Source organism: Pholcus phalangioides, unplaced genomic scaffold (assembly GCF_987345545.1).
Source record: "Pholcus phalangioides strain wild (caught in Gottingen) unplaced genomic scaffold, Ppha-v1.0 ptg000007l_1, whole genome shotgun sequence".
Classification (NCBI taxonomy): domain Eukaryota; kingdom Metazoa; phylum Arthropoda; class Arachnida; order Araneae; family Pholcidae; genus Pholcus; species Pholcus phalangioides.
In genome coordinates, this window is record NW_028301600.1 from 12810063 (window position 1) to 13022760 (window position 212698).

Sequence of the window (212698 nt, forward strand, 5' to 3'; positions counted from 1 at the left end):
GTGTCATTGATATATCAAAAATATATTTTATTATAGAATTTGTAAACTTTCACAAATTCTACCACACATTCATTTCACGATAAAAAATGCTTGTTTATGGGTACGCGTTCTATCACCCCTTAAAACCCTGTCTCATGAATTTAGAATCACTCTATATACCTATCATTAAATATGTTGTATATAGACGTATATAACATATTCAATGATAATTATTAATCAATTCATAAACTCAAACATTCTTCAGATTGAGATAACAAAGCCCGCACAAGTTTCTCACGGTAATGTAATCTGTACTAAAGCGTATGTAAGCGTAAATGAGATTGAATATCGTTAAATTCTTGATTTTAAATAATATTATAATATTTTCTGTCACTCCATACACTTAAATTTATACACACTGTACAACATTAAATTCTAATGCATCTTGATGTGTTTATGCACACTTTCATGTACAGCTCTTGAAACACTTTGATTACAACTACAAGGTTGATTCTTACGAAAATCTTCCATTTCGACAATGCAAACACAATTTCTGAAATAGTTACGCAGTAACAAAAGACTTATTGAGAGGCTCTTGAATTCTACATACGCACATTAATTATCTGATTTAATTAGATTTCCATGAAATTATAGTTTGGATAAATCATATTAATTAACATTCACAACTTCAAGGACATAAATGCATCAGAAGAATATAAGATTGTTCCATCTTTGTAAACAGCATCAATCAATTGAAGTGGAATGAATGAGTTTGCTTATTTGCAACTGTTTGACGGCTTCGTCTATATGAGTGAATAAAGGAGAATTTGCGGGGGCTTTTGGATTTACATAATCATCAACGAAATATGGAATTCCATCGATGTTATCTGGAAAGCCAGGCGGTAGATCTTCTCGTTTTCTTGGAGTAAACACGAATGTTTGAGTTTTTTCCACAAGCCTTGACAAGTAAAGAAAAATATATTTTCATTTAACCCGTTATATCTGACATTATCATAAGTAGAATAAGAGGAAAATGATAATAAATTAAAAGTATAAATGTAATGATAATAATAAATAATTATCATGAAAATTATTTGGTTGGTCATTTTATAGTTCTAATTAAAGGCAAACACAAAAAAGCGATGTTTCTGAAACAATGAGATCAAAACAAATTATCTAATCTGGTACTTTTAAGTGCCATCAGTATATAAAGGATTAAAAATACTGTTTCAACACGAATGAAAATGCGATAATTCACCACAAAATTACACACTTATATAAGTTAAGTTTTCTGAACAATTCAATTCAAAATCGGAAGCCACAACAGGCACATTTCCCTGCAAGACGGCTGAAAAAAAAAATAATAAAAAGTATAAAATTAAAATATACAGGGTGTAACTAAATTGATGGTCAGAACTGTAAGGGATGATAGAACTCGCCAAAACAAACAACTTTTACCATACATTGGGGGTCGAAAAGCAAGTGGCGAGCCACGAGAGAGCGCTTGCTCTGAAGTGGATGGAACGTCGCCTTTCGCAAAACCCGTCATTCAGCTGCTGTTCGTCGGCAGAGATGCAGCAATATTCGAAATAACGCGTAGAGCTCAGATACATTATTCATGTTGAAAGAGGTTTTGCATAGTTATTAATAAAGAAATTAACTTTTTATACGGACACCCTGGATTCAAAAACCCAAGTGGAAAGTTGTTGCCCGGTCTCTCTCCTCAGACCAACAAAGAAAATTCCACGTTTCTAGGTGCAATATTCGCAGAGATATTAGGAAAGTTAAAAGAACAGCGTAAGTAAAGGAAAGAAGCGTTGTCCGTTAGTTTTTGCTGTTCTTTCCCCACATTCTTTCAATTTTTTAATTCAAATATCTCTGCAAATATTGCACTTGGAAGTATGGAATTTTTTGTTTTTTTTTCCCAGAAGAGGCAGCGCAACAATTTTCTAACTGGATTTTGAGAACAGGGTGTCCGTACAAAAAGCTATTTCTTATTTTATTTTAATAACTATACAACTCCTTGCAACATGAATGACGTATCTGAGTTCTACACGTTATTTCGAATATTGCTGCATCTCTGCCAGCAAATAGCGTAATGGCAGGTTTTGCGAAAGGCGACGCTTCATCGACTCCAGAGAAACTGCCCTCTAGCGACTCGCCGTGAGAGGGTGCATTGTGTGGTAAAAGTTGTTTGTTTTGGCGAGTTCTATCACCACTTACAGGTCTGGCCATCGGTGCAGTTACACCCTGTATATGAAAAACTATAAATGTAAATATCAAGAAAAAACGTTGAAAAAAAAGCCCATATAAAAATATGGATGCCATTCATTTAAGTAAAGATAGCTCCTCGATAACTCCCATCAAGCTTATCATATTTTCTTTGAAAGCTGTCTATTGTGGGGAATTCACGACAATAAAAGGTAAGATATTCTATGCATTAACTACCCTGTTAGGAAAACATTTCCTGCGACATAACCTGAAATTGTCTCTTACCAATCGATACTGAATATACATTATATATGATATACATTAATAACTTATAGGCTATCCTATCCATCCCGTTGAAAATTGTAAACACTTCAATCATATTCCACCAACACACGTAAAGCAGTGGGAAATTTTCAAAGCGCAGTTTCAAGTGATTTGTAAATTTTCAATAGCTTTTGTGGTTTATTAATTTTCTTTCTAATGTATTAGAAGGATAGTTTTAAGCTTTTAACAAGTACAGGGGGGGGAGGGTCTCATGAATTCGTAAACAATTTAAAAGTTTATAAAAATTCTAGGAGAAGCGGTATATTGGAATGCGATTTGCGAGAAAGTTATTCTCACGAAGAGGATCATTTTTGATACAGAAAAAGAAGATCGAGTTAAAATTTTTGTCGGTAGAGGGTACTGCACGGAAGAAATCACAGAATTCTGGACCTGAACCTTTCTTCATTCTCTCCTGAGTCCGAAACGTTAGTAAAGCTCCATTCGGCGATTCCTGGCTGAGGTAAAACAACTTCACCAATAATGCTTGCCACCAATCTCAACGTCATAGTAACAGGAAAATTCAGAAGTGAGCTGTTAATCGTACACGTCGCATTTTATAGGACTCTGACTTGCATATTTCTAGTGATTTGCTTTCGTGCAGTGTCCTCTGTCGCCAAAAATTTGAACTCATTTTTTTCTGTCTAAAATAATCCCCTTTCATGAGGATAACTTCCTCACAAACCGCATTCAAATATATCAATCCCTTAAATTTTTTATCTACTTACGAATTTATGGGACACCCTGTAAATATATTTTATCGGTATAACTTACTTATAAGTCGTTGGGCTGATATTTATTCTCATAGCCTCGCCGCCAGATTCAAACTTGTTCGCAAGTGTAACGTCATTGCCAAAAAGACAGTATCTCGGCATCTTTGATCCTACTACTCCTGTCAATGCGACACCAGTATGTATTCCGATCCGCATCTGAAAGATATGCAATTCATTAATTCGTTTTGTTTTTTTTTTTTCAATAATCAATTTGCCATTTCTACGGTAGTTTGACTGACTGTTGATTTTCTTTTCTGAACTTCATTGTTGTAATATTTATCGCGATCATGTCATGAACTGTAATGATCAAAGCTGGGGAGGTATTTCATGGAAACTGAAATTTTTCTAGACCGATAAATAGCGAAAATGGTGGTTCTACAAAAATATTTTGTTTTTGCTTTTGTTCTGTGATTGATGGAAAATTTGTACAGCTGTGACAGATTGCGTGCAGTAATGTACGAAATACATAGTTCTTTGTTGCATCATTTATTGTCTGGAAAATTTTCTTATATATGATAACAAGTTTAATGGACCAAAATGAAACATTGTGTAAATAACGTCTCGTGACGTCTTTCGTGGCGAAACATTTTCTCACATAAATTTCTGGTATCTTCTAAGAATACGATAGTGGTTGGGTCGTTCTATTGTTTCATTGATATAAGTTGATTGAACTACTTTTAGATATTCATCCATATACAAGGTGAACAAGAATTCACTAAACTTTTTGAAAATTCTTAAAAATTGAAAAAAAAACTATTATACGAGTTTTAAATGTAAAAATTGCACAGAAATTCATTCCACGAATCCGAATTTTGCAGTGCAACAAAAATAGTTTAAAATTTGACTGATAGGTGGTGCATCTACACAAGAAACATGTACGGTAAAGCTAGGGCTACACTCGAGTCCAGCCTATCCCAATAGTCATCCGCAAATATTTGCTTCGAATATACGGAGAAAAGTATATTTCTCAGTATATTTCAGGCCGAAAAAATACCATCTCTTTCATTTGCTTCGAATGTTTGCCTCCCCCTGCTGCTATGAGGCAGTGGCATAGGCTGGCTACACACTGGCCCAGCCTGGTCTAATGTTCCTTGCGAATATTTGCTTCCAGAACAATTTAGTACGCCAACGTGTGTTGCGGCTGTTGGTGTTCTTCGACCAATGTGTGGCCCGATGGATTGGAAAATCGGGAAGGTGCGGCTCTCCTTTGATTTAGGCTGGAAGCTGGAATGTCCTGGTAGTTCTATTCGACCAGTTTTCCCAATATGCCTTCCAGTCTCCAGCATTAAAATCAGACACAACCCTAGATACGCACTCAGACTGTTAGGTACACACACTCACACTTCCGCACAACTTACTCGGTAAGCAATTGCCCATGGCGATAGACCGGAGTTGTGCTCGGTTTGCAAGAAAGGAAAGCTTCTCCAACATTTGACAATCATTGCTAATGGTGGAACGGCCACATTTCTCACCCACGACCAACCTTGCAACGTATTGGGCCAGGCTGGGCACGTGTGTGGCCAAGCTTTCCATGCGAATGAAATTACATTAAGAAAACATGTCTGCAACAAAACATCGATTTTTGTTCTAGTTTATGTTCGTTGATTTTTAACCCCTTTACGTACGGGCTTTTGGCAGCACATTTAAGCGATATATAGTTGAAGTACTAGCAATATATCTCAGAAACTGATATCGTCGTTCGGATTTAGGAAATAAACGAAAAAAGGTGAGAAGTGTAGGTTTCCGCTCTTTTTCAACCACACACGCAACAATGCAACCCTCCCTTCTCCAAATATGTGATTCAATTTTTTTTTTTTTCATTCGTCAAACGTTATTCTCACCTTCTTTGCAAAAGGTATAATAATTATACTGAGGTCAAAAGAGACAAAATCAAATTCCGTTCATATGGTTAATACCGAAGCACCTCGATGATGACAGGGAAAGAGGACACTGAAAAGTACTGAAGAGGACACTCTGAAATACTTCTTCCACCTACTTAGACACCTACGAGATATTTCGCCCTTGCACGGAGATACATCGAACTTTTGATATTTTCAAACACTATCCAATGAAGTAAATTGTAAGCAATTTAAGCAAGTTTTCGTTCGCTAAATATTACCAAATCATAGGGCAAGCACCGCCTATCGGGAAAATTATCAACCGCTTCTTTTAGCCACCAAGTAAAATCGGAATTCGTCACGAATTTGGTCCAAACCCTATGCTCTATTGTTGATTTTAGGTCTAGTGACTTTTGATACACCCCGTACATACAGTATGTTGATGATACAACACACACATGTTTAGTTAAATCTCTTTTACGACATTCTGGAAAATTTTAACCTCATTCACGTGTCAATTAGCGTCTGAATATTTTGCTGACTTTATAGAGTGGGCGTATATCTATTGTTGTATGTGTTATAAGTTCAGTAGATAGAAATCCATGTTCTTAAAAAACTAATTTGGTGTATTTCCGATTCACATCCATTTACCATGAATGTGATTTTGTACTATATCGGTAGTGCTTTCTTAGTATACAGGGTGTCCCGTAAAAACCGCATAAACTCTGCTCAACAAAGAATCTTCATAGAGTTTATGTCATTTACGGGACACCCTGTATACAAACAGAATGTAATTTAATATTTTTTTATACTTCCGGTAACCATTAAAATTCTCTGTACAAATGATAAATATAAAGAAAAAATCCCAAATAACTAACTTGTTTGATAGATGCTGTCGGACCCCTATATAGCAGACCCCTAACCTCCATTTAAAGATTTTTTTCGAAGTCCCTGTGCGGATATTTGTGTTGATTGCAGCCCCAACATAACAATAGAAGACACTTTATAGTTATTTTAAATTAATTATTAATACAAATGCAAAGGTCACAACAGGCAAATCGCCCAACGAGGTATGGAGAAAAAAAGATGCCCATAAAAGATATGGCCCGCAAATACAACTGAAATACAGCAACCCGATATAAGGGCATAACATCACGAAAAAAAACTAATAATTAATAATATATGATACACTGCCCATAAAAAAGATTACAGTTGTCTTATCTAAATATGGATGCTTCTAGATTCCTCCCATTATATACGCATCGTATTTCTTTTCAAACGTGTCAATTGTGTTAGAAAAAAAAATTACGACCCCCGAATTTAAGCTATTCCATTCATTCACAATCCTATTAGAGGAAAATTTCCACGCGACACCATAACTGGAGTTGTCCCTTACTAAACGATACTGGTGTCCCCTTGTCGAAGCAGTTGATTGACGGTATATTAACCCGTCCAATGTTTCTGACGTAACATTACGTCGGCACTTCTATAGAAGCAATACAAACATCATTCTTTCGCTTTGCCAAAGTGCGCACGCCGACTTGAGGTAACAATGTAACCTTGAGAAATTTTTGTGTGAGTAGATAAAAACACGTTTTTCACTCGATATCTTCTTTCCATTTGTGTCCATGTTTGTCTTCGTTTGAGGGGGTCATACATTAGAATAATTTCGCGAAGGGAGGGGATTTAAAACTGACTAGTGGGTTACCAAATTCGAAATGATATCAAGTACAATGTGCGAAAGTTATTGCGAATATTGAGCGGGCTCAAAAATAGTGTGGGTCGAGAGGGGGGAAACACTTAATATTTTGTAGGTATTAGCAAGATAGAGCGGCAAATATTGAATGGGCTTGGGCTCACGAACCGGATACAAGTTTACGCCTATAATAGTTCGGCTTTATATAGCTCTCTAATAAGTTATTAAGCATTATATAGTTATCTGTCCATTATACTGCACCTAAAACTTCTTTCTCGACAAGAAGATATCACTTGAGGATCAATTTCTCATTTTGTGTTTTTTATTTGTTTCATTCGACGTCGCTAATTTGTTCATGGTGCTAGAATGCTCAGTTTAAGTAAAGGGAATTAAATTCAGGGGTGTCGGGAGTGTTTTAGATCCGTGGTCCTCGTCTCGAGCTTCATGTAAAAAATTCTAATTTTTGAATAAATGTTTGTGGGCTCGGACGCATGCCAAAAATATAAACAGTTATATAAACATTCCCTAATGCAGGAAGTTTTACAATCTGTCGTTCGAAAAAAACAAGACTCTTGTTTTAAAACGAGAAGCAAATGAGGTACCAAATACTTGTTCCTCGGCCGAAAATCGCTACCTATTCTAATGATGAATATTCAAATACAAATGCAATGCCACAACAGGCAAAATGCCCGACGAAGTGGCTTAGAAAAAGATGCCCATAATAAATATGGATGTCATGTATTTCAAAAATACAGCAACCCAATTAAAAATGCAATTACAAACAAAATATATACATGATGAAATATTTAACAATGCCCATAAAGAATACTTATGGTTGTCATATTCTAAGTATGGATAGCTTCTCGATTTACCTCAACATGTTTATCGTATTTCTTTTTAAACGTGCCAATTGTGTTACAATTTACTACCTCCGGGGTTAAGCTATTCCATTTATTCACAACCCTATTAGAGAAAAATTCCCTGCGACACCATAACTTCGCATGTCCTTTACCAATCGGTACCGGTGTCCCCTTGTAAAAGCAGTCGATTGACGGTGTACTAATAATTCATGAATTATTGATTGAATTTTTATTATTGAATCATGCATAGTGTTTGTGGATGTTGTCCTATACGCATAATTAAATTTTATCTCATTTCATGTATATTTACTACGCATATGTTATATACTATACAATGTTTACATCGTATTATCATGTATGTACTCTGTATATCTTACGTTTCGTGGCATCGCTTTTTGTTTAGATCATTCCCAGAGCCCATCTGTTATAAAAACTCTGACGTTGTACCCGGACACCTGCTTATAATCACGTTATATATACTTTCTCAACTGCTATACGAAACGCCATAATTTTAGTTATTCATCAATATATTCATGTGTTCGAATGTATACCACCGGTGAATCCACTTTTCCACAACTGGACTTTGAAATTTCTCTGGACTTTATCATCATTAGGACTATAATATCCAAATCTAAATATGTCTCTAATTGGCAATAAAAAGTCCCCCCGGCTCCTGCAGTCTTGTGATATTATTAATACCAGCAATTGATCAATATCGATAATTCCCACTTATGCATTTATAGTTCATTTTGGACCTGAATTTGTACATGTATCCTGTTTTTTTCAGATTTCTATGTTCTATTTTCAGATTCGGGCCTATGAAAAAACCCGTCCAACAGAGGACAAGATTAGAGGAGTTGGTGTTGCAGATCGGCTGATGGTTGGGGACAGAGTACGGTGATGAAGGTGGATGGCTCGGTCTTGCGGGCGAACCGTCCGGGCTCCTTGGCGGCCGGCGGGGGTTTCCGGGGACTTTCGGGGGTGTGATTGCCACGAGTCGGAGGCGATGGGGGCCCCGGTGGGGTTGGGTCCTGTGTTTACGGGCCGGGGATGCCTGCCGGGCCCGGACATCAAGAGAGTTTTTTCAGCATGGCCCAGTCACTAGGTAATCTGCTTCAGAGCGTGGGCCATGTTTGGTGTTAGTGTTTGTAGTCCTTTGCGTGGGTCGGAGGTCCAGTGGCGCAATGCCAGCCGGCGTTCGGCCCTTGGTCTTGGTGGCTGGCGGGGCTTTTTCTTTTTTTTTCCAGTTTTCCAGCATGGCCTAGCCGTAAGGTAACCTGCTTATATCCCACGAGGAACAGAGCGGGGACCATGTTTGGTGTTTGCATAACCCAAACCCCATGTGCCAATAAGGACACGCGTAGCTCTTCTCTGCACCCCTTCAACCAAGTCTATGTCCCTCTGTAGGTATGGTCTCCAAAAGATTACAGCATACTCCAGTCCAGGACAAACTAAGGCTCGGAAAAGCGGAAGAATGACTTTAGGAGAACGCGAAGAGACTTTTTTGAAAATGAGACCAAGCATTCTATTCACTTTTTTTGACCACCGCTGAACAATGTTCAGATGGAACATCAATCATGTCAACATCCCCCCCCCCCAATCTCTATATACAGTACCTCAACGCCTTTCTTATCGAATCGCTAAAACCTGTTTGTGCACAAGGGAAGTAAAAAATGCATTTCAATGAATGAAGAAGAGAGAACAAAAACATTTTGGGCAGGTTAATAACTCATGGTCCCTGCTATCCATTCCGTTGAAAATTTTACACTCTTAAATCTTATCATATCCTCCCCGACATCTGCGTTCTTCCAATGTAAACATATTGATATTACAGTAAAACGTGTCTTCAACAGAATCACAGGGGATCGAGTTTTTTCTCCGTTGAAGATAGGTTTCCGCTGAATAGAGGCTCAATTGGCGTAATATGTTTCAAATAATGTAATGATTTTGTTTGTGCTTCAATTTAAATAAAGTAAATAAAAGCTAAAGTAACGTACGTTTTATGTTCTAATGAATTACTGACGTATTCATTACTTAGTATATGATACATTATATGTTAAAACTGTTGAGTATGTATATAATGGACTGTATAAAAAATGTGATGTCGGATTGGATACATACAGGGTGTGCGGAAGAGGGCATTCGCAACATTGAGATTGAATGTCTTAAAAACAGGGAATGATAAAGAATTCTTCGCATATTTGTTGGACAGCCTGTAAAATTTTAACTACCGATTCTTACGAAATTGTGCAATTATTTATTTCAACGATAGATGCCGGGGCGCGGTAGCCCGGTCGATAAGATGCTCGCCTAAAGTACCAAAGGATGTTTAGAGGTGTCGCGAGTTCGATACCCAGTTCGTCCTTGTCAGAAAACTTTCCTGACACAGGGGTACAACAAAAAACGGCGACTTGACCGCAGCAAAAATTGCTACCGCAGGGAGTCCCCCATCGAGGGGTTAGCACACCAACCTCTCGATGAGTATGAAAAACAAGCCTGCCGTTCGGAATCGGCAATAAATTGTAGGTCCCGGTCTAATTAGCCCTCGTGTGCAGAAAATGACCGTGGTGCGACAAAAATGATCAAATGATCAAACGATAGATGCCGGTGCAGTTAACGAACATTCATTGGCCCTCAGACGCAGGTTCATGTATCCGGTGCAAGCACAAACACTTACGGATATCTGCTTTTCTCAAGCAATGTCGATTCTTCAAGAAATTTGACAAATGCAGAGCTGACTTAACAAATCTGATTTGGACCAGCACAGTGCCATCTATAGATGAAATATTCAACCAGGATCATCAAAGATTGTGATGAAAAATTTTAGCTGTGTCTGACGAACGTGTAACAAACTTTTTCATTAAAAGTTTTTTTAAGGTATTCAATTTTAAAGTTGAGATGCCTTTTTGTCAGAAACTTTGGAACATGATTATTTTCTGTAACCCAAAGATAGTTTTTTTTGTCAACTCTGTAAAAAAATTTCCATTAAGAGGATATAATTTTCTTTTCCGTGTTAGACAGGTTCCGTTTAATATAGGTTTTTAAACATGTATTTTGATACTGAGATATCACGGGACCGAAATTTTTCTCCGTTGAAGACAGGTTTCAGCATAATACAGGTTCCGTTAAAGACAGGTTTCACTGTATAAATATGTATTATTTTCATTAATCGAAGTATAATATAGTTTTTATATAGTAAATCATTTAATATAATTTTCAATATATTAATATGTTTAGTGAATCATTAAAATAAATTTTATTTAATTATTAATGTAATTTCTTATATAATTACCAACATAATTTTCAATTAATTACTAATACTGGGTGGTTATAAATAAACTGACACTACTCAGACGTATGTAGTGCCCAATCTGTTGGAGGTATTTTGATGAAACTTGATATATAGGATATATTGACCATAGGGAAAAGAAAGATTCAATTTAAAAATAGTTCAATTTCTGACCACCAGGCGAAAAAGTGGCGCTTTTCACCTGGAAGGAAAATTCTGCCAGAAGAATCCCAGGAACAACAAAAGAAATCTCCGTATAAATAGAAAAGGAATCAAGAGTAAATACGAGTCCCAGTGGATTCAACTTCAGAAGAAGACGAATGGGATTTCAATACAGTCAGCCGCGATGTTTGACAAGAAAGACGAAAGGAAACAATGACTTAAAAGACTTCGGCAGCGAAGCCCTTCAAGCTCCAACTTAAAAACACTTTAGTGAAATTGGATTTTTAATATTGTAGACAATGAGAATATTTGTAATTTTGAGATTTACATATTTGCAAATATATGTGTGAACTGATGTGGTATAAATTGAAAGATGTTATAACTTCTGCAAATTGTAACAATGTAAATCACTATACTGGTATTGTATTGTAGTAGTGAGAATATTTTATGTAAATACATTTATTCACTGAATTGATTACTGTAAACCAGCGGTTCTCAACAAGACTCACGGAGCCTTTTTCAGTGTATAATTTCTACGGGGCGGAGCCCTGTTTAACTCGAGGAGCCCTTTTTAGTATATTATTTATATGGCGGTACGATTTAGGCGTCTTTTTTTGTTTGTTTATCAGATTTATGGATTTATTTTATTATCCTCAAGTGGCCGCGGAGCCCCTGGGAAGTGCACACAGAGCACCGGTTGAGAACCGCTGCTGTAAAGTATTGAAAGACAAACATATAATATAATATAAATGCTCTGAAAATTCTTTTGTAACCTTTCACCATAGTTTATTTTTTTGTGTAATATAATTGCAAATGTTCAACGTTATTCATACCTGTTTTATAGATATAAAAAAAATTCTCACCGATGGTTGTTTTTAAGCAACCATTTTGCCATTGACTGATCAAGTAAATGTCTACTTAAGTAGAGAAACCAAGACGAAGAAGACGAGAGATCAGTGCTTGGTACTTCGCACCAACTAGCAACGTCAACGCATTTTATTGAAACTTGGTAAAAACGTTATTTGGACCATGGAAAAAAGATAACTGAGATAAAAAAGCGCCACTTTTTCACTTGGTGGTCAAAAAATCAAATATATATTTTTTTAATTGAATCTTTCTTTTCCCCCATGGTCCATACATTCTATATACCAAGTATCAGAATGGGCGCTACATACGGTCTGAGTAGCGTCAGTTTATTTATAACCGTCCTGCATAACATACACGCATAATCATTTTTTTGTAATATCATAGTATAAAATACAAAATAATAGCCATCGAATTATAGATGTAATATCAGGTTTTTTTATATTATCGATCGTTTTCTGTTGTTGTCTCATTAGCATATTACATCCAGAAATACATTTTTTGTGAGAAAAATAAAAAAATTTTAATTAAAAAATTCTCGTTCTTATGGCTAAAGAAATTTATTCCTTGAGGAAAATAAAAACAAACAGAAAAACGTTGTTTTCGAGACTGAAAGAGCAAAGAACAATAAAAAAAATGCTGTATCTGATTAAAATAGGAAGGAGACGCCATTACCCAATCTCTGCAAAAACAAAAAAAAACCACTTTTTACCAAGTCCGTGCACGTGTTTATAAATCACTTAAACTGAGGTTTTTATTAAGATCTTTTAATGCACTAGCGTTTGAAATTATTATAATGAACACCTTTTTTTTAGGATTCCTGAAAAAATACTTGACTGAAACTGAATAAATTAGTTGAAAATAACTTCTGGTACGTATAGGTGGCTTTATTTCCTTTGTTATTGTTAGGCGCTATCCTTTGTTAATTCATCGGCGACAATCATAGCGTGTGTTATAGAATTTTATCGAATAAAATTAATAAAATGAAATGGTATAATAAAATCTGAACAGTATAATGAGTAACGATTATATACAAGATGTCTCAAAAATATTGGGCCAAACGTTTAGAAAAAGTAGATATCATCTATTCTGAAGGAATGAGATTTGTATAGGAACCCACATATATCTCTCTCCGAAATCGTCATCATAAGCCGGTAGGTGGCGCTTTTCATCAGTACGCTATATAGAGGGGAAATTTCTAGTTCTCTCATTCGAGAGAATTTTCGTAGGAAACTCATGAATCAGTATACGATCTCACGGAGCTTTCTTTAAAACCTATCAAACCGAGCACAACGCCAGTCTATCGCCATGGGCAATTTACTTACCACATGAGTTGTGCCGGAAGTGTGCACGTGTACTTATAGACCAGGAGTTTTAGGCCACACTACACTGACGTGATGTGACATGATAATCACGTCATGTCAGTATAGTGTGTTTCGGCCTTAACACTCTGAGTGTGTATCTAGGGTTGTGCGTGAATTGCTATATAATGATTTCATTTATTTTTCAAACTACGAGTGAAACGTAACGATGGAATATTTGTACCGTTGTAGGTATTTTGCTCTCTGTGGCGAAATTTTTTAACGGGGAGATCGGATCGCATTCACGCCTCAAAGTTGAGAACCACAGAAAAAAACCAACTTCAGCAGACCATCACTATACCGTCGATGGACTGCGGTAGTGGTCAGCTGAAGTTAGAGCTGGCCGACAAACATAGTGTGTGAGGGCAATGAACAAGCCACTCAACTAATTCTTCGAGAACTCTTCCCACTCTTACATGTACCGGACCGCTTATATAAACATTTCCTACATTTCTAGCGACATTGTAGAAATTTAGTACATCGTGATTGGTCGAAATGAGTGATGAACCATTACATCTCCTGGTGAAATTTTGCTGGCGACGTTTAACAATAGATACATATAATTGTGCTGGAATCCAGCATCCACCGTTGGAGTAATGGTTATAGTACGAAACTCGCGTACAGAAGGTTGTGTGTTTGATTCGGTCTGAAACCTATCCAAGTTTTTCCCCCATCCTTCCATCTTTGCTGTCATTTATTGATTTACTAAAAAATGTTTCCCCTTTTGTGTTTCTGATTTAATCAAATACGGTTCACGTGTATCGAGAAGACAATAATAACGGCTAGCGAAGCGAGCGCCCAGGTATCATTTACAGATTTAACTTTCACACTGATTCTCGATGCACCTTGATCTGGAAAGAGCCTTCTTCCCAGTATTAATTCCGATTTTTAAGGGAAAAGAACCACTGAGGCGGCGGAGTTGTCATGGGCACCATCATGTCGCACGACCACTTACCGAGTTTCCAAGCCAGACCTATCAAGTTGTAGATTGGAAGCCGAATACTGTTTGATCATTTTTGTCGCACCACGGTCATTTTCTGCACACGAGGGCTAATTAGACCGGAACCTACAATTTATTGCCGATTCCGAACGGCAGGATCGTTTTTATATTCATCGAGAGGTTGGTGCGATAACCCCCCGATGGGGGACTCCCTGCGGTAGCAATTTTTACTGCGGTCATGTCGCCGTTTCTGTTGCACCCCTGTGTCAGGAAAGTTTTCTGACAAGGACGAACCGGAAATTAGCCGAATACTGTTTGCAACAAGTATACCGTATTATACAGGGTGTCCTGTAAGTGCCTTTATCTCACAACCGTCCGTCGTAGGGGGTATGATTCTAATTTAAAAAATGCTCAACAGGTGTTCAAAAATTACCCTGTACCGGTTTTGAAAGTGAAAATATAGTGTGCAACAAAATAAAAAATCTAAATTTTTATAAGGTCTCTAACTGCTTTAACTTCTAATAAAAAAGTTTTTGCCCTGTCTCTCCTGATGCCAACAAATAAAATCTATGTTTCAAGTGCAATATTCTTGTTTAAGTGCAATATTCACAGAGATATTAAAATTCGAAAAACGGAGGAAAAATTTGGGAAAGAACAGCGTTAAATGCGTGTAAAAGGGTTGTTCTGCATAAATACATAAGATGTAATAATTAATCCGATAATTAAGTAATAATATAAAATAAGTAATAATTAATCTAATTAGATTTACTTAATTATTTCATACGTTGCTAAAACTCACCGACAGACAAGAATATTCAATTCAATTGTCAAATATTCAATTCAATTCAATTGTCAAATATTCAATTCAATTCAATTGTCAAATATTCAATTCAATTCAATTGTCAAATATTCAATTCAGTTCAACTGTCAAATATTCAATTCAATTCAATTGTCAAATATTCAATTCAGTTCAACTGTCAAATATTCAATTCAATTCAATTGTCAAATATTCAATTCAATTCAATTGTCAAATATTCAATGTCAAATATTCAATTCAATTGCCAAATATTCAATTCAATTGCCAAATATTCAATTCAATTCACTTGTCAAATATTCAATTCAATTCAATTGTCAAATATTCAATTCAATTGCCAAATATTCAATTCAATTCACTTGTCAAATATTCAATTCAATTCAATTGTCAAATATTCAATTCAATTGCCAAATATTCAATTCAATTCACTTGTCAAATATTCAATTCAATTCAATTGTCAAATATTCAATTCAATTGCCAAATATTCAATTCAATTCACTTGTCAAATATTCAATTCAATTCCCTTGTCAAATATTCAATTCAATCCAATTGTCAATATTCAATATATTGTCAAAAAGAACGAAACCAAATTTTCCAAAGAAAGGTGCTCACTTGAATTGGTTTGCCATCTGGTGCTTTAACTTGTGCCGCAGAGTCTCGCATTTTTAAAGCCATCCATATGGTCTGTTCGGCATGTGTCTTACTTGACCTATGTAGTCCACCAGCTACACAGTATGCGTCTCCTATTGTTTCTGTCTAAAAAAACCGATTAAGTAAATTTTTGAACTGGAGAAAAACCATCAAGCTTTTAATCTCTTTCTATTTTCTTGAATAACTTTTTTACACTATTTTCGAAAATTTACATGAGACCGGAATTAGGCCGGAATTACACTATAATAGTTTGATAAAAGAACTTTTATAAAACTTGAAAAACAACAATTTACCATCGGTTGCATTCGCTCAAATGTAATTGATACGCTTATTCAGTGCGTTTTTCAAGTTTCATGGAAGAACTTTTAAAAAACGTTTGTAGCGTAACTTTGGTCTTAGAATGGTATTACGCTATAAAAGTTTGATAAAATCCCTCTTATGAAACTTAAAAAATCCAACCAATAAAGCTCATAGTTTACATTCGAGCAAATGCAACCAATAATCTTATTGGTTGAATTTTTCAAGTTTTATAAAAGGACTTTTAGAGAACTTTTATAGTGTAATCCCGGCCTTACACACATAAAATCCAGGAAAAACCTTGCGGAAACCATCCTTTGCAAAATACTTTATCCTTTAAGCTTATTGAAGTTATATCATGGAAATGTGAGAGAGTTCTCTCTGAGAAGTTTGTAATTCTAACAAACCAAACTTGGGCGTGGTATATCCCAGGTCGATAAGATACTTGTGCTAAGATACATCGTGCTGGTTACGATGTGCTAAATTTCTACAATGTAGCTAGAAATGTAGGAAATGTTTATATAAGCGGTCCGGTACATGTAAGAGTGGGAAGAGTTCTCGAAGAATTTGTTGAGTGGCTTGTTCATTGCCCTCACACACTATGTTTGTCTGCCAGCTCTAACTTCAGCTGACCACCACCGCAGTCCATCGACGGTATAGTGATGGTCTGCTGAAGTTGGTTTTCTTCTGTGGTTCTCAACTTTGAGACGTGAATGCGATCCGATCTCCCCGTTAAAAATCCAGGTCCTAAAGTACCAAAAGATGTTTAGAGGTGTCGCGAGTTCGATACCCAGTTCGTCCTTGTCAGAAAAACTTTCCTGACACAGGGGTACAACAAAAACAGTGACATGACCGCAGTGGCGGATCATGACTTTGGGAGGTCCCAGGCGCAACCTGATCTGGAGGCCCCCTATCAGGGGCGGATTAAAGGTAGGGGCTGTCACCCCCTCCCTGAATGATCGCTTTACAATGTCTCTTCTTTCTTTGTCGGGGAAGAACTGGCCCTTGAGAGCTGCGTCTTGTAAATTGTTCTTTTCTTTCAGTTCCCGTTTTTCTTCCATAACTCTTATACGTACAGTATACATAAAAAAAAAAATTGCGGTTAAAAAAAAAAAAGGGAGAGCAGATGCTGTACTTAGTTCAAGAGATTTGTTGATGCGCATGTAAATTCATATGTAGGATGAAGCACACAACTATTTGGAGGCCCCCCCCCGCTCTGCCGAGGCCCCAGGCGCGCGCCTCATACGCCTGTGCGGTAATCCGCCACTGCATGACCGCAGAAAAAATTGCTACCGCAGGCAGTCCCCCATCTAAGAGTTAACGCACCAACCTCTCGATGAGTATAAAAGCAAGCCTGCCGTTCCGAATCGGCAATAAATTGTAGGTCCCGGTCTAAAATTAGCTCTCGTGCGCAGAAAATGACCGTGATGCGACAAAATTGATCAAAGCAAACTTTTTGAATGAGATTTTTAAAACATTTGTGCTGGATAAGAAGATTCTTTTCTAAAGAATTGTGATCCAAGGATCGAGCTTAAAACGTTTTTCAAAAAATCGTCACGGAAATACGTTGTAAGCAGGAAACTCTTTAAGCGGAAAAATTTATTAGAGTCGGGACGAGACGAAAAGAAGTCGTACTAAGCGGGAAAACGTTTTAAGTGGGAACGTTATGAGCGAAATCGACTGTATTTCCATGAGTTTCGTCCACATATGAGGCATTAAGTTCTTGTTGGATGTGCGTATTTCAACCAAGCTGTACAAGCATGTGGCTGGTCTTCCAGAATACCTCTGCATAAAAGAATATGGAGGTTAACTCTCAATCACCGTGGTGGATGATTGAGAGATCCTAAACATACATTTATTTCTTTCACCACTTTTTGATCAAAGTCATTTTTCGATTATGAATGAGTAAGATTTTCCACAAGACCTAAGATTTCGGTACTTTCAGACACTGGCATATTCTAATCAACTTTTCTGACTGTTTGCGACATAAATCTATCGGCATAGAGACAATTCACTCTTGACATCAACTACTGTAGAGATGTTTCAATTCAACAAACTTATCTATCGGGAAAAAATTGAGTTCATTCAAAAAGTTTGAAATTTACAGCTAAATCTCCTAAGCTTACACTTCATTTTCTTTTTTAATTTTTCTCAATATTTTTAGAATATAAATACTACAACAAAGAAAACAACACTGAATGTTTGATGCTGCAAACAATGTATGAAAATATTCAACAAAAACTATTCACGAAAACAAGTAATTCAATTTATTTTTTGTTATATATCTTTTTCTTTTTTTTTAAGTCTTATGTGATGCGTTTGGTTCAGTAAGAGAGCCAATTGTTTACCAACCTTATAGACATCGAGTTCACCGCAATAGTTGTCGAACTTAGTATATAACGCGTTGAGTAGATCTATAACGTCCATTGGTGTTGCCAGGGAGCAAATCGATGTAAATCCAACGATATCCGAAAACAACATCGTCACATTTTCACGTTGCTCAGCCTTTACGGCTTCACCTGCGACGATATCGAAAATAATGACAGAAACATCAATAACAACTAAGATTTCCGAAAAATAAAACACCTGTCAACATTTTATTGGAAAACGTATTAAGTCTCTTTTTTGAATACATATTTTCAGAATTTAGTGTGGATTGGTTTTATTTACTAGCATTTTACGGCTTTCACAAATCCCGATAACATATTAATATTATCAACAAAATACGTTACCTACAGAAACATTCCTCTCTCAAATGACATTCGAAATCTTTCAGTCTCTGTAATTAATTGAAAGCAGAAGAAAAATTCATATTGTCGGGAATATGTTCGTTATTAGCCTGTTCGATATCATAGGTTATTTGAATTAGTGATTCATTCTTTGTCCCGCAACATAGGAAAAACGATTTTCCGAGGCAATTTTCATTCTCCAAACAACGAAAACACCATAAAATAGATATAAAAACCTAATTGAATACTTTTTTCAATTCGGATAGTGAGAGAAAACATAACCAAATTTTTTCGTCGATACGACAATATACGAAACAAAATATCATAAATATACTGTCAATAAAAAATGTCAATGTTTGCATCAACAAGCTTCTCGCATTAATATATTTTAATTTGACACTTCAAAATTCTGTTACCAAGTATAACAATGCAGCAATTACAAAATAACGCGACTGTAAAAGTTTTTGCGCAACTGCAAGAAAATGGTTTGATCCAATGGTATAGTTAAAATTTAAGAGTAGAACCGCTTTATGCTTTATTCCATATACGAAAGCATAACATGCGTTTACGTCTGTATGTTCTCCATATAAAGTGGTCATTTTTTTTAGGGCAAGATGCGTGAGGGACATGAAGAGCATCGTTGTCACAAACGCGTTGGAAATAATCAAGACATGCTATATAGCCGTATTGCTTTTCGCCGATAATAGCATCGTTCTTAGTAGAGATTAACAATACGACTGCTCCTTATTAAAAAATACAGATTTGCCTTGTATCATATGCCACGTCGTCCCTCGTGATTTTAGTGCAATAATTGGTATGTTTGCAATATACAGTATATTGTTATGTATGTATATTGTGTATTGGTGTATTTACAATTGCCATTCAATTTATTCCAAAAATATTCTCCATACGGTTTCAGTATCGATAACAGTATTCGATAAAATTTACTATTGATGATACTATTTTGTATGAAAACTCTTTGTCATAACAAGTTGGCATTATCTTGGATTAAGAGTAATTGATGTGTCTCGCTCCCGTTGAAATTCGATCATGATTAATCCTGTCTATGCTGGTAAATATTTTACGTGTTACGATCATATCTTTTCTAGACGTCTCTCTCCGTTCCAAGCAAACTCGTCCAGTGAATTTAATCTCTTAACTATAGCTGTCGTTTCTGTAAATGAATGCAATAAATTTGTATCGATAAAGCAATGCATTGTACTATCTTTGATATATAGAACCTAACCATTTAATAATAAACATTTTATTGATATCTTTAATTATTTTGCCTTTTGCTGCATTGATGCTCTATGTTTTTATTTAGGGAAGGTGAATTTTTCATATGATAGTTGAAAACGAAACACAGTAAAACCTCTCTTTTGCGCACACCGGCGGGACAAAAAATTTGTCTTTTAAAGAGTATGGATGATTTAAAGAGAAATGGATGACCATTATACTGGGGTATGAAATGCTTACTTTTACCATTCAACGGAAACTATCATTTCTAGAGATAATTGTCTTGTTTTTTTACGCATAAAGGAAAAATCCATTAGGAAGATATCAATTACCTCTCCATAATTTTCGTGCAACTGTTGCGGGAAAAATTAGATGTAAAAGATTAACATTTTTTTGTCTTTCGTCTTCAACGGCTTTACTCGCTTCTTGAATAGATATCTTGAGTTTATCCATTCTTTTCTTCAATCCATCTTGCGCTCGAGTTTGTTCTTCTACTAACATGATGTCCCGAGTTGCATCGTGTATGGGAATGTCTGATATGAAGAGACCTCTTCCTGTCAAACCTACCAATCCGTCAATAACTGGAGAACCCAAGAAAATGATCGTTTGAGACTCCATGCACATGATCATTTGCCCTTTAATATTCATACCCTGCGAGAGAATCAAATGCACGAATGATGAAATGTACGGCAGCAATCAGAGTAGTTTTTATTCTCGTGATGGTTTTGTTTGAGTATACTTACATGAACATTGGTCTGCTCATTATCCGTTTTATCGATTACGAGAACGAATGGTTCGTTTCTCATTTGAAGGATGTCTTCAAAAGCTATGGCCACTTGAGGAGATTTGATAAGAAAGAACGATGAAAACTTTCTGTTGTGTACGGACAAACTGTTTTTAAAAATACGTAGAAAGCCACTTCCAAGTTGTACCATCTGCATTTCTCGATCAATTACCACATGAAATGGAAAAGCTTTACACATAAGATGTACGGGTAAAGCCAGATCTTTTGGGAGGTTTGAAAGTTTATTCAAATACAGTTGAATATCCGCCATGTTCCTTCCTCTATCTGTTATACTAGTTACCTGATACAAGAAATCGTCACCAAGGTTTGATATATTAACCGAAACCTGCGTGAAAGAAAAATAAATTGTTAATAAGCCAATCAATAAAATAATAATGGAGATCAATAATGTGCAATTTTAAACTTCTACATAGCGAACTCTTAGGACTTGATTGAATTCCAAATAGATTTTGCAATACATTTGCTCTTATTTCATTGAGAATTACGTATTGAACACTTCAGGAGTAAAATTGAACAAAATACAACAAAAAACGATTACGCAGAATATTCCGTATATTCGCCTTATCCGTTGGTGATTTCTGGGTATTATTAGGCAAAGTTTATCTACTCTTCCAAAAAAAAGTTATAAATTTGAAAATTATAAAAATACGACGCATGATTTGCGAAAATAGCACGAAACAGATATATATTTTTCTTGTGCGTCTCTGAATTATTACATGCGTGTAATCACGTCTTGTCGTCTTATAACCAATCCAAATCGACATAAAAATATCTCATTTTCCTTCTTTTACGTGAATACGAGGTGAGATGTTATAATATTGATTGACTCGCCTTCTGATGGAAAAGATCAATCGCAGACTCTTTAATGATTCCCGTAAAGACATATCCAATATATTTCGTCGGAGGTCTGTATAATATCTGCAGTGGTCCATCGTAAAGAGATTCCACTCTAAGTGAAGATACGGTATCGTGTTCAAGTGCCGTGGCTCGTACGTTGTCTACCGTCAACCAAAAGTCATTTATGGAGCACCCTAAAAACGTAATGGACTTGCGGAAACTCTGCAGGCATTGAGAAGATACCTGACGTCCAACATCTTCGAGGATGCCCTCTTTCATGTATCCTGTAAACATTTATTCATATTTTAAACAAAATTTCGAACTACAAATACGAAAGTTCGTTTATAATCAATGAGTTTTTAGCAAACTAAAAGCAAATTCTTATATACCTTGGTCTTCCGTCATATATTCGATGATACTCTGAATTACTTGTTCAATGTTGCATTCTTCTTCGTCACTGATAGCTGAATCTTCATCCACAGGGTCATCAAACCACTCCTCTTTGACGTTCATCTTCTGTCTGTAACTCACAATCATAACCATGTATAATAATTCATATTAAGAAGCAAAAATATATTACAGAGACTCTGTATAACCGGTTCCAATTTAAAAAATGGATCAATATTGACTCATTTGTTAGGTGGTCCTTGTTTTATGAGACATCTTTTTCCCGTATTTTTCGCCCGTCACAAATTTTTGGTAAGAATACGTATTTTAAACCAGTGGTTCTCACCGGGAACCACATGGTCTCCATGAGACCCTGAGGTATTTCAAGCGGATACGGAATAAAATAAATACAAATACCACGCCCCAACAGGCAAATTGCCCAACGAGGTGGCTGACTTAAGAACATCATGGATCCCCGAGCCATTTTTTGGAGGCCCTACCTACTACTGCTACACCACACATGCACCCCCCCCCCTGCGGAACTCCCAACGAATCGGTACATGCGGGAATGTGCGTGTACGTGTAGTGAAACCTGACGTGAAGTTTTTTGTTTCTCTGTAATGCTTGTTATGTGTAGTGCTGCCATCTGCCACCAGTTTTTCTAACTATGAGTGAAGTGTTATGTTTGAATGATTTATCGTTGTAGGACTGTTGCTCTCTGTGGCGAGACTTTTTAACGGGGAGATCGGCTCGCATTTGCGCCTCGAAGTTGGGAACCACAGAAAACCAACGTCAGCCGACCACCACTGTGGGGTTCGAACCCGGATCCTCGCATCGCGAGTCCGTCACTATAACCACTCGACCACCACAGCGGCAAAGTAACAGGTAAAGTAAACAGGGAACCACTACAGGTGATCAAAGAGGCCGGAGAGACCTCTCTGAAAATATTTTAAAAAAAGAATTAAAGTGAAGTATAGTAAGAAAAATTATGACTGAACCTCTAGAATCGAAAAACTGCCTGCAGTTTAAGTTAGTTTAGCCGTTTGTAAAACTCAACACATGCAAAACTACTGTCCATAGAACATCCCAAGAAGTAGGCTGATGGGCATCTAGCCCGAAAGACTAAAGATAATTCTTATTTATGGAAATTTTCACTTTTATAAATTTATTCAGCTATCAATTTATTAAGTAGAAAGGATCTCACACTACTGGATGTGGCGTAATCCTAGTTGACCTTCTATGGCCCCGTGTATATTTGAATATACATAGCAAATACATGATCAAAAACTCATTATACCATTTTATTTTCTGAAATTTTTTTGTATTTTAAGAAATACAGTACATCTTTAGGTGTTATTTCATTACAAAAAAAAATACGACTATACAAGTACAATACTTTTTTATCTAGAAAGAGTTGGTTTCTTGTTGGCGCGTTTTGACAGCAGCTGAAATTTTACACGTGTTCAGAGATTTATAAAACAGCACCAAAAATTGGAAGCATTGGAAATAAAATTCAAGGGGTAAGAACTATTCAACTTCGCACTAAGCAAGATTTTATCTGTTTATAGATAAAATTAAAATCAAAACAAACTGTATATTTCACCCTCAATTAAACATTTGAGCTAATTAAAAAAAAAATCTCATCTAATTAATCTAATTCCTGTGCTGATGAATTATTTCAATTAAAGCTGCACTAATTTACAACCACGTATTTGTAAAAAAAATGCAATGTGATTTCATGGGGGTGAAACATAGAGGGTTAAAACAGGGGATTGGGGTTTATGTCGATATAATATACGGTTCAGTAAAGGGTACCACAAGGAGCCATAAGACAAAAATGAGGTCCAAAGGAACCATGGGTGAAAAAAGTTAAGAAACACTGTTTTAAGTCATGTTTCTGATCCAACTGGGTGCATCTTCAAAAAGTTAGCGTAACGCAACGTAACCCACTGTCAACGCTCACATCTGAAGAAGTATATTATACACATATGCGTTTTTTGTGCATACGGATAGCTCTTGTTAACACAAATTAGATGACTACTGGTGTTGCCACATCTTCTGGTTTGGATACTACACGTGTAGCTTAACCCTTTCAGATCCTGGTGCCACAAATATGTGGATTACTTTTCTCACTGTAGAATTTTTTTCTTTTGACTACAGGGAGTTAAACCCTGACTTAAAAGATTGTGTAAGTTTTGAGTTGAAAATGTGGTGAATATGAATTTTAGGGGCTTTCATCAAAGGGCAGCATTTAAAGTTGAACTTTCGGGGGATTTCTAAGATGGCTTCCAGGAGAAAGTGCCTCCTGGAAAAGTGTTTATGTGATTTATAACATAAAATTTAGCAGTAAAATTCGGAAAAAAATAGTATGCTTGCACACTGTTTTGGTCACTCACATCCTTGCTCAAGCTCTAGGTCACTCACATACTTGCACACGCTCTAGGTCACTGACATGCTTGCACACTGTTTTGGTCACTCACATCCTTGCACACACTCTAGGTCACTGACATGCTTGCACACTGTTTTGGTCTCTCACATCCTTGCTCAAGCTCTAGGTCACTGACATAATTGCACACTGTTTTGGTCACTCACATCTTTGCTCAAGCTCTATGTCACTCAAAGGGTTCTAAGTCACTCGACCTAGTAGTCCCTTGCTGTCTAGGCAGAAGCGGATTAATTGAGGGTCAAACAAATTTTGCTGCTCTTCTCTCCCATTTCACTAATTTTCTTGGCCACTCATTCCTCAAATGTGCAGCCCCTCTGATCTTGCCGCACTGGGCTATAAAGGGCCCGCTAAGCCCCTCCGTAAATACGCCACTGCTTATGACGAGTGGTACACTTCCGTAACAAAATTATTTTACGCTATATCTCAGAAAGGGCGACACGCAGATAGACGTCGATGGTATCGGAAAGTAGAGCTCGTTAAGAAAAATTTAAAGGTTTCTCACTAGTGTTAATACACTGGTGAAATAAATTAAGAGAATTTGCATATTTTATCGAATTTCATGAAAAGAACTGAACTGAATGTAAAACCACTGCTTCTAAACAAAAATGCAAATCTTATACGTCAAATACGTAAGCGTACACGTGTGTATAGGCGGAGTCAGTAGAGAAACAGGCTTTATAAGCGCGAGTAAGTTAAGACGCATTTCGTTCGCTAGCACACCTCGGCGAATTTATTGGTGTTATTTTGCAGCAATCGGTTAATTTCAAATTGTAACAGTAAAAATGAGTAACCACCAACGTTTAGATGATGGAATGAGGTGGCGAATTGTGGGGAGGCTAGAAGCAGGCCAATCTCAAGTCCAGATTTGTAGAGAGTTCAATTTAACGCCCAGCGTCGTGTATAACTTATGGAAACAGTTCCAGGATACCTGATCCATCAAGAGAAAGCCTGGGCAAGGTCGTCCAAGAGCCACGACGGCCAGAGAAGATCGCCATTTGTCAATTATAGCGAGGCGTAACAGGAGTGCTACAGCTTCTCAGCTCTCTCATGACTTGTATGCAGCCACAGGAACCCGTGTATCAAGGGTGACTGTTTCCAAAACACTTCACGAGAGAGGATTGTTTGCAAGAACACCTGCTGTTTGCGTCCCGCTCACATCTACGGACAGGAGAATCCGTTTATCATGGTGCAGAGAGCATAGAGATTGGAGTATGGATCAATGGGCGACCGTTCTCTTCACTGATGAGTCCCGGTTCAGCCTAAGCACCGATTCTCGCCGTACGTTCATATGGAGAGAACCAGGGACTCTCCAATGTCCGCGAAATCGACCATTATGGCGGAGGAGGTTTAATGGTCTGGGCAGGCATCATGTTGGATGGCCGCACACCTCTCCATGTCTTTGAAAGAGGCACTGTGACTGGTGTGAGGTACAGGGATGAGGTCTTGGAGCCCTATGTTCGCCTTTTCAGGGATGCAGTTGGCCCTGAGTTCATTTTAATGGACGATAACGCGAGGCCACATAGAGCTCTTCTGCTCGACGATTTTCTAAAGAGTGAGGATATTCGCCGGATGGATTGGCCAGCCAGATCTCCAGACCTTAACCCTATAGAGCATGTCTGGGACGCTCTGGGGAGGACAATTGCAACTCGCAACCCCCCTCCGGGAACCATCCAGGGAATGAAAACAGCGTTGCTGAACGAGTGAGACCAATTGCCACAGGAAATGATAAACTGCCTTATTTTAAGTATGAAATCACGCTGCGAGACCTGTATATCTGTAAGAGGGGACCATACCCCCTATTAACCCATCTATTAACCCATTTGTTTGTTTATTCTGCAACCGCTGTTTCATACCTTCCGACTCCAACGAGTGTTACGCACGATCATGCGTGTGTATTACAATTATTGAATGGTTATTTGTTTTTTATTGTATCAATGTATGTACATATCAAATTTCATTAAAATCGGTACAGTAGTTCAAGAGATAATCGACCAAGTCTGCAAATTCTCTTAATTTCTTACACCAGTGTATATTAAAGAAATTCGACTTCCATCGTCGTCCATTCGACCATTTAAATTTTATTTGTCTTCTTTGCATTTTTTGCATAAATACCCTATTTATCTGAAAAGTCTTACTACTTATATAGTTAGAAGACCGAAAGTTTGCATTGAGGTTTGATGGACGTATTCACATTTACACTTCGGCTTTGCCTCGCCTATTTTTTCAACTATTATTCCAGCAACAATTTCCTACCGATTTTGCAATAGTAGTTGATATATCCCGTATTTTTCCAAATTGACTAAATGAACCGTATTTGTCTCGATGAAATATTTGCACCCTACCCATTTTTCAGATGATTTCACACATTATAACGTCGACATTTTTTATTCTTCTAAATACGTAATATACTTTTTCTATCTAAGCTAGGCTTTTGGCTTTTAAGCCGTTACTTGTAAGGATTCATATAAATAAAAAGATAAAAGATTCTTAGTTTCCAAGTATTATTTGGTTGTACTACGATTTTTTTGATTTTTTTTGTGAAAAAACAGTAATCGGTATTAATCGTATTGTTCCAAACTTATTGAAATAATGATTAATTTGTAGTTTATTGATTACATTGTTTTTTTTTCTTTTAATGTTCATATTAATCCGGATTTTGAGAAAAAATAATTACTGCTCTGAAAAAATTACGTTGATCCTTTTTTTCATTATCACAATAATTTTATGTATTCTGTCATAAAAAACATTTTTTTTCCTTCTTAAGATAAAGCTTTTATTGAGAGACGTACCTATAATCGCACCAAGTCGTCCCGAAAGCTCTGGTCGTTTTTGGTTGTTAACGCATGTTTCAGCTGCTGTTGTGTTTTTCTTCATACTAAAATAAACACTTTGTGGCAACACGGGGAAGTTGAAATTTTACTCAAATGTCCAGTCTGGCTTTTTTCGTAATCGGTGTACGTATTTCAAATACTTATACTGGGTATTCAATAGGGCTGTCAAGAAGTTGCATTTTAGGCACATAATATAGTGATTAATTTATTTTTTTTCAAATGGAGGTAATGAGCATTACCAATAAGTTAAACGTCTTTAAAAATATCTGTGATGTCTTTATGGAGATGATGCTTTATGCAAATCAGCAGTTTGACGGTTTTGGGAAGCTTTAAATCCGCGAATTTTAGTCTTGATTATTTTATTTATTTATGCATTTAATTATTATTATGTATTTTAGTGGATTATCTATTGCCGTGGTTACAACATATCTTAATATGGAGGTAATTGAATAAAAATCATAATTAACCAATCGAACCGTAGAAGATATTTATAAATCCCTAAAAGTACAGTTCACAAACATTCCATGAATCTACTTCGGGAAAAGCACCAAAAATAAATTCCATGTGATAGACTGTACTGCTTTATCATGTCCATCATACCCACCAGATATCATACAATCTCACTTTCATTTTTTGCGATTCTTTCAAAATTCTTCACGTCTAAAATTATTTCACATGAAGATTCTTCCATTTTTGATATGAATACTATTAAAAGGCACATAGATGGCATGTTTTGCCTCCAAACTAGATAAATTCTACAAAGACAAAGTTTTAAAAAGGCTTAAAAAATACAGTGCTTTTTAAGTTTTAAATTGCACCACACTATTTCCGGGACACGATTTTAAATTGATCGCACTGTGGATTAAAGTAGTGGAAAAAACAGGATATACTATATACCAAGAACAGAAAAATAAAGTCTTAAAATTATATTTTCTCAAAAATTTACATTATAGCAAAACGCCTAAAACTTTCAAGACTGAGAAATCTAATACTTTGTACAGTATCATTTTCTATTGAACTATAGCGTAATGAGTAATTCGTAATCAAATCATCTCTTATTATATCGTTACAAAATTAGTAATATGCATCGAAAAATTACTTTATATATTTCCATGTGCTCGGATCTTTTTGAGAAACAATATTCTTCAGTCCAGTTAGCATGAAAACCACCTGATGAAGATTCCAAAAAAAATGTTAATAATTTCAATTTTTGGGTCACAAGCACAAAAATATTTATCAAATGCGCAGGTATCTTTTGCGCAGGTATTTTAATTGGAAATACAGTAATTAGTTTCTAACATTTCTGGTTTCTTGTAAAAATAAACCACAATTTAAATCACAATGTTTTGCTGTGTTTTGCAATTCAGGGCAGATCATCTTATGCTTTATTTAAAACATTCAAGCAGTCGTATATTTTAAATGCTTTTTGAAATAAAACTGATATCTATTGTTTTTGGTGACAATAATATATTAAAGTAAAAACTGGCTTGTAGCTATACAAGATGTTCTGTTAATGGACCGACAAACTCAGAAGGTTGTTAGTAGACATCAAGAGGAACAAAAATTGCAAATGGAACAGTTGAGAGAGGGTCAAAATCGTGAAAAACGCATGCAGGTTTCGACGTCACGCTGGAACGACAAAAAGTACAATAATAACTACAGAAAGATTTATTTGATTAATTATTACAAGAGTTGTTTGAAGTGGCGGCCGCTGATGTCATTGCACAGTCTTCAACGACGTAAAAACAATTCCCGGACACGCTTGAAGATACCAGGTATGCTTTTGATGTCTGCCGCAGCGACGACAATTCGCGCTATGAGATCCTCCGGTGTGTCCACAGGCGTCGCATAAACGAGTGATTTAAGGTGACCCCCTATAGGAAAAAGTCACACAGATTAAGATCCGTGAACGTGGAGGCCAAGCATCGGGTCCCGCACGTCCAATCCACCTCCTTGGGTATGTAACATCGAGGTGATTACGCACCTCCCAGGAAAAATATGCAGGAGCACCATCATGCATGAACCACATGCCTCGCTGCACTGCGGCCGGCACACTTTGCAGCAATTCCGGGAGGACGTGTTGCAGAAAAACAAGGTACGTTGCTCCATTCAGGCGTTCGAGCAGCAAGTACGGCCCCAAGAGATAATCACTGAGGATTCCTGCCCACACATTGACACTAAACCTCTGTGAAGATTTCCACGGCATAATTGGCATGGGGATTATCCATCGTCCACATGTGTACATTATTTGTGTTGACAATGCCTTCACGCGCAAAGCTGGACTCATCAGTAAATAAAACATTGGCAGGAAATTGAGGATTAGAAAGTGTGGTGGCGTCAAGCATCCGGCGCATTCACGACGGGGATATTCGTCTTCGGTTAGGAGTTATACCTTCTGGATGTAGGAGGTACATCTTTTCACTATGCAGAACATTCCAGACCGCCGTGGGCTAAACATCGAGTTCAGCTGCAACCGCTCGTGTACTTGTCGACGGGGAATCGGCAAACCGTTGCAGCACGGTTTCTTCCATTCGAGGAGTGCGTACATTGCATGGTCTCCCTGCATCACGCCGTGCTGGGTGGAAGGTCCCCGTCTCCCGTAGTAGTCGATCGATCGTGGCGAAGGTAGTATGGTGCGGACAACGCCTCATCGGATATTGCTGTTGGTACATCCGCTGCGCTAAGCGCCCATTGCCATCTGCTCGACCGTAAATCAGATGCATATCAGAGTATTCCTCGTTCGTGCAGTCAGCCATCATGATACTCATTGAAACAGACAACTACTACACGTGCTTAATACCGCAACACAACTAATTTACGCCATCCGCAGAGCGTGGTCCTACCCCAGCGCATGCGTTTCACGATGCTGCTTACGTTAAATATGGTGAGCGAACCCACGAAGGCATTTGGCGATCAACTGAAATCCACCTTTCGTCTCCTCTGGACTCAGAGCCTGCACGCGTTTTTCACCCTCTCAACGTAGTTTGCGACACCATGCTCCATTGCAATTTTGTTCCTTTTGATGCCTACTAACAACCCTCTGAGTTTGTCGATCTATTAACAGAACACCCTGTATTTCCTTTTTTACATCTATAGTATTTATGAAACTTCCAGTGATATTTACCGAAGGATTGGTTAAGGACTTGACAGCGCGTGCTAATGTTCGAAGAGTTAATCCACTGTTTTCTTGACGACAATGGTCAAGCTTCAAACCTTCATCACCATCGTTAATTTCTGATCCCACGGAATCTACTTTTTGTAGTTTTGTTCTAATCTCCATAGAATTGCCGACCATTCTCGAAATAGTTGCCGTCGAATTAGCGCTAGAACAATGAAAAGGACAGCCGATACCCATTTCATATGTTCCCTATAATATACAAAAATAAACATAATGAATGATAATAAACATGTATTTATTTTAGAACACAATAAAGGACATTTGTTCATCTCCAGTAGAGCATTGCCATTCATAAAAAGGAAAACGGTAATTTTGATGGTACTTTTTTTTTTTTATTTAGAATGATATTGCAAGTTATCATCAGAAATTTTCCAAAAGAAATCTTTTTTGTTTGTCATGGAAAACCTTCATTCAATTACGTTTCAACTATATTTATATCAGATGAAAAAACATGATACAGACCTACATGTTTAATGGGTTTTTGATTACATTGAATTTCGAAGATCGACATTTTTCAAAGTTATATTATGAACTAGGACTCACATACAGTATATATTTGATATCTATGAGTATATCTAAAGGGCAAAATATAGTACATGCACGATCACAAAAATAAATGTCGGGATGAGAAATTATAAGAAAATTATGTATGTGCTCTGGGTAGCTCGTGTCGTTGAAGCATCTGCTTTATGAAATAGAGGACGTACCGCTATTGCGTGAATTTGAAACCAGCTCACTCTTTGGTTAATTATCTCCTGAACAAAAGGACTATTTCCACATGGGAGAGCTATAGTATATATATAGTACCAAGATGAGACCCAAAAAATAATAGAGCATCCACAAAAATCCCTACAGCTAAGCGGTCCTTTCGGTAAAAGAAACCTTTTGGTGAAAGGAATGGAAGAATAGCCATTCGGAATCGTCTGTTCACAAGAAATTTTGGTCTAATTATCTAATCATGCCTAGAGTGACCATAGTGGGATGAAAATGACCGAATGCTAAAAATAATTGATATTTTCTAACTGGAGTTTTTATATGAATCTTGTTACGTCCTCGTTATTGAGTTATTGATTTACACACAAAAAAAAAATCGACAGAGCTCGGGACAGATTCTGAGTGATAATTTAGGCATCCACGTACGAACCAGAATACGTCTCAAACCCTGAGACGTGAAAGATGACATCACAGCTACTGAGACTGTCTTCTGGTTGATACGATAGTTTTCCGTCAATTGGTAAGGTAAAATGAGGCATCATGCAAAATATAATTGTTCGGCATTTTTAGAACATGATGGTGAAATACATGTATATAGAGCAATGGTAGCATAATAAATACATCACGTCAAAATACGGTACGGTATAATTGTATTGTATAAACAACAATACAATATGGAAGCAAGTTTCAAAATAAGGTTAAAAGTATTGGAACATTTTAAACGAAATGATGGGATAGACACATGGCGGGCTCTGACTTCACAATAATCTGGCTTTCCAGTATCTCTGATTTCAATTTTTAAAACTCTGCAAGTAACGAGTAATGCACCCGTTAACGTGATCAACCATCACCTGTTGTTTACCTACAAATTACAGACAGGCGAGTCTTCAATATTATTCGTAAAAAAATAAGAGCGACAACAGTCACTTAACAAACGGTAGTTGTGTTTGATGTTCCGTGTTTTTGTTGTTGCAGAGTTTCGTCTCCGGGCGAAACATGTTTCCTACTTGTTTACTAGTAACATCGAGGACTCACTTGTCTGCAGTTTATATGATTAGTGTAAGCAACAGGTGACGGTTGATTATGTAAACGAGTGTGCCACGTACTAAAGAGTTAAAAACTTAAAGCAGAGATACTGGAAAGCCGGTTGATTAATGACGTGAAGCCAGAGCCTGCCATTTGCCTGTCACATTATTTCGTTTAACCTTTCAACCGGCATATCAAAAATCACTGTAAACCCAGTGTAAAATGCCATGTTTTTTCCGAAATAGGCTTTCTTTCGATTTTGAGCAAGTGCAAAGTAAGGAGGTTAGAAAAATGTGTTTCATTTATAAAAATCAGCTTTGCAATATTTCTCGACTTGTCAATGCTATAATAAAAGGCTTCTGAGTGAGCGAAATATTTTGTCAACGCCGGTGAGAGGGTTAATCTGTGCCAATAATTTGTCATCTTTTTTTTTGAAGTTTTCATCCGTATTTTATTGTTAATAAGCGTATGAAAAAATATATGAGGGGTTCACAACCATAGTATACCAAGTCCATTTATCTTCATTACGAATGATAACGCCTTAAAGTTTATGATAGATAATTAATTGAGTTTAAGTGATGTAAAGGAACTTAAATATGTCAAAGTTTAGTTAAAAATATATCATTTTTAGTGCTTTGCTTTTACAAATAATAAATCAGTATTTTTGTTATAAATTTATAATCTTTCTTTAATAATGAGGACTTGGTCCACTATGGTTGTGAATTGAAGCTTCTACGTGAAAAAATATGATGGTACAATGTATAAGTGAAGGACATTTTATTATGATTTATTTTATATTAAGAAAGATTCTTGATTTTGAAATTTTTTCAAGGTATATTTAAACTACAAATCAATTACAATGAATAAAAAATGCTACCATTTGTCGTAAATCAATCATTGTACAAAATATTATCATCATCAATTCTAGACGAAGTAGCTTGGAGCCTAGTATTTTCCTCCACTGGAAGATTCTGAAATATACATAATGTACAGGTGGAATGTATGGGAGAAAATCCATCATATCTTTCTTTTTGGCCAAAATGATTTTTCTATGGTCCTCGTACAATACATTTTGACTTACATGAGACAAGGAAAGCAACTTTCGTCCGCGAACCTGCTTTTCCAAATTTATTTTTCGGAAAGGTAGATCCTCTCATTCAGTGTTTCTTTGAACTCATGTGAAAGGATAACCTCTGATATTCAACCAAACGGAAACAAACTCCCTCAGTGTTTTTCTTTCTCTTGGTGACAGCTTCTTCCAAAGCTGTGGTAGAAACAAAGTCATAATTTTTAACTTCTGAAAATCAAAATTTTGAGCATCTCCTCTTTACATTCTTAATTATTTCCTTCCAACCACCAGGAATTTGAGGTGGATTGGCTGTGTTGCTCTATGTCTGTACTATTGACTAGTTTCAACAGTGATATTTTGATGTTCCGGTTTTGGCCACCACATGCATCGAAATATAGAATTAGTTCTTTATATTTATAGACTTACTCTCTTAGGTGTCTCACAATAATGCTAGAAATTTCCTCAGAACCTCTTCCTTCTTCTATTTCATCCCAAACGTACATGTATCCAACATTACCATTGAAGGAATGTACCCCAAAGTTATAAACATATAGATTGCGTTTATAATAAGCTACGGGGATGTTGAAGGCTTAGGAAAAGGAAGTGCTTTTTGCAAGTTGAATGTACAGCAGTAAGTGTCTCTCATTCGAGGCTTTATCCTCTTTATCCTTATCTGTTTTCATTTTCTCTCTAGCCTGCTGTGCTTTCCGCGAGTGGAGCTCTCGTTTAGTTTCAAGACTTTTTCTAGTGATTTCATCATTTTCTGTTAAAAGCTATATGGATATGTCATCGCATAATTTACATGTATCTGTACGTGTTGCTTTGAAGTGTCAATTAAATTTTGTGCTGAAGATTTTGTAATAGAATTTCTCTTTTATGGAGATCTTATTCTTTTCCACACATTCCTCTACATAAATGTCTTCCGAATCAAAAGATCAGGGTACTTTTTATTATACAAATACAAAAACAACACCACAACAGGCAAAATGCCCAACGAGGTGGCTGATAAAAAGATGCCCATAACAATAATATGGATGTTATATATTTCAAAAATACAGCAACCCAATTAAAAATGCAATTACAAACAATATATGTACATGATAAAATGATATACAATGCCCATAAAGAATACTTATGGTTGTCTTATTCTAAGTATGGATAGCTTCTCGATTTACCCAATGTGTTTATCGTATTTCTTTTTAAACGTGTCAATTGTGTTACAATTTACTACCTCCGGGGGTAAGCTATTCCATTTATTAACAACCCTATTAGAGAAAAACTCCCTGCGACACTATAACCTAGAAGTGTCCCTTACCAATCGATACCGGTGTCCCGTTGTAAAAGCAGTCGATTGACGGTGTAACAATAATTCATGGTCCATCCTATCCATCCGGTTAAAAATTTTGAACACTTCGGTCATGTCTCCCCGACACCTGCGTTCATCCAATGTGAACATATTAAAAAAAATTAATTCTCTCTTCATAATTCAAGCCCCGTGTGCCAACAAAGACACGCGTAGCTCTTCTCTGCACCCCTTTAACCAAGTCTAAGTCCCTGGTTATGGTCTCGAAAACTTTACAGCATACTCCAGGCCAGGACGAACTAAGCCTCGGAAAAGCGGAAGAATGACTTTAGGAGAACGCGAAGAGACTTTTTTGAAAATAAAACCAAGCATTCTAGTCGCTTTTTTTACTACCGCGGAATAATGTTCAGAAAACGTAAGCCGCTCGTCAATGAAAATTCCCAAATCGGTCATCCTAGTTGCATCCGGGATAGTGACACCATTCAATTTGTAGAAACGTGGATTTTTCGAGCCAAAATGAGCGACCATGCACTTGTCAACGCTTAACTTCGTGCTCCATTCATTTGCCCATGTTCCAATCCTGTTCAAGTGGGTCTGGAGCAACTCACTATCGCTTTGATTCCCGACTACCCGCATTAGCTTCACGTCATCAGGATTTATTAGGATTGTTAGGATTATCTTTCCTGGAATAGTGGCTTTGACAGGCTGGAAATGACTTTATGTGATCAATAATGTCTGTAATGTCAATTTTGGAGTATGTCTTCCAGGAGTATGTCTACTTCTAGAATCTGAAGTGGCTGATGTGTGATGTAAATCCTTATTCAAACATCTATAAGCACGTCCCCAGCTAAGTGGCAATATTAGGTACCTCCCGTTGACAATATTATCATCCGATGATTCATATGATGAATCAGGAACATATTCCTCTCCGGAAGACAGTGCTGTATTAACGCATGGGCCCACCCGGCACGGTCCGGAGGCCTCTAGCGAAGAAGGGGTCTCATAAAATGAGATCTGGTTGAAATTTTCAAGACTTTACCAGGTAAGGCCTCGCAAAAATCACTTGGCCCGGGGGCCCATGATGGTCTTGAGATGGCCCTGCCAGAAGACTGAAAATTACAACTCATTTTGACTTGAAAATGGTTAATATAATGAAAAATAGCAACGAGGCAATCAAAATTCTAATAAAGAATGGACTTGGTTCAGTATGGCTGTGAAAGTTTTATGTATTACTTCACCATCTGTGAAAAAAACCCACCCCTGAGAAAGTAGGTGACCTACGAACTCATAGCTCACTATGACAATGAACGGAACAGACGTTGCTGCATCTCCTGAGCTAACTATCACATTTTTTGTAAAAAAAATGGACTTGGTTTGTTATGGTTGTGAACTCCTCATATTTGCTTTCAATATTTTCATATCGTAAATGCGTCATCCTCAAAATCAAACTATTTTTCATACGACAATGCCCACAAAAAAAACATTTATTTCGTAAAAAATGTGCAATAAAAGTAAAGACATACGGGGTGATTATAAAAAAACTATCCCGACATATGGGCCCCTAACTATCATACCATTCACAGAAACTGAATGAAATTTTGGCATAAGGTATTTTGAGGTATGTGCATTGCTATGGCGTCAATAGCCATCGCTATCAGATGAAACGGGAGAGTTCCAATTTCCAGCCCAATATAATATAATAATAAGAGAAAAGGGGACTTAAGCCATTTATATGTACAAAACATGCTCTTTCGCCTCCATCAACACTCCTTAATTTTATGGCCACTTACTTAAAGGGCCCCTTCAAAGTTTGCGGAATAGCCGCTCCGTATTCTTCTTTTCTCTCTCTCTCCCCTATATACTGAAGCTTATTGACCATTGTATTGCCACCTGCAGGCAATTGACTTCATTTCGGACTTTCTTGCTTCCTCTCTACTTTTCTTTTCCTTCTTTTTTTGTACACCCCCCCCCCCGCCCACAGAAAACGTCTTCCTCCCATATGCTTCGAAAGATCCTAGGGGGTGAACCTTGACCAATGATGTCAATATTAATACTAATTTGTACCTACGTAATCCTCATCACCCAATGGAAGGATCTTTCTTTGAAGCCGGACTACCAATTAGAAATAGGGGGTTGGTACCCCTCAAAACTTTACTTTTTTGGAATCTTTGAAAAATTAAATTAGATTGATTAGTGCAAGCTAGAAATCACGTTGAAAAAAAGATGTAGTTAGATTTTTGTTTTTACACATTGCAACGATTAGCATTAGGAGCGGCGATCATCCGTGATGAAAGGGATGGAGGAAAGGTAGGAAAGAAATTCTTACCACATTTTTAGTAAATTATAGACGTTTAGTTAAAACCTAAATTAGGAGGAATTAACAGGGGGCAGATGGCGAAATTAGGCATAAAGAGTGATTAAAAGAGAGTTATTCCAACATCAAGTTAAAATTATTATAATTGAACATATAGTATTTTGTCTATGTATTATGCAGAATTTGATATCGTGGAAATGGATTTTTTTAATTGACTTTTATTTTGTGTAAATATAACTCGTTCTTTTCATATGATCATTTGATTAAATATTAAATGCTATTGAAATTTAACTGATTCTTTCTTTTCATGAGTCATCGTTTTATTCTAAATGTATATTGGACCACTAGGAGCCTGGGTTAATCTAGATAATTACATATATATATATTCTTCCAGTGGTTCGATATAACAATAAGATATTTTAAGGTATGCGCTCAAGAATGATATGGAAAACAACAGTGTCACTCTAACAGTTACGGTTACAGTGAGAAAATTTCGAAAATATCAAATAGCAACACCAAGTTTTTTGTATTGGAATGCGATCTCCATACTGAAAAACACTAAATAGCGTTGGAATGGCACCTGTAGCACGAAAATCCCCGGAGCTAGGCAAGGAAAAAGTAAAAAGGACTTTGCCGTGCACCAGAGCATTAATGTTCGTTTCATTCGTCACACCGTTTCTTCGGCTGAGATCCCAGCCTGATTAGTCCTCCACAAAACGAGAAGAAGAAACCAAGAAATGCAAATTTCGGGTTCTACGTAAGACATAGTCATGACTGACGTCGTCACGCTAGGTGAAAGAAAAGGCACTGCGAAATGCGAGCCACGTATGTTGCTTTCCGCCATTCCGAACAAGATGCCGCTTTCAGGGAAAGAACGTGGGGAAATTGTAAAGATTTATTACCTGAATGGACAAAGTGCCGCAGAGACATTGCGTGTTTACCGCAGAAACCATGGATTACGGCGAGGCCCGTGCACTGTCAAAGCTGTACGGGACTTGATTCATAAATTTGAAGAAACTGGTTGCACATGCGATCGACCTCGGTCTGGACGACCTTCCGTTCTCGTGGAAGCTGTTGGAGAAGTTCATCAGACGATAAGCACAGTTCGTCCCGCAAGTGCACGCGGTGTTTCACGTGTTCTGAATCAGCCGAATTCAACTGTCCGCAAGATTCTGCGCTCTGTTCTAAACATGTTTCCGTATCGATTCCAGCGTGTCCAGGTGTTGGAAGCGGGAGACTATCAATTACGGCTGGATTTTGCGAATCAATTCCTTATCCGGTACGATGAAGATAGCAGCTGGCCTTTACGCATTCTGTGGACAGATGAGGCGCATTTCTCGTTAACTGGTAACGTGAATTCGAAAAATTGTGTGCACTGGGCAGACAATAATCCACATGATGTGCTTGCACGTCCATTACACGAGGAAAAAGTGACTGTGTGGTGTGGTATAATGAGTACGTTCATCCTCGGCCCTTACTTCTTTGAAGAGGTTACTGCCGGTGATCTGCAAACATATACAGTAACGAGTGCTCGCTATCTGGACATGTTAACTCGTTACGCGATTCCCCATTGCAACGGCAAAATGCTCTATCTGAAGTTGTGTGGATGCAAGATGGCGCTCCTCCACATGTAGGGTCTTCAGTCAAACGTTTCTTAAGTCAACAGTTTGGTGACAGAGTTATCTCCCGTCATTTCCCGTTTCCGTGGCCACCAAGGTCTCCTGATTTCACACCAATGGATTTCTGGCTGTGGGGATATCTGAAATCCAAAGTGTATCAGTTTCGTCCGCAAAATGCATCTGATTTGAAAGATGCCATCAGAACTGCGATTCAAGAGATTCCTATTGCCATGGTACGTGCTGCAGTGCTATCCACCATCTGCCGCATGCAAAGTGTCATCGTGTGTGAAGGAGGTCATGTGGAAAATTTGTGAAACACAATAAAATGCTTTATTTTATGCTGCTTCTCTGTCCTTATTGGTTGTCCTCACTTTTAGCCTATCTACCGCCGGTGATTTTCATGCTACAGTTGCCGTTTGAACGCTATTTAGGGCTTTTCACAATGGAGATCACATTCCAATACAAAAAACTTGGTGTTGCTATTTGATATTTTCGAAATTTTCTCACTGTAACCGTAACTGTTAGAGTGACACTGTTGTTTTCCATATCATTCTTGAGCGCATACATCAAAATACCTTATGCCAAAATTTCATTCAGTTTCTGTGAATGGTATGATAGTTAGGGGCCCATATGTCAAGATAGTTTTTTTATAGTCACCCTGTATATATATATATTTACTCGGTTGGTTAATATATTCGAAATTTTGGACTGAATCTGAATATTAATATTTTTTACAATTTATATATATATATATATATAGCAATCTCAGAATATTAACTTTTAACAGTCATTCATCTTCGATATCAAATAAATGTCATGAAATTTCCACCATCCATCTGAATGCTCTAACACAGCCAAAAATCAATAGCATTGGGGATGCTTGAAATTTTATTAGTGCTTTCGTCCTTGCATGAAGTACTCATAAAATGTGCTCTGAATGCGACGACGTGGATTGCTTCACAGATAGAGTTAGTTCACAGTTACTTTGGCTTATGAGAGCTTCCCCACTGAGAAATGAAACCGAGTTTCTAGAGCCAAATGATACGTGACCTCATCGTCAATAATACAATTACAAATGCAATCAAGTACCCACGTTCAATGAAATATGATTTGCTTCTATTTGCAATGTATGTGTACCGTAAAAATGTTCGTACATATTAGATTCCCGTGTTTCTCAACCTTTCTGAACTCGAGGACCAGGAAAATGTCTGAAACATTTCGACGGATCCACTTATGTCCCGTATTACGGCACATTCCCGTATTTTTAGTTGTTCCGAATTGTTTTATACATTTGTGTCCCGTGTTTTTAACGATGCTTACTCGAATCTGTAATGTTTATTAAAATCATAAATAAACGGCGTTTTTGTAACTTATCATGATAATTATGACAGCCGTGAATATGAAGCTGTAAATACAAATATTCATCATGTATATCACAAATATTATTCATGTCAGGTTTAACGTTTTTTATTTCAATTTTTCAGCGATTCCAACGACGAATAGGGGATTTTGTTGACTCGTGGCAACGATTTTGATGGCAGTTGGTGACGTCCCGTATTTTACCGTATTTAAGATCCCAGTTCCCCTTATTTTTCCTTATGAAATATGGTCATCAAGTCATTTGAATATTTTTTCGCAAATAAATATTTTTTTGCTACGACACACACACACACACACACAGCTGCCCTTTATTCCCCCACCTTTCAACCATTTCTGCAATAATTTGCCAACTTGCCGTAAATTGCATCTTTTGACTACAATTAGTGATATCCCGCATTTGGGATCGCAATTTCCATATTTTCCTCGATGATGTACTGTGAACCTAACTATGAAGGTACAATTTTTATTTGAACGCAATATGGATATTATTAATATTATTACAAGAAATAATAATTTTTCGTTCAGTTAGCATCGAATTATCAAGTCTGCCTACGGGCCACCTATTCCGTCGTCGTGGACCAGACGTGGTTCCCGGACCATAGGTTGAGCAACGCTGTATTGGACTGAATAAATCAAATCATTATATTCATTAGAAAACCATTAACCCATTTTCCGAAGTAATATATGGTTACGAAGTTTCGTTCAAAGCTCGAAACTTTTCGATTTCAATAATTCAATTTTTCATTATTTTTCAATCCGTAATTTTTCTTTCGTAATTCGCAAACACGAAAAAAATGCGATCGCTGTATATATTTTATAAAAAGAGCATCAAAAAAATTGTTCACCGTAAGCTTCGCATAGGGATGCAAATTTTTCTAGGTAAAATATAACTTTCATGTTGTTATACGGTTTTTTTCTTTTTTTTTGGGGGGTATTCTACTAATAATTATTAGAAACATTTCGCCGAATGCTTAGAATGGTTGAAATACAATTCAATTGGTTGATATTTGAATAGTTAATACACTAAATTAATGTTCTAATATATTATTATTAATGTATTTCCTTGAGATGAGGGGGGGGGGGTGTGTTTTGAAACAAAGTTTAACGAAGGCACCTCATCAGTGTCAGCGCCGCAAGCCTCCGAAGTTATGTTTTCAAAAGCAACGTCAGTGCCACGGCGGATAAGCCACGAATACTAACTTTTTGAATTATTTCTAAAATCCAACGATATCTTTTGCGAATTCTTTTTTTAAAAAGACACTGTGATTTATTATTTAAAGCTGGGGTCGCAAACACCGACCCGCGCCCTAAAATATTAATGAACCTACAACATCTAAACCGGATACATTTTTTGAATTTAAATTATGAAAATGATTATAAATTCAAAATTTAAATAACGTGCACAACTGTTACATATAAGGTGGTGGGAAAAAATTAAGAACAACCGAAAAATCGTCATGTCTCGAAAATCTGTGGATGTAAATATATGAAAATTTTAAAGCTATAATTACAAGTGGAACTAAACATCGTCCAGGGACAATAATTTTGATGAGTGCACTGCACTGCTCCAGAAAAAATTATTCAAATTATAGTGAAGGTCAAAACCTGGAAAAAAAGTATAAGAACAATTGAAAATTATGAGCAAAAATTTTGTTCTAATCAAGAAAGACACTTTTTTTTATAATTTTTTTGTCATTTGGAATGTCATTGATGTAGATAAGCCATAAATAACTATTGGTGTAATCGTCTTTCAAGCTTGTTTGATGACTGCAATAAGATCAGTTTTGTTTTTGTACTGCGTACCATTGCTATACCCTTCATGAGTCAAAATGCAACGCACGAGTACTCTACAGAAGTGTTTCTCAAGTACCGGGCCCTGACATCATTAAAACTGGCCGCGAGTCATTGGTCGTTTAATTTTCCCCCCAATCATTCACTGTTAGCCGTGTGTTTGACCGGGCCTTCTACTTACAAAAATGAATGAAACCGGGCCGCGGGCTTCCAAAGGTTGAGAACCCCTGCTCTACAGGATTAAGAAAAGGACTTCTCAATGACCACCCGAGAGGTTCCACCTGAATTTGTGTCAAACAAACACTTTTTAGACTTTGAAACATGTGCAGGAGCATTGTCCTGTCGGAACAAAAACTGTCTAAAGTTATGAGAGGTGCTTCAGAAAATGGAAATTCTGCAGAAACTATCGATATGCCTATGTTTCCAAAATATGGCTCTGTTATTGCAATAGGACCATAATATTTAAAACCATCAGTCCATCTAAATTGCTTCTCATCAAAGAAAACATCCTCATACCACTTGACACTAAAAAATGCATGGTGTTTGGCCAATTCGCATCGCTTTTCTGTGTTGTACTTAGTTTTTGCAACCAGACATTCGGGTTATTTTTTAAAATGTATTTCTTCTGAATTACACAGAGGGATTTTTTTTCAAGTAAAATCTGTCAATAATCGTCTTTTTTTCTTTTTTTTTTATGAATGGATAGAAAAGAAGAAGCCCTCGTGTGCAAGCTTTCAGTCCATAATTCTCGGGGCCATTTATGAAACTTTAGCCAAGAGTGCGTCTTCTATCTTTTAATTCTTCCCAAATTTCATGACTAGGCATCGCAGTTCCTCTGAGAGCAAGTATTTCGCCTTTTCAATGTCGTTATTCGAAGAGGTATTATACGTTGTCTATCTTCACACTTTGGGCCACCTCTACATTTTCAGGAAAAATTCGATTCCATAGCACATGATTGATCAAAACGGCCTCGGCTGTTACGCCATCATGAGAAAAATGAAAATTTCTTTCCACAACGTCAGAAAACACGCATGTTCTTAAACTTTTTTTCCAGGCTTTGAGATTTACAACAATTTAAGCAATTTTTTTCTGGAGCAGTGAAGCACTCCTCAAAAAAAAATTTCACTGGAAAATGTTTAGTTCTATTCGTAATTATCGCTCCAAAATTTTCATATACATATTTGCATTCACAAGTTTTCGAGATATAGTGATTTTAATGGTAATCTTTTTTTTCCCCACCACTTTACACTTTTAAACAAAAGGGCGTTTGTTACACTTTTATCTTTCAGTTTATATTTTGGTTCACAGAATACGGCTCTCGTATCCATAGAATACTATTGAATACAGCCCAGATTAGATATACGTCTAGTTGACTACCTCTTTGTTGAATTTGAGACCTTAAAAACCTCACCTTGCTTTAAAGTTTCAATTTTCTATGACTTCCACCGGAAAAAATCTCTAAGATATTAACGGGAAAGAAACTCACTTACCCGAAGCTTTCTTAAGTACTTCTGAGACAGTGAATCTTCCGTTAGTGAATCTAGAGTATCTTCGAAGAACAAGTAACGTGTTTGAACCAATGAGCGCGACCGCAGTAACATACAGATATGTTAATAAGGCGAAGGACGTTACATGACCCAACCTTGATTAAATGGACACTGCAGCGATTAAACCACATTGTCACGCGATGATGTTCATCGAGTCAGTGTTGTCACAAGAAGACGACACATCCATTCGAGGTGGTCATCTTCGGAGGAGTGCATGCACACTTACTCGCACGCATGCACACACTGAAAACGTACTTGCTTTATTAGACTTTACATTAGCTTCAGATAAAAGCTAACAAATTATAATGGAAGCGGAAGACTTTTAAGTAAACTCTTTTGGGTCGATTGAAAGCGAGACACACATGCTGAATTTTTTTTTTTTTTTAATTATAAATGTGTGTGCCTGATGCGAGAAGATTCGAAATTTTGCGAAAAACTGAAAATATTCTCGTTTATTCTCACACAGAAATTGTGCTTCACTGGTGCATAATTTAGGCTTCTAACAAATAAAATTTAACTGAAACACAGTAGAATTTTGTTAATTCAAACTTTTACGAACTCCCTTTGAGTTTTCTAATTTAATATCAGAGTTTCTTGTTTAATTCTAACCTTCTTTGAATTTTTAGGATAATTCAAAGTTGGAATCTAAAAAAAAATCACATGATTTTTGTTTGAGCAAATTTGTTTTGGGAAAATTCTATAAGAAGCCAGACTTTGCTTTTTTCGATCAAGTTGTTAAACAACAAATTTTTAAAGACTAATAAAAGTTTGGAAAAAAAAAATTGTTTTTCCTCTGCTCTTTTTTTTTTTGACAATTTAATGCCCATTTTAACTTTCTTCAGCTCGAGTGCATTGAGACTATACCACTCAATACCGATTATGCTTTTTCAACCTATAGATCCAGGTGTACCATTTAAAACCTGATTATTTTGTCGTCATGAAGAGTAAGAGTATGAAAGTATCTGAAAGTTCAGATAGTGATACGTTACTGAAAGTATATTTCCTTGGTAGCATAAGAATGATAAGCAAAATTTGGGAAACAGTTTCATAACGAATGATCATGAATTTTTTCTGTAAGTTAGGCTTTGAAAATGGTCAACAAATTCTACAGTGATGCTGAATAGCAGTATAACGTAGTCCAGAATAGAAGAATAACGTAACAGCTAAGATCAATTATACAGGGTCCATATATTGTAAACGGGGGTATGGCATTTTACTGGCAAACCGTTGATCCTAGAGGTATGCTTGAAATTTTTAAAAAAAAATTAAAATAACGTGTATACTCAGATTTTGTCATTCATATTTCAAAGGGTTGTATAGTTAGTAAAATAAAAAAAATTAATATTTTGTTAAGTCCCCGTGTGCCCCAAAACCCAATTAGAAAGTTGTTGCCCTGTCTCTCCTGATGCCAACAAAAAACAATTTCATGTGCAATATTTCATTCTTAGTGCAATATTCAGTGAGATATTCGAAAACGGAGGAAAGTTGGGGAAAAACAGCTCCAAAAATGCGGGAAACCCCGTTTTACCTGCATTTAACGCTGTTTTTTTTTCCGAATTCCCTCCGTTTTTCTCGAATTCGAATATCTCAGTGAATATTGCACTTAGAAGTATGGAAATTTTTTGTTGTTGTTGGCATCAGGAGAGTCAGGAAAACAACTTGCTAATAGGAAGTTAGAGCGCAGGAGGAACATATGAAAATTTAGATTTTTTATTTTATGACAAACACTGTATTTTCAAGGAGGATATTTTCACACTGTATGTGAAGAACTGTACAAAATGTATTTTTTTTTATTTTAATAACTATACAACCCTTGAAACATGAATGACACATCTGAGTACAACACGTTATTTGAAAACTTTTTTTTTAATTAGAAATATACCTCTATATAGGATCAACGATTAGCCAGTAAAATGCCATACCCCACCCCCGTTTGTTATGCACCCTGTATATATTATAATTATAAATTATTAAAATTTTGAAAACAGTTTCGTAACTGATGATGAAATTTTGTTGACTGATAATTATTATCCTATGTGAATGCTGATTATTAAGTTGCAATTTGTAGTCATTTTACAGGTAAAGGACAGATTAATTGGATAATTCAAATTTTGGATAATTGGAACTTTTTTCAGTGACTTTGGACTTCGAATTAAACAAGTTCGACTTGTATAAATTCTCATTCCCAGTTTTTGTTACTTTCTTCTTTCAATTTAAAAAAACGTTTTTTTCTCTCCAAATTAGGTGCGAACCAAAATATCAATGTCGCCGTATATTTTTCAAATCCAAGGTGATTCCGTCACACAAGTCCAGGTTAACCTATATTGCCATAAAAATATTTCACAAGGAGTTATTGCTTCACTATTTCTCCTGGCTGAAGACAGAAAGGAATCTAAAGAAACTTTTGATCTTCATCCATATCGATTTCAGGTTAAAGTAAAATAAAAAGGAGTTATATGTGGGAAACTAAACAAAAGTAAATTCCACATTAAATGCTGCCATTGCAGCAAAAACATGACAGCATTTTGGCATCTCTCAGGGGCTAAAATAACTGTCCAAATTTTTCACTTCTGAAATAAAGCTACGACGCTCATGGGTCTTTAGAATTAAAACTAAATAACACTCTTATATAATGTTTTTGTTTTTTTTTCAATGTTCGATGCATTAATATTTGCAATGATATTTACACATCGCATTATAACAATTGCTGATTCTTTTTGTGCTTGAGATTTGTCAAAACAAAATTATTGTTAATCGCGTGTATGATGTAGATACGTAGAACAGGTCTAACAGTAAAAAGGATTAATTAAATATTTTGCTATTCCGTTCTTTAGACTGTATTGAGAATGCTAATGGTATGTTATTGTGCCAATTCAAGCTATCTTGTGATGATGCAAATACACGATCAATGCTCTTGAAAATGCAATATTCCCAGAAATTCACTGATCCTATGTATGAGTTATCGATCATACATGTGCAGCTTGTCCTCAAAGTGAATGATGAGAATGAAAGTATTCGCGAATGCTATCAATAGAATTTTTATCGCAAGCTAAGTTTTTTGTCACCAGAAGAACAAAGGGGATTTTGCGCGTGAATTCTTATTGCTCATTGCTATTTTTTATAATTGTAGGCGTAGATGTTTATTAAAACATTCAAATTTTACGCCTCGTAGTTACGTAATGTTCTGCTATTTTTGCACATATTTTTTACGATTTGCATGTGCAGGGATGCAATAATTTATTCTCACATGCAGAATAAATTATTCTGAAATATTTCAACTAAAAAAATACTTGGCTACCTTATCACACTTTGAAGGATTCCTTTCAACTTTTCATTGCATTCACTTTCTATAACTGAACGTGTTGTTTTATGATAGATGCCCCCCGTCCTATTATTTAAATAAACACTTGAAACAATTCACAAAATTTTCGAGAAAAAAGTGTATATCAGGACTGGGCAAATCGCTAAAAAAATCTAGGCGCCAAAGAGAACTTTTAGGCTCCAAAAAATCTTTATCCGGAGAAAAAATTCCAAAGTAATGCTTCTTTTGACTTTTTCAGGGCATTGTGAGCCTATTTAATTTTGTCAGATATGCTGCCTATAAATTCCAAACATTTTGTGTTACTCTCAGCTTGCAATTTAGTAACTACACGAACAAAATTTTAGGCGCCAGGCCAATACCAATTTTTTGGTCGCCATCTGAACTGGCGCCTGGGACTTTTCCAGCCCTAATGTATATATTTTTATGTATTTTGTGTTTTTCTATGTTTTTCTTTTTTTAATTGAGCTGATTTATGTAATCAATATGTCTCCTACGCCCGTAAGAGCCAAGTCTCTTCTTGGTGATTTTTTCCCCCTTGTAAAAATTTAATTAGTCAAGTGCCCATACTTGTTGGGGCATCGGCCTAACTTGGGACGATGCGGGGCTTTGCATTGTAATATGTTGGTATCCCTGACTGTTGTTGCAGATTAGGTTTGAAGCAGGTCATTACGTTTGTTTGTTGTTGTGTTACCATTTCATGACAGTTTCAGTAGTGTAGAACGTGTTTCGATTGAGAGAAAAAGTTAGTTTTTCATGTGTTTTCCTGAAAATTGGTAAGTTTTTTTTTTAAATGAAGTACTAAGGTTTGCACCACAGTTACGTTTAGATGGGGGTTTCATGATTTAGGAAAATGTTAGGCAATGTCTCCCCTATAAAAAATTCCGGTTTAATCTCTCTTTTTTTATATCACCATTATTGTTAGCTCGACTTGAGTAGAAAAAGTCAAGTTTGTCTGAACTTGTAACACTGTGCCGTGTCAGGAACATTAAATGGAATTACAAATTTATTACATAAGAATGGTCATAGATGCTAATTCAGATGAGCAGATGTTCACAATTCATTTTATGAGAACTTACATGGGTAATTACATTGATGAAGTTTCGATAACTGAGAAAAAGAGAATTGTGAGAAACCTCTTATAGCGTCGCCCGCGATCTCGCTACACTTTTGTCCTCTAGCTTTTTAATCTTTTCAATTTTGTGTTCTTTGTTCGTTCGTATCAGCCAAAGTCGCTACACATTAATGTTTTTCAAGTTTTTTCAAGTTTTTCTACCTCAAGTTGCCCTATTTTTTTCTATTTTTCTAAGTTTTTCTTCTTCCTAAGTTCCTTTGTTCCTTTTTTTGAATGTGTGCTGTGATGTGTGATATTTTCTTATCAGAGAACTTACCGTATATACACGTGTATAAGCCGAGTTTTTTTGTGGAAAAATTCGTTCCTGAAGTGGGGGGGTCGGCTTATACTCGGGTCAGTTTTTGATGAGAAAATTTCGACCCCACAATCAGTAGTCATTTTTGTAGCAGTGTTCGAGAAACCGGCATTATTGGTGTGGGATATGTTCAAACCCCACGGAACCGATAATGTCAAAGCCGAGGAAAATAAATCGAAAACATCATTGGCTTTGATACCAGGTGGGCTAATGTCGATTGGAAAGCCTTATGTGAGCATCAACAAGTCTTTCAAAGATTATTTGAGGAATTTGTGGATCGAATAGATGAGTTCCGATGATAAAGAAACAACAAAAAAAGTGGTTGCCTTGAAGAAACCTGACATTGGCCTAGTGTGCCAATGGGTACATGAGGCGTGGAATTCTGTTTCCACCGAAATTATCATCCGATCCTTCAAAACGTGTTGCATCAGCAATGCAATGGACGGAACTGAAGATGATACCCTCTTTGAAAGTGACAATGGCGATGACAGCCCAGATGAAGATGAAAACAAAGATGCCGCACCCCCTATCATGATCTGATGGATTACGGATTACCTCAGAAGAAACGGATTAAGAGGTTTTAATCGTTTTCTATTGTAAATTTCCGTAAACTATTAATTTTTCATGAAAATATAAGAATTTTTTTTCTCTGAAATTTTTTGGGGTCGGCTTATACACGAGTATATACGGTACTCTGGGATTGTGTCATAAAGGTTATGACATTATTTCTGGTGAATAAAACCCGTCCCAAACAGAAAAATTAACGTGAAACACTTAAACGTGAAATAACTTACAAAAACTATACTGTACTGTCCCAAGTTAGGGTGCCCGTGCCTATAACTTGGGACAAACGCCATTTTATTTTTTTAGGTACTAAATGTACACCTAAAATTTTTAAATTATCAGTACAAATGGAATAGACACCCTTCAAAAATGTACGTTGTTTTTTTTTTAATTTTAACATTTCATGGAAGTTTTAATTTTTCAATGGAAAGCTCAAATTTTTCCCAAGTATGAACACTTCACTACTTCTTTATGAAAAAATATGCTAATTGAAAAGAAGTTTGTATTGTAGTTATACTAGCAGTCTCTGAACTTTATTGGCCTGCCTACATTGCATGATGGATGTATCAAAACTTCATTTCGGAAAATCCACCTCAATTACGTTCATCAATTATTTTGTGTATTGAATTCAGGTGCAACCGCATCAGATTAACGTTCAACTCGTAAATGTATGTAGGCCTTATGCCTAAGCGAGAAAGAATCATCACTAAAAGCGATTAGTGAAGCGTTAATTAAGCTAATTCGGGTCATTGAGTGTTCCGAGAAAAATGGCTTCTTTTCATAAACATTTAGGTTCAACCGGAAGCACATCTATTAGCTTGCCGCTATCAAGCTGTTAAGCTTTTAGCTTAATTCTTTGATGTCAGCGCGCAATGTTTGCTTTGTTAATGATGATGGCGTTAAAAGCGAGCTTGTTCGAAAAACAGTCACATCGAGGATCGTCTAACTTAATAGTCACTGCTTCAAATGCAAATATCGAGAGAAAATATCCTTCTATCCCTTACCATTTCGCGTTATTTTGCTAACAAGAAAACTGCTGGATATGTTTTTAACTATGCAAAAAGTAGGGCTGTCTTTCTTTGGCCATCAGGTTAATTGGCTAGTCACGAAAGCAGTTTTTTCGTGAAGTTGTTTTCAAAATGAGTAAAAAATGTTCTAAGGCGCATCAAGTTAATTTTTGCAGAAAAACTCAATGCTACAAAGCACTGCAGACAAAACTGCCGCAGGCAATGGTTGCAAAGAGAAATATGACCATAAATTTTTTTCATAACCGCATACTATTATAATGCTTTGATTCAGAATTTTTTTAACTTTTTTCGTTTGATAAAGGAAATCTTTTAAAAAATATAGAACAGGTGGAAACTCGCTATTTTCTATAACGAAGGTAAGAATCCCAGTCTAGCATTTTCAACTACAGACTTATTTGTCTCCTCTAAAACAATTCCCAGTCCGAAGACACTACAGGACTTATAAACAGACTTTGATAGTTATTTCTTAGGATATTGTAATCTCTTCCCATAATAATCGGTACAGATTAACAAGTAGCAAATAGAGACACTTCAAAACCTATGCAACACAATGAAACAGAATTTCTACAGCTTGAGAGACTGACACATGCATCATTTCACCTATCAGACCACCATAGATTTGAACATCCCGGGAAATCTCAAGTTAATCATACTAGAATTGTATACATCATTGACCAATTTATCTTCACGAACGGGCCAGGAAAAACCATTTCCCAAAAGGATCATCCCGAGACTCACTTTGTGGTTAATATGGGCTGATGAGATCCTGCAAGAAGATCGGAGTGAAGACAGTATGACTCAGGCATTTGAAGCCATTTTTCTCATTGCAATCAGTGCAACCTTGGCATAATGTTCCAGCACTCATGCCAAGAACATATTAAACGGATTCGAGGAGTAATCGGAGAAATGCAAACTTACTTATTTTCAAACAAATACGACTGTATTATACGTTGAAATGCAAGCAATGTAAAAAGATAACGGACTGACTGATCGTTGAAATGAACGAAAGTAATACTGTACAGGTTGACCACCCCCGTATCGTTGTTAAATAGCTATTTCTTAAACCATTAGTTTCAGAGAAAACTTTTAATTACAAAAAGGTTTCAAATAGGGTCATACATCATTTGGAAAGCCACTTTAAGACAAAAAATTACTTATAAAAAGGTACAAAATTTGAATTTTTAACGTGTGTTGTTCCCAAGTCCTGTAATTCAGTGTTTTTCAACCACTAATATGTGGTCCGGTGTCGGTCCGCAAAACATTTTGACCAATTCATATAGCCGCTACGTAGTTATAAATTTATTTAATATTATACTGTTTCTATATTTGTTTATGTTTCTGTCTTAGCCGTGAACAGGTATGTGATCTTTTCTTTTGCCAGTTCACAAATTATTTCGCATACTTTCTTATTTTTGACCGGTAATCGAATTCTTTCTCCTATTTATTTATTTTTTGCCGGTCCTATTTATTTATTATTATGTGAGTCATAAATTATTTCTGCTATTTATTTATTTTTGCCGGGAGGACGGGGGTCCTAAATTATTTTTTCCATTTATTTTTTGTAAAATTCCATTATTCTGAAATTAATCCTCTGAGATTTTCCTCCCATCCCGCAAATTATTAATTAGCTATATCTCAGTCAGTTTTTGTGATAAAACAATTGTTTTTTTTTTGGGGGGTTTTTTACGTCAAGTACGTTGAGTGCATGAACGTCTTTTAGTAAATATAGGTTACAGCACTCGGGGATTGTAAAAAAATTTAATACATCTAATAAGTCTATTTAATTTAATATTTTTTCCAGAAACATTTTTCTTACTTGAACGGCTTCTGAAATGACGTGCGAAAACATCTGAAACATTTTTTTTTTCGTAATTGGAAGTTACCACTCAGACAAATAGTTTAGGAACTGGCTAATATAGACAACGATAGGAGTGGACAACCTCTGTATAAAGTGTATACTTGAACATATACGACACCTAAAAAAAAAATTAGTTGGAGAATAAAGAGCCTCTCTCTCTCTCTCTAATACAAAAAATAATTAAGGCTTAATATAAGCTAAGAAATACAAAAGAATCAATCCAGAAATATCTAAGAAAATAATAAAGAAGTATCATCGAAAACATAAATCGTAGATCGGTACCAAACGCAGTGATGGAAAATGTAAATAGACTTGAAATCCAACGAACACTCGCTGCTGCAGAACAGTCACTGCTGGCAAGAATAAAATTTTAAGCATCAAGATTTAATAAAAACAAAAATCCTATCAAATCCTCAAACAGAGAGATAAAATAACGTTGAATGATAAAAAAAAAAAAACTAAAAGGAAATCGCGGAAATCAATAAGTACAGTTCGCGAACCATGAGAATTAAAAGCTCAAAGTTGGACGGAGGATAAGGGAGAAATGCATCAATACAGGCTGATCTAAAATTCAAAATAAGGCCGGAGATGTTTGTTGCCACCAAACAATATAAACAGAAAACAAAACAATTCGACTGAATAAAAAGGAACTACCTACAAAGCAGAAGTCAGCGATCGAGAACGCAATAAGATACTCAAAAGAAAGTAATCCAACAAATACCAAGTGATTCTAAGTCAGTCTTAGGTGCTATAGAAAGAATAGGAAATGAATATAAACACATTAAGATCACATCCGAAAACTACACAAAAGACCACAAACTGACGCTGCATTGACTGATAAAAGAACAACGGGCAATGAAAGAGCTGGCATACTGGTAAAACATGCAACACAAAACGAGATCTAAGGCATTAATGTCGTTTTTTATGAGAAATAAAAACCAACTAAAGCAGATCATCAAGTATACAATCAAAACAGAATGGCAAATAAGATAGAATAAAACATGAGGTAGAAGAAAAGCACGCCAGATATTTCCAAATAAAATGTAGTAACAAAAGTAAAATGCGTAATATATAAATATTTTACTTTTATACAGGGTGTGCATAGCTAAAGGCACGCACCGCAAATTATAAACGAACCGTTGGTCCTAGAGGCATACTTCTAATTAGAAAAAATATCGAAATAACGTGCAGAGCTCAGGTACGTCATTCATATTGCGAGGTGTTGTATAGTTATTGAAACAAAAATAAAATAATTTTTTATTAGGTCAACCTGTCCTAAAAACATAATTAAAAAGTTGTGGCCCTGTCTCTCCCGAGGCCAACAAAAACATTTCACGTTTTTAAGTGCAATATTCGCTGAGATATTTTTGAATTAAAAACAAACGCTGAAAATAATGGAAGGAAAAGCATAATGAGCTTGTCCGTTAGCTTATATGTTTCTTTCCCTCATTTTCAATAATTTTTTAATTCGAATATCTCAGCTAGTGTTGCACTTAGAAACATGTAATTTTCTGTTTGTCTCAGAAAAGACTGGGCAATAACTTTCTCTATCTAATTGGGTTTTTTAGGACAGGATGACCAAATAAAAAGTTAATTTCTTTTTTTTATTTTAATAATTAGGGCTCGGATTTTTAATGACCAAAAAATCTCGAAAATATGCAAACATTTATGGCCTAATAAACATGAAAATATCACCTTATAGTTTTCCCATTATTTCATCTCTTCTTTTTGAGTTATTGCACTACTTATCTTATTAAGTTGAAAGATGAACATAAAATACATGAATTTAACATTTTAATAAAAACTCTCACAAAATTCAAATAAAAACCACGCCTGCCCTACGCATAATAACTGTTTTTCGGTACGCTCTAGAAACACACTGAATTTTGAGATGAAGTTTTATATGTTTAAAAAAAACTGCTATTGTTTAATTTCTTCAAGGAAATTACTTCGCAAAGTTTTTTTTTCTTAAATTCGATAAAAATTACCAGATGAAGTAATATTTGAAGAAGGCTTGTCACAAAGCAGACCTCTAGTTTCTGCAATCTCGTTGATTGTTTCTCATGTAATGCTACTGTACACAAATCGGTCTTGTGCTGGAACTTTTAACATATTTAATAAAATAATATACGGTGTGGTACCATCGGTCCTTCTTCTTCTACACAGAGCACAACTCCGGTGTACCGTGATTGGGCAATTTACTGCCATTTTATGTGAGTTGAGTGTGTCATGTATGTTCTGATAACCTAACTGATACCTGATGTAACTGATCGTCAGCGTGCCTATCTAGTGTTGTGCGTAAGGTTAGCGCTGTCATCTGTGTTTTAATTTGTAAGTGAAGTATAATGCTTGGAAATTTGTACAGTTGTGTGTGTAGGCATGTTCACAACTAAGGTAAAGAAAGGGGTGTAGTGGCCCGAGTGTTGGGCCAGAAAGGGCGCCAAGTTTGCTTTTTGTTCGTTCAAAATTACGAAGCCAAAATGGTGCTTACTTGTCCCGTGTGACAGTGTCAATTTTTGTTTTTGGTTTCGGTCATAGTTGTAGGGTCTGTTGCGAGACTTTTCAATGGGCTAAATCGAGTCATACTTGCGCCTGAAGCTGGAAAACGACAAAAAAAAAAAAACTTCAGAAAACTACCACTGCACCACCTGTGGGATCTGAACCCTATTCCCCTCGTGATGGGAATCCCTCACGATGCCCACATGACCATCAGCAGCTGATATCGGTGATGTAAATCTTCTCCCCAAAGTGTTGGAAAAATTTCCGTAACTTACTCTGATACACTTAGCATGCCAGAATTTAAGAAAGTTATGGGGGGAACTACCAAACTTGAGAGAATGGCAATTTTCTGGGGGGGGGGGCGGATTTAAAAAAAATTTCTTTTTAGTTCAAAACGTAATGCATAAAGCTTTAGAATTTAATGTTATATATCGCTTTGGGGTTTTACATGACAGGGAGCGGTAGCAAAACCAAGTCTGCCCCTCCTGACAAAAATCTCTGTGTTTAGGCATGATGAAAATGCATTGAACGCGAAGATTCCGAGTGCCCGAATGAATAACATATTTTGCAAGTGCTTGGTGTGCCATTCAGTTGCTACCGGGAATGCGAAAGGTTTTTTTTCCGAAAAAAAGTCAAGAATTCATTACAAGTGCATATTACATATCTGAAGAAAATGCCTACATATTACAATTCGTTTTGATAAAAAAATTACCAAAACATGTGACCTATTGCTTGCAATTCCTAAAATATTACCGATAGCTAGAAAATGCGTAAAATATGACCAATAGCTTGAAAGTGCCTAAAATATGACTTGTCATAAAAATCCGAGCCCTGTTGACTATACAACCCCTCGCATTATAAATGACATATCTGAGGTCTACACGTTATTTGGATAATTTTCCTAACTGGCAGTATGTGCCTCTAGGGTCAATGGTTCGCTGGTAATTTGCGGTGCGTGCTGTTAGCTATGCACCCTGTATATCACGATTAATGAACGTAAAACCAAGTCAGTACGTCTTTTGTTTAGACGAAGATGGATCCATCACACATACTTGATATATATTATCCCCGATCACTGTATACCACGTTCCCAGACAGGACCGCGACTGGGATGGGAAGAGACGGGTCGGGTGCCCCGGGTACTGGACTAGATGGGGCGAAAAAATTTCCTTAACTGGATAATTAATTCCATCCCTTTCGTTATTCAACAGTTAATTCAATCCCTTTAATTCGTCCTACATTAGACAGGGACGCCAAAATGCGTGCTTGCTCCGGGTTACAAAGTCTCTAGTTGTGGCCCTGTGCCCAGGAAGTCTTTACTCAGACCTTCTCAACCGTTGGACAAAGATTTCAAATCGCAAAAATATTTTGGATGAAGTAAATATTCATATTACGCCGCTTTTAAAAATAATAATAATTTTTGAAATATTACAAAATTTAACTAGTTATATTTTCCCCTGAGCCCAATAGCCATACCTTGAAAAAGTTTTTCCTCGCAAGAATGTGACAAATATAACAAGTTTCATTCCCGTGCGGCAAAAATTAAGCGGAGATATTTATTTTCAAATTTGTGAATTTTATATGTATATATACACAGGGTGATTCAAAATTCAACGTACAAACTTTTAGGAGAGTAGAAAACCCAAAAGTAGAACAGAACCACATAGGAATGTATAAGCCACATAGAATGTACGTAGTTGTCAATGGGGAATCGGTGTAAAAAATATAGATTGAAATAATTAGAGGTAGGTCTATCCCTCTTTAATATGACTCAGTGCTACTCGTTGGTGATTCATTCTGTTGATAAGTGAAATTCTCTGATAATTTTGCTGCATATTTCGAAAGTCGAAATTAACAAATAAAATTAATTCACTACGTGTTTGCAAAGAAGTGATTCATCGAATTTTATTGTGGATTTTTTCCCAAACTAATATATAAATCATAATCATTCAACGTCTGAGAGACCTGTTTAAAACAAATACAGGGCGTCCATAATTAAAAGATCCTATTTTAAAGTAGCCTACAGGCGAAACCAGTCATCAGAAAAGTGTGAAATTTTGTGGAGGACTTCATGAAGTGATGGGAATTTGTTTCGAGGGAAAAAAATTAGTTACACATGTCGCCACCAGAGAGCGTTTCACTTTGAATACCTGTAGTAAACATGTAAATTTATGTTATGTCACGCAGCAGCTGTTGTAAAACCTAGAAACATTCGCAAAGATATTGTTTCTGAATGTGTTTGCTGCTCACAATGACGATAAGTTTACGAGATCGCGCTTCCTTGGCCAAATTGTTTTACCGAAACAGCAATTCCTCAGTAACTGCTCTACGGAAATATCGGACTTGGAAGAGGATTCGAAAAGGTCCAATGAATGTCTTCGGAGTATGATAACGAAATCTGAAACCACAGGATCGTTGACTGGTTTCGTTTCTATAGACGCAGTAAAGGAGGTTTCGCTTCAGGTGGAAGAGGACAGAGCTTCAAATTCTCGTGGTAGCATTAGTGTCAGGCGTGTAGCACAGGCGTTGGATGGGCCACGTTCAACTGTCCTTAATCCGATATTATCTGTATAAACTTTCACTTGCGCATCGGTTGCTTCCACATGATTATGACGCTCGACTCCGGTTCTCACTGCAGTTTCTAGCTCCCGTTGATGTCGATTCAGAATGGCCTTTGAATATCCTCTGGACAGACGAAGCGCATTTTCATTTGGATGATGCAGTCAATACTCACAACTGCCGAATTTGGGAACCAGAAAATTCGCACGTTATCTTAAAGGTTCCGTTGCATTCACCAAAAGTGACGGTATGGTGTGGATTTACTGCATCATTTATTCTCGGTCCCTACTTCTACGAAGAGTTACGTCCTACAGGTCTAGTGACATGTTCGATCACCGGGAAGCGATATGCATTGCTGTTACAGAACAAAATTGTTCCGGCTTTTCAAGCACGTCACTGTCTTGCACACGCAATCTTTATGAAAGACGGAACTCCTCCACACATTGCAGTGTGTGTTAAGAATGTTCTTAAAACACATTTTACGGAAGAACGTGTCATCAGCCGGCGCTTCAACGATCCCCGGACCTTAATCCATGCGATTTTTGGCTTTGGAGGCATTTGAAACGTCTGGTAAGTCATGACAATCCAAGAAGTTTACCTGACCTTAAAGGCAGCATTTCACGCCACGTGCTGAACATTTCCCCGCAAACGCTTCGGTCAGTTGTGGAACATGCCATCTTGCGATTTCACATGGTATCTGCAGATGATGGCCATCATGTGGAACATGTTTTGTTGCAGTAACAATTGTAAAAGTGTTCAACAATTATTAAAATCATAAACGTTTGCCTAAATGTGTCCTTTCTTAGTAAAACGCCTCCTGGTGGTGACATGTGTAACTAATTATTTTCCCCCCGAAACAAATTCCCATCACTTCATGAAGTCCTCCACAAAATTTTACAATTTTCCGATGACTGGTTTCGCCTGTAGGCTACTTTAAAATAGGGCCTTTTAATTATGGGCGCCCTGTATCTCTGTATCTGTGAACGACCCCTGAATAACCCCCTCCTAAACATTAAAATAATACTTCTATTATAGGCAATAGAATTAGTATATATTGTAGCATTTAATACTTCTATTATAGGGATTTGCGGGAAATATAAAGCGTTAAATTTTATCATTTTTTCAAAAATCGATTCGTTTATGTAAAAGTGAAATAATATGAATATTTACCTGATTTAAATACAAATACAAAGGCCGCAACAGGCAAATAGCCCAACGAGGTGGCTGAAAAAATTATGCCCATAAAAAATATGGATGTCAAATGTAACCAAAATACAGCAATCCAATATAAAAGCATATATCACCAAAAATAAATAAAAATTAATAATACACTGCCTATAAAAAAGATTAAAAAGTCGAAGCATTTCTATGTATAGATTTGAACCCGATGTCCCTGAACACTTCCTTATCTTTGAACTCAAAACTCACCAAAACGCCACCACATCCCATTTAAAGCATTTTTGGTACACTGGTCTCTTGAGCTATAAAAGCAGACTTGATTTTTTGAATATGTTTACATTGGAACAACGCGCAGGTGTAGGGTTAGGGGATATAATGGAAGTGTTAAAAATGTTCCACTGGATGGACCATGAGTTATTGATACATCAATCGAGTGTTTCGACAAGGAGGCACTAGTATCGATTAGTAAGGGACAATTGAAAGTTTTGGAATTTTTCTCTAACAGGGTTGTAAATAAATTTGATCATTTTTGTCGCACCACGGTCATTTTCTGCACACGAGAGCTAATCAGACCGGGACCTACAATTTATTGCCGATTCCGAACGGTAGGCTTGCTTTTTATACTCATCGAGAGGTAGGTGCGCTAACCCCTCGATTGGGGACTCACTGCGGTAGTAATGTTTTACTGCGTCATATCGCCGTCTTTGTTGTACCCCTGTGTCAGGAAAGTTTTCTTACAAGGACGAACCGGGTATCGAACTCGCGACAGCTCCAAACATCCCTTGGTACTTTAGGCGAGTATCTTACCGAGCTGAGCTACCGCGCCCTGTAAACAAATGAAATAATTACACCCGACAGTTGTGAATTCTACCACAATTGATACGTTTAAAAAGAAATACGATGTTTATAATGAGAGAAATCAAGAAGGCAGCTATACTTAAATAAGACAACCATAATTTTTTATGGACAGTGTATTTTTGTTATATTCGACGTCCATATTTTTTATGGGCTTTTTCAGCCACGGTTGGGCATTTTGCCTGTTGTAGTGTGATTGTGTTTGTACTTATATTTTTATCCCTGGATGTTTTTGTCTACGACCGGATGGTTCGGAAGAAAATGGTCTGGGTAAGAACTTTCTGGACACGCTGTATATTACCGATGGCAATAGGAACAGACAGAATGAGATAATGAAATCCTGAAATAAGAATTTAAATGTATATAATGAGGGAAATTCCCACCTCGAGCGACAGACGTTAAGTGATCAACAGTGGTTAAAAACCAGTGATAAATATTTCACGAACAAAACATTCTAGACAGTCTAGTCTAGACAATTGCTCATCTGAGTCCCTGTGTGCTTAACAGTCAATAATTTTTTCCCCGGAGGGTTCACATATCAATTTTCTAAATTCTAATTCAACAAAATTTTGTTTCGTGTATATTCGGTATTGTAGTTTTTAATGAATTGTTTCCCAAACAAGAGTGCTTATACTATTTTATAATATTGCCGGTTTTCATACAAAGTTGAAATTTTTATTTCATTTTCCAATCTAAATTATATTTATATTCTTAGGGGTGTTTTATTTACTCTCCATACAATTTTATCAAGCTCTGAAATTTTTGGTTTTGGTATTTTAATTATTTTTGATAATTCAAGTACCAAATTTATTTAATTTAATAAATATAATAAATATAATAAATATAATAAATAAATATTTAATTATTTTTGATTTTGGTATTTTAATTATTTTCATTATTGTTTTTTTAATTATATTGATAATTATACAGTTAAACTCACTTATAATGACCTGTTTTAACGACATCTCGGCTATAACATCAATAATTGGCGGTCCGGACTGATTCCCACAGAGAATAATGTTACTGAACCTTATACTTATAACATCGATGAAAAGCAACCCACCTCGGATATAACGACAAACTTTTCGTCATTTTTGTTTCCATTTCAATGACGTTTCCCTCAAGACATTCCTAAGATTAGAGCTGATCACATCTAAGGAATGTTCGTCTGTTGTTCTATTTATGCTTAACGTTCGTCTGTTGTTCTATTTATGTTTAACGTTCGCTCTTGCTCATTGACATGATCACTATACGAAACATTTCCGTATTTTGACCTTTCCTGACTGTTTTTTTTACAAAAATGATCCATTCTTTTAAACGAAGCTTACTTTAATTCCCAATTTTTACTAGAACCAGGAATGAAGGTAATTTTCATAATTTATAACTTGTGTTATAAATATAATGAATATGTGACTATAAATATTCATCTCAAGTAATTGTCAAGTTCATTTTTTTTCCGTGAAATACATTTTAGCAGACTCGCTGAAACAATTTTTTTTCTCACCGAGGGTTATTCGAGGAGCTTATTTTCAAAAGGAAACACTTTTCTATTTTGAAATGCTCTTTTCAATGGTTGCTGAATATTCGGGATGTCCTCTGAAGGATTATGCAACAGGGTTTATTCAAACGGGAATATTTTTGGTGGAAATCATTGTAAAGTTCGGGACCGCCCTTACCGGACGTGGGACCCGGTGCGAAAATAATAGTGGGGCGAGAGACGTCTTAATAATTTCGGTGCCCCTTAACAATGATTTTATATATTCTGTGGGAGAGGAGAATCGAAAAATTCAGGAAATTAAAATCATGAAAATTCAGAATAAATGAAAAAGATAATTTTAGGATAAATGAAAAAAGATAATTTGAGAATAAATGAAAAAGATAATTTTAGGATAAATGAAAAAAGATAATTTGAGAATAAATGAAAAAGGTAATTTTTGAGAATAAACGGAAGAAATAATTTAAATAGTTTATAACTCCAGAATATGATGAAAATTCAGAATTCCAATATTGATGAAAATTCAGAATTCCATTATTGATGAAAATTCAGAATTCCAAAATTCATGAAAATTCAGAATTCCAAAATTCATGAAAATTCAGAATTCCAATATTGATGAAAATTCAGAATTCCAATATTGATGAAAATTCAGAATTCCAATATTGATGAAAATTCAGAATTCCAAAATTCATGAAAATTCAGAATTCCAAAATTCATGAAAATTCAGAATTCCAATATTGATGAAAATTCAGAATTCCAATATTGATGAAAATTCAGAATTCCAATATTGATGAAAATTCAGAATTCCAATATTGATGAAAATTTAGAATTCCAAAAAAGACGAAAATTTTAAAATTTATTTCTAAAAAATTCCAGCATTGGTGGAAATTCAGAATTTATGAAAAAAATAATTTGCCATATGTGCTGGGACCCCCCCCCCCCAAACGCGGGGCCCGGTGCGACCACACCTGTCACACAACCCTAAAGGCAGCTCTGGTGAAGTTGATATGGAACATAACAAAGTGGTTGTGCTATTGGCGTTATAAGGAATTTTTTTCAAAACGACATATTCTTCAGAAGCACATTCAAAGTCGTATTCTACAGTAAAACCTCTTCATAACGGACACCCATGGAACCGAAAATTTTGTCCGCTAACGAGGAGTGTCCCTTTATGGATAATAAAATACATTGTTAGTCCCATCGATGTAATTCAAGAAAGTGTCCGTTAATGGAGGTGTCCACTAACAAGAGTGTCCGTTATGGGAGGGTACACTGTATAATGATAGTGTTTCGTATGTTACTCATAAGAGGTAAAGGGGTAGAGCTTCCTTGGCTAAGTGTGAAACCTTCTGGAATCAACGGGTACCGTAGAAATTTTCAATTTTTCCAGCTCACTCAGCTCCAATTCTGATCAGAAGGTATATATATAATTTAAAGGCAAATAACTGCCTTGAACTTTGATCAAGGAACATAATACAGTCGACGCTCGATATAATGACCCCCTTTCGTTCGGTGAAAAACGGACGTTATATTGGGATGGTCGTTATATCCAACGTAAAACATGTATTATTGTCGTTGTATGAAAGCATTTGAGATATATCATACCAGTCGTTGTATAATGAAATTGTCGCTATAACGTGGGAATGTTATAACGAGCGTCGACTGTATTTTTATACCACTCCTCAGTGCTCGCCAATACATATCTACATGCGTGATTCGCGCATCAAAATTCAATTTTACCCCTCCAAATTTCATTGAGTAGTGAAAATATACCTCCAAATTTTAGGTAAAAATTTTTTTTTAATAGTTATTTCTCACTGAAAAAAATACCCCTCTTTTTACATACATACCCCTCAAAATTACTCCTCAAAAAGTTCTATTTACACTGCCACTCCTGTTAGCTACCCCTGTTGGGCTATTTCCCAGTTTTTGTAAAGCAGTCCATTTCGGAGAAAAAAGGTTTTTGACTTCTACTGAAAATTTAGTAATTGTGGAAATGTTCCCTTTTGAAAATATAAGCTTGTAATTTTTGTAACAATATTTTGTAATTTCGTCGCCGACATTTGGTAACATGTTTGTCGAGAACCGGCGATGTCTCGTATTTTCCTCGATCAAATTGGTCACCCAAATCATAAAGAAATAAAAATTTAATGCAAAGTGTTTGAGTGATTCTGATTGTATTTTTGGTCAAAAAAAAGTCTTGAGAACGTCAACCTCGGTTATAACGACAAAATAATTTCGTGGAATTTACGATGTCGTTACAACTGAGTTTGACTGTATTTGTCATTTGTAAAATTTCTATTCGTGATTTTGGTCACTTCTTGTCGAAAATTTTATGTGCCCATAATTATTAATTAAATTATTAAAAAACGACCACGATCTATGCTAGTTACTTAGTTGTTGAAACTTTTGTTTTTCATATTTGAATAATATGATGTCTACCATGATTCGTGTCAGGTATGAAAAAAGAACTTTATGATGAAATGAATCTCCTTAAGATGGCGCTTCCTGGAGAAACGGCGATCGATTACGTTCCGGCGAACCCAGACAAGCATCGGATGTCGAAATCCGGAGCTTGGAAACCTTTTCCAGGACCTCACTCTCTTAATTCCAGATTTTCCTCCCAGACTTGAATCTCCTTCCATAAAGACCGCAATTTTGGGACGGAGTCATGGTAAATATATCTCGAATTTCAAATAAGTTTCTTCTTACGGTTTTTGTATCCATCTGGAAATCTCTAGGAATTGTTTCATAACTAGTATTAGTGTTTGAAACCCACAACAGCTGGGCACAAGAATTGTGTGTGTTGTCAAACACCATTGGAAAATCTTTAGAATTATGGTTATTGCGTAGTTCACGAGCAAACAATTTGTAGGTGTCCGTCTATGAGAATCGACTCAAAAATTATAAAACATACTCACTGTCGTTATGTCCAGAAACGTCTTTGAAACATTTTCGTTAAAATCGGAAGATTTCAAGCTATATGTAAGAAACTAAAAGTGTGTGGCTAAATCTTTAAGTTTTCAAACTTTTCGGTGGTTAAAGCTTATGAACTAAAGCGTCAAAGAATTAAAGCAAAATCCAATACCATTCAAATTATCGTAAATTTCTCTGTTTCAAAATCGAAATAATGTTTAGGAAAAAAATGCAAAATATTTTCGAATTTTAAAATCGATAACCGTATATAATCACTCGTGTTAAACTAAATGATGTATCACAAGTATGTACAACATAATGATAAATTTGAAGATATTGTAAAAATTTTAAATATCACTTTGCTATGTTACTTTAGTATGATGTCAATGCCAAAAACTGTCGATAATAACTATAGCCGTATAGATTAAGTAAACATTTAAAACCATACCATATACGTTTGTTGTGTTAAAATCCTCCACATCGACGCATTGATCTAAATGATCATTCGGTTATAACTTAAAAAAACTATATAGATTCCAACAAAATCATAAAATTTTTAATGTTTTGAACCATAAAAGCACGCTTGAGAAATTTTTAATGCAAATATCAGCAATAAGATAGAACAACAGTTATAATAAGAATCACGAAAGTATAGCCCGGGTAGGTTCTTGTACATTAATGAATGCTAATAATGCTTACCTCGATCCAACTAGTTTTAGGTGCACACGTGTTCTTTTCTTCACCTGTCATCCTTATTAACAATGCAATCAATTTTGTAGATCTCTGTAGCGTAAAACCAATAACTGTCATCAAAAAAAGTATACACGTTTCACTATTTTGAATGAGTAATAAGGTATCGCGAAAGTGACTCTTAAACCTCTCTTTTATACGTATAAGAGTTATTGAAAAAACAAAAATGTATCGGATGATATTTTTACGTATCGATTTTCTATCTTTTTTTTTTTATTTCTCGTGTTGACACGATATAGGAAAAGTGTTACAACAAATAAATCAACCACAACACTTTTATGTGTTCTTTTCTAGTCATACTCACACGCAATATTTCATGAAAGCACGAAAATGTCTTCATAATCGTCCTTTCAGTAGATCATTGGGTTCATAACCATCAGTTATCGACCATTTCTTTGATGGAAATAGTGTACGCAGAAAGGTTAAAGTAGGGTAATTGAGAGAAAAAATGACTTTGCTTATGAATATTCCAAAATAAAACATATATTAATTTATTTTGTATAGGTAGAGTTCACATTTTGCGTAACAGTGTTTTGTAATGATCATTTTAGAATTTTTAGTTTCTGATTTTTCATTAAGGTGCTTTTTATATTTTTCTATCTCAGAAAAAAAAATTAAATTTATTTATTTATATTTATTTGAAAGAAAAATTAATTTTCTTTCAAATTAAATATAAATACCCAATACCAGTTGTTCAATAAAGAGTGACCGAAAGGAATGAAAATTCTCTAGCTGATTCTAAAATTGAATTTAAATATGAAAAATAGTTAACAAAAAGAACATTTAGATGTCATAGTTGCGCTTCAGTAAAAAGATAATTGGAGGAAATATAAAAATTAAATCTTTTATGCAACTTCCAATAGAAAAACTTAATGAGAAATATTTGTAACTCTCTTTATTGAATCGAAATAATTTTGCCCCGTGATGATTTGGATAAAAATTCACCTGGATACAGGTGATAAAAATCATGATTTTTGAAATTTTTTTGAAGTCGTAAAAATTAATTGCCTTTTTTGGCCGATAAAAATTACACAAAATACCTCAGAGTGTATTCGGTATATTGTTTTCGAAACAGTAAAGAAAGGTGAAAAATTCTAAAGCGGCAGTATAAAGATTTTTCATGTCCCCAATTATTACTTTACAGTGTTTTTGCTATAGCAGCTGAATTTCTCTCTTTTTGCGGAACACATAAAAATGTGCTCCTCAATATTCGGTGTTCATATAAAAATTGGGCCGTTTATAGTGCCCATCAATAAAAACAATATTAACAATGGAACCTGTGGTCACAATCCACTCAATGTCAGAAAAGCGAAACTTGAAACACGTCCAACAAGCACAAATCCTCAATTCTGGTGTCATTTCTGCTCTGCCGGGGAGTAGTAGCCCCTTCAATTTTTCTAATCAGTTTACGAACACTCTGTATAGTAAAAATATTTAAAACTTAGAAAAACTTTGAAAAAGGTTAATAACTATAAACTATAAGGTCTTATAGTTGTGGTAATTTCATAAAGTTGAAAATTGCATTATTCTGGAGAGAAGAGACAACAATAGATGATAACAGCTGCAAAAAGACTTGGGAAAATTGCAAAAGAAAATAAACTTTAATAAAATTTAAAATCAAATAAAAATTCACTTTCAAATATAGGGAAAATCCTCGAGAGTGATCATCAATAAAAACTATGATCACTCAAAATAAATGTCCTAGAACTTTCTAGCTTGCAGCATTTTATTGAGCTAGCGATGTGAATATCACAAAGCGTTTCTGAAACTGACATCAAGGGGAACAAATCTATTATTTTGGCATGAATTCTAAAGTTTTCAAGTCTCTTAAATCGCACTCGTGTCACGTGAATCTGTGAGTTTTTCGACGGAAAAACCTACAGAATCTTTATCGCTGTAATAATATAATACATCGCCCAACCGTATGAATAACCGAAAATATTGATACGTAATACTTAGCATATCAATGTTTGTTGATTATTTATATGCTAAGATTAATTATAATTACAGAAGGAAACCAATGAAAAAAGGCAAATTAAAGAAAAACCACGAAATTCCTTTCACGGTCTTTCATTATTTGCCTTTTTCGTTGGTTTCCTTCTGTGTGATTATATCAGGCAAATGATTATTTATATTTACTCTTCCATTCTTCCATGTCAATAATTACAAATGTGTAATAGTGCAATAAACATAACGCCGAGTACTTGATCTCAATAAACTGATTCCACAAGTTCTTATTTTCTATAAAAAGTAGTTAAAACATTTTTTTTCTTTTTTTTTTGTGCTGTGCAAATACATTGAAGAACAAAAGAAACCTAGTATAAGGAAATTTTATTGTAATGTTATATTTTTTTATTGTTATGGTTCTCTCTATGGTTCACTCCCATATATAAAAACGCATTGAAAAATATTTTTTCTTACACATACGGATGTAAATGGTTGCTTTCAGCATATTTTTAATTGAAATAAAATGCAAGAACACAGTAATTTAATTCGAGTGGATTTTTAACAAAATACAATGGTCAAATTTAAGGGTAAAATATTCAATTTTCCTTTATTTCACTGTTGTCTATAAACTGATAAAATCTTGCTTAGCAAAGTTAAATACGGCGAATATACCTTGAATTTTATTTCGAAATCTTTCAATTTGGTGGGATTTTATAGACCTCTGAATACGTAAAATTTCAGCAGATCTCAAAAAATAACATAGATAAGGAATTCAACTCTTCATAAATAGAAAGGTATTGTACTTACATAGCCGTATTTTGTATTGAAATGGCCATCTAAAACATTGACAACAATTTCTTTTCTCAATGAAATGAAATTGTTATAATGGGTTTTTACCATTATTTGCCATGTATATTTAAATAAACACCGGAACGTAGAGGGTAAATTTTATTCTACATCAGTTGTATTCGCCTTATAAAGTGAATCAGACATCCGTAGAAGTTTGCAGAGCTATTTAAGCCGTAAAAAGTTGTTTATTACTTTGAACACGATTTAGTAGTTGGAGCTCGTAGGTTGCAGCATTTTTTGTATAGATATAGCTGATATATCCGAGGATGATGTCACTCTCCGCTATCCATACGGAGGTTTTTAACAGCTGGCTGACGCGAAGATATATTTAGGAAAGGAAGAAAATTCGTCTGCCCCTGTGGGGAATCGAACCCACGTCCTTTCACTTTACGGGTGACCGCACTAGACTACAGAGGAAACGAATGCCTCAACGGAAAGTGGAAGGACGTGGGTTCGACTCCCCGCAGGGGCAGATGAATTTTCTCTCTTTCCTAAATATACCTTCGCATCAGCCCGCTGTTAAAAACCTTTGTATGGATACCGGAGAGTGACATCATCCTCGGATAATTCGTCATCTGGTTGTCTTGTCAGCAATTGTGAGCTTTGGCCTGACTTAGGTTCAACCGTCCATGTACGGTCCCGTTCAGTGCACACGAGCTCCAAGGAAAGATTGAGATATTCGTTGCCTCTGTAATCTACTGGTATAGGGCATTCACCCGGGAAGTGGAAGGACGTGGGTTCGATTTCCCGCAGGGGCAGATGAATTTTCCCTCTTTCTTAAATATATCTTCGCATCAGCCAGCTGTTAAAAACCTTCGTATAGTTAATATATCTGTGTTTTTGCATATAGGCATATAGTTTTTATGTTTTACATCTTAGATACAAAAACTCCAGGGAAGCATTTTCGACATGAAAATCTCTAAATGAACGTGATAGGCATTACCTGAAAATAATAGTTTACTAAATAGGCATTAACACTGCGTTAAATAACATCTAATTTAATTGAGCATCAGCATGAGCAATAACACCCCCCCCCCCCCAAGCTACCAATTTTTACAGCCAGTTGAACTTTTACACTTTATTGTAAGACGAAACTGAAACATACGACGCCGTAATATTTTGGTTTCCAGTGTACAGTTCAATTTTGTTAAGTTAAAATTTAAACACAAACGACAGTTGGTGTATTTTTCGCAGATGGATTATTAGAGAAATAATGAAAATTTTATTTTTAATATATTTTTGGTGAGCAGTCTGCATCTAGGCTTAACTCAGTGTTTTCATATCAAAAGCATTATTTGTTATCTTTTCATGATAGTACGGCTTCGTAAACCACGCTTTGGAGCTTCTGATATTGAGAAATTATGGAGAAGAAACTTGGGAAAAGATCAAGTAAGTTGTCTATGAAATTTTTTGTTACTTGTTCAAATAATTAAACTGAAGAGCCAAAAAAACTGGTACAGGCATGCGTATGCAAATAAAGAGATATGGAACCAATCAGAGTACGGCGCTGCGGTCGGCAACGCCTATATAACACAACAAGTGTCTGGCATAGTTGTTAGATCGGTTACTGCTGCTACAATGGCAGGTTATCGAGATTTAAGTGAGTTTGAACGTGGTGTTATAGTCGGCGCACGAGAGATGGGACATAGCATCTCCAAGGTAGTGATGAAATTTGAATTTTCACGTACAACCATTTCACGAGTGTACCGTGAATATCGGGAATCCGGTAAAAAATTAAATCTGCTGCGGCCGGAAAAAGATCATGCAAGAACGGGACCAACGACGACTGACGAGAATCATTAAACGTGACAGACGTGCAACCCTTCCGCAAATTGCTGCAGATTTCAATTCTGGGCCATCAACAAGTGTCAGCGTGCGAACCATTCAACGAAACATCATCGATATGGGCTTTCGGAGCCGAAGGCCCACTCGTGTACCCTTGATGACTGCACGACACAAAGCTTTACGCCTCGCCTGGGCCCGACAACACCGACATTGGACTGTTGAGGACTGGAAACACGTTGCCTGGTCTGACGAGTCTCGGTTCCAATTGCTTCCAGCTGATGGACATGTATGGGTATGGAGACAACCTCATGAATCCATGGACCCTACATGTCAACAGGGGGGACTGTTCAAGCTGGTGGAGGCTCTGTGATGGTATGGGGCGTGTGCAGTTGGCGTGATATGGGACCCCTGATACGTCTAGATACGACTCTGATAGGTGACAGGTACGTAAGCATACTGTCTGATCTCCTGCACCCATTCATGTCCATGGTGCATTTCGACGGACTTGGACAATTTCAGCAGGACAATGCGATACCCCACACGTCCAGAATTGCTACAAAGTGGCTCCAGGAACACTCTTCTGACTTTAGACACTTCCGCTGGCCACCTAAATCCCCAGACATTAACATTATTGAACATATCTGGGATGCCTCGCAACGTGCTGTTCAGAAGAGATCTCCACCCACTCTTACTCCTACGGATTTATGTACAGCCCTGCAGGATTCATGGTGTCAATTACCTCCAGCACTACTTCAGACATTAGTCGAGTCCATGCCACGTCGTGTTGCGGCACTTCTGCATGCTCGCAAGGGCCGTACACGATATTAGGCAGGTGAACCAGTTTTTTTGGCTCTTTAGTGTATATGCATATGATAAACATATGCGTGGACATGTGAGACGTGCACTGTACATACTTTCTCCCTCGTAAGAATATAATATTCAAACGAGAATGGCAGTGCATGGTCGGAAAATATACGCTGATGATTGATTTTAATCAATGAATCATATTTTTCTCTGGACTGACAACAGGAAACTGGTCGGCCGAAAATCGACGAATTTCGAAAAATTCATAGAAAACATCTTTCTATAAATCATTATAAAAGTTATAATGTGACATAATGAATGTTGTTCTTTCAAGAAACATTTTAGACAGCGTTTTCTCTACGAGTTTCATTGATAAATCATCGATAATTAAGGTAAACAATTAGCTCTTTGATGATACAGTTTCCAATAGCCAAATTAGAGTGTTTTGCATACTAAACTCAAGCCATTAGCATCATGGTATATTACTTCTAATTCTAATGAATGGGTTGCCTTCCATTTAGGATTAAGTGAACGAAAATTATCGTAATTTTTCAATGATAGAAAAAGGATGGGTTGGACGAATAAGTTTTCTGATTACTACTCGATAGCAATTGAAGTTCTGGTACTCTCTTCGGTGTCGTATTCAAATTAATTTCAGGAGATACATGACTTTTGAAGCATATATTCTAAAGGACCTATCTTTAGTTGATGTCGTTAAATGAAATAGCAAAACAGATTGAATTCGTAAATAATGTTTTCGATTTGATGATTATGATAGTATTTTGACTAGATCCACGAAGTTTCTCCTCAAGCAGGGCTGCTAGATTTTCAAATAAAGGACAGATTAATTTGCATTTTTATATAGCAGAGTGCTGCTGCAACTTTAAGACAGATAACATCAACTATATCTGATATAATGACTTGATCAAGTGTTTAAAATTACAGTGAGGATTTTGGCATCAAGTATTTCAGTTGATTGACTATTCTTTTCTAAATGTGTGCCCACAACTCCAGTCAATCGAAGCAGTTAGCTATCTGTAAAACCCCACCCTCAAAGAGTGAGTTACGTTGGGGTAAAACCAGTGGCGTGCGTGTGTATGTGTGTTAATGTCTTATGTGATAGTTACTGTCATCTATTGTATTGAATTGTATGGTGTAAAATTCCAAGCAGTGTTGTATTTTATATAACGCAACATCTAGACTTATGCGGTATCTTCGATTTGTTTGCAGCAGAATTTGCTGATATCATTGCCTTTAGGCCAGTATTACACTATAAAAGTTTGATAAAGTCGCTTTTATAAAACTCGAAAAATCCAACCAATATGATTATCGGTTGCATTTGCTCGAATGTAACCTATGAGCTTTATTGGTTGGATTTTTTCAGTTTTATAAAAGGGATTTTATCAAACTTTTGTAGTGTTAGGCCAGGATTACACTGTAAAAGTTTTGTAAAAGTGCTTTTATAAAAATTTAAAAATACAACCAATAAGCTGATCGATTACATTCGAGCAAATACAACCGATTTGTTTATTGGCTGTATTTTTCAAGTTTTATAAAAGCACGTTTACAAATCTTTTATAGTGTAATCCCGGCCTAATACCGGCCTTACCCATTATAAAATTCTTATAATTAAAATTTCCGAATCTCTGTACACTACTCATTGCCATACTATATGGCTTGAATATGTTAGGTCGGGGATGGGGGATAATATTTTAGCTGTTGCCGTACGTATAAATTTCATGGTATATATGTGCTCCACCCCCTTTCCACTGCGTATTTACATTCTCTCACAAAACCCGTTGTATCAACGTACTTTGGTCTAGTCTAACCTACTATAAAATACAGTAGTTCACCCATTTAATAAATCTTTGTTTTGAAATTCCATTTTTCATGTTAAATAATCATTTTTGTTTATTTGCAGAAAAGAAGCAGAAATCGAGATGGATGGACAATTCCTTGTTCGCTTGATTTATGATGATGAAATAACGTACCACATCGTTGGTGCCGCTGAAAAAGTTTTGAGTAAGGGAAACGAATTACAAAAAATATTTTATAAATTAATTGTTTAGAAATTCATTTTTTATGTATCTTTGCGAGCATAGAAAATTGCAAAATTTGTTTCGAAATGAAAAATCAATGAGTACCATTTCCTTTCTCAGAAATTCCTTCGGCAGATATTTTGGAGCTGTTCGGAAGAATGTTTTTCGACTTCTGTCAGGAATCTGGATATGATAAAATTTTACAGGTCCTTGGAGCTACTCCAAGAGATTTTTTGCAGAATCTTGATGCTTTACACGATCATTTGGCTACGATTTACCCTGGCATGAGAGCCCCATCATTCCGATGCACTGAACGCAGTGAAGATGGAACACTTATTTTGCACTACTACTCAGAAAGAGAAGGACTTGAACCTATCGTTATCGGTATCGTAAAGGTACGATCATAAACTTTCAGTATTAAAAACTTGAAACGTAATTTTAGATATAAGTAACAGAGTGAACTCAGATTCTGTATTTTCCGACAGGCTGTTGCTGCAAAACTGCATAATACCGAAGTTGATGTGAAGGTAATCCAACGCAAAAATGGCAATTGCGACCACGTCCAGTTTGCTATTACTGAATGTGGAACCCAACAAAGAACACCGGAACCTGAAATGGAAGAATTCGAAATGCTGTCCATGGAGAATAAAATCAGCCCCGCAACATTCTGCAGAGCATTTCCATTTCATGTTATGTTTGACCGGCAACTGCATGTTCAGCAAGCTGGTACATCGGTCGCTAGAGTTTTGCCAGCTTTAACGCAACCATCATGTAAGATCACTGATCTTTTTGACATGGTTCGACCACATATGGACTTCACCTTCGATAACATTCTTTCTCACATTAACACAGTTTTCGTCTTACGTACTCGAACCCCTGAAGGAAGTGATACAAGCCGAGAACCCTCCAGGTAAACTATTTAAAATATGCGGAAAAGGTACAGATTTCAGTAATAAACACACGTAAACAATATTCGTATATTTTGCAGGCTATAATTTTAGAAAACTCTAAACTGTAATTTCTTAATTAGAATTGTTATGCAGTTTCTGTTTCATTCGATAATAATATTTACGTTTTGTTATAAATTTAGAAATCTTACATTTTAAACCAAATTAACCAAATTAAACCAAATACATTATAAACCAAAAAAACTGTTTTTTGAAAATAAAATTATATGGAATTTTTTTAATTTTTATTTTGTAAACAGGATGCGTCTCAAAGGGCAGATGCTATTTGTACCAGAGACTGACTTGATGCTTTTCTTGTGTTCACCGAGTGTTCTAAATCTGGATGATTTGAATCGACGTGGTCTTTATTTGAGTGATATACCCCTGCACGATGCTACCAGAGATTTGGTGCTCCTCTCCGAGCAATTTGAAGCCGAGTATAAATTGACCAAAAATCTGGAAATTCTTACAGACAAACTACAGCAGACTTACAGAGAACTGGAAGATGAAAAACGAAAAACTGATCGGTATAAATTAAAACTATCTTCGCTGCTTCTACTACGAATTATAATTATCGGCAATAATTCAGTTATGAGTATGATAATTTATATCATAAAATTCAAAAAGTTGCCAACACAAAGAAGAAAAAAATTATTATTTGAATGTTAGAAACGGTTGCAACACCCATATAATAGAGTTAAACTATAAAACTATATATAATAGAAGAGGTCTAGCTATATTTTCAATCAAGGGCTGAAATCCTTGACTGCATAATATATGTCCATATATGTATTCATTATAAACACTGTACTAGATAATATAAGAATTTAATACTTTATTTAAAAAATGATATATATAATAATATAGAATACTTTTTGCATGGAATATTATTTAAAATCAATTTCAGTTCAATGAGAAAATGAATATTGCTAAAAATAGGAGTCGTATATGTTACGATAAATGTAATGAATCCAGTTACATAACAATCAGTTATTATGCATAATCGACGAGGACTTTGATAAGTTTGGTAAATTTCTCTAAATGTGTCACTTTTACTGGTGATTATGCATAATACTCAAGCGTCGCGTCGCTGGTAAACATCACAAATGATACTATATGATATAGTCTCTCTACCATACATGATAATTCATACATGTATTGTGTATCATTATATCGGCGTACGATCGTAAAATTTGTTATCATTATATCGAGATCATACTATATGCATCGCACATATTTGGAATTTTTTCATATTTATCAGATTCACCAATTACACTAGGGTATTATGCATAATCGCTGGCATAAAAGTGATAAAGTTATTAAACCTACCAAGACGATTGGTAAGTATGCATAATAACCGATTTATCACATTTATCGTAACATATATACAGACAAAATGGTAAAATTTAAGGCGATTCAAATAATGCTACCATGTCAGGAATTTGCTTAAATAATAATAAGAATTCATAAATATATGCTAAAATACCTCCTATAAACTATCGTTTTCACACGTGGTAGTTAAAAGGGCCAATTTATAAGTATGTTTAACAAAAGTTTATTCCGTTATCAAAAATTCCATATGGATAGAGTTAAAAAAATACAGTGATTAATATAGAACCTGCCCACAAAATGAAGTACATCACAAAAAATACCATACATATAATTATGTGCTTGATATATAACTGACCTTGGATTGTGTACTGTGCGTTCGAGTGTCATTCATTGTGATTAGAGCAGGTGCCGTTTTCTTGAAGGTACGCGGCCACTCGATATTTCATATTCTCAGTGATGTGTTGCAGTGTTCCTTTGGTGATTATCCTGATCGCAGCAGGAATATCATTCTTCAAATTTTGTAATGTTGTGAGTGTGAGGTTTGCTTGTGTACACTTTGGTATACACCCATCCTACGGGGACACTTCGATATCTCTCTGAGATGTGAAGAAGGGTGTCTTCTCCGGTCCTTCTACGTTCAATGTGTAAACTCTATTTTTCATAAAAACCTCCCATAAAAAGATACGACTCCTGAGTTCTGAGGATCTTGCGGGGGGCCTATATGTCCTTGAACTTGGCACCGTATGTGCTGCCACCTGTTTGTGTCATTCGCAAATTATTTGACTATTTAACTATACAAAGCCGAGAGATTAATATGTCCTAATGATTAGCGGTTGAATACATCCACTACGGAATTATTAGCGAATTCATTGGGCCGGTTCCATAAGAATCACCCTGTATATAATATTATATTAATGGCTCTCGAGCCTCATTTAAACGATGTATACGTTTAGTCTATGCATTTGCCAACATAATAGCATTATACTATATTCGTAATTGCGTGGTTCTTGTCTTCAGACGTTCAATGTTAATCAAAAAATGCAAACACATACAACACCACCTATGCTTGAAAATTTGACTTTTATGTAATAACATGTAAGTAAATATAAGTCTTAGGCCGGTATTACACTATAAAAGTTTTATAAAAGTGTAATACCGGCCTTACAGAGATCTCATTTTAGTTGTTCCATCGATTGATACGAATTATATGATATCAACATATTGTCATTGTCTTCAGATTGCTATATTCTATCCTGCCACCTTCAGTCGCTAACGAGCTTCGCCACCACAGACCAGTCCCGGCAAAAAAATATGAGAGCGTGACAATCCTCTTCAGTGGTATCGTGGGATTTAGCCAGTATTGTGCAAAAAATTCCGATTCAAAAGGTGCCATGAAGATCGTCAAGCTGCTGAACAACATCTATACTACTTTTGATGTACTGACTGATCCGAAAAAAAATCCGAATGTCTACAAAGTAAGATTTAGTCGATAAAAACCATTGTCGTGTCTCGAAAATATATATCCACCTGATTAACTTATGTTAAAAATCTTAATCAAATGGCATTCAAGTGCCTATCAAATGGTCGAGAGTCGCTACTCATCGAGACTTCGATATGAGTAGATCATATAGCTTTCTACACATAAATTGTGAATTAAGAAAAATATTAACCCTTTAATTGGTCAGCATCGAAATATCTAAATGATAAAACTTTTGAGAAATTATATTAAGCGAATGAGATACCCTGGATGCTAGGAATGCTTTGAATAGTACAAAAATGCCATTTATTGTTTGCCAACTTGACATTTTTGTCATTGTTAAAGAATGCACAGCAATATGTCTCCTCAACACATGGTATTACCCTCCAAAATACAAGGGTCGAAAATCGTTCTTGCTTGGCTTGTCAAGAAATAGGAGGCATGTGTACCTTTGAGCCATTCTGCTGGTAATTATAGAAACTTCATTAACAGCTCACAAGTAAAAATCGAATGTTTAGAAGTTGCTATTAGAAGCATCAGTGCCAAAACGAGCTTAAAATATAAAATGCCTTTACTTGAAAAATCTGAAAACTCATGTCGTTTGAACGAAACAAACCAAATATAGAGTTAATTTCTGAAATAGCTGACATATTCTTGAGGTTCCCTCAATTATCCACATAATTATTAATTTAATTTAATAAATTATTTGTTGCAAATACTGGAAAATGTGTGTGTGATCATTTCTATATGAACAATCAATCGAAACACATGAAATACTTTTATTGACAGAGTTTTTGATAAGATAAATCCTTTTCTGAGTCATACATCAATGTCAAAGAACAACTAAATATCGAATTGAAAGAATGTCAATGAAAAAGTTGAAGAAATTTTGCCCCTAAAATTCTACAGAAAAAAGTTTCAATATTTCGACTGTCCAATGCTTCGATTGTCGAGTACTTGAATTGCCTTTAATTTTCTCTACTTATGAAGTAGAAGATTCATATAAAGAGATATTGATGCACTCTCTGCTGCAAAACTCTCTCAGTTGTACAGGGCCACAACTAGATGCTTGGTCAGTCAAGGCAAGCACGCATTTTGGCACCCCCAATAATGTTAAAAGAGAGGTCGAAGGGTAAAATTTGTGCCCCCTCTGCTCTGGCACCCGAGGAACCAGACCCGCCTACCCCCCCCCCCCCAGTTACGGCTTTGCAGTTGTATTAAATAACAATTATCAACTCCATTTGCTGTGCCCGAATCTTTGAAAAATTATAAATAATTTGATTTTTTTTGTTGCACTATGGTCATTGTGCGCACAAGAAGGCTAACTAGACCGGTCTCCTCCACACGGTGACAAACGAATATTCTCACATGCAACTTCTAGGATTAAACTTGTACATGATTGGGACGATAACTGTAAGGGATGTTAGGTGCCAAAAGTTATTAGATATTCAAGTTTTTAAAATACATCTTGAGATTATCAATGTGGTTAGAATTGTATTAATCTCTGACCTAGTAAGTAGTGTAGTAGTTTTACACATTGCAATAATTATTGATATGATTCACAGGTGGAGACTGTTGGAGACAAATATATGGCTGTGAGTGGATTACCAGAACCATGCCAAAGCCATGCAAGATGCATCGGAAGGCTGGCACTTGACATTATGGACCTGTCACGTCAAGTATTCACGGAAGAAGGCGATCCAGTGGTATACATATAATGCTAACTTGATTTTTTTTCAAATGTAGCATCTATCAAATATATCATGACTATTTATCGCATTCCCCTAGCGTCCTCAATATAAGGTGGTTATAATTAAACTGATGTTACTCAGACCTATTTAACGCCCGTTCTGGTGAACGACGTTATTTCAATGAAACTTTATATATATATATATGTATACATGTACGTTATATGAACCATGGGGGAAAAGAAAACTGCAATAAAAAATAGTTCAATTTTTGTCCACCAGGTGAAAAGTGGTGCTCAAGGAACAAGAAAAACACAAATTTGAAACTTAAAACTTCATTATATTACAGCATCTGTTCAATGTGCATTCCATTTGCGTCAATTACATGCTCAAAACGCGTTACAGCATGTTCTACTGTAACGCGAAGCTTTTCTTGAGGAATTGCAGCAACGTGACGCGTTATGTTTGCTTTCGTGAGTTTCATGAGTTCGTGTATTTCCTCTCTCTATGGATTTGATCTTTCAAGAATCCCCATAACTAGAAGTCACAGGGATTCACCTCCAGAGAACAAGGAGGCTAAGCATTTAAACAGAAAACTTCAAATCACCCGACCATCTCCAAAGTGAGCACGAAACAGTTCCTTCAATTGTCGGCGAATATGGGAAGTTGCACCTTCTAGCGTAAAGACAAGAGTCTCTAATCATTCGATTAGGCAGTAATTATTTGCTGCTGTATAAGTTCTCAGTAACGGGCGTTTGTAACGTAACTCCTTTTTGAGACCTTGCTTTTATGAGAACACTCCTCAAGACTCACATTTGAACATGTTATTGACGAAAATGAATGCATATTGAACAAATGCTATTATTAAATGAAGTTTTATGTTTATAATTTGCGTTTCTTGTTCTTTGAGTGCCGCTTTTCATCTGGTGGTCGGAAATTGGACTTTCTTAGTGCAGTTTTCTTTTTCCCATGGTCCATGTAATGTATATACCAAGATTCAACGGAATACGTCCACCAGGACGGGCGCTAAGTATGTCTGACTGAGTAGTTAGTATCAGTTAAATTATAACCACCCTTTATATATCTTATATATTAATTCATATAATTATTATACTTTACAGAATCCAACAGAACTGTGTGAATATATAGGGTCGGTCAAATAAGACCCCGTTTAATAAAAGTAATGGAGACGAACAAAAGGTTTATATGATTGTAATAAAACCAGAGTGTACTTGTGTCCATTGGGATAAGTCGTTGTAAGCATTCAGACAAGCATGCAATTTTTTTCAGGAGATGACGGATATTATCCTTAAAAAAATACTCAGATCGGTCCGCTACAATGATACATTGGCACACAAGCTACATAAAGCAATCAAGAATAAATGACCCAGCATACTCTTAAATGATGTGATTTTATCGCATCTTACATATATATATTTTGTCACTTTCGAGCTTTTCGTTTGTTCAAAAAAATGCAATTTACATCGTGACGACAGATCGAGGCTAAGCGATTGAGTGGTGCAGAACTTCATACTTCTCGAGTAAATGCACTCTGCACAAAATTGGACACACATTTTCGTTGGTGTTGATAAATTTATTAGAACAGGATTCAGCAGCTGTGGTGATCGAGTGGTCATAGTGACGGACTCGCATCGCGAGGACCCGGGTTCGGTCGTCACAGTTGGCTGAAGTTGGATTTCTGTAGTTCCCAACTTCAAAGGTAGCAGATCCACCAGTTAAAAAGTCTCACCACAAAGAACAACAGGCCTACAACGGTACAAATATTCAATCATCGCACTTCACTCGCAATTTAAAATATAGATGGCAGCACTAAAAATTCACACAAAGCACTACATACGCACTCAAACTGTTATGTACACACTCACACTTCAGGCAAACTAAATCGATAAGAAATTGCCCATGTCGATAGACCGGAATTCTGCTCGATTTGAAAGAAAGAACGGGTATTCATATTTGATCGACCATAACACATGTCAGAGTGATCAATCTTGATCTCAAGAATAAATTTACAACTTTGGATAACAACAAAATAAAGTCAATAAGTACTGTGAGTTCTGTGTATGTGAAGAATCTCTCTCTTCTATTTTTTTTTCCTGTTTAATTTAGCAAGTGACCATTGGGATTCATAGTGGCGAAGTTGTAACTGGAGTTATTGGAAAACGCATGCCACGTTATTGCTTATTCGGGAATACGGTCAACTTGACGAGCAGAACTGAAACTACAGGAGAACAAGGAAAGATCAACGTTTCTGAAGACGCTTACAGGTGAATTTGACACTCGTGAAAGTATTCTTCAATCGAATTGACGTATTCTTGCGGATTCCTATTTACGAAAAAGTTATCATTTAAATCGTAGACTGTTTGATATGTGTATTTGCAAAATTATGTGAGGTTTTCTCAAAAACAGCTAACAAATAATTAGAAATATTGTAGAATATTTATTAGAAATAAATTATTATCTGAAGTATATTTGCTTCAGATAATTATAATCGTAACCATTTATTTTAAACAATTTACCAAATGAAGGAGTAGTAAAAAATCGAGACGTTCTTAGACTGGAATTACACCAAAAAACTTATTTTATAAAACTTGGCGGTGATCTTTTATAAAACTTTTAATAAAGATTTTACGGGTGGAGACCGCCTCCTCCATGCTACGGCTTTGCATCAACATAAATCTTTTATCAAGTATTGGATGAGGAGGCCAACTTTGATAAAAGAACTTTGACAAAGTACGTCTTACAAATACAAATACCAGGGCACAACAGGCAAAATGAAACTAGGTGGCTGAGAAAAAGATGCTCATAGCCAAATTTGGTTTATCAAAGTTGACCATTAGACCGGGATTACACTGAATATCATCTCGTCCACTTTTATACTCTCCGAATGCTCTTTTCTTTTCAAGATACAGGTTACGCACACCATCTGTGAACCATAGGGGCCACGATCTACAAATACGCTTTTTTCAAACAAAGGGTATAATGTCGTGCAAAACAGAGGACAGCTCCCTATTAAATTCTTCCCATTAACTTACCACTCCGACTGATTCCAATCGGTCTTTCAAAACTTCCGCTAACTTCTTTTTCAAAACATCAAAGTTAGTTTTCCGAAAACAAGGAACCAGTCTTTTGTTATCAACCTTACCCGAAGAAAAGTTACAGCGAAAACTGACAACACGATGATCACTCAAAGAAAACTCGTCCCCCACCGAAATATGTTCAACAAGATCCTCGGAACTAGTAAGAACTAAATCCAAAATAGCAGTACCCCTAGTGGCTTCTGATACATGCTGATACAAAAATTTTCGAGCACCAACTTAAGAAAGTCTCTTTCATACTGATCTCTAGTTGAAAGGTTCTCCCAATCGATGCCCGGGTAATTGAAATCCCCTAGTATGACAACCACCCTCTTACAATAAGTTTACCCCAACAATAAGTTTACGATGCCTTTTGTTTTCAAGCTCAACCCATATAGTTTCAATATCACTTTTCTAGCCTTCAAACATGATTTCACGTATATCAACACTCCCCACCCCCTTTCCTATCAGATCTATTTCACAAAAAAGTATCGTATCCTGAGATGTGTAAGAAAGATTCATCCCCATCGTTTGCCCAAGATTCTGTAATGGCTATAAGATCCAGGCCCTTCGCAACTATCATAGTTTCTAAAAAAATCTTTCTTATTACCCAACTGCTGGCATTAATTAACACACATTTTAATTTGTCCTGTGATTTAGTGTCAATCGAGAAGCCATCCAAGTCAGAGGTAGGTAATTCGCCGTCTATACTGTTGCTATTATCATTAGCATTAACCCGCACACATTCCCGATACAACACTATCATATCTCTTTGTGAAACTAATTTCATAAAATATCTTTGTCAAAGAACTTTTATCGTGTAATACCGGCCTTAAATTCATGTAAAAATGTCTGAAAAGCACTTGTAAGTCTTGGTCATGTTGTTTAAATAATTTTCAAACAAGAGCCTTGTAAACATATGTGCAAAAACATACATCAAATATATGGAATGTAATGCTATCATTCCAGTAGATCTCATAAGTCGCAGGGATAATAAATTAATATGTAAGACACAATATGCTGCTATCTGCAGTCGCAGATTCAGGGGGACTCAACTGTGTATAACATACTTAAATGGAACTCTGAAACCTCATAGTATATCGATAACGCTATACGGCACTTATATTTTTAACTTTTTCATGTTTAATTGTTCTCTTTCTAACAGATGCATGATGGAACCAGAGAATTTCGATCCACAATTTCATTTTGAATATCGAGGACCGGTGCATATGAAAGGAAAGAAAGAACCGATGAAAGTTTGGTTTCTATCAAGAGCTGCTCCTTCAGAAGAATGAAAATAACACAAATGATTGGTTGTAGCTTCTTTTTGTGTCGAATATTTATTCTGGAAAGCCCAACATTTTCATGTCACCTCCAATATGTTATCAAACCTCACCTTATTGTGTAGCGAGCTTGCTTCCACATAAGATACGTTCTGTTCTACAACCAATATGATGATGATAAAATTTAAATAAATGTTTTGAAAAATTTTGTTGTCCATAAGTTTATTTTACACTGCCTTTTACATATTTAAAAAAAGCTAAAATATACAGGGTGTGTCTAAACTGATGGTCAGAACTGTAAGGGGTGATACAGCTTGCCAAAAAACAACTTTCTACAAAACTAACAACCACTCAATGTGGGGTCAGAAAACAAGCGGCGACCCGCGAGAGGGCACCTGCGTGGTGAAAATAAAGAACACAGTAAAGACGAATAATAAGGGATAAACTTTATTAACGAAAACTTTACAACAAATGCTCGAATGAGCGACCACCAGCTGCAATACCGGCGTCACATCGGCAACGGATAGCAGCTGAATGACGGGTTATTCGAAAGGCGACGTTTCCTCCACTCTAGAGAGCGCGCTCTTGCGGTTCTCCGCTTGCTTTTCGACCGTATGTTGTGTAGTGAAAGTTGTTTGTTTTGACAAGTTCTATCACCCCTTACAGTTTTATTACACTCTGTATATTATAAATCGCTATAACCAAAACATTTAGACTTAGACTTACTTTATTGATTTGGCAATAAGCCAATTTCAAATAACCAAAACATTTATGATCTGATTAGCTCAAAAATTTACTGCTATGTATATAGTATTTGATTGAGTTATTGATTTAGGAATATTATAAAACTCATCTGTGTGGAGAGCAAACATAAATAATAGCGTTATTGACACTTCATATCTCTTCAGAAATTCGTACTGTACCTCAATATTAGGAAAGCTTTTAATGGGTTTCAAACTCGTGAAGTTATCGAAGTTCTTTTGGTATAAAACGGGAATATATATTTATCTACCCCTGATCTACCATGTCCGATGTCTTCGATCCAAAATTAACTATCTTACCGTCGCCATGATTTTGCTTTGTCATAATTACGAATAATTTATCCTTATTCTGGACACTAACTCAGTGCTGTCTCAATAGCATCGTAGGCCCTCGGGCAAGATTATGTTCCGAGGCCCCCCTACGGGGCTGAAAATATCAGTCTACCAATTTACATGTCCACTCTCGAAATTAATAGTGTCAGATCTCATTATCATTTAGGCCCCCTATATACCTGAGTCCTCGAGCAGTGCCCAAGTAGGCCCATGCATCAAGATACCTTTGCACTAGCTGGTAATGATCAGATATAATTGCGGGAGGGGGTGGGGGGCAATGGTTACTCAATTACATACTCGATGTCCTGCTCGGTGTCTTAGAGATCCGTAGGAAAAAAGATTGACTAAGGAACCAATGAAGAGGAGCGGACTTATCATCTATTTTTGAACAGATTTGTCTCTCCAAGTGATGTCTCAGAAATCGTTGGAAAAGAAATCAGGTGAGGGAACAGTGATTGGCTACAGTTAGAGCTCTTCGAAATACTAGGCTGACTCATCCACCATCTTTGAGTGAAGGTGTAACGTCAGTATTATCGTTACAGCCTATCGTTGTTTCCCTATTTTCCTCAACGATTTCCAAGACATCACTTGGGGTAACAAACCTGTTCTTTGCTAAAAGATGGACAATGACTGCTCACTTTTATACATGCCTTATCTCAGGTACCCAGAGTGGCGGGATAACTCATCATCCTCCATCTCGGAGCGGCAAAACCAATTTTTTTGTTCAAAGTAACATCTAATCGTTAAAAAAAAAACAAGATGGGAAACAAGGATCAGCTACAGCGTTAAATACTGACGTCACACTTCGCTCAAAGATGGCGAATAAATCAGCCTAGAGTTTGAAGGAGCTCAAGTTTCAAGATGGAGGACTTACGATCTCCTTAGGAATCAAGAAATGAGAGATTCCGATCGTCGGATGTCAGTGAACAAACTTCAATTCATGAGTTTCGACGAATGTTCAGTAGGTGCAGACGTGGCACCAAAATTGTGATTGATCATCACTAGTATATGCAAGAAATTTTCAATTTTGTTTGGTTTTGAGAGTTAAGAATCGTCACTATTCATTTTACTCGCCAATCACTTGTAATACAAAAAAAAATAAAATAAATTCCTTTAAAAGCTTAGGGGTTCTTAAAGTTTACGACTCTAGTTACTAGTTGCATGTGATCAAGGTCATTCATATTCGTCTCTAAAAATAGTTTCAGTTCACATGAGTGTTTTAACATGTTCATTTCTCACAGTTGTTTAAAACTGTGCATTTATGCTTTGAACTGCTTGGAGCTGCCTATTTTCTATTCAACGTCGTATTTATTTCACTTGGTAGCTTCACCTTTCTGAATTGAAGAGATATATATCTACTTCTAGATTTTCAGTAAGTACCGTGTTATGTGCTTGATTTCTCGTGTTTTGATAAATTGTTCTGCCCGATAAGGAATTTAACGACTGTCTTGAGTACTGATGTATTTGAAGCATCACTTTTCTATAAAATCTGATTAAAACAACGTTCTGAGCGAATACATACTCAGAATACTGATCCTGATGCGTTTCGGCATTTTTTGGGTGCCGTTGTCAAAGGAGGGATAAAGAACGTCAAGTAAACAAAAATGTACCACAAGTTTGAAAACGCTAATACCCGCTCCAATGTTCACATGTTATATCTTGATTTGGATCTTATTGTGTCTTGACGTCGCTGTAAAGTTGTCCTGATTGGGTCTTGAGTCTCATTATTACTATGGGCGACTCATTACACTTCAGGATTTGTATCATGAGAACAAGACGATTTTTTATATCTCCTTTTTACAACGACTCCCAAAAAGTACCGAAACCTTGAACCTTCACTCGTATATCGAGGGTGCCGTAGATGTAACATAACAGCTCATCGTTCAAGGTTCCAAACGTACCGAAACGCGCAGGATCAGTGTTTTTGGTGTGTATTGACTTTGACATCGTTTAATCGATTTTATTACAAAAGTTTCATTTTCAGAAGAGCGTGTTCTGTTATCTTATGTAGCGCTTCATCAATGTTAACATGATTACATATCTCATTTATTTGTTTCAAAAGTTACACAAGATTCAAAAATAACCAAGAAATGAGTTTTGTGTAGCAAGAATGAATCTACAAGGTAAATCAAATTGAATGCCGAGATTTCAAAGTTTTACTACGCAAAATGTAATTAATGTATTTATTCAAAAGATACACACGTAAAAGGTAATATACACAAGTTTACGAATGGCAGTTTGTATAATTTTATGTTTCAAAGAAAAAAATATTTATATATATAACAATAATAATTTTTTTTTGTGGGGGTTCGTAAAGGATCGCGTGTATGTGCCTATAGGTCCAACGACCATGACTGATTTGAAAGCCCGTATATCACAGCTGCTTTTGCCAGCATCGATACAAACATGTTACACAAGCTTTGCCAAGAATTGCATTACAGACTTGATGTATGCCGTGTAACAAAAGGAGTGAACATTGAACATTTGTGAGTGCTACAATTCAAAACTTGATTATAATACCTCTACATGTGTGTATGTATCTTTTTAATAAATACATTAATTACATTTTGCGTAGTGAAGCTTTGAAATTCCGTCATTCATTTTGACTTACCTGTGTATTATGAATTAATTCTTTCCTTTCATTGAGATGTGATTCGGATTCAGGATATCTTTGATCTCGGATTAAAAAATCGTGTAGTGACTGGCAAAAGTCAAGTTACTTCTTCATATACAGTTCCCCTTATGACTGACGCATAAATATGCAAATTTTCACTTTTTGAGTTTATCAGCTGGTTGAATAACTTATTTTGCTATCTAAGTTTTGCCAGAAACGTGAATATGTATCCCTTATTGAAAAAAATGTTAGAAAATATTTTAAGAAAATGGCATCCATAGAGTAGTAACATGGGTAGGGTAAATATTCAAACGTCATTTCCCAATTTCTGAAATTTGCACGTTTCTGGCGTAGGGGGGGGGGGGTGATATTATATTCATGCAACGTTTTCCTAGTTAACTGATTCAGATGCATACAGCAAAATAGCTCGTGATGCAATATTTTTACATCCGTCTCAGCAACTATGAGTAAAACTTGGAGATTTTTTAAAACGTTTGGAATTGGTTCTGCGCAAATGTTTGATTAAAATAAAAAAATGTATTGTGAAGATTTGAATTTATCCTCCAATCATCTTGATCAAAGGTCCATTTCTAAGGCCGGGATTACAGTACAAAAGTTTCTAAAAGTTCTTTTATAAAACTTAAAAATGCAGCCAATAAGCTTATCGGTTGTATCTGTTCGAATGTTACCTATGAGCTTTATTGGTTGGATTTTTTAAGTTTTATAAAAGGGATTTTATCAAACTTTTATAGTGTAATACCGGCCTAATTCAAAAATATTCAACGCTAGCTAGTTATCCAACGCACCACTGTATTCACGATAAACAAAAAGTCGAGTTTGAAGCCAGAAAATTATCAACTATATATATAAATCCGTATACTCAAAATTTTATTTAATGAAATATTTTGGAAAAAAAATAAGTAGAGAGTCTCCATAATGTTTTGAAAAAGGTGATTTTGATTTTTAAAATAAAATAATTATCCACATTTTTTTACCATCAAGTGAGGAAAATGGTGCTTCAAGTTTCATTTTTGGAGTGAAATAGTACAGGAGACCTGAAAAATTAACATTTAAAATTTTTATAATGACAAAATTTTGCAAAAGTAATTCCTCAAACGTGTTTCAAAATATGCATTCTCTGAACAACATTTTCTACTGCAGAAGTCAGCAGATGGAGCTCAAATGCGGCTATTCTTTTTGTAGACTGTTTCATTGAAATGACGATGAGCCTCATCGCTTCACAGGATGTTTCAATGACTCATTCACTTCCATGCGAGCTAGGAACGTCAGAAAGAAACAATCAAAACGAACTTCTGCATCTCCTGTAGGCAATTGTTTAGCACTGCAGATTTTTTTGTATGGTTAAAATTTTAGGAACTTTGACATGATTGTCCACACTAGAGAATACAACGCATATCCAGTTGCCTGGATACTGCCCTAGCACTTCTGGATCCTCTATGGCAGTTGCACCTGTTTTCAGGTCTTCGTTTCATATTGGTTTGCGTCCTCGTCCTGCGAACACTTGTAATGGCTGATGTCATGCGAGCGTTAGATCGGTCGTACCCTGGAAGCTACCACGAAAACAAGTCGCGTGTATGCCCAAGACTACTATATCGATCTTGCACATACATGAAACTTGTTTTCGCTCGACGTAGCTTCCAGTGGATGACCGACATTACTAGCACGTACGTGATTTTTCGCGCACGCTTCTGGGGGATGAAGAATAAATAGAGTTGCCAGACAATCCGGATAGCAAAAATCACACAGCACTTCTTGGACGGGAAGTTATTTTCTAAGACTGATTCCTGTGCGAAAAACTGCACTCGTGTGACGACTGCTTGTGCGGTGCGTTCATTTTTGCTTACGGAGACAAATTTTTGGAATTCGTTGAAATTCTGTCAGGATCCTTTCACACGCTACTGATTCGTCCGTACGGAAATAAATGCTTTCTCCTTCACACGAGACGTGACGGTCACCGCACTCAGTCTGCAGTCGGCTGTTTTGTGTGTGAAGTTATGGAGCGAAATCAAATTATATGTTGCTTTATTATTACTCCACCGTCGAAGGAGGAGAGATTGGATTCATTGAATTCCCCCCACCCCCATTAAACGAAGAGATGATGTAGGGATGTTTGTCACATTATTTGAAGATTTGAGAAATTATGACGTAAAAAATTCAACTACTTTCGCATGTCAGTTTCATCATTTGACGAAAAAAAGTAATTGCGAAATTGTATTTAACCTGTGGAAATGGTAGTTGTTACTTTGAGAGGTTAGTATTTTAAAGGCTCTTTCTATGGTTTACAACTTACTTTATTTGCAATTGATTTTTATACAAGTTACAAATAAAATTAATACAAATTAAAAACGAAATGAAGTAAATGAAAGTAACCAAAGTAAGCATAATAATAAAATATTACGATTAACTTTGTTTTGAATATAGACTTCATTATTAAAACTAATAGTATAAAAAGTAAAACAATACTAAAAATCAACGAAATCAGTAAAATCTAGAGAGGGAATAAACTGAACTAAGAACTCAATTTAATAAAATTAAAAAAAAAATGTAGGGAAACACTTTTTTTATAACCAAACCACTTCGAGTAACTCCGTACGACTGAATATCCGTAGCGTGTGAAAGCAGGCATTTTTTTAGTCAGATAGGCCACTGTGTTCTTGGCACGGCACGGCAGCCGTCAGTTGTAGTGGCAGTGGACGGCAACACGACGGCGGCTTCACCGTACGGCGACGCGTCCATATCATGTGAAAGCTACCACCCAATCGCTCACGCCACCAATGGAATGTCTCCGTACGGACGAATCCGTAGCGTGTGAAAGGAGCGTGACGTAGGAATTCCGCGTGTCGTAAGAATTCCACGTGACAATTTCCACGAATCAGAATCCGCAATTACTCTGAAGTGACGTGATTAAACGTGAAATCAACTTTTGCAAACTTCTGATAATCACTCGACCTTTCAACCGATGATTATTCTTTCTGCGTTGTCACGTTTTTGGTGTATTAAAGTTTTACTACAAAATCACGATTACGTAATGTTAGTATATGGTGAACTCTATCTCTATATACAGTATATATACAGGGTGATCAGCGAATAAGCCCTTATTTCAAAATTAAATATCTCTACAACAAAGATCAATAGAATTATGCGGTAAACGGTACGTTTATTAGCAAAACTGTAAGAATGTTGTATGCGCCAGAGGCATTATCGGTCCCTTCTTCGTGCGAGAAACGATTACTACTGAACGTTACGTTACAATTTTGGAACAATTTGTCAGCACACATGGCGCATACCGCAGCCCATGCAGTGACTTTAGGCGAATGCAGTGGTTTCTCTTCACACAAATGAGGATTTTCGGAACCCCAAAATCTCCAGTTCTGTTTTTTTTTTTAATTTTAAAAAACTGAAAAAAAAACTAAATTTTCGAAATTTCTGTACAATATTCTTACAGTTTTGCTAATAAACGTACCGTTTACCGCATAATTCTATTGATCTTTGTTGTAGAGATATTTAATTTTGAATTAAGGGCTTATTCGCTGATCACCCTGTATATACAGAAGAGTGTCCGTGTTTATTTGTGTGTGTATAATTTATACAAATCTAGAGTTTTATTCCGATCTTGATGAAGTTTTGCACACTTGACCTTCAACCAAGAGGAAGTTCGCTGTCTACATAAGATTTAGAAAAAACACCCCCACGTAGGGTAACCAGGTTAGAAAACTGAGAAAAGAGGACGCCTGTGCTAACCCTTAGTGACGTCACTTTCCCAATTTCCAAAACAGATGGCGCCACTATTTTGACCGATAAAACTGGTTTTTTTTTTTTGTTTTTTTTTTTTTGTTGTTGTTGTGTTGTTTGTGTGTGTGTGGCCACAACAATAATTTTTCTTGACTGAAATAGAACAGCAAAAAAAATTCTGGGAATTTCGACGGCTATTGGTTAATGGAAAAAAAACACAAAAACACTCATGTTAACCCATTTGCATCGTAAGCGCATATATGCGCGGAATTTTCCTGTGGCCATTATCACCAAAGCGCATATATGCGCACTAGTTTTTTATGCATAAGAACAAAGCACTCGAGTACTATCATACTGCATAAAACTATTAAATTTAATTTTTCAAATTATTTTCAATGTATATCTTCATTGAACTAAGTAAAATAAAAAATTCTTTTGTGTACGCCATTTTGTTTTTCGCTTTTTTTCATTTTGAAATATTTCTAACTTTATACAATAAAAATATTTTGGTGATATGGGCCAATTTTCCACTTTTTCGAATGATGCAAATGGGTTAATGAAGATATGTGCTCCAAAGTGTATAAAAAATTTCTAAGAAAAATATTTCCGGAAACACCCCCCCCCCCCCCCCGGAAAAGGAGGACAAAAGGGCGAATTTATTCGAAACATTTACAAAAAATGAATACTGATATTTCTACACAGTTTCAATTTTGAAATCACGTCACCCATCTTAGGTTCACGTCGCCCGTAAAGCCCGGGCAGCGCTAGGTACTTCAGCTAGTTTACAATAACACGTGATCGTGAAAATCCGATCTTAGAGAAAAATCTGAACTTGAAACCAAAGTGATTCATTTTCATATTCGCGAAACTAGTAAGAGAACAGTACGTCCCCGTTACAGTACTACCTATTTGTTTAAGGTAAGGTGACCTTGAAATACCTAGCGGACTCATCGTTCTCCATTTTTGTGTAGAAAAACCAGTTTTCTATTCATAGTGACGCCTAATCGTGAAAAAAACGTCATAGGGAACTGCAATTGGTTGTAGCGATAATGTTGACGTCACACTTTGTACACAAATGGCGGATAAATCAGCCTGGAGTTTCCAATGGCAAAAGCTTCAGGGAACACATTCAATTTATAGCACCTATTTGGCACCTGGTGGAGACAATTGGAACTTTTTCTTTCTCTTAAAAATCAAATCCCTGAGTCTGTAAATAGTATTTACAGAAAATTTGTTTGAATTTGGCCAAACAGATTTTTCGCTCTAAACACCGCTACTTTAATTATGGCCACAGTGTGCATATATCTATTTACATAATTTATTAGAATTTTAATGCGTGTTTTAAAAATCTATTAAGACTAAACTAATGGCGTTTTCGTTTCCATTTTCAGAAATTCATTTTAAAGATGAAAAGATATTCAAAGAGAACGGTTTGCACAACAGATGATAAATGGCGTCGATTATTAGATTGTGGCAAAGAAAATGTTCCTATTTCTGGACAATCATTTTTTAGGTATAAATAGTTACATTAGGTTCTCAGTTATCCGACACAACCCATATTAAAGGATAATTGACAAAATCTGGTATCTTTGAAAAAGTGCCCAGCAAAAAAATAATTACAGGTTACTTTTTCCAAAAATTAGTATTATTTTTTAAATTACTTATCATATTTTACTTATGTGAGTTATTTATCTCATGTCAGTGTTCATACTTTTAGTTTAATGCTTTTGTACAGTTGAAAAATTCTACTGATTATATGTCCTCCCGGTTATCAGACAATTTGGATTACCCAGCAAACTTTTGTCCGGGAAGAGTCGAATAATTGCGATCTACCATATGCTATTACGTTGTACATGTATTATGCTAATACGGTATTACAGTAGGTATATCACGCATTTAAAATACCCGGGCATTATTTTTATCAACAAAATACAATTTACATACGCAATGAAATACAGAATACTGCATTACATGTATTAGGTTATCCCATAAGTGATGTAGTTTTTTCATAGTCCAGAAAAAGGATGGATACCTACGAACGAAATTATCAAGTATTCCAAGATTTAAAGATTATACTCTATAGAGAATAGATATATATGTATCTATGCACGGAGCTACTGCCAACTGCAGCAAGTTGTGTGGCGGTGGTTGTATGCCACCGCCATAATGTCTGCTAGGGCCTTAATGTCTCCTAGATGTCAAAAATGGCTTGTTTAAGAAGGATAACCTGTGGAGCTGAACAACGGCATTCTGAAAGAAACTTTTAAAAACAAACTGTAGTGAAAGTCCGTCATAACGAGTACGGCTTATAGCAAGAATCGCGCTATAACGAGTGATTTGCAAGTGATTGTCAAACAGTTAATGTTAAAGATACAATTGCTTTTTCCCGGCAATTTTAGCACATTTTAATATTTTGCAGCATGGTATAATATTTTTATGACAGAATAGAGTTGTACCACAAAGAATTAGTGGATAAAACCATTGACCTGTGTTAATATATTTTATCATTATTTAACTTTAAAAGACTTTGTTGTGTGTGTGTGCAAACGTCTCTCTTTGGATTAGCGTGAATGAGGAGGAAATTCGAAACTGGGGGCTCTGTATTTTCTATATTCCCGATAGGATTTCAGTGTTACATCGCTTCTAGGTTGTGAATATGATCAACGAATGTGTGTGCTATACTTTTTTCATAGTTGGAAACACCTGACGATGATCTTTCCAAAGGGTTTCAACCAAGCTTTCTGATTTAGACTAGAAAAAATTCACATAATTCCAGTGATGTGGAATCGGTATCTGTAAGCAACGAGTTTCTCGTAAAATATTTTGAAATTCCTGACGTCCTAATGACGAGGAAGGTCCCACGATATTTCTTACACTTTCATCTGTAGCAGTTTCTTCGCTACCGATAAACGGGATATTATTAAGATCTCTGATATTTATGGAAATCAGTTGACGTTTTAGTGTAATTCTAGGTTTTCATTGGTGGCTTCAAAGTAGTTTGCATTGGAGGCTTCTCAAAGTAGTTTGCATTAGAGGCTTCTCAAAGTAGTTTGCATTAATTTTTTCTAATGGCATTTAATTTTACATCAGCTAAGGTATTTTTGGAGGTATAATTTCATTCTGATTCACACAACGATCATCAATACAGTTGCTTACTTCACAAAGGTTTTACATCGGGGAGTTTTCATTTCTCTCCTCTGCCGCCTGGCAGTCGAGTGGTTAGGGAACTAGCTTCTCACTGTGCAGGTCTGGGTTCGAATCCCGGTTCGGGCATGGATGTTTACTAACACTAACAAATTCCCTGGACGGATCATGCTGATCCCTTGGGAATACGTGTGGATCACGTTATTAAAAAAATAATAATAATAATAATAATCATCAGCACTACTGTTTTTTCATACACAATCTTTGCCAACTTCTGAAAAGTTTTATCTTTGATACAGTGAATCTGATACAGTGAAAGATACAGTGAATCTGTATCTTTTTGCCATTTCTACAGCAATCATAAGCACTTGGATATTTCTACTTTGCAGAACGAACAATTTATCGGACAAAATGACAAAAATACTTGTCAACAAAAGCTGAGATACCTGCTGACCGACATCTGCACATAAGAATGAAAGTAAAGAAAGTCTCACGAATGAAGGTTATACCGTATTAGATGCACAAAGAGACTATCAGAAGCATTTCGATCTTACAAAATGAATTATGACAAGGGACGCTGGAACATATCTGCTGGTGTTGCTAAAATAATATCAATCATTTGAACGGTATTTCTTAGCAATACCAATCACTATTTGAACACAGCTCAAATATTGCACTGAAAGTGCTTTTTTTTCCCTCGGAACCAAATATTTTTATAAGGAGAGGAAAAAATCGTTTTGTAAACCCATTCAACAGATGCGTTCAATTAACAATATTGAAGCTGTCGGTCTTTTTTTTACTCAGAAAAGAGAGCCGCTGATAGCATATAATTAGTGTAAGTACAATTCATGTCATATATATAATTAGTGTGTGGCTAAAATTCCCATAGATATATATAGTATACCTACCACGTGGGGAGAAAAAAATCGTTACTGCAGTACGGATTCCCATGCTGGACTTCCTACGGTGTGTAATTTTTTTCCCGCTCATCTCTGTCGGATTACCAGCTACATGTAGAGAATCGAATCATTCCTTGATTCGTGATTTCCGCTGTGAAGTGAAAGTGAGAGCCGCTCTTAGGAGTGTGCGACAGGAGCGGTCGAACTGGGCACCGTGCTTTGTTCACGGTAAACTATTGGAGTTGCTTAAGAATAACCCGTTACCATAGGATAAAAATAACCAACAGTGTAACTACTGCAAGAGTGGGTTGAAGAACGGGTTATCGCTGAAATCAAAGATTCGAAACAAAAAAACGGGACATTCTACTTCAAAAAATGACGTATGGTCAGCGACAAATATGTGTTAATATTATGGCCTGTACAGAGAAATGATTCATATACTTTGAGCAACACCAATCATTTTTGACTTCCGGCGTCCCTGATTGTGACAATGTTTGTAGAACTATATGGCGAATGTGTTCTAAAATATATGGGAGGGTCAGTGTGACTCCACCCCCCCCCCCCGTCTTTGTAGGTATATCCCTTCTTATCTCCGCTGCTAAGAAAGATAATGAAAAAAGCTTCGCGATGTACGCTTAGAACATGATGATTCAGGAACATTCGAGAAATTTTAAAGCGTTTGGTTTTCTTACTTTAGATATAGGAGCAGAAAGAGCACGCAGGGTCACAAAGACCCCTGGCAAATTCTCAAATTTCAACCGGTTCTCATTATTGTGAGGTCCCCCGGGTCGTGCTCGGGTGGGCCCATACGTCAAGACGGCGCTGGCGCAGTTTGCTAAACCATTTTGACAGCATAGAGGACATGTGGTGAACAAAGGACAAGTTTTTTCATCCAAAACGAAGACCATCTGCAAACGCGATGTTTTTAAAATGCTTGTCAATGTTGCAGGGAGGTGCTGAATCAGCAGGCAGTCTTTGTTCTGTAAAGTGTTAGTGAAGTATTAACACACATATAGAATGATATACAGTTTTACACGCAAAATATTTTTCTGAGTGAACGTGTCTTCAGAACTAGATGCTTCATTCAAATTCCTTAGGAACTACATTGTGCACATAAACCAATTAAATTTTTATTAAACATTTTCTTTCCTGAAAAAAAATTGTTTCTATTTATTTACAGGCATAATAGTAATACCGAGACTTCAAACAAGTCAGCTGCAGCCATTGAAAAAGGAATACGAATCTTTGATGAAACATTAGAAGCGAAGTATGCTTATATATATAGTTTTTCTCGCTATAGTCTTTCTAATATAAAAAAATATTTCACGGAATGGCTTTCTAACAACCGATTAAAAAAAATAATGGGAATGTGCTTAGCCCATTTGCGTCCTCCCTCTAAATGCACAACCTGGTCTGTATTGGGGTGCTTTGAAATACCAGGCTGACTCATCCTTCATATTTGAGCAAAAGTGTCAGTATTAAAAGTCAGTGCCCGAGTGGCATGGTGGTAAGATGCTCGTCTACCGTTGGTGTTTGGTGAAGTAGTATTAAAAGTGAGTATTATCGCTGTATATATAGTCATTCGTAGGGTGCCTATATAACCAGGCGAACTCATCGTCGTTCATCTTGGCGTGGATATTCATTTTTTTTTTTTTTTTTTTGTTCAAAGAGTGGCGTTTAATCGTTTCAAAAAGCAAAACGGGGGGAACAGTGATCATACATATAGTGATAATATTGACGTCACACTTCGCTCAAACATGGAAAATAAGTCATCCTAGGGTTTTCTAGAAGCCCCGGCAAATCGCTGTTTTCCCTTTTTTCTTCAACGTACAAGACATCACTTGGAGCAGCAAACCTGTTCTTTGTTCAGAAGGTTGACGATAAGTTCTCCCTCCTTTTATAGGTTTCTTAGCCTGCATTACATAACAGAAATTTATGGATTAGGCCCATCACGCTTCTAAATAAAGTAAAGCTGTGAAATCTAGAACAAAAAAAATATAATTTTAAACTAGACAGAAAAAATGTATTTCAGACCGAATAAATTTCATTGGTAGCCTAATTCTTATTCAATCATTTTTGTCGTGCAACGGTTATTTTCTGTACAAAATAAGTTAATTACACCGAAACCTACGCCGAATGACAGCGTCCAAAAAAAATTGGAGAGAGGAAAATTGCTGAGAGGTTGGTGCGCTAACCCCTTGACAGGGGAAATTTCTGCGGTAGTAATGTGATCTGTGGTCATGTTATCGCCGTTTCTCTTTTACCTCCGCGTCAAGAAAGATTCTGACAAGGACGAACTCGCGACACCTTCGAACATCATTCGGTACAGTAGGCGAGTATCTTAATTCCCCTTTCGGTTAGGAATGAAGTCCAATAACAATTCAATCTTTTATAAGTTAGAGTAAAAGCTCAATTACCTACGACTACGTAAGTGTCTCTTCGATGTAGATTTATCATATATTCTTTCGTTCGTTTTCAGTTTTTAATGATCATCAGCAGTACAAAATTCTTCTTATTGTTGAAAAATAAGAGTCAACCCTCGGTTTGCGAACTTAATTCGTTCCTGAAGTCCGTTCGTAAACCGAATTATTCTCAAACCCAAATAATTTTTCCCATAGAAATCAATGTATCCATTCTTGAAACTCCTAAAATTTCAAGTGTGAACATTTACAACAACATAATCTATGGTAATCATTAAACCAACACTGAAGAATTACCATAATTTGAAAGAGATGAAAAGCAAACGGAATGAAAGTGATGACAGGGTAACGTTTGGTTTCATGAATATGAATTACCTGTAATCTCAGTGTCACAGCCCTCAAAATCTCCATTTGCTACACTATCTGGACACAAAATATACTCCAAGCTAAATTGATTGTTCTGTGTTTCACTTGCCGCCAAGCTTTATAGATAAGAACTATGCAATGTAGGATGATAGAATGTTTCCGGAAGTTACTGACTGTTAGTTCTATGTTAGATATTATTGCAAAACATCTTTGAAAATTTCTTTTCTTCAGAGCTTAATATAGTTTAAAATAACCCGCTGATCCATGGGCTGGAGCCTCCAGCCTAGGGGAGAGGAACCGTATTTGGTGGAGGGAAGTTTACTCTGCTGAAATATAATTCTTTAATCAAATTCTGTCGAGAGAGAAAAATTGAAATTTCAGGCGTCTGAAATATGTATCTTTCCTTCGACATTAAGGCCGTTTTGCGTGTTCGTAAACCGAGACTTTTGTAAACCGAAGGTTGACTATGTCTAAATAATCGCAATAAAATACTTTCCATCCCAAAATATGATTTCTTTGATACTTTTTTGAATATGAAAATGTTAGTCTTTAAATTTTCATCTCATTATTTTTCCAGTTTATCGCACAGCTGTGGAATTCTTAAAAAATATAGTATTACTCCAAGATTACCAAACGAAAAAAGAAAAAAGCGCAGGAACTTCAAAGTAGGAAAGAAAAAACAAGAAACACAAAAACTTTATTTGCAAGCAGTTTCATACTTCAAAGACATTGAAGCATACAGTCTCTGCGTAGAAAATATTCGACACGATACATCGAACACGTCATTTAATTATTCTAGAGAAAGTTCCATATCAGAAACTCAAAATACATTTCACCACAGAGAGAGACTCCAGAAATCTTTATCGCCAATATCAAAAAGTGTAGAATTTATTCAAATACAAGATTCAACCGCTTTCGATCACGATGCTGAAAAATATTTCAACAATCAATACGGGAATTCTCATTTTTCAGAATCGGAAAATGCAGCAAGTATCTTTTCAGATATTCCAAGTTCTATCCCTTTCGAATGTAGTGCGGAAAAAAGTAATTCTGCAAGCACCAATAGTGCGGGAAAAGGTAATTCTGCAAGCACCAATAATGCGAGGAATGTATATTCCAGTACACCAGTACCTATGACGAATAGAACATTTTCAAGAATACCTACAATTTTTCCAACTAGATTTCACACTATAAGTCTATTCCGGAAAAAACAACGAATCTAAATTTTACATTGGAGATGTGAATTCGTAGTTTTTATATAATTTAAGTGTCCTAATTCGTAATGGCTAGAGTGAGTTCTGTTCAACTCTTCTCATCATGGGATTTGATACGCGTGTTTGGTGGACGTCATTAGCACAATAGAAATGAAATAGTTAAAATATTTACCACTAGGTGGCATTTGATAAGAATTCTCTACGTAAATTATAAATTAAGTTGCAATAATATAGAACAAGTTATAGACCAATAGACTGAACCATAATTTTAAATGATGACTATTCACATTTTATTCAATGAATTTTTTTTTAATTTGTCTGAAGTTATTATTGAAGCGCCTATTTAGACAATTCAGCAATTTTAACAATTCATTTTATTTTCATTTATTTTGATAGGTAGGTCTTATTTCGCTTAACCCACGTACAAAATTTCATGATAAAATCTTGAACAGACCCTGAATCATAAGCGGATACTGTTCGAAAGAAATGGGGGTGGCGGATTTCCCACCTCCACCTTTCCGCCTATGCTGCTATTAATAATTATTTTACGGAAGGGACGATCGTCCTCTCCCTGTGGCCTAAATAGAGACACCTATTCTATAATTTGCATTAAATTCCTATTAAAATACTACCTAATTACAAAAATTTAAAAAAAATGTGTCAATCGCGTATCAAATCCCATGGTGAAATGTTGAATAGAACTCCTCTAGACTGCTTTGAATAAGATCACAAATGAAAATTTCAAATGAAAGAATTTTTTATAAGCGTTGGATGAACAATTGAAAAATTACGAATAAAAAAGATTTCTAGAAAAATAATTTCATTGAACCAGAACCGGTCCGATTTATTTTAATAATTTTTTATGTCAATCAATAAAGTTTTTTATTGGTATGTTTTATGTGCAATAACATGCTGTAATTTGAATTGGAACATGATGGTACCCAACTCGTTACTTGAGAACTATGGTTTTGTTTTTTTCACAAGTTCCGTTAAGGGGACTTAATACCTTTAACATGATGAAACACTATGCTCCAATAGAAATATCATTAAGAATAGTAGTTAACCATTGATTTATTTCAAATATTTTACACATGTTCATATATCTTGAATACTTAGTTTTTTGTAAATTTTCAAAAAAATTCATTAAAAACAGCTTACGTGCAGGATAAAATACCATGACACCAATGTAATTGAATAAAAATTGATGTAATTGATTGAAAATAAAAAAAACTGGTCAGTTCATGAAACGAAGCAAACTTTTGAGATTTCATTGGCTCAATCGTATTGAAAATTGAATTTTAAAATTTAAATTTCAAATTCCAAAAATTTTTAAATTCATAATTTAATTTTAGATAAGATTGATTCAATGAAATTTAAAACTTCTGTTTCATTTCATGTGAACTGGACAATTTCCTTTATTTTGAATCAATTTTTATTCAATTACATTGATGTCACGGTATTTTATCTGTTTTAACGCATTTTTTGAAAATTTACAAAAAATTAAATATTAAAGATATGTAAAACTATTCACCAGCATAGGATAGCACATACAATCAAAAATATGTGTAAAAAATTTGAAATAAATCAATAGTTAAATACTATTCTTAATGATATTTCTATTGGAGCATAGTGTTTCACCATGTTAAAGGTAATAAGTCCCCTTAAGAATTTAGGCAAAGGAAATCATACAAAAGCATTTGATAAAGTCAACTTTTAACAATTGGAATCCGGATAGGAAACAACTGCAAATCTAACCAATTTACTAAGTTAAGGAATCGGTTGGAGAAGCCCGTCACATTTGAACTCTTTCCACGGAGGTGGAGACAAAGAACATATACTCAATATATATATACATACATATATTTCACCTTGTTTGTCCATTTATATTGTATTTTTCAAAGCTGGGGGGCCCAAATGACGGGCCTGGGTTAGAGCGTGTTATGTTGAGGGGAGAACTTTTAAACTTATCAGATATTGAGTGTCCTTAGAGTAGGGGTGCGGGCATGGCCCCCACAAGGGGTGGGCTGATAAGGCCCCAGCCCTGGGGCCCGGTGTGATTTTAATAATTTTTTTGTTTTTTCACGCTATAAATTCATCGTAAAGGGGCCCCGTGAAATATCCCAGCCTAGGGGCCCTGCTTCAGGATGTGGGGGCCATGGGTGCGGGACGCTAATTTTTAATGCCAGTTTAATTAAGCATACGGTTTTGAAATTTCCGGAATTATCATTTTGTTTCTAGAAATAAGGAATTGCACTGCGAAACATATATCACTTTATCACTGCATGCTTATGCTTTTTCCCTCAATGGCTTCGACCAGTCGTCGTCGAAATTCGCAGTAAACGAGAACTCGGATTACCTCTAAGCATGGCATATATTATTCTTGCCGCGGCTTCATGTAGGCTACTCCATTACAGTATGATAGAGACAGTCCAAAAAACAGATCTGAAAGAAAAAACCATACAATGTCTCAGGAGACTATCATTGAGGCTTTTTGAATAGACGTCATAATCATCAGCATCTCTTTGCACTTTGAGCGGACAGGCACAGGATGATCCCCGTAGAAATCAATGTTAAAATTGCGGATTTTACTGTAGAAATGCGGCAATTTAGTGGTGTTTCCATCACATCAATAATTTTTAAAAATGAATTGAATTCTCGATTTTTGAAATATTGAGTTCCTTAAAGATACGAAGCCCAGAAAATTAAATATAAAATAATTAGCCGGACCTATATATATACACTTTTGAGTTAGATATCCATGCAATAACACTGATTTCAACTTTTTATTTATATCTTCTCAAGCACGAAAATGAAAATTGGCGTATGCGCATTGTCTTTTAATATCCAACTGCATCTCTCAATTCATATAGTTTAGTATATTTTAAAATTAATTATGGGTTATGAAGTACACATTGGAGAAAATCCGTAGCTTCAATTAATCATTTTTTGAAGAAAAACAGGCAGATCGATGAACTCAAGAAAGTTTTCGAAATATCTAGGTTGCTCATCAAAATAGGAAAAAAAATTCATTTCTACGTTTCTTTAATCTAGATTTGTTTCCGTCATGAGTCACGCAGGAAATCACTATATTGGTTACCTTGGATACGGTTTGTATGTCCCTCAAGAAAGAGGGAGATATCACGTGATCTAAGAGGCATCATACATTGTTCTCAAGTGAGTGCACAGTATACCGCTTTCGGACGGCGTAAAATATAGTAATTGACTAACAATTTACATGTTTAGATCTTATTTTTATGACTAATTATCAGGGCCGCAACTAGGGGAGGATAGGGGTCTGATGCCCTGGGTGCTAGACTATGAAGGGCACTAAGTTTACTTTTTCCATTAAAAATTACTGGGAGAGGGCACCAAAATGGATATTGGCCCCAGCGATAGAGTAGATCTTAGTTTCTAGTTGCGGCCCTGCTAATAATGTCTCAACATTTCTTTAACTCAAGATTGATTGGGTGGAAAAACATGGAAATTGATCCGTAATTTCCAGGCATAAAAGATGGTCTAGGCCAGTGGTTCCCAACTAGGGGTGCGGGACAGCATTTTCCTCTAAAAATGCTGTCCCGCGAGATGGAAAAAAATTACAACATATTGACTGATTATTCAGGAAAATTTAAATGATAAAAATTGAATTTTTCAATTCCTAAAAAAAATATGAATCAAACCAATATTTTGACGCCTCATCTTCTGACTTCTGCTCACAGAAATCTGTCATACGAATTTTGCGTTGCAAAGTTTCTTTTTTGATTAGCGATCGTACTTGTTTTCATTTCGGTTAAGAAAAAATACCATTATTTACTTGAACTATTGCGTGGTTTGTTTACATTGGTACCTCCTATTATTAGCATGTTGTGCTTAGATTTGATACTGTCGTGAACACAACTCAGGAAAAATGTCAAATTAATCTTTTTATTCCAAATCTTAAAAAATGTTGAAAATAGTAAGTTTTTTTAGTTTCGTTTTCGAATTAATTTTCAAAAAAAAAATAAAGCCAAAATTAAATATTAGCCATAGTCGAAAAGACATTAAACAATAAGTAAAAGAATTCATAGAAATTAATCATTGGATAATTAATTTAATCAATTACAGAAAAAAAAACAGAATTTTCTAAAAGATAAAAAACGTATTATCCAAGGGGTGCGGAAAGGTAAGTCGCATTGCTCTCGGGGTACGGGAAGGAAAAAAGTTGGAAACCACTGGTCTAGACCAAGCATTGCAATTAGGATGTGGTAAGTCTGAATACCAAAGGCCGAAAAAACTAAATATAGCAGTCACGTTTTAGTTAGAAAATTATATTATACTTTCAGTATATAGCAGCGCCATCTTCTGTAAACAGTGGTTAGGTGAATCGTTGCCAAGAGGGCATGAGTGAGCGTCTTCATTTTAGTTTCTCGAATGTGCTAACCCTACCTCTGAGTTCTTCGAGGAAATGTTTTCTCGGTCCGACTCTTTTTCCGCTCTTTGTTGTTAATCTTGATCACGGATGCAATGGGTTTGTAAGAAAAATTACAAATGACGTTAAGTTATCAATGAGCATTTTCAGAACTAAAGCAAAAAATAAAATAAATACGTCACTCCGTGACGTCATCTGCACAATCATCACTGAGCAATGTTTATAGCGAGCCATAAATGCTCGCATAACATCCAATCAAGCAGCTGAATGCTAGATGTTGAGGTGGAAGCACTGAGGACTTAGACCATGGTGTTCATGAACATTATTCAGTATCCAAAGAACTTTGCATAGCATATCTTTAATGCTATATCTTCTGACTTCTAGAACGAAACAACACACACACATTTGAACCAATCCAATTTGTTCCGAAAATTATCACTGTAACTGTTTTCCAGAAAACTAGGAAAGAGACCGCGAAGTCCATAAAAACTTGAAATTGAACGCCAAATGAGCAAAAGAATAGAGCATGGGATTCAGTGTTGATAAGCGTATGGTTGCTAGCTGTAGTTTACAAAACCTCCTTTTCACTTAGAATTCAATTACAGATATAATGAAATTTACGAATCGGCTGTGTTGTTCAATTTATACCTAACATTGAAAAAAAAATACGTTTGACGTTCCGGCTTTCTCATTGACTGTGTACGAAACATATACAGTATTTCCGTATTTTTCCCTTCCTGACTATTTTTTAGAAAAATGTCCCATTTTTTATCAACGAAGCTTGCTTTAATATATACTGTATTCCCAATCTTTACTGAAATGAGAAATTAAGATAATTTTCATAATTTATCAATTGTGTTAAAATGAATATGACTAGAAAAAATTATTCATCTCTCACATATCTGTCACGTTTTAATTTTTTTCCGTGAAAGTGAAATACACTTTATCCGAGGATGACGTCACTCTCCGCTATCCATACAAAGGTTTTTTAACAGGTGGCTGATGCGAAGATATTTTAGGAACGAGAGAAAATTCAGCTGCCACCCCCCCCCCCCGTGCGGGGAATCGAACCCACGTCCTTTCACTTTCCGGGTGAACGCACTAGACTACAGAGACCACGAATATCTCAATCTTTCCTTGGAGCTCGTGTGCACACTGAACGGGACCGTACATGGACGGTCGGACACAATTCATTTGAATTTTCTCTTGCCTAAAATATCCTCGCATCGCCACCTGTTAAAAAACCTTTGCATGGATAGCGTAGAGTGACGTCATCCTTGGATAAGTCGCCATCTGGTGGCACCGTCAGCAATTTGTGAGCTTTGGCCTGAATTGTCCATGTACGGTCCCGTTCCGTGTGCACACGAGCTTCAAGGAAAGATTGAGATATTCGTTGTCTCTGTAGTCTAGTGCAGTGGTTCTCAACCGGGGGCCATATGGCCCCCTTGTGGTACTGGGATACTTCAAGGGGGCCACGGAAGAAGAAAATGGAGAAAGGGGCCATGACAGGTGGTTTGGAGAGCTGAGAAGAAAAATTAAGGTGTGAAGAAATGAAGATTTTATATTAAAGACTAACACTTACAGTGAGAAAGAGAATCCAACGAAACCACCCATAAAACCAGGATCTTCTTTAGGGCATGGACCCACCCAGGCCTCACCACCTACATTTTGCAACAAGTTCCCTAAGATGGGGTTTTTCTCAAGTCTCCGGCTAAATTTTTCAGACCCCCCCCCTTCCCTATATGAAATTTATTGTATGAAAAAAAAAATGATGAAAACCATATTAGGCCCCGAGCTGTAGCTCTGTCAGTCCCACTCTTGTGAGGGGTGTCATGCCCATAAGTGACCCCACCTTATGATATTTTGTATAGTACAATTAATTTTGAAAATAAGTAGAAAATATGTAGGCTGTTTATTTCCAGCTAAAATATGGGACTACCATAGCATCACTTTGCCTAAGGAGGGGGGGGGCATGATATTGAGACGGTCCTGATAGAACTCGGACTAGCGGGGAGATTAATAAATTCTATGCTAGTGTCTAGGCTAGTCTGGAGGCCAATTTTCTTTGCAAAATTTTCGTTCAGTATAAATTCACTGAAAAAAATCATTTCAATACGTATAAAGTGTCTTGCTTCTAAATGAGAGTCGAAAACTCTGGGTAAGACAGAGGAGCCACGAGAAAAAAATGTGGTTCAAAGGGAGCCACGGGCAGAAAAAGGTTAAGAAACACTGGTCTAGTGCGTTCACCCGGAAAGTGAAAGGATGTGGGTTCAATTCCCCGCAGGGGCAGCTGAATTTACTCTCTTTCCCAAAATATCTTCGCATCAGCCAGCTGTTAAAAAACGTTTGCATAAATACACTTTAGACACCACCACCTATAGCAGAAGGCCTCTGCACGAAGCTCGTGACGTCACTGAAGAAAATCATCTCACCTATAGCCATTGGATATAGTAAGCCGACGCATGCGCCATCTTTACTTTTTTTGTAGTATATCCAGTGGCTGTAAGTGAGATGACCTTTTTAAGTGACCTCACGAGCTTCGTGCGGGCGCCTTCTGCTACAGGTGGTGATGCTTTAGCAGACTTGCTGTAGCACTTTTTTTCCCTCCAAAAGTAATTTATAAACAATATTTGGGGGGTAATTGTGTCGTCATTTGACAACATTTTGGTGAAAACCGGCAATATCCCGTAATAACACATTTTTCACCGGTAACGAATTAATTCGTGTTATTATACTCATGCGTAGGGTTACTGGATTCGAAAACTAAGAAGGTGGGGGGCAGCTAGTCGCACATCCTTGGTAGCGTCACTTTCCAATTTTGAGGAAGCTCTAAAATTGTTCTTGGCAAGCCGTAAATCCTTAATTAATATAGGTTATCCATACTAATAAAAAACAATTTTCCCCTTCTCTTTGTTAATTTATTACACTGGTACTAAATACTATATAGTCTAGGTTTAATATTATCACTTAATACAGCCAGAGGCGCCAACATAAAGAAAGCATTGAGCTGCTCGAAATCGCCATTCGTTCCGTATATACGGACCAAAGCTGAAGAGTTCTCTTTTATTTCTCTGCTCTGATTAAAGAGCTGGTTAAAAACTTTTTAACCAGCTTTGATACGGACTCAAGCCAACGCCATCTATAGCTAGAAGTAGGTTAGTATAGTATATACTCTGTAGTTATAGGTGTTGCTGCTCAAGCCCGTATGCACGAGACGGAATGGTGCTTTGCATTGTATATTCATGAATTATTTGGGGGGGGGGGGGAGCTGAGCCCCCTCACAAAATTTATTGGAGGGACTCAAATAGCCCCAGCCTCTAGGTTAGGTTCCGGCGCCTATGGATACAGCGTGTAACCTCACTACAACGACAAATTCCTCTAAAACGATATTTTTTCAAATCTTGTACGGAATTGCCTAATGTAAAACTCCTCTCGATACAACTGTGGCCCCTCACGAGGGTGGGGCTGGCAGGGCTCTAGCTCTTTGGCCCAGGAGAATTATCGTCATTTTTTATTTTTCCATGCTATAAATTCACTATAAAAGGGTCGTGAAAATTCTGGCTTGGGAGCCCACCAAAGATCCCAGTCCAGGGATCCTGCTCCAACATGTTGGGGGCCATGGATACAACGATATCCTCCGATATATTCCTCTATAACGGTATTTTATGAGAGATTTCGAAACCACTACGATATTTTTTTATATTTCGTTCAAAAATCGTCTTGAATTCGATTTTAACGAGGGTGTCTAATAACACCCATGTTTTGCACCACATCATGGGCGAAGATACGCCCCCCCCCCCTTCCGACAGACCAGACACGACGCAGGCTCTGTCCCTCCCGGAATATAAGCCTTTTACCCTTGTGGGTTGGGTCGTGCTGGGGTAAAATGTCGTGTGGAGGCGCCGGGTAACGATGCCCCCCCCCCCAGCCCCAAAGGTGGAGTCGACTGATCTAATGTACACTGAAGAGCCAAAAAAACTGGTTCACCTGCCTAATATCGTGTAGGGCCCCCGCGAGCCCGCAGAAGTGCCGCAACACGACGTGGCATGGACTCGACTAATGTCTGAAGTAGTGCTGGAGGTAATTGACACCATGAATCCTGCAGGGCTGTCCATAAATCCGTAGGAGTAAGAGGGGGTGGAGATCTCTTCTGAACAGCACGTTGCAAGGCATCCCAGATATGTTCAATAATGTTCATGTCTGGGGATTTAGGTGGCCAGCGGAAGTGTCTAAAGTCAGAAGAGTGTTCCTGGAGCCACTTTGTAGCAATTCTGGACATGTGGGGTGTCGCATTGTCCTGCTGAAATTGTCCAAGTCCGTCGGAATGCACAATGGACATGAATGGGTGCAGGTGATCAGAAAGGATGCTTACGTACCTGTCACCTGTCAAAGTCGTATCTAGACGTATCAGGGGTCCCATATCACACCAACTGCACACGCCCCATACCATCACAGAGCCTCCAACAGCTTGAACAGTCCCCTGTTGACATGTAGGGTCCATGGATTCATGAGGTTGTCTCCATACCCATACATGTCCATCAGCTGGAAGCAATTGGAACCGAGACTCGTCAGACCAGGCAACGTGTTTCCAGTCCTCAACAGTCCAATGTCGGTGTTGTCGGGCCCAGGCGAGGCGTAAAGCTTTGTGTCGTGCAGTCATCAAGGGTACACGAGTGGGCCTTCGGCTCCGAAAGCCCATATCGATGATGTTTCGTTGAATGGTTCGCACACTGACACTTGTTGATGGCCCAGCATTGAAATCTGCAGCAATTTGCGGAAGGGTTGCACGTCTGTCACGTTTAATGATTCTCGTCAGTCGTCGTTGGTCCCGTTCTTGCATGATCTTTTTCCGGCAGCAGCGATGTCGTAGATTTAATTTTTTACCGGATTCCCGATATTCACGGTACACTCGTGAAATGGTCGTACGTGAAAATCCAAATTTCATCGCTACCTCGAAGATGCTATGTACCATCTCTCGTGCGCCGACTATAACACCACGTTCAAACTCACTTAAATCTCGATAACCTGCCATTGTAGCAGCAGTAACCGATCTAACAACTATGCCAGACACTTGTTGTGTTATATAGGCGTTGCCGACCGCAGCGCCGTACTCTGATTGGTTCCATATCTCTTTATTTGCATACGCCTGCCTGTAGCAGTTTTTTTGGCTCTTCAGTTTAAAAGTGCAATACGGTAAACTTGATTTGCCATTTTTTCTTTTGTGTCTTTTTATTAGCTACTGAAGAAGAAACTTGATACAGTTGCGAACGCGTCTAGCTCTTGTTTTTCTTCATATTTTGGATTTATTTACGTTGCTATTATTATTTCTACACTCACACACAGTAAACTTCTTTATACAGACAATGCATCTAAATTAATTTATTAATCAACTAATCAATTACGGTTTTTCGCGGAGAATAAATACTTTGAAGCATTTTCTGATGGTACTAACTACGCAGCTTTAGAAAAGATGTCAACAACCGCATAAATTTTGCGGCACGTGATGATAATATGTGTGTGTGTTGCCTCTCTATAAAACGATAATTCCTCCACAACGACATTTTTTCTTGGTCCACAGATTATCGAGGTTTTACTGTATTCAAGGGTGAATGACAACGATTTTCAATATCAGCATTCACAATTAGGGCCATAATAATTAAACAATTTTCATTTTTTCTCCTCAGTATTGCCACCGTGAACACGTATCCCCCTTTGCCCCCTCTAACTTCAACTCTGTTTCCAATTATCAGCCGCATCTATGATTTATGCTAGTCAATGTTTTATACTTGAATTTGTAATTAACTGCAGAATGTTGAGCCTGCCCTCTGTTCTCTTTGTATCACTTAAATGAATGTTTATCCAGTATTGTGAGGATGCAAATTTCTTCCACCTTTAAAGAAAGATAAACTAATTCATATTATTTTTAATGAGAGGTCATTTAAAAAGTTCAATTTTCTTATTCCCCCACAATTATTACTTCACAGAGAAGAGAAACTATCAAAGTTAAATATCCCGTATTTTGCTGATTCTTTTTCATATTTTATTCCAATTTCACAAACTGTAGAATTTTTATTTTTGTCTGTAACTCTTCCTGAAACACCCTGTGCAATACCATATGCCAGTGGTTCCCAACCTCTTTGACTCAAGGAGTACTTCCCGGATTCCATTTCTTTTCAGAAGCCCCTTCAGCCTCTTTTTTTATTTATTACTTTTTTTTTCTTTTTTTTATTCTATTTTTTTAATTCTATTTATTTATTTTATTCCTTTATCCTGAAGTGGCCACAGAGCTCCTAAGAAATATATGTGGAGTACAGGTTGGGAACCGCCACCATATGCAAAAAGCATGAACTCTTATATGAATTTCAATCTTCAAGAAATGCAGCTTAAACACTTAATAAAAAGACACATTTCTATAGCCACAACTGGTTTTAAACAATCTACATAAATTTATTTTAAAAATAAGTAAATTGTAAAAATCTACTCTGAGGTATGTTACAATGAAACAATATACAAATATTCAAAAATGGAATAAAAATCATAATGAGACAACTTCGAATTTTCAATCACAAACACGTCAATAATAATGAAAAGAACAATGCTTGGCCTAATCACATATATCTAAAAAAAATTCCAAAATTTTCCTTCCTCCAGTTTAACCGAATTGTGCAATATTTAGCTAAGCCCTGAATGACTTTGAATAAGGATGAATGTGTGTGCATCGTAAATAGGTCAAGAAGCCATATGCAAAAAAAGTGAAAGTATAAAAAATTTATTTTATAGACTCTCAAATGATGAATGAATACTGAATCCATGTAGTGATTTTCTCACACATTGCACACCTTCATTTCTGAAGTGACGGCACTCAAAGTGGGTTTCATCTAGTGATATGATTTTGTTCATGTTTTTCACGTGTACATTTCTGTTACATAAGAAGCAACACCAGCTAGAATAATTAAACAGTTGGCCCTCGAAATTTGCGATTCCATATTCGCGGTTTCTTTCCTAGTTTTCTGGAAAACAGTTACAGTGATAATTTTCGGAACAAATTGGATTGGTTCAAATGTGTGTGTGTTGTTTCGTTCTAGAAGTCAGAAGATATAGCATTAAAGATATGCTATGCAAAGTTCTTTGGATACTGAATAATGTTCGTGAACACCATGGAGTTTAAGTCCTGTATATGTCTTCCAACTCAACATTCAGCTGCTTGATTGGATGTTATGAGAGCATTTATGGCTCGCTATAAACATTGCTCAGTGATGATTGTGCAGATGATCAAAGAAGATGCAAATGCAGGAAATGTCTTAAAGTGAAGAATGAATTTCACTGATGCCATCAGTGTCATTGCTAGAGCTGTGGAAGCTATATAGATGGGAACAGTCATCTTGTATTGAAAGATATTAATTAACGGCCGTTCAGGAATCAACAGAGGAGGGATTAATCGAACTGACTGATCCTGAACCGAAGCGATACTCCATGAAGACCATGAAGATGATCAAAATCACAAAATGGAAGACAACTTCATTATTGAGCAACATATGCTTCATAAGTTTAAACTAGCAATGGGTTGTTTCCATGACATAGACCCATTTATGGGAGTTTTTCACATGTAGAAAAATTGGTAGAGGAAGCCTTGCTACCATATTCTAACAAATTAACTGAAATGAAGAAAAGGCTTACAGACATTATAATATTCTTTCAGAAAACATTGTCAAGAATCACTGGACAATTCTTCAACTTCTGCCGCATAAATCAGATATAAACAAGATGCCTAAAAACCAAAGTTTATGGTTTGTGTCAGATTTTCTGCATTAGCGGTCACCTCCTGAACTTAACCCTGTGAATACAGAGGAACAACTGTAGTTGGTATTGCTATTATCATAACAAAATAATTACTATCGTTTATTATATGTATATGCAACAACGATGGCACTAGTAGCATTTCTTATGACAGAAATACACATGTTAGAATCCAATATTCTGTAGCGAATAATGTATTTTTCAATTATTCAAATGATATGCAGAGGTGCCTTATCAATGAGACATCATTTATGAACTATGAAATGATAATAAATGATAAGAAACGATTTATTGTTAGACTGTGTTGGTACTTATACTTGTTATCTGGTACTTTAACCCTTTCTGTGCTGATGGTACGTTAAAGTGCTACCAACTTTTGAATCCACACAACACATTCGTTACATACATTATTGTGTATTAGTATTTTGATGTATAAAGGCTACGTAACTACTTCACCATTACCAGATGACAGCACACATGTGGTACTATTGGTTTTTTTTAAATATGTTAATTGATAAAACTCAGTTGGGTGTTTTACCCCTGCAAAATTGTTTATATCATGTATATATAAACACATTAACCATAATTACACATTTATGTAAATCAATCACTATCAATGTATTACAGTTTTGTGCAATGCAGTGAAACATTGCTTTTACAAAATGTTCTCTAAGAAATTATGGCTGTTATGGTGTGCATAAAACCAATTATGGCTTTCTTTTTGTTAAAATAGATATATATATATTCATGGTTTTGTATTATTCAACATATTTGATTAAGTATTTTTTATTTTCATTGTAAGCGTATAATGCTAATGAAACTTTTAAGTACCAGGTTAATTAAATCGCTATGTACAAAATACTTTTTTTGAAAAAAAAAATTTTTTTTTGTTTGTTTTTAGGCCTTACTTAATTAGAACTAAAAAGACCTACCAAAAAATTTCCATGAAAACTAAATCATTTCATTTTTTCATAATGTGGTACTGAAAAGGTTAAGTAAGTAAACATTTTGTGCATCCATAGTGAACATTGGATGATTTGAGTTGAATGGATTGGAATCTCCTTAAAATGATAACTGCTAGTGTTGGAGAAAAACTCCAACACTAGCAGTTATGATGACCTCACAGCTCAAAAAAAACTTTTTTCAATCATTAACTACTCGGAAACCTAATCAGCTACATTGGATGGTTTGTGCACCAACTGTCATAATAGAGATTAATAAAAGCTCTTTGGCCAATATCCAGTTGCAATTTCAATAGCTTTAAACTGAAAGAGATGCCTACAATGGCCACCAATTTGGTGGCGATGCTGTGGGAAGCGTGATGACTGTCAGATTAGTCCCTGTCATTTCAATTGTTTTGATTTTATGTCTGGCTTTGATTGGTCTGTATGATACAGTCAACTGCTGATCCCCATAATGATTCAAAGTTATGTGAGTTTGAGAAAATTATTTACAGAAAATTATTTGCAGTTTGATGGGTCCCTTTTATATATTGTGTGTCATGGGATACACTTGAAACTGTTAAACAGGAAAATTATATTTTTAAACAATTTTAAACTCTCAGAAAGAACATTTGAGGTAATATATACCACTGTATTTACATAGAAAACATATAGACTAGATAAAAGTGAAAAAAAGTGTAAACATTTGTATGAAATTAGCATACAATCTTCTAACACTAATTCAACGACATTTAAGCATATAAAGTCAGACTTGGTTAATTTGAAGTTTAAGGGGAAGACTGCCAGAAAATTCAAATTACCCCAAATTAGAATTATGTAATTCATGAACATGGGAACTGCAAATCAACCATGAATAATGATTTCACCAACAACATTCTTGTAGGATTCGTAAGTGAAGATGCCTGCTACATTATTTTGCTGGTATGGAATTGACATCACTGCACAATTTGCTGAATGCAAGCTTAATATTTAATTTATGAAAACAAGTTCATGATTTCCCATTTGGAAACTTGTGTGATCACAATCTTTCTAATCATTGAAAAGGTATCAAGAATAAACATAGTGCAACTTATGCTTTCTGACAGTGTACATACACTTAGCAACGATATAAATGTTCTAGATTTTGAACTTGACTACAGAATATTGGGTTGATAACAACAGAAGCCAATCTTAATGCACTTTAGTTGAAAAATGTTAAAATGGCCATTCAATCACATCAATAAACAAATTTTCAAATTAGCATTTATGATTTTTTTTATACAGGCATTTCTGAAATAGCTCAGTAGTTATTTAAGCTGGACTGAAGAGAAGGATTCATATACAGTAAAACTCCTATACAACGGTACTCAAGGGACAGAAGCATGAGCAAAGATACAGAGGCATGGGGGAGGGGGGCCAGCATCAAAAAGGCAGAGCTGACTGATTTTAATTCCAAAATTGGAATTAAGTTTGGAAAAAACAGGATTAAATATGGGTAAATCGTTTTACCCCGCACATTTAATGTTTTTCCCCCAACTTTCCTCCATTTTTTGAATATCTCAGTGAGTATTGCACTTAGAAGCATGGAAATTTACTAGTCGGCATCAGGAGAGACAGGGCAACAACTTTCTAATTGGGTTTTTTTTTTTCTTTAATTTCACTTCTTGGTCCTTGAAAGTTTGAAAAACTTTTTTTATAATTTTGTTCAAGGGGGATGAAAGTATCTAACACATTGAACAAGATGAAAAGCATTTATTTTTTAAAATACACAAACTAATTCATATAAAATAATTGAGATTATTCCATTTGTGCACAGTCCCTAAAGATAGAGATTTTTAAGCAAAAACACAATTGCCAACCCAGTGCTAAGTCACCAAAACATTGTAATTTTTCCTTCTTTAATATCTTGATAAGCATTGCATTTAAAAATATGGAACTTTTTTGCAAATGACTTTCAAACCTGGTTCTACATTTCACTAACTGGAAGTTTTAGTACATGGGGACTGTATAAAAAGTAAATTTTTTTACTCTTTTATGTATACAACCTCACCTCAAAAAATTGACATTTTAAGAAACTGTGTGTCATTTGAAAACTTTTTATAATTGGAAGCATACTGCTAATGTCAACAATTGCAGATATATTCCTGTGGACAAACAATTTGAATCACCTTGTATAGGCGATTATCCTTATAAGGGTCTGGTTATATAGGGGATTCGTAAAGATTGTCATCTTCAATTCATCGGTTCTTTCAATCATTAACAAACAAAAAGTGCAAATAAAATTCTGACATGCATTTATTCTTCATTCAGGATAACTTTGGTCCTCATGTAAATAGAAGTATGTGTGCTATATACTTAAAGTGATTGGATGTGTGTAAAGGGCATTTCACCTCTCCTGCAGTGCAAAACCACCAAAAATATAGTCCTTTGATCATTTATCCCTGGTATCATAAAATAATTTTTTTTTTTTAAATTCTGTATTATTTCAAAATTAGCTGAAAGGCAGAATTTTTTTTTAGAGATCGGTCAAAGCATTTTTGCTACTGCTACGTCTTGAGAGTGGGTGTTGACAGGATATGCCCTTCTCACTCAAACATTACTCTCTCTTTTAACTGAAGTATCATGGGTTTTTTTTATTATTATTCCTAGTGGCAAACAGATTTGATATACACTTGTATATGCTTCTTCAAGAGTTCTCACTAAAGGAGAAGTTGTTCTTTATGGTTTGATGATATAAATGAAATGTGGGTGTCTATCTTGCTTAGTAGAGCCATTTGAAAATCTATTTTTTGCAGCTGCTTTGGCACTCCTATAAGCAACAGGGATTTGTTGCTGTTAACAAGATTTTTTTTTCCTCACCCATGCACTTTCACATACACTGGACAGGTGGGGGGGGGGGTCACTTATGGTGGTGAATATATACATTACTAAAAGAACTCACAGTTGTTTTAGCAGCTTGTTGGAAAGGGTAGGAGGCAGTGATAAATTAGTTGCCGGCTGGCGTAATGTATAGAAAATTTATAGCATTAAAAAACAGAAAAATGGCAAGAATCATTCCAGCCCTTGAGGAGGGTGCCATGATAATGACAGAATGTCCATCAATTTTTTTTAAATATATATATATCTGTTTTTTAATTTTAGTGTTATCAACTGTTTTTATTTCAACAAAATTTGGAAAAGTGAAAATTTTTTATCTCTGTAAATTCATTATAAAAGAATTTTCCTATCTAACATTTGAAGGAAAAATGCACGAGTTCCTTAACAGGTAATGAAGGAATAGGTAAAATTACAACCAATAAAGATAAAGGATGTGGAGTGATATCAAAAATTGGTACAATGGTTTGTTTACATGAGGACCGAAGTTATCGTGATTAAACTTTAGGCACACAAGGGTGTCATTTTCGTAGGAGAAGAGTACTACTATTTTACTAAAAAATCGGTCGTATGACCAACGGTCGCAGTCAGGCCTAGTGTGACATTTCGCCACATGTTGCTTAGTAGACAGAGCATCGCTGTTCAAGCCAGAGGCTAAGGTTGAAAAAAATAGCACTCATTATGTGCCAAAAACTGCTTTAGCGCATTAAAATTTTTATTTGTGATAAAGGATTTATAGTTCAACAACTTAGTCAAAGCAAAGCATTGTAAGATTTTTTTCAAGCTGTCCATGTTGATTTGTAATGAAAGTGTGATTTTTTTCCCCCTTCAAACTTCGAATTATACAAACATTTGAAAAAATCAAATTAAACTGGTAGTTTCAACATTAAATTAGATAGGAAATTCAAGGGAACTGAATAAACAGTCAAATGATTTGAATTAACCAAGTTCTACTGCATTATATACTTAAGAAAAATATGTATTTATATTTTACTCTCTTTATTTTTAGGCACACCAAAATGTCTTTTGTATGGTCTGAAAAACTTTTTTATATGAAAAAAAATTTACATACTTCATGAACAGTCACATTTTGAATATTAATAAGAATTTTTTTTATATTCACAGTGTAAATTCTTATACAGCATCAAGAAATAGTGTACATCACAACAAATTTAGTTGAAGACGGTTTGCATCAGTATAACTACATAAAAAACTAACATTTCTATCACCTGTTTAGCTGAGAACGGGTCCAAATAATTGGTTTTTTTTACATACTCCTCAAATATAAATTTCCAACAGAAAACAAACAAAGGAAACAATTAGATGCTACTCAGAGTGCACAAAATTTACAAGAAAATTACACTCTCATGTAAGGATCTTGTTTTTCCTAGTTGCAAGCACCATTTATTTCAGCATAAAAAAAAGAGTATACATACAAAAACTCTAAAAATAGGCTTAACGTTTTGAAGGCTATGTATTAATATTGAGATAAAATAAAGAGCACCTGACAGTATGAAAAGTTATCAAAAATCACATTTTCAGTGTGTCATACGCAATTTTGTTTTTCTTCTTTTCAGTGTAGATGGCACATGCTCAATGTGTGTGAAGGAAGCACCCAGTGAGCTCATTAGTGAAAGACCAGTTTTAGATTTATTTATTTTTTGCGTTGTTTCATAATGTATACAGTGAAACCTCTCAAAGAGGGACAATCACAGGACCAGACTTTTTGTCCCTTAAATAGGGATGTCCCTTACTAAGAGTTAAAAAAAATCCTATTCAAAGGAACGCTGATCAGGAGATATCCATATCTTAAATACAGGTGCCCCTTATCAAGAGCATTGAAGCGCCAGACTGAATTTCACTTTTTGTTTCAGTTACAAACTTAGGATTGAGATTGTTGAATGCAGATCGGGATTGTGGTAGCGATGGCAGGGTCAGTATGTCTGTATGACTTTGGTTGGGGCAAATAAGATTTATGGCTTATCAAGAGTGTCTCTGAAACAGAGGTTTGACTGTATTTCAGCAGAGAAATTTGAGGGAGATAAACAGATTGAGGAAAAAGTTTTTTTTTTCCATGCCCATAGAGTCACATTAGGGATGAACATACACATAACTTTTATTAAAAACTGTGTAGCATCAAAAATTTAAAACTCAGACCAGCACAAAGTCATGCCAGATCTCATAAAACTGAGCACAAACAATGAAACACACTGCAGTGAGCACCAGATTGAAGATACCTACTCTTAATGTATAAAATATATGAAATTTTGCTTACAAATACAACATTTTAATAAATTTTCATCTTTTTTGTGAAAAGTATTTGTCTAAATAGGCAATAAAATATTTATAGTTAATGCACAAAAAAAAAAGATTTGCATCACTCCATATGATGCACACATATTGACACAATAAGGTGCAAAACTTCCTTTAATGTGTCTAACTCAGCAATGTGCACATCTAAAGATGTTTATGAAAATAAAAACTCAATTTAAAAAAGATTCATGATATATGGCTGGTTATAAAATTAAAACCTTTTGATCATATGAGATTAGTTAAAACCTTTTGATCATACATGAGTTCAAAAGTTAAGAACAGAGCACTTTTTAACAGAAGTTGAGAAAACGATACACAAACAGCAATTAACATATACATGTCATTGAATGTGTTAGCAAATTTGTTGCTATCTGTGCGTATAGTTTCTACAACATGTGTTAAAAAGTACTCTGTCCTCAACTTTTTTGCACATGTGTATTATCTCTTCAAGATATTGTTTCAGAGATTTAAGAATAAAGGCCATCAACTGAATTTCTTATAAAAATGGAATGTTTAAAAACAAAATATGTTCCATTGGCAAGTTTAAATTCGCTGCCCACATATGTAACATCAATAGAGATAAAAAATATTCTGTCTGATCTCAATTACTTATAACAAAAAACAAAATATACAATTTTTTCAAACACATAACTGAAGCTGCACTGGTAAGTCTAAATATAAAATAAAAGTAAGCAGTTTTTAAGAAGACAAAATCAGTTAAATTATAACTGAAAAAGAAATAAGTAAAACTTTATAGAAGAAAAAATAAAACAATTTCCTCAGATTTGCTAATGGAATCATCATTAGAACTTGGTGACATGTTTTTGTGTCTCACAAAGAGAAAAATTCATTCTGTAGCAAAATTAAAAAAAACCAAAAAAAAAAAAGTTTTTTTCATGACAAAAATATTGAATATTTAATCTCATTTCACCTTTTCTGGCTCAGAAAACATTCTGTATCTTTCAGTTTTTAACAAATCTTTCTGACATTTAAAACAGACTGTATAGGATTTTACACAACATTTTGAAATTTAAATAAAAATATATTTGAGATGATATATTATGCTTAATCAAAAAACTTCTGTTGCTGAATTATTTGCTTACAGAGAAAGATGTTTGCATTTTTGTCCAGTAAAATGATAGAGATCTTTGTTTTAATAATGTAGAATTATTACAAATTAAAATGCAATGAAACATTAAACGTTTGGGTTTCAAAAAGCCCTGTATCAAACAATGAGTTATAACTCAGAAACAGATTGTGATTAAATACAGTGCATCACAAAAGTTCAGGCACACAGTATATTCTTTAATAAAATTAAAAATAACTGATAGATTTTGTTAATAATTTTATCCAAGATCAAAAATTATATATATATTTTACAATATATGAGATGAAGGTTTCATAAAAACTAAAACTTCAAAGAAAAAAATTTAAAAATTCAATTTTACATACCTTAAATATAGGAACAGAATCAAATTTCTGCAAATTTCAATATGCCACATAGATTTACGTCACAAAGGGGTATTTCTCATGTTGCTACATGAATCTTTAATGTTTTTGTGAGCTATTCACCATGCCAAAATCAATTCAGTCCTCAAACAAGGAAGTATCATGGATATAGGTACTGAGGTCACAAGGTAAATCTGTTTCTCAAATTTTTATTGAATTAAATGGATTTAAATGAGACATCCATAGAGTGCTAGCACGTGGTGAGCATTATAAATGAAAAAAAAAAATTTCAGACCTGGAAGACCCTGAGCGACTAGTTAACACAAAGACAGAAAAATATGAACACTGCTTCTACAACAAAAACACTCTGCTAGTGAAATAAAGCAGAGAACAATTGAATATTTCGAGAGAAATTGTTCGAAGATGAATTCAAGAATTCTGCTATTCGCACAAAGCATGATTCATGCATCCTTCTCAAAACATCACCATAAGCAAGTGTAATTGGACTGGACTCGAGACCATATGTTGTATTCAGGCGAATGGCTGCATATATTTTCAGTGATGAAAAGAAGTGAAATTTATAGATGGCCAGATAGTTATTCTTATTTTTGGCATGATCTACGAAAGAGTCCATGAACTTTATTCAGTGCACAGCAAGGTGGAAGTTCAGTGATGGTGTGGGGAGCATTTTGTCGTGATGGTCAGACCTCATTGGCATTGTTAAATGGCAGTCAGAAATGTACCAAGAAACACTTGAAAGCTATTTATTACCATTTTGGAGAAATATTGGTTGTTTAAAACTGGACTTTTCAGCAGGATCCATCTTCCATTTACATCTCAAAGTGAACGAAAAAGTTTTTCAGAGCTAAAAACATCTCAATTCTGGATTAGCCAGCCTTCAGTCTGAACGTCAACCCTAATAGACAACCTATGTGGTACCCTTACATGTGTCGTGTTTAACATAAGTAAACAACATTTTTTGATTTCATTACTGAAAAATGCTATTGAGAAAGCATGGCTTAATTTGTGCAGAATTACTACAAAACCTTGTAATTTCGATGAAAATACCTGTATTTGATGAATAAAAAGCAATGGCAATCACATAAGTAACTAAAATTTTTTTTATGATTTCTAAAAAAAGTACTTAAAATTTGTGCCTAAACTTTTGTGAAATGAATTTTCATTATTCCTGCAATAATGTAGCAAATATTCAAAATTTGTTTTATTTTTATTATGTGTTTTTGCGTCATTTGTCACAGGAATCCTGCACAAAATGTGTAAAGCCTCACAATTTACATTAACTCAAAATTAATGCTACGCCTAATCTTTTGTGGTACACTATATTCTTCTGTGTGCTATTGCTACTGTTATTGCTTTTTGAATACTGGTATAAGAGACATTTAATAAATATAATAAATAATTTAAGATTGAGTCAAGCTTAAAAGCCCAAAAAATAATACAATAAAAAAACTGCCCACAAAAACGCAAATGGAAAAAAAAAAAAAAATCTTTGTATAAAATAGTTACAATCTGGTATAAAATTTCAGTTTTTTAAATGAATCACATATATCCAGTTTTTCCTCGTTTTCTTTTTGGAAGCACTTTTGGCAGAAAATAACTTTTCTATTCATTAGGAACATTGTTTCTTCTAACTTCCTTTCTTCATAAGTTCCATCAAACAGCCAACAGCACCAAAGTATCCCTATGACAATAAAAGAAATTTTCAAGAATTTGCTAGTTTTGTGAAGGTTCTAAAAAATAAATTAAGATAAGAGTATCAAACATTCGAAAATAAGCATTCACGCTAAAATCATTTTTATTTAGAATCTTTGCCATAAACAGTGAAGCAAGTTTTTATTGGATCAAAATTCATGACATCAATTCAGTGATGTTGGTGCTGTGATAATTTCTGTTATAAAATTATACATATGCTGCAGAATGCCATACAATGACAAATGAGTTTGTGAACTTCTGTCTAATCAAAATGAGCATGAGGATGAAGTGCAAAAGACCTGATGATACCCCAGCTTCATTCAAGTGCAAAAGCGGTTTTAGCATAAAAGGGAATAATAGCTAATGACACTCCAACGATATTTGAACTTGAATGTCATCACAGATAAAAGGTGCAATGCAGATTAGAACTCTGATGGTCATGACTACATTAAAAAGAAAAAACTGATGCTTTCATTCAACTGTGGCACTTATTCTAAGAAATGCAATAAATAATATAATTAAAACTATGTAACATAATTGTGTTTAATTATGTAATTTTAGCCCCTCAATGTCAAGCAACCTACTGAGTACTGCAGCAGCCAAATGCATATTTTATCATTTTTTAATCCATTATATATTATTTCAAGATCTCCTGCAAGTTTGGTATCATTTGAAAGAGGAATAATGTGGCTTAGTATAATCATTACTATATTATTTTCATTTATCATATTTTATTGTGAGTGGAGAACGTTTGCTGCTTAACATGTGAAGATCCGAGATATTATTGTAAAGAGCATGTTTTATCCCATTGAGCTAAAATGCCCTGTATAATTGAGTCAGTAGTTCTTTGTTACAAAAACAAGGCTGAGATAAATCCAATTTTTGGAACATGGTAGAAGAGAAAAAAAACAGTTACCAAAAAGAAAATGTAAAAAAAAATTGGTAATACAAGTGATACTATATAATATTATAGACATGACATTATTTTATAAACAGAAAAAAATTCAAATTAATTCAATGATTAGTTTAAAAGTTATAATTTTTTAACTAAACATCTGCAAAAACTGGCAATTCCATTTCAATCTCCTCTGAACTACAAGATGGGATTTATTTAAATCTCCTCCGGGCTTGAGGGGTTAATTACTTACTTCATGCTCCAAAAAAAGTGCTTTGAGAGTGCCATTTGACCAGAAGTCCATAGCATATGCTAATAGTTTCATAGACAATAAGTTGACTCGAAGAAAGTTTCCAACAAATACAACTTTTTCAATACCCTGAAAAAATTACAAGTGCATAAATATCTGAAGAAAGAAAAGATGTCTCAACACAACACTAATCTTAATTTTTGAATTCTAAATTTTATTATGGTCAACAGAAGTGTCATTAATTCAGTAAGAGAAACAGAGGTATAACTGTCAAGTTGCTCAAGTGACAGTAATTCTGATGATGATTGGCACATAAATTCAGCTCACAACATGGCTGTGTTATGTTAGTGTGTGTGCATCTATATTAACTGAAACATTCATTGACTGAATCCATATTTGTTACCTGAGGCTGGAAAACTGTGAAAAAAATCTTCATAAGAATGAAAATTTGTAAGCTGAGGTATAACTGTAATTATGTTGAATGCAATAAAGATAAATACATAAATTAAAATTGAAACTAAAATATCTAAGCTTGAAAGTATTTGAAACTAAATTTCACAACACGATCTATACAAATATAAGGTCGAAAGCATCTAAATCTGCTTTTTCCCCTTCAAAATTTAACTAATCAGTGGAAGTTCAATTTTTTTTTTGCATCTTAGAATGTTGTGAAACTCTAAATAAAAGTGGTATCGTGTTTAAAGAAAAAAAACCAACTGAAGAAAAAAATCTAAATGTATTATATATTCATATTGGCCTGATTTGAAAAATAACACATCACAAATATTTGATTCAATCTGTCAAAGTAGAGGATGTTTTTAGGTTCAATTCATTTTATTTATTTATTAATCCATCACTGATTTATGCATCGTTTTTCTTTAGTGCTACATTGCATGCGAAAATTGTTTCCAATCTCACACAATTTCCTACATTCTAAAAAATAATATAGAACAGTTATACATAAATTTCAATCTAATTTATCAACTATGGCATATTCACTCATGATATGCCATCTATACAGGGCTGCATGATATTGATATACATAATATGGTATAGCTGTCTCGCAGATCTATAAGTTTTATATAATAAACCTTTCTTACAGTAAGTTTTGATCACACACAGACAGATGAACAACTAGGTATGAATATAAGTATTGAAAAGAGAGAAAAAAGAAAATCTAGTATCAGAACTGAATTTCCACTAAATTATGAGGGGAATCTGTGAAGCTCTGCAGCATATTTACAAAATCTTTTTTTCTTGGGTTACATTTTTAGGTGCAGCTTATACATCGCAAAAGCTTATTTACAGGAAATTATGATGATTTCATATTATGTTATATACAAGGGTCATCTCAAATGTAAGAACCCTTTCACTGTAAAAAAAATTGGAAATTTAATTTAGCCACCTGCATTCAGGATTTAAAAATGGTTCAATGGACATGAATAGCTGTATTTTTACCAGTAATTGTCATTTAATTTTGTGTAACAGTGAATAATGATCGGTACAACAATAAATTTATACAGCCAATTGTGGCTAAGTCTCCCCACTGCTTAGATTTTTTAATGTAAAAAGGATGAAATTCAAGAAAATCAACACAATCACAAATGAAAATAATGGCAACTTCATTTGATAATAAAAAGGTGCACTTTTGGTGGCCTTCATGAAGTCTTGAATAACCATTGTATCATGAGTTTATGGTGAATCACTATATTACAGTATGTAGGGCTATAAGACATCCACCTTTTTGGTGTCATTTCAAGCGTCCTCCTATGTTTCAGAAAATTCACTCTTAATAATAATAATAACGTGATTCTCACGTATTCCCAAGGGATCAGCATGATCCGTCCAGGGAATTTGTTAGTGTTAGTAGACATCCATGCCCGAACCGGGATTCGAACCCAGACCTGCACAGTGAGAGGCTAGTTCCCTAACAACTCGACTGCCAGGTGGCAAAATCGCCTTTCGTCCTCCTTTTCAGATATCCAAAATTATTTTATTCTTTTTTTTACTTGGATTTTTTTTTCACTTTTAAACATTTATCTCTTCATTGACATCAGATGTTTTATGCGTTTTTTCCCACACATTTACATGTTTTGACCAATCGCCATCGAAATTTCTGGTATACAAGAACCCATGTTACCTCCAAGCAAGGCAGATGCTATTCTAACCATGGTCCAGCTTTTCCTATGATAATATAAAAAAGACAGTCCAAAAAACAGCTCTGGAAGAAAAAAGACTGCAACATCCATTTTGAGAAAACCATTTTCTGCTCACCAACAGCAAATTCTGTGTATTGAAGTGAGGAGGGGAGAGGGTGTTACTTCTTCAATTAAGAAATAAAGAAAATTGGATATACACACCACTCAATGTTGATTCCTATGGCAAATTGCCAAAAAAGCAATGCTTCCGAAAGAAAAAGAAAACCTTGCAAGGGTAGAGCTTAAAGGGGCTGTTATACGATTAGAATTGAACTGACATGGCTTGGGGAATGATAATAAAATGTCTGTACTACACAAACTGCAAAGTTCTCTGGCAACCATCCACAAGCCAGCTAGAAGTACTGCCAAGCTTCGATGGCCAGTATCAAAGTACAGTCGATACTCGATATAATGACCCCCTTCGTCCTGCCGAAAACGGATGTTATATTGGGAGGCTCATTACAACGAAAGGAAAACATATATGATAATTGCTCTATGAAAACATTTATGACTTATCCTATTGGTCATTGTAATGGAATGGTCACTATAACATACGGTCATTATAACAACTGTTGTGTGGTAGGCAGCAAGGGCGGTCTTAGGGCTGTGCAACTAGTGCAATCGCACCGTGTGCCAAATGATAAGGGGCAGTGAAACACGTTAGATATACATTACTAGAAAAGTCTTTAAGATGCGTATTTAAAAAAATAACTGTATAAAATATACATGGGAAAAAAATTGAAGGTTTGAGTGTATATAATATTATGGTTATTTTAAGAAGAAAAAAAAAGAATCAATGGGCAAAGTATGTATACACGTACAGTACATAGCGATTGTGGTCAGATAATAATACACACACTTGAGCTCTTTACTTTTTGTTTACTCCTGCAGGAGATTTTGGCGGGAAGACACAATGAATGAATGCCAGAACTTTGCCAGTGGACTTATCCCGTTGCCAAGATCTCTTCCAGCCCAGCTTCGTGGCAGAGTCTGGAACACTTTATTTTGTGTCAAAAACAAATTTTTTACAACATATTTTCCCCGGACAATTGGGTACTGTCATGATTAACAAATTTTGTGGTGATTACAGACGAGATGGGATTGGAAGTTGAAGAAAAGTTTCGGGGTTTCGTTAAGACAGAGATCGTTCCAAGATAGTCGAAATACTCAGAAATCAAATTTCTTTATAATTTTTATATGTGAATTTAACCCTTTTACATACAGGCTTTAATATTTATTTATTTATACAATGTTGTTCGGGCGAGGCCTATACAAGAGGGTGTGGTGATGGGATTTGACATAGGCAATTGATGCTACATACGAAATCAGAGATTGAAGTACAGTCTACAGAACCTGATGAAAGGTTGTTCCAATCAATAATTGTAAGGGGGGAACTAAATTTGAAGCAATCTGTGGATGAATTTTTGAGAGTGATTGAATCTATTGGAAAAATGTGAAGATTTGATTAGAATGTGGGTAGTGTCAGTGTTAAAACAGCCACAAATAATTTTGAAATGTAGGGATATAGGCAAGCGATATATCTATGGGAGGTTATATTTTGACAACAAATTTGGGGCGATGTACAGCTGAAGCACCAGCAAAAAATCTCAAACTGTTATTACTGTTAACATGTAAAAATGAAAGGAAAAATATAAGTGGAGCAGGTACTCCATACTTTCTCTATCTCCAAGGCACCCATTCCCTGTATATGTACTACTTTATATTTTTTTATTCATCAAACCACAGCATGGGAGAAGAGAAAAAAATAGTAATGCTGAAGTAAAAGGGAAAAAATGTATTCCTGTTTACAGGGTTATCAATGAAGAGTCTTGGAAGGAGGAAGAAAGAGCTTGAATATATTTCGTCCATCTTCACTGGGCAGAGATATTTCCCCCCTGTATGTAAAGAGATTAACTCCTTCAGTCATAAATATTTTTAGCTATCACTTCAGCAAGAGAGTATTTCTTACTCTCTAGTATACACACTTTTCTCTCCAATATAATGCATAAAATTTTAAATGCCCAGGAAAATATTATATAAAGGAAAATAATATTTTATGTGAATTTATGACCTTCACGTGAAAATTTCAAAAAGCTTAAGAAAAAAAAAACAAATCACCTCACTACGAGCAGACATTCGAGCAATTGAGCCAATGTTATTAGTTATTGTTATAAGAGTGGCTTTTGCCAAGTCTTCTTTCTTTACTGCAGCTCTTTTTTTCTCACTGGTCATATTTCCAAAACTGAAAGAAATTCATCAGAAAAATGAATCTTTGAATTTATTTCAAACCAAAAATATTAGAATTTGTTTATATAATTTTGTTACACAATTTTTTTTTGTTACACAACAAAATTTTTACTTCCATTTTAAAAACATAGTTGTGAAACCTGGTCAGTAAAAAACAATCATTAACAGGATAGTCTCACACACTAAAGAGTCATCATTGATATGAGTTTTTATAAGGTTGAACAAATTTTTTGCCTGACATGCCTGGAGCATGTAAAAATTCTTACTGGGCATGTATTTTTTTCAACCATATGCCTGACCCGGACACATAAAAAAAAATTACAACACTTTCATGTTTTTATTATTATTACGATTATTTGCAGGAATGCTGGGTGTTTCTCCAGCACCCCTTCCTTGTGACATTTGTAAAAGGCTTTAAAAGACTATTTTTTTGTTACTGAAATTATACCACACGCTCGGGATGAGTCATTTTGCACAACTTACAGCAACAACTTTATAGGTGCATAGTAAACAAATACGAGTTTTAATGGCAAAAAATGCACCATGTCCACAAAGCCGATTAGTGGAGGGGGGGGGGGGGGTGTCCTGAAGAAAATAAATGATATATTTAAAATAGGCATGTTATTTGAATACTTTTTCTAATTATTTTTTACTTTTCTAAAGTATGTTTCATTCTCCTAATAAATGTTATTCAGGAGTTACTAGTTATTATTATTTAATTTCCTTTATTTTAACAGCCCTTAATATTTTGTGGCCTAGTGCTGCTGCATCACTTGCACCTGCCCATGCCCGGTCCTAAAACGCAAATCAGATATGATTCCATGAGTGAAGTGAACAGTAACTTACTGACTTCTTTTCAGACACCAACAGCGCATAAAATTACAATTGAGTTAGTTCACATTTTCAATTAGCGACATTAATTTTATGAGAATCGGCACTGATAATCCGAAGATTGATAAATTTGCCCCTGAATGTAACAGGATGTCTTAACAAAGGGGAGGTGATAAGAAAATTAAATTTTGACAAGGGGTGGTAAGACAAATAAGATCAGGAAATTCTATGCTGGTTTTCATATTATCAACAGTCACAGTAATGATAAAGCAGATTCAGATGATAATTCATATTACAAATTTGTGTATATTTATGAGTTTTTTTGTTTTTTTTTTAATAGGATTATGTGAATAACTCTTACATGGAGCTATTTTAGGTGTTTTTTTTAATGAGAAATGATTTTTACAATGAAATAGGTAAATCCAGTAACAATTTTTAGTAATATTTTTCAGGTATGTTAAATGTTAATGTGGACATATATTATTTTAAGTCACATGCCTGATTGGGCATATAAATTCTTGGAGATTGTTGTTGACCCTGAACAAATCATAAACATATGCTACAATAGTTGAACAAATCAGACCCACAAACATCTCAAAATTCTAACCACTAGTGTTAGAGAAATATGAAGAGTGCATTCATACCAACTATGGCCTTTTAACCTGAGACACTGTTTCTCTAAATATAGGTTTTTATATTTTTATATTTACTGTATTCTTTAAAAAAAAAACTTATACCAGATTAATCAGCTAACCATTAAACTGCTCCCATCGTCTATCTATGATCAGGATTGTAGCCTGCTTGCATTCTGATGATTTGCAATACAAGGGGGGAAAATTTCGCGTACAGAAAGGCATAATTCCCACTATTTACGCAGCCAAAAGATAAATTATGAATTTTAAAAACCCACCCCAAGAGATGTGTCATAGTATGAGGGACTTTTCAAGAGTAAGGGTCATTTGGCTATAAAAAAATAACAGCAAGCTTTAAAATATTCCATATGAACAGTAAGTTTAAATAGTTCTTTGAGAATGCAAATGCAACATCTTTAACAGTGTATCATTATTCCCTTTTGCATAACAGAGAATAATGAGTGCAGAAATTAATCATCCTGCCAATTGAGAAGTCTGCTCAATAATCTGATTTTTTCTTACAAAAGGCAAAACACAATCATATAAACATAATTTTAAATAAAGATCATTGAAGCCAAAAGAGTGTTTTTAATAGGCATCTTGGAGCCTGTAACAATCCTCACATTACAAGTCTACTGTGTGCATATAATTTCATTAACCCATTACTAAATTATGCAGAGAGCTTTACAAACGACTCTTGTATTCTATTAGAATATACAATTCAATTAAAAAGCCTTATTATAAAAAGTACTCAACAACAAATGATAAATTTTATACATTACCTGCTAGCTACTACATCACCAGGCAAGTTGAACTTAAAATATGCACCACCATAGATGTCTTTTACTAATTTATCAACTTTTGTGCTGTCACCCTTTTCAGCTAGCTTCAGGGCATCTTCAAATGTATCACAACCAGTCAGAAGAGAACATAGTCCAAGAAAAGTGCCTCCACCCAGACTGGAAAGTAGAATACACATGAATGACCAACAAAAACATGCTGAATGGATGACTAATCAGATGCTAGAGAAACAGATATCTGCAAAGGGTAGCCTCTACACTGATGAAATTTGAAAATAGTGATAACATTTGGAAGCTTTTGTTTTTTTTAAAATATATCTGAAATTGATACCTTTGTACATTTAAGAAATAAAGGAAAAAACATGAGCAGTAGATTATTCTTTCACTATCAACCACATTCATCAACCTTCTCCCATATGTATATATATATTTATTTATTTTTTCATTTGCAAAGTATATCTTCTCTTTTCTCATGTGATTTTCACTTCAGAAAAGAAAGTGATTCGCTCATTGCTAAGGCTAGAGAATGGAGAGAGGAAGAAAAGGAAAAAATATGTACACAGGCATCTCTCACTTTGTGATTAATTAGTTCTGAAAAAGTAATCACATGAGATAAAATTGCATAAAATGAGTTGAATTTAACATGGATAAAATAGGCATAGGGATTTTCTTCAGGAAGATAAAAAAATAAACCCAACTTCCAGCAGCAAAATAATTTTTATTTTTAAATGCGAATTGGTTATTCAAACTTTTAAATAAATCTTCTAAATTTGAATTGCCAAAGAATCCTGAATATCCCTCACAAATATGGCAATTCTAGTTTCATTAGGATATTTTCTTTGATTAAAATTCTGCTAGCATTGTCAATGTTACGCATGTCTTTAATTTGCTAGCCCATTTTCAAGATAAACATCAAACACCTACTACTTTACCGCACACCAACTCGGTCATATATCACCATACAGCAATTTCCAACCAGTGGAGTTGGGTGGGAAATGAAGACGCCATCCATCGGTGGTCGCCCCAGGCTCAGTAGGTAAAGAACTTCTTTACTTCTTTCTAATCTTTTGTGCACGGATTTGAACCCCTGGACCTTGATGGTAACCTTCATAGTGGAAGACGAGCATCTTATCACTGTACCACTCGGGCGCTAAAGTGTTGTTTCTCTCCACCGGGAATGCGCATCAAACTCCTGGCCAAATTTTGCAGGTGATTTCTCAAATAAACTTTTCAAAATCGTGTTATAGTGAAATCGCGTAAAGTGAAGCCATGTAAATTGAGGGATACCTGTACTGAGGTTAACAAAAAAACCAACTTTCATTCATATGGTTACCCATAAAACATGGCAATAAATAGAGGTGAAAAAAGAGAGAGCTTTAATGTTTTTCCTCCATTTATTCTCGGCTGAGATTCTTGCCTTCAAAAGGGAAGCAGTTTGAAATTTTTTATGTTTATAAAATAATGTCTTGTCTATAATATTATATAATATCACTTGTATTACACTTAAAAATTTATGATTTTTTTTTTTTTTGATAAAATTGTTTTTTTCACTTCTACGGCTGCCGAAAATCGGTTTTATAACACAGCCTCCTGGCTATAATAAAGAACTACAGTAAAACCTGTCTTAGAACCATAAGGGACCGAGATTTTTTCCGTTGAACACAGGTTTCCGCTTAATAGAGGTTCTATTGGCATAATGTGCAAAATTATGTAACGATCTCATATGTAATTGAAGTACAGTATAATAAAAATAAATCAATTAGAAATAAACGAATTAATTTAAATGTACATAAAATAATGTACATTATTTACTCTATAATTACTAAATATTTAGATTTTCACAGCATATATATGAAACTTCACCCACATTTTTCTTCATATGAAATGACTACATTTACGTTCTTTTTGACCTTCTCTGAAATCTTCAATGAGAAAGAGGCATAAGACATGATTTCACTGCCCCGACCACTGTAAAAGGTCTTCGCATGAAAAATTTGCCACTTCCTAAATTTTGCTGCTCGAGCAATTGCCCCCCCCCCCTTTACCTCCCTCTGATTCTGGCCCTACTCAGCACTTGCGTTCACAGAAAGCAGTTTGCATACAATTTTGTAAGTCTTGTATATCATTTGGAAACCTAACCATTACACTGATTTCTCCCAGAAAAAAGCCTGCTTTATCAAAAAATTTTGTTACAATTTCAGAAAGCAACCGCTTCACTACATATGGTTTTTCAAAAACCTCAGCATCAAGTACGGTAAAAGTTGTTACAAATCTTAAGAGTGGATGATGTAGAACTCGCATTGGCAAGCAGTCATTGCATTATAAATTTTGATAAAAGCACTAATATTTCGTACGATCCTTTGATCAATATGCCGCGAAACAGTCAAAGTGTTTGTGTAAAATTTTCCTTTCCGTTTCCGAGTTGGACAGGTTCTGTTTAATCCATGTTTTTAATGTGTATTTTGGCATTGAAATCACGATATCACGATTTCTTTCCATTAAAGACAGGTTTCCGCTTAATACAGGTTCTGTTAAAGACAGGTTTCACTGCACTAACTAAATTATACATAGCATTTTAGCTCAATGCAGCCATGGGGGATTGCTGTTAACTCTTTTCAGAGCAGTAAATTTTGTGTCTCTGAGCGGCAATCTGTGAATTCGGAACAGTGCGCAGAATCATTATTACCTTTGCAGGGCTTCCATTCAAAAAATTAGAAACAGTAGGATGGGGAGGGCACCCTCCTTAGACAACATAATGATAGCATAATAAAGAAAATCCCTAAAAAAATTTCTTTTTTTGAAAATTTTCAAAATTATTATTATTTTTAATAAAGCACTATTTCCCTATCCTGTAAAATTGACTCAAGCCAAAGCAAAATGACAGAAATGACTTGGTTACAAAACCAATTTTGGGCCAAAACAGGGTACTAGCAACCACAGAAAATGCTTTTCTATCTCTCTCACAATATAAATTACATTCTTTTTTGGAGTCTTTCACAGTCCAATCTATCAATTCTCTTCAACAATGCACACAGCAAATTATAAAGATATGTATGTTTTTTAAGAATGACGCTCTTTTGAGATGACTTCTAAAAGCACAATGCAAAATGTGTAAATTACAAGGTCTGATATAAACAAGTGAAGGTGAACCAGATGGTTTTACTGTGTTTTCCATCCCTTTTTTAAAAGGATTTGTTTAAATTTTAGTGTTCAATGCCAGTGTAATCGTTTTTGACAAAAAACCACTTTCATTTCTAGCTCTTTACTGAGCATTGTAAATATTGTTTATGGCTCTGCACATGCCCTAAAAATACAGAAAACACTTGAATGCTATTGGGTAGCATCAGAATCACCAAACCTAGAATAGACCTATGTATCCAACTGCTTTTTAAAGCAAACTGTTTTGTTTCACTTATAAACAAAATGTGCGCCATAATTTTGAATGATGAATGTTAGTTACTGTCCAAGACCATGAACTAGTAAATACAAAATTATTTTTCAACCAGGCAAAAGTTTTTAATGACTACTCTACTTATTGAACCCTCGAACTAAGCAAAATAAAAAAACACCAAGTGGTCCACGTACACCTCCCAAAGAACTTGAAAAACTATACAATTTCTGCTTTGGCAGAATCATTAATTGCAATCTACTACATTTGTATTATTCAGCATTATATCGATGATTCCTTCCTCAATAAAAATGAATTATTCAAATTTTTTTGATAAGATTTGGTAGGAAAAGTAGAACAAAAACTAGAAAGTAGGACATTTTACCAAAAAGTAAGATGAGTGGGAGCACTGCCTTTGTGAAAATGAAGATTTTTTGAACAGAGATAATCAGATTATTAAAAAGCATTCTCACATAATTTTTGAACATTTTAACCAGTTATAGGGTTCCGGCATCAAAAATCAGTTTTACATGTTTGATAAAACGTACATCCACTTATAGGGATTTAAAAATTAGTCACACATAATCCAAGCTGGACGCAAAAAGAAAAAGTAAAAATTTACAAATCAAACAAATAGACATACATAAAAAAAAAACTCATGGCATATACAAACTTTTTAATTTTTTGTGTTTCTATTTCCCTCTAATTTCTCACGAACACTACACATTTTTTCTTTTGATGTTTTCACAAGAACTTGCTAACTTTCAATGTCTGCAAAATTTTCTCATTTTATCCCAGTTCTATCATTTTTTCTGCAGTGTTTAGCATAGTTTTTGATGATGATAACTGAATTTCCAACTCCCTTTCTTCTGCTTTTAGTCTGATTTTCATCTGGTTGTGGAATTTTCTTATCGAAAATTTTTTTTGCCACTGAAGTCTGTCTTGGTACTTCTGATACAAGCTACGAACAGCTTTCAGCATTGACATCAATATCTTTGGCACTTTGAGAATGCTATACATAAGGGTTTATTTGCCTAATGCCATTGATACTTTCAATCGAAAGATTCTACCTATGTTGCAGGAAATGTTTGTTTACACTAAAGCCCCTCTCAGCCGCTATGGTGGTCGAGTGGTCATATTGAAGGACTTGCATCGCGAGGACCCGGATTCGAACCCCACCATAGTGGTGGTTGACTGAAATTGGTTTTCTGTGGTTCCCAAACTTTGAGGTGCGAATGTGAGCCAATCTTCTCATTAAAAAGTCTCACCACAGAAAGCAACAGGCCTACAACAATACAATTATTCAATCATTACACTTCACTAACAGTTAGAAAACTTGATGGCAAAAGCACTACACACAACAAGCATTACACAGAAACAAACTTCACATCAGGTTCACTACACATACACACACATTCCAACATGTACCAATTCGTTAGAAGTTCCGCAGAGGAATATGGACGAGGTGCATGTCTGGTCCAGTAGTAAAGCCCCTCTCAGTCTGCATTTCCATGTGCATAATAAGGCTTTGATGAGCACAGGCAAAATTTTGAACTATGCAGTTCCATCTAAATTTTTCACATCAAATATAGATCCCAATATTGATCTAACCTTTGATAACTCGCCTGTTTGACTTTGCAGAAAAATCCATTCATCCAAGAGAACAGGGGTATCTGAAGGACAAACAACTTGCAGTAGCTTTGAAACAATGTACTTAATACATGATAATGAAGAATTTTCCAGTCGAAAAACGGGATGCAAACACATGAAGAACGTATTTGTCAGATTGATTTCCTCTATCATCCAATTTTTGATACAAGGCCCAATGCCATCTGATATCATGTATGCAATCTTGTTTCTATGGCATGAAAAATCTTTTGCAATTTTATAATCTCTAAACATAACTGGGAATAACTCTATTGCAGTATCTGCAAATGTATATTGTATGTTGTTAACAGCAACTGAAATTGCAAAGCATGTCTCAGTAATAGACACTTGGTCTGAATGACTTAAATGCTCATTTTTCTTCTCTTGGAAATTTAGAAGAGGTTAATTAGTTGGCTTCAAACGTCCTTTGGAATCTCTTTTCCCATCACAATACAACACGTTTTTTACCTGAGCATGTCTTTTGATTGCAGTCACACCATGTTGCTTACAACTGATTGTAACATTGCAGAACGTACAATAACCATTTTCAGGTTTTATACTTTCTATGCACAAATGAATGAATGAACACCAGAACTTTGCCACTGGACTTATCCCGTTGCCGAGATCTCTTCCAGCCCAGCTTTGTGACAGAGTCTGGAACACTTTATTTTGTGTCAAAAAAAAAACCATACAAAATTTTTACAACATATTTTCCCCGGACAACTGGGTACTGTCGCGATTAACAAATTTTGTGGTGATTACAGACGAGATGGGATTGGGAGTTGGAGAAGTTGCAGGGTTTAGTTAAGACGGATAAATGTACACATATTAGGATGGAGATATTGTTTAAAAGTGATTGAGGGCCTCATGCCATCTCATCTGTTATCTTACACTTGCCATATTATATACATAGGATACAAAAAGAAAAATAAATGAGAATCTTATTGTGAAATAAATAAATATATATATATATATCCATCAGAACAAGTCATCTCGCTTAGCACCTTATTGGTGGGCAAATGGGTTTGATAACTTGCGTACAAGAAGCCAGCATCAGTTTTATTGGGTTGAGTTCACTCGCTCTGGTGAATTTAATGAAAATATACAAAATAGAAGTATTGTGTGGGAGAATATATACAATTAGGGATCACCCGTGCCATCTCACTTAGCACCTTATTTGGTTAGCAACATGAATACAACAATATGAGTACGCACGTGTGTTGTGGACATGAAATGCATGAAGAACTTGAATAGAGGAAAGACTTTCTCTGCACTAGTCAGATATTTTGTCTTCATTGCAATCAATTTCTTCAAGGCTATCTGCATCAAATCATGTAGATCTGGGATCTGAAAATAAAGGAAAGTACATAATCAGTACTATTAGTATAGGAATTAGAAGTTACAAGTAGACTTGCTTTAAATTAACTATTTGAAACTTTTACAAGTAACTTACAAATTACTAGACACCATATCAATGTTTAAGATAGTACTGATACATCAATTATGCATCAGTAAAAAATAAGGACAAGAAAAAGTAATATTTTTAGAATCATGAGACTTCTCTTTTCAGAAAATCAATGGAGATTTTTTTTCTTGTCACCTTACCCTCCAGTTCAGAATTTTTCTCAAAATATAGTGTACAGACATAGTACCGTCCTAATAAAAGAAAAACCAATGCTTGAAATCCAGGAGTTTTCCTGATATCCCAGCAGACCAGTATGCCCAAGGGGTGTAAAAGATTTCCATTTTATGAATTTCAAAAATATTTGCAACAAACTACAATGTCTTAATTAGAAAAATACAATCTCTCAGAATGGCTATTCATCATAAGCCTTATGAAAGCCTTATTTTTTATATGTTGCACAAGAAATGTTTTACCCGCAATTATTTTTCCTGAAAACATTCAATCATTAAAAGTTTTATATCTTTCCATTCATTTTACTACTCCATTTTCAATAAACCTGCATCATCATAAAATTTCGTATTTTCAGTACTCAGAAAATTTTTCATTTTTTGAGATAAATGGAAGAGCTGATGCATGCAGCTCACTTTCAAAAAAAAAATTGTTACGGAACCAGCGTTGATAATGCAGCGGAATATTCCAACGCATAATCCGGCATGCCGGAAAACACCCACATGGCAGAAAACATTTCTGGAAATGTTCAGTTTTTCCAGAAAAACTTTCAAGAAATGAATTAATTAATGATAAAATGCTGCAGGCACATCATCCAGGCGCGGATCTATGTGGGGGGATGATCAGGCCCCCTAAATAACCCCTTTTTAGAAAACTTCCGACTAAACTGGAAAAAAACTAAGGCATTTTTTTTCACAATTCGGGACGGAGATGAAAAAACTAGAACTGTCCAGGAAAATAAGGGATAAAATGAGAGACGTATGGTCACCCCATCCACAATTTGAAAACCACCCTTCCCAACAGGGGGCTCTAGATCAGCCCAACATCATCTAATAACAATACCAGTCTTCTTAGGAAGTTTTCGATACCAGACGACGGGAAAACAAACAAAAAATTTCAGCATCATACAATAAAAAAATTGCAAATTTATGCTAATAAAATATTGATGATAATTAGATAATTGATTGACTTACCTTTCCACTTTGCAGATTCTATTTCAAAAACAAAAACCATGTGCAATGGAGCTTTGTATCTTTTTTGGCCCCAAACGAGCTCCGGACACCATAGATTTTCCAAGGACTACAGTCCCATGGAAAGAAACTGCTTCTATAAAAAAAACTTTCTTGATGTATTGAAATATTTGGGAAGGGGAACGAACGCGACGTGCATAGGAAAAGCAGTGAGAAATACAGTAAACCTTGGCAGAATCGGTATCTTGATGAATTCTATGAAAAAAAACTGGAAGACACACACAAAGGCCTTCTATAAGTTACCGTAGCAACGCTGAAGTTGACGTCACAGCATGACTCAAATGGTGTGATCAAAAGAAAAAGTTGAACAGGGAATTTCAGAGAACCGCAATTGGTGCAGAAAAGCTAAATTTTCTCAGAAAATCAACGTTATGGTGTAGTATGTTGAAGTAAATTCTTAATGGCCCTACTTGGAGCAGCAATCCCATCCCCGCTCAATGGCCTAAAGCATGCTATTAACAATAATATCTCGGATCCCACATGTGAAGCAGCAAACGTTGATCACTCACAATAAAATATGATAAATGAAAATGATAATATAGTTAGAATTGCACAAAGCCACATAAATTCTTCTTTTGAATGATACCAAACATGCACAGATTGTGAAATAATATAATGGGTTAAAAAATTAAAATATGCAGTTGGCTGCCATTGAGGGGTTAACTGAAAATGTATCAGTATCCTCCCTCTATCTAACCTGACAGTGTGTCCCCTCTAAAAAGTTGGTCCTGCTTATGCAACAAGATGACTTCAAAACATGTTGCTACTGCAGGGAGTCCCACCACAAAGGAGTTAGTGCACTAACCTCTAATTACCACATGATGTGGTAAATTCCCACAAATCAGAATTCACCATGTTATTGATATATGTGCACGTCATGTCAGAGTAGTGTGTAGCGTGTTTAGTGAGACATACGGAAAAAAAAAGTAGAATGCTGCTATTTTGAATTGAAAATAACTGTAGGTCCTGATTAGTTTTAATATGTGGGAAAAGGATCAAGGTGTGACAGAAATGATCAAATGAAGACTTGTTGGATAAGATTATACACATTTTTAAAGGGAAAATTACATTGTCAAAATTTGTAGTGAAAAACCAGTGAATAAAACATTTAAAAATATTTGTCTTTCTAATTTTAATTTTTAATCACTTTGAGAGAAAAGGTGTATAAGCACAAGGACAATTTGGGCATCAAACTCACAAAACCACTGAACATCCTTTAGTACAGTACACAAAGATCTGAACAACCTGGGCTGAACTCCCTATAACTAGCCCTCATGCATTTTTTATGGGCATCTTTTTTCAGCGACTTCGTTGGGCATTTTGCTTGTTGTGGCTTTTGTATTTATATGAGCAGAAATAGAGATGGATAAAGGTTGGTTGAGGCCCTAGGTGCGAAAGAAAATACTGGGCCCCTTAAATTAGAAAAAAGTGAAAAGTTGGAGTTTTGCGGGGTCCAAGGCATGTGCTACCATTTCCGCTGTTAAACTCGCCTCTGAGTAGAAATGACTGAGGTGCAACAAAAATGATCAATTGATCAGACTCTAGAAATTGGCACACATTCTTTTATTTTATTCCAAACAAGAAAGTTTTATGACTTATGCTATATTTTTTTAATTTGCACTTTTTGAGGACCCCTCAGAGAGAATCAAGAATCTCTATACCTAGTAATTCCATCTGAATAAATGAGTTTTTCTGAAAAAAAAATCTGTGCGATGTAACAAAATTAGCCAAGGCTTAATGAACTTCTGTTTTACAAAAATATACATTGATGTTTATTTTTCTGTTGTTTGATTTGAAATTTGTTCCAGACTCTAGTGACCACACCAAACCACCTTACTAAAGTCATTTGGCTATGCCTGGAAGCTTTTTTCTAAGTTCTTGGCCTCCAAGTGCGATATTTGCTGAGATATTTGAATTAAATAACATGCTGAAATGAGTGAAAGAACAGCATAATGAGCCTGTCCTTTAGTTTATGCGGTTCTTTCCCCCTTTTCATCAATTTTTGAATTCAAAAAAATACCTCAGCAAATATTACACTTAGAAATATGGAATTTCCTGTTGGCCTCAGAAGAAACAGGACAATAACTTTCTCTCTCTAATTGGATTTTTTAGAACAGGATGACCAAATAAAAAGTTATTATTCTAATTTCAATAACTATACCACCCTTTGCAATATGAATGACGTAAGTGAGGTCTACACGTTATTTGGATACTTTTTATAATTGAAAGCCTCTAGGATTAACTGCTTGCCACTAATTTGTGGCCAAGGGACTTTGGTAATTACCCTGCATATTGTGTATATATGCATGCCAAAGTATTAAATAAATAGAATGAGAGGCATGAAAATATAAGTATATGTGAAACTATGCCATTTTGTTACATTAAAAATACTCTTATCACTCATTACTAAACATTGAGAACATCAAAGCAAGACAAGCCTGAGAAGCTACATTGACAAAGTCTAAAAATGGGCTATATAAGAACAAAATCATGATTACCTTGTTCCAGTAACTCTTTTGAAACTGGTGGGTGAATGAACTGCTAGGATACTCACACCAGATCCAATATTTACAACTAAGAATGGATACGGGTCACTAAAGTCGAATGGTTGCTTTTCACATTTATCATCCATAGGATTTGCCCAATAATAACATTCAAATTGGTTATGTTCTTCTATGAAATGTATGCCTCTAATCAGGGAATCTAGTTCATCAAATTTATGAAGGTCCATGTACACTTCCTACAAGAATGCATGAAAATATAATTATTTTGTCTATCTTTTTTACACATATGCTCAGTGGAAATTCAAATCCTTAAAAGCTAACCTTTTTGAACAGTTGCATGCATGTGGTAAATTTTTTAGTTTACAATAAATTAATTTTATATTGAACACAAGGATAAACATAGAACTTTATTCTCTTGGCATCTTTCTCGGCATAAGAAAGACATATGACAGTGTTAATCATGAAATCTTACTCTTCAAATTGTATTTCTATGGATTTAGAAGCAATGCTTCAATTTTTTCCAATCTTATCTTACTGGCTGACTCAAAAGTTAAATGTAATAGTCATCTAAGTAATACCATAAAGATAATCAGAGGGGTCACACAGGGATTAAATTTAGATGATGCTGTGTTGTTCTTTATTCAGCAGAAGATTGACTGGCATGCCAACATTGGCATGAAGCTTCTCAGTAGTGATGAATGTTGAGCTTTACTATGGGGGGTACCCCCCAGGACAATTTAATCATAGTCCAATAGAAAAAAATCACTCAAAAATGTTGTTTTTTCAATTTCAATTTAAATACAGCACCTCATAGACCCTGGAACCTAGGGGCTCAGGTCACGTGACCCCCCCCTCCCCAAGCAACTTTATGAGGTCCCAGAGTTCCTTAATAATTCATGAAGATTCAATGCTGCAATCCCACTGTAACATGAGGGACCCGCCAGTCACTGATGTTACAGTGGGAAGTCCCACGGATCACTGGCGGGGGCTCCATGCGGGATCATCATCGGACTCAATAAAGAATATGAAAATATTATTGTGCAATATCAAATTGTGATAAATGCTTTGCAATGTAATTATACAAGAATCATATGCAATGTTTTTACTTTCATACCATCTGTGGGCCGCGGACCACTTCACGGTCAATAATTTCATGAGAATTTCAATTTGCAATAGGCCTATTGTTGCAGACCCTGGCCAGGTTTTCAATGTTTACTTTTTCTATGTTGCCAACTTCCATACGTCAAAAGTTGAAAATAGTGTTTTATTCCGTATGATATGTAAATGAGTTTTACCAAGTTTTTACAAGCTATTGATTCTGCTGTCTGATTGGTTTTTGGAATGGGAAGTTTTCCCTTAAAAGCCACCAGTGTGCTGAGAAAAGCCCAGATCTAAAAATACACACAACGTTCAGCGCTTAACACAAGGTGTCTAGCCTCGAGCAGAGTACATCATTATGTTCTGGTGAATCGACAATCTAATTAAGTTAGACGCAGCAACCTAGGGCCACCGGGCTCTTATTCCTATCAGCATAGGACGAGGGAGATGGAGCATTAGCCTTCTCTTCGGGATATCGACTCTTCACCGAAATCTGGTCTTGTGTGTCTCACGTGGAGACGGGAGACCTCGACAGGGACAGTGGAGCAGGGCTGATGCCATCATAGAACCTCCACCACACAGGATGCTGAGCAGACACCGTCTCAAGACTTCTTGGGATACCGGACTGTGACGCCCACACAGTTGAAGGAGACGCTGATGCGTAGATGAAATGAACTCCATCTAATAGATTGACAGATCGGTAAGACCTAATCTATCTAATGTGCAATATTTATCAAAGTTAAAAACTCTAAAAAAAAATTATGTTCAATCTTTTTAACTGGTTAAAGTTTTGAGTTCTGTAAAAAACTTTAATGTTGTAATAAATCTTATTGGTGGAAAGAAAATTGTTTGTTTCATTGTTGTCATTCGCAAATGCAAATTATGTTGGGAAATATAAAAATATAATCTGGGATGTAACGACAGTCGGTACGTTACACCACCCTGTGGGTCATATATATATGGACGTCTAGCAACCCTAAAATTCACTGTTTTCCTCATATCAGAGCACCTACGATGAAACCTTTCCCTGTAACAAGTTCTACGAGCGCGATTGGGCACTATCAGGGCAAATAAACCCGGGTCCAGACTGCCCTCTCAAAAAGCTGTTTTTAGCCCACAGAGCGAAGCGATTTTGACCGCGAAAACAACTTTTTTGTGTTTGGTCATTGAGTAGCGCAGTGGGTAGATCCAATACCATCTTACCAGATGTGGGGGACCAACCACGGGGCCCTTTCGGAGGACAGATTTCACATATATTCCTTATACATTTCAGAATTTTCAAAGTCTGATATTATATGCTAGTTATTCACCCTATCGTCATGCTCTGATGTCAGCCTGGATCGCAAGCTTGTCATTCCTCTAACCTTCCAACGAGAGTGCGCATGTAAAAGATATGTGGAGGAAAGGAGAGCACCTATATTATCTCTGACATACGCATGCCTGGTGTAGCATAATCAAGCTACTGTCTCGTGTGATTCGTAGATCTTCATTAATTTTACAGGCAATATCAAGGGAGACAAAGTCAAGTTTCAAGCCAAAACATTTATTTTACATTATTACTCTAAATTACAATCTCAATCTACATTTAAGAATTCAATTGACAAGTTAAATTTGCTTTTGTTATTAGAGTACTATTGTTAATCTAGTAGTCCCCCAATACCCAATAGTATTTCACTTAATCTTGTTCACACCTCAGAGTGTGTATTATGTTACATATGTGTGGCAATGTTCTTTTTGTTTACCTTTTGTAGTTTTGTATTCTCTTTGTCTTTCCTTATGAAGGTACTACCATTTTTCCTGTCTAAATAAAATATTTGAAGTTACTTTAGGTTATGGGGGACCAGTGCTCGCTTAATGCAAGTTAGTGAGTCTGAATAAATATATTAAAATGGAAACCACCAGAGTTTCAAGTTCTATACAGCCACTACCCAAAGAAAACTATGGCACCTGGAAGGTTCAGGCACAAGCTTTACTTATTAAAAGTAAACTGTGGGATTATGTGAATGAGAAAATCACAGAACAAGCTGAAGATGAGGAGAGACAAGAATGGCTTGACAAAGATCTAGAGGCAAGATCTGATTTGTTGCTTATCATCAGCCCTACAGAACTGAAACAAGTAAAAAATTGTGTTACATCCAAAGATGTATGGGATACACTAAAAGGTATCTATCAAAGTTCTGGTCCTGCAAGAAAAGCAACTTTGTTAAAAAAAATTGATATTATTAAAGATGCAAGAGAAAGCTGGTGCAAGAGAGCATCTCAATGCATTTATGGACACTGTAGACAAATTGATAGATATGGATATTACAATCCATGATGACCTGCTGTGTGTAATGATGTTATACAGTCTTCCAGAATCATTTGAGAACTTTCGGGTTGCAATAGAGTGCAGAGATGAATTGCCACGGCCAGAAGACCTGAAAATAAAGATAATTGAGAAAAGTGAAGCAAGGAGCTCATATTCCAAGGCTGAAAGGCAACCTGAAGATGCATTTTATGGAAAAGGGAAACCACACCACAGGTTTCGGCATACAAAAGCATTATCAAGTGAAAAAGAAACACGATTTCGATGCCACAAGTGCCAAAAGCCTGGACATTTTGCTCGGGACTGCTGGTCAAAGAATGTGAAAAAAGATAACTCTTCCTTCAAAGCAGAAGAGAAGTGTCTGTCATCACTTGTAGACAAACCACAAGCCAAATCATCCTGGTGTTTGGATAGTGGAAGCACATCTCACATGTGTTGTGATGACTCCAGTTTCAAAAATCTCATCGAGGACCATGATACTGGAATGATAAATCTAGCGGTTGTAGGTCAAAACACTAAATTCCAAGGAAAGGGAACTATAGAACTGAAATCCAACAGAGACTCTACAGTTACATTGAAGAATACAGAATACGCTGTATGTTCCTGAACTGATGACAAATTTATTATCTGTGAACAAAATCACTGAATATGGAGGAACTGTCATTTTCAAAAGGAATGAAGCTCTTGTTAAAAACCAAAAAGGAGAAATAGCTTTGATTGTACCCAAGAAAAATGGTCTGTACACATACGATGCTAGTAATCGACCAGAAAATTCAAGGTATACAGCAGAATCCAAGATCATGACCTGGCACAAGAAGCTAGGTCATATCAATGAAGTTGACCTGAAATCTGCACAAAGAAACAATGCAGTTCAAGGAATGTATCGAAAGTCCCATTTGAGAGAAGAACAGATCCAAAAGAACTGGACTTGTTAGAGATTGTGCATTCAGATGTTTGTGGGCCAATGCGAGTAACATCTCCTGGCGGATCAAAATACTTTGTAACTTTTATTGATGAAAGTTCCAGATATTGTAAAGTGTACTTCCTGAAACACAAAAATGAAGTGCTGAAATTCTTCAAAGAATATAAAAATGAAGTTGAAAATCACACTGGCAAAAAGATCAAACATTTGCAGAGTGACAATGGAGTTGGAGAATACTGTAGTACTGAATTCAGTGAATTCCTAAAAGCATGTGGAATCAAGAGAAGATTATCTTTACCATATATGGCAGAACAAAATGGTCTAGCTGAGAGGAAAAACAGAACTCTTCTAGATAAAGCAAGATGCATGCTAATTGAATCTAAAGCTCCACCTTCACTTTGGGCTGAAGCCATCAATACTGCAAATTATTTATGTAACAGAACGCCTTCAAGAGTGATTAATCATAAAACACCTTTTGAAAGATGGGTGGAAGAATTCCATCTGTAAAGCATCTACAAGTTTTTAGATCAAAGACTTAGATCATGTTTTTAGATCATGTCCTAGACAAGAAAAGGAAAAAGGGGAAGTTCGATCCAAGAGGTAATGTTGGCATGTTTGTAGGTTATGCTGAATATTCAAAAGCTTATAGAATATGGATGAATAACAAAAAGCAGATAGAAATAGCCAGAGATGTGAAAGTACTGAACACTTTCTACAATGACAAGAACTCAAATAATGTTGACGAATTTCTAGAAAGAAATGAAAAAATGTCCAACAAAACAGAATTTCAAGTTCCTGTCCCAAATGAAAATATAGGTGAAGTATTTGATGTTGTAAATAGTCTATAAGGTTTTCGCGGCCATCATTTGATACAAATTGTTTTTTCGGGTTCGAAGACCGTCGTCCGTTTGAGTTTGTTCTCAACGTTTCCCCAACACTAGTGGTTGGCATCATCAGGAGAATTGATAAACTGGATCAAAGTCAAGTTTTCCGGAGTCTCAGGTTGTATTTATGCACATAAGTGGCTTGAACTACACTATTGTTTTGCGATTGGTCAGTTGATTCTATGGCTGGCAGCATATTGTAAACAGTTGTTATGCTGGTAGAACCTGATTGGCCGAGAGATGTGGAGTTATCTGATTGGCTGTTGTCATCATTCTGTTGCTGGACCTTGAAGGGAAAGGTTCTTGTTCTTCTGAGAGCTGGTGTCCAGGATCTGCTCAATTTCAAAGTTTCTTCTCTTCTATTATAGCTGTTTTTGTGCTTGTATATTTTAATAGCCTCTCTGTAGATTCGTGGGAAGAAGTGGTCAACATTAGCTATTACCTGTGTTTTGCTGAACTGTACACTGTGGTTGTCGTAAAGCGCATGCTCTGCCACCGCCGACTTTTCTGTTTGGCCCATTCTGCAGCATCGTTCGTGCTCTTTTATTCTCGTGGCCACAGATCTTTTTGTGGTTCCAATATATACCTGACCACAGGTGCACGGTATTCGGTAGATCCCCGGTGTTGATAGAGGGTCACTGTGGTCTTTTGCTGATCGCAGCATTTCACATATTTTTCTGGTTGGTTTGAAAATGGTCTTTATACGATGTTTTTTCATGACCTTGCTGATTCTTGCCGTCACTCCAGGGATAAAAGGCAGCACAGCTTTTCCAACTGATTGTGACTGCTCATTTTCCGTTGGTGATTCCTTGATGGAGCATAAGGCTTTCTTGATGTCGTCTTTCGTGTACCCATTAGAGCGGAAAACTGATTTTAAGTGCTCAATCTCTTTACCTAGATCTTTCCCTTCACATAGTCTTCTTGCCCTCTCGATCAAGGTTTTCTGTACGCCTCGTTTTTGGTGAGGATGATGATTGGAGAGCTTATGCACATATCTGTTGGTGTGAGTAGGCTTACACCTGAGCCCTCATGACTCTGAGGGCCACATTTGATTCACGGGTCATGGGTTGAGCATATATGGTTTAAAGCATAGGTTCCCAACCTTTTTTGCCCCATCGCCTCCTTCGTCAGAAATTTGTTTTTACCATCACCCCCCCCCCCAACACAATCTAACCCATAGGATCCTATGTTATACCCGTAGCTTCTACCAACCCCCCTGGAACATCGCCCCTCAGGGAAGATCAACGGCCACATTGGGAATCACTGGTTCAAAGTGTAAAGAAACAAATAAAAAAACAAGTATCATTCCAGGCTGGAGCTCTGTCAGCCCCACCCTTGCGGGACCATGATTGCAGATCAGTGGTTAGCCTTCAAATACCCAGGGCCAGGCTTACAATTTCTCTCACTGGGTGGAGGTGCCATTGCTTTTTTTCAATTATAATATAGTAGTTCATAGTTTGAAAGTCATTTTCGGGTGCTAGTATGAATCTGATGAATGCCAGGGTGCTCAAGGACACTGGAGGATCGAGAAAAATTATTTTAAAGGGCCACAAAAAAAAAAAGCTGTTCTTGCTTGGGCCACTGCTACTACTAAACCAGACATGCACCTCATCCATATTCCTCTACGGAACTTCTAACAAATTGGTACATGTTGGAATGTATAGTGAACCTTGTTTCTGTCTAATCATTGTTATGTATAGTGCTGCCATCTGCAATCAATTTTTTAAACTATGAGTTTCTTCTCAACTCATAGCGAGTGAAGTGTAATGAATGAATAATTATATTGTTGTAGGCTTGTTGCTCTGTGCTGCGAGACCAGCTCGCATTCATGCCTCGAAGTTGGGAACTGCAGAAAACCGACTTCAGGCGACCATCACTGCGGCGATGGTGGGGTCTGATTTTTAAAAAAAGTCACTGATTTAAACCAATTTATTTCAGATATGAAAAAATATCTGTTTTAATTGAATAAAAATTTTTACGCAACTTTAAAAAGTGATTTCATTTTTTACTAAATTATTTTAATTATATTTTTAAATACTTTATTTACAGTATTATAATATATATATATATGTATATATGAAATAACTGTCCTGACTGACACTGAGTGAAACCACTGGAGTTATGAATATGAAATTTGGTTAGTATTTTTATGAAATAAAGACCCACTAAGAAAGGGTTTTTTAAAATTCAACCCCTAAGGGGGTCATAAGGGGGTTCAAAGGTTATACAGAGAAATCTCATGCTGAGCCGAAACCGCTGGAGCAATATTTATGAAATTTAGTTCATAGTTTTATTTCATCATGTAAATAAAAAGTTTTTTTTTTTAAATTCGACCCCTAAGGGGTTTCAAAGATTATACAAAAAAAATCATACCAAGCCGAAAGCGCTGGAGCAATATTTATGAAATTTGGTAGGTAGTTTTATTTTATAATAATAAAAATAAGTAAAACACAAGAAACTCAATGACCTGATTTTTTTTTATCGATTTCCATAGTAATGCGGGTGTCTTCTGTAACTCTGCAGTTTATTGTGGCTGTTCATAGAAACTACAGACAATCTGTAGCAGTTGGCAACTCTGGAAATGGACTATGGGGGGACTCCTTCGAATTATGAATGATTGTCATTTATTTGTTGCATTATATAGTGTTTGGAAAATTCATTATAATTTTTATGGTTGAAACACAGCTACCATGTCTTACTGTCTATAAAAAAAATTAACTTCTTTCTTATTCATATTACATGTGGACATATACTTTGAGGGCAGGGCCAGGTTTGGCCGCATGTGTCACACACCCCTAAGGGAGTCTCTGGTCAATTCAATCGAATAGTAAATACCTAAAATAACTTTCCATGGTTGTTTGCAGTACGTTTATGGTGTAAAAAAAGTAAAATGGGCATCAATACAATATGGGCCCATGGCCTGGGTGAGCTAAAATGTCAACTAATGACCTTTTGGGAGTGTGATTGGTTGGCTGTACATATACAATGCAGTCCAATGCATGAGCCACTGTGGTTGTCGAGTGGTCATAGTGACGGACTCTCATCGCGAGGGCCCGGGTTCAAACCCCAAGGTTTCCACAGTGGTCAGCTGAAGTTTGTTTCCTGTGTTTCCCAACTTCGAGGCACAAATGCGAGCCGATCTCCCCATTAAAAAGTCTCGCCACAGAGAGCAACAGGCCTACAACGATTAATTATTCAATCATTATACGTCACTCATAGTTAGAAAACTGGTGGCAGATGGCAGTACTACACATACCAAGCATTACACAGAAACAAACTTCACGTCAGGTTTCACTACATGTACACACACATTACCGCATGTACCAATTCGTTAGAGGTTCTGCAGAGGAATATGGACGAGGTACATGCGTGGTTTAGTAGTAGTAGTAGTTTAAAAGTCTCACCACAGACAGCAACAGGCCCACAACAATAAAATCTTCAACCATTACACTTCACTCATAGTTTGAAAAATAGGAGGCATATGGCAGCACTATAACAAGCATTACACAGAAACAAGCTTCACATTAGGTTCGGTTCACAACATAGGCACGCACATTCCAACATGTACCAATTAGTTAGAAATTCCACAGAGGAATATGGATGTATAGTTTAGTAGTCCAATGCATGGAGCGAGTTACGTATGTTAATAAGGAGGAAAAACATACTCCTAATTTTTCTCAGCTTCTATCACACATACCTGCCTTTGTCTGATATAAAAGAATTCACATCTAACACCATCTGGCCAAAGCAAAGTTAATGCAGGACAACACCAAATTTTCTATCTCTCAGGCATTTGCATCTATTTGGCTTTCAATGGGGCTGGAAGGGGGGGGGGCTTTCTGATAACAATTACTTTCTTTTTTCCTTTCTTTCAAACCCAGCACAACTCTGGTCTATCGCCAGAATAACACCACCTATAGAAGAAGGCCATCTCACCTATAGCCATTGCATATAGCAGGCCGACGCATATGAGCCATCTTTACCTTTTTTGTAGTATATCCAATGGTTGCAAATGAGATGGTTTTCTTCTGCGACATCACAAGCTTCATGCAGAGGCCTTCTTCTACAGGTGGTGCTGGCCAGGGCTGCCACTAGGGGCAGCATTAAGATGGGTCTGGTGCACAGGGCAGAAATTTAACTTTTAACCTCTCCTTCAGCATTACGAGGGGGCGTGCCTAAATCCGTACTTGCCCCAGCTGACCAAGTATCTAGTTGTGGCCCATTAGAGTGAGTTGTGCTGGAAGTGTGAGTGCGTGTACTTAAGACTGAATGCGTCATGGCCCCCACAAGGGTGGGGCTGACAGGATCCTAGCCCTAGGGACAATTCTTTTCATTTTTGCTTTTTCACCCAATAAATTAGCTATAGAAGGGCCTGTGAAAAGTCTGAATGGAGGACCCGCAAAAGATCCCTGCCTAGGGGCCCTGTTCCAGGATGTAGGGGGCCATGGAGTACATATATAGTGTTGTGTTTAATTTTTCAGTGCTGCCATCTATATTTCAGAAGTGAGTGAAGTAAAATAATTGGATATGTGTACCATTCATTGTAGGCCTGTTGCTCTCTGTGGTGAGACTTTTTAACTGGGAGATCAGCTCGCATTCGTGCCTCAAAGTTGGGAACCACAGAAAACAAACTTCAGCTGACAACCACTGTGGCAATGGCTGGGTTCGAACCTGGGTCCTCATGATGCGAGTCCATCACTATTACCCCTCAACCACCACAGCAACGGATCCAAGGAGGGGCGATCGTCACCAAGAGCCTTCAAACAATAGGTGATGGGGCAAGAGCCTTCATGAAGGCTTACATTACATTTGCTTGCAAGCAAACGTAACTCCAGTTACGTCACTTTTTCTTCATTAATCCTTAATTTTTTTAAATTAATTTCTTTTTTTTCCCCTCAAAGTTTCTTTCCCTAAAATCTGTGCAATCAAAGAAGTTTGATCTTGAGCTTTCGACCTCTGACCTGCTGGTTGTTTTTGTGCGTCAAGGTCATGTCCCTAAGGGCGGGGCTGACAGGGATGATTCTCATCATTTTTTGTTTTTTTAAGCTATAAATTATATATAAAAAGGCCTGTGAAAAGTATGGTCTGGGGGCCCACCATAGGCTTCAGCCTAGAGGCCCCGCTCTAGGATGTGGAGGAAATGGTCAAGGCTTTGGATAAATTTTTTATCTTCAAATATTCAAGGATCGTCTCTATTAAACGAGGTTTCTGGTATCCAAGTTAGCTCAGAATTCATTTCCTCTGGTTGACGGAGATCCTTATTTTATTCATATTATTTTGCCTAATTGTTATCAAAACGTCACAAAGAGAAACGTTTAATACTTTCACAGGGATCAAAACATCAAATTTATACGGAAAGTATTCACCTACTTTGACTTCAAAAGCTGGAAAAAAAACATTTATCGAATACATCCAGATGAATTTAACTGTGAGCCTAAATTTTTATTAAGCGAAGGAGGAAGAAGTAGGATTCTAGGAACATTTTAAAATAATAATTCTTCATATGCTTTTTTCATATTCTGCTCTCTTTTCATCTGAAAAGTTTTCATTTATTTGCACATGATACTGTTAATAAAAAACATTTTTAGCTGGTAATGTGCATCAGAATTCCTTACAATGTTTATAAATATAACACATATTATTCAGTCTGCACCTCAAACTTTTTTCATACAGTATTTTTTGCAAGGGTAGCCAGCACAAATGTTCACATTTATTGTCAAAAACAGCTTATTCATTAATTTAACACCAGTTGTTGCAAGCAATTTTTTAAATAAGCATGTTGCTTATTTAAAAAATATAATTTTTATATAAATATAAATTTTAATTAACTTTTTATTTAAATTAACTTTTATTTTTAATTCAATTTAATGTTTAATGTTAATTTTAAATTAACTTAAAGTTTTAAATAATTATATAAATTAATTCTAATTCTTAATAAATTTTTTTAAAAATATTAATTTTTTATATTTTAAGTACATTTGGCACCTGCGGACACTAGGTTGGGCCACACCATTCGGCACCTTCACCGTAAAAAATCGCAGCCTCCCCAACACATCACCATGGATACGTGCTTGAGCGGCAATAACAATTACTACTAAGAGTTAGAGATTTTTAAAAAAACAATCGTCTAGTTTGTTTAAAGTTTTTCATGCTTGTAATATAAAATTTCTACAGAATATGGTCTTTGAAATTCACGAATGAAGTTTAAACAATGTTAAAAATAGGCATTTTATGGCAGAAAAATTCAAAAAAGGCATTTTTACAAAAAATTTATGGCATTTTGTCTGAACTTCCAGGCTTTACATATAATGATGTAACACTAACTTATGACAAAAACTGGATAAACAAACAAAAAAATCATTAGGCACTTGTTTTTGTGAAATTCTTAAAATTTCTGATACTTCAAACACTAAATTTCATTTTTAACTACTCAGATCCTTATGGTAGGCCTTGAAATGTCTTGACAACCAATCAAAGGTCTAAATTATTATGACCCTGCCTTAAGAACCATATTGGCTAGTCTCAGCACGGATGAGGGGGGTTAATAAATATCCCTAAAAAAACCAGGTGATATGTCTCATCCTCCCTTCTTTTACTTTCTCAGCAGTAATAGCACAATATTATTTCTTTTCAGCAGGGTAGGCATCTTCTCAAAAGTCATTAAAAAAATACACAGCACAGCAATAATTTTTTATTCAGTTTTCTAACAAACCACCCAGTGTCCGGCTGAGGATAGCTTTGGCTACACTAGATAGCAATCTGTCCGTAATTGCTTGAAAACAATGTTCCATATCCCCTGATAGACACACAAACTTTCATTTTTCACCCCTCTACTTCTAGGGTTACATATATTGTCATAACTATTACCGGCACTTGAGAGAATGTCAATGAATGGTCAACAAATTGTTGTCTGCCTTCTTAATGGTAGCCTCTCTGAATGAAAAGTCATGGGACAATTTCCTGTCTTTGCAGTTACTCCATTTTGCTGAAGCCTCTTCTATAGGTTGTATCTTGGCCTACTGTTAGTCGTTAGTCCCACAACACAAGGCCGTAGTGGGAGGACTTAGAGGGTCTGGTCCCCCCCCCCCTTCGAAATTTGAGAAAATGACCGAAAAAAGGGAAAAAGATGGCCAAATCTATTGTTCTATAAATTTGGTCCCCCTGAACAAAATTTCTGGCTATGGGCCTGCCACAACATATGTTGCAAAACCACCCAAATTACATGCAACACTCCCCCTCTCTCATGCTAATGTTACTTAAATAGGGACAAAACTGTGAAAAAAAAATATTCTATATATTATGCTTGAAATTAAAAATTTTTGGTCACTCTTTTTACAAATTTCTTAGTGGCCCCCTTATCAGCAGCCGTGGCTCCCCTTTAACAAGATTTTCATCCGTGGCCCCCTGTAATATCCTATGGTTCTCCAGTTGAGAACCACTGACCTAGAGTATATTTTTCAAGTTGAAAAAAATTGAATTCTTATTACTTATGTTTTTTTTTCTTATTTTGCCAATTTTGCTGATGGGCAATATTTGTTTTGTTTTTGTATATTTCTAATGGGTTGGCAATGTTAATGTTGCTTACAGGCAACGCCCCATATTTTTTTTAAATATTAACAATATTTTTTTTACCACATAATAGCATTCAAGACAGTGCTCTATATAACATCTCGCAAAAAATTTTTGTTTTTAAATTTCAATGTTTGTCAATTGAAGGATTAAGACATTTATACACTTTTTCAGATCAATATTCTCTCTAATAATCCAGAAAAATCAATTCTCTTCACCTCTGGGCACGGTAGAACAGGTCGATAAGATGCTCACCTGAAGTACCAAAGGATGTTTAGAGGTGTCGCAAGTTTGATACCCAGTTCATCCTTTCCTGACACAGGGGGTACCACAGAAAAAGATTGCTACCGAAGGGAGTCCAACACTGAGGGGTTAGCGCACCAACCTCTTGGTGAGTATAAAAATGGCTGCTGTTAGGAATCAGCAATAAATTGTAGGTCCTGGTCTAATTAGCCCTCGCGCGCAGAAAATGACCGTGGTGCAACAAAAATTATTAAATGATCTCTTCACCTTTAAACTTACCTTACACATCCACATGGGCGGAGATACGGGGGGTGGGGGCATTGCCCCCCCCCCAGCATCAAAGGTGAAGTCGACAGATCTAATGTATATATGTATCGACATCATCATCATCTTGCCCCCCCCCAGCAATAATGACCATGCCCCCCCAGAATTCCAAGTCTATCTCTGCCTATGCACATCCAACAGACAAAATTTTATATACCTGCTACCTTTAGTTCATAAATCTATATTTTGGCTTCATTGTTCCTAAATTTTATAATGGTCTTTCAAATAACCCAATTCAGTCTCTTCTATGATTTTGATTATCGTAGAAACACATTTACTTTAAGTTGCTAACATTCAAAGTTACTTTTTATTTCACCCTCAAATTTACAATCCCTCTTTTGTTACCAACTATCATTTTTCCCCCTTGGTTAAATTCTTAATGTTAGTTACTCTTTCTGTTAATGCTGCTGCATCATATTCTATTCATGCATGATCTCATGTTGATAAATTTGATATATTTTATTAACACTAAAATACCCTCTGCCTGCCGCATCATTATATTTTGATACAGTGCTTAATGTGATCACGTCAGCACTCTGGGTTTTTGATAACAGAAAAAACCAGACACACCTCCACATTAATATGGATTTTTAATAACAATAACCACTTGATAACTATAGCCTAAAGCAGCAGTTCTCAACCTTTTTTGACTCGCGGAGCCCTTTTTAGTAAAAAAAAATCTATGGCGGAGCCCCATAGGTTAGTTTTTTAATTTTTCATCAAAGTTATTGATTTATTTTTACTATTTAAAAATGTGTATAATTATATATTTTTAATTTTACTGTTTTTTATTTTCCTCGAGCGGCTGTGGAGCCCCTGGAGAGTGCACAAGGAGCTCCACAGAGCACCGGTTGAGAACCCCTGGCCTAAAGAAACCCAGAAGCAAATCTGATGACCATACGTCCCATTTCTCATGAAAAATAGGCAGCTCCAGTGTTTTTTTACACAGGGTTGTAAATGTACACATATCGTTGCATTCCAGTGACTTTTTTTTCAAGTCCACAGAGAAACCATCCTGGCCAAGAAGGAAGGCAGAGTTGTGTCTCCAGTGATGTATATGTTAGCACACTTGCCTGATTTGCAAGTTGACCTGTGCTGGATTTCCAGTGGAGACCAGTTGACTTTTCTATCCAAGTTCACCTTGGCATGATATCTGGAGATGGTAGCTTGATAGAAATTGGCTATTTCCTTCAAGTATGGAAATTTTTGTACAAGGGAGAGTTGGAGTACAACTTCTGACCTCCTACATAGTCGTGCGGGTTGATAACGATAACTTATAAGGAAAAAAAATAAGTCTGGTTCAACCTAACTTCAATAATGTAAAAAAAAAATGTTTGGACAAAAAATTGATAATATAAACTGAAATCCTGATAACTAAATGAAATTTTCCCATTGCGTGAAATGTAAAACAATGAAGTTGATTGTAAGGAACTATAATTTGTCATAAACACCAATGGCTTTGATGATTTATAAGTATGATATGGTGTATATTTATTTTGTTGCAATAACCAGTATAGGACCCTAATCCCCTACCTGGTTTTCATTCAATTAAGAAAGATGTATTATCTTAAAATTATTTAAATAAATTGAATTGAAAAAAAAATTATCCTTACATTTTTTGAATTTTCTCAATTTCTTTTTTAATTTCTCTAACTTTTGTTGTTGTAATAAATATTTGAATCCTCTGCAGTCTCCGCCTTAAGTCCAGGAACAAAATATTTTGGCTTGGAGCAGATGGAAGAAGTAAATTCACTCTTACTCCTTTCTTTTTCTCATATTGAGACATGTTATTGGTAACCCAACACGTGAATTGTTTTTTTCCCCCTTCTTTACTTCAGCATTATTATTGTGTTTTTCTCCCGCCCTGAATTTTGACAGGTAAAAAAAATATAGTATTACACATATCAAGGAAAGTTGGCTGGAAAAGGAAAAAAAAATGTAAAAACCTGTACCACTAATTCCCCCCCCCCTCCACTTTTTAAATTTTAACGAAGATAACACTTTTTTAAGATGTATCACTTGCACTTCAATTGTATATCTTCCAAATTTACAGCTCAAAGCCTGTATATAAAGAACTGTAATTGGGGGGGGGGGGGGAGGGTACGCAACCTCGGGCATGTCAAGGGTGTTCTGGAACAAAAGTACCAACACACACATACACAACATGATATTTTCCTTAGCTGACCATATTTCCACGAGAAAAATACTAGAAATCTTAATCTCTACACAGAAAATACAGGACGAGGCAAATTATTGCCAAAATAATTACAAAGTTAAGCAAAGTTGAAATTTTTCTCTGAAAAATTGTCAATGGAGAAACAAGAGGCACTATTGCAAATTGCTGTGGATTAAAATATAATTCACAAAATATATAAGCATTAATTGACTAATATGTGAGATGAATATTTAAAATTAATTTATTATACAGAGTGGCCACCTGACAGTTTTAAGCAAATGAGCTATGGTGTCACACTGTTGCTGCTAGAGGACTAACTAGTATAAAATATTAAAGCCCAGTTCATGAGACTAGCATAGGTGAATTGTTTGTGAACAGATAGGGGAAAAAACATGATTTCACAGACTTTGAATGTGGGATGATTGTAGGAGCTTGGAGCGAGTATCAACAAAACCACTGCATTTGTGAAATGTTGAAGAGCAGCTGCAGTTAAAGTGTTTAAACACTGGAAATGTGTAACTCGTGGTCATCACCACCTGGTGAATGCCAGGGCGGAACAGAGAGTAGTTTCCAAATTTGTAAAAGACAAGAGAATGGCAACAGTGCAGCACATGACAACACATCTTAGCCACTTTACAATCAAGTATGTAATATTTTGCGCAAACGACAGAATAAATTTTAAAAAAAAGTTCTCTCTGTTTTCTTTTCTCTCTCCTCATCACAAGGAAACTTTGTTGCAACCCTATGAAAAAAAGTACAGTATATACTCGTGTATAATCCAGTTTTATTGTGGAAAAATTTTTTCCTCAAGTGGGGGGGGGGGGGTCGGCTTATACTCGGGTCAGTTTTTGATGAGAAAACATCAACCCCCACAATCAGTAGTCATTTTTGCAGCAGTGTTCGAGAAACCTGCATTATTAATGTATGTGTGTGGGATATGTTCAAACCCCACATGGAACGGATTATGTCAAAGCCGAGGCAAAGAAATCGAAAACATCATTGGCTTCGATACTAGATGGGATAACGATTGTACAGCCTTTAGATGTGAGCATCGACCAGACTCAAAGACTATTTAAGGAATTTGTGGATTGAATGGATGAGTTCCGATGATAAAGAAACTACAAAAAGTGTTGCCTTGAAGAAACCTGACATTGGCCTAGTGTGCTAATGGGTACATGAGACGTGGAATTCTGTTTCCATCGATCCTTCAAACAGTGTTGCATCAAGAATGCGATGGACAGAACTGAAGATGATATCCTCTTTGAAAGTGACAATGGCGATGACAGCCCAGATGAGGATAAAAACGAAGATGCTCCACCCCCTATGATAATCTGATGGATTATGGTGAGCTTGGAGACTTAAAAGAAACGGATTAAAAAGTTTGAATCATTTTCTATTGTAAATTTTCGTAAGCTGTTAATTTTGCATAAAAATATAAGCATTTGTTTTCTCTGAAATGCACGGATTTTTGGGGGTCGGCTTATACACGGGTTTTCAATTTATTGCGGTTTTGGTGGTCCTGAAGTGGGGGGGGGGTCGGCTTATACATGAGTATATACAGTAGTTCTTTTTACCTACATGATGTATCCGTCTACTATATGCATCTAAGAGCGAAAGAGAACAGGTAGGTGAGGGTGAAAACAGAAATCTACTTCGTATCTACTCTATTATCTGTAGGTATCACAGATAAGAGAAAGGGAGTGATAAGATAATAGCAGATAAATATATATCTCTCTCTTTTATACTTATGTATTATATTGTTTTCCTCTCATTTGTTTTTTTTTCTTACTTTTCTCCTTTTTCTTTCCTTTCCTTTTCTAACATGTGGTTAGGTTAGGACAAGGTTACCATATTTATCGCTGATTCGTCAAACAGAGATCATCCAAATTTCTTGCCAATCGCTTGTAAGCGAAGTGGTTAATCAAGAATCCTCTCAAAGGATCTCTCACCCACCGTTTGCCGTACACTGCATTGTCAAGAATATGGAAGTTAGAGTGTAATTATAGTTATAATTATCATAATATAAATTTATAAGTTATGAAAATAATGATCATTCTTTATTTCAATAGAGAATAAAAATTCAAGTAAGCTCCATCAAAAATACTGGAAAACCAGGACATTTTTTTTTTTTTCTTTCTTAAAGATGGCCAAGTTATGTTCCATGCTTTAAACAATACATACGTTCAGGATGTTTAATCAAAAGTATCCATACACTAAATATAATGAGTGCAGAGAAATTTTGAACATATTTATATGGTGCCTGGTCACTTTTTCCATTAGTTAATGATTAACAAGGCTAATATATCAGGAACTGCATTTTTGTAATGATAGAACCCAATGATCATGCCGCATTTGAAATCCATTCAATATCTGTCTACTGTACATTTACGACTACTACTTTACTGCACACCAACTCTGGTCATATTGCCATACAACAATTTACTTACAGATCAAATTAGGTCAGAAATCTTTCTCTCTAGAAAAAACTGTTATAATTTCTGTACTCATCTTAGACACAGAGGGGGGCTTCCAGAGTTAGCATAATAAGGCACCATCTATCTGTGGTTGCCACAAATTTGGTAGATAAACTTATCTATGTTTTTCCCCAGTATCAAACCCACAAACCTGATGGTCGCCTTCATGGTAATAAACAAGCCCTGTACATTTATGACTGCTCTATGCTGCAATAAGCACTTCTTTGTCATTAAATCATATCATGGAACAAGATAAAAGCCATATCCTCCTCTATGGACAGATAGATACTTTTGGCCAGAAAATATGTATATATATATATATTAGGGTGGCCCTTATAATGGTGAAAAATTTACTTAACATTTTTTAATCACCCACCCCTTAATTTTTTTCCTTTTACCATAATGTGAAAGTATACCGAATATTTCTTCAATATATCGGTCCTCAATTTCCGTGCCTCATCGAGCTTAATTAAATGAAAATGTACGAGAAAAAATTTGCTAAAAATTAAGCATTTGAAAATGTTTATTTATTACTCATATTAAGAAATTGCATGATTTTGCTATAAAATTATGAAATTGCATCTTTAAAAGGTTATATGAAACAACAAATTCACTTTTTAATATAATAATATTTAAATAAATTTTCGTTCAAGAGTAGTCTTCTTGCAGTCCGGGTACTGCTTTCTGTATTGATGTGGTCTTCGACACACTGGAGAAGAAATTGCTTCTGCTCTTCATCCACAGTTAAGAGCCCATTAAAATCTTGCATCAATTTCACCACTCTTTCGGTTGTGTCATTACAACACTGAGATTCTGGAATGTTTCTTGTGACTTTAAATAAGAATCGTCCCTATCCCAAAGATCTGTACTGAGATTCAGAAAGCTAATGTTGACATCCAATTCCTTTAACAAATAGAGCACCGACTGCCGATAAACTCTCCAACCATACTTTTACATACACCATTACAACAAATATTCTTCAGACACTTTTAAAGCCAATTGCTGTCTAAATAAAAACATTTTAAAGGAGTAAATTGCCTTTGCCATCCATCGAGCATGATGTAAAGCCCCTGGTGACTACTAGTCACTTGAGGTAACTCATGTTCGAAAACGCTTCGTAGCACTAATTCGTACATGTGGTGCTGACATAGAAAATATGTCATCTCTAGATCTGCATACTGTTTTAGAATTGTAATCGCACTGTTGATATGACCATTGTTGGAACTGGTTGTGTTAGAACATAGAACTTGAGCCTTATCTTCCAATCCCCAAAATCTTTTAGAACATTCCATATAGCCATAGCTTGCTCCTTCCCTGAATTGGCACCCGAGTAATTTTTCTTGATCTTTATATATAACAATGATAGGTAGCCTTTCACTTTTTAAATCTCTCACATTTAAAGCGGATAGAAATTTACCATCCCAATGAACAGATACAAAACTGAGTTCATTTCCTTTAAACAATTCTTTAATCTTAGTAGCCTTTGGATCGTATTTTGATTGATACCCAGTTCATCTATGTTGAACCCTAAAGATTCAGCTGTGGCTTCAAGAATAAAAACGGCATTTCTCTGACTAATGTAGCATCGATCGAGTACAGCCCCATTAATTTTGGAGTTAAAAAATATTTCCTCCCACATACATCCATGTTTTCTTCAAAAGTCGTCTGGGTAATGTTTGATAAAGGCCCAGGTTGATCAGAAATAACCTCAATGCCTGACGATTCTTCTGATGAATCCATGAAATTGTCAGCGATCTCAGTACAATGAGTCTTATACCGTCTGTTTTCATGTTTTCTGATTCTCAATAATGACATTCCTTCATGCTTTGCTATCGACTCCACCAAGACATCCCCTTCACCCCGGCTTTCTTTTACTCAGTAAAAATTTTGTCTTCTTCAATTTTTATAATTTCCAAAACATTAGCGTGAGCAATGTGCGTGTCTGACATACGGCGGGTATTTTTTTTAAGATTACGCCAATAAGAGAATGTAGCAACAGCGTCCACCGCTGGATGGCGCTGTCCACATAATACGAAAAAGAACGCATCTGCGCGATGGTCAGGCGGAACTTGTGTTTTGGCCGCTCAGACGAGAGTCATGCGGCACGCTAGTTCTTGTAGGTTCTATAAATTTAATTGTATAATAAATGTTAATTATATCTTTGAATTGTAGAAGGAAGTGTTCTTCAACCGCCACACTCCTTCTACAAGAACATCACATTCGCGCACTACTAAATTGGTACTTTCACTTAGGAACAGTTTAACCTCCCGTAAACTATAAAAATAAAAACTTGCCTGTTAGATGGAAGTTTGCTTCCAGTAATTTGGTGACACTCACTGCCAATTATATAAAAACTCGATCACCACTTCTCAAATTAGAAGCCATAATTACACTCGTAGTTGGCCAGGGCAGCAACTAGAGCAGACTAAGGGCGGAAGGTGAAGAGCGCCACATGAACAAACTAGTCACTGCCTGCACAAAAGCGTATTAAACAGTTAATACGCTTTGGCCTGCACCCACCAAGGCACTTGAAGAATAAGCTGCCTCAATATGCATTGGAATCCAGATGAAATAAATGAGAAAGAATAAGCACATAAACTTCAAAAAATATCGTAAGTAAAAGACAATATTAAGTAATTTAGCTTTGTGAGAAGGGTCTTTTAATAAATTAATTTTTAAAAAAAATGGTAAAATTGAAGATGAAATGAGAAGGGGAAAAAGCAACCACGTGGGAAGGGTAAAATAAAATAATGGACACCACAAGAGAGAAAAAAGGGCAGTTGCACAAGTGCAGTGAATCTTTAGTATGTTATAGAAGTTTTAGTCAGAGCCGTCTTAAGAGCATCATGGGCCCCCAGGCCAAGTCATTTTTCTGAGGCCCTACAAGACAAATTTTCGAAAATCTCAACCATATCTGATTTTTGTGAGGCCCTTTTCTCTTGAGAGCCCGGGTGGGCCTATACCTTAAGATGGCACTGGTTTTAGTGAGTTATAGTCGTTTTCACCCCTCCCGCTTTGGCACTTGCTTACGACCTGCTTCGCCATTGAAGTGACAATGCTTTACCTTCAAGCTGTTTGGCACTCACTGGCTTCCCACTTCTACCGTGATAAGGCACAGGTTCCCAACCTCTGATTTGAACAAATGAGGTCTCTAATTGTTTCTTGGAATAAAAGAAAAAAAATGGGGGTAGGGCAAACTGAAATTAAAACATCAAAAAATAAGGGCTACCCTAATATATATATGCACAAATAATAATTTACGAAGATTTTATTCTTATCAGATGGAAGTTTATCTTGGTTATTGTAATACAAATGAAAATATATTATAAGAATTTTGAAAATCACAGATATAATTTTACCCGTTTGAAGTCTGATTCAAATTTGTATGCACCTCCACCTGTAGCACAAACTGTACTAGCTAATGATGCAATTCCTTTTGATTTTGCGAGTTCCAAAAAGCCATGCATTTCGCTGGTAGGAAAACGTATAAAGTGAAGACTTCCTTTTCTTCCATCTATAGTGACATTGTCCATCTAAATGAGAATATATATGCAGTGAAACCATGATATTTGATATAATGATAAATCTCTCTACAATTATATTTTTTAAAATCATGTTTGGAATTGCCTCTAATGTTAAAATACTCTTGATATAACTATATCCATTACAATGATAAAGAGTAATGATGTAATCAGATGCAATCGGACACCATGCATGAACTTGTTATCTCATTATGATTATGGTAATGATATTTTATCTGGAACGTTACGATCATGAATATGGAACATCGCTGATTCTTGCCAAATGTTGGCAGTTGTCAGCAACATTACCTCATCTTGATCCTTTGATTTCAGTTTCATTCTCGTCTTGGCCACGGTAGGGATTGGACGTGCTTTTATCACGCTCCCCTCACCGACCAATAGCAGTAGTTTTATCCAGAACTGTTGCTGAGGGATTACCGAAAGATTATCTGTCACACCAGTGCGCCATTTTGTGTCTTTCTTCGTTCTCGTGAGTTTTATTTAGCGTGTTTTTTTATTTTTGGGTCATACTCTGTGGAGTTTTCTTTATTTTTCTACATTGTGTGCCTAATTTTCTCTTTAGTTTGATTTTGTCACACGATTTTTAGGGCTACACATTGTTTGATTTGAGAGATAAGTGTTCTTTTTTCTTTATTTCTCACAATTTTTTTAATTTTTGTTGTGTATTTTCGATCATTTCATTGTACTTTCACTAGGTTTGTGTTTTTCCCGCTTTGATAATTGTTTTTTTGGATGTTAGTATTAGCGAACAGTTTATACTTTTTCCCGGGTACTCTCTGTATTTTTTTTTCATTTGGGCCCTATTGTTTTAGAGTGTTAGTGAATAGAGATAGCTAATACTAATAAGTAAAAATTGTACTTTGTAGCTTAATATTTTTTTTGGGATGTGTTGTATTCTTTATATACATATATATTTTCTTCTTCGTGATTTAGTGAGCATTTTATTCAGGGCCGGATTAACCACTAAGCAAAATAAGCATGTGCTTAGGGCACCACAAAAAATTATCAAACATTACATTTTTTTAAAAATGAAAAAAAAAAATTCCCAGCAGTAGGAAATCCTAAAATTTTGAGAACATTTAATTGTACAGCTGAAGATTTTTATTGAAAGGTTCACCAGGGCAGAAACTAAAAGAGGGCAGGGGAGGGTCTGTTTCCTGGGCATTGAACCAGCAAGGGCGTCAAGTTTATTCTTTTTATGTTAAAAGTTACGAGGCGGGGGTTGTGCCAAAATACACATAAATATGATAAAATAATAATGTAGGCACACACCTCCAAGCAACAGTAAATTTTCGTTTCCAGTTGCGGCTCTAAGGTTGACACAAAGCAGAGAAACCAAGTTAATTTCAAGCAAGAACTCGCTTAAATGTTCAGTTTTTTTAATGAGATTTTGTTTTGCTTCTATAAAGTAAGCCCGGAGCCATCTCAACAGCATTAACTCCCTCCCAGGTAAAACAAATTTTTACTTATGCTAGAAAATTATAAACAAATCTATTTGTATTAGAGGGAGGAGTGCATTAAGGTTAAAAGTAGGGGGAAGAGGTACCAAAATCACTTGAGTGCTTAGGGCCTTCATATGGGTTAATCCGGTCCTGATTTTATTTTACTTAATTTTTTTTGTGTGTACAATGTTTTACGCATATTTCGCATCGCAATATATTTTACATTATTTTAATTTTCTGTTAACATTTCTCATTTTCCTATTTTTTAAGTATTGTTATCTAATTTTTAGCAATAGTGTTAATATGCCACGACCTCAACTAGTGTTGTGTAGAGCTTGCAACGGGAGGTTTCCCTGATCTTGGGGATAGCAGCTGATAGTTTCAAGTGTAAAGGGTGATTGGATAAGGCAAGGTTGGAACTTGAGATCGAAGCGTTATGGGAAATAGTTAAGGTTTTAGAGGGCCCAGTTATAACATAAGCCACTTGTCGTTGAGCCACCTGTTTGTCAAGAAGCAATCTTCATGAACAACAGTTTAGAGGGCGAATGGGTGGTCGTGGATGAGGTAGAGGGGATAGTGATAGGGGTTTAATCATCGGCAATTCTATGGTTAGGGAACTGAGTATGTAGGACTTTTCTGGGTTCAAGCACCGTTGTCTTCCTGGGGGGAAGATTAGCAACGTTCGAGACATTTTTCATCGTCAAAAGCTCCCCAGGCGAGTAATCCTGTGGGTGGGAACGAATCAGTTAGGAGCGGATATTAGTGAGTCTCTGTCAGAGTACCGGGACTTACTGTTATCCACTAGGGAGGGGGTTTCAGATGTGGCAGTGATTCCAGTACTGCCTCAAGGGGTAGTAGGGAAATAGGAGTAGGATCCGCCAATTCAATTTAGGCTCAAAGGACATTTGCTCCTCACGTTCTTGGAGCTTCCCGCCTTTACCGATAGGTGGCTTCATTGGGATGGGATTCATCTGAATAGGAGGGAGTCTGGGAGGTTTACGATAGGCTTAGGTGAGGTTTTTTACTCCCAGACCATGCAGACGGGAATGCAGGTTAGTTAATGATAATAGCAACAGTATTGATGGGGAATTACCCACCTCTGACTTGGATGGCTTCTCGATTGGCACTAAATCACAGGACAAATTAAAATGTGTACTAATTAATGCCAGAAGCTTGGGTAATAAGAAAGATTTTTTAGAAACTATGAAAGTTGTGGAGGGCCTGGATCTTATAGCCATTACAGAATCTTGGGCACACAATGGGGATGAATCCTTCTTACACATCTCAGGGTATTGTTATCATTTGTTATCTGATGTGGCTTGCCCCCTCAAACCTAATTTTGTAAAAATAAAATAAGCGGCACATTTACAAATCACTGAAATGGCCCATGACACAATTCCAGAGCATGATCACTGAAGTAGGCCTTAAAAATCACTTTCAAATTCAAAGATCACTTAAGTAACCTGCGACATAGTTCCAGAACACACACACGACATAGTCCCATTCAAGTTATTCCAGCGTGCAACTGTTCTAACAGTTGTAACATACGGGATAATGGCGCACTTTAGTAATACTGAAAAAACAGACATGTATGAATGAAATGCATGTCTGCTTTTACTAAAGTGCTCCATTATCATGTACGTTACAACTGTTAGAATGTTTTCAAAACGGTCTCTTCCCGTTCTCCTGGTTAATTAGTTCGTCCTGGACTGGAGTATGCTGTAAGGTTTTGGAGACCATACCTACAGAGGGACATAGAATTGGTTGAAGGGGTGCAGAGAAGAGCTACGCGTGTCCTTGTTGGCACACAGGGCTTGAGTTATGAAGAGAGACTTCATTTTTTGAATATGTTTACATTGGATGAACGCAGGTGTCGAGGAGATATGATCGAAGTGTTCAAAATTTTCAATGGGACGGATAGGATGGACCATGAACTTTTAGTACACTTTTAGTAGTTGTTAATAAATGGAATAGCTTAACCCCGGAGGTAGTAAATTGTAACACAATTGACACGTTTAAAAAGAAATACGATAAACATGTTGGGGTAAATCGAGAAGCTATCCATTCTTAGAATAAGACAACCATAAGTATTCTTTATGGGCATTGTATAATATTTTATCATGTGTAGGCCTATATATTGTTTATAATTTGTGTTAATTGCATTTTTAATTGGGTTGCTGTTTTTTTTTTTTGAAATATATGACATCCATATTTTTATGGGCATCTTTTTATCAGCCACCTCGTTGGGCATTTTGCCTGTTGTGGCGTTGTATTTGTATTAGAATGTGTGCGTGTGGTTGCACACTGGATTAACTTCACAGGGCTGGCATCCGCACTTTTTATTCACTGTGATGCGGATTTGCATACGGTTTCTTCTTCTTCCCCAGGTTACATTTGCATGCATATGGTGTCCTTTTTCTCCCGATAAATTTCAACAGGAATGCCATTTGAATGTTTGCGGAGCAGCCATTTTGAAACATACTAGCTTTCCCCGAATTGAGGAGAGGGTAGGGAGAATGACCCCCTTTCACTTTGAAAACACATATCATCATCTATTATTTGTATTAGTAAAATAGTTTGCCAAAGTCACTTGGTCTGAAGATTCCTGAATAAGTTTGTGTACACGTCTTTTTGAGTCAAAATAATCCATAAACCTTTCCAGATGCACCCCTATGCTCAACAGTGTTTCTGGCTCGTGAAATCATCCAATCGGCTGTCGGAAAATCTTGTTCTCACATTCTCTGAATCTTATTTATTTCTCTCTACACTGCATATGTGCTTTATATCATCCATATATTCCCATCAGTTTTTCTTTCAGTAGACATCGTTCCACTAGGAAAATGTCAATGAGGACTGACTGAAATGTTACTATGGTAGCTGTACTATCGTCTGTATAGCTCAAAGCTCCAGAGAGAGATCAGAGTCTTCCAAATTTTTTTTTTCATTGTGACCATAATCCATCCGCACCTCCAAGGAGACAATATCATCCACTTCAGGAAACAATGCTCTAGATGGATTTGCTTATCAGTAACTTCTTCAACAAAAGACTAAACTGGTTTCTGAGCAGTTTTTCTTCAACCACAAACTTCCAATAAGTGCTATCATTCATCGAAGTCATTCTGTCATTCTCTACTACATAGTGGTAATCCTCATTGTGTGTTGGAAAGGATAAAAGTGAATATGGTGTGGATATTACAAAGGTTATACAAAGTGATGATAAGTAGTCCTCTAAATAACCTTGTGAATAACAAATACATCCAACAATTGTTTTCACCACTGAAATGAATGGTAGCAGTTTAAAAAAACCTCCTATACAAGAAAATCTGATTCTTATAACCAATGATTTTCCGATGTTAAAACGCTGTTTGGTTTTCATTTTTCCATTTTGATTCTTATAAGTGGTGGTTACTGTACCTCCACAATGATATTTTTTCTTCATCTGCAGAATATTGTTATATCGAGATTTCACTGTATATAAGCAATATTGTGAGGAAAATGTTTTATAGGTCATGTAAAGCAGTGATTTTCAGTTTTAAACCTTTGAAAGTCTGCGTGGTGAGTGGAAGGCCGTCTTTTTGTGAGTGGAAGGCCTGGTCATAAACCCGACTAATGAGAAAACAAACTAGGAAAAATGAAATAGCGAATCACCCAAGGCACAGTTTGTCTGATGTCAGGCTCCGGTGGTTGAGAAACAATGATATAAAGCATTTAAATACTAAATGTTTTGTACCTATACCTGCAAATGGACATCTCTTCTACCAGTGTCACCATAAGCTGCATTTGAGGTCAGATAATGTCTAATTCTTTTCAAAGTTCCAACCTCTTGATCTGCTTCTCTGGCAGTTATATCAGTTGGTTCAAAATACACCAATTTCACCAATGTTCCTCCAATATCCATACCGAACCAGGGCATAGCTATCAAAATATAAGTACTTCAATGAATAAAATGTTATTAAAAAAAAATATTTGAAACTTAATTACTTAGATGAGGTATCAAGACCATCAGCAAGAATAGAAAAATATGTCATTAAATTTAGCATTGAAAACTTTAAAATAATGTAACTGACCTAATGTGATTTTCATTAAAAAAATCTTGTCATTATATCTAATAAAAAAAGGAATAGGAACACAAACTGTGTATTTTTTTAAAATTCTTGTCCGTGGCATGGAATAGCAAATGGAAAATTTTGGGTTTGCAAGATTTTATATTTCTTGAAGATGAGTTATACATATACAGTAAAACCTCGATAAATCGTCACCTCAAGTTATCGAAAAATTATGACGGCTTAAGCGGAGTTCCATCAGTTTTAATGTGCAATGTTATCAAAATCGTATAAATTTAACGTAATATGACATTTATTAAAGTATGAATCAAAATAACAATATTAATAAAGAGATATAGATGGCTTTTTTTTTTTCTCAGCCAGAGATATCAAGGAAACAGTTATTTTCCGGATATTATGCTGAGGTGAGCTCGGAAAGAAAAGTCATCACGTCTCCGCCGGGACTCGAACCCAGGCCCTCTTGCATACCGGGCAAGCATGCTACCATCTACACCACTGGAGACACATGAATCTGCCTTCCTAATTTCATGCACTGTGTCGTGAGGCGCTGTTCATGTGTCTCCAGTGGTGTAGATGGTAGCATGCTTGCCCGGTATGCAAGAGGGCCTGGGTTCGAGTCCCGGCGGAGACGTGATGACTTTTCTTTCCGAGCTCACCTCAGCATAATATCCGGAAAATAACTGTTTCCTTGATATCTCTGGCTGAGAAAAAAAAAGCCATCTATATCTCTCTAAACCGTCCCACCCGGGGGCCATTTCCTGAAGTTAAGAGAGGCTACTAATGCCTCTACTTCAGCGCCTCACGACACAGTGCGTGAAATTAGGAAGGCAGATTCATGTGTCTCCAGTGGTGTAGATGGTAGCATGCTTGCCCGGTATGCAAGAGGGCCTGGGTTCGAGTCCCGGCGGAGACGTGATGACTTTTCTTTCCGAGCTCACCTCAGCATAATATCCGGAAAATAACTGTTTCCTTGATATCTCTGGCTGAGAAAAAAAAAAGCCATCTATATCTCTCTAAACCGTCCCACCCGGGGGCCATTTCCTGAAGTTAAGAGAGGCTACTAATGCCTCTACTTCAGCGCCTCACGACACAGTGCGTGAAATTACTTAGTCCTCTGTTTCCATTGGAAACATCTGTCAATGCCACCATCTATCTCCACATTGTTGCTGACCACGTGCACCTGTGTATGGCCATAATGTTTCCTGATGATGATGGCTATTTCCAGCAAAACAATGCACCCTCCCACAGGGTTGTAACTACCTCAGATTGGTTTGAGGAATATGATTCAGAGTTTCAATTGCTTCAACGGCCTCCTCAGTCACCCAATCTCAACACGATTGAGCATTTGCAGAATGAGGTTGAAAGGTCAGTTAAAAGCTCTGAAACACTATCTTCTAATCTGAGAGAATTGATAGCTGCTATTTTGTTAGCATGAGCTAATATTCCTCCTCAACGGTTTCAGCAACTTACAGTGTCCATGCCTAGAAGAATATCTGCCGTCATCAAAGCCAGAGGAGGTCCCACACGATATTAGCGGTGAGTAGCAGGGTGTTCCTAATTTTTTGGCCACTGGAGATATATATATATACACTTAAAGATAATTATTTGAAGAAAAAAACACAAGATAGGCTTTATGTAAGAGTGAAATAGAACCTATGCGGTAGGTCGTCATCCCCATGTATGGTTTGAAAATGTAGGCATTTCTGTTAGCACTCAAACAAGGGGCCCTGAAGTTGACCTTTCTTGAGGGACCATCTTTTCAAATCCCTCATTTCAAATGAGATTTGATAGATGTATAAAATGAGGGGAGCCGTCCAAAGTTTTGTAGAAAAGAACCACCATAGTAAAGCTGTGGCAATGTTGCAAGCAATGAATCTGATCAACAACAATGCAATTTACAATTTCCACAAAATCCTAACAAGGAGGCAAAAGCAAGTGTCATTAGATAGGTTTCTTTTTAAAGTCACACAAAAAGAAAAAGATTGCAGAAGACCAGCAGATAATAGAGAGGAATTATTGATCAAATGTCATTTTTATGTAAATGAATAATTGTGGAACAAATCAACCAAATTTACATTATTTCCTAAAAAGAAGTCTGATTCGATATACGGGTGATTCGGATAATGAGCATGTTCACGGAGTGGATTATGCTCGTTAACCGAAGTTCCACATTATGTTGTGTACAGTGGTCATATCGCAAACTTGGCGGAATTGAAAGCACACCCACAACATTAAAACAACACATTCCGATTTGTTGTTCAACAAGCATTTTTGCGTTTCCATCTTATAGCAGAACATGGTAAATAACATATTGAACATTTCTTGTGTAAGTCGTAGTTGTTTGTTTAACAACTCCATTTTTGTGATGTTTCTATGAATTATGAAATCATACAATGCCAATTAAATTGTAGTTTTCCCTCGACTGGCTATCATTTCTATTCTGCTAGCAAAAATTTTCTATGCTTTATATGAGTACAGTGTGATCTATTGGTAAATTTTTTATATAGTTGTTTTTCCCCCCTCAAACAAAATTCCATTGTTTTAGGGGCATTCATGCAAATTTTCAAGGCATTCCAACCAGTGGTTCTTATTTTACAGCGTTTTGAAATTGGAACTTTGGTTATAATCACCTTGTATATCGTAACTAATCGCTAACCAATCTCTACATCAGTTATGCTCCATTAAACACATTTTGTATTTTTACTTAGTTTTTATCAGTTTTTTAAAAGTTTTTAACTAAGCATAATGAAAATAACTGGAAAAAACATCTCCATTATATACTTAATAACAACATTAAAAATTTTTAAATGTAAAATAATCCCTCTACAGTTATAAAATAATAAAATTGCAAAAGTTGGTTGTTAAAATTTAAAGAAATATTAAAGAAATATTTGCAGACTAATTAACATGGGAATAGTGTTAATTAGATTAATAAACATTTTATTTTAAATAATTATTAAAAGTTTGATTTGTTTAAATATATAACTGTTTTAATGTAAATGATATTTAAACCAAAAACCAGGTTTTTGGTTTTTTTCACTAACCCCACTTTTACATGAACTTTATCATTCTCTAAATCTGGGATTCCCAAACTGTGCTCCACCAAAGATTTCATGGTGCTCCACAAAGAGATTGGAAAATAAATAAATCATTTTTCAAACTATTCAAAAATTCATATTTATTCCAGGTTAAATGGGGATATGTTTTTTTTTCTTTTGAATAGACAAAAACAAAATAATGTTAATTTTAATATAACAAAACTAGCTATTATTCGCGGCTTCGCTCGCATGAATTTGGTTATCTGAATATTACTCAGTGATGATTTCCTCCATATAACATTTGAAGCCCTCACGATGCCCCTTGGGGGGGGGGGGATGAATTTTCAGAAATCCTGTCTTAGTGGGTATCTAAATTATAAAATATAATACTGCCTAAATTTCATATTTATGGCTTCAGAAATTTCGGCTCCTCATTGATGATTGCTGCTTATAACCTTTGAACCTCCTCCCCCAGGGAGTTGAATTTTGAAAAATCACTTCTCAGTAATCTACATTACAATACAAAAATTCTGACCAAATTTCATATTTATAGCTTCAGTGGCTTCTACTCAGCAGGATTTCTCCGTATGACCCCTCCCCTTATTGAACTGCTTAGAGGTCAAATTTCAAAAACCCCTTCTTAGTCTTTATGTCATGAAATAAAACTGTTAACCAAATTTCATGAATGCTACTTTTTGAGTCCTCTTATGACCCTCTTAGGGGTGAATTTGAGAAAAACCCCTTCTTACTTACTCTTTACGTCATGAAAAAAAACTTCTGACCAAATTTCATGCATTTCAGCAGTTTCGGCTTGGTGTGATTTCTCTATGTTACATTTGAACCTCCATAATTCCCCTCCATGGATCAAATTAAAAAAAACCTTCTTCGTTTTTCTTTGAAAAGTTTATTTAACATGATGAAATAGTACATAATAATGCGAGAAAAAAATTCATTAAGAGATCCTGTGGATCTGTATTGATGAACACGAAGTATCGATGAGTAATTACAATATGCAATTTCAAGGACAGAACAAACAGATAAACAGACAGATAAAAAGAGAAAAAAAAGATTGATAACATCGAAATAATTCTGCATCTGTGAGCAAGTATACAATCAGAATACAGTACGACATTGCAAATATTCAGTGTACTTTCATATACATTATGAATGAAGAATATGAAATGTTAGGATGATGAGAGAATTGTTTAGCGACTTCGACAATTGGAGGCAAACAGCAGGAAGTGTACTGGACATTGATAAAATTGGATTTAGTACTAACCGATAGAGCTGTTTTTTTTTGTTTTTTTTTCCAAAAATGATCATTGATGTTAGCTATTGAGAAAAGATAATTTTTTAACATTTTTTCAGCAACGGTATGGAAGGGGAACAAATAATATCATGTGGTAGTTTGTTATAAAATTTCGGAATAAGGTATGTAAAATGGTTTTCCTTCCCTGTTTTATGTATTAAGAGAATATTTAGAATGTTATTGTATCTATTTGATGTCCTTGATAAATTAATGGAAAGACTGAGTTGTTTTTTAGTAAGTAGGAGAATCAATTCATAAAAGTATAAATACTGCAATGGGAGTATGTTAAGTTGCCGGTAAAGATCGAATGACGGAGTTGAGTAATTGCCAGTTAGTGATCCGATTATTTTTTTTTGGGTCTGGATGATGAGTCACAACTTACCTGCCCCAAACAGTTAGTCCATATAATAGATGAGAATGAAAAATCAAAATAGTAATATGACAGCAAAAAATGGGTATTTACATAATGTTTCAGATAATAAAATTTATAAACTATAAAACAAAGTTTTGATTGGATATGTTTTACATGAGACCTCCATTTAAAATTTCTATCTATAACAATACCTAGGTATGTAATGGAGTTCACTTGTTCTAATGGAGTACAGGTACATGGCAGATCATTAGGACAGTTTTTATTATGAAAAATGAGATTACAGTTAGTATTCAAATTAGTGAGGTTTGAAAAACTAATGTATTTTGTTTTTAGAATATTAATTTTTTTTTTTGAGATCATTTGAACGAAACCAATTTTGGACTTTGATTAAATCATTGTTAATAATATGATTCAATGATTGATGATTTTTCCCAGAATTAAGAAGTACAGTGTACAGTCACAAATGTGATTATTTTGGCATTGAGTTCAAGGTTACAGAAATCATTAATATAAATAGTAAAAAGTAACGGTCCCAAAATAGTTCCTTGTGGAATTCTTCTGTGCATGTTCACTGGACTACTAATATGCTTACCACACTTAACAGATTGAGATCTATTATTAAGATAGGAATCAAATAATTTATGAGCAGTTCCTCTAATTCCATGTGAGCACTTTAGCAAGCAATATACTGTGATTGATGCTGTCAAAACATTTTGATATATCAAGAAAAATTGCTATTGTTTGTGTTTTGAGTTATCTAAGCTATCAACTACAAATTTACTAAATTTAATTAGTGCAGTTTCAGTGCTGTTGTTTGGCAGGAAACCATGTTGATTTTCTGAGGAAACAATTATTAATATTTATAAATGAGTATACTCTACATCTTACGATGGATTTTAAGATTTTGGATGCCATACTGAGAAATGAAACTGGTCTATAGCTGCTGAGATCATTCTTATCATTGGTTTTATAGATAGGGGTAATCATTGGCATATGCAAAGGGGGTTTTGGGGGTTATAACCCCCCCCCCCCCTTGAGCCCAGATTAGTGTTATTTTTACAGGATAAAACGTAAATCCCCCCCCCCAAAAGAAAAAAATTCTGAAACCCCCAAAAATTCTGCGTACGCCTATGGGGGTAATGATTGCCTTTTTGAGTGATTCTGGGAAAACACCACTTTGAAAACAATTATTAAATAGATCAGAGAGCATCTAAATGACGTTGTCAGGAAAACGCTTCCAAACTTTTGAGTTCATTGCATTGATGGAAAAGATACACAGTTTTTAGTTTGTTAATAATTTTTTTTCTTTCAATAATATTAGTTGGAGAAAGAAAAATTTAATTTTGAAAACCATATGTATGTATTGTTTATAGTCATCTATAGAAACTACAGAATTTCTTCCAATACCATTGAAATACAAGTTAAATTGATTGGCAAGAATCAGAGGTTCAACATTTTCTGGAAGTGCATTCTCTTTGTTAGTACCTAGTATTCTATTAACAAACTTCGAACGCTCAGTATTGTTAAAACATTTTCCGAGAACTTTAAAGAGTAGTACTGTTTTTTAGACTGCTTTATATCAAACTTGATTCTTGATTTTATATTTCTATAAGCAGTTTCTATAGAAAGGTCATATGAATATTTTCTTGTTTTTAGGTAAAGTTGTTTTGTCTTAATTAAATTGAAAATTTCGCCAGTAACCCATGGTTTACCGACCTTCTTCCTTGAAACAATGTTTCTGTCACTGGAATGATTTTGGACAATGACATTCATGGTGGATAAAAAGTTATCGAAATCATTTTCAGGATGAGTACGATCGAATCGAAATTCATAATTTTGGAGAAAATTTGACATATCAGTGTACTGAATAATTTTCATTTTCCTTATAGTTTGACTTATTTTATCTAATATTGTTGCGGCAAAATGAAGTTTACATACGATCGGAAAATGGTCAGTTATGTCTGTGTCAATTATTGATGAATAGTATTTGGTAATATTAGTTGAGTGACGTGGATAAATATGATCAATACAACTATTGGAAAGGGGCCTAAAGTTTGATCAGTTATTAAGGAGAGGAAGCCATGGCCTGACCACATATTCATGTAATCGAAATCGTCATTACTTGGTTTTAATATGTTAATGTTGCCTATCAATAGGACATTTTTAGATTTTATACAGTCGAATCCCATTATAACGAATGCCAAGAGACTGGAGGAATCACTTCGTTAAAACGAAATTTTGTTATAAAGGAATTCCATGTTACCTAGCATTATTCCTATGTAAACTTATTTGGGGGATTGGAAAAGTGTTCATTAAAACGAGATTTTCGCTATAACGGTATTCATTAAAACGGGATTCGACTGTATTTGTTAATATAGAGTGAAGTTCTTCAATAAATTCTGATTTAGAAAACGAGTGGGATCAATATAAACAAAGAATAGTTCATTTGAGTGATGGCTGGTTAATGCCAATCACCCCAGCTGTTTCCATTGTGATTGACATAATGTTATTATAATTTAAAGATTTATTTGTGCACACCAATATGCCCCCTACTCTTTCTCTGTCTCTCTCTCTACGTCATGGGAATAAATCAATATAGTTCGTCTTTATGTCATGAAATAAAAATTTCGACCAAATTTCATGAATATAGCTTCACTGGTTTCGGCTCAGTGTGCTTTATCTGTTATCTTTGAACCCTCCCTTATGACCGCCTTATAAGTGTTTAAATAAAACTACTGACCAAATTTCATAATCATACCCTCAGCAGTTTTAGCTCGGCGATGACGAATCAGTCAGTCAGGACATATTATTTTATATACGTCCGAGAAGTCGTCCCCAAGCAAGATGGATTGACGAGATCAGAAAAGTGGCAGGAGTTAACTGGATGGCTAAAGCATCAGACAGAGTAGAATGAAAAAATTTAGAGGATACCTTCATCCAGCAGTGGATTGAAATTGGTTGTTGTTGTTGTTGAGGATGATATATAGCTGTATCGGATCAAACATCTGAGGTTTCATTTTTGCACTAAACTGCATTTATCCAACCAGTGGGTGAGAAACTCTGGGGGGTATTTCTTTCCGGGTTGTGCCCATGCGGTATAGGACAACCCTGCGCCATATATCATTGATCACTGCACTTTTACCAACAATGTTTCAAACCACTTTCTCAATGAATTCTGAAGGTATTCAGCTGAAAGGCTGTTCAGAGTGTGCCAACCATTCCATTAACCACCATTGGTACATTTGGAAATGATATTTGCCATGAAAGTCCCTATAGATTTCTCCAAAATATTAAGCTCTAAGGGCATTGTGGGGCCTGGCATTGCCACAATTCAGTTAACGAAAATCTGACTCTTTTGCCATTCTTCCAGAAATTTATTGAAAACAGTTGGCTGCTACTTCTCACAGTAACATTCTCAAGTAAGAAAACTTTATCCTGGTGAGTAATGGCAGGCTGTGCTCAAGAATTTTGAAATAAAATTATAACCATTTGCTTCACAGTTTTATTTAATTAATTAATTTTAATTCTTTTAGATCTGGTCTGATTTTTTTAAATTAATGGATCATATGCATGAATCAAGATTTCATTGTCTTTGACGGTTTAGGAAAATATTTTTAATTTCCTCTGAGGAATTTCTTTACAAGAAACTCACGCCTAACTTTTTTTTTCTGTAAAAAGTGGCATAAATGAATAAATTTAATTATCTATATCTGGATGAATTTATTCCTTATCGAAGAAAGTTATGAAGTGAATTTCTTTTTTGGTAAGAAAAAAATAGTACAAATTTTTGCCTATTGACCTCTTGTTGACTGGGGAACATAAAATTTAAATGTTTCCATAATTTTTATTTAACAGGGGCGAAATTATCACTACTGAATTTTAGCTAACAATTTTTTATCTTTACATGAAGCTGTATAATCGTACCTTGAAATTTCTATCCCTATCAGCCACTGTTCATAAGAAACACCAAGTGAACATCGCAACTCCCCCATTCAGATGCACAGATGTGGGTGAATAGCATTAGAAACATTAGGGTGCAAACATAGTGAACGCTGGTTTCCAATTCTGCAAGTCTGCAGCATTATGGATTGGTTAAAAAACCTTAAATTCAAGTTCCTATCCAATCCTTAATGGCAGATTTGAAGAATTTGAAACTAGCGTGCATTATGTTTGTACCAGTGTTCACCAATAGGCATCAAGATGCCTGATTCATGCATGAAAATTCAATTTTACTCATCCAAATTTCATTGAAGAATGAAAATACTCCTTCAAATTTCAAGTAATTTTTTTTTTTTTGATCATTTTGTCATACCACTGTCTTTTTCTGCACATGAAAGCTAATTAGACCTTGACCTATGATTTATTGCTGATTCCGAACGGTAGGCTTGTTTTTTATACTCATCAAAGGGTTAGCGTACCAACCCCTCAATGTGGGACTCCCACCGATAGCAATTTTTTTCTGTGGTCATGTCGCTGTTTCTATTGTACCCCTGTGTCAGGAAAGTTTCTGACAAGGACGACACCTCTAAACATCCTTTGGTACTTCAGGTGAGTATCTTATCGACCTGGGCTACCACGCCCCATTTTCTTTTTAATGGAGTTATTTCTCACTAATAAAAAAAATAACCCATACAAATTTTTCGAAGAGTGAAATTACTCTTCAAAATTATATTTTGAGATAACACTGGTTTGTATCTTTAGGTTGTCAACCCGCGACACGCCATGGTAACAGAAGTAGCATGCAAAGTTTTCCTCCAAAATATTAAAGAAATTCTCTCTGATTTCTGAACAATTTCTTTCTCATCAATAATTGTCTTGTAGGCCAACAAACCTATATTTAGTATGGGGTGATTAACGAAAAAACGAGATAACTTTTATATATATTCAACTTTTTTATTTAATTTTATTCAAACAAAAACACATTGAAGAGAAGTTATGAGATAAGCAGAGTTGTCTTAGTAGCCCTGTTGACCCCTGGGCAGAGGACATACTGGACATACAATTTTTTTCTGTGGATGATCGGTTATCTGAAAAATCAGTTATCCGAACACCCCCCAGTCCTCAATCGTTTCGGATAATCGATGCTCTACTGTACTTACTCTCAAAAATCATAGTACCAGTTGCATTATTACGAAGCCCATTGAGATAGAGACACACAGCCCTGTAGGTAATTTTTATTAAAGGTATTTTGGTTTCGTTTTTAATTTGTAAACAAAAGCATAAAGGGAGAAGTAGGGATCAGTAGGAGATGCTAGGTTACTGGACAGGGAATTATTTCTCTATTTTTAGTCTTTAGCTCCTTGATCTCCGATCTAATAAAAGAACCAGGATATACTCAGGCTTATGCAGATGATCTAGTCGTGCGCATTCAAGGGCATGATTTATCAAAATTGAGGAATCTTGCTCAACGAACTTATACTCTGTCAATAGATGGGGTGATAAACACCAACTAGTATTTTCTGTGGAAAAAAACCAAAATAGTGGTATTTACATGGAACAGAAAATGGGAGCGTGGAAATCTAACCCTCAAGAGACAAGAGCTTACCACATGTGTCAAAGTGAAATACCTGCGATGTCGTTTGAACTCTAAGCACTCACGGAAATATTCGAAAAAGAGCTAAACAGGCCACTAATATGCTTATGCTATGCAAAAGAATTATTGGTAAAACCAATTGGATTTACACTGCTATTGCATGCCCCTAACCATAATGCTAAGTTAAGGATGTGTGATATGGCATTAGGTGTTAGTAAAACTTCCCATGAAACTGTTCTGCAAAATGTGCAAAGATTAGCCTGCATTATAATCACAGGAGCTCCACCCAGCTCTCCTTCTATTGCTCTTGAAACTGCTCTCAAGCTAACTCAACAAGCTGCAACTCAACTCTCAAGCTGCTCTCAACCTCTAAGATGGTATCTACAAGGAGAAGCTTTTAAGACCATGTACAGGCTGCTGAATAGTCTTTACTTGTTAACTAGGAGAAGACCCTTTAATTGCTTCATTATGAGGACTTGAAGGAATCGGCTTAAAGTCCAATCCACACCTTCTCCTGGTGCAGCTTGTAAGTAACCATGTTTAACACGTGGTGACTGGACGCGGATGGGCTTCCTCCAACCCGCACTGGCCAACATGGAGGATTATAGCCAAAAACCCTCTAAAAAGAAATATGAACTCTGTCAGTAAACTAAGACCTTAAATCCCTAGCAGTCTGAGTGTGCCTGGTTACAGCAGCAACCAGCAAGACATGAAGACAGAGGGCAGGACAGGTCTTAGACCAAGTGGCGCCCGGTGCAAGAGCAGTAGTCAGCCCCCCCCCCAGGCGCAAATCGTGTCTGACGAGGAAATTTTTGCTAGTCATTTCTTGTTCTATAAAATACGGGAAAGATTTATTCTACCATATTATCAGATTCTTGGTGTAGTGATCATCTCCTCCACTTCTTGGTTGGATATTAAGGGACGAAGAAGTAGAGAAAGCTTCTTCCTAGAATGGGATTACTGCTATTCAACTTGTAAACAAGCATAAAACCCAACTTGTTTGATTTAAGTAACAGATTAGAAACATTAAAAAAGCAAAACGGCACACATTTATGCAGGATACTCATCACAAGGATCTATCTTCTTGATACTCATTTTAATTGAATTTTATGGTAAAATATGGAGAGTGCATGCATCACGTACGGGCTAGGCTGCTAATAAAAGTGGTTAACTTACAGTGATATTTCCGTATGATTTCGTTCATTTATAAAACTCATGAACTTCATTTGAAATTATCCCTTCAGACCCAGTACTAAGAAACAGAAGGGGCAGGTAAACACCAGCTAAAGCACCAGGACCTGCAGCTTGGTCAGGCCCCTAACTATTCTGAGGCAACTTGGGCGGTGCCCCGAGCTGATTGGGGGGGGGGGGCACTTATAAATCCTCCTTTTTCTGAGCATAACTATTTCAAGGAGACTCCAAGAAAAGACTGCTCCCGAGAAAGCAAGCTACGGCCCTGGAGAAGGGACAGAGCTGTCTTGAGAGCATCATGGGCTCCCGGGCAAAGTGGTTTTTCTAAGGCCCTACCTAGTAAATTCTAGAAAATTTTAACTAAATCTCATTTTTGTAAGGCCCCTCTACTCTTGAGGCTTCCAGGCCGTGCCCAGGTGGGCCCATGCGTTAAGGCGAACACTGGGAAGGGGTTGTTTTCTCTCTGTAGATTTTTTTTTTAACCTTGGGGACTTCGGCTTAAATTTCAACGATAACGCACAATTCTTGAAGTTTGGGCCGAACATCCCTGAGGTTAAAAAAAGAATATCTAAAGCGAAAAGAAGCAACCACACGTTTGTGAATACAGGTTGCTATAAAAGGATTATGCATAATCGCCGGTAAAAGTGATAAATGTTGCAAAATTTATTGAACTTACCGAGACGATTGATGATTAGGTATTACCAATATGCTTTACAGATATGCTTTACCGATTCAACTCATTTACCGTAACATACATTTAATGCTATATTTCTTCAGCTTCAAAAAACCTCATTTCGAATATACGAAGACACATATCCGAAATTTCTCTTATTCGAAATGGATTTGTCGCTGTTTGTTTTGAATATGTGAGGTACACTACTTTATTTCCATATTTCAATGGAAGTCCCTATTAACCTACCCTATTCTACTGCGTCCGTAGATTATACGTTTAAAAAAATTATGTTTAAATAAAAACAAAACATCGGAAATTAATTTCTTATTGTGGATCGAAGTTGCATGAAAAGAGTCCAACTTCGAAGTGGCTTTAGTGCAGATAAACCACTGCATCTTATCTACGACTTTATTTTTTTTCCGCGAGAGGGATTTCATTAGTTATAATTACATTGGTAGATTTTTCAGATTGGGTAGATGACAGTACAAAAAATTGGCATTTTCTCTATAAAACCATGTTACACAACACCCCCTCCTCATTGAGAGTAATTTCATATTGATAAATGAAATTTTCTCATGTGGGTTATATACCGCTGCGGACTATACATGGTGCCTTTTTTCCCTCAAACTAGCGAAGTTTGTGGATTATAAGCAGCAAAGTTCAATGGATTTTGTTTGATTCTTATTCAAGATTAATGTCAAAAAAATTACTTACTTCAAAATGACTTTCTTTAAGATGATTAAAATTCTTACAAATCTTATAGAAAACTAATACAACAAAAATTAAAATAGACAATTTCACTATTAGGATCACCAGATTTTCATTTCGATCGAATTTATATTGAGGTTTTCGGCTCTTCTTGAAAGTCGATTGGAAAAAAAATCAAATTGAATTTCCAACATATGTTCCTCATTAGTTTCTTGAAAGGGGGGAAATGATGTCTGTTTACAGTCCCATTGTGGCCACAACTTACCAAGGCCTCCTAGACAGAACAGAGATACTGTCTAGGAGCTTCATGGGAGGCTCTACCGTTACTCACCAGGTATCTGGAACAAGATCCATGAAACTCCAAAAAGATGTTCAGTTGTGTATATGTACAGTTTGTTAAAATTTTTCATATATACACACATATGTGTTGCACTCAGGGGCACAGCTCGAGACAAAGTCTCTACCCGAGTGGGACCTATTTTTCGGCCCCCTGACCTCCCCAATTAAAAAAAACTTTTGTTTCAATCGCTTCGTTTTGATGCGTTCTAAGAAACAGAAATATTTTGTCATAACGTATGTTGAATTTCTTTTGGCCTTTTATCTTGGATTTGACGCTCCTAAAGTAAGCAGAAATAATTTCCTGTAATTTCTTTCACCCTTTTACCCCGGGTTTGGCACTCCTACTAGAGGGGGCAGAAATCATTTCCCCTAACTTTTTTTCGCATGTCTACCTCCATCAGAATTGGCGCCCCTCCTACAGCGGACACAAATAATTTTTCCAAATTTTTCTTTGCCCTTTGATAGATAGTACATCTGATAGAGTTGCAAAGCTGGTTATGCAAATATCAAGCAGATACTGGATACAGATTACACAAATCTACGCACCAACAACAAGCTATTCTGAGGAAAAAGTAGAAGACTTTTATGAAGAATTAGACGAGATGAATAGTAAAGGAAACCATCATATATCAAAATAGTGATGGTGACTTCAATGCCAGAATTGGAAAAAGAAGAAATTATGAAAACTCAGAAGTCATGGTTACGGTGTCGAAACGACAGAGGAAATCGACTCGTTGAATTTGCTGAGAGCAAACAGTTATGCATCATGAATTCATTTTTTAAAAAGAAACCCCAAAGAAAGTGGACCTGGAGAAGCCCAACTGGAACAACTAGTGAGATTGACTACATCCTATGTAGCCACCGTCAATTACTAATTCACACTCTGTATAGGAAGTTTATTTGAACTCATGTGTATTTTTGATGAAACTTTCTTCCTTTCTCCTTATACTTCATGTTTTACTTATTTAACTTCATTGTTATTATTATTATCTATATGCTACATGTGTTATATTAAGCTGTGATTGCCCCAGTAAGTGCATAAAGTCACAAAAAAACACTACTAGTGGGAACAGTGCCCTTAGACACATGGTGATCGAAAACAAATGATATGGTCCGAAGTCTCCCAACTCTATCAATCTGATGGGAGGGGAGCTATGCATGTATTTAGTCATAATATAATGGTCCCCCCTCCAACCCTGATACAGCTGAAAACATATAAGACAAAAAGAAAGCTACATCCTTTTGAATTGTTACACCCATTCATTCTCACAGATTCAGCCTCTTCCAACAAAGTGATGTGTCATCAAACAAGACTAGAATTTTCCAACCCACGGCAGGAAAAACACTCATCTGAGCTTTTTGGTCATAACCTAACTCACCAGATCTCAACCTTATCAAAAAAGCACATTTTGACATTTTGGATGCCATGCAATGAGTTATGAGATAAAAAAACCTAGAACCATTTTTTTTAAATACAACAAAACTGTGACGTACATATTGCTAACAGAATAATTATATAAGCTGATGCAGTGATATCGCCATTACTTTTTTGAAGCTATGTGGTTGAAAGAAATGTCCAGATGGGAGCTTGGGTGCAGAGTATAGTACAAATGCATACACATTGTAATTCGTCAATTTTATGTTCAAATCTTGCCTGGGTGGTTGACTAAAATTGCTAAGTGATTCACCTTATAAAATGGCTCTGGGGATGTAGTCCTTACTTCATTATAGTAATATAGTTTTGACCACCTTTGGAGAATCAGCAAAGTATTTGATTGATATACAAATTTTTCTAGTATTTCTGTGCAGGGTTGGCAAGGTTTTGGACAGTATGGTAAAAACCATGGTAAATACTATGGTTTTTACCATACTGTCCAAAACCCTTCTGTCCTAAACTGTCCAAAAGCTCCTATTTATAATTGTAAGTGAAAAACTTTACAATTTGGTGAAGTAACTTCTATAATCAAATTATAAACTTTAAACTATATAAATTACATTATATTATTAATTACATTAAATATAATAAAATTTTGAAATTCAAAACAGTATATTTAAAGGGTTTTATGACTGATATCAGGTTATCAAGCTATAGGATTGCACTTGAAAACTAAACTGTCTTGAGGTTAAATATTAGATTTATTGAAACATGAAAGCTATACAAAAATGGGATAGAAATTTGCACAAGAAAATTATAAAAATGCAGTAGATATGACTATAGAATGAAATTAAACTTATGCAATAATCAAACACCAATAATCAAGCTTAGCTGCACCTCTTAACATTTGATAACACATAACTAATTATTTAGCTGCCCTGTTTGTGCTGAAATGATTTCTACGATTACAAAATTTGAAAATATTCTTACAATTGATGGATAACTTGTAGGACAGGAAAATTTGGAAAAAAAAACCAATGTGTTAAAGACAGTCTTTTGACAAGCCTTCTTCCAGTGGTTTTTTCTGACTTCTGTCCATCATGTGATAGGATTGCATATATAGTTTGAATTTATTCGGTGAAATATTAGCTTTTAGCCTCATAAGAGCAACAATTTAAGTTCAACAAAAATTTTGGATCTTGAAGTCTTTTATCATCATATAGGCATAATCTGTGTTTGTGACATTGTGTTCTGTTAGTCATGTGTAGGTGCTACATAGTGGTCTCCTTTTGTTCAGATATTTTCCTTTATTTAAAATTAATTTTTAAATTCAAAATTGTGAATGTAAACTAGAAAGTTCACTTAAAAATAAATAAATAAAACGTTTGAAAAGTCAAAATGGAACAAGTTACATTAAATAAACATTAGAACATTGATATTTATTTACATCATTATAATGTCATCTAATAAAAAAAAATATTTATGTTGAGTTTCACAACAATGCAACGATTGTGACTATGCACATTTGGTACCTTCAATATAATGTATTTTCTAAAGAAAAGTTTTCTGACAGATTCGGCAGGGTATTGGACCATCACTGTCCTAAGTGCAGTACTTGCTTCACAATCATACATGAAAAATAAGATGTGAAGTAGAAAAAAAATAACATTTATATATAACAAGCTAAAAAACAGTATTTATTTAAGCAGTTATGAGAGTGATATTAATTTACTATCAAATTTCCAGCTTAAAACCATCAATCTGTTGAAACAATTAACTTTAAAAAAATCAAATGATACCTTTTGAAAGATTTTTGATTTAGTTAGGTTATATTCTGTTAATATATTTTTTTAATATGTTAGCACCATGAAAAAAAATCTATAGTTTATCCCACGTGCCCTGTTCAAAACCAGTTTTGGAAGACCAAAACTCCAACCCTGCTTCTGTGTATAATTTTTGCAAGCCCTTTCTGAAACGTTATACATAGAAAAAAAGAACAGTTATTAAAAAGCGTAAAGGATAAAAATATAACATACGAGGTGAAATGGTTTTCTGTGCTTCAGCCATTTAGAAATCTGAGGAAATAAAAGAAAAATTAGACAGTAAAAGTGCAGTAGTACATTGATTATCCAAATATCAATTATCTTACCCACTGTTACATTCATAAAAAGGAAACATGCAGCTTTGAGTTGTTTTTGCAGCTTTCATTTTAAAACAATACTAAAAAGTTTCAATCACTGGAATGCAACAAACAAAAGAATACGGATGATGATTCTGTGTTTACCATATCCAACAACTACAAATAGCTATTTCAAAACATTTTTATTCATAGCAGTACATAAATTGACAGCTCACAGTCAATTGACAATTCAACTGTTTTAAGCTCTATTGCATTTGCAGAATGCAATGCCAGTGCCATATGCATATTGTTCTCCAATGCTGTTTGCCTTTGCCCAAAATGTATGCAAATTTCAAAAATAACCCCATTTAGTCAAATTATCATGATTTTTCTTCTTTCAGCTTAACTTATGGAAATCAATGCATGTGTATACAGGGTGATTCAAAACTCTTGGTACAAACTTTAAGTGGTGAAGCACGAAGCACACCTAAACACCCCCCCACCCCCTATAGATTGTGTAGTCGAACTGCAATAGCAAAATGTGGTGAAGGGGACTTTTACTGTTTATAACAGCACTTCACGGCAGAGCAAACACCATATTTTTCTTGATGTATTTGCTGCAATGTATAAGTATCCAAGGGCACATGTAGTTAAAGCAAGATGAAGCTGGTGCATTTTTGCTGGGAAATTTTCTGGAGATGCATTGTGCAGAATTACTCATACTACACTACCAATTCTACTCTAATGGATTGGACACATTGGATCTGTTACATGGTTTCCATTCCCTGCAGTCTCTCCTTTCTCTCAATTTCTTTTGAGAGTCCATTACATAGCAAAAAATGTTTGATAAGGTATGTTCTATATTACAACTTGAAGTTTGTGTCAAAAATTTTGAATCTCCTTGAATTTATATATGAAACATTTGAGCAAGACAGCAAAGTTTTTTGCGGTAATTCCATATGACTCACCTTGCAATCAGAGACTTTTTTCAAATTGCATTGAATGTAAGTAAAATTTCTATTAAGATTAATAAACCAAATTTTTTTTGTGAACATGTGTGAGGACATGTTCTTGAGTGACCAATATCATAATTTTAAACTTAAAAAAAAATCACTTTTGTAGCCATATTTCTGACAGTGACTTACGTTACAGAAAAAGGGAAGTCACTTTTTTAGAGTTACACAAACCTGAATACTTCTGTTCTTCTATAAGGAATTTTTGGAAATTAACTGCTAAAATGAAAGGCTGACATTAACTAAGATATTTTTAATGTAAAAAAATAGGTTTTTAATTTGATTTAATAATAGTCAACGCTCGTTATAAAGACCCCACATTATAGTGACCATTCCATTACAATGACCGGTACGATAAGTCCCAAATTTTTTCATGGAACAACTATCATATATGTTTTACTTTCAATATAGTGAGCCTCCCAATATAACGTCCATTTCTGACAGCACAGGAGGTCGTTATATTGAGCGTCAACTGTATAAATAATTTTGTAGGCATGACTCATATACAAAATTATTTATAAAAAATAAAAAATTATAATTACTACAAAATTATTTACATGAGCCACAATTATATGCGTTGCATATAATTTTGGCTCATGTTACATTTGTGAATTTAGATATTGTTGATTAAATACTTTAAAGGTGTTAAAGGATCATTTTAGCTTGTAGAGTCTTTTAATGTTATGTTTAAATATGTAGCGTCATTGTATGTATATTTATTACAAGATAACCTCCATTGTTTGTTCTTGATTTTTTTTTATAGCAACTATTTGGAAAAAGTAAAATTTAACTATAGTAAAACATAACTAAAATCTGTATTTTAGTTATATTTGACATCCATATTTTTATGATCATCTTTCTTCAACCACCTCGTTAGGCATTTTGCCTGTTCTGGCCTTTGCATTTCTATTGTATTGTTATTGATATTTTATTGCTATATAGGTCTCACTCATATCATATTTAACAGTTCAATGACGAGTTAGAGCTTTTTATTAAAAAAACAAAGAAAAACATGTAAACCCTTTATTTGGCGGTGTTGCTTTAAAAAAAAACCCCAACACACATGGTTTTCTTATATTTTTCAAGTAAAGGCATTGCATATTTTGAGCTCGTTGTGGCATCGATGCTTCTAAGCAACTCCTAGACATTTGATTTTTATTTGTGAGTTGTTCATGGAGTTCCTATAATTACCAGCATAATGACTCAAAGATGTTCTATTCTTTGTCATTCTATTCTTGTCTTCTATTTCTACAAGAAAAGCAAAAATGATTTTTAACCCTTGCATTTGGAGAGAAATACCATGAGTGGAGGAAACATATGGCTGTGCATTCTTCAACAATCATAGAAAAGTAAGTCGGCAAACAATAAATGACATTCTTAAACCATTAAAATCTACATAAATCATATAAATACAGTGTGTTCCCTGATCAAAACACAGTAAAATCGTCAAACATTACACTTCACTCATAGTTCAAAAAATATGTGGTAGATGGCAGCACTACACCAAGCATTACACAGAAACAAGCTTCACGTTAGGTTCAAAACATGGACACGCACATTTCAACATGTACCAATTCGTTAGAAATTCCGCAGAGGCATATGGACGAGATACATGTGTGGTTTAGTAGTAGTCGTGTGTTCCCTGAAGTGCACCATCCCATTTTTTTTTAATACTGACAATATATATATGCTGTATTTCTACGTATAAAGAAACGTTCCCTGATGTACAAGGTGCTGCATGTACCCCCCTGTTTTCGGATTCTTAGAATGCGCTTGAGAAGGGTAGTGTAAATATATGTCATGCTGTCTGGGGATCACGCTGTCTGTGTGTGGGAGTGTATAGAAGAAACCCATATACTCGCGCTAGTTGAGGTTTTTTTTTTTGCAAAGAGTGGCAGCAGCTCTCATCTGCTTTCACCAATTTAATTAAATTCTCATTTTTCTTGATGTGATAGAATTACTGCTGAGTCTATGTGTCATTATCTTAATTTAAATACTACATATATATTTTTTTTTTTCATGTAATATAGCATTCAGGATACCTCACTTGCTTAATATAACCACCTGAAAAATTTTTCCTCTGGATATTTCAATTCTTGCCAATTAAAGGGTTAATTACTAAGCATATAAACATTGATATATATTAGATAGTGATAATGAGGTCTCAAATTATCTCGACATAATGACTGTAAATAGCTTCACTGGTTTACAGGAGCCAGTAACTAGAGAATTAAATGAAGGTGGTACCTGCATTGATCATAATTTTTACAGATCAAATAAAAATATATTGCAATGATTTTCTGTCCTTCAAACCCACATTATAGATCATTATCCAATACTTGGTTACATTGACTTTTCAAGATCAAAAGATTCTTAAAAATAATTTAGAATAGTTCAAAACAAAGATTATATTAAATTTGAAAAATTCTACTCACTGTATATACTCGTGTATAAGCTGAGTTTTTTTGTGGAAAAATTTGTTCCTCAAGTGTGGGGGGGGGGGGGGTCCGGCTTATACTTGCGTCAGTTTTTGATGAGAAAATATCGACCTCCGTAATCAGTAGTAATTTTTGTAGCAGTGTTCGAGAGACCAGCATTATTAGTATGGGATATGTTCAAACCTCACAGAACCGATAATGTCAAAGCCAAGATAAAGAAATCGAAAACATGATTGGCTTTGATACCAGGTGGGCTAACATCGATTGTACAGCCTTTAGATGTGAGCATCAATGAGCCTCTCAAAGACTACTTGAGGAATTTGTGGATCGAATGGAAGTTCCAATGACAAAGAAACTACAAAAAGTGGTGCCTCGAAGAAACATGACATTGGCCTAGTGTGCCAATGGGTACATGAGGCGTGGAATTCTGTTTCCGCCAAAATTATCATCCGATCCTTCAAAAAGTGTTGCATCAGCAATGCGATAGGCGGAACTGAAGATGATATCGTCTTTGAAAGTGACTATGGCGATGACAGCCCAGATGTGGATAAAAACGAAGATGCCGCACCCCCTATGAATGTCTGATGGATTACGATGAACTTGAAGACTCAAAAGAAATGGATTAAAAAGTTTGAATCATTTTCTATTGTAAATTTTCGCAAAATATTCATTTTGTATGAAAATATACAAATTTTTTTCTCTAAAATGCACAGATTTTTTGGGGTCGGCTTATACATGGGTTTTGAATTTATTGCGGTTTTGGTGGTCCTGAAGTGGGGGGGGGGGTTAGTTTATACACGAATATATACAGTAAATGTATCTTTTGAAAATGTTTTCTCTCAATACACCATACTAAAATATAAATGATTTTCAGATATTATTTTTTTAAATAATCTTTGGACTAAAACAGAACAAAGTAAATATAATGGAAGAAATAAGTGGATAAATAACGAATTAATACAGAAAATAGTTTTAAAGAAAGTTTATATATAGAAAGCATAAGAAATATCTCAACATACTTACATATGAAGTGGAGTCTAGAAATTATGACAAAATGTTATATATGACACTGGTTAGAACCCTTGAAAATCCCAGGCTGACTTATCAGCCATCTTTATGCAAAGTGTGACATCAATATTATAACTAAAACCAATAGCTATTTCTTATGCTGTTTTTTTAATGATTAGACTTCACTTTGAACAGAGAACTGGTTTTGCCACTTTAAGATGGAGGGCAATGAGTCAGCTCTGTATATTCAAGAAGGTGCCTTACCACTGGCCACTACCCTCCCACTATAAAACCCTGGCATCCTCATAGCAAAAACAAATGTATTTGTCTAAAAAATTGCTACAAGGGTAAATGACAAGCAACATATTGAGGGATTTAAAATACAGTACTGCACTATGACGTAATAATAAAATATGAAATACATTTTATTCAAGTATTTCCATTGATTCTTCATCAGATGGTTGTGAAACCTGATGAATCTGTTGGCAAATTTTTTAGCCTTAGAGGAAATCACATGGAGTTTCCTACCTCCAAGAGCTCTGAATTTTGGAGGCTTGTGGGAAACTGGTGTCGAGTCCTTCAAGTACCATTTCAAAAGAGCTGTTGGGTCTTCCAAACTCACGTTGGAAGAGTTTCAGACTATTATGACCCAAATTGAAGGCATATTAAACTCTAGACCACTTACACCCTCTATCGCCAGACATCAATGACTTTGTGGTTCTAACACCAGCTCACTTTTTGATTGGACAATCGCTTAACACCACTGTTGAGCCTGACCTGTGCCACCTTGGTGAGAACTGACTATCCCAATCGCAGCACAACACGAATTGTTCAGTCCATCTGGAAGCGATGGCAGATGGACTACCTAAGTTCGCTCCAGCAATGAAATTAGTGGCACTTCTCGAAATCAAATGTGCAACATGTGCCATGGTGATTGTCAAGGAGGATAATGTGCTGCCGTGTTACTGGTTGCTTGGAAGAATCGAAGAAACCATCCCAGGTTCAGATTAGAAGGTTTATGTTGTGATTGTACGAACTAAAAATGGACTAATCAAACAATCCATAGCAAAAATTTGTTTCCTCCCACTTCAAGGGAATTTAAGTGACTCTGGTCTTCATGTAATTTTATTATATAGTGTTCTTTTTGTTTATCATATTTAATCAGATATATCTTAGTATTTTCATTTGTGCATTTTAGCTGCATAATTTCATATAATAATCATGTTCTTTAAGCTTTTCAGAGTGGATTATTTATTTGAATTACTGTATATATGTTTGTTGTATTTTGAATTATTATTTGCAATACATGTTTGATTACAGCAGTGATGTGTTTAGATGTATTTTTCAGTTCCTTTCGATGCCTACATAAGTAAGATACATTTATTTTGCAAATGTATTATTGTTATAATACAGTTCATGCATATTTTGTATCATTCGATCATTGCAAAGTTATATATGCTTATGATTCTTCATAATTACTTTTGCAATGTGTTGTGTAAAAGTTTTCATTTCAAGCAATTTTTTTAATTTCTTTTATATTGTATTGAATTGGTGTCGGTTGTAATTAGCATTACAACGCTGGGCGGGATGGAAACGCCTCACACTTTTATCTTCGGCTCCTGAAACAAGATGGAATTGATATAAACTTTCGTTTTTCTTTTTCTTGTCTTTTTCTTCTTATTATTATTACATTTCTCTCAGGAGATATATGTGTGTATGTTTACAACTCAATGTGTGAGGTTGTCTTGTGTAATTTTCCCCCGAGTTTTATCAATGCAAAATTGAATCACCCTTCTATGTTGAGTTTTTAAAAAAGTGAGTTATTTATTCATGGTATTGACCAGAGTCTTTCAATGAAGGAACGCATGCTCTGAAAACAATGACTTCATTTTTTTAATGCATTTTCTATTTGGGCTGAATCTTTCATTTAATATGAAATGGTTCAAATAATTTTAGAAAAAGATGTGTAAAAACACTTAAAAAAATTCCTAGCTGGATGTGTTAATCGGACTCTAGTGACAATAATTCTGATGATGATTGGTGTGAAAATTCAGCTCAAGAAGCGACTATTTTATGTTAGTTATGTTAGTGTGTGCATTCATATCATCAAAAATGTTTGTTAGCTGAATCTGTATTCGTTAGCCGAGGTAGAAAAACCACAAAAAAATCTTTGTTAGCTGAATCTGTATTCGTTAGCCGAGGCAGAAAAACCACGAAAAAATCTTTGTTAGCCAAAAAATTCGTAAGGTAAAGGCATTGATTAGCCGAGTTATCACTGTACTTACAGAATCATTTTTTTTCTAACACTTGTTACAATTTTACATCTAATTAAAAAAATGTCAACCATTATTTACTCTTAAGTATTAATGCATCATAAAATTTACGACTTATTTTTCCACTCTATATGTTCTTTGCCCCTTTCAGTAGCTCAATACATTTCTTGTCTAGGTACATCCTTCAGCTAGTGAACTTGTGTAATTCATGCTCACTTCCAGATTATTGCAGTAGGATTCTATTTTCAGTTTTATGTTTTCCCTGTCCGAGAAATTCTCCCTGACATAACCTCTTTCACAAAAAGGGATATACACCACACAATAAAATACAGTAAAACCTTGTTAAGTCGTCACCCTGATAAGTCGTCACTCCGGTTAAGTCGTCACTCCGGTTAAGTCGTCATTTTTCTTCAGACCCTTCCAGCTCACATGGACCACAATGTTATTAAACCCTTGTTTACTCGCCGCAAATTTTGGTTAAGTTGTCACTATGAAAAAGTTTGAGAAAGAGGAACAGACTATTTTTATGGCTCCCATTAAAAAAAGAGCTTATTAACAGCATTGCCATATGCTTAAAAGTCACCATAAAATCCCATATACTCAAACGGAACAGTTTAAGTAATGGAAGTTATGCTGGGGAAGTTCATTTGCCGACTAAGGTTTTTGGAATGTTAGGGACTGTTCAAGCTAGATCTCATTTCTGCCGGGGCTCCATTGGAGAAACTGGACCAACCGCGAGACACCCAAGCTCTGTTGAAAGAAGCAACGTAAGCATTTCGCCCCCGGGCATCTCCGGCAAAACCAAAATTTATTGATATGTCAAAGATTACATATAGTGCAAGGAAATTAAAAATTATGTAAATCGAAGAATCAAATTAATCAAGTTAAAGTCAAAGTGCAATGTGGGCACGGATAATAAATAATCATAGAAAGCATGGACTCTACTAATTTAAGGCTTGAAATTTAAACAAAATATTTTTGTTGAAAAAATTAGACATTCTTTCCCAAGTTGAGTTCTTCTGTTTACTTTTCCCTGTCCAGGGCCTCTCCACCAAGTCAAAAGTGTTTTAGATTACTTTGTAGTTGCATCATGAACGACTGATGAATTCAAACACTAAAATTAAATTAGATGTATATGTAAAATTAATGTGCTATTGAGAGTTCTGTTATGAAGAAAAGCTACCTATTCTAACAGCTGCTCTGTTAGTCTATAAATTAAAAATTACTAGTATAAATCAAAGTGTACAGTACATTTCACCACAATAATTTAAGTAATAAGAGATAAAAAAGATAAAAAATTGCTATTATTTTTTCTTTCGCAATCTATAAATTTTATTAATATTGTTATTTTGATTCATACTTTAATGTCATATTACTTTAAATTTTCATATGATTTTCATAACATTGCATATTAAAACTGACGGAACTCCACTTAAGCCGTCATAATTTTTCGATAACTTGAGGTAACGACTTATCGAGGTTTTACTGTATAATCAGTAAATTTTTAATTTATGCAAAAAATTCCAATTACTATAACTTTTTAAAATTAGTTTGTTGGTCTTAGATTTACACAGATATTCGACAGAATATCTAAGCATTATTTCACCGAACCGAATATTTGGCAAAAGGGCTGAATACAGAGAATAGCAGCCAAATAAATTCATCTCATTTCTAATTAGTAGGATTACAGTGAAGAAAGTATAGTAGTATTTCAGTTTTTTCCATGGAAAATTTAGCAATGCCGGTCGTACTTTTCTTGATTTTTTTTCCACGTCAATTATTAGAGACATAGAGAGGTTCTACATGTCAGTATGAGTCGATTAATAGATCCAAAATCTGTTTTTAATTAATTTATCTATGGATTTTTTAATGTTTTACTTTCCACCTATTTTTTCCTTTATATAATTAATTAGTTTCAAAACAGTCGAAATTCGATTAAATTAATTTATTGTAAATGAATAAATTTGTAACACGTATATATCATCAACATTCAATAACTCTATAGTGGAAGTGAAGATCCTTATGTCGGCGATAAACAAACATATTTCACAGTTTTGGTTAACTTACAGTAGCACTCAAAAGTCTTTTGATGGCAATAAATTTGTCTACAAATTTTGTGTTTGAATTATTTAATAAAATCTATCGTATAAAACAAAAACACTGAATCTCATTGCAAACTATTATGACCAAACAATTACTTATCTGCACTGTGTGTATATATATATAATCAGAAAAAAAATTAATCACTCGTATGGTGGGTGAAAAATCTTTTGACACAAACAATAATGCACACAACTAATAAATAGTCAAATCCGTCATGTCATGGGCATTATAACAAAGTAGAATCAGCCAACTCTTTATTGGAAGCCTTTGAATTGTATAACTACTTGTGATGTTTTGGTATGGATTTAATAAGTTAGTGCCATGGTCAGTGGGTATTTTTTTTTTTTCATTCTTTTTTTCACACAAATGAAAAACATTCAAATTTATATAATTCCTGGCTCCGACTCGTATCAAACTCAATCCAGAAATGCTTGATGGTATTCAAATCAGGGCTCTAACTTTACGATCCATAAAACTCTCATTTTTTTGCCTTTCAGGTAATGTCTAATAACTTTTGAACTATATTTACTGTCATTGTTTTTCTGAAATATCAGTAATAGTGGCATGTGTCAGACCGTTACGGATGACATGTGGTTATGAAATACATTTTTGTAATGAGACTTGCCTCTTGTGTTTTTTTCAGAAGGTAAAGACTAATATCTTTAGCAGAGAAGTATTCCCACTTCCATCTTCATGTTTAATAGTAAGAACATATATATATATATATAAAATACCTTAATAATTACCTTTTTATTTGCCTTATAACTACCTATAAGAACCTGTAATACCTATATGTGTATTATATATTGACCAGAGATGCAACTGGTTATAAGGGGCCTCTTCTTCCCCCCCCCCCCCGAGATCAAAAATTAAAAATATTTTTGTAGAGAATTAAAATATATTGGAATAAAATAATTTATTTTATACTATCTGCGAAGAATTTGATTCTGGTGCCCCTCCAAAAGCCGATTCTGCCTACACACCAGTGATTTTCGCGTTGCGAAACGGTGACTAGTGCATAGCAGCTAGATGACAAAACTGGATATTCAAGGTCGAGTTTTTACAGATTCGGTTTTTTTCCACGATATCGGGAAGGTTTTACAATTTGAACGAGCGTTCCAATCCTTTACGATTTAAAAAAAAAAACGGGCATTCGCAATATTGTAGGAACAAGACGAATTTACGCCATAGAGACGCGGTCTCTCAATGCCGGCCGATAGCCGCAAAAGTACCGTAATTTCCCGTATATAACCAGAAGGGAGAAAATCTGCAGGGTAATAAAAATCCGAAATTTGAAACTTCTGTACACGGCCCCTCATTCAGGAAAGCAACTAGATATCCCTCATCTTAAGCCGGGTTTTCCTAGGAATAAGTTTTTTGCACAGCGTGAACCGAATTAGACCATTTCGCGCCGGCAGAAACGTGTTACATAATTACGCTACGCGTTTGTATTTTTCTAGCGTGGCGCATCAGATCAGGGCGGCTATATTATAGTACATGACCTTGGCATCAGCTACTCTGTCGTCTGCATGCTCCGATTTGAAGGGAAGCGAAAGAAAACACGAGAGAGAGTGAAGAGAACATCGGCAAAACGCGCGGCGCGCGGCGCATTTGACTCCACCAGAAGCAGTGGGCCAATCAGGGGCGTAGTAGGAAATTACGTTCTGTGGGGGGGACCAAAGTGACAGAACAATGGATTTGGCCATCTTTTTCCCTTTTTTCGGTCATTTTCTCACATTTTTCTCGCTACACCCTTGGGGCCAATCACGCCCGACGTAAAGCTCTGTCGTGAGGCGTATTGCGCTCTGTAGGTATAGGCGGAGATTGACTTAGAAGTCTGGGGGGGGATGATGTCAGCTCATATATACATTAGATCAGTCGACTCCACCTTTGACGCTGGGTGGGGGGGGGGCGTATCTCCGCCCATGTCTGTAGGAAAATGGTCATGCTGCTTTTTTTATCGGTGAGTGGACGGCGTGTCGCGCGATCATGATACACGGTAAAAAGAAGAAAAAGAAAGGGTAAAAAGTTGGGGAGGTTTTTCCCTCTATTTTTTTTCTTCTTAGAACTAGGAAAGAACGCGTCTCGGAGGACGAGTGAACAAAATTTTTACGTGTCCTTTTCCGAAATTCCGGGTATTTGACGGGTTATAACGCGTCAATGGCATCTCTGTTGCCTATTTGTACCTGGATTGTTTCTCTTGTCAATGGGGAGATTGGCACGACTCTCCCTCTTCCTTCTGTAATTAAATATAAAAACTATCTTTTTTTTTCACTTGGATGAAAACCAAACAAGCCATTCAGCCGAAGTTTTACAAGTGATACATTCACATGTTTCAAATGAAATTCATCAGGTTCTTCGCATAGTGGACATTTTGAGGTTCTCTCTTTGCTTGCATTTTCATTGCTCTATCATATTTGTTGTCTCCTTTAGTCATATTGAAAGATAACTACTTTTTCACAGGTTCCCGAGATTATTGAACATTGAACTGTCTATACAAATTATGAACTGTCCTGAAATATCAAAATCACTTCGTTATGTATTTTGCATAATCCTACCATAAATTCATATTAAATTAATCCAAATTTTTGCTAATCCAAAGTCCCAGTCTTAATTACTTTGGATTAGTAGGGCTCTAGTGAAGAAAATATAATAGTATAAATTTTCTTGATTGAAACTTTAGCGATTCTGGTCGTACTTTTCTCGAATTTTTTTCGCGTCAATTATTAGAGACAGAGAGGTTCTACTGTACATGTCAGTATGGGTCGATTAATAGATCGAAAATCCGTTTTCAATTAATTTATCTATGGATTTTTATTGTTTCACTTTCCACCTCTTTGTTCTTTCATAATTAATTAATTAATTTCAAATGATCTTTCTAGGGACATCCAGTAAATTCAAAATTTCACTTCGCTTCTTAATAAAAAATCATGATCAAAAGTCCAAATTCGATTAAATTAATTCATTGCAAATGAATAAATATGTAATATGCACCATAAGAATTTCCGCAGCAATACCACACTGGAATACTTTCTCAACTTATCGAAGTTTGATCTCAAATGTTTTCAACAAAACACGCGTAAATATTAGTGGAGGTGTAGATCCTTAAGCCGGCCGTAAACAAACTGATTTCGCGGTTTCGGTTAACTTATAATGAAGCGCTCTTGTTTACATTGAAAAAAAAAACCTGATCAAAAAACCAAAACAGCTGTAACCGTGGTGACGTGCGGTGAATTTAGAAAAAGTTAAACTATAAATTATCTCACACACACACACAACTCTCACTTTAAAAATAGGGTGCATTAGTATTAGTGGTGACGTCACGACCGGCAGCGCTGATTCTAAATAAACATGAGCTGGGCGAGATTATAAAGGAAAACTCCATAGGACGCGTACATAGGTGAGTCTGTTTAAATTATTTTTCTTAAAAAAAATATGATCAAATAAGACTTCTGAGCTCTTGAAATGGAAACTTCAAACTCTTGTGAACATGCGATGTTAAAAATATATGAATAATTTTCCTCTAATTAGCTATGAAAGCTTTTTATGTCGCGCTTGCTATCCGTTCACGTGCATTTGGCCTAATTGCTCTGAATATATTTATTTCATTAAATTTGAATTTTTATTTTCAAATAACTTCATTTCATTAATTAATTAACTCTTTTTGATCAATTATTTCTTTTATTAAATCTGAAATTTGTCCCGATAATTCTAAAATTAATTTTTTAATTAACTTTAAATTTTCATCAATTATGAACTTATTTCTTTCAAAAACTCTCAATTTGTTCATAATTTATTACTTTTATCAATTCTGAAATTACTCTTGACAATTCCAAAATTATTCTTAATAGTTCTGATTTCTATCAGTAGTTTTGCAATTATTGCTTTCATTAATTCTATGACTATTTTTTCATCAATACTAAAATTATTTTTTTCAATAGTTCTAAAATGATTTATTTCATTAAGGAGTATTTTATATATTCTGTAATTATGTATACCTTTTAGATGCAGAGTTTGTCCTCTTAAAATACGTAGCCTGTATAAAATCATAGGATCCTCGACGGTCCCTTTAATGTTTCAAATGCATTAATATTGATTCTGGAAAGCATCTCACAGTTCTAACTAAATACAGCAGTACAGATTTCGCGATCAGAGCTTTTTCACTTTTTTTCTTGTTTTTGGAATTCAATCATTTTTCTATGTAAGGTAGCAAATTTCTTAAAATGGTTGGCGGGCCTCTGCTAAAAGCTCAAATGACCCCTGGCCATGGTCCCCCAAGGGTGGGGCCAGGGCCGGTCTTAGACCTAGTGGCGCCCGGTGCAAAAACGGTAGTCAGCACCCGCCCCCCCCCAAGGCTCAAATCCACAGTGATGTGTCAGTGGAGGCAATTTTTGCTAGTCATTACTGTCCCGTAAAATACGAGACATTCATTCTACCATATTATCAGACTCTAGGCGTGGTGATCGTCCCCCCCCCCTCTTGGTTGGATATTAAGGGACGAAGAAGTCGGAAAAGCTTCTTCTAGAATGGGATTACTGCTATTTAACTAGTAAACAAGCATAAAAAAACCAACTTGTTTGATTTAATTACGAGATTTATAAACATTAAAAAAGCAAAACGTCACACATTTATGCAGGATACACATCACAAAGGATCATACTTATTCGTACTTATACTTCATACTTATTTTAATTTAATTTTATGGTAAAATTCATGTAGTGCACGCATCACGTACGGGCAAAGCTGATAATAAAAGTGCTTAAATTAAAGTGAAATTACGTATGATTTCTTACATATTTATAAGACTCGTGAACTTCATTTGAAATTATCCATTTCAGACCCAGTACTAAGAAACAGAAAGGGCAAGCAAACACCAGCTAAAGCACAGGGCCCTACAACTTGGGCAGGCCCGTAACTATTCTGAGGCAACTTAGGTGGTGCCTCGAGCCGAATGGGAGGGGGATGCGCTTGTAACTCCTCCTTTTTCTGAGCATAACTATTTCAAGGAGACTCCAAGAAAAGACTGCTCCCGAGAAAGCACGCTACGGCCCTGGGAAGGGACATGGCCGTCTTAAGAGCATCATGCCCCCTACGGGCCAAGTGGTTTTTCTGAGGCCCTACCTAGTAAATTCTAGAAAATTTTAACTAGATCTCATTTTCGCGAGGCCCCTCCTTTCTTCAGGCTTCCGGGCCGCTCCCAGGTGGGCACCATGCATTAAGACGGCACTGGGAAGGGGTTGTTTTTTTCACTCTGTAGATTTTTTTTTAACCTCAGGGACTTCGGCTTTAATTTCAACGATAACGCACAATTCTTGAAGTTTGGTCTGAACATCCCTGATGTTAAAAAAAGAATATCTAAAGTGAAAAGAAGCCACCCGCATGTTTGTGCATACAGGATGTAAAAGGATTATGCATAATCACCGGTAAAAGTGATAAATGCTGCAAAATTTATCAAACTTACCGAGACGATTGGTGTTTGTGAGACTTGTACAGAGAGAACTGTTCTGAAAAAGAAGTTCGATCTATGGTTCTATTATTTCGAATTTGCTCAGCTAATCGTAACTTCCAACTGCTCTTCCTACGTCTTTTAATGGCAACAAAAGACCACTCAATCTGCTCCTGGAAAATCTCGCATTTCTCTCCTTCAGATGTTATCTTTCCATTTCCTAAGAACTTTTAGTTCCAGAACTTCTTTTTTTCTTGTTTCGCGGTGCCACAAATTTTTTCCAATATGTTTTGTATCCAATATATTTCCCAAATGTTTTCCACTGTGCCTCAAATCGTAATTAATATATAAGCTTACCTTACAGTTACAGGCAGCTAGATTAAGTTCACACTATGATTCGTATTCCCAAATAATGTATAACATAGTGGAAAAATTGCATGTTTTAATCAACTGCCACACTATTTAATTAATAGATCTATTTGGTGAGACATATCATCACTCTCACACCTAGTACCTTACCAAGGTGCAAAACAATGCTGTGAAGCATATCTTAGGGACAACGATATCAATGGAATAAAACGATGCATATTTTGCACCTCAAACTTTTTTCTTAGTTTCAAAAACAGAATTGGGTGGGGGGTCATGATTGCGGAATATGGTTTGCAAAGCTGTTTAAAAAAATCAAATTGAATTTCCAACATGGGAGGCTTTACTCACCGGATATCTGGAACAAGATCCATGAAACTTCGAAAAGATGTTCAGTTGTGTATGTACGGTTTGTTACAATTTTCGACACACACACATATGTTGCAGTCAGGGGCGGGTCGAGGCAAAATCTCTACCCGAGCGGGACCTATTTTTGGGCCCCCCTGACTTCCCCAATTAAAAAAAACAAACTTTTGTTTCAATCGCTTCGTTTTGATGCGTTCAAAGGAACAGCGATATTTTATGTCATAACACATCACATGTCGAGTATTTTTTTTTTTTGCCCTTTTACCTTGGCGCTCCTTCTAGAGCGCGCAGAAATCATTTTCCAATATTTTCGCCCTTTTACTTCGGACAACGCCCCCTCCCACACAGACAGAGAGGGCACAAATACGTTTTCCTAATTATTATTTTGCGTTTCCTCTTTGGATATGACGCCCCTCCTAAAGCGAACAGAAATCATTTTCTGTAATTTTTTCACCCTTTTACGCCAGATTTGGTGCTCCTACTAGAGGGGGCAGAAATAGTTTCTCCTAACTTTTTTCGCCCTGTCTACCTCAGACTTGGCGCCCCTCTTACAGCGGGCACACATCATTTTCCCTAATTTTTTTGCCCTTTCACTTCGGATTAGACTCCCTTCTAGAGCACACCCAGTCCACCGAGCTGCTCCTGGTTGAAGAAATACGAAAGTCTGGCGAGTCGGGAGACTGTTTAATAAAAGTAATACAAGTCGGGAAAAAAGAGGCATGAAAGGCCTCTGGCTCAAAATCTTTCCCACATCAGAAGACACCTTCAATTCTTGTAATACTCCCCACAACACAGCTCCCAAAATCTCCTGCAGGGGTAAACGAAAAGAGCTCGAGAGAGAGAAAGAGCGTGTATTTTTATCTGACCAAAATCACTATGTACTGTACATATATAGGTGCACTGCTAATCGATTCTTTTCTTTTCGAAAAATAACCGTAATATTATATACACACAAACCTCCAATTTTTTTTCCTCTCGATCGTTTTTCATGTATATTTTAGTTATTTTTTAAATAAGTTCCTTAAAGATATTTTTTTCTAGTAATGTGTATTTAACGCGTTTCGGCGCCCCTTCTCATTTCGCGCCCGGTGCAACTGCACCGGTCGCACTGCCCTAAGACGGCCCCTGGGTGGGGCTAACAGGGTCTTTAGCCCTGGGGCTCCGGGATATTTCTCATAATTTTTTGGTTTTTCACGCTATAAATTAACCATAGAAGGGCCCGTAAAAAGTGTAACCGGGGCCCCTGACCTAAGCGAAGTTGTAATTAGCTTTCACTTTAGTATCTACAGTCGAATCCCGTTTTAACAAATACCGTTACAACGAAAAAAAATCTCGTTTTAACAAACACTTTTCTAATTCCCCAGATAAGTTAACGTAGGAACAGTGTATAAACCTGGAATTCCTTCATAACGAAATTTCGTTATAGCGAAGTGATTTCACCGGTCTCTTGGAGTTCGTTATAATGGGTTTCGACTATATTATATTTTTTGTTATCAGGTTTCTTCTCAAATGTGGCTCAGAGAAAAATGGGATAAAGTTTCATAATTTACTTGATTCCATCGAGGAACCTAAATTGATAGAAAGAGGGGAAAATGCAGATCCATTCACTATGATAGAGATGAAAAATATCTCAGGCATTGTAAAAGTGTTTACAATCAGGCAGGCCATTTTATAAGAAATTCAAACTGGTGGGGCACTAGAAAGAAAAGGACACTCGAAGCGGAGTAAGCTCCAGTGTGTTCGTACAAATGACATAGCAGGCGAAAATTTCAAATTTTACTAAAAATATTAATCAATAAAAATATTAATCAATAAAAATATTAATCAATAAAAATATTAATAAATTATTAATTAACAAAAGTATTTAACTAATAAAATTATTAATTATTAAACTCATTAATTAATTATAACTTCCTGGAAAAAAGGAGGGTGGCGATGTGTAAACTTAAAAATAACAGCAAGAAATCTATCAGAAGTTTACAGAGCCTGCTGCAATCAAAAATTATGCACAATGGTGGTAATGACACTTTGTATTGGCATTGATTCAAAACAGTATAAGAAACATATGTGAGGTAGAAAATGATTGCATGTACAAAAGGAAGCAAGGTGAAATTGCATAGCACATGCAGAACAGGAGTATATAACTATTGCAAAAATTGATACCTGAAGGTACGCAAAAATGCACTAAATAGGCAAAAACAAGAGGGTGTGCAGCATGATCGGAAAGGGTTGCATGGTGCTGGCATTGATTCAAAACAATATAAAAAACATGCGAGATACAGAATTATTGGATGTACAAAAGGATGCAAGGTGAAATTTTATAACACATTTTTCATCTTACGTGCAGAAAAATTATAACGTTTTTAAAAAAATAGATTCATCTCTTTATCGAAAACAACTAGAAACCGGATTTAAAACAAGCAGAATTAATTTTAGTCATTATTTGGATGACTATACGTCTCGTATTTCCCGGAATATTCCCTTATTTTCACGTGATTTAATAATAGACTACTAGTATACAGGAAACTTTTTCGAAAAGGACAAACAACCAGATGGGTATTTTTTCCATCCAAATGGCCAAGAAAAAGGCCTGACCTGATCTAGTTGGAAAATAACTAAATTGTCAACACCGTTCTAGCTTGAGCGGGGACTAAAGAAACACATGGAAACTCTGAAACTTTAGAATGGAAAATAAAAACAAGAAAAATTCTACCTTTTTTCCTATGTTAAAATGTAGATGTTGACTTCTATCCTTTTTCAACGATAACAAGAAAACAATCCGAAAAGAACACAAGAGATAAAAAATAAATATTCAATTTTAAAAAAAAAAATCTGAACAAAAAGTCCGCATTTGCGAATAATAAATTCTCAACGTGAAATTTCCGGTTATAATCATCTCAAATTTCATCTTACGTAACACAGATTCTCCTAAAAAAGCGATGACATGATATCCCAGGTCTTGATTGGTATTTTTTTATGGCTTGTCATTACTGTATAGCTCCGCTTGAGAGTGACCTGTGTCACCAACACATCCCCCAAAGACAGACTGCATTCCATTCTCCCCTTCTCCAACCTTTCTAATTTTTACAAACATTTGAGATTCAATAGTGACGAAATCACTCTTCAAGTATTGTATAATCACATAGTGGGGTTCAGTATACACAGAAACATTCATAAAACCACAATACAGTGGAACACTCGTTAATACGACTCTCATTTATACGACTTTTACTCATTCATTGCACACGTTTGGCTTCGGTCGCAGTTTATTCCTATACATATTAATGTTAAAATATTTAATTTATTAGACACGCACATCAATTACACTGCGTTTTCATTTCAACTGGAACCTCGAAACTCGGTAAAAGTTTCATTTCTGTCAATAGGATTAAAATTGCTTTTTGTAGGTGGCAAAAGAAGTCACTGAAATGAATATTTTTTACGAATATTATCGCCAGAAAACCCATAATTTTTAGTATGACTGTAAACGGATACATAAATATTCAGCAAGCTGATGATCCCTTTAAAGTGGGCTCTAAAAGGGTTTGTTTATTGCAAGTTTTTGAAAAACTACGGAAACGCGGCGAGCCATAAACAAAATAATTTACATTTGTCGAAAGGCAACTATACTAGATATACAGACCATACTTCTTCTTCACATAAATGTTCCTTCCGAGTTTTTTCATTGTGTTAGTGCTTCGTTTCCCAGTGTTATTCCTGAAGCATTTGCAACTTGTCTACTGGTAAAAAAAAATACAATATATGAGTTCGTTCTTTTTCATTTCCAGTAGAATTTCCTTTGGTTGTGGTATCTCTTGCTTGCTAACTGGCTGTGTGGAATCAGCTTTTCTTAATTTCTGAAAAAAATAAAATCCCCCTCCCCTTCTCTTTTGAACGTAAAATAAAAATTTCGACAAAAAAATTCTGCATCTATGAAAGAGTAAACTTGTCAAGAAATTAAATATGCCGAGTTACTTTTGCAGACGGTTGCAAAAAAAATATAATAAAAATAAATCTATAAATATAAACATTATTGTTCGCAGAAAATCTTACAAATTTGTTTTTAATTTTCTTCCTTTTTTGTCATTTGTAAAATAATCGTAAGAATCCTGGGGAGAGAGAGGGGGGGGGATTAACGTAAAGGCAAAGTCATCGGATTAAATTCATCAAAAATCATAATCTCGTGAGCTTTTTTGTTTTCTTCATATTCAGATAACTTTGAAGCATAATCCGAAACTTAAATAAAAATTATGGGAGAATCAGAGCAGATAAAAACAATGCCGTGATCTGGTCTCTCGAAAGTCGTATAAACGGGGTTCTCTCTCTCCACGGTATTTCTTTTTTTCTTCATTCCCGTCTCTTCGGATCTGGAGACCACCCAATGTCCGAATTTGAATGGTCTTGTGCTACTACACTGTTTATCTATCTATATTGCTCTAAAATAGAATGTTTTAACCCCGGCATCTGATGACAACCCAGTAACTTTAGATCCTTTCTACTCCCAGTGTTATATAACTAAATCGTTTTCACTTTAATGAGCATTAAAAAAATCAATCAATGGTCATATCCTTTGCCTCGGCCATCCTCTACCTGTTCTTTGTCTGACTTTTTATGAGAGCAAAAGACCTATTCCAGAGAAGTTGGTCCCTGGGAAACTTATCTTTTCAGTTGAACTTTCCTTTCCTTGAAAAAAGAAAATCAGTCATAAAAAATCGGTCTCGCAAATGGCGAAATCTTTTTGTGTGAGTTTTTTATTCGACTCCCTTCATATTGGTAGGGTTTAAAGTTGAAACTGCTTCAGGAAAACAAGAAATGGGCTTTGCCCCACCAGTGGTCATTTTTTATCTTCACTGGTGGGACAAATAGAAAGGCTAGTGGGGCAAAATCCCCACCAGTTAACATGTAAAAAAAGGCTTGCAATCAGGGCCGCCTTAACGCATGGCCCGGGGGCCTCAAGAGGAGAGGGGCCTCAGAAAAACGAGTAGTAGTTGAATTTTTCGAGAATTTGCCAGGTAGAGCCTAAGAAAAATCACTTGGCCTGGGGGCTGCTCTTAAGACGGCCCTGCTTGCAATCAGGCACAAAACATAACACTATTTTTCATAGAGGGGAAAAAATGACCCGAAAACAATTTGTTCGATTCAATCATTGAATAATGTTTTAGTGATTGACGGTGGATTCAAGTGATTCATGGATTTGATGCAGGAATCAAATGCATGGCTACCAGGATAAATACGACTAAACAGATAGCATGCGAGAAATAAAAAGCTTTCATAGCTAATTAGAGGAAAATTATTCATATATTTTTAACATCGCATGTTCGCAAGAGTTTGAAGTTTCCATTTCAAGAGCTCACAAGTCTTATTTGATCATATTTTTTTTAGAAAAATAATTTAAAACAGACTCACACACCTACGCTTCCTGTGGAGTTTTCCTTTATAATCTCACCCAGCTCATGTTTGTTTAGAATCAGCGCTGCCGGTCGTGACGTCACACTAATGCGCCCCATTGCATCTCCCTGAAACCATGAAGTTGATCCGCTAATGACTCATAAAGATTTGTACATTAACTCAAGTCCTTATTCTGTAGAACTTGGTTTACTCTTGATGAGTGGGTGTCACCAAAGCCTCCTCCATACTACATCTAGGAGTATCTAGGAGGCTTTGGTGTCACCCGGATACAGTCCGAGGACTTCATAACAATTAGATCTGTTTACAATTTATTTATTTATATTTATTTATACAATAATTTTGGCCGAGGCCTAAACATGAGAATGCGGTTGACGGTGACAGAGAAAAAGTTTTATATTTTTTGAAAATATAAATGGCGTGGGTTAATCAACGACAGTGAAGGGGAGAGAGTTCCAGTTAAAAATGGTATGTGGAAAAAAGCTAAATTTAAAGCAGTCGGTGGAAGCGGAGATAGGGTTAATCTTAAGTGGATGATCAAGTCTACTGGAGAGATGTGTTGGCTTGGAAATAATACCGGTGGTATCAAAATTAAAAAGGCCATAGAGAATTTTAAAAAGCATGGTTAATCGAGAAAGAAGGCGGTGAGTATTTAGAGGGAGAAGATTAAGTTAGCGTTTAAGTTCAGAGACAGACACATAGGAGGACCAACTGTCATAGATAAAACGGGCGGATTTATTTTGTATTGATTCCAGTTTCTCGATATTGCTAGCAGTGTAGGGGTCCAAAATTTCGGAGGCATAGGAGAGGACTGGAAAAATATAGGTATGATAACAGAGAAGTCTAACATCACGAGTAGAGTGTTTTAGAGTGATTGCGACGTAGGAAAAAGAGTTTATTGAGGCATTTTTGATAGATATAATCGATGTGTTTATTCCAGCGCAGCAAGGGCGTAGCGAGGGGGGGGGGGGACTTGGGGGTCTGGTCCCCCCCCCGAAATGTGAGAAAATGACCGAAAAAAGGGAAAAAGATGGCCAAATCCATTGTTCTGTCACTTTGGTCCCCCCCCCAAAATGAAAGTGCCCCCCCCCGAACGAAATTTCTGGCTACGCCCCTGCAGCGCAGGTCTGCTGAAATGAGAAACCTGGGATATGGACGAGTTATTGAAGGAGTATGAAGATTCGAAAGGTGAGGTCTTACGTGAAATCCTCATGAGAACCGTTTTAGAGATGTTAAGAGGCATTTGCCATGTGGAGCACCATTGGGAGATGGAATTGAGATTGTGTTGGAGAAGTTCTTGGTCTGACTCGTGAGTTATGGTGCGGTAGATTACGCAATCATCAGCAAAAAGTCTCGTGGTACAGTTGAGGGTTTCAGGGCGGTCGTTAATGTACATTAAGAATAGAATTGGGGAGATTACTGATCCTTGTGGGGTTCGAGAATTTACGGTGGCCAGTGAAGAGTTGTGGTCTTTGAAATGGACAAATTGTTTGCGATATTTTAAGAAGGCTTGAACGTTTAAGCCGAGGGTGGAAAGTTTAAAAAGTAATTTATCGTGGGGGACTTTGTCATATGCTTTTGAGAAATCTAAGAAAATGACGTCAGTTTGTAAGTTTTTATCGATGGCTCTCGAGAGGTCATGGATGAAAAGGGCCAATTGAGAAGAGGTGAAGAGAGAACGTCTAAAGCCATGCTGATTAGGGAAGAAAAATTTTATGGAGTCAAGATGGGCGTGGATTTCCTTTGCTATAATGTGTTCAAGAATTTTACAGCAAGATGAGGTGATTCGTGTAGTACACGCATTACGTACAGGCTAAGCTGATAATAAAAGTGGTTAATTAAAGTGATATTTCCGTATGATTTCTTTCATGTTTATAAAATTCATGAACTTCACTTAAAATTATCCCTTTCAGACCCAGTTCTAAGAAACAGAAGGGGCAGACAACAAAGTTGCTTTAAGAGTTCAACATTAAGAGAGAACTTTCAAGCGGCTTTGGGCAGGCAAACACCAGCTAAAGCATTAGGCCCTGCAACTTGGGCAGGTCCGTAACTATTCTAAGGCAACTTGGGCGGTACCCCGAGCCGAATAGGGTGGGGGGGGGGAGCTTGTAACTCCTCCTTTTTCTGAGCATACCCATTTGAAGGAGACTCCTAGAAAAGACTGCCTCGAGAAAGCACGCTACGTCCCTGGGGGAAGGGCAGGACCGTCTTAAGATCATCATGGGTCAACGGGCCAAGTGGTTTCCCTGAAGCCCTAATTAGTAAATTCTATAAAATTTCAACTAGATCTCATTTTAATGAGGACCCTCTACTCTTGAAGCTTCCGGGCCTCGCCGGGTAGGCCCATGCGTTAAGACGGCACTGGAAAGGGGTTGTCTTTTTCTCCCTGTAGATTTTTTTTTTTAACCTGAGAGACTTTAGCTTTAATTTCAACGCACAATTCTCGAAGTTTGGGCTGAATATCCCTGAGGGTAAATAAAGAATATCTAAAGTGAAAACAAGCAACCCGCACGTTTGTGCATACAGGGTCTAAAAGGATTATGCATAATCGCCGGTAAAAGTGATAAATGTAGCGAAATTTATCTAACTTACCGAGACGATTGGTGGTTATGCATTACCGATGCTTTACCGATTCAACGCATTTACCGTATCATACATTTCATCAGCTTCAACAAACCTCATTTCAAATATACGACGATATATATCCGAAATTTCTCTTAATCGAAATGGATTTGCCGTTGCCCCCTCCCCTTTGTTTTGGATATGTGAGGAACACTACTTTATTTCCATATTTCCATGGAAGTCCCAATTAACCTACCCTATTCTGCTGCGTATATTACGTGGATTATACGTTTAAAAAAATTATGTTGAAATAAAAACGACGGAAATAATTCGGAAATGAATTTCTTTGAGTGGATCAAAGCTGCATGACGAGTTTTAACTTTGAAGTGGCTTTAGTGTGGCACTTGCAACTTTTTTTTTCTGGGAGAGGTTTCATTAGTTATAATTAAGTTAAAAATTTATTTACAAAACATATTTTTTAAATATTTATAGATGGGGGGGGGGGGGTAGGGTTTTCCTAATTTTTTTTTTTTTGTTTCCATTCCGGATATGACGCCCCTCCTCTAAAGCGAGCAGAAATAATTTCCCCTAACTTTTATTCGCCCTGTCACCTCAGACTTGGCGCCTTTCCTACAGCGGGCACAAATAATTTTTCCTAATTGTTTTTGCCCTTTCACTTCGGATTTTACGCCCTTCTAGAACACACCCAGTGCCACCGAGCTGCCCCTGTGTTTTTGTTTCTCCTCGTTAGGAACGAGGCCCAAGTGCAGGATCCCTATTTAAAATGGTCAGCAAATCATAGGTTTTAATTAATACTCCCCAAAACACAAGAAAACACCTATGCTCTCGTTAGTAGAAAAAGTGGGTGACCGAGGGCGATTACTGCATTATTTTTATTTTTTACAGCGCAACAAAAGAGAAAAAAATTGCTTCTTCCCACCAAAATCTCCTGCATTGTGGTAAACGAAAATAGCTCAAGAACGTGAGAAGAAGAACACGTGAAGAACGCTCAAGAATACGTGAGGATCACGTTATTTAAAAAAAAAAAAAAAAAAAAAAAAACGAGAGAGTGTGTTTGTGTGTATTTTTATGTGATTAAAATCGCTATGTTCTGTAAATAGGGCCTATATAGACGCACTGCCCATTGATCCTTTCCTTTTCGCAAAATAACCGTAATATTATATACACTCAAACCTCCTATTTTTTTCCTCATCTGTCATTTTTTGTGTATATTTTAGTTATTTTTTTAAATACATATACATAATGTATATCTAACGTGTTTCGGCGCCCTTTCTTATTTGGTGACCGGTGCAATTGCACCGGTCGCACTGCCCTAAGACCGCCCCTGGTTCTAGGCATGCAGCCAGTCCATCAGTGCCTATATACAAGTCGAGTAACACACTCGTTATAACATACGTTGTGGATATAACATACGATTTTGTGTTTTACGCTTTTTTGTCCTATTCACTTCTATATATTTTTACCCCAGTTATAACACCCCTTGCTCAAAACATACATTGTGGATCAGGGGCGGCTCGAGTTTACCTGCCGTCCGGGTGCGAAACCTTATATACCGCTCCTAATGGCGACCCGAGCGGGAGGCTGACAGGGCTTCAGTGAAGGGGACCTCGAGATAAACTGATTTTTTTTTTAAACAAATGGTCCATCTTTGTTTTGAGCTGAGCTGAATAGCGTCTTATTTGATAGTCTCGCGGCACAAATTTTAATGGCCGCGCTCCTGGTAATGCCGCCGAGTCCTAACAGCACCTAAAAGAGAGAAAGAAAAAAATGGCCCAAGTCCAGTGGCGAAGCGCGATTGGCTTAGAGCCAGCCTGCTTCCGGATTGACTGCTGACCTGAAAAATAAGCTAGGAGCTGAAAAACAAGGTCCAGTGGTGGAAAGAAAAAGAGAAGAGATAGGGAATATTTCTTTTTTCAAAATTTTTAAGTTTTTTTGGTTTTTTAAGTTTTTTGGAGAGAAGACAAAAATAAGATAAAAATAGTACAAAAAGAAAGAGGACAACACAGAAAGGGGATAGGAGGGAAAAGAATATTGGTCCGGCCGGAGACAAGATAGCCAGATTAGTTGACCATCGATGATTCCTTCTTCCTTAAAACAAAATACTATTACTATTAGTTTCTTCTTCATCTGCTCCTTCTTCTTCTCTTTCTTCCTCTTTGTCTGATGCACTGTCTTCTAATTTATTTTCTTCTTCATTATGATTACCTACAAAGTTATCATTTTCTTAATTTTCTTTGAGCTCATCAGTTTCTTCGCGAATGTCCTCTCTAATTTGTTCTTCACTTTCGTGCCTTCTATCAGGTTTTTCGTTAATTGCAACTTCACTCTCGGATTGAGATAATGTTGCGACGTCTTCTTCCACACTTGATGTTGATGTCGAAGGTTTAACAAATTTCAGCATCGAGCCGGCCAGCGACTGGACATTCAAAGTTTTGGCCTTTTGTTTTTTCTTTGCTGTGACCCACTTGGACACTGTCACTTCATGGTCGTGTGTTTGAAATATGAAAAAATTCCAGGTTGCTTCGAAAAAAGTAAAAAAAAAAATTAACCTACATCATATTCAGTTATATGCCTACTCAAACACAAACTGGACTAGGACATATATATAAACATAAATTAAAAATTGAACCTGTGCAGGACTATAGTCCGAGGTGCGAGAGCCACTAATGAAAAATTAATACTAAGGCCCTCCTCACACGGGGAAACTAAAGTCCGGCAACTGATAAGAGAAACCGTTTCCAGAAGACCAACACGTGTAATGCTATAGAAGCCCTCACACGAGGAAATTGGCGTATTGGCGACGAACCCGTCTCAGTCACTTGGCTACTGGCATGCTAGTCGCCGCCAACTTTTGTTGAAGAAACTGCCTCTAGCATTCCTTCATATTTTCGTCATGCGAGTTTGGACCCAAATTGAAAAGCAACCCAGAGTATACATATATAATAAATTATCAGTTGAAAGAATATAATGAAATTTGGACAGAATTTCAGCTCTCTCACAGGTAAATACACGATTTTTTTTATTTAAATTGTTATTATTTTGAAATTATAATGAAATCAGGGGCGTCGGAATTGTTTCGAAACTGTGGGTGCTCGTCTTTAGTTTTATATCGGAACTTTTAATTTCTGAATCAATTATGGGGGTGCTCGGATCCATGCCACAAATTACAGTGGGTGCTTGAGCACCCCTGGCTCTGACGCCACTGAATGAAATAATAAACCAGGACTGTCATTTCAACTTTTTCGAGGTGGGAGGGGCAAAGAACATATATTCACTATGTATATATACCATTTCTAGTGTATTTTTGAAAGCCGAGGTGGTTGCAATAGCACCCTGATTCCCTCAGATGACGGGTCTGTGGTAAACGCATGGGCCCACCCGGGCACTCCCCCCGGGGATTTCAAAAGAAGATGGGGCGTCACGAAAATTAGATCTGGTAAAAAATTTGAGGAATACCCAAATGAATTTGCCAAGTAGGGCCTCAGAAAAAAAATACATGGCTCGGGCCCATGATGCTCTTAAGACGGTCCTGGATAAGCACCTCCAGAGAATTTAAAAAAAAAACCACTTTCAAATGTACCTAAACAAGCACGTGTTCCGTAGGGATGGTCCCTGATTTTCCCCCTTGCTTGGAATGTCTGTAATCTAGGTCACGTACACGCACATCTGTGTGTGGGAGTATTCGGGGAAAATCATTCCCTTAAACGTAAACAACAACTCATGTTGTTTGTTTCGAGTTTTGCCTACAGTTTATTTTTTGCCTCTCGGAACCTTAGCTTTCGTCGTTTCATCTCATGAAACTGCTACGTGACAATATTTTAACTAATAAACAATAAAAATATATAATAATAAATCCAACATATATACGTACTGAAAGGCACATTCATAGAGGAAAAGCAGACATTTCATTGCGAATTTTTTTTCCATTGAAATCACTCAAAGCAAATGAAATTATACTAAAAAGTTATATAATTTTATCATTTTATTGTCATTTCAAAATGATACCAATTTCAATAAAGAAATTGTGTATTTACCTGTGAGCTGAAATTCTGTAGCAATTTCACATATAATAGAAATTATTTTACTTATTTCTTTGTTACGATTTTTATTTATTTTTGATAAATTTCGATTTTTCCTATCCCGGTTAACAAGATAGTACAGGGAAAAAGATAAGAAGGAAAACTAAAACTATTACTCAGTTTCCCGGGCTTTGAATATTTTTTTTAGTAGAGACGTGTGAGGGATAAAGGGCAAATCGAGTCGTTCAAGTCAACGGGAAAACTAAAGTCCATCAACTGATAAGAGAAACCGTTTCCTGAAGACGAATACGTATATCGCTCTGTACGCCCTCACACGAGGAAATTGGTGACGAAATATCGAACGCGACTCAGTCACTTGGCGACTGGCATGCTAGTCGCTGCCAACTTATGTTGAAGAAACCAAGAAACCGCCTCTAGCATTCCTTCATATTTTCGTCATTCGAGTAAATTGAAAATTAATCCAGAGTATATATAATTATAATTATTAGTTGAAAGGATATAATGAAATTTCGTCAGAATTTCAGCTCACAGGTAAATACATAATTTCTTTATTTAAATTGGTATTATTTTGATATTATGAAATCAGGGGCGTCGGAATTGTTTCGAAACTGTGAGTGCTCGTCTTTAGTTTTATATCGGAAATTTTAATTTCTGAATCAATTCTGGGGGTGCTCGGATCCATGCCACAAATTACCGTGAGTGCTTGAGCACCCCTGGCTCTGACGCCACTGAATGAAATAGTAAACCAGGACTGTCATTTCAACTTTTTCGGGGGGGGGGCAAAGAATATATACTCACTGTATGTATATATATACCATTTCTAGTGTAATTTTGAAAGCCGGGGGGGGGGCTTCCCCCTTGCTTGGAATATCTGTAATTTAGGTCACGTACACGCACATCTGTGTGTGGGAGTATTCGTAAATCATTCCCTTAAACGTAAACAATTCATGTTGTTTGTCTCTAGTTATGCGTACAGTTTATTTTTTGCCTCTCAGAACCGTAGCTTTCGCCATTTCATCTAATGAAACTACTCAAAATCCTACGTGACAATACTTTAACTAATAAACAATAAACTTATATAATAATCAATCCAACATATACGTACCGAGAGGCATACTTATTGAGGAAAAACAGACATTTTATTGTGAATTTTTTCCATTGAAATCACTCAAAGCAAATGAAATTATACTGAAAAATTTTATATAATTTTACCATTTTATTTCCATTTCAAAATGATATCATTTTGAATAAAGAAATTGCGTATTTACCTGTGGGCTGAAATTCTGTAGCAATATTTCACTTTTATAATAGAAACTATTTTACTTATTTCTTTGTGTAACATTTTTATTTAAATATAAATAAATAAATTTCGATAAATTTCGATTTTTCATATCCCGGTTAACAAGATATTACCGGAAGATAAGAAGGAGAACTATAGACTGTGCCGTTTTTACTCAATTTGCCGGGTTTGAATATTTTTTTAGTAGCGCCGTGTGAGGGAGAACGGGCAACTCGACTCGTTCAAGTCAACTCAACTCTCAAGTTGAGGCAACTCGGGTTCGATTTTAGTTTACCGTGTGAGGAGGGCCTTATTACTGTTATGAATTTTCAAACTAACCTGTTTTAATTTTAATTACTTTTGGATGGTTTTATTATTTCATCGGTCATTGCTACTTGTTGTAGAAACATATTTTAATACAATGACAATGTTTGACCATACGTCCCGTATTTCCCGGGACAGTCCGGGTATTTTTTGTTTTTCTGGCCGTCCTGACTTTTTGGCAAAAGTGTCCCTGTTTTCCCCGTTTTTTACACGAAGCCTAAATAATACTACTAAGCTAATTACAACTATAATTACGAGCATTAATCTCCCACATTTGTCTTGGTGAACTTTTTTTTTCGTGGAATTCATTTTAGTCCACTGTAATTTGCAGTAATATTTCATTTCCCGCCATTGTGAGTTTTCCGTAACTTCACCAATATTTGGTAACTTTGTTTAGTTTTGGTCTCATTTTGGGCGATATCCCGTATTTTCCCTATTTCTCTCGAGGAAATATGGCCAGTCTAAGTATAAAGCATCGCAGGATTTGTGGGCATATAACTGAACCAGTTCAAAATAATTAATAAGTAGTAAACAGGGATTGAGTTACGATTTTTCTAAAAAAAGTTTTCATCCCCTGAGGGTGCTAATACTTTATAAAAAACAGCTTCCATATTTTACCTGTGTTTGGGAAACCATCGTACAAGAAACTGCCAATTTTTACGAAAATCCCACATAAGGTGTGGCCGTTAGAGGGGTATTACCGACCGACGGACAGACAAATGAAAAGTATAAGGGTCCATGGTGTTTACCTCCAGACCCTAAAAATGAACCCTGCTGCAATAATTATTGTAGGGAATTAAATTATGCGCTTGTTTTCTGACTTCAACGTCACACTCAGGTTATTAGGCTAACAAAATACAATCATTACACAAACTAGTCATACAATACAATATTGTAATAAATCGTACCAGAAACCGGCACAAACTTCTCTCACAGTCTTATGGTTTTGCAAAAAATGTTTAGTTCTTAAAACTTTACAAATTAATTAATACACATATCACATACAGATAGACATTTTGTAAAAAAACCACTTTTTTATATAGGTGGTGTTGACTATTCCATTGCCCACCAGAGGAAACACTTGTATAAACAACACATACTCTACGCGAGGATGATGACACACTCTCCGCACGAAGGTTTTTAACACCTGGCTGATGCGAAGATATATTTTGGAAAGAGAGAAAATTAAACTGCCCTTGTGGGAAATCGAACCCACGCCCTAGACCACTAGACTACAAAGGTAACGAATATCTCAATCCTTCCTTGGAGCTCGTGCGCACTGAACGGGACCGTACATGGACGGTCGGACCTAACTCAGGCCAAAGCTGTTCCGTGAAAGGACGTGGGTTCGATTCCCCGCAAGGGCAATTGAATTTCCTCTCTTTCCAAAATATATCTTCGCATCAGCCAGCTGTTAAAAACCTTCTTATGGAAGCGGAGAGTGACATCATCCTCAGATAAGTCGCCATCTGGTGGCAGTGTCAGCAAATAGTGAACTCTGGCCCGAGTTAGGTCCGACCGTCCCGTTCAGTGCACACGAGCTCCAAGGAAAGATATTCGGTGTCTTTGTAGTCTAGTGGTATAGGGCGTTCACCCGGAAAGTGAAAGGACGTGGGTTCGATTCCCCGCAAGGGCAGTTGAGTTTTCTTTCTTTCCAAAATCATAGGCGTAAAGTTATACAAAATGTTGGGGGGGCCTCAGTTTCAATATAACGAAACCTCGTTTATACGACGCGTCGTATAAACAAAGTTTTTACGCTCATACGGGTCAAAATGTCATATAAATGCGAAAATCGTTTTACTGAAATTTTTTGAAAATGACCTCTCTCCTTCTCCAGCTATAGTTCTTTTTTAAAGAATTTAATGGTTTTAATTCGAAATCTTTGGTTTTTTTCGATAATTGTGGCAGGCTGTGTGTTGTGGACAAGGCCGCAAGTTTCAACATGACCACTTTCTTTGCACCTTGAATCTCGTTGTCAGTACTTTCTTTCAAAAAGAAAACGCGGACCAGGCGCTATCGGATTTAGACAATTTTAACCATTGCCCCTGGCCTATCATTGGCTTTTATTTGCATTGCGAAGCCGGGTCTTTCACTTACACAAAAGAGATTTACCAGGCCGCGGGCTTCAAAATGTTTAGAACGACTGACCTATACTACAAAGGCCGCAACTAGATAAGTACTTGGTCAGCACGAGGCAAGCATTTTGGCGCCCCCTTGTAATGTTGAATGATAGGTAACTCAGCCACCTCGTTGGGCATTTTGCCTGTTGTGGCGTTGTATTTGTATTTGTAAAGAGGGGAAATTTGCTCCTCCTCTGGCCCGGGGCTGCAGACTCACCTGCTCCCCTCTAGCTGCGGCTCTGTCTCAGTCTGTTACAGTCTCAGGAACTAAGCTTTCCTTTTTTTTATGACAACCTAGCCCTCTAGCGGCAACAGTGTGGCGCCATAGTTCATTTGCTTAAAACTGTCAAGTAGTCAGAATAACGTGGCCACTCAGTGTATAATGCAGTAAAACCTCTCTTTTGCGGACACTAGTGGGACAAAAAAATTCTTCCGTAAAAGAGAGGTGACCATTAATCAGGGAGTTTGAAATGCATACTTTTATTATACAAGGGTAAATTATTATTTGGTCGTAAAAGGGGTGACAGCATCTGAGAGGTGTCCGTTAAGAAGGGTTTTACTGTATAAGAAAAATGAGTTAATTGTTTACTCACAATCCTGATCTCCAAGGATCCCTAATTAAGAACAGTTGATTTTAAACCTTCGGTTCACGTGTTTAGGCGCATTGCTCTTATTAGTTCCCCTTTTTATCCATATCTGTGGCAAGGCAGTCTTCAGAGCATCGCGAGCCCCCGGGCCAAGTGATTTTTTTTAGGCCCTACCTGGCAAATTCCGAAAATATCAAACAGTTGTCATTTTTGTGAGGCCCCTGTTCTGTTGAGGCTCGATTGGACCCATGCGTTAAGACAGCACTGATCTGTGGTCAATCATCATTTTAAATTAGCGAAAAAATTTAAAAGTTGGTGACTCACAAGCTGGGATTTTTGGTGGGTTTCTAGATTAAAACTCCCCCCCCCCCCCCGGTTCAGTAAATTTATGATGTAAAAAATAAAACACAATAATAGAATTCGTACCTCTCCACTCTTCTTAGCCGTGTAAATAGTGGGCCACACATCGAGTAATTGTTATTGCCCTGTCACCACCACTCTTGGGGGAAGGGGGAGGGGCATGGCATCATCCCAAGAAAGTAGTGAGAGATGAGCAGGTCTAGACATAATCTGAATTCCCAAAAATCCTCCTAAAACAGTGGTTCTCAACCTTTTTCAAACCACGCCCGCTGAATCAAATTTCTATGAGTCTACGACCCGGTTTGCGATATTTTACTCGTTCATAAAGTAATAAATTTTTAATAAATAACCAATTACTTTTTAATTCCGTGCAAATTAGTTGATTAACTAATTTAAACCATTCACACAAACAAATTGATTAATTAATTTAAACAATTTTAAGATATTAATTAATTTAAACAATTTTAAGATATTAATTAATTTAAACAATTTTAAGATATTAATTAATTTAAACAATTTTAAGATATTAATTAATTTAAACAATTTTAAGATATTAATTAATTTAAACAATTTTAAGATATTAATTAATTTAAACAATTTTAAGATATTAATTAATTTAAACAATTTTAAGATATTAATTAATTTAAACCCTTTTAATCAACTTATGAGTTGAATTCATTATTATCTTACGGTCTTAACACGGATTGTTAGACCGTTTTTCCTTTTTTGGTACTGTATTAATAACGAGTAGCACAGTAGTCAAAATAGGTACGTATGAATGAAGCGTTTCATCAGCAACTACAAATATCCTCATTGGAAAATATAATTGATCGCAAAACAATCGAAAGGTCTTTTTTAATACTGAATTTCATAGAATAATTTTGCATAGTTTTCATTCACAGTGGGAAATGAGAATCTTGCCATACATTTAAATTTATTTGTGCTGACTTACATCGAGATAACATTTATTTATTAGCACGTTTTGTTAATAATTTAGTATAAACTATATTTTATGACCGAATTTTGTATTTAATTTTAGCTAGAAAAAAAAGGTAATTATGTAAAAAAATTCTACATTGTAACACCATAAAAGTCAGCTGAAGAGAGTGTTCAATTTTGGGCGAAACACTCTTTTAGGTATATTCACGATAGATGCTCATGTAAATTGTGTAACTTTATAAATTTCAAGCGATATTTTATAAAATTTGAAAACTTCTCTAAATTCGAAACAAAATTTAGATTTGTGAACCTATCATTTGAATAAATG

At 35.8% G+C, this 212698-nt stretch overlaps 3 protein-coding genes, 1 long non-coding RNA gene and 3 other non-coding genes across 11 annotated transcripts; 4 read left to right on the forward strand and 3 right to left on the reverse strand.

Moving 5' to 3' along the window:
- Nucleotides 1-639: 639 nt before the first annotated feature.
- On the reverse strand, nucleotides 640-43322 carry LOC149084931 (guanylate cyclase soluble subunit alpha-1-like). Its single transcript, XM_089233825.1, has 11 exons — nucleotides 43212-43322; nucleotides 30452-30694; nucleotides 28427-28497; nucleotides 22053-22183; nucleotides 21658-21947; nucleotides 20765-21151; nucleotides 20354-20672; nucleotides 18409-18575; nucleotides 15721-15864; nucleotides 3286-3440; nucleotides 640-937 (listed from the first exon to the last, which is right to left on the reverse strand). The coding sequence occupies exons 1-11, from the start codon at nucleotides 43320-43322 to the stop codon at nucleotides 724-726; spliced, it is 2232 nt and encodes a 743-aa protein (XP_089089951.1). The 3' UTR covers nucleotides 640-723.
- Nucleotides 43323-62603: 19281 nt separating this feature from the next.
- Gycbeta100B (guanylate cyclase soluble subunit beta-1-like) lies at nucleotides 62604-81174 on the forward strand. Its single transcript, XM_089232668.1, has 10 exons — nucleotides 62604-62728; nucleotides 67832-67905; nucleotides 71027-71127; nucleotides 71265-71539; nucleotides 71630-72054; nucleotides 72352-72618; nucleotides 74661-74898; nucleotides 76466-76606; nucleotides 78716-78873; nucleotides 80849-81174. Exons 1-10 carry the CDS (start codon nucleotides 62726-62728, stop codon nucleotides 80976-80978), a joined length of 1812 nt encoding a protein of 603 aa, XP_089088794.1. The 5' UTR covers nucleotides 62604-62725; the 3' UTR covers nucleotides 80979-81174.
- Nucleotides 81175-82981: 1807 nt separating this feature from the next.
- Nucleotides 82982-97360, forward strand: LOC149084933 (uncharacterized). Its single transcript, XR_016192878.1, has 4 exons — nucleotides 82982-83432; nucleotides 89819-89940; nucleotides 93651-93737; nucleotides 95834-97360. It is a non-coding gene; the product is annotated as an uncharacterized LOC149084933 (long non-coding RNA).
- Nucleotides 97361-114585: 17225 nt separating this feature from the next.
- On the reverse strand, nucleotides 114586-191676 carry LOC149084934 (pantothenate kinase 3-like). Of its 5 annotated transcripts, none has more exons than XM_089232673.1 (10): nucleotides 191549-191670; nucleotides 179637-179675; nucleotides 179133-179214; nucleotides 162734-162912; nucleotides 157373-157546; nucleotides 136013-136254; nucleotides 125798-125974; nucleotides 123424-123547; nucleotides 119111-119236; nucleotides 114586-117951 (listed from the first exon to the last, which is right to left on the reverse strand). In XM_089232673.1, the coding sequence occupies exons 4-10, from the start codon at nucleotides 162908-162910 to the stop codon at nucleotides 117898-117900; spliced, it is 1074 nt and encodes a 357-aa protein (XP_089088799.1). In that variant the 5' UTR covers nucleotides 162911-162912; nucleotides 179133-179214; nucleotides 179637-179675; nucleotides 191549-191670; the 3' UTR covers nucleotides 114586-117897. The 5 variants fall into 5 exon arrangements, with proteins under 5 accessions (XP_089088799.1, XP_089088797.1, XP_089088796.1 ...); XM_089232671.1 differs by having other exon boundaries at nucleotides 179133-179218; XM_089232670.1 differs by lacking the exon at nucleotides 179133-179214 and adding an exon at nucleotides 181924-181980.
- On the reverse strand, nucleotides 163491-163564 carry TRNAT-GGU (transfer RNA threonine (anticodon GGU)). The gene has a single exon. It is a non-coding gene; the product is annotated as a tRNA-Thr (tRNA).
- TRNAT-GGU (transfer RNA threonine (anticodon GGU)) lies at nucleotides 163619-163692 on the forward strand. Its single transcript has one exon. It is a non-coding gene; the product is annotated as a tRNA-Thr (tRNA).
- On the forward strand, nucleotides 163901-163974 carry TRNAT-GGU (transfer RNA threonine (anticodon GGU)). The gene has a single exon. It is a non-coding gene; the product is annotated as a tRNA-Thr (tRNA).
- Nucleotides 191677-212698: the final 21022 nt, after the last annotated feature.

Coding starts and splice junctions, on each gene's coding strand:
- Gycbeta100B (XM_089232668.1), top strand. Junction 72,055..72,351: donor ACAAGCCGAGAACCCTCCAG/GTAAACTATTTA, acceptor TTTTGTAAACAG/GATGCGTCTCAAAGGGCAGA. Junction 72,619..74,660: donor GAAAAACGAAAAACTGATCG/GTATAAATTAAA, acceptor CATTGTCTTCAG/ATTGCTATATTCTATCCTGC.
- LOC149084931 (XM_089233825.1), bottom strand. CDS start 43,322: ATGTTACTGCGGTCGCGCTCATTGGTTCAAACACGTTACTTGTTCTTC. Junction 22,184..28,426: donor AGCACATGGAAATATATAAA/GTAATTTTTCGA, acceptor TGTGAGTTACAG/ACAGAAGATGAACGTCAAAG. Junction 15,865..18,408: donor GTGAACTCGATGTCTATAAG/GTTGGTAAACAA, acceptor CGGTTTTTTTAG/ACAGAAACAATAGGAGACGC.
- LOC149084934 (XM_089232669.1), bottom strand. CDS start 179,667: ATGGCTGAAGCACAGAAAACCATTTCACCTC. Junction 162,913..179,636: donor ACAGAAAACCATTTCACCTC/GTATGTTATATT, acceptor ATATTTTGATAG/CTATGCCCTGGTTCGGTATG. Junction 157,547..162,733: donor GAAGAGATGTCCATTTGCAG/GTATAGGTACAA, acceptor ATTCTCATTTAG/ATGGACAATGTCACTATAGA.